This window comes from Haliotis rufescens, unplaced genomic scaffold (assembly GCF_023055435.1).
Source record: "Haliotis rufescens isolate VD_foot unplaced genomic scaffold, xgHalRufe1.0.p SCAF_32, whole genome shotgun sequence".
Lineage (NCBI taxonomy): Eukaryota > Metazoa > Mollusca > Gastropoda > Lepetellida > Haliotidae > Haliotis > Haliotis rufescens.
In genome coordinates, this window is record NW_025964024.1 from 2,879,940 (window position 1) to 3,151,194 (window position 271,255).

General features: G+C 41.1%; 9 protein-coding genes and 1 long non-coding RNA gene across 18 annotated transcripts; 7 read left to right on the forward strand and 3 right to left on the reverse strand.

The window, feature by feature from the left end:
* Positions 1 to 7,118: 7,118 nt before the first annotated feature.
* Positions 7,119 to 22,252, reverse strand: LOC124152092. The gene is made up of 4 exons (XM_046524844.2): positions 22,191 to 22,252; positions 17,172 to 20,523; positions 12,528 to 12,598; positions 7,119 to 10,593 (listed from the first exon to the last, which is right to left on the reverse strand). Exons 2-4 carry the CDS (start codon positions 20,519 to 20,521, stop codon positions 7,241 to 7,243), a joined length of 6,774 nt encoding a protein of 2,257 aa, XP_046380800.2. The 5' UTR covers positions 20,522 to 20,523; positions 22,191 to 22,252; the 3' UTR covers positions 7,119 to 7,240.
* Positions 22,253 to 38,324: 16,072 nt separating this feature from the next.
* Positions 38,325 to 75,375, forward strand: LOC124152091 (exportin-4-like). The gene is made up of 25 exons (XM_048380721.1): positions 38,325 to 38,393; positions 42,270 to 42,375; positions 44,705 to 44,846; positions 46,288 to 46,429; positions 47,552 to 47,668; positions 48,516 to 48,672; positions 49,744 to 49,856; positions 51,245 to 51,402; positions 51,906 to 52,080; positions 52,640 to 52,822; positions 53,430 to 53,566; positions 54,183 to 54,331; positions 55,016 to 55,196; positions 56,661 to 56,820; positions 59,119 to 59,288; positions 59,905 to 60,079; positions 60,820 to 61,018; positions 61,368 to 61,456; positions 62,083 to 62,149; positions 64,496 to 64,612; positions 64,939 to 65,039; positions 66,468 to 66,598; positions 66,875 to 66,992; positions 70,169 to 70,261; positions 71,378 to 75,375. The coding sequence occupies exons 1-25, from the start codon at positions 38,343 to 38,345 to the stop codon at positions 71,573 to 71,575; spliced, it is 3,429 nt and encodes a 1,142-aa protein (XP_048236678.1). The 5' UTR covers positions 38,325 to 38,342; the 3' UTR covers positions 71,576 to 75,375.
* Positions 75,376 to 80,495: 5,120 nt separating this feature from the next.
* On the forward strand, positions 80,496 to 84,332 carry LOC124152095. The gene is made up of 2 exons (XR_006863460.2): positions 80,496 to 82,529; positions 82,620 to 84,332. It is a non-coding gene; the product is annotated as an uncharacterized LOC124152095 (long non-coding RNA).
* Positions 84,333 to 87,339: 3,007 nt separating this feature from the next.
* LOC124152097 (probable G-protein coupled receptor 63) lies at positions 87,340 to 89,191 on the forward strand. Its single transcript, XM_046524849.2, has one exon. The coding sequence runs from the start codon at positions 88,061 to 88,063 to the stop codon at positions 89,174 to 89,176; it is 1,116 nt and encodes a 371-aa protein (XP_046380805.1). The 5' UTR covers positions 87,340 to 88,060; the 3' UTR covers positions 89,177 to 89,191.
* A 175-nt stretch (positions 89,192 to 89,366) lies between these two features.
* On the forward strand, positions 89,367 to 89,998 carry LOC125371946. The gene is made up of 2 exons (XM_048380646.1): positions 89,367 to 89,441; positions 89,531 to 89,998. Exons 1-2 carry the CDS (start codon positions 89,367 to 89,369, stop codon positions 89,996 to 89,998), a joined length of 543 nt encoding a protein of 180 aa, XP_048236603.1.
* LOC124152099 (glutamine-dependent NAD(+) synthetase-like) lies at positions 89,960 to 135,759 on the forward strand. 2 transcript variants are annotated; one of them, XM_048380679.1, is made up of 21 exons: positions 89,960 to 90,097; positions 92,877 to 93,061; positions 96,253 to 96,313; positions 111,127 to 111,243; positions 111,980 to 112,033; positions 113,446 to 113,587; positions 117,251 to 117,339; positions 117,450 to 117,567; positions 118,072 to 118,203; positions 118,668 to 118,742; positions 119,436 to 119,563; positions 121,098 to 121,249; positions 122,742 to 122,910; positions 123,480 to 123,615; positions 124,482 to 124,588; positions 124,754 to 124,885; positions 125,243 to 125,312; positions 127,263 to 127,391; positions 130,397 to 130,573; positions 132,435 to 132,914; positions 133,469 to 135,759. In XM_048380679.1, exons 2-21 carry the CDS (start codon positions 92,977 to 92,979, stop codon positions 133,688 to 133,690), a joined length of 2,775 nt encoding a protein of 924 aa, XP_048236636.1. In that variant the 5' UTR covers positions 89,960 to 90,097; positions 92,877 to 92,976; the 3' UTR covers positions 133,691 to 135,759. The 2 variants fall into 2 exon arrangements, with proteins under 2 accessions (XP_048236636.1, XP_046380807.2); XM_046524851.2 differs by lacking the exon at positions 89,960 to 90,097 and having other exon boundaries at positions 92,617 to 93,061.
* Positions 135,760 to 136,830: 1,071 nt separating this feature from the next.
* On the reverse strand, positions 136,831 to 150,151 carry LOC124152098 (ribosomal biogenesis protein LAS1L-like). Its single transcript, XM_046524850.2, has 15 exons — positions 150,093 to 150,151; positions 147,814 to 147,906; positions 145,995 to 146,135; positions 144,623 to 144,701; positions 144,111 to 144,221; positions 142,757 to 142,903; positions 141,661 to 141,756; positions 141,471 to 141,568; positions 140,282 to 140,367; positions 139,711 to 139,902; positions 138,437 to 138,551; positions 138,169 to 138,329; positions 137,892 to 137,969; positions 137,594 to 137,750; positions 136,831 to 136,988 (listed from the first exon to the last, which is right to left on the reverse strand). The coding sequence occupies exons 1-15, from the start codon at positions 150,134 to 150,136 to the stop codon at positions 136,844 to 136,846; spliced, it is 1,743 nt and encodes a 580-aa protein (XP_046380806.2). The 5' UTR covers positions 150,137 to 150,151; the 3' UTR covers positions 136,831 to 136,843.
* A 231-nt stretch (positions 150,152 to 150,382) lies between these two features.
* LOC124152100 (telomerase protein component 1-like) lies at positions 150,383 to 174,801 on the forward strand. Of its 4 annotated transcripts, none has more exons than XM_048380725.1 (19): positions 150,383 to 150,579; positions 152,238 to 152,397; positions 154,489 to 154,683; positions 156,458 to 156,642; positions 158,401 to 158,511; positions 159,571 to 159,688; positions 160,839 to 160,934; positions 162,280 to 162,397; positions 162,708 to 162,830; positions 163,763 to 163,783; positions 164,585 to 164,700; positions 165,028 to 165,130; positions 166,539 to 166,666; positions 167,775 to 167,978; positions 168,460 to 168,672; positions 170,046 to 170,240; positions 171,630 to 171,778; positions 172,745 to 172,817; positions 174,296 to 174,801. In XM_048380725.1, exons 2-19 carry the CDS (start codon positions 152,338 to 152,340, stop codon positions 174,632 to 174,634), a joined length of 2,547 nt encoding a protein of 848 aa, XP_048236682.1. In that variant the 5' UTR covers positions 150,383 to 150,579; positions 152,238 to 152,337; the 3' UTR covers positions 174,635 to 174,801. The 4 variants fall into 4 exon arrangements, with proteins under 4 accessions (XP_048236682.1, XP_046380808.2, XP_048236683.1 ...); XM_046524852.2 differs by having other exon boundaries at positions 150,383 to 150,552; XM_048380726.1 differs by having other exon boundaries at positions 150,383 to 150,548.
* A 9,935-nt stretch (positions 174,802 to 184,736) lies between these two features.
* LOC124152103 (flocculation protein FLO11-like) lies at positions 184,737 to 199,338 on the forward strand. Of its 2 annotated transcripts, none has more exons than XM_046524855.2 (4): positions 184,737 to 185,035; positions 191,815 to 192,006; positions 193,228 to 194,892; positions 195,712 to 199,338. In XM_046524855.2, exons 2-4 carry the CDS (start codon positions 191,817 to 191,819, stop codon positions 195,942 to 195,944), a joined length of 2,088 nt encoding a protein of 695 aa, XP_046380811.2. In that variant the 5' UTR covers positions 184,737 to 185,035; positions 191,815 to 191,816; the 3' UTR covers positions 195,945 to 199,338. The 2 variants fall into 2 exon arrangements, with proteins under 2 accessions (XP_046380811.2, XP_046380812.2); XM_046524856.2 differs by having other exon boundaries at positions 193,228 to 194,814.
* Positions 199,339 to 202,040: 2,702 nt separating this feature from the next.
* Positions 202,041 to 252,259, reverse strand: LOC124152105 (protocadherin Fat 4-like). 4 transcript variants are annotated; one of them, XM_046524868.2, is made up of 27 exons: positions 234,641 to 234,922; positions 234,260 to 234,306; positions 228,531 to 228,626; positions 226,801 to 226,857; positions 226,234 to 226,358; positions 225,301 to 225,360; positions 223,057 to 223,143; positions 222,082 to 222,183; positions 219,819 to 219,938; positions 219,600 to 219,698; positions 219,176 to 219,269; positions 216,370 to 216,479; positions 215,799 to 215,974; positions 214,310 to 214,442; positions 213,253 to 213,423; positions 212,505 to 212,674; positions 211,620 to 211,737; positions 211,415 to 211,479; positions 209,362 to 209,455; positions 208,163 to 208,288; positions 206,478 to 206,536; positions 206,198 to 206,333; positions 206,012 to 206,103; positions 205,506 to 205,580; positions 205,202 to 205,258; positions 203,918 to 204,091; positions 202,041 to 203,320 (listed from the first exon to the last, which is right to left on the reverse strand). In XM_046524868.2, the coding sequence occupies exons 3-27, from the start codon at positions 228,574 to 228,576 to the stop codon at positions 202,345 to 202,347; spliced, it is 3,522 nt and encodes a 1,173-aa protein (XP_046380824.2). In that variant the 5' UTR covers positions 228,577 to 228,626; positions 234,260 to 234,306; positions 234,641 to 234,922; the 3' UTR covers positions 202,041 to 202,344. The 4 variants fall into 4 exon arrangements, with proteins under 4 accessions (XP_046380824.2, XP_046380822.2, XP_046380825.2 ...); XM_046524866.2 differs by lacking the exons at positions 234,260 to 234,306; positions 234,641 to 234,922 and adding an exon at positions 251,802 to 252,259; XM_046524869.2 differs by lacking the exons at positions 234,260 to 234,306; positions 234,641 to 234,922 and adding an exon at positions 238,009 to 238,142.
* Between the last annotated feature and the right edge of the window lie 18,996 nt (positions 252,260 to 271,255).

A 271,255-nucleotide genomic window follows, 5' to 3' on the forward strand; every position in this document is an offset into this window, starting at 1 on the left:
CCGTCCTTATGCATAATAAGTGAGCGAGTGAGTATGGTTTTACGCCGCTTTTAGCAATATTCCAGCAATATCACGGCGGGGGACACCAGAAATGGGCTTCACACATTGTACCCATGTCGTGAATCGAACCCGGGTCTTCGGCGTGATCGAGCGAACGCTTTAACCACTAGGCTACCCGACCGCCCTTATGCATAATAAAAGTCGTATGGACGCATATGATTGGCTGATGCAATATATTATTATCATTGTAGTTTCTTAATCTCGAAGTCAACTGCACACAAACATACCAAACGTAATCTTGCTATCTCGGGTTATTTCCCTTTTGGTGCTTTGTCCTGAGTTAGGTCGACGTACCACGCACAGGAAATTGACATCGCTTTACCGCTACTGCCTTTGAAGTGATCGAGCCCGGATCAGACAAACCAGAGGTTGATAGTGCGAGCACCGTTACGCGCGACTAGGGGGCAATGACACATAGGTAGGTTATAATTGTTATGTTTTCAAATTACCACATCTGCCGCCGGTACGTCTGAGTTTGCTCAGGACTAACAGTGAGTACTGGAGACGTTTAGTTTCCACGACTCCCAAAGGGGTCACATAACATGATTAGCCGGGAGTTTCATAATGGGAACGTACGTAACAGAATACACGTGAAACATACAGCACAGCTAGTTAGCGTTTCAACTCACACATTCACACGAGGATCACTCGGCGCGACACCCTATGAATCGTCACCTGACCCTCAGTCTCCGTACGACCGGGAGACACGTGACAGTTCCATTGCCACTGTTCTGCAGGACAGAGAATGTAATGAAGAGCCTGACATTTACCATAGGGGGGAGGGGGTCACGTTCAGCCCTGAGCGTAAAACGGAGAAGACCCTTCTCAAAGGCTTCGTCCTTCCCTATTGGTTTATTTAAATTTGTTTAAAATATGTCTACAAAAGTAGACTGTAATGAAACTTTAACATGATCTTATTCTCAGGTGTACCCGTCTCTGTCCTTGATCATGATTAAACAATAGCTACCCTTCCGTAGCCAAAAGCATAGTGAGTGAGTGAGTTGGGTTTAATATATTACGCCGTGGCAGCTTGATGTGGGAGGAAAGCCCGAAGTGATTCATATACCACTTTGGTGAAACCGACGTACACAAATAATTGTGCTGAAAAACGTCGAACACGTTTATCGGGTCGAACCGGGAATCGAATCCATGACCATAGGTTTCTAGCGTGCCCAAGGGACGCTACTCTGCACAGCCAAATGCGGGCTCGGCCACCCGTGACGCCTCCCACATCCTAATGAGAATGAGGTAAGACCGTGGGCCTACCTACACAGTCATTTTAGAACGAAAATAATTGATGAAACGCTAAAGAATATATAGGTGAGGTGAAATGGGGTTTAACGTCGCGTCCAAGATTATTGCACTTATATAGCGACGTGAATGTACGTGTTTGTGTTTGTGTGGCTGCTTGTACTAGTCCGGACTGATGCCGATTTATAGTGCTAGCTCACTGAGATACCATGCCGCAGTTTAACATAAATACCTCACTCAGACACAGTATACTTACTCCGAGCAGACCAGTCCTTGTTTTACCCCCTTAATGCCGAGCGCCAGACAGGGTAACAACAAATACCATCTGTTAACGTCTTTTGGTATGACGCGGCCGGGGATCGAACCCCGGACCTTCCGCTCTCCGGGCGGACGCTCTACCACTAGACCACGGAGGCGGTCAAAAGAATATATAACTCCATATGGTACATGCATATAGGGCCAGACAAACTATATCGCAATTTGTTCTTCCAGACAGTAGACTTGTAACTAGACCTCACATTAGGCAATTAGCTGCCAATGTGTGGCCAATATGATCAGGTGTTGCTGATGCGAGCTGTTGGTAGTGATATGTCGTAACAGATAGCCTACAGACGGTTACGCTGTTCTGTCACCTCCCCATGGATCTGTCCAATCTGCTTCATGGTGTGAACGTCGCAACCGGAAGCAACGTCTCCCGCACGGGGTCTGTGTCCAGTTCATGTCTAGACTTTGTAATGAGAACCCACATTGATCTTGAGTTACCAGACTGCAATTAATTGTGTAACACGAGTATGTAGGCGATGAAAGTGTTTGAGTGTCAGCTGAAATCATCTTTAGGAAACTCCGTATGCTCTTGATACAGTCAGATATTAATTGATATTCCTTGAAACACTTGGATATTGGACACCTTCTACATATAGAGTACACATCAAATTCGCGATTTTTGTCATGTGTTAGCGTAAAATAGATTCCATCTTTCAGTTTTCATCTATTATTCTATATGTGTTGGTCTGACATTTAAAAGTAATTCTGATTTTAGCAATCGTGTCAGAATAAACAACGCCTTTGTAAGATACAAATTGCAACACCAGAGTCCACTTGCACAGAACAATCTTAGTTACGATTGATCTTAGGCGCCTGCCGTCAACTTTACGATCACCATACCATTGTCCTATTCCACTTGCACAAACCGATCTTAGCGCGATCGTAAGACGGCTTAGATTTAAGATCGTAATGTTAGTTAAGATTGGAATCTTCAACGGTGGAGGTACGAATATCTTAAACTCGACACCTATCTGCAAACGCGCATAGCTTGCTGCGCATACAATAAGTGGAACCGGTAACGACACACAACAGTACCTTCCTCCATTACACCTTGCATAGTTTTAAGGAAGGTCCCAATTAATATCACTTTGTGCAAGTGGATGGCGATTGTAGCCGATGCCTAAGATCGCGACCTTAAGATTTACAATAATTGTAGCTCTTAGAAGATTGTTCTGTGCGAGTAGATCCTGGCCTAGTGGAACAACAGTCTTTGCTTGAAGCGCTCTTCCTATCCTTCGACATCGTTAAACATAGGGCAAATTTTATTCGTACTTCCGTTTATTTAATTAATATGTTAATGCATCTTAGCGCTAAGACTGTCGTAAGTCTATGTTAAAGTATGGGAGTTACAATCATTTTAGGGGGCACGGGTGGCCCAGTCGTCTAAGGCGCCGCGATTTGCTGTGCAGAGTTGCGTCCCTTGGGTACGCCAGAAACCTATGATTGTGGGTTCGAATCCCGATTCGCCCCAATTATGTTTCTAAGTTTGTCAGCACCATACCCGTGCTCGTGGGTTTCACCGAAGTGGTAAACGTCTGAGACCTGCATCACTTCGTGCTTTCCTCCCACATTAAGCTGACACGCTGTGATATAACTGGAATAATGTTAAAAGCGGCGTTAAACCCAACTCACCCACCCTACAATCATCTTAGCGCTAAGATCGCTTTGTGCAAATGGGCCCTGGTATCGTTATGGTTATAATAATGATATTGTCATTGACAAAGCGTCACAACCAGATAACGTTGCTGTTTAATAATCCAACATTATCAGGCTGTACATAAGACCTTGCCGTGGGCTTGAATCCCAGATTTGCCCTGCTCATGTTCCTCGATTTGTCGGCCATATACTAGACTTGCACAAGTCTCTAAGGCAGTAATTATTAGTTTTAATCATAAGTTCCAAATTATGTAAATATTAAGAACAAGTTGTCCCTATAAGAGACTGTAGTCCTTACCACGTATCTAGACTTTCCATTAGGAGGATAGAATTACTACACATCCATGGATTATTTTTTCAGTGCAGCCTTGGAGCAAGGCTAGCCCTATACCAGTGCCCGTGGATTTAACCGAAGTGGCAAACGTCAAGCGCGAGCATCACTTCAAGCTTTCCTCCAACATTAAGCTGGCACATCATGATACAACTAAAATAGTCTTTGCGAACACCTGGAGCCATCACTGACCCTGGAATGAGAACCCACATTCATCTGGGGTTACCTGTGAAACTGCAATTAACTGTGTAACACGAGTAGGTAGACGATGAAAATGTCTGTGTCAGATGAAATCATTCTTAGGAAACTCGAGATGCTCTTTGATACATTCAGATATTAACTGATATTTCCTGAAACGCACTGATATTGGACACTTCAATTTGCGGAGTAATATTTCAAATTCGCGATTTTTGTCATAGGTCATCATATAGTGAGTAAAATTCAGCTCTTACGGCGCACGATGGCCTTGGGGCCAATTGGTGGAACTAAAATGTAATGTGCCGAAAGCTAGCCTTGATCTTTGTTCGAATCTCTGATTCGTATGGAAGTGTATTAGTGCCACAGACTTTAAAAATAAATATCATCTTCATCTACGTAGATGATATTTCATCTACGTAGATGATACTTATATTTACGTAGATGATACTTTAATCTACGAAGAGGATGCTGCTCACATCTACGTAGAAAATACTTTCGTCCAGGTAACAATATTTTCTCGAGTAATCGACACTAGTTCCGGGTCAGTTATATGTAACCACTGGCTTAATTAATAATGACCGATATGTTTGACTTTCTACCTTGACATGTCTTTACTGAGGTATTATCTAAACATTGCGTAAAGTAAATCTTCATTTCAGTGTGCCGAAGTTACTGGGGAAGGACACACGCCATACTCTCTTACAACCGCAATACAGAGAAGAGAGCACAAGGAGTTCTACAAACTACAAACAAATAAACAGCGATACGTCAATATTCAAAATTGTAGCGAAATTATATATCACCATAACTTGGTTAAAGCTCCTCGTGATTTCACCTATACGGAAATGAGGTTTAAGGTAAAACGTGAAAATGAAGGGGTGAGAATAAATCAAACTATAAACCTACTCGTCATCATCCTTGGAAGCACTGAAGGTACAATTCTGAAGTTTGTGTTTTTATTTTAGCCCTGAGAGTTTGACAAGTTGAAATGATCTCAGTATGTTGTTTAAATACAGAAAAGGCCAAATGAAAATATACGACCAACATGCTCCAAAACATCTAATTAAATTAATACTAAATAAGTAATCACCTTTACTAAAAATATAAATGTTTGTATTCAACTAGGGTCGCAACTGCACAAGACAATATCACTGTCTGGGTAGCGATACGTACGATAATAATATCACATACGTAGATGAAAGTATCTTCTGCGTAGATCAAAGTATCATCTACGTAGATATAAATATTATCTTACGCCCAACGGAATCAGTTTCGGCGGATAATCGAGACTGGTTATTCTCTGGCGTTGACGCTATTCAAAGCAACCGATGTAGGACTTTGAAACCACGGTCATAGGTTAAGAGATAGTTGCGGCGCCTTGGACGACGGGGCACCGATGATGTTTGTTTGTTTGTTTGTTTGTGTGTGTGTTTGTTATTTAACGCCGCACCTGGCAATATTCCATCTATATGACAAGGGTCTGTAAATAACTGAGTCTGGACCAGACAACCCAGTGATTGATATCATGAGCATCGATCTACGCAATTGGGATACAATGACATGCATTAACCAAGACAGCGAGCCTGACCACCCGGGCCCGTTAGTCGCCTCTTACGACAAACATAGTTGCCTTTTGCGACAAGCATGGGTTTTTGAAGACCTATTCCCTCCCCGGAATCATCACGGGATCCCGTGATGTAAAGAAGGAGTCTTTGAACATATCCTATCTATACATTCAAGGCGCAAACAACAGATGTGCTGAACAAAAAACCTTTGTGTTCTGAATCCTTTGTTAATCTTATTTTTTTCAAGTACATATAACCCATGTCAATAGAAAAAAAAGCCTTAACAATAGGAGTTGAAAATCGATTTGCGGATGACGCATGTTTGGTTCCACATACCCCACGAAGGGGTTTTATTGCGACTGGACACTAGAAAAAACAGAGATGTTTTTTAAGCTTATTCCTACACTCACGACACACAGAGAACCCTTGCTGTCCTTGGTGTGAGTGATGTATCAACAGTCTCAGCCTCGTCTTTCAGTTACTCTTTGAAGCTGCCCATAAGAGCAATTTTCCATTGTCTTACCTTGAAGAACTGTCAAAATTATTAGTGAAATGTGAGGGGCTGTTAAAAAAAAGCACAGAAAAATATCACACACTGTCTCTTTGAAGCTGCCCATAAGAGCAATTTTGCAATGTCTTACCTTGAAGAACTGTCAAAATTATTAGTGAAATGTGAGGGGCTGTTTAAAAAAAGCACAGAAAAATGTCACACACTGTCCCTGTTCACTGGTCGCAGTTGAACATAATTCAAGCCAGACTACGCCGGATGAAGATGTGTCGGGGGAGAAGGGGAGGGCAAAGGGTTCAGCAAGGAATTGTCTGGTGTTCTTAATGAGGTACTGTTGGGTCAGGTAGTGACAGGTGCTCTAGAAGATGAAGATAAGATATATTATACTGTACATATACACAAGAAGACAGTTTCAGACAACATAGTAATAACACCGAAATACCACCGTTGTGGAACCTCCACAGATAGGGCAGCTTGACTCACTTCAAATACATTAATTGATTGTATGTTGTTTAACGCCACACTTAGCAATATTCCACCCATATGACGGCGGTCTGTACATAATCGAGTCTGGACCAGACAATCCAGTGATTGGCATCATGAGCATCGATCTACGCATTTGGGATACGATGACATGCATCAACCAAGTCAGCGAGCCTGACCACCCGATCCCGTTAGTCGCCTCTTACGACAAGCAGTTGCCTTTTACGGCAAGCATGGGTTGCTGAAGAAATATTCTACCCCGGATCTTCATGGGTCAGTTACGTTACGTTCATGTCAACAAACATATTGTATATAAGTGTCCATATGTTTCAAACGAGTCGTACCACTAAGATCATTAGGCCATAGTGGTGGTCATTGAAACGTGAAAAGGTTGAATATTTAAATATATTTCTACTTCACATAGCAAACATCATGAACATGAAAATTGTTCAGTGTGAAATTTCAGTTAGATTAAACTACATCCATTTAGTTCACTGTTTTACGGCAAGCATTTCAAATACATGTATGCAGTGCATTAAACGACCTGTGGTCAACTAGTGACTGTCTGGTGTCGAAGACACAAGATCAGATATTCGCTGTCTCTAAAAGTTTGTGTCTGCAGTGTGTGATATCCCTACAAGACAGACACTCGACAACACATCAAGCAAAGAATCGTATCCCCCCAAAACCAGCTCAGTAGGTCGCAAAGATAACATTGTATCACAGTTTATCATACAAATTTATTCAAATGTACAAAATTTAATCAAATATTTATTATATATATAACATAAAACAATGAAAAAAAGCATTTAAAAAAATTGTGCTGAGCATCAATATCCAATCTTGTCATTCTTTTGTGTATTGCTATAAAACAGTACCATCGGGAAAATGAAAGTTTAGATTTACGTCACCATCTTCGGGTGCATCAGCTTCCTTGAATTGTCTCCCCTTGTTGCCTTTTTCCACCGGTACATCCGGCAGAGCGAAATACAGCTTTTCCCAAAACCAGGGGTCATTGAAACGCAAAAAGTTGCCAGCCTTTAAATGCACGCGTAAGTCTGGATCTAACTTACGGTCGTCAATGTCATGCAACAACACGATGATGAGCCGATGAGAGCGTTCCTTAAGCACATGGTGGTGTGCGGTCTGAAACTCATAGCGGCACCACTCACTTGCCAAGAAGTTGTCTGAGAGCAGCATGATAGTGCGTTTACTGGCCTCAATGCTTTCTATGATAGTGTCTGCAATACAATCTCCGACTGGAAAGTCCCGGTAATGAAGACACAGTCTATAAAGCCGTCCTCGTTCTTCTCCCTTCCCTTCCTCCAACATTGGAGCCAACTCCTTGACTACCAAACGCTCGTCATGGCTGCTGTAAGACACGAAGGCGTCGTACGTGCGTCCCGTTTCATCAAGGTCGGCGTTCTTTGACCGAAAGCGAACACCGAACTTGACGTAAAGCAACGCCTGCAACTCCTGACGTTTCCAGTAAGTCACGCAAGCAACCGCTACAACTATCATCAGTAGTACAAATAGAATTATTAAGGTGATAATATATCGGCCGTCCTCTTCAATTCGCTGTTTGTCGTACCGTGTTTCGTTAAAATGAGTCACAATCTCATAACACTTATCAATGTCAAAGTCCTTTATCAACACCATGGAATTGTCATGAGAATAATTCAGCGTTAATGTTGAATCAGAATTGACCAAGACACTGTGATCTGATCTGTTCTCATGGAAACACCACAGATCGTCCATTGTTGATGCACAGTAGCCATACAGCGCCAGAAAGGAGAGAGTTTGTTCTATATCAGAACAGGTACACGAGAGAGGATTGTGGGTAATTTTAATGGCGGTCAGGGTTGTGTGTGTCGGAAAGTAGTCAGTACTCAGACGAGTGAGGAAATTGTTACGGAGGTCAATGTACTCCAGGTGCGTGAGGTTACTGAACACGTGCAACCTTAAGGTGTGAAGGAGGTTATTCCGAAGGTATAGATGGGTGAGGTTCCCTAGCCCCGTCAGCATCTCAGCCGACAGACTCCGGAGCTGGTTGAACTGCAAGTGTAAATACGTAAGGTCACCAAGACCTAGGAAACAACCCGGCTTGAGAGTCGCAATGCTGTTGTTGTTCAAATATAGTTTCTTCAGTTGCATTAGATAGAAAAAGTCTTTTTTCTCCAGCACAATGATATTGTTGTTTTCAAGATGCAGATACGTGGTCACTGGAGGTATGTTGTGTGGGGCAATGGTGATCGAGGTGTTGTCACAGAAGACTTTGTATTCATACCAGCCCCAGGGGGACCCTCCCTCATAGCACTGGCAGCCGCTGGGACACACGTGAAGACACGGGCAACTCTTGCTTTCTTCTCCTAAGCAGCACGTGCAGTACCTCTCACAAACAATACCTCTACTCCAACACATAAACTCGTCCTCTGGGATGTCAATAAGATTCCTTACAGTCAAGTTCTTCTCGGTGATACATTTCACGTCTTCAAGATCCGCAAATACTGGATAATTCTTCGTAAAGGCAAGTCTGTTTCTGCCCTGATAGTACGTTTTCAGATAGGCCAGGTTACAGTCACACATGAACAGATTGCCCGATAGGTACAATTTGGGGCTGCTGTTGGGCACGACTTGTACTAGACGGAGAGGGAGAGAGGTGAGATGAGGGTAGTTAGATTGTAAGCTGATGGCTTTGAGGTTAGGTAAAGACATGAACAGGGTGTGTTCTATCAATTCAATCTTATTGAAACTGGCGCTGAACCATTCAATAGATGCTGGAAGATCCTTCTGTGACAAGCGGAGGCTGATGATCATATTGTTGTCGACAAAGAGAGATTTAAGGCCTGTGAACACCGACCCTAGTCCATGGATTTGTGACAATTTATTATGATCAAGGCGGAGAAATGCAACCTTGTTAAGCATCGAGAACGAACTCTCATTCCGTTCTTTGGAATCGAGGGCTGGGTTGTCGTTCAGACTGGTGATGTTATTGAAGGAAAAGTCGAGGATAGAGAGTCCTGGAGAGACACACAAATGACGGAATATCAGTGATTTGAGACTGTTATGTTTCATACCGATGCCTTCTAGCTTACTCAGTCCCTTAAAGGAGGTGCTATAGGTGCTAATTATCTGGTTATACCGGAAGTCTACCACTAGCAGTTCGTGACAGGAAGTGATGTCAGGAATCCTCCTTAGGTTGTTGTTACCTAGATACAGCTGCGCGAGACTTGTGAGACTGGCGAAGTGGCTGCGCAACAGGAAGGAGATTGAGTTGGCGGTTAGGTTTAGGACAGTCAGATGATGCAGGTTGCGGAACATGGAGGAAGGGATGTACTTGAGACGGTTGAAGGAGAGGTCCAGATTTGTCAGACTCCGCGTGTTCGCCAACAATCTAGAAGGGAGGCTGGATAGACGATTATGTGACAGGTTCAAATGCCTCATGATTACTTGCTCTGAGAACACATGAACCGGAAGTGACGTCAAATGGTTCCTCGAAAGATCAAGAATGGTCAAGTTTGATGTAGTATTAAATATGTCAGAAGGAAGGCTTGCTAGTTTGTTGAACTGTAAAAATAACACAGATACATTCGGCGACATGCCCACCATAAACGGAACATTTGTTAAATCATTATGTCTTAAATCGAGTATTTTTAAATGATTTATCGCTGTTGTAATTACACTGCAATTGGCGTCAGTTTTGTTGATATTATCGTTCAATAAACCAGGTAGTCGAGCTTCCAAAGGTAATGTACACTCATGTGATAAGATGGTGGGATCTGCGTGGGTCACGCGCAGGGTGTCGAGGTGGGGGCACCAAGTCACGAGGTCACTCAGTGTATTGTTCAACATCGTGACATTGTTTAAGTCCAGCTTGGTGAGCAGCGAGAGACCAATGTCCTCCACGAACGGCCCGGACGTCACACAATCCTGTATGCTCATCTCCTGCACGTACTTCAGGTCAATATTATGATTAAAAAATAGTTCCATGTCAACGCGCTCTCCGCCACACTGCAGTCGAACACTAGTGGTGGTGTTAGCCACGTGTGGGTAGCCGCTCAAGGTCCAGACTGTGCCTTCCTCGCACGTCAGTGTGTAAGTTGAGTCTGAGCGAGTTTTACATTCACATCCGGGGTACTGGCAGGCGCGTATGGTGTCTGATGACGCCATGGTAATTGAGGCACACACAAGAACGGCCAAACATTGGGTCAGCATTCCTGAAACAAAGCAATTGTTCGAACTTAGTACAAAGGATTCGCACGACACAATAATATACTACTCAAAAGAAGTTAAGGATCACCTGATTCTTCCATATTACAATAGTTAAGCTCTCATGCCATGACAGATTAACATTACCAATATGAAAGAATTGGGTGATCCTTAACTTCTTTTGAGTAGTATAGATTGACATTAAACCTTTTTCAAACTGGTACTTGTGACTTGATCGTGAGGGTTGTTCAACGCCAAACAACATTGTTCTAACTATATCACGGTGCCTGTAAGTAATTTTTTTTTTTTTTTAAATAATCATTTCAGTGTTAAGTAGAATATATTTGTATTTTCTTGCCCAATAACACTTTTATCTCATCGATTGACCGGACAAATTGATCAGCAACGAGTGGAAATGTCAACCTCTTACAGCCTTCGAGATGACATAAATCGGTTTTCGACGAGAATAGACAAATGTTCTATTTACTATATGTATTGTCTTTGAAAACCACAGCGCCACTGAGGCAGGCTGAAAGTAGTTATAAAATGTTATTTATATTCCAAAACTGACTCCCACACAACAGGAGATATCGAATGGGGTAGATCAAGCGAAATCTACCTTGTAGACATCGCTGCAATGAAATTGTATCACACTGCTTTGCAGACCACTGTGTCGCCATTGGTTACCATGACGTCACAATCAAATGACATCACCCCATGGCTCCTGCTGAGGCAGTACTTTTTACACTTAAGACACTGCTTATTCCTGTCTACAAACTGAAAACGTTGGAAGAATGATGTTGGGTGATAAATAAAATCTCACCCTCGTGTCTTTTGATGTCAAATATATATCAACACGAGTTGATAAATGTGGAAAAACTCTGATGAGGTTATTTTAAATTATTCTAAAACGTTATTTCACTTGATTTATAAGATGTCAATTCAATATTTTCAGATAAGTACAGTATTTGCTCACTGATTATTACATACTGATATATGTATACAAACATAAAAACAAAATGATTAAGCTGTTAAAAGTTGTCAAGTTGGATTTATTTTTTTCAAATACGGTACACCACTTGGCTCATAACTCAAAATTAATTATGTATAATAATTACAGACCTTGCTTCCCCTCAATACAAGTTTACGGTATTACACTTAATTACAATGACTCGGCCTTAACTGGAAAAAAACAACAACAGACAGTTGAACAGCGTCCCTTTCAGCACGCTAACGGAGGGTCCTGTACAATGTGCCACCTTTTCTTAAGCCGTTGCAGAATGATTGTTTGTTTGTTGTTTAACGCCGCACTCAGCAACATTCCGGCTATATGACGGCGGTCTGTAAATAATCGAGTCTAGACCAGACAATCCAGTGATTGATATCATGAGCATCGATCCACGCAATTGGGATATGATGACATGCATCAACCAAGTCAGCAAGCCTGACCACCCAATCCCGTTAGTCGCCTTTTACGACAAGCATAGTCGCCTTTTACGGCATGGGTTGCTGAAGATCTATTCTACCCCGGATCTTCACGGGTCAGTTTCAGAATGAATACATACACGTACAGTTCATCAACAGTTATTATTTAGTACATTAACAGTACTTACATCTTCACGTTACTTATCTTATTCATAAGTTATCAATGATAATAATCAAACTGCTGTCAACTTACCCACAGCTTAATACAGCACAGTGTTATGAACAGTTATCCACTTGAAGTTTCTCAGTTTGTTTATAGCGTGGGCCGTGCCCATTACGGATAGGGGGTAGGATACATATCGGTCACAAACAACGGACATAGGTCAATTGTGATGACTCACAAAAGAATCGTTCCTGAGCAAGTGATATTTACATACACCTCAAGCAGGTAAAGGATCTACTTAAACTCAGGAAATGTAATGAAAACGTTATGAGAACCGCTGTAATAACTCCTTACCTCCCTCTATTGTGACGTCACCAACTGCTCCACGAGCGAGGACGGCATCTGACCTCTTTGACCCAGCCTCGCTGTGGCATGTGATGACAACACGACCTCAATGGTATCAGTTTACATCCTACTCGCGCAATATATTCAAGGTGTTGTTGACGTCGATGTTCATGTAAACAGCATGATTACGTGCATTCGTTCATGAATTATTTTCCTGTAAATCAAATATTTGTTTCATAATAAATAATAAATATATATATACTCTGACGACTTCACATATTTCACCGGTACGCTACCGAACCTCGACATGCAATTTTTACGCATTTCACACGAGGCTACCCAATGTCTTTCCGATAATTTTAAAAAGTGGTTAATATTTTTATGGTTGTTGTAATATACGTAGTTATATTACGTAACTTTTGAATTGTTTATGGGCAGGAGATCTTGCTCTCGTATGGGTTCGAATCCCGGTTCGCCCCAATTATGTTTCTAGGTTTGTCAGCACCGTGCTCGTGGGTTTCACTTCGAGCTTTCCACCATACTAAATTGACACGCCGTGATAAAACTGGAATACTGTTCAAAGCGGCATCAAACCCAACTCACTCACTCTAATTCGTAGGATATCGGTTTTTCCGCCTAATTATGTTTTTACAATTCTCATGTATTCATGTTATGGGAATCTCTGCTCGACTTAATCACAATGCACGTTGTGATCGGTACTGCCTACTGTCCATTATGACGTAAAGCCTCTTGAGATGTCGGAAGCAATTAACTATTAACAAGTCATAAAGTAGACATCCTTTATCTCGCCACAAACCAATTTATGTGCGTAGATTTGGCGTGTTCCATACATGGAATATCTCCGACACTGTCCACGGGGTCTTGACCCTGAACCTTGACCTGTCCACAAGCTAATTGAGAAAACACTTGACCTGTAAAATCTCAGCATACAAACGAGTCATGTTAGAATTTATTTTTATTTGGTTGTTGTTTAACGCCACACTCCGCGGTATTCCAGCTATATGACGGCGGTCAGTAAATAATCGAGTCTGGACCAGACAATCCAGTGATTGACATCATAAGCATCGATCCACGCAATTGGGATACGATGACATGCATCAACCAAGTCACCGAGCCTGACCACCCGATCCCGTTAGTCGCCTCTTACGTCAAGCAAAGTCGCCTTTTGCGGCAAGCATGGGTTGCTGAAGACCTATTCTACCCCGGATCTTCACGGGATGAGTCCTGTATTATACATAACATTACATGTACATTCTTGCCGTACAAGGTATTACATGAGTATGTGTACTGAATTCAGTATGTTTCTATTTCTCGAACAATAGCGAGGACATTATATGAATTCTGAGAAGAGTGTCATAAACGTATTTAATTATGTGTGCCCGAGGCGTTAGTGTTTTTACTATACGAGTGTTATAACTGTTATATTTCCCCAGCGAGACAGAGGGAAATACATTAAAACTGACACGAGCTTCGTGACCCATACTTCAGGCGTATGGAAGCGTATTAGTGCCACAGTCTTTCAAAATATATATCATCTTCATCTACGTAGGTGATATTTCATCTACGTAGATGATACTTATATTTACGTAGATGATACTTTAATCTACGAAGAGGATGCTGCTCACATCTACGTAGAAAATACTTTCGTCCAGGTAACAATATTTTCTCGAGTAATCGACACTAGTTCCGGGTCAGTTATATATAACCACTGGCTTAATTGATAATGACCGCTTTGTTTGACTTTCTACCTTGACGTGTCTTTATTGAAGTATTATCTAAACATTGCGTAAAGTAAATCTTCATTTTGATTTGTCGAAGTTACTGGAGAATGACACACGCCGCACTCTCTTACAACCGTAATAAAGAGAGGAGAGCACAACGAGTTCTACAAACTACAAACTACAAACAAATAAACAGCGATAGGTCAATATTCAAAATTTTAGCGAAATTATATATCAACCATAACTTGGTTTAAGCCGGAAAAATATGCTGATCCTCGTGATTTCTCCTATACGGAAATGAGGTTTAAGGTAAAACGTAAATATGAAGGGGTGAGAATCATTCAAACTGTAAACCTATATCAAACCAATACTCGTCATCATCTTATAAAGCACTGAAGGTACAATTCTGAAGTTTGTGTTTTTTATTTTAGCCCTGAGAGTTTGAAATGATCTCAGTATGTTGTTTAAATACAGAAAAGGACAAATGAAAATATACAACTGACACGCTCCAAAACATCTAACTATAAATAAGTAATCACCTTTATTAAAAATATAAATGTTTGTATCCAACTAGGTTCGCAACTGCACAAGACAATATCACTGTCTGGGAAACGATACGTACGATAATAATATCACATACGTAGATGTAAGTATCTTCTGCGTAGATTAAAGTATCTTCTACGTAGACGTAAGTATTATCTTCGTAGATGTAAGAATTTTAGACTGTGGCACTAATACGATTCCATAGTTTCGCATCGATTTTAATTTTAGTTGTGTGTACACAGTGTACACGGTGACAGCGCCATATTGCCAAAGTATACGTAGGTTAGATTTTCACTGACCCTTTTGGGTTCACATAAATTTCACCGCTATTTTACATTTTACGCCCAATGGAATCAGTTTCGGCGGATAATCGAGACTGGTTAGTCTCTGGCATTGACGCTATTCAAAGCAACCGATGGAGGACTTTGAACCCACGGTCATAGGTTATAAGAGATAGTTGCGGCGCCTTGGACGACAGGGCACCAATGATGTTTGTTTGTTTGTGTGTTTGTTATTTAACGAGTCTGGATCAGACAATCCAGTGACTGATATCATGAGTAGCGATCCACGCAATTGGGATCGGTGGCATGCATCAACCAAGTCAGCGAGCCTGACCACCCGATCCCGTTAGTCGCCTTTTACGACAAGCATAGTCACCTTTTACGGCAAGCATGGGTTGCTGAAGATCTATTCTACCCCGGAATCATCACGGGATCCCGTTATGTAAAGAAGGAGTCTTTGAACATATCCTATCTATACATTCAAGGTGCAAAGAACAGATGTGCTGAACAAAAAACCTTTGTGTTCTGAATCCTTTGTTAATCTTATTTTTTTTAAAGTACATATAACCCATGTCAATAGAAAAAAAAGCCTTAACAATAGGAGTTGAAAATCGATTTGGGGATGGCGCGTGTTTGGTTCCATACACCCCACGAAGGGGTTTTATTGCGACTGGACACTAGAAAATACAGATGTTTTTTAAGCTTATTCCTACACTCACGACATACAGAGAACCCTTGCTGTCCTTGGTGTGAGTGATGTACCAACAGTCTCAGCCTCGTCTTTCAGTTACTCTTTGAAGCTGCCCATAAGAGCAATTTTGCATTGTCTTACCTTGAAGAACTGTCAAAATTATTAGTGAAATGTGAGGGGCTGTTAAAAAAAAGCACAGAAAAATGTCACACACTGTCCCTGTTCACTGGTCGCAGTTGAACATAATTCAAGCCAGACTACGCCGGATGAAGATGTGTCGGGGGAGAAGGGGAGGGCAAAGGGTTCAGCAAGGAATTGTCTGGTGTTCTTAATGAGGTACTGTTGGGTCAGGTAGTGACAGGTGCTCTAGAAGATGAAGATAAGATATATTATACTGTACATATACACCCACTAGGGGCTGGATACAGAAACAGATTAACACATCATACAAGACATACGGTAATGATAATAAGAAAACAGCTTCAGACAACACAGTAATAACACCGAAATACCACCGTTGTGGAACCTCCACAGAGAGGGCGGCTTGATTATTTTCAAATACATTGATTGATTGTATGTTGTTTAACGCCACACTTAGCAATATTCCACCCATATGACGGCGGTCTGTAAATAATCGAGTCTGGACCAGACAATCCAGTGATTGGCATCATGAGCATCGATCTACGCAATTGGGATACGATGACATGCATCAACCAAGTCAGCGAGCCTGACCACCCGATCCCGTTAGTCGCCTCTTACGACAAGCAGTTGCCTTTTACGGCAAGCATGGGTTGCTGAAGAAATATTCTACCCCGGATCTTCATGGGTCAGTTACGTTACGTTCATGTCAACAAACATATTGTATATAAGTGTCCATATGTTTCAAACGAGTCGTACCACTAAGATCATTAGGTCATAGTGGTGGTCATTGAAACGTGAGAAGGTTGAATATTTAAATATATTTCTACTTCACATAGCAAACATCATGAACATGAAAATTGTTCAGTGTGAAATTTCAGTTAGATTAAACTACATCCATTTAGTTCACTGTTTTACGGCAAGCATTTCAAATACATGTTAATACAAATTAAACGACCTGTGGTCGAAGACACAAGATCAGATATTCGCTGTCTCTAAACGTTTGTGTCTGCAGTGTGTGATATCCCTACAAGACAGACACTCGACAACACATCAAGCAAAGAATCGTATCCCCCAAGAACTAGCTCAGTAAGTCGCAAAGATAACATTGTATCACAGATTATCATAACAATTTATTCAAATGTACAAAATTTAATCAAATATTTATTATATATATAACATAAAACAATGAAAAAAAGCATTTAAAAAACTTGTGCTGAGCATCAATATCCAATCTTGTCATTCTTTTGTGTATTGCTATAAAACAGTACCATCGGGAAACTGAAAGTTTAGATTTACGTCACCATCTTCGGGTGCATCAACTTCCTTAAATTGTCTCCCTTTGTTGCCTTTTTCCACCGGTACATCCGGCAGAGCGAAATACAGCTTTTCCCAAAACCAGGGGTCATTGAAACGCAAAAAGTTGCCAGCCTTCAAATGCACGCGTAAGTCTGGATCTAACTTACGGTCGTCAATGTCATGCAACAACACGATGATGAGCCGATGAGAGCGTTCCTTAAGCACATGGTGGTGTGCGGTCTGAAACTCATAGCGGCACCACTCACTTGCCAAGAAGTTGTCTGAGAGCAGCATGATAGTGCGTTTACTGGCCTCAATGCTTTCTATGATAGTGTCTGCAATACAATCTCCGACTGGAAAGTCCCGGTAATGAAGACACAGTCTGTAAAGTCGTCCTCGTTCTTCTCCCTTCCCTTCCTCCAACATTGGAGCCAACTCCTTGACTACCAAACGCTCGTCATGGCTGCTGTAAGACACGAAGGCGTCGTACGTGCGTCCCGTTTCATCAAGGTCGGCGTTCTTTGACCGAAAGCGAACACCGAACTTGACGTAAAGCAACGCCTGCAACTCCTGACGTTTCCAGTAAGTCACGCAAGCAACCGCTACAACTATCATCAGTAGTACACATAGAATTATTAAGGTGATAATATATCGGCCGTCCTCTTCAATTCGCTGTTTGTCGTACCGTGTTTCGTTAAAATGAGTCACAATCTCATAACACTTATCAATGTCAAAGTCCTTTATCAACACCATGGAATTGTCATGAGAATAATTCAACGTTAATGTTGAATCAGAATTGACCAAGACACTGTGATCTGATCTGTTCTCATGGAAACACCACAGATCGTCCATTGTTGATGCACAGTAGCCATACAGCGCCAGAAAGGAGAGAGTTTGTTCTATATCAGAACAGGTACACGAGAGAGGATTGTGGTTAATTTTAATTGCGGTCAGGGTTGTTTGTGTCGGAAAGTAGTCAGTACTCAGACGAGTGAGGAAATTGTTACGGAGGTCAATGTACTCCAGGTGCGTGAGGTTACTGAACACGTGCAACCTTAAGGTGTGAAGGAGGTTATTCCGAAGGTAAAGATGGGTGAGGTTCCCTAGCCCCGTCAGCATCTCGGCCGACAGACTCCGAAGCTGGTTGAACTGCAAGTGTAAATACTTAAGGTCACCAAGACCGCGGAAACAACCCGGCCTAAGAGTCGCAATGCTGTTGTTGTTCAAATATAGTTTCTTCAGTTGCATTAGATAGAAAAAGTCTTTTTTCTCCAGCACAATGATATTGTTGTTTTCAAGATGCAGATACGTGGTCACTGGAGGTATGTTGTGTGGGGCAATGGTGATCGAGGCGTTGTCACAGAAGACTTTGTATTCATACCAGCCCCAGGGGGACCCGCCCTCATAGCACTGGCAGCCGCTGGGACACACGTGAAGACACGGGCAACTCTTGCTTTCTTCTCCTAAGCAGCACGTGCAGTACCTCTCACAAACAATACCTCTACTCCAACACATAAACTCGTCCTCTGGGATGTCAATAAGATTCCTTACAGTCAGGTTCTTCTCGGTGATACATTTCACGTCTTCAAGATCCGCAAATACTGGATAATTCTTCGTAAAGGCAAGTCTGTTTCTGCCCTCATAGTACGTTTTCAGATAGGCCATGTTACAGTCACACATGAAAAGATTGCCCGATAGGTACAATTTGGGGCTGCTGTTGGGCACGACTTGTACTAGACGGAGAGGGAGAGAGGTGAGATGAGGGTAGTTAGATTGTAAGCTGATGGCTTTGAGGTTAGGTAAAGACATGAACAGAGTGTGTTCTATCAATTCAATCTTATTGAAACTGGCGCTGAACCATTCAATAGATGCTGGAAGATCCTTCTGTGACAAGCGGAGGCTGATGATCATATTGTTGTCGACAAAGAGAAATTTAAGGCCTGTGAACACCGACCCTAGTCCATGGATGTGTGACAATTTATTATGATCAAGGCGGAGAAATGCAACCTTGCTAAGCATCGAGAACGAACTCTCATTCCGCTCTTTGGAATCGAGGGCTGGGTTGACGTTCAGACTGGTGATGCTATTGAAGGAAAAGTCGAGGATAGAGAGTCTTGGAGAGACACACAAATGACGGAATATCAGTGATTTGAGATTGTTATGTTTCATACCGATGCCTTCTAGCTTACTCAGTCCCTTAAAGGAGGTGCTATAGGTGCTGATTATCTGGTTATACCGGAAGTCTACCACCACCAGTTCGTGACAGGAAGTGATGTAAGGAATCCTCCTTAAGTTGTTGTTACCTAGATACAGCTGCGCGAGACTTGTGAGACTGGCGAAGTGGCTGCGCAACAGGAAGGAGATTGAGTTGGCGGTTAGGTTTAGGACTGTCAGATGATGCAGGTTGCGGAACATGGAGGAAGGGATGTACTTGAGACGGTTGAAGGAGAGGTCCAGATTTGTCAGACTCCGCGTGTTCGCCAACAATCTAGAAGGGAGGCTGGATAGACGATTATGTGACAGGTTCAAATGCCTCATGATTACTTGCTCTGAGAACACATGAACCGGAAGTGACGTCAAATGGTTCCTCGAAAGATCAAGAATGGTCAAGTTTGATGTAGTATTAAATATGTCAGAAGGAAGGCTTGCTAGTTTGTTGAACTGTAAAAATAACACAGATACATTCGGCGACATGCCCACCATAAACGGAACATTTGTTAAATCATTATGTCTTAAATCGAGTATTTTTAAATGATTTATCGCTGTTGTAATTACACTGCAATTGGCATCGGTTTTGTTGATATTATCGTTCAATAAACCAGGTAGTCGAGCTTCCAAAGGTAATGTACACTCATGTGATAAGATGGTGGGATCTGCGTGGGTCACGCGCAGGGTGTCGAGGTGGGGGCACCAAGTCACGAGGTCACTCAGTGTATTGTTCAACATCGTGACATTGTTTAAGTCCAGCTTGGTGAGCAGCGAGAGACCAATGTCCTCCACGAACAGCCCGGACGTCACACAATCCTGTATGCTCATCTCCTGCACGTACTTCAGGTCAATATTATGATTAAAAAATAGTTCCATGTCAACGCGCTCTCCGCCACACTGCAGTCGAACACTAGTGGTGGTGTTGGCCACGTGTGGGTAGCCGCTCAAGGTCCAGACTGTGCCTTCCTCGCACGTCAGTGTGTAAGTTGAGTCTGAGTGAGTTTTACATTCACATCCGGGGTACTGGCAGGCGCGTATGGTGCCTGATGACGCCATGGTAATTGAGGCACACACAAGAACGGCTAAAACTTTAGTCAGCATTCCTGAAACAAAGCAATTGTTTGAAGTTAGTACAAAGGATTCGCACGACACAATAATATACTACTCAAAAGAAGTTAAGGATCACCTGATTCTTCCATATTACAATAGTTAAGCTCTCATGCCATGACAGATTAACATTACCAATATGAAAGAATTGGGTGATCCTTAACTTCTTTTGAGTAGTATAGATTGACATTAAACTTTTTTCATACTGGTACTTGTGACTTGATCGTGAGAGTCGTTTAACGCCAAACAACATTGTTCTAACTATATCACGGTGCCTGTAAGTAATGTTGTTTTTTCAAAAAAAATCATTTCAGTGTTAAGTAGAGGATATTTGTATTTTCTTGCCCAATAACACTTTTATCTCATCGATTGACCGGACAAATTGATCAGCAACGAGTGAAAATGTCAACTTTCAGCAGCCTTTGAGATGAAATAAATAGGTTTTCGACGAGAAAAGACAAATGTTCTATTTACTATGTATTGTCTTTGAAAACTACAGCGTCACTGAGACCGACTGAAAGAAGTTCCGGCATAAAATGTTATTTATATTCCAAAACTGACTCCCACACAACAGGAGATATCGAATGGGGTAGATCAAGCGAAATCTACCTTGTAGATACCGCTGCAATGAATTGTATCACACTGCTTTGCAGACCATTGTGTCGCCATTGGTTACCATGACGTCACAATCAAATGACATCACCCCATGGCTCCTGCTGAGGCAGTACTTTTTACACTTAAGACACTGCTTATTCCTGTCTACAAACTGAAAATGTTGGAAGAATGATGTTGGGTGATAAATAAAATCTCACCCTCGTGTCTTTTGATGTCAAATATATATCAACACGAGTTGATAAATGTGGAAAAACTCTGATGAGGTTATTTTAAATTATTCTAAAACGTTATTTCACTTGATTTATAAGATGTAAATTCAATATTTTCAGATAAGTACAGTATTTGCTCACTGATTATTACATACTGATATATGTATACAAACATAAAAACAAAATGATTAAGCTGTTAAAAGTTTTCAAGTTGGATTTATTTTTGTCAAATACGGTACACCACTTGGCTCATAACTCAAAATTAATTATGTATAATAATTACAGACCTTGCTTACCCTAAATACATGTTTACGGTATTACACATAATAACAATGACTCGGCCTTAACTGAAAAAAACAACAACACTCAGTTAACGGAGGGGAAAAGGTATACATACATGGCATAAGCGAATGCCACCTTTCTTAAGCCGTTGCAGAATGATTGTTTGTTTGTTGTTTAACGCCGCACTCAGCAATATTCCGGCTATATGACGGCGGTCTGTAAATAATCGAGTCTGGACCGGACAATCCAGTGATTGATATCATGAGCATCGATCCACGCAATTGGGATATGATGACATGCATCAACCAAGTCAGCAAGCCTGACCACCCGATCCCGTTAGTCGCCTCTTACGACAAGCATAGTCGCCTTTTACGGCAAGCATGGGTTGCTGAAGATGTATTCTACCCCGGATCTTCACGGGTCCGTTTCAGAATGATTACATACACGTACAGTTCATCAACAGTTATTATTTCGTACATTAACAGTACTTACATCTTCACGTTACTTATCTTATTCATAAGTTATCAATGATAATAATCAAACTGCTGTCAACTTACCCACAGCTTAATGTTTACCTCTACATGCCACGGGAGTGTTCTGAACAGTTAACCACTTGAAGTTTCCCAGTTTGTTTATAGCGTGGGCCGTGCCCATTACGGATAGGGGGTAGGATACATATCGGTCACAAACAACGGACATAGGTCAATTGTGATGACTCACAACAGAATCGTTCCTGAGCAAGTGATATTTACATACAGCAGGTTAAGGATCTACTTAAACTCAGGAAATGTAATGAAAACGTTATGAGAACCGCTGTATTAACTCCTTACCTCCCTCTATTGTGACGTCACCAAATGCTCCACGAGCGAGGACGGCATCTGACCTCTTTGACCCAGCCTCGCTGTGGCATGTGATGACAACACGACCTCAATGGTATCAGTTTACATCCTATTCGCGCAATATATTCAAGGAGTTGTTGACGTCGATGTTCATGTAAACAGCATGATTACGTGCATTCGTTCATAAATTATTTTCGTGTAAATCAAATATTTGTTTCATAATAAATAATAAATATATATATATACTCTGACGACTTCACATATTTTACCGGTACGCTACCGAACCTCGACATGCAATTTTTAAGCATTTCACACGAGGCTACCCAATGTCTTTCCGTTAATTTTAAAAAGTGGTTAATATTTTGATGGTTGTTGTAATATACGTAGTTATATTATGTAACTTTTGAATTGTTTATGGGCAGGAGATCTTGCTCTCGTATGGGTTCGAATCCCGGTTCGCCCCAATTATGTTTCTAGGTTTGTCAGCACCGTGCTCGTGGGTTTCACTTCGAGCTTTCCACCATACTAAATTGACACGCCGTGATAAAACTGGAAGACTGTTCAAATCCAACTCACTCACTCTAATTTGTAGGATATCGGTTTTTCCGCCTAAATATGTTTTTACAATTCTCATGTATTCATGTTATGGGAATCTCTGCTCGACTTAATCACAGTGCACGTTGTGATCGGTACTGCCTACTGTCCATTATGACCTGAAGCCTCTTGAGATGTCGGAAGCAATTAACTATTAACAAGTCATAAAGTAGACACCCTTTATCTCGCCACAAACCAATTTATGTGCGTAGATTTGGCGTGTTCCATACATGGAATATCTCCGACACCGTCCACAGGGTCTTGACCCTGAACCTTGACCTGTCCACAAGCTAATTAAGAAAACACTTGACCTGTAAAATCTCAGCATACAAACGAGTCATGTTAGAATTTATTTTTATTTGTTTGTTGTTTAACGCCACACTCCGCGGTATTCCAGCTATATGACGGCGGTCAGTAAATAATCGAGTCTGGCCCAGACAATCCAGTGATTGACATCATAAGCATCGATCCACGCAATTGGGAAACGATGACATGCATCAACCAAGTCACCGAGCCTGACCACCCGATCCCGTTAGTCGCCTCTTACGTCAATCAAAGTCGCCCTTTGCGGCAAGCATGGGTTGCTGAAGACCTATTCTACCCCGGATCTTCACGGGATGAGTCCTGTATTATACATTATATTACATGTACATTCTTGCCGTACAAGGTATTACATGAGTATGTGTACTGAATCCAGTATGTTTCTATTTCTCGAACAATAGCGAGGACATTATATGAATTCTGGGAAGAGTGTCATAAACATATTTAATTATGTGAGCCCGAGGCGTTAGTGTTTTTACTATACGAGAGTTATAACTGTTATATTTCCCCAGCGAGACAGAGGGAAATACATTAAAACTGACACGAGCTTCGTGATATAAGAAATAAATATGATAAGAAAAATATTACGAATGTAATACTATCTCTATCAATAAAGGATTATCTGTTGTGAAGACATAAAGTAAACTACGGTTATAACGAACTCAAAGGGACTACTAATTTTAGTTCGTTATAACCGTAGTTTGTTATAAGTACATATACAGCATGACTACAGCAAGTAGTCAGGGCCAAATAGTAAGTTCGTTATATCAGTTCGTTATAAGCGTGTTCGTTATAACCGTAGTTTACTGTATTATAGTCAGATAGGAGATAAACCTACTGTGTTCTGAAATTTGAAGTAGTCCCACTGTAGAGTAGATACTTCTTATTCTAATTTGGAACCGAGCGCTTCAGCTACCTACTCCACAGTTGGATTACATCAAATTTCAAAACAGTAGGTTTATCTCCTTTCTACCATGACGGCAAAAGTGCTACTACCCAGGGTACAAAAGTCGCTATCTTAGAACATTCGGAAAAGGGATCAGAAGTAGAACACATTACTAAATTCAACATTATAATACCAATAGTCTTGACTAGTTCAGGGTTCAAAACACTACGTTTTTCAAAACAAATTAACAAATACCCCTCCAAACTGAGTACAAAGATATAGAGAATCTTCCCGAGTGTCTTTTGATATCAAATATATCAACACGAGTTGATAAAAGCGAAACAATGCCATGTGACGTCAGCCTAGCAACAAAGTTGCTGGGGTCATCGAATATGCATAAGCTCCTCTCAGTGATCTATCATCTCTACACGCGATGTCGCTGAATACGCCACGGGATGTTTAGAGCTTTCAATATGTGTTCGTGAAACTTGTTCCGAGAGTACATAAGCACGCTTTTCAATATTACACACTGTGTAATACAGCTGTATGTTTATTAAACGGGTGATCTATTCACGGGCAAGTAATAAATAGAGAATCTCCCCCGAGTTTCCTTTGATATCAAATATATCAACATGAGTTGATAAAAGTGGAAAAGACGAGGTGGTTTTAACTTTATTCAATGAGTGTTGATATATTTGATATCAAAAGACACTCGGGGATATTTTATTGATAATCCAACATCATTCTTCCAACTTTTTCAGTTTGTAGACAGTAATAAGCAGTGTCTTAAGTGTAAAAAGTACTGCTAACAGATTCAGTAGCAGAGCCATTAGTGATGTCATTTGATTGGGACGTCATGGTAACCAATGACGTCACAATGGTCTGCAAAGCATTGATGCAATTTCATTGTAGCGATATCTACAAGGTAGATATGTAGAGAATACTACACTCATTCTCGTTAGATACCATAGAAAGTTCACGAGTTCCGTAAAAATGGTATCTAGCGAGAATGAGTGGTATTTTATATATATATTTAAGTGTAAATACATAACAACTTGCGTTCGTTGACAGACCAAACTGAAACCAGTTGCAAAATCTGGTTTGGCATGAATATTGATATATGCCCAAATATGGACATTGTTGACATTTCTATGCATACGCATTAACAACTTGCGCCTGCAGTAATGTTGTGTTTGCAAACATAACAGCACCGAAGCTCAAGATGCTTTTGGAAGAATTTCTTCAACTTATGGTAATTCAAGCGCCATGTTGTTAGTACGCAGGACACCTATCAGACAATTTTAAAAGTCACATTAGTGTTCGCCAAAGACATTCATGTTTATTGTACCACCCTTTACCCAAGACGTGAAAATCAACACGCTAAGTCTACTTGCATTCAGTGAAAGCTTCGAACGAAGGGCAAGGTCACCACCGCAATAAGAAAAGACAACCATGATCTTCTCACAGCGTTTTACGCTAGAGATAGGGAATGTTATTGTTCACATTTGGGATATTTTGGGCCACATAATAAAAAATCAGCACACTTCTACGGAGTCATCGAATGATTTGTATCGGAAATGTTCACTTTGAGTGATCAGGTCGTGCAGTCTTGAACAAACAACTCCCGAAATAGTGCCACAAAATACGTTTGAAGGAGACACTGATGGCTCAACCGGATCATCCCAAGTAAGTCTAGATATCTGACCAGATAGTTTAAACTGACTTCATTTCACCACGCATATAATTTTACGTTATAACAAATTGAAAGGTACGAAAGTGGTCGGGTGCGTCACGCTCATGGGGACCCTCGATCTATTGATCGGTAGGTCTAGTCGTACATTGTAAATGGATACAGCTCGATTATATAATGTCTACAGAAGCTATGTGCATAACTTATATAGAATGCAAACCGAATTTGATGCGTGTGACTATCTCGTTTGGTTTAATTAAGTGTTTGTAAATATCTCTCGCTCTCGTGAGATTGCTTCAGTTCTGCCTTGTAATATTGCAAAATGAATGACGTCTCGCGATTTTTTATGAATGAAACACGTAGTTCCGTTTATTCAATCAAAACGAATAAAACAAGGTCAACCCTGTACGACACCCCGTGATGTACGGATTTAGTATCGTACCACCTGGATCTTCATCACGTGGGTAATAACGCTTGATCTCACCCAAGCGATATCTCCTGTGGGAGCCAGTTTTGGATGAAAAATATAGTCTTCAAAAACAGTAACGCAAAGCCAGAATTGTGTGAGGTCGATAATACATTTATACGAGGAACCGTACAAGGCATTGAGACAGAATGTTGTGGAGAGAACACTTGGCGATTGTAGTCATCTCAGTTATCGGTACATAGGAAAAGTCCAAGGTGAAGGTCAGTTACCATCAATAACGGGTATGTCTCCCGTTGGAATGGAGAGCGGCCTGACATCCCCTTCCCATGGAAGAGACGAGTATGCGAATCACATCCTAGGGAATTGTATCCCACTCGGCCTGCAACGCAAGAGCCAACTGCTACAACGTCTGGGGATGTGGTTGACCTTGCCGTCTATCCAATTCATCGGGTTCAAATCCGGGGATCTCGAGGGCCAGGGGAGAACATCAACGTTGTTGTTGTATAGACAGGCTCTTGTGATCCGTACTGTATGCGGTCGAACGTTGTCCTGTCGTTGGCTGCAATTGGGAGGACGTGTGGTAGGAGAATTTCGTTGATGCATCGCTGAGCCGTAAGACTGCCCTGGATATGGACCGAACATGTCCTGCAATGATGAGGGACAGCCGCCCACATCATAACGCAACCCCCACCAAACCTGTCCACTTCCTGTACGCAGTTTCCGGTGTAACGTTCTCCCCGACGACTGCAGACCCCATCGACGGAGAAGAACTCTTGATTCGTCGCTGAACCAGACATCTCGCCATCGCAGTTGAGGCCAAACCCTGTGTTGACGACACCAAAGCAGTCGTTGTTAACGATGCTGACGACTCATTATGAGGCGTCGAACAGGACGTCTTGCTCGTAGACCTGCTGCTCTTAAACGGTTTTGTACGGTCTGGTCGGATATTCTGCGCAGTCCAGGTATATAGGATGCAGTTGAGGTGGCTGTGGTCGTCCTTTCACGTTGGTGACGAAGTCGGATGTAGCGTTCTTGGGCGGAGTTGGTTACTCTTGGTCGTCCCGACCTTGTCCGATCACGTGTTGACCCATGCTGTTAAAACCGACCCCATAGCCTTGTTAATGTGCTGGGCGCTACATGGACTACAGCTGATCGGGATTTCCCTGCCTGCAAGCGGCCTATGACGTTGTTTCTTTGCACTTCTGTTGATCTTGGCATGTTGTTGAACTGTTACTGTTCGATTGACGCAGAAGCCAGGCAATCAAAAACCCTGCACTTTAATACCGTTGATAGTGCTTCTGGTCGTGCATCACGTGCAGCTCCATGGGCCTTTTGTTGATGTACTGGGTGCGTTTTTCCGAATCCCGACTAATGGTTTGCATGTCCTTGTTGTGATCATTGTGATCCGGGAAATTTCTCACTGACACTATAACACATTGAACCTCTTCATTTTGCACCTCTTGGTCCGCTAATTTTGCTTTTATGGCCAAAAATATCCGTATTGCTTTTCTTATTTTTTGAAGAGTATATGCTTCAATTTCATCTCAATCTGTTGTGCAGTGTTTGGACTCACAAAATGATTTCTTGAAAATCAGCTTGACAGGTCATTTCATGGAAATCAAATTCGCCATATCGCATTGTAGGGTTTACAGGTTGTAGAAATATTTTTTTTAAATGTTGAACGAATTTATTTCTCCAACAAACTTTAATTATTAACATGCTACAATTTATTTTAAATTTGTAAGTCTCAGTAGTTAGTTAGCGAATACCCCCAGTAAAAAATACAAATAATCAAATTAAATGCCTCTCCACCCGGAACTTGGTTGTGTCATGGTTACTCACAACTCTCGATGCCTCTAATGTTTTTGTTTACAGTATGCGGGCCTCTGACACGTTAAAGGAAGCAAGATGACAACTCCGATCTGACTCGTGAAGATCCGGGGTAGAATAGGTCTTCAGCAACCCATGCTTGCCATAAAACGCGACTATGCTTGTCGTAAGAAACTACTAACGGGATCGGGTGGTCAGGTTCGCTGATTTGTTTGATGTATGTCATCGTATCTCAATTGCGTGGATCGATGCTCATGATGTCAGTCACTTGATTGTCTGGTCCAGACTCGATTATTTTTAGACCTCTGTCATATAGCTGGAATATTGCCGAGTGCAGCGTTAAACAACAAACAAACAAACTGTTTAGCGTCATTGGATGATGTTGTAAAGATGTATTCCAAGAGTGGTACAGTACCACTCTTACATGCCCCACAAACGCCCTCTAGGTCTGCGTTATTTGGAAACATCTGTTCATTGAGACCGCCTCCGTGGCGTATAGGTAGAGCGTCCACCCAGAGAGCGGAAGGTCCGGGGTTCAATCCCCGGCCTCGTCATATCCAAAGACGTTTCAAGATGGTACTTGTTGTTACCCTGTCTGGTGCTCGGCATTTAGGGGCTAAAACAAGGACTGGCCGGCTCGGAGTCCGTATACTGTGTCTGAGTTGGGTATTCATGCTAAACTGTGGCATGGTATCTCAGTTGGCTAGCACTATAAATCGGCATCAGTCCAGACTAGTACAAGCAGCAACACACACACACGTGCATGCACATCGCACTAATCTTGGACGCGACATTAAACCCCATTTCACTTCACCTCTGTTTATTGATGACAAGGTCCGCCATGGCTCTTTAACTCGGTGAAATAGTCTTCAAATCCATACAGGATTTGTGATGCTGCAACCCAAAACACAGTTACAATCTCCATGAAACGGGGCATCACTTGGATACAAGGATTTATCTGGTACATATGTAGGCAGATAATATACTTGTTCAAATGTGAACAAGTAACGTCAGTAAAAAGTGCATCCTAACCGTTTTGGGGACCCGTGAAGATCCGGGGTAGAACAGGTCTTAAGGAACCCATGCTTGCCATAAAAGGCGACTAACGGGATCGGGTGGTCAGGATCACAGACTAGGTTGATGCATGTCATCGTATCCCAATTGCGTGGATCGATGCTCATAATGTCAATCACTGGATTGCCAATATTAATCTTGGCACCATATTTTTTTGTATCTACATTAATATGACTACATTAAATAATTACCGTTTTCAACTTGAAATGTCTTCGTCAAATGACGTTTTAAATCTTCACACACCTATATCTTAAAAGTTTGGGAAACATTACGCAGTTGGATAACGGCACACATTGTTTGCATAGCTGTATCATATAGTAAAAATCCAAATTTTAATCAAACTCCCAAACAATGCCTTGGTATATTAGTATTGGTTTCAAAAGGGTCACTCATCTGCGTTAATAAACAGTATGTTATGAAATTAACACATTGGTGATATAGTGAACTTTCATCTTCGAAGTCATAATTGGAGCGGTCGGGTAGCCTAGTGGTTAAAGCGTTCACTCGTCACGCCGAAAACCCGGGTTCGATTCCCGACATGGGTACAATGTGTGAAGCCCATTTCTGGTGTCCCCCGCCGTGATATTGCTGGAATACTGCTAAAAGCGGCGTAAAATCAAACTCACTCACTCGATGTCATATGTGTGTCTCTGAGGACGTTGCACTTCCAGTCGTTTAAAAATCAACGCGATGAAAAAAACCCTGGTAATATATAAAATTATTGGCTATTCTCATAAATAAATACGCGTTTATTCATCTTGGATACATTTGTATACGAAGGAAATCATTTTATCATATTTTAAAAAATGGGGTGGGGGTGTGGGCAATGCAACACTGTTTCAAAATGACAATGGAAGGGAGTTCTTAAGAACTGGTCCGGCTATCTGGTAAGCGCGATGCGGTGCTGTAGCCTAGTGGTTAAAGCGTTTGTTCGCCACGCCGTAGGCCCTGGTTCGATTCCCCATATTCTCCACACTGTGTGAGGCCTATTTCTGGTGTATATTGCTGAAATATTGCTAAAAGCGGCGTAAAACCATACTCATTCACTCACTCGCCCTGGAAGCTCTGTCGCTTGTAGACCATAAGAAGAAGCTTGAACGCGAAGCGCTGCCACCAGGGAGCCAGTGGAGACTCCTCAGATCTGGTGTAATAATAAACTCAGTATAATAAACAGTCATAGTATATGTGTTTACTTTGGAGTGTCATTCGCTGCTAACTGTCAGGTAATGATTTAGTATCAAGTGGACCCGTGAAGATCCGGGGTAGAATAGGTCTTCAGCAACCCATGCTTGCTGTAAAATGTGACTATGCTTGTCGTAAGAGGCGACTAACGTGTTTGGCTGGTCAGGCTCGCTGACTTGGTTGATGCATGTCATCGTATCTCAATTGCCTGGATCGATGCTCATGGTGTCAATCACTGGATTGTTTGATCCAGACTCGATTATTTTCAGACCGCCGTCATATAGCTGAAATATTGCTGAGTGCGGCGTCAAACAACAAACAAACAAACAGTATCAAGTGAGTGAATGTTGTTTGACAGCGCAGTCAGAAATACTCCAAGCTATATCACTGCCAACAGTGAATAATCGAACCCGGATCAGATAAACCGGGTCAGACAACATGCCGCGTGTCCTGTCAAGGCCGTAGTTAACTTCTTCTCTTTTTTTTCTTTTTTTTTTTGGGGGGGGGGGCAAATATTTGTACAAGTATCACTTGTCCCCAACTTGTATTTTCATGATTCAAACAAAACTGTTCCCTATAAAAAGTCCCCCCCCCCCCCCCCGCGCGCGGCTGGCTACGGCACTGCCTGTACTGTCTCTAAACATTCCTAGACATTAAAATTGGCAACGACGTCACTGGAGAAATCTTGATGCAAGCCGCTTTTGAAACCGTTTCATGATCCGCTCAGAACAACCCCAGACCTTTCACAGACAAATCTATGTACGTAATGTTAGATTTTCAAATACAGATTGTGATGTGGGATATCTGATTCCGTCAAAGTCTGGCATATTGATGTATACATTCTTTTAATCTCGTTTCAACTTTTACATAAATAATTGAATTAATTCTTACGGCAACTCGATATCATTTTCTATATATAGATATTTGCTTTTTAAGTCTCAGTCAAAGACATCAAAGAGGTTGTGCGTCTATCATTCCTAATGGCAAATGATTTGGCAGAGCTTGCAATAACATGTCCGTTTCCGATAACATTCACAGATGCGTAAAGCGGAAGAAGAGCAGAGGGTGTATTACCATCCTATAATTGATATTTACAAGGAACCAGATTGGTTATGAGTGTGAGCAGGAATATTTGCATGTGGCATTCGTCAAAACAGAGGACGGGGGGAACTGCTGATATTAGTTGCAGATAAAACGGAATAGAAATGTTCCCAAAAGGTTCCCAAAAAGTGTATAACTCAATGCCTTTCTTTGCAGATTAATGAGGACTGGCATGAATAGCTCATGATTAGATTATGTGATGTTGAATATTTTCGTTTTTCTCATCTCTATAACAGACGTCATATACGACCCAACATTAAAAAAAACGATTTTATTTTTTTCACTCCGCCACTCATATTCAAAATGGAAAGCAGTGTTAAATCGGTCTGTGCAGGACACGCATACACTTGGCCATATATTGGTTTCCGCTGTGTGTCAGTGTAAATGTTCCACCGTCTCTCTTTATATCTATTCATGTAAATACTGAATTCAAACATGAACACTGCCTATCGCATTTATTCATTTAGATACTTCAAACATGCGCTGTGGGGATTTTGGGTTAGTGAGAGAGTGAGTTAACGATTTGAAATGTTTTAGCGAACTGTCTTCACCTCGTTGTTACCTAACCACCTAAACAGGGATGCGGGTTGGGAGATATGGAACCCGTACTCGCGAAAATACTAGAAGCGACTGGGCAACATGAGGACATTTACGAATGCGATGTACACATCCTTCGCTGTAGTACCTAAATCCTTTGTCAAGGTTCTTTTCCCCTGAACTTCTTCAATTATCGTCCCACAAGACAAATGTAAGCTGTGGAACACATCGAAGATCGGTGGTTGTTTTTCCGAAGAGCGTGTCCATTCCGACTCAATCACTTCCGGTATATTTTTGCACAGCCCGCCTCGTTTTGAATCTCGTCATGAATATTCATGAGTAATATTAAGAGTATAAAGTAACTATTCCGGGTTATTGAAGGTCCTCAGAAACATAAGAGACCACAAAATGGATCGGGTGTTCAAGCAGGCTCGGTGACTTGGCTGATTGTGTATCACCGAATCCCTAGGGCGAAGGGCGTTGCAACCACTGGATTGTCTGGCCCTGGGCCCCGTTCCCCAAAGCGATCTTAGCACTAAGGTGATCGTAAGTCACCAACTCTAACATAGATTTACGATCATCGTAGCGCTAAGATCGCTTTGAGTAACGGGGCCCAGGGTCGACAGGCCGCCTTCATATAGCTATTCTATTGCTGAGTGCGGCGTCTTAATAAGCCCCCGTTACACTATCAAAAACTTAGTCAAAGTTCTTTTTGACCAAGTTTTTGATAGTGTAACGTCCTGTCAAAAACTTTGACAAAGTTTTTGACGGACTTTGATGGAATAGAAACCGATCCTATTTCTCGTCAAACTTTGATCAAAGTTTGAAGACGTTGATTTAATTTAGCCAATCAGAATGCAAGGAACATTTACCCCTTTTCAACCGGAAGTACATATAGTCAAGTCAAAATGATACAACTATTTTGGACCGACGAGATGTTTGAAACATTAATTGATTTGTTTCAACAACCAGTAGCCATTCCCGGGACCAAATATGGTTTTGCCTACCCCGACGCCGCCTTCTCAACATGGCAATACACAAAATATATATGACAACAGCAAACAATTTTTCGTCAGTAGCATCCACCTTGGCAAGATAATTCCCACCAAAACTTTGGCTTGGTCAAAGTTTTCTTAGACCAAGTTTTTTATGAAAGCTTTTAATAAAGTAACGGGGGCTTAAGAACAAAAAAAACATGTATATAGTCCATGTTTTAAAGTGTCAAACTGTTCGTGACATTAAACATTGACAGGATCCTGTTCATCTGACGCTAGTGTTTCATGTTAAGGTAAATTTAGTGTCGGTTTTGTGGCGGTAATTTAGGCCACTTGTACGACCTCGCAGACCAAGTTACCGTAAACACAGTTAATATTGTACAGACGCTTCTTTCAGTGTCAGATCACCCATCTCATGAAAATATAATTATAAAGATATTACCCTCGTGTGTTTCCGTGCCGTAGTAGATAGAATATATTAGCAATTTAGAATATGTATTATCCTCTCCTTGAGTATAATGCATATTTATACGGAAACACACAGGGGTAATCCTTTTTCATATAATCATTTTTAAAGTAATGGATGTTTAAAAGGTAATTCCACTTGACGAAGTAAGTGTAGAAACTGCGCATAACTGCAATAAAACGCAGCAATTGCGCCGACACATTGCAAAAACCCATCTTAGCATATTGGGATGTTAGTTAATCGTTTATTGCGTGAGTGAGTGAGTTAAAATTCAACGTCGCTTCGGCATTATTTCAGCCATATCGCGACGCGAACACTTTGATATAGCGAACAAACGGATACAACGAAATGTTAAAAAATCCCCGATTTATCTCCTATATAATATCATATAACATTTACGTATATAACGAACTCTCTACAGCGAACTAAGGGATACAGCGAACTGATATCTGATCACCGACAAGCCCATCTATCACTAATTAGTGACGTGTATAGCGAACTGAGAAATCTCACTCAGTGTCAAGTGTCACTGACAATTGGCTGTACGCAATCAGTGGCGAATCAATACAATCAGCGGTGACGGATCAACCTTGTTAAATTTGCATTGTGTTAATCTTACCTGTACATGTAATCTTGTCTGTAAAACAAACATTAATCATAAAAAAATTACGAGATTGTGTCCAAGTGTCAGATCACTTGCATATGCTATCATGGCGGGCAATAGTAAGAGGAAAGCTATCAGTTTAGACACGAAATTGAGAATTATTAATGCTGTTGATCCAAGATGGCGGACGTTTCCGAGTGAAAACGTGTATAACGAACAACGGATATAACGAACTGATTTCTCTGGTCCCTTGTAGTTCGTTATATCCGTGTTCTACTGTATTTACAATTGAGTCATGATTACAAAGTTATATTTAAAAACAAATTTAACAAACATTTTTTATCATAACAACATTATTTACAACTGTTTAATACAGCGACTATAAGCCACCATGCATCAATCTAAGCTAGGCCACCTCGCTAGGGATCATGGGAACTTACGGGGGCTCACCTTCCTGCGCGCAACCCCAGCAGGATTTACGTCATCACTTTATCTGCTGGTGGTCGGGCACAATACTAGCCAATATTAAAAATTGTTCAGCAATGAGTTGGCTTAACACACATGGATTGTGATAGGAATTACGTGTCACACAAGGGGACTATCATTTTACCGCACTTTAACCGCCTGGACAGAGCCTTCAATAATCTCTATTGAATGTTTAAAAAGGAATTAGTAAATTCACATACACATTTATAATTTATGATACAGGTCAATTTCTTTCAGGTAGCTTAGAATCAGATACTTGCTCACACGGAATAAGAGATCTGTCGGATTTACTGTTTGATCACGTGAAACCCTTGCAATTGGAAAATCCACACAGTCAAGCAAAATATGCTTGACGGTGAACCTTTCATCACAAGGAATACACTTAGTTCTCACAATCGCCTTTAGAAAAAGAGGGTATCGCATAGATGTATGTAGCGAGAGAGTAGTGCCAGCAAGGTGACCTCATTTGCATATTTATCGGATCATGACACCAAGTTTATCGGATTGGTCTCTCGCATCGATAACACAAGCCCAGTATATGATAAATCTGTTGTCCAACTATGTGGACCTATGTGTTTGGTCGCAACAATGGCCCTAAACGTGGATATTTCAATAGTGTTAGTCAAGTATTCGAGAGCGGGCGAGTAGGTGAATGTTGTTTTGCGCCGTAGTATAATATATTAACGCTATATCAATATCAGCAGCAACAATCAAAGGCACTAAAGTACAGGGTACTGCCTGGGCCATTCATCACCGGAATCACACCAGGCTGAAAGTGAGTTAGTGAGTGAGTATGGCTTTACGCCGATTTTAGCAATATTCCATCAACATCACGGCGGGGAAAACCAGAAATGGGCTTCATACATTGTGGCCATGTGGGGAATCGAACCCGGGTCTTCGGTGTGACGAGCGAACGCTTTAACCACTAGGCTACCCCACCGACCCACGAGGCTGAAAGGAAGCCACTCGCCCATTGATCTTGGATAATTGATTATGTATTGTAGTTTTCTTTCAATCAATTACAAAACACATGTGTGCTTGGTAAATTACTGAAGAGGGTGAGTGAGTGATCATGGTTTTTACGCCTCATATAACAACACTCCCGTCATGTCGCGATAGACACCAATAAGACCCGCGAAGAACCGGGGTAGAATAGGTCTTCAGCAACCATGTTTGCCATTATTGGTGACTATGCTTGTCGTAAGAGGCGACTAACGAAATCGCTTACTTGGTTGATGCATGTCATCGTATCCCAATTGCGTGGATCGATGCTCATGATGTCAATCACTGGATTGTCTGGTCCAGACAGGATCATTTACAGACCGCCCTCATATAGCTGGAATATTGCTGAGTGCGGCGTTAAACAACAAACAAACAAAACAAAACAAACAAAGACACCAATACGGGGCTTCACACACTGAACCCACTAAACCTAGTGATATGTTTGGCTGAGTGTGTGGCCACACTTAAGGGTGTAGTACATGCATTCTGTATTTTCTCATACAGGCCGTAAGTAAAACATTACACTGAAACCTGAGTGAGTGAGTGAGTGAGTTGGGTTTAACGCCGCTTTGAATGGTATTCCAGTTGTATCAGGGCGTGTCAGCGTGATGTGGGAGGAGAGCCCAATGTGATGCTGGTCCTGAACGCATCCCACTCTGGTGAAACCCACTGGCACGGGTTGGTTCTCAGGGCGAATCTGGGATTCGAACCCATCATCCACATATGGAGGAAACACATGAGATCAACATAAAGGATATAGCTTTAACAACTTTTGCCCTGGTTTCCAGTGAACCTAGTTTTCTTTCAGTTTTCATCTTAGGGGCGGAACTTAGATTTCTAGTGGGGGTAGTGGATTCATAAAAAAACCCAGCTCATAATTGTGTAAATAAAAAACTCAGCCTCCATCTGCTCGATAAACAGAACTCCGCCTCAATAAAAAGGCTCGACCGCAATATGGCCATCCTCATCAATACAGAGTATTTCGTGAGCAAAGCCTTGATCTTTGACAGAGAGACATCACCACGAAAGACAATATGTCCGTAACCCTTATTTATTAACAATCATTTCAAATCTTCCATGTCAAGAGGCCACATCATGCAAGTCACTGTGTTGTATCCCTGGACATTGTTATTTTCTCCACTTGTCCTTGTCCCACTGTGACATGATAGAAACAGTTGTTGACTGTGATGTGTATTGACCATTAAGCATGATTTACCCTTACTTGGAAAAAAACCCAATACAACATAAACATATATATAAATAAAAATAGTTTATTGCAATAACCTAAACTGACGAACAAAAGAAACGTTACCAACCAACATCGTTTGTTCCTAAAAACAGAACTGGACCAATGTCAAGGAAAATACTTATATTGTCAAAAGACATGAATTAAATACCATTACATGTTAACACACCCACACAAGTAACGTGTAACATAGTTAACTTCTACAATACACATACACATACATGTACATTGCATACAAACATATACTAATATACAGTAAACTACGGTTATAACGAACACGCTTATAACGAACTGACGGATATAACGAACTCACTTTTTTGGTCCCGACTATTTGCTGTAGTTATGCTGTATATATGGTTATAGCGAACTACGGTTATAACGAACTAAAATTAGTAGTCCCATTGAGTTGGTTATAACCGTACTTTACTGTACACACAAATATCGATAGACCCATACAAATGTTGCACATAGAGACCTCCACCCCCTTAAATCACATAAATTTAATTGAACATATCTATCTTTCTATCTATCTATCTATCTATCTATCTATCTATCTATCTGTCTGTCTGTCTGTCTGTCTGTCTGACACACACACGCGCTCGCACACCCACCCACAGACATACATGCATATGTTTTTTCGTTAATTACTTTCAAGTAATATCGGGGTTGGATGGGGGTAGGTTTGTGTTTAGGATCTAAACACATATTTTACAGTGTATTTTGATGGTAAATGCGACCACTGTAATATGCATGTCGTGTCTGCTTACTTTAAGTGTCCTTTCAAAAATCACGATTGTGTCATATAGATTCACAACATTGTCAGTGATTTGTTTTCATTTTAATATTATTGGTACCATACGTTTTACATGTCTATGGGTAAACTATGATATTATACATGAGCTATCAGGGTTAGGAAATTACATGAATGAGAACTTGTATATGATTTGTTGTCTATATCTTTAGGGTGTTAATAATACGAATAATTATGACAACAATTAAAATTTGTTTTCGTCCTTCTTTGTTACTTGTCTACATGCTCTCCGCTGTCCAAACATTGGAGTTTGTGCACGGAGTATTACACGACGATAACATGTGTCTAGACATTATGATCAGTAAACTGAAAAAAAAGAGAGACTTTGTATCATCATTTAACTACACTCATAACGGTGTGTGGTGGGTGTTATTTGTCTCAGATGGATGTTTTCATGAATGAATTATTTCTTCATATATAATTTCTGTGATGTTTGGGAATATATTTGTGTAGTAAAATAAAATGCAAACTATCTTTCACCTTTTAACAGAAACTCGGGATTTAGCAAAGAGCAAGCGCATCCATTTTTTTACCGTATTATTGATGCCAGCACGCTGTATGGAGTTCGGTTAATACCTCACACTTCCGGTTGAATGGCGGAGTAACGAAGAAACAGTGATGGCGGACCATGTGATGCATGAATTAGAACAGGCCTCACAAGTTGTGTTGGTGAGTCTGAGACTTCAGTTATAAGTCGAGAAAACTAAATACTCTCTGGTAATCATTATACTCTTGTAATATGTCTACGTTAAACAAGCACTCGGTCTATTTTCAAAGCAATCTTGTCTTGTGACAAACGTGTTTGGTCGCACCTGTTGTCATTGAAATCAGTTTACTGACACACACAGGTAAATGATTGCCTCAAGTGCACCCTTTTGTATGCTCGGTGCGTTTTAATTAAGTTAAATGTTTATTCCTTACATTTCATTTGTTTTCCACAATATATTTATACCCGACTGATTGACTACCATGCCCGTTTTCAACAACCTTTAAAAGTAAACAAAAGTTGATTTTTGGATTCAAGCTATGTTTTTTTCTGTGATTTTAATGTTTTCAGTGTAATGTGGGAAATATATAATTTCTTGAATCCAGCTGCAGTTGTACATTGTAACTAGAAGAGTGAGAGAGAACCATGCACTGTCATGAGTGTTGTGTCGTTGCTGAATCATAGCGGATAGTCATAGTAGTAACGACAGTTGATATCAATATCATGCTTACTGTAATACCCTTAGACAAAGCTGGATCCTTCGATCCATACTTGCTTTTCCAAATGGCTCGTAATAAGTATTAGGGTAATGTCTGCATCAACACACTAGCTCCATCAATCCTTTGATCATATTGATGGATTTTCTTCACATTCCTTTAGTCTGTATGTTATAATCTCACAATGATACTTCTTAGTAAACTATGAAGCTTAATAAGATCACCGATATTCGACAGGATCAAACTTTGCACTGCCCAATTATTATGCAAATTCATATTTTTTCCACTTGCCTGTATATGATGACAGTCAAGTTATGATTCAAATGATATGGAAATAGACTTTAAAATGCATTATCAAGTTCATGCATGTATTTGTACTTCAGTCACCTAATTATGTAAATTTACAAGTGTACTTTTATCTTTGGTGTGGGGAGCTTATATAAGCGGTGTCATATGATTATGATTGAGACATGAAATGCAGATTGTAAATCAGCACAATCATGTCCAAGGAAAGGTTTACTGTACTGAACATGTTGAAAAAGGAAATATTTTCACCAAAGATGAAAAACAATTTCATTTCATCACGGATGCAAAAAGGACAAGGCTCCTTTTTCATGCTGAGTATGTAAAACCAAAGCCACAATGTGTTACATGTGTCATATGCAAGAGTTGGCACAGTTGACTGTAAAAAAACAAAACAACAAAAAACATTCATTAGAGACACTGCTACAGGGATTCCTGAGCACAAAGTAATATTTACATGACCTATTGTCATCAGACATCCAAGTGCTTGGTAGATCATACATGTACTTGGAATCAAGGCACAACTTCTTTTCAAAGAATTTGTAGGTCGATATACAGTAAAGTACGGTTATAACGAACTCAAAGGGACTACTAATTTTAGTTCGTTATAACCGTAGTTCGTTATAAGCATATATACAGCATAACTACAGCAAACAGTCGGGACCAAAAAGTAAGTTCGTTATATCCGTCAGTTCGTTATAAGCGTGTTCGTTATAACCGTAGTTTACTGTATGTGACAATTAGAATTTTCTTTATGAATGTGAGTTTTGTTTGTTGATCGCTAATCTGTATTTCGAAATCATAGTTTGAAAAGTTAATAATATAAAAAACAACTTTGTGATGTGTGATGGTGATCATGGTGATGACCTCGCTGGGGTCATGTTATCTCATAAAACAATGTTAAACAAGTATGTGCATAAAAAACCACCAGAACTCAAATTCACCTTCCTTATGAGCATGCATTGTATTTAGAGGACATTAAAGTTTGTTTACAGCTATCCAGGTACATTTAAATTCAGTCAGGTGCGTCATGTACACAGTGTTGGTGGCCAATCTGGCTGTTTTTACACCAACTTCTTATGAGTCTGATTCATTGTAAACTAAGACACTAATTCATCCCTGAACTATCAAAACATTCAGTAAAACTGTTTGTTAAAAAAACAACACTGGTATTTACCCAATTGGAGGGTAGATTCACTCATCTGGAGAGACTAAGATCTTCAACATTAGTCGCAGTATGGCACGACCGTTTCGACGGTGTCACAACCCTTTATCCTGCTCCCTCTGCTTTGTGTATTTCATCTCTTGGGCATGATTGATAGCTTTGACAAAGCGTTAGAAGAGATGCCGAGCAGTTGTACTATATCATCCATGGGTCTTGTAGAGTCGATTGACTGGAGACCCTTCCAGGACTATTGAAAGTGACAGTCATTCATGTAACCATGGTAACAATTCATACGTGAAAACAGGTTCCGCATGATATACCGTATTCGACGTAATAAGCGCCCCGCTCTAATAAGCGCCCACGGCGACATTTGCTAAGATATTGGCTAGTGAACAATCCCAATTCGCACTACTTCCGATTGATCAATGTACACATTTATTCGCGTATAATACACACTCGTGTGTTATATGCACCCTTAATTATGGGCATTTAATTCTGGAAAAATATATCTGTCGTACAGAAACATTTCAGGCTGTCAGCATAAAACACAAAATTTATCTTTCAACTCTGTATTTTTCACCAAAGTAACATTCTAATAAGAGCCCCCTATTTCTAATTTTGAGAGCGCCCTGGGTGCTTATTACGTCTAATATGGTACCCGATTTCATGCTGTTGCGTCCAAATAATGTATTATGATCGTTTCACCAGCTTTGGTGTGTTTTCCTGCTCCCGAGTTATTGTCTTTAAGATGCTAGGCAGTGTTATAAATATTTGATTAAATTCACTGTTTAGCACCAGCTTCCTCGTGTACGTCTCATGGTTGTAGTCTATTACAGGCTAGGGTATCTGCACCCAACCATCCAACTGTAAATGCATAGTGTGAGAGAGGATAAGTTTAAAAATGTGGAAATTTTATTGCAAGTTGTATATTTATATACTTATCCTATCTCACACATTATATGCCCTCCCAACCATTTCCGCATCACAATAACTCCGCCCCGTTAGCTCTGACATAAGATGAATGATGTGGCAGGGTTAATCACCTGATTAGGTCATGTAGGTCGCTACACCAGTGTTCCCACTGGCTTTAGGAACTGCCAGTCTTAGTGGACTGGTAACTCTAAAAATTACCTGTCTGCCCCCCCCCTTACACACAAATTACACAAATTTTTGTCAGTACCAACTTTAAACATAAAAAAAACCGTATGAAAATTCCCTGTTTTTTATTCTTTCAACATCCCGTTCATTTCATCTCGGAACATGCTGAAGTGACTTAGTTAGATCTGCACATCATTCACTCAAAGTTCAGGCACAATAATCTCCTTTTATTTTAATATTTCAAGACGAAGTCACTACAAATATATTTTTAACCTCGAAGGAAAGCGAAATGTTATTTCCTTGTTCTAAAAATAGACAAGGGGAAACCCTGATGGTAACAGACAACCTGACTTCATTCGAAAAATATACTTATAGGAATATCACAGATTTATAAGGTACTCTATTTGCCAGTCACATGAATAATTTTATTGGTAAAAAACTGGTAATTACTGGTAAATGGGAACACTGTAGGCACGGTAGTACAGAGCGTGACATATTTGTTTTGGGTAGTGACCATGGTGATGCTTGGATGAGTTTGGGTGAATTGTTTTTTAGCAGCTGGAAACTCTGTTCAAGCACGTTTCCACATGGGACCAAAGAAGAAATCAGAGATGCATAGTTTGATATAGGATAAAGATATGAATATACAAAATACAATTTAAAATAAAATTTCCATTTTGTTTATGTCCTTTATTTTCACATATTACACCCATGTTCATAATTTGACACGTTTGAAAATGTCGGTGACTCCACTGTGTCTGTGTCTGTGTTCACAGGCTGCTCCTAACATCGTGACTCCAGACCAGAGACAAGCTGCTGAGAGAGTCATCTTGGATTTCCGCAAACGGAAACTACCGTACAGCATTTGTAGATACATTCTAGGTGAGCTGATAACCGACACTAGAATTTCATATGATCATGATAAATTGATAATCACAAGCAGTAATAATAAATTGGATGTTTAATATGAGATGTTTGTTTCAAAGGTTAAGCTGGATCGAGGATCAAAATCACATTACCGGCTTGAAGCTAAGCTAGGCGAAAGAGTTCATCTAATTAGCAGACACTTCAACACAGGAAAACTGGTGCTATCACAGATAATAATTGTTTGTTTGCCAAGTGATCAGCACCCGATTGTTTACCATTTCTCCGAAACTTGATACAAATTGTACAGATTTCCTCACTCACAGTGGATTAAGTCAATAAAAGTGATAGCTAACCCATACACTACCTGACAATTAACGCCAAGGATCGTAAAGGGGTGCCTATTCCAAAGGATCAGTAAGGGGTGTTTGATTGACAAGTGGTGCACATCCCTAAGGATCATGAAGGGGTGTTTGGTCTGAAAGGGGATACCGATAGAGTTGGGAGACATGCTGGATCTGACAGTAGAGCTGATGACACCTGACGGTAGAGCAGATGACAGCTGACAGTAGAGTTGCTGACAGTAGAGCTGATGACACCTGACAGTAGAGCTGATGACACCTGACAGTAGAGCAGATGACAGCTGACAGAAGAGTTGCTGACAGTAGAGCTGATGACACCTGACAGTAGAGCTGATTACAGCTGACAGTAGAGTTGCTGACAGTAGAGCTGATGACACCTGACAGTAGAGCAGATGACAGCTGACAGTAGAGTTGCTGACAGTAGAGCTGATGACAGTAGAGCTGATGACACCTGACTGTAGAGCAGATGACAGCTGACAGTAGAGCTGATGACACCTGACGGTAGAGCAGATGACAGCTGACAGTAGAGTTGCTGACAGTAGAGCTGATGACACCTGACAGTAGAGTAGATGACACCTGACAGTAGAGCTGCTGACAGTAGAGCTGATGACACCTGACAGTAGAGCTGATGACACCTGACGGTAGAGCAGATGACAGCTGACAGTAGAGTTGCTGACAGTAGAGCTGATCACACCTGACAGTAGAGCTGATGACACCTGACAGTAGAGCAGATGACAGCTGACAGAAGAGTTGCTGACAGTAGAGCTGATGACACCTGATAGTAGAGCTGATTACAGCTGACAGTAGAGTTGCTGACAGTAGAGCTGATGACACCTGACAGTAGAGCAGATGACAGCTGACAGTAGAGTTGCTGACAGTAGAGCTGATGACACCTGACAGTAGAGCAGATGACAGCTGACAGAAGAGTTGCTGACAGTAGAGCTGATGACACCTGACAGTAGAGAAGATGACAGCTGACAGAAGAGCAGATGACAGCTGACAGTAGAGTTGCTGACAGTAGAGCTGAAGACACCTGACAGTAGAGCAGATGACAGCTGACAGAAGAGTTGCTGACAGTAGAGCTGATGACACCTGACAGTAGAGCTGATTACAGCTGACAGTAGAGCAGATGACAGCTGACAGTAGAGTTGCTGACAGTAGAGCTGATGACACCTGACAGTAGAGCTGATGACACCTGACAGTGGGGTTGCTGACAGAAGAGCTGATGACAGCTGACAGTAGAGCTGATGACAGCTGACAGTAGAGCTTATGACACCTGACAGTAGAGCAGATGACAGCTGACAGAAGAGTTGCTGACAGTAGAGCTAATGACACCTGACAGTAGAGCTGATTACAGCTGACAGTAGAGCAGATGACAGCTGACAGTAGAGTTGCTGACAGTAGAGCTGATGACACCTGACAGTAGAGCTGATGACACCTGACAGTGGGGTTGCTGACAGAAGAGCTGATGACAGCTGACAGTAGAGCTGATGACACCTGACAGTAGAGCTGATGACACCTGTCAGTAGAGTTGCTGACAGTAGAGCTGATGACACCTGACAGTAGAGCTGATGACACCTGACAGTAGAGCTGATGACACCTGACAGTAGAGCTGATGACACCTGACAGTAGAGTTGCTGACAGTAGAGCTGATGACACCTGACAGTAGAGCTGATGACACCTGACAGTAGAGCTGCTGACAGTAGAGCTGCTGACACCTGACAGTAGAGCTGATGACACCTGACAGTAGAGCTGATGACACCTGACAGTAGAGCTGCTGACACCTGACAGTAGAGCTGCTGACAAGCTGATGACACCTGACAGTAGAGCTGATGACACCTGGCAGTAGAGCTGCTGACAGTAGAGCTGATGACGCACGCATACACTCACGTCACTATATAAGTGCAGTAATCTTGAGCACGATATGAAACCTCTCACATTACCACTTCCACTTCAATTCCAACCATGGGATGTTCTGCCTGCAGAGACCAGCAAGAGTGACTATGTGCTGTTCCAGTCGGCCACTACCATCAAGGAGGGGATTGTGAGAGAATGGACATTGTTGTCATCTGAGGATGTGGAATCACTCCGTTCTTTCCTGCTTGGATACATTACAAAGAATATCAGGTATATGGTTGGAGAGAAAGGAGGGAAGTGAACTCCTGTAAACTGTTTTCTATTTGCAATGTTTCTCAGAAAATATGTAACAGGTTTATTTCATTTATTTAGTAATCATGGTAATTATGAATTTTAAGTGATTCCATTGCATTTTTTTGCTACCCACATAATTATTTTTGCGTTTGTGTGCCCTTAAACCCCAAAACTGATTAGGTCATACTCAACAGCGTAATACTGTTTCTTGATTGGCTGAAAATATTGGCTGAGCTTGGGATGCATTTATGCGCTGAACCATGTCCCACTGATTTTGTATCATTGTCTACAGTTTTTTGTGTTAATAATATTGTGATAAAATATGCAGTCTATGAAGTTATTCGTGTTCTTTTGCATTTATCGAAGTATTTTGCCAAATTTTGCGTAGGGGGCACACAGGTTTTTTCATTTATACTTTCATAAATGCAGAAAAAAGTTGAATTCTGTTCTTAAATATTTAAAATGATAGGTATATTAACACCAAAACAAACTCAGGTGATAGACATATTTAAAAGTCAATTTTGACATAGGTCTATAGAGCTGTGTGATTGAATTTTGATAATGAATGGGCAAATAATCTGGTCTACAGTTTAGTCATCTTCCGGAAGCAAGAGCATCCACTAGCCTTTTGTTTTGCGTGCCATAGTCCAATTGTGTTTAGTACAGGAAAGTGGACTTGATGTGGCAAGGGTGGAAACAAGGCTTTGATAAAAGAAAGGCCAGTAGATGCTCTTGCCTCAGGACGATGCATCTTAGTAGACTGTATACAGGACAAAGGTTAGAAGATGATGTTGAACTGTGGAATGGTTTAGATTGTATCAGTAAATTAAGGGTTACTTTTCACTGTGAAAAATGACAAGTCATTCTTCACTTGTTATCCATTCGAGGCTACACAAGAATTTGTAATTAATTTAATGTGAAGTAGGAGATTGAGTGTTGTGGTATCTGTGTGTTATGTATTTTTTGTGTGATGGTATTTGTGTATTTGTGTGTTATGGTATTTGAGTGTTATGGTATTTGAATGTTATGGTATTTGTGTGTCATGGTATTTAAATGTTGTGGTATTTGTGTGTTAGGGTATTTGAGTGTCATGGTATTTGTGTGTTATGTTTTTTTGTGTGATGGTATTCGTGCGTTAGGGTATTTGAGTGTTAGGGTATTTCATTGTTAGGGTATTTGAGTGTTAGGGTATTTCATTGTTAGGGTATTTGAGTGTTAGGGTATTTGTGTGTCATGATATTTGAGTGTCATGGTATTTGAGTGTCATGGTATTTGAGTGTCATGATATTTGAATGTCATGATATTTGAATGTCATGATATTTGAATGTTACATTATTTGAGTGGTATTTGAGTGTTATAGTAATTGAATGTTGTGGTATTTGAGTGTAACTTATGGTATTTGAATGTTTTCTTTCAGCCTTCAGAGCTATGTGAGAGAGCAGATCCTTCAGACAGTCGCAGTCATCCTCAAACGTGGCACCCTCGACACCAAGGGCTCTGGCTGTGACAGCCTCTTTGCCGATGTTACCCAGCTTATAAGCAGTGGAAATGTTACCATGGTAACCATGTGATCCCAGACTTTCTTACATATGGCTGCATTTGTAATGATAACAGGACACAAGGGACTTCATATTTTATTTGGGTCATGCTCATTTCTGCATGTAGTAGACCATGCTTTTCTTATTTTTTGTTGACTTTAAAGCAACATTCACTGACAGTTTTAGTGTGGCATGAGATGTAACCCATAGCAACAGTCATGAAGACAAGAGAAATTTGAAATTGTTTGGTCGGATGACAATGTAGGCTAGTATGCTGGCCTGTGACTACTAACTTGTGTTGTGGACAAGTTAAAATCCACTGATGGTAATCTTCATTGCCTAGTAGCATTTGAGGGCTAGAATTCTGAACCAGTTCTCATTACTTAAATTTTGCTACAAATTTTAACTGAATAAAACTGACAGAAAATGTAAAACTGACAGAAAATAGTAAACTTTTTTGTCTCCTTCATGATGGACTGGCTACAAACTTTGACGTCTAGTGAAATAAGGTTATCTTGCCTAGTCTTTAAAACAAGAAATATTTGTGAGTGAGTTGGGTTTAACGCTGCTTTTGACATTATTCCATTTATATCATGGCGTGTCAGCTTAATGTGGGAGGAAATCCCGAAGTGATGCAGGTCTCAGACATTTACCTCCTCGTCGAAACACACTAGCATGGGTATAGTGCTGACAAACCTAGAAACATAATCGGGGCGAACCGGGATTCAAACCCACAATCATAGGTTTCTGGCGTGCCCAAGGGACGCAACTCTGCACAGCAAATCGCAAGGACCTTAGACAACTGGGCTACATTAGACTAACATCTAGTCTCTGAAATGAACATATCGTACATAAAAAAACAGTTGTTCAGTTATCCTAATAAAAAATATAATAAAAAGGAGCCCAGTGACTCTCTTCATTTTCCTGATACTGCAGTGATCTAGACTTGCCAAACATTATAGACTTGCATGGGCTGTATTTGATATATATTTGTATCAGGGTCTGTAAGACAGACTAGGGCTACATGTACCCCCAGAAATATTTATGGCTGCACATGTATACAGTATATATGTGCAGCCATGAATATTTCTTGTTTGTAGCAGCCAACATGGTAGATACACATGAATGTTTCCTGTCCCCCAGCAACTTGTGGCGTGCTCCATGCTCACAGCCCTCCTCAACGAATACTCCAGCTCAAGTAGGACCAGCAACGTCGGCTTCACATGGGAGTTCCACACGCGCTGTAAGAGAGCTTTTGAGGTACGTTGTCCGTATGCTTCAAACTTCGAGTACCACGTTATGATCAATTCTGATGTGACGTGAAAAACATTCCTTCGTGGAATCTGTTATCTCTCTTGATACAGTCTTTCACTGTGTCATGACCATAGGTCCATATACTGTCAATCTTGTCGTGGAGTCCCCGCCCACTACCTCCACCACCTTCACCACCACCTACTTCACCAACTACTTACTAGTCACCCCCCCACCACCACCCCCAACCAACCCCACATCCCATATCGAGCAACTGCCTCCACCATTGAGGCTTCCCACCATCCCATATCGAGCAACTACCTCCACCATTGAGGCTTCCCACCATCCCGTTTCGAGCCACCATCTCCATCAGTGAAGTTTCCACCATCCCGTAACGAGCCACCATCTCCATCAGTGAAGTTTCCACCATCCCATATCAAGCAACTACGTCCACCATTGAGGCTTCCCACCATCCTGTATCGAGCCACCACCTCCATCAGTGAAGTTTCCACCGTCCCATATCGAGCAACTACGTCCACCATTGAGGCTTCCCACCATCCCGTATCGAGCCACCATCTCCATCAGTGAAGTTTCCACCATCCCATATCAGGCAACTGCCTCCACCCATTGAGGCTTCCCACCATCCCGTTTCGAGCCACCACCCAAACCCATCACTTCACCTCCTCATCACCCAGCTTCTCCTCATCCCACTCTTCACCTCACCTCCCTGACACCCAACTCATCACCTCCCTGACACCCAACTCATCATTCCGGTCCTCAAGCAGCTCTTCATCGGACTCCACTCCTTTCCACTGTACATTGCATCCTTCACACCCATCTCTGCCTTCTATTGCAGGAGAAGGACCTGAAGAAGGTGTTTATGTTTTCCATGCAAGTGTTGAACGAGCTTAATGCACAGCCGACCCCCCTGACCCGCGAAGCCACTGCCGTCCTTAACCGTGTCCTCTCCATCACAGAGCAGGTCCTCAGCTGGGAATTCACACCTAAAACTCGTATCCTTCACAACACATGCTTGGCGATTGACTGGCAAAAAGTGCTGTCCATCAGCCTATTTCATCCTGTTTCTTAGCCTTACGTTACACCCAGTTTGACATATACCTTCTTAACACTTGTTTCAACTTTCACATGCATGTGACTCCTCAGGTCCAGCAGCTGCAAACGGTTCGACTGAATGTGATAAAATTTGGCAGTACAGTAAACAACAGTCATAACAAACTTAAAGGGACCACTAATTTTTGTTCGTTATAACCGTAGTTCATTATACTATATACAGCAAAGGGACGGGACCATAAAACAGTTCGTTATATCCGTCAGTTCATTATGAGCAAGTTCGTTATAAATGTAGTTTACTGTGCTTCCTTTGCCAGTCTGTTCTTGAGCTTTGTATTTCAACAAACTGACGAAAGTTCAGTAACAAACTAAATAACATATCATGCCAACACACCGATTTCCTCATGCTTGACCCTGCTAACTCTGTCATACGCTGACCATGTGGGAATTTGTCCAAATATCACCCTCTGGTTCTAGTCTGTCCCAGGAACCAGTGGTTGATATTATGAAGAACTCACATCAGTGGTTTCCTTTTTGAAACCGTAACCCCTTTTAAATTTTTAAGAATTTTCACACAAAAAATGTGCACATGAATGCAGCGATGGACTACATATCAATTCATAAAAAATAGCTGCCGATCGATCACCCATAGGAACTGTAAAACATATCAATATTTCCTCTATTACACGCTGGGTCTCTAGTAAAAGCTAGGTCTCTAATACACACCGGGTCAACGGCTATCACAATTAATAGACTGCCTAGCGTCTAATAGAGAAAATATGGTAGTATGTAGTATATATAGCATGTTTTTGGCGACGATATGAAGTTCTAGTCCATAACCCTGACAGCTTCGTTGGACTATAGCTGGAATATTGCTGACTGTGATGTAAAACAACTGACAAACATACATGTAGTATTTCACAAGCATTTACTAGTGTAGGCTGGTGGAAAGTGAGGCTGTCATGCTGTGGTTTTGTCAAACAATGGATGTTCAGTTCCTTCACCTTCGACAGTTATCAGAAAACATGTGGGGTGTTTTTCCATCAACCAGAACATCACCCTGAAGCCCAACGCATCATGGAGGGACACACTGCTGGACCCTACAGTACTGGGGCTGTTCTTCAAGGTAACAATGTCCCTCCCTATTGACCCTTCTACCCAAGGCTTTACCCCACAGTGCTGGGGCTGTTCTTCAAGGAAAGCAATGTCCCTCCCTATTGACCCTTCTACCCAAGGCTTTACTCCACAGTGCTGGGGCTGTTTTTCAAGGTAAGCAATGTCCCTCCCTGTTGACCCTTCTACCCAAGGCTTTACTCCACAGTGCTGGGGCTGTTCTTCAAGGTAAGCAATGTCCCTCCCTATTGACCCTTCTACCCAAGGCTTTACGCCACAGTGCTGGGGCTGTTCTTCAAGGTAAGCAATGTCCCTCCCTATTGACCCTTCTACCCAAGGCTTTACCCCACAGTGCTGGGGCTGTTCTTCAAGGTAAGCAATGTCCCTCCCTATTGACCCTTCTACCCAAGGCTTTACTCCACAGTACTGGGGCTGTTCTTCAAGGTAAGCAATGTCCCTCCCTATTGACCCTTCTACCCAAGGCTTTACCCCACAGTGCTGGGGCTGTTCTTCAAGGTAAGCAATGTCCCTCCCTATTGACCCTTCTACCCAAGGCTTTACCCCACAGTGCTGGGGCTGTTCTTCAAGGAAAGCAATGTCCCTCCCTATTGACCCTTCTACCCAAGGCTTTACTCCACAGTGCTGGGGCTGTTCTTCAAGGTAAGCAATGTCCCTCCCTATTGACCCTTCTACCCAAGGCTTTACTCCACAGTGCTGGGGCTGTTTTTCAAGGTAAGCAATGTCCCTCCCTATTGACCCTTCTACCCAAGGCTTTACCCCACAGTGCTGGGGCTGTTTTTTAAGGTAAGCAATGTCCCTCCCTATTGATCCTTCTACCCAAGGCGTTACCCCACAGTACTGGGGCTGTTCTTAAAGGTAAGCATTGTCCCTCCCTATTGACCCTTCTTCCCAAGGCTTTACTCCACAGTGCTGGGGCTGTTCTTCAAGGTAAGCAATGTCCCTCTGAAGCGAATTGGTTGATAGGGTGTCATTACACCCCAGCTGCATTGATTGTTGCTCACAATATCAATCATTGGATTGTCAAGACCAGTCTGCTGTCTTATAACTGGATTATTGCTGAGCGTGTGCCGTAAAAAAACAAAAAAATTGATACAACTGAAACTATGTTTTACTTACTTACTCATGCCATCACACACTCAAGACTTGGGAACACTTGTTGCCCAGTGGTCTAAGCCAGCACAATTTGCTGTGCGGAGTTGCATCCCCTTTGTGTGCCAGGCTCCAGTGACCATGGCTTCCTATCCCTGATTTATGCCCTCAATTTGTTCACATCTAATATCTGCATTGCTATTTTGCTTCCACATTTGGCTGACTCTTTATTTCATGTGTTAATTTTTTCTCCTTTTAAGAAACTTGACCCTTTCCTTGTTTATATTTCAGATCTATGACAAGGTTCGGCACAATTCTGAAATGGCCCATCATGCCTCACAGTGCCTCAGTCAGCTTGCATCGCTCAATGGCCAAATCTTCAGTGATGACAAGGCCAAGATCCAGTACCTCACCAGCTATATCGATGGCTTCCTACAGCTTCTCACAGGGTAGGGAAAAACTAGATGCACCGGGATCACCAAGTTGACAGAGAGTGAAATCATTGTTAACAGTCGGACCATGGGTCGCCTGTAGCCCGGAGAGATAGATTGACTTCTCCAGGGTTGGACACACCCGACTTGACCTTATTACTGTCTGTCCACACCATGGCAACAGAAAGCAAAGATACCACTTGCATGTTATGTACATAATGTGTATAATAAGAAGTATAAACAGAAGCATTTGTCATGAGACCGTTAAGCAACGGCAGTAGCATTCATGGGGTAAAGATATTGCAGTGATAATGGTGTCTCTAGTTATTTGTCACACAATTTCAGTTCAGGATTGGGTAAAGTTCCGATCAGTCACATTTGGCTTTTTGTACAGAGATTTAGATTACTCAGGCAGCTTCGTACAGATTGCACTGTACATCAATACATGCTGCCCAGATATAGATATTGGTGATAGTTCCAACAATGATGTTAATTCTATCGTTTATCGATTGTGTGTGCAGACTGGGTCTTCAAGATTTCGAGCACCTTGGTATTTCCAACTGCTTCAAGAACCTGGCTATGATGTTCCCGCTGGCATGCTTCATGGAACTGCCGATGCTGCACTTCCGGGCCTTCGTTGATCACATGACCAGACTGACATGCTCAATGGGGAAGGAGGCAGCCAAGGAAGAGGCGGTATGTCATGTGAAGTTTGTCTTTGATTCTTTAGTTTTTAAGTTGCCATTTGTTGGAACTAATGTTTAATATTCTGTGTTTTGTTTTGAAGTCTGGTTAAGAAAAAGTCCCCATGAATTTCATTTCCTCATGCTTGAGCCGATATATGTGCATCTCACCATTCACCTTCTTGTTCATTGGGACCGCCTCCGTGGTCTAATTGTAGAGCATCCGCCCGGAGAGCGGAAGGTCCGGGGTTCGATCCCCGGCTGCATCATACCAAAAGACATTTAAAGATGGTACTCTTAACCCTGTCTGGCGCTCGGCATTAAGGGGCTAAAACAAGGACTGGTCGGCTCAGAGTCGGTATACTGTGTATACTGAGTGGGATATTCATGTTAAACTGCGGCATGGTATCTCAGTGAGCTAGCACTATTAATCGGCATCAGTCCGGACTAGTACAAGCAGCCATACACACATGCACACGTACATGCACGTCGCTATATAAGTGCAATAATCTTGGACGTGACGTTAAACCCCATTTCACCTCACCTCACCTCTTGTTCATCGGCTGTTCTAGATGGATCGGGATGACACAATCCACATGGAGGCATACGAGAAGATGCTGGACACCTGGATGCAGTTTGCCACCAACGTCAAGTCCTTCCCAGAAGGTGCACTCAAGCCACACGCCACAGAAATCTTCAACTCCTATGTCCAGTGTCACATCAGTTCCCCCGAGGGGATCCGCACACAGCTGATGGTCAGTAATACACATGGGTGGTCAGTCCGACTACAGTATGTTTGTGGGGTATAACATTACACCGTACTTTGTTCGAAATAACCGTCTGCCAATAGACCTGTGGCTGGTAGATCTTGTGTTGGGCCCATAGTTTCAAATTTGTATGGGTCCTTATTGGCTGGGCCCGTGAAGATCTGGGGTAGAATAGGTCTTCAGCAACCCATGCTTGCCATAAAAGGCAACTATGCTTGTCGTAAAAGGCGACTAATAGGATCTGGTGGTCAGGCTTGCTGACTTGGTTGATGCATGTCATCGGTCCCAATTGCGTGGATCGATGCTCATGTTGTCAATCACTGGATTGTCTGGTCCAGACTCGATTATTTACAGGCCGCCGTCATATAGCTGGAATATTGCTGAGTGCGGCATTAAACAACAAACCAAACCAACCTAAACCTTATGGGCTGCATTGAATTTATGAATTGATTTATTTATCACTGTAAGCTTCATCTTTTTGTTAAATGATGTCCGGAAGTGTTTAATATAGGCCTGCAGCTTTTAAAGTCTCTGGGTCGTGATGGCAGCTTGGTAATTTATTCTATTTCAAACAGTGCTCGTTACAACATTTCAGAATGGAAGTGCTTCAGCTCATGATGAGGAGATTGATGAGACAGAGGAGGATGACCGGGACAAGTTTTCAGACCAACTCTGTTGTATCGGTGCCCTTGCCCGGATTGTACCTGAACACACCATCCCCCTCCTTGCAAAGTGAGTGTCATAGCCATGAGCAGGAATTAGCATTGTCAACATCCCAGCATACTTAGCGTAGTGTGTGATCTTGTTTTTACTACCGGGGGCACGGGTGGCCCAGTCGTCTAAGGGGCCACGATTCACTGTGCAGAGTTGGCCCCTTGGGCACGCCAGAAAACTATGATTGTTGGATCGAATCCGGTTTGCTCCAATTATGTTTCTAGGTTTGTCAGCACCATACCCGTGCTTGTGGGTTTCACCGAAGTGGTAAACGTCCGTGACCTGCATCACTTCGGGCTTTCCTCCCACATTAAGCTGACATGCCGCGATATAACTGGAATAATGTTAAAAGCGGCATTAAACTCACTCACACTATTTTCACTACCAAGTTGTTTAGTGGACCTGTGGAATTGAATTGTTTCCCATTAGCGTAAGATTTGTTGTAAGATTAACTAAACCAAAAATGTTTTGAGAGATATTTTTAGGAAATTGTGTGCCCAGTCTTCGCTACAAAAAAATGTTCCCCAAAATATTCATGATCTTTAATTATATTTTTAGCAGTATATATGATTTGATTATTTTTATGAATAAACAAAAAAATCAGTGAATTTAGTGAGTAATTGCTTTGTTACAGAGTTTTGGAGGACCGTATTGGTCGGTTACATGGCCAGTTACAGCGGTTACAGCAACAGAGGCTGAACTCTGGCAACCACAACGCATCCCTAGACATGTCTGTACTCAACTGTCTGCATGAAGATATTCATTGGCTCATCCTCATATCAGGTACTGCTCTATCAGAGTGTATATATATATATATATATATATATATATATATATATATATATATATATATATATATATATATATATAACCCAGTCTGGGCCAGACAAACAGGTGACTGAAAGCATGAGCATCATACGATGACAGACATCAGACAAGTAGCCGAGTCTGACTACCAATCCCCAGTTCAGTCTGCTGTATTGACATGCCTGTGATGCTATGGAATCTGCACAGGGTTCTCATGTTAACAAAAGGGATGGCAATGTGGTTAAAGCTGTGTCTAAAGAAGGGGAGATTAACTACTATTAAGTATTAATAAAGCAAAAAATCCACAGGGATTTATGAGGGGGCAGACAAATGAGAGGGGGGTCTAATCGTGATATTGTTCAAAATTTTATCTTTTTTACTATTACTATTGTAAATTCTGAGGAGTCCGGAAATATAAAATTCAAATTGGGAAAGTTCACTGTCATTTGCTACTGTCTCTGGGCCAAATGTCGGCCTCTGAGCAGGTCTAGAGAAACCCCCATGTACAGGATTGCAGGAGGAAAGCATTATATTACAGGGTAGTGGGTCGTGTGTCAACAGGAATTAACAGTTAGATTAGGAGCTGTTTTTTGTACAGTCAATCCTGTCATATACAAGTTTATTGGAAACTTTTGATGTGACCGTGCTCTCCCACTTCAGCACATGTCCTGACCGAAGAGTCTGAAGGCGAGACCCCCATGATTCCGTCCGATGTCATGAACTACTCCATCAGCCAGTCACAGAACGTCAACGTCCAGACCACGCTGCAGGTCCTGGCATCACCGGGGGAGACCCTCAACAGCATCCCAGGAAGTGACCAGAGCACAGACTGGGTGGTCAGGTAACCAAAGCTGCCTCATCCTCAGTGTCATCAAGTGCTACATTTTAAGTTCTGATGTTATTAAAAAATAATTAGGCATTCAACAACAGCCACTAGCCAATCCATGTTCATATATGCATAGCCTGGCCTTAAAGCTGCAATAAAATCGCCAGATCTGTATAGCTGAGCCAGCTCCAGTTCCGAGAACAGGAAGTGAAACACCAATCACAGTTCAGCACCAAATGTCACGAATTTGAAAATATTTTTGGACACATTCAGCGTTAAAAACAACAACCTAGGATTAGATAATGAAAAATAAGGACATGTTAGTTATTGGATGGATTTATATTTAAAAAACATATAAATCGTGCTCAATATCATCCAAAAACAGTTGCCAAGTTTCTCTCTGCACATTCTATCTTCTCCATGAAAGTGGCTGTCGGAACAACTGATTCTGATGTGGTAGGGTGGAACCTTTAGGGGCCACACTGCCAACAAGTAGATTCTTTGTGAATTAGGTTTTGAAAGATCATCATTAGCATGGGTGTAAGGAAATGAGGGCTTCACGTAAACAACAACGAAGGAAGACATCTCAATGGGTAGGATTTGTGGTATGTTGCTTCAGAAATTATGTCCCTTGATCTTAACGACCCAGGTCAATATTCTTCTCAAAAGAAATTAAAGAACAACCGATTTTTTCATATTACTATAGTTGATCAGTCAGTATTGTGATCCCTCACTACAACACTACCTATGGGGTAAAACAGATTGATTAGCGTTATAGACGATCAACCCGGGTAGAAGACCAACGCAACAGTACATGCTCAGTCCATCATGTGATCTACATCGCAATAGCCTCGCGCATTGCATATCAGAGTTTGATAAAATATTAGAATGTAGTTGTTGTTTATGATTCATAGTGTAAAAAAAGACATGTATATTTATGATAACCTGTCTCTTGGATTCAATGTGGATTTCTGTGATCATGAAATCGCTTCTGTACCTTTACAAATAGTCACATTGTATTAAAACAAGTATCTATGACTTCAGTACTGTAAATCTTGAAATGAATGCGTCTCCAAAATAATATGATTACCGACCCCTAGCCCCAAATGCGACTCAATATTAATGCGAATTCCCCCCCCCCCCCCCTCCCCAGTGGGATGACACATATCCTTACCTTAATCCAATGTTACCTTAATTCAATCAAACAGCAGATAGCACCGCTTATTAGTGCTGAGAAGAGCACTATCGTAAAAACAATAAACTGTGATGTGGAATATAGTTGTTTGTTTATATTCAAGTTGGTATTTCCGCTATCCAAAGTGTGCAGTAATTCCGTCTTATTGTTGATAGTCAAAGTGGAGACATAAACATGATAAATGTGTAGTTGAGTTAATGTGAGCAAGGACAACTTGCATTTTTTGCACTTTATTCACGCTCGCTTTAATTTCAAGATATACAGTATTTCCATTATGTGGTCAGGCTGATTGCTGGGATGTTTCGACTGTGTGAGGTGGAAACTCGAGCGACGGACGTCAAGTTGGGCGACTGCCTAAGCCCGGAGGTTGGTCGTTCGACCATGTGGTTCCTGCGGCGGTGGATCCACTCCTACCTCCTCCCCGACGAGAACTACTACTCCCAGGTGAGTCACACACTCAACCCTCACTGTACACAGGTAGGAACATCTAGACATTCTAAAACCTGACAATTAGTAGTCTGATGCCTTGATATGAAAATGTTCATCTGCCATGTTTCCACTTTCTGCGATCTTCAATCTGATTGGTCCTGCTGTTGCAGGTCTCCTCCCCTCAGTCCCCACCTCCCTCTCGCCCCGCCTGTGTGAGTACACCACACTGTTCTATTGTTGTACTAACCTTCAGATTACAACTTGGGTTCTCAGGCAGCCATTAGGAAGATTTCGTGTTGGCAAGGGGTGGTCCGTGTTTCATGGAGCACGCCACAGAGGGTATGAAGCAGAATGCCTGGGAACCAAGGCTGTTTATTTTGCTATCGTTGTTTTTGTATTGAAGGTGCAAGATCTAATCTGTAATTAGCACTCACACCTTTTTACTGTTATGGCAGGTAAAAAGTAAACAGGTCTGGTATTGGGGTCCAGATAAACAATGAACAATTTTTTTATTACCAGATATTATAATAATAGGATTAAATTGCATACTTCAGTTCGGATTTATTGACTGGTATTTCCGGTGTTACGTGATCGCGGTGATCAGCTGATAATGTTTTCTGAGATGGGGGAAAACATCGTGTCATTGGAAAACTTGAGTTTATTGAAAATGTTAGTAAATTTTGGGAGCCATGCTTTACCGCTCGCTATAACCGAGTTAGCGCTATATTGAAGCGTGCAATAACGAGGGAACACTGAACGCAACAACTTGTAATGTGTGTGAAAAGTCGTACTAAAATACGCTATTTGAAGGGGGCGTGGCCTAAATGCAAATGTCCAATGGGGATTTTAAATTTTCCGGATCCCTGTCTTGGACATGTACTTTTAATCGTGCTAATGGTGAAAAGGTATCGCATCTTTACAATGGGTGATGTGTTATAACGGATCTGTTGTTTCTGTTCTCTTAAATCTGTTTGAGCAAGTTATATCACCCGATACTGTTACACAAAGTACTGGGTAATATTTTCAATATTTGGTCTTTTTTCCCCCAATATATTATAAGAAAAGTATCACTTAGAAGTCGGATCTTGCACCTTTAAGGCAGTTTTCATTGTATTTGTTATTGTCAAACATAACTGAAAAAAGCATTTTTGTTACCTGTTGAAATGTTGCAGATAGGGCAGGCATAAAAATGTTTTGCTATGCCTTACCTCAACCGATACTGTTACTATGAAAGAACTACCAGAGTTTCTTGGACTTAAACGTTCATGTTTGAAAAAGATTTAGCTTCAGTGTGTCTTTGTGATACTAGTATGTGTAAAGAATGAGTAAATTCTGTATACCCGGAAACTGAACAAAGATCAACTCTTGAACGATGTTCCACAAATCGGTCGTGGTGCTAAGGCGATCTTAACGCCCAATAATTGGCTTACGACAGTTGTAGCATGAAGATCACTGTGTGGAGCGAGGCCCTGCTGTCAGTCCTTCATGCATGTATGTTTGTCCGTTTCTGTGACATATGTTTAACATTGGCAGGTAACGAGGGAACACTGTTTGTCAGACAACTAATTGTCAGTTGCACAATGGACGAGGCACTAATTTTAGGCTGTGTATATTGTTAGCAGTTCAGTGTTCACATTTACACAAGTTTAGAAGTTATTTGTTGGGCACCATTTATTCCCACAGTTTACTAACAATTTTAAAATCTCAGAATACCAAAACTAGCCGTAATTACCATATTAAAGTTCAGTGCATCTTGCATACAGTTGCTTGTTAGACATTCTCAGAGTAGCATTTTGAATCAGCGTCAATGACAAGAAAGGCACCATTCAAGTTTCGTTATGGTTGATTTAAACATAGGGTACATAAAGGGACAACCTCGGGTAAAATAGATCCGGGATAGAATAGGTCTTCAGCAACCCATGCTTGCTGTAAGAGGTGACTATGCTTGTTGTAAGAGGCGACTATGCTTGTTGTAAGACTTGCTGACTTGGTTGATGAATGTCATCGTATCCCAATTGCGTAGATCAATGCTCATGATGTCAATCACTAATTTTCTGGTCCAGACTTGATTATGTACAGGCCACCTTCATAGCTGGAATATTGCTGTGTGTGGTGTTAAACAACAAACAAACAAACAAAACAAGTCACATCAACTGACCTTCTCAGTTTTGTGTGTTAGGTGTGAATGTGAAAATGGGTAATTACCCCTCACCAATATCTATATGAAGATCTGTGATTCTGGTCACTTTAGGCACTGTAAGCCTGGTGTCAGATTCCACCAGCCTGTAGCATCAAGTGCTGTATGTGTTGTAGATGAGCATGGCGCTGTCAGCAGCCTTTGGCCGTGACACTGACGGAGCACAGTGGACTATTTCCTTCCTGCTGCAGAAGACCATCAACAACCTCAACATCTGGAGCAGTGAAGAGTCCCTGCTCAAGGATACGATGGAGATGTTCTCAGCGCTGGTGGAGACAAAGGCCAGGTACACTGATCATTATCGGCTTCATCTAATGCCTTTAACATTTTGATATTTTTTCACATTTTCTACTTATGATCCTTCAGACTTGCCGCCCACATCAAGCTGACATGCTGTGATATACTAGCAACTGAAACTGCTCTCACTCTCACTCACTCACTCACTCACGCATGCACGCATGCACGCACGCACGCACGCACGCACCCACGCACGCACCCACCCACGCATGCACGCACGCACGCACCCACCTACCCACGCATCCACGCATGCACCCACCCACGCACTCACCCATGCACGCATCCACGTATCCACGCACCCACTCATCCATGCACCCACGCGTGCACTCATTCACTCTACATATGATGTATTTAATCAATCATTACAAATCCTTACTGTAATTCTGCATGATCATGATGATGTTTATTATTCTTCTTTATATAGTTGGGCAAATAAAAATAAATTGAACTCCTTTTCTTTTCAATTCTTTTTCAAAATATAATGTGTCCTCTACATAATAATATTTGATGAAAACTATTCTAAGTAGGTAGGACCAGCAGTTGGTTTTCAATCATCACGGACATGTCAAGATTGTATCAGCAAATCCCGAAGTCTGTGTTTTCAGGGCGTCATACGTGATCAAGGTGGAGAACCTATGGCATCTGGCGCGGATGGAGGCCAACAATGATGCTGTTATCGATGGCCTGCCATCTTCTGTCCGCCGCCTCATGATGAAGGCTCTCGTACTGGCGGGAGTTGGATTCAGGGAGGACTCCAACAAGGAGGAGTATTGGAAACTGGTAGGGGTTGCACAAACCTGCTCTCTGAGTTGGAAATTAATAATTGCCAGAATCGTACAATAGACTTAACTTTTAGTAGAGATTTTATGATTATGGAATTGTTTTTGTTGCCTTTATTTACAACAGCTATATGCCTTCAAAGAAACTCCCGCCTTCATTGACTAGTGGTAGAGAGAGGAAGGTCCGGGGTTCGATCCCCGGCTGTGTCATACCAAAAGATGTTAAAAGATGGTACTTGTTGTTACCCTGCCTGGTGCTCAGCAGTTAGGGGCTAAAACAAGGACTGGTCTGTTCGGAGTCAGTATACTGTGTCTAAGTGGGGTATTCATGTTAAACTGCGGCATGGTATATCAGTGGGCTAGCACTATAAATCGGCATCAGTCCGGACTAGCACAAGCAGCAATACACACATGCATGCATACATGCTATATAAGTGCAATAATCTTGGATGCGACGTTAAACCCCATGTCACCTCACCGCACCCACTGCTAAACAGTTGAGGCTTGGTTTTATGACTGTTTGATGGTGATTCACAGGCACATGCTTGTGATTTTAGTCAGAATCGACTCTAGTTTTAGTTGAGATTTTCTTATAAATTATGGAAGTGTCTTTTGTTGCTTTCATTTGAAACAGATCTATTCTTTCAAAGACAACCACACTGTCTAACCAGGTGAGCTTCTGTACTGGTGATGCAGTTGGTATGAAGATAACAGATAATGATGAAACGTTGACTGTCCCAGGTGCTGCAGTCTGTCCACGACCGCTTCTATGCCCTGGTGTGTCAGGAGCACTTTGCAGACAAGAAGGTTACGTGTAAGAATGCTGTGATGGGCATCCTCGACGTGCTGCTGGGGATAGCCCAGGGTTCCAGACTCATCAACCTGGACCGCATCTTCCTCTTCCTCTCACCCCTCCTAGCGGAGAGTGTCAAGTTGCTGGGTGAGTCACAGAGTAGAAGGAAGTGTCCTTCTGCCTTCAGCTTGTGACGATGTTCATACAATGTTTGTCTCTAAGTCATAATAAATTAACATCAAGTACAAGAAATCAAAATGTCCGACACGACAAACGTGACGGGAGAGATTTCTGAAGTTTTCTGCGTTATACAAAAAACAAACTTAAACTTATGAACTTCAGTTTCGCAGTCATGTGACCGACCTTTCGCCCAATGAAAAAGCTGTGTATTGTGTAAGATTCACATTTAAAAATGATGTTTGTTTGTGTCCCCCAAGGACTTGCAATGTAGATTATTACAACCATTCTCAATGGCAGTTCTATCTCCCCCCTGTAGATCTGTACCACAGCTATGAGGAGGTGGTTCCAATGATCCTAGAGCTGTTCTCCGAGATCGTCAACAAGCAACTGTGCTACCTGAGTGAGGTCAGTCGCCTGTCATGGTTCAAGTTTGAATAACATACCGTATTCTACGTAATAAGACCCTAGGGTGCTCTCAAAATTAGAAATTGGCGGATCTCATTATAATAATATTTTGGGGGAAAAAAGAGTTGAAAGATCATAAATTTTGTGGTTTATGCTGACAGCCTGAAATGATACAAAAGAAAAGTCTGTACGTATTATACATGACGGATATGTTTTCCAGAATTTATTTGCCCATAATTAAGGGTGCATATAACACATGAGTGCGTATTATACACGAAAAAATACATTGATCGATTGGAAGGGGTGCTAGTTGTGATTGTTCACTAGCCAATATATTAGCAAATATCGCCGTGGGCGCTTATTAGAGCGGGGTGCTTATTACGTGCTATACGGTAGTTACTGCACACCCGTATCAACTGACTTTGGAAGTCTCATCACTAGAAACACAATGTCTATGTTGATACACATTGTTAAGTGCCAGTCCCCTGTTTCTGTAATCTACATGATTAAAATGCCCCTCCCACAACCCGGGGGAATTGTAGGATTGATTTTTGTGTCCCTTTGCTTGTCAATGTTTACTGTCATGGCATCTTGTGAACTGATGTTTATGCTGTTTTGTTTCCCAGATGAAGGCACGGAAGCTGTACGAGCTCAGTTTGTCGGCAATACAGACCTACTCTAAGCACAACACAGGTGAGTCCAGACCTTCATACCAAAAACATATAAATCTGCCATTGTTCCAGGAGCAGTGCTGTGTCATGGTAGACATAATATAGAAAAAGGTTCAGTCATGTTAATGAAGCCACATCATTTATATAATTTTATAGATACCCATGTTCTGTGTGTCAGGCAGGTGTCTCGGGGACGTGTATTCAGGTCATGTTGTGTGTCTGGTGGATGTGTATTCAGGTCGTGTTGTGTGTCTGGTGGACGTGTATTCAGGTCATGTTCTGTGTCTGGTGGATGTGTATTCAGGTCATGTTCTGTCTGGTGGATGTGTATTCAGGTCATGTTCTGTGTCTGGTGGATGTGTATTCAGGTCATGTGTGTCTGGTGGACGTGTATTCAGGTCATGTTCTGTGTCTGGTGGATGTGTATTCAGGTCATGTTGTGTGTCTCGGGGACGTGTATTCAGGTCATGTTGTGTGTCTGGTGGACGTGTATTCAGGTCATGTTGTGTGTCTGGTGGACGTGTATTCAGGTCATGTTCTGTGTCTGGTGGACGTGTATTCAGGTCATGTTCTGTGTCTGGTGGACGTGTATTCAGGTCATGTTGTGTGTCTGGTGGACGAGTATTCAGGTCACATTGTGTGTCTGGTGGACGTGTATTCAGGTCATGTTGTGTGTCTGGTGGACGTGTATTCAGGTCATGTTGTGTGTCTGGTGGATGTGTATTCAGGTCATGTTGTGTGTCTGGTGGATGTGTATTCAGGTCATGTTGTGTGTCTGGTGGACGTGTATTCAGGTCATGTTGTGTGTCTGGTGGATGTGTATTCAGGTCGTGTTGTGTGTCTGGTGGACGTGTATTCAGGTCATTTTCTGTGTCTGGTGGACGTGTATTCAGGTCATGTTGTGTGTCTGGTGGATGTGTATTCAGGTCATGTTGTGTGTCTGGTGGATGTGTATTCAGGTCATGTGTGTCTGGTGGACGTGTATTCAGGTCATGTTGTCTGTCTGGTGGATGTGTATTCAGGTCATGTTCTGTGTCTGGTGGATGTGTATTCAGGTCATGTTGTGTGTCTGCTGGACGTGTATTCAGGTCATGTTGTCTGTCTGGTGGACGTGTATTCAGGTCATGTTCTGTGTCTGATGGACGTGTATTCAGGTCACGTGTGTCTGATGGACGTGTATTCAGGTCACGTGTGTCTGATGGACGTGTATTCAGGTCATGTTCTGTGTCTGGTGGACGTGTATTCAGGTCATGTTCTGTGTCTGGTGGACGTGTATTCAGGTCATGTTGTGTGTCTCGGGGACGTGTATTCAGGTCATGTTGTGTGTCTGGTGGACGTGTATTCAGGTCATGTTGTGTGTCTGGTGGACGTGTATTCAGGTCATGTTCTGTGTCTGGTGGACGTGTATTCAGGTCATGTTCTGTGTCTGGTGGACGTGTATTCAGGTCATGTTGTGTGTCTGGTGGACGTGTATTCAGGTCATGTTCTGTGTCTGGTGGACGTGTATTCAGGTCATGTTCTGTGTCTGGTGGACGTGTATTCAGGTCATGTGTGTCTGATGGACGTGTATTCAGGTCACGTTGTGTGTCTGGTGGATGTGTATTCAGGTCATGTTGTGTGTCTCGGGGACGTGTATTCAGGTCATGTTGTGTGTCTCGGGGACGTGTATTCAGGTCATGTGTGTCTGGTGGACGTGTATTCAGGTCGTGTTCTGTGTCTGGTGGACGTGTATTCAGGTCATGTGTGTCTGGTGGACGTGTATTCAGGTCATGTTCTGTGTCTGGTGGATGTGTATTCAGGTCACGTTGTGTGTCTGGTGGATGTGTATTCAGGTCATGTTGTGTGTCTCGGGGACGTGTATTCAGGTCATGTTGTGTGTCTCGGGGACGTGTATTCAGGTCATGTGTGTCTGGTGGACGTGTATTCAGGTCGTGTTCTGTGTCTGGTGGACGTGTATTCAGGTCATGTGTGTCTGGTGGACGTGTATTCAGGTCATGTTCTGTGTCTGGTGGATGTGTATTCAGGTCACGTTGTGTGTCTGGTGGATGTGTATTCAGGTCATGTTGTGTGTCTGGTGGATGTGTATTCAGGTCATGTTGTGTGTCTGGTGGACGTGTATTCAGGTCATGTGTGTCTGGTGGACGTGTATTCAGGTCACGTTGTGTGTCTGGTGGATGTGTATTCAGGTCACGTTGTGTGTCTGGTGGATGTGTATTCAGGTCATGTTGTGTGTCTGGTGGATGTGTATTCAGGTCATGTTTTGTGTCTGGTGGATGTGTATTCAGGTCATGTTGTGCGTCTGGTGGACGTGTATTCAGGTCATGTTCTGTCTGGTGGACATGTATTCAGGTCATATTCTGTGTGTCAGGCAAGCGGCTGGTGGATGTGAGCGAGGAGGAGGAGAACAAATACCAAGACATCCTGCTGGTGATGGAGCTGCTCACCAACCTGCTGTCCAAAGACTTCATCGACTTTGGAGAGCCAGGTAAAGTAAACACACAGTACCCTCCAGGTGATTTCCTGTTATCTCTCACTGTCAGGTAGTACCCGTGAAGATCCAGGGTAGAATAGGTCTTCAGCAACCTAATGGGATCGGGTGGTGAGGCTCGCTAACTTGGTTGATGCATGTCATCACATCCCAATTGCTTAGATCGATGCTCATGGTATCAATCACTGGATTATCTGGTCCAGACTCGATTATTTACAGACCGCCATCATATAGCTGGAATATTGCAGAGTGTGGCGTAAAACAACAAACAAACAGACAAACAAAACTTTGTCCTCATATATCTACAATGCTGCATACTTCAGATGAAAACGAGCCCAGTGACGGTGTGAAGATGGAGGGCGCCGATGTCGTCATGTATGGCCTCAGCATCATCATACCCCTCATGAATGCTGAAATACTCAAGGTAATAATCACCTGTTTTGTTCTACTAACATGTAGGGGGCACGCTGAAGATCTGAGTTCAATTCCCGACAATGTGTGAAGCCCATTTCTGGTGTCCCGCACAGTGATATTGCTGGAATATTGCTAAAGCGGGGTAAAACCACAATCACTCACTATTAACTTGTGGGCGGTGTGGTGGCCCAGTGGTTAAAGCGTTTGCTCCTCACGCCGAAGGCCTGTCCGATTGCCCTCATGGGTACAATGTGTGAAGCCCATTTCTGGTGTCCCCCGCAGTGTTATTGCCGGAATATTGCTAAAAGCGTCGTTAAACTGTAAAACTTCAGAGTGCATCATAATGTGAACTGGTGACTTGTAAGCTAGCTTTAGGTATGGTGGCTATGACTTTGTAGGGCTTGATTTAGCTATATTTAACATGCACCAGTGCAACCTGTTTTTGAAAAGTGCACCCTAATATATATTCCTACATGCACAAAAGCTATATGTGTGTGTGACTCAGCCTTACTTTTCCACACAACAACGATCTTTGAACACAGTGAATACCTCAAAGCTTTATGTACAAAACTATATCATTAATTCCTGGGATAAATGTAATTTGTCATCCTTTCTTGGGCTGGATGTCATCAAACTGTGGGTACTTCAAGATAATGTGCACATCCTATTATGTTTTAGAGCAATGTTTATGTACAATCATGAAACAGTCATCATAAATCTGAGATATATTTATGCAGTTAAATGAAGTTCCGTAACTCGAGCCCTGCTTTGCCAAGACACTTCCTTACACTGCCTCCAGTGGTTGAGTGGATAGAGTGTATGCCCAAAGAGGGGACAGTTAGTGGTTCGATCCCCGGCCGCGTCATACCAAAAGACGTTAAAAGATGGTACTTGTTGTTACCCCATCTGACACTCAGCATTAAGGGACTGGTTGGCTCAGTCAGTATACTGTGTCTGAGTGGGGTGTCCATGTTATGTGTGCTACATCAGTGGGATACTATTATAAAAACAGCATTCCTCTGGAATAGTACAAGCAAGGATGTCACTATATCATTGCAATAATCTTTAACACTATGTTAAACCCCATTTCTCCCCGCCTCATCTCATTTCCTGAACCTGGAAAAGTTATTCTTGTTTCGACATGTATTTGTGAAAATATCTGCCTGTTAAAGGAGATTATTTTGCAATTGTCATTGATGAACGTGTTAAAACAACCATAACAAATGTTATATTTGGATAACAATTTCTTAGTAAAGTAGAAATTTAAGTTCTTACACCATTATTACACAATTGATGTTCTCTTGTTGTTAGAACCTAAACCAAAATGTCAGACCTAATTGAAAAGAAGTTGTTCATCCCTATATCTTATCCTAACTATGTACTCGAACTTCTAAATGCCTCTCAAAGAAGTTATTGTGACTGTTGTTCTTTTTTTCAGTTCCCAACGCTGTGCAGTCACTACTTCAAGTTGGTAGCCTTCCTCGGGGAGATCCACGCAGACAAGTTCCCCAAACTGCCGCCTGAACTCTTCAAGTCCCTCATGGCTTCCATCGAGCTCGGACTATCCGCGTATCCTTGTCATGCTAAGTGTCCAGGATTTAATAGTGACGTGTTTATTGTTATGGTCACTCACTCACTCACTCACTCAACCACTCAACCACTCAACCACTCACTCAACCACTCACTCAACCACTCACTCAACCACTCACTCAACCACTCACCCACCACCAATTTCTCCAGCCCATGTCAGAGTGATGACCTCTACACTGACACATTATGTACTGATTGTGCCTATCTGTATGCTGCTGTAATGTACAAGTATATTGACCTTGACCTTTGACCCAGCTTTTCCCCTGAAACCACAAGGCTATGTCTGGAGGTGATATCGGAACTGGCATCCCACGCCTTCCAAACCAGCCTGAACGTGCCCCACGTCCATGCAGCCCTGGCCCACTTCCTGGAGGTGAGTAGTCCAGTGTCAGGGTGGCTGCCTGCCAGGGAACGACAGTCTGGTAAAAACACAGTTCAACTTTCAAATTTACACTTCACAATGACCACACAAGGAATTGTCAACTTACAATCTACTCATAAGTGTGATTGTATTGTCAACATCAACACTCCTTTAATTGTTCTGTGCTCAGAGGGTGTAAAGTCGACCAAGAACTGCTGTTTCTGGATCTAAGGCTGAGAGATTCCACTGGTCCTAAATGTCAATGCTTGATCCCAAAATCTTGGATTAAAATGGTTCATCGTGCCGTGTGACGATCTTGTTCAATATCATGTACCTCTAATAGTGTTTATATTTTCATCTGCCGTAAAAGGTGACTATGCTTGTCGTAAAAGGCGCCTAACGGGATCGGGCGGTCAGACTCGCTGACTTGGTTGATGCACGTCATCTATCCCAATTGCGTGGATCAATGCTTATGATGTCAATCACTGGATTGTCTGGTCCAGACTCGATTATTTTACAGACCGCCGTCATATAGCTGGAATATTGCTGAGTGTGGCGTTAAACAACAAACAAACAAATCTTATATATAACAATAGAAGAATATCTTTAAACTTCCCTACTGATAACATGTGTAAGAAGATATATATTTGGCCTTGCTCATACCATGTTTTTAAAGTTGAGCAATACCTAACTTGCCTCATGAGCGAGAAAACTTCTCTGCGACGGTTTGATAATGAAACGAAGCTATGGTTGCAATTGGGTCCAGGGTATTCATCATAATAGAATGGCAATATAGTGTTACACTGGTATCGTGGATGTGCAGTGTTGGCTTCAGACATTTGCTGCAGGAGAGTGTCATGCTGGAAAGCTACTTGTTCATGTTTTCAATTGTGTATACCCTCCATGTTTGTCGTACGAGGAAAGACATGGATCTCCCGAAGTCATGCAAGGCATCGATAAAACTGGTGTTCGTGCTTCTTAAAGCGACACAACCTAGCGCTGAGGCAGAAAACCCACATTGCCCAGAAACTTCCTGCTGAAGTGGAAACTAAAGTGGTTTTTTTTCATCAATTTGTAATCCGTGAGCGTAAGAAGGTAGAATACGATTTAAGCCAGATCGGCAATATGGACGAAACTCCCCTGAACTTCGACATGCCAGAATCAAGGACCATGGACACCAAGGGGACTTCGACGGTGTCAGTTCGTACATGTGGGGCGGAAAAGCAACACTTCACCGTGGTGTTAACCTGCATGGCCGATGGTACCAAGCTGGACCCAATGCTTATTTTCAAGCGGAAGACCATGCCGAAAGTTCCCCAGTGGCGTGTACGTCACAGTACAGGATAAAGGCTGGATGGACGAGTCTCTTGTACTCAAGTGGCTAGAGAATGTGTGGATGAAGAGACCAGGTGCTGCCATTTGTGCGAAGCAGTGAAGAGGAAGTTGGTTGACACCAAAACACGTCAGGCCGTGATCCCCGGTGGATGCACCTCCCTGTTACAGCCACTTGATGTCTGCCTGAACAAACCCTTCAAGGCCAACGTAAGGAGTGCGTGGAATACGTGGATGGTGAATTGCGACCACACATACACAAAAACAAATAAACAAAGAAAGGCACCGCTACCAGTTGTCGCAGAATGGGTCAAGACCGCATGGATGGAAATACCAGCGGACATGGTGAAACGCAGTTTTCTAAAGTGTGGGATAGCCAATGCTATGGACGGATCGGAGGACGATTGTTTGTATGAGGATCTTGTCAATATTGAATCCGGGAGATCTGACACAGCAGAAACAGTTGCCGACATCCCTGATAATTTCGAGGATGAATTGAACGATTATTATGACGACAAAACGGATTTGATAGCATGGGACATTCTCTGTGCGGAAGAATCCGACTCGGAATTTGATGGGTTCACTGAGGCAGATCTGTGATTTTGTTCTGATGACAGCAAACTGTAAATAAGCCGGGAAAATAACTTTGTGATTTTATGTATGATTTTTTTAATGATGTATGTATTTATGTATGATTCTGAATGATGAATGGATCTATGTATGTAAACAAAGATGTGAATTAATTAAATTAAGAAAAATGGGCGTAATGGGCGTGCGTAAATAAATGGCTCGTTACTTGAAATATGTACTTATGTTATTACTTCATAAATGAATTTTATTTTACGGGCACCAATTTGGTGTCGCACCGTGTAAACACAAAATGGCGACATGTGCTGGAGTTACACACGCGACCAGTCATCGTAGAAAAAAACAACGCAAGATAAACATATTTTTATTGCATATATAAGGTTTGTGCGCTCACTTGTGATGTGTTTCATTCAAGGTCGCCTTATACACGGAGTATAGGATTTTGGGTTGATTTCGAAGGCGTGTACAGGGGGCTCGTCTTATACGTGGGGTATACGGTACATCTATAGCTAGATTTCCGACCCGTGAAGATTCCGGGTAGAATAGGTCTTCAGCAACCCAAACTTGCCGTAAAAGGCGACTAACGGGATCGGGTGGTCAGACTAGCTGACTTTGTTGATACATGTCATCGTATCCCGATTGCTCATGATGTCAACCACTTGATTGTCTGGTCCAGACTCAGTTATTTACAGACCGCCGTCATATAGCTGGAATATTGCTGAGTGCGGCGTAAAACAACAAATCAACCAACTATAGCTAGATTTCCAAAATGTATTCTGGTCAGATTGTCAGTGAGACGGTAGACATGATGTACTGGTATGGGATCTTCCCGAGTTGAATTAAAGGAAAGGGGATATGTAATTCCATTTTTTTAGGATTTTGTGTCAGAACACATCTGACCACAACTGACAAAACTCTGATATTATCCTGAGACTACAGTAGCTTCTACCAGCTGGACAGATTACATGGGAAGTGCTATCAACTACGTCTCATTCTGTGTGGTATTCATCACTGGTCTGTCTGCTCCAGGCCTGACACTACACACCTAGTGGGGATTCGGGATTAGAATAGATTAGAATAAATCCCCAGCAACCTATGCTGGTTGCAAAAGGTGACTGGGTGGTCAGGTTCGGTGAATTGGTTCATGGCATGTCTCCATTCCTTAATGGTGTGGATCTATTGTGATATCAATCACTGGATGGTCTGTGCGGTTAAGTGGCTGGAATATTGCCGAGTGTGACGTTAAGAATCTGGTGTGTGTGTTTCAGCTGGTGTTCCACATGCTGCTTCTGGAGAGTTTCGACATGGACCTGCTGGAGCCGGCCAGTACATCACTCTTCTGCCTCATCTGCTGCCATCAGGTAGGTCACGGCAACAGAAACACAAAACAAGAAAAAAATTTTTTGCTCCTGTTTGAAATAAAATATGGAAGTTAAAGTGTCCTTGTCAGAATACTGGTGTTATTATTACGGATTTAAGGTGACTTTGTGTTAATATGTACCACTCAAAAAAAGTAAAAGATTCACTGGAGTTAATATGTCATGCCATGATAGATGTGTAATATGACAGATTTGAGTGTTCTTCAACTTCTTCTGATTGATATATGTGTGTCATAATTTGGTATATTTTCATATACCTTATGTTTATGTTTTTAGTTTATTTAAAGTATTTATTGTGTTCTTATCATCACACCGTGCCAAACCATATCACCACAGCCCACGCCACACCAACACACACCCTGCCACGCCAAAACACCCCTCTGCTACATCATTCCACGCCACACTACACCATACACCACACCACAACACAACACACATTTAACACACAACACACATTACAACACGCACCACACCACACCACACCACACCACACCACACCACACCACACCACACACCTGTGAAGATCCAGGGTAGAATAGGTCTTCAGACATGCCTGCAAAAAAAGGCGACGATGTTGTCGTAAGAGGCAACTAACGTGATCGGCTGGTCAGGCTCGCTGACTTGGCTTATGCATGTCATCGTATCCCAATTGTGTAGATCGATGCTCATGATATCAAACACATACGGCTCCAACACCAACACCACGCACCGCACCGCACCGCACCGCACCGCACCGCACCGCACCAAATCCACACCACACCACACCACACCACACCACACCACACCACACCACACCACACCACACCACTGCACCGCACCACACCACACCACACCACACCACACCACACCACACCACACCTCACCGCACCAAATCCACACCACACCACACCACACCACACCACACCACACCACACCACACCACACCACACCACACCACACCACACCACACCACTGCACCGCACCACACCACACCACACCACACCACACCACACCACACCACACCACACCACACCACACCACACCACACCACACCACACCACACCACACCACACCACACCACACCCTGAATGTGGCTGTATGCCCCAGTCTGTGTTGCAGGAGCAGTACCGTGACCTGGTGAACCGTCTGCTGCAGAACCAGCAGGAGGAGGAGTACAAGCAGCGCCTCCTGGAGGCCTTCAACAACTTGACCCCGCCCTCCTTCAACATGACCATCTCCCGGCACACCAAGATAGCATTCATGCACAACTTTGACCAGTTCCTTACTAACGTCAGAGGATTCTTGTGTGTCAAGTGAAAGGGCACCTACACATTGGTTCCTTTATCAAAAGAATCGCTGGTCACAATGGGAGCTCTTCAGTCCAGTGTCGGCTTTGCGTTTACACGCACAATCCAATTCATGCTGTTCTATGCAAAGTTTGATGCACCAATACAAGACGTGCCTACAAGCACGAGAGACCGCACTTGCTGTGCCTGCAAGCTAGGTAGCTGTACAGAATGCACCATGTTCGTGTGAGGTAGGGACAGTATGCGTGTGTGCAGTGTGCGGCAAGAATGCACCGGGGCGGAATGTATCACTGTGTGTTTGTGTGGAACAATGCAACAAGAGTACGCCTCACGTACCCTTAGACTGCTTGTGTTTGCTCAATCAAATGGTTCTCGGTGCTGACACATGCAAGTTAAATGTGTTAAGAGTATTTTTCTAAAGTAACAGAAGAAGTATTTTAGTAGGAAACGACAATGCCTCGAACAACTGTGAAAACTGATGCTCTCTGAAAGTGCTTGTTTGTTGTGGTGACCGAGTACTGGACAAGTTTAGGGACCTTGAGGGAGTCGAGGGTTCAACTGACAATGCAAATAATATGTTGTGAAACAACCATTGTTGGAGGCCAACGGATTTGATGTCTAAGACTGGTAGAATCTGCTAGAAACAGACTTGGTCAAGTCCTCAATCTGTTCTTGGGAAGGATACATCTGACAGGGTAGAAGAACTGCTCTCAGACATGTGGAAGATCTGGCGTCTGCCCTCAGACAGATGGAAGATTAGATGTCTGCTCTCAGGCAGATGGAAGATGTGGTGTCTGCTCTCAGACTGATTGAAGATTTGGTGTCTGCTCTCAGACTGATTGAAGATTTGGCGTCTGCTCTCAGACAGGTACACGTCTGCTGGATTGAGTGAAGTGTTGGACTGCAAGGGAATGACCTGAGAAGCTGCTGTATGTCAGTCACGATGTTCTTTTCAACAACGATGCTAGGATTGATTCACTCTGATAAGATGGCTTATGACATAACAAGAAGGTTGCCCCAACTGTTGGTTGACTTAATGGTTGATTCCTCTGAGCCATGATGTGACTGAATCAATGATTCAGATTGCTGTTTCCGTGGTTACGAAGAGATAGTTCATTAAACGGTTACGAAGTGATGGTATTCCACTCGACCACTATGTTTTGCTTAATTAAATGGCTACTTTGTGAAGGCTGATTCCACGACTACAAAATTACAAGGTGATGGGTAATTCCACTTCTACAAGGTGATGGTTGATGACAACGTAAACGGTGATTCTACTATTCCAAAGTTATCTTTAAGTCCTCTGGATCTACACATCGACAGTGTGATTGACAGTTGCTCTCCCAGGCAATGGAATTCTTGATCCTTCAGTGGAAGAAGTGAAGAACAGTTAAAGCCAGTCAACCTTCTCCAGCACTGCCCCAACATGACGCCAACTGACGAGCGTTGGCCATGATGACTACTGTGTGTCTTTCAAGTGTGTCCGGTTTATGAGATTAAATGTGTTCCGAGCGTATGTCAACAGGGTAGACAGACCGAGTTGCACGAGTGTTTAACTCTAGCAGATGTTATATTACTTAATGCGGGATCTGCTCACAATGACACTCACTGTTGTGTAATGGAGGTATACAACTCAGAATTTGCTAAGGACCAAAATAGTCGTTTTTAGTCAGTCAAAGGTGTGATCCTTAGCAAGTGTTGAGCAGCATATGTTCAGAATAGCCTACAGCGTATTATCATTTTCACAAAGTACATGTATTTTCTTAATTTATGAAGGTCGAACAACTTATCACGTATAGTTTCTGTATGTTGTTAGACACTAGATTCATTCCTGTGAATGAGTGATTGAACCATCATGGGAGAATGATCCCTTGTGCCTTACGTTGAAGCCTGACAGCTCTCTACTCAGCAGAACATGTCCGTAGTGTGTGTATGGGTGTCAGCCATCGTTGTCCGTGTCCAAGTATTAGAGATCATGTATATAGGAGTCAATGTTTACTGTCAAATTTTCATAAAAACAAGGCTGATCATGCAAACAAATCAGGTTTTACAAAAATCAAAGAATTACATCTTCAATTATGAATCATGATGAGAATCAGAGCTACAGATAAGCAGTGTATTTGGGTAAAATCCCCCCCCAAAATATTCAAAACCCAATTACCTTCAACTAACTTGCGTACAGAAACGCATGCATTAAATGAAAAACTCAAATGTATAAAAACAGCTCGCCTCAATACCCAAGCTGAAAAAAGCATGCGTACAACGGAGCTAATTTCCGAAACACAATTACCCGCTAATTTACTTTCCGAGTCAAGCCTATATGTTTAGAAGAAACATGAACATCTAAAACATTAAATCTTAAGATGGTCACTAATTTTGGGAAAAAACCAATAGAGTGAGGAATAGTTGAGTGAAAAAATATTGGTTACCAAATGAAAAATGTAATAACCCAATCAAAATAGAAACCCTAGAGTAAAACCTTATTGCTCAAAAAGTTATCTGGAGCTCTGTATAATTGCCATTGTTTTTGTAACTTTGAGTTAGTGATAAGACTGGTCAAATGTATTTACTGTCTCCACCTTTTGGTTGTGCAATCCAATGGAATATGTAGATTATAGATTGATCATATATTATCCCATGTCTTTTTAGGGACCAACCATGTCATTTAATATTGGGAGGGGGAGGGGTCTGTCATGTTTGTTTGAGATAAAATATTAATTCAGTCAGTACTTGAAAACATACAGAGGATGGGGACAAAATATATTCTTTGGACTCATAATACATTATTTTTCAAACATTCAGAATATTCACCTGATGTCTAATGAACAATTATTTAGAGGGGTAAAACTTGAGGTCAGAATGTTTCAAAAGATTATTATTGTTTTGGACCCGAGCACCTCAGAGCCCCAGAATATGAAATGGTTGTCAGATTAACTGTTTAATGTGGACTCCTACTGAAGACAGAGGTGTGATGGTGTTGTTGGGGCTTTAAGGGTTAACTATGGGCCCTGACGCCAGTATTGTATCACAACAATTTTCATCGATACGAAAGCAATACATGTTGTATAGGTAACATCTGTCAGTTGCATGTGCGGAAACCAACCAAGGCTTGAGAACTTTGAATACCAACAGACATTGGCATTTTACAATTCATTATGCAGTATGAAAAACGAATGGCAAAATCTATACTACTCAAAAAAGGTTAAGCAACACAATTCTTTCATATTACTATAGTTAATCTGTCATGGCAGATTAATTATTGTAATATGAAAGAATTAGGTGTTTATTAACTAGTTTTGAGTAGAATATTTTCTGAAGGTATGACTCCTCAAGCCAAGTTCGTGGTATAAACAATTTTTGGCATGTTATCATAGCTATTATTACAAATTACCAAATGGGATTTTAGGTATATTTTAGTAATTTATTTATTTTGATGATGGAATATTGTTCCTCGGCCATGTGAGTATGACACGTGTTAAGTTTGTTAATCCTGTTACAACTTTACAATCTCGACATGTGAGAGAGTCTACCATTACAATGATCGCCATAGCAACTGTCAGAAGGCCACACTTCCAATCACAGCCATTTGTCTTGCAGATTGGGGATTTTTGACTATTTCCTATTACTTTCAGTCACATGATGAATTGTAACCATGGTTACAGCTGCAGTGTTTGCTGTGTAGCTGCTCTCACAATATGAAGTATTCTACTCTAAAGAAGTTAAGGAACACCAAATTCTTTCATATTACTATAGACCCGTGAAGATCCGGGGTAGAATAGGTCTTCAGCAACCCATGCTTGTCGTAAAAGGCGACTAACGGGATCGGGTGGTCAGGCCTGCTGATTTGGTTGATGCATGTCATCATATCCCAATTCGATGTTCATGATGTCAATCACTTGATTGTCTGGTCCAGACTCGATTATTTACAGATTGCCATCATACAGCTGAAATATTGCTGAGTGTGGCGTAAACAACAAACCAACCAACCAAATCATATTACTATAGTTAATGTCATTTCATGCTGTTCTTAACTTCTTTTGAGTAGTATATTTATTCAGTTCTACACTTTCTCCATATACTAGTATGTGTTTTGTTTTCTGATGCCAGTAATTTAAGAGCAGAGGATAGGCCACCGTAGCAGCCATTGTACAATGACGAACACCATGGAGTAGTCATGAAGTTTGTTGTTCCAACTCATCTGCTATTGAAGTGACAATCAAAATTAGACCTACAGGTATTTACCATCATGTCAGCCCATCTACACTTTTTCATGGATTTTGAATGAATTTTGAAAGAATTCATGTTTGCTTCATTGAAATACCAGAAGTATATTCACAAGTATTTCTGGTCAGTGTTTGCTTCACTGATTTGTCCAAAGTATATCAACAAGTATTTCTGTTCACTGATCTCCAGTCTGTCTCCTCCTACGTCATATAAGGCAGTCAGGTAGCCTAGTGGTTAAAGCGTTTGGTCATCATGCCGAAGACACGGGTTCGATTCCCGACATGGGAACAATGACTGGAGCCCATTTCTGGTGTCCCCCGCTGTGATATTGCTGGAATATTGCTAAAAGTGGTGTAAAACCATGCTCACTCATCCTACGTCCTATAAATTGTGTTGTTTTGTTCCTCATCCTCTTTCATCATCACAGCATCCATTGATTCATCCATGCCATCTTGCCCCCTGACCCCAGTAGATGTTTCCCAGGACATGTCGGCCTGGAATGCTCTGTCTTCACGTCCGAGACGCATCTTCTATACCAATGGCTACAGCGTTACTTAAAATAAATGTTAAGGATAGCTTGATTCTTTCATATAACTATAGTTAATCTGTCATTCCATATCAGAATAACTATGGTAATATGACACCCAACTAAATACACTTTACCAGGAAGTTCTGTGAGCAGTAAAGTACCACTGGGTTTATCCTCACAAGTATTGGCCGATTTGGCTTTACTCATGGGAATATACATGATATATATCTCATATCTACATGATATATACATGATATATATACATGCTATGTTCATGATATATACATGCTATGTACATGATATATACCTGCTGTGTACGATATATACATATGTACATGATATATGTTATATCTACACACGATATGTTATATCTACATACATGCACATGATATATACATGCTATGTACATGATATATAGATACATCAACATGATATATACATGCTATGTTCATGATATATGTTATATCTACATGATATAATGTTATATCTACATATATACACATGACATATACATGATGCTATATACATGATGCTATATACATGCTATATATATACATGCTATGTACATGCTATATACATGCTGTATACATGATATGTACATGCTATATACATGCTATGTACATGATATAGAGACACATATGTTACCTCACTCATCAATGTTGTATTTTCACTCATGACACTGTGTACTCTGTATTTGTACCGAGGAGATTTAACTTCAGACATGTGACAGACATTTTCGTCCAGCTCGTATTCCACGGCACAGATTTCAGCCTAGTGGTGGTTCATCTCATTCTGCAGGGTTTGATCTCTCGGTTGTCATGGGTTCGAATCCCAGATTCACACAGCTCATGGTCTTGATTCAAAGTACCATGCCTTTCTGGTAGGTTGGACCATAGTGGTATAAAGCTTTGACCTGAATCACTTTACTAAGCTACATAGTAATAGAACTCGATAACCATGCAAAGTTGCATTAAACCCAACTCACTCACTCACTCACTCACTCATATAATTCAGCTCAGATTATCATGTTGTTACAGAGCTGTCGGTCATTTGTGCACTGCACATTCTGTCGTTCTATAGAATCGTGTTGTTTAGATTGTATTTTCCTCTCAATTTTGGTGATGTCCATTTGGCTGTAACATACAACAGTTCCTTGTGCATGGTGAACACCTCATGAGGACATTGATGTACTGATAACTGCCGATTTCTGAATCCAGTGAATGTTTCTGTGTAATATCATCCTGTCTTGTGTGCAACCATAAGAGTTGTAAGTATTAATCTGTCCTTTTTAAGATAAGACATATCCGTGTTCCATAAATCTTCAAGTAAATATTTGGGATGGGATAGCCTGGTGGTTAAAGCATTGCTGCATTGTGACATGACCCGATTTTAGCAGAGTGTTGCTGGGATGTGATGCCGTGATCTGGCTGGGACGTGATGCCGTGATCTGGGATCTGGCTGGGACGTGATGCCGTGATCTGGCTGGGGCGTGATGCCGTGATCTGGGATCTGGCTGGGGCGTGATGCCGTGATCTGGGATCTGGCTGGGACGTGATGCCATGATCTGGCTGGGATGTGATGCTGTGATCTGGGATCTGGCTGGGACGTGATGCCGCGATCTGGCTGGGGCGTGATGCCGTGATCTGAGATCTGGCTGGGACGTGATGCCGTGATCTGGCTGGGATGTGATGCTGTGATCTGGCTGGGACGTAATGCCGTGATCTGGCTGGGACGTGATGCTGTGATCTGGCGGGGATTTGATGCCATGATCTGGCAGGGACGTGATGCCATGATCTGGCTGGGACATGACGCCGTGATCTGGTGGGGACGTGATGCCGTGATCTGGCTGGGACATAACGCCGTGATCTGGTGGGGACGTGATGCCGTGATCTGGCTGGGACGTGATGCCATGATCTGGCGGGGACGTGATGCCGTGATCTGGCTGGGACGTGATGCCGTGATCTGGCTGGGACATTATGCCGTGATCTGGTTGGGATATATATAAACTAAGAGGAAACCACCTCACATTTGGATAGAGGATTCATGGTATTCATTTACTTCCTCATCCTCATTCATCCTTGTTCTCAGCACTCATCAAAGGATACAACTATATGTCTTCACTTGTCCCCTGGTGCAATGGCGGCCGGCCCTGTGGCATTGACTTGGTGGAGTGACCTCTGGCATTCTGAATTGGATTAGAAAAAAGAATCCTTTGTAAGTAGGCTGTGATATTCATTGGGAGCGTCAAGGCTGAAATACTTTGTGGCATAGGTATTACATCAATAGACCAGGGCCCACTTGCACAAAACGATCTTAGCGCTAAGACTATTTTAAGCCTATGCTAAAGTATGGGAGTTACGATCATCTTAGCGCTAAGATCGCTTTGTGCAAGTGGGCCCAGGTCTGGACAAACAACATATATACAGTTATGATATACCAGGCTACATATATATTTTTTGTATCAGAATATCTGTTTTCTGACAAAATACACAGTAGTATCAAGCCATTTTTTGTTAAATACACATGTGGGAAGGGTCTCTAATTACTTCCCTTGATGGTATCAACCTCTGAAACATGGAAACTATTGAATTTCCAGTATCGTGTCTTGACTTTATTATCAAGATACATATCATATTGCAACAGTATGTATTGCAAGTGTTCGCCCTGATTATGTTTCTAGATTTGTCAGCACCATACCCGTGCTCGTGGGTTTCACCGAAGTGGTAAACGTCTGAGACCTTCATCACTTTTAGCTTTCCTCCACATTAAGCTGACACGCCGTGATAACACTGGAATACTGTTAAAAGTGGCGATAAACCCAACTCACTCACTCACTCACTGTATTGCCAGTATAGCTTCATTATTAGCCTTGCCACAAATAGCTGTAAGATTGCTGCTGCTGCGTTAAGCAATAATTACTGACTCACTCATCATTACCGGTAGCATGTTTGAACTTTTGTCAACCAATGCTTGCCGTAAAAGGCGACTAACGGGATCGGGTGGTCAGGCTTGCTGACTTGGTTGATGCATGTCATTGTATCTCAAATGCATGGTTCGATGCTCATGATGTCAATCACTGGATTGTCTGGTCTAGACTCGATTACATACAGACCGATGTCATATAGGTGGAATATTGCTAAGTGCAGCGTTAAACAACAAACAATCAAACAAATGTATGCGAGGGGGGAAGCAGTAGCTTCAGACTTACAAAGGACTCCATTTTTTCTTCCTTTCTTGAATGCCATTGGTTGTACTCATTTTAGCATAGATGCTCATATTGACCGACTAGTCTATTCTACTGTGATTGGCTGTCAGATCTCTTGTAGTGGTGGTTTTCCATTAGCTGTTTTTGAATGGTTGTTTATAATGTATTTTACCTCATAAACAACAATTTTTCTCCCGATAAATACATGCATGGTTGTCGGACGCTAAACATGCTAAAGAAATCCACCTCAAGATGATCAAAGTAATAAATATTGTGATGGAGTCTGGCATGTTCAATCGAAGGCCAGTAGAGAATTGTCATCCAACATTGCCATGCTCACATCAACTCACTTGGTTTCGTTATTTCAGATTCAGTTTAAAGTAAATGTGTGTCAAATTGATAAATTTGGATATTTTCATTCTTGGAAGGAAGTAAAAAAAAATTCGCACTTTTCAAAAAGTGAATTGTCATCTTATAATTACTTTTTACTGGCCTAAACCATTAACTGATAGTCCTTTTATGACTGTTTTGTAAAATTTATTACCGGTACTCACAAGAAATGTTTTTAATAGAAATCCTTTGTCATTGTGATAGTTCTCATCTTCCCGAGGCAAGAGCGTTAACCGACTTTGAAAGTCCAGTTTCCACCCTTGCCGAACTAGGCTGGAATTCCTGGCCTTGATCTTAGCGCCACCAGTGGCTATTACGAGTTATGTCCATTCTATGCCTCTCCTATTGACCAATCAGATTCAACCTCTCGTATCACTTGCATTTGCTTGATCTATATTGTGATAAAACTAGTCTTACGTCGCGAAGTGCATCAAATCACGTGAGAACCTTAATTAAAAGCAAGAAAAGATTTAGAAAATATCTGTTGACAACGAATTAGCGGTGCACATGCTTTGCAAATCCTGCAGTCGACCGAAATCTGCATGACATTTTACGAACCGGATTTCGATTTCAGTGTGCGATTTTGATTGGACTATGCATAGACTCGTTAGTCCAGCCAAAATGTAACTCCATAATACCAGCCTAGTTCGGCAAGGGTGGAAACTGGACTTGTATAGTCAGTTAACTAACTTGCCTCGGAAAGATGGATAGTTGTCTATGATAAAGTGGTTAATGGTATAGTTGTGTACTTCTCTTAGCATTGGTGTTAGTCAATGTTAGTTCTGTCAATGTCTGATTTATGATCCAAAAGATCTAATGCTTGCTTTCTAGTTTTGTTGTTCTCAAAGACTATTGTACCCTTCACTTTAACATAAAACTAAATGTTATTCATCTGTTTCATCATTGTTTAAACATGTAACCCACATCTGACCCCACGTGCACAAAGGGACTTCAGTGATTCAGCTGTCTCTTCTGAAAGACGGTGCAATGATCATTTTGAGCAGGTGATCCAGAGCCACAAAGTGATCTTAGTATTAAGATGATCAACTTCCTTACTTTAACATGGAGTAATGATACAGCTGAGATTGTTGTGTTGCCCTTGAAGATCCGGGGCCCCGTTCCTCAAAGCGATCTTAGCGCTACGATGATCGTAAGCCTGTGTTAAAGTATGGGACTTACGATCACCATAGCGCTAAGATCGCTTTGAGGAACAGGGCCCAGGACTTCAGCAGCCGATGCTTGTCGTAAGAAGCGACTAACGGCATCAGGTGGTCAGACTCACTGACTTCGTTCATGCATGTCATCATATCCAAATTGTGTAAATCGATGCTCATGATGTCAATCCCTGGGTTGAATGGTCTAGATTTGATTAATTACAGACTGCTGTCATACAGCTGGAATATTGCTGAGTGCGGCATTTAACAACAAATAATCAAACAGATTGTGTAGTAGAAAAGCAGCCAAGGCCAAGTTCCACTAAGCAATCTTGGCATTGTGACTCATTGGTCAATGTTAATATATGGGTTTTACAATTGTCTTAAGGCTATGATCACTTTGTATAACAGGACCATGTTGGACAGAGCCATCTCCATGATCCCTTCTAACTTGCATAAATTAACATTGACTTGCAACAGCCTTAGCAATAAGATGGCTTTGAACATTGATTAGGGACTGGTCATATACTATAGGGAGTAGGTGGGTCATGAAAAAATGCTACATGAAGGGGGAGGGGAAGGGGCAAAAAATGATCTGGTCCGTAGGCTAATTCCTTCCCTCCCCCTATAGTAAATTACCAGTCCCGGAGATGGCTTTGTGTAACAAGTCCCTGCTGCTGCATTGATCCTGAGTGGCCCAGTGACCAGCTCACACCTCTCCCCAACACTCATATGCATCTACTTACAACTTGACCTGTATATTGGATGGTTGTCTCATTATCCTTTGATAGACTCAATCCTCACATAAGGTGCTTACAATCTGCATTTTGTACTTTACATACAAGTATTTTCTATATGTTTTGTGAACCCTAAGATTTATCTAGATACATACTGATTCAGTGTCGCAATGTCACAGTATATATAGTTATGGATGTCACACACAACCCTTGGGTCTTCTCTCTGGAAGGCTGTAGATAGAATGTGCATGATCCTCTGCCAGCACTAGTCCCGGTAGATAGAGAAGAAACAGTCCTTGCAATGCAACAAGCACACTTAAAAGCAGTCACTGCACCGTTTGATTTATTTATTCCACCTCACCTACTTACAATGATGTCATGTATGCATGTTGCCAGATCTTACCTCAGTGTGATAAAGAACAAAACTAGGAACCTGGAAGTCCCACTCCGGAGTTGTTGGAATTATAGATCAGAATGGGTCCTCAAGACTCTCCTAACAGAACCTTTGTGGAGATTCCAGGTCAGAAAGGTCACAGACTCTCTCCATCAAGAATCTCTGTAGGGATTCCGGGTCACAAACACTCTCTAATAAGAAACTCTGTAGGGATTCTAGGTCAAAATAGGTCCGAAACGCTCCCTCCAAAGTACCTCCAACGGGATTCCAGGTCAATATTGGTCAGAAACACTCTCAACCAAGAACCTGTTGTATTTCCAGGTCAGAATAGGTCAGAAACACTCTCAACCAAGAACCTGTTGCGATTCCAGGTCAGAATAGGTCGGAAACACACTTTACCAAGAACCTGTTGCGATTCCAGGTCAGAAACACTCTCAACCAAGAACCTGTTGCGATTCCAGGTCAGAATAGGTCGGAAACACACTCTACCAAGAACCTGTTGCGAATCCAGGTCAGAAAAACTCTCTGCCAAGAACCTGTTGCGATTGCAGGTCAGAATAGGTCAGAAACGCTCTTTACCAAGAACCTGTTGCGATTCCAAACAAACAGGGTATTTATCTGAAGGTTGTATGTTTCACAACCTCTTACCTCAACTCTTGAGAGCATCCATCAACCCATTTTACCCTGCATGTAGATCCTGCTACAGGGTTCCCCATTTTGCATTCTCGATATAAACACAGGATGTATGAAAGGTTATGCTGGTAAAAATTAATTAATCTGTGAAAGACATATCATTTAATCTTTGAGGGTCTATAGGTAGCCTGGGTTGGATTCAATACACTGGAATATACTGTGAAGATTATTCTTGGTGTCTCTTGCTGTGATTTGGCTGGAATATTGCTGAAACGGAATGAAACCACTCCGCAACCCAGGGCCAGCCACTCCGCAACCCAGGGCCAGCCACTCCGCAACCCAGGGCCAACCACTCCGCAACCCAGGGCTAACCACTCCGCAACCCAGGGCTAACCACTTTGCAACCGAGGGCTAACCACTCCACAACCCAGCACCTGGTTGATGTTTTCTCACACCCTGTAGATGTTCCTCTTATCAGGCAAAGGTGTGGTCGGATAGCCTAGTGGTCAAAGCATTCGCTCGTCACACCGAAGATCCGGGTTCGACTCCCAACATGGGTACAATGTGTGAAGCCCATTTTTGGTGTCCCACGCCATGATATTGCTGAAATATTGCTAAAAGTGGCATAAAACCATACTCACTCACTCCTAACTCTTAACTCTTATCAGGCAAGAGTTTGTCTGTACCAGATCCAATAACACATCTCAGACCACAGGCAGTCTTGGTGTCAGGAACCCCCCTTTTGAAAACCTAATGTTGTAGGCAGTAACATTATCTGAGAGAGGATTTCGATATTTTGGACCCCCCCCCCCTTTAAAAATGCTGGATCCACCCTTGCAAACTGGTAGCTAACAATGGCATGAAACACCACTCACTCACTGTTGAAATCTGTTCAATGCACTTGATTTAAGCCAAATGTTTATTCACTCTCCGCACATGAAATAGTAAATGCCACCCATGTTTGGAAGGATACTTAAGTTTTGAACGTTTGCTGCACAACACTGAATGACAGTACACGGAAAGAAAGTTGCACCAGAATACTGGTGTCACACTCACAAATGCAAATTGCACCGAACTAGTTTTAACCGGACAACATGATGAACAGACAAGCAAACTCTGCATGGCATGACAGACGCGTGTCTGTAACTTCACTGCACTGCACCACAGACTCCACAGTGGAATACACCAGCCCATGAAACTTGCTGCTGGATTAACCTGGGATACCCTTTATTGTTACCATGGCAACTGTTCAAAGAACGGATGCAGGATGCACGACACCGTACCCCTTTCCCGACTCGCACCATGGTACGTACTTATCACTGCGCATGACAACACTGCACGGATACCACCGAACTATGCACCTTGCCATTTACATGCAGCCGCAGTTCCTTGCTTGATATGTGGAGTCATCGGAAACATTCTCGGAATGTGCCCGAGTACAGGGTATAACTGCATTGAGATGGCATGAACAACTGATGCAATAAACACATTACAACACTGACATGGTGTCCTCTCTCGTGTTTTGTCTTGTGGGAATTACATGAAAAATATACACATGGAACATTGGATGGTGCATCTTTGGTGGAATCACAATGATGCATCGGTGATGGAACTGCAGATGTTGGATGTGTGGTGGAACCACAAGGATGCATCCGTGATGGAAGCACAGATGGTAGAGCTGTGTTGGAAACCAGGATGATGCATACTTGATGGAAGCGCAGATGGCGGATCTGTGGTGGAACTACAATGATGCATCCCTAATGGAAGCATTGATGGTAGAGACAGAACCTGCAGCAATTGGGCTAAGCTTTCACGAGAATGTCATCCACAGACTTTTTGGGCAGGAGCTGTCGTGCAGTCATTCAGGCCAATTGGGGACACATACATTACTAGGCTTTACAACTCCTGTGATTGAGATAGTATGGGAACATGCAAATACTTCTCCCTCAAGGTTTTATGAACTGTTACACTTTGTAATCTTCCAAACACACAGCTTTTAAAGCCTTGTCGAAGTCACAGAATGAATCTCTTGAAAACTGCATATGCGTTTCTATTTTATGTGAGTATATTAGTGAGAAAGAACAGCTAAGAATGTAGAACGTTGTCATGATATATGCGTGAGCACGACCAACAGACACCGACCGAGTAACTCTCACCAGGGGGGCATGTAGACTTAAACCCCCTGGACTGTCTATAAACGTTTGGCTCCACCTATGGCCTGATAAACGCAAAGAATGTGTTGTGTGGCCTTTTGAATGAGGTGAGGTGAAATGAGACAACGTCGGGTTAATGACTGCTACACTTACATTGCGACGTACAAGCACGTGTGGTTTTTGTTTGTTTTTAACGATGCACTCCGATTCATGACGGCGGTCTGTCAATCATCAAACAATCCAGTTATCGGGGTAGAATAGGTCTTCAGCAACCCATGCTTGCCGTAAAAGGCGACTGTGCTTGTGTAATGCCTGAGTCACATATCCAAAGATGCAGGGAATGATTAGTTTACTATGCCCGAAATGGCTGAAATCGGCAAAATTGAGATACCCGACGGGGCACCGGACGATCATCTTTGAGCAGTGGCCATGTTTTTGACATCGGGAAGACCGCGATGGACACATCGCAAGAAAATAACTAATTGAGTTATTCTCTTGCGGCGACCGGTGGTCCACACCCCCATCGGTAATTGATCTGTGACACATCTTTCGGCAGCCCACCAGTGACCTTCCAGGCACCTGCCAGACCGCGAGGGAATCGGACAAATTTTGCAGTGCGCGAGTGTGGTATGGTCATCGGAGGATAGCCGATATGTCATCGGCCGGGAATCGGTCAATACTCGGAATGTTCCCCTCCGGTGACCGAACGATTAAGCCAAGTCGTAAAGTGACCAACCGGGGTCCGGTCAAGCCTCGAGCAGGCGCCGAGCGGGTATCATTCATCGGACACCGGAAATGTTGATGTGCCTGTTCCGGAGTGTATATAATGGGCTGAATGGGATGAGCAGCACAGAATGTCTTCAGGATGCCTGTCCATCCACACACACTGGCCTGGCTCCGTATGCTCTTCCACTCTTCCGAAGTTTCAGACTCCACAATTTTACAAAATCAACTGAAATGTGATACAGTTCTTGCAGCAATTTCGACGCCGAACACGAACTATGATCGGCCGGGCACTGAGCGGGCTCCTTTTATAGCGAGCAGGAAACGGGCGGTGTTCATCCGGGCATCGGCCGGTGCCCGGATGGGCAACGCACGATTTGGTTTACATCGGACGGGCAACGTCCGGGTATCGGGAGATTACCGGCCGATTACCGCCAGATGACCGGTCAGTCACTGGACAGTATAAGCCTACCATTCATTCCAAAATCCTTCGGACACCCTCCAGACACTGGCCGACTATATTTGGTTTCATGAATACTGCACCGATGTGTCACAGATTTCGTCACAACTTCCGGCGACCGTTGCATATGTGACTGAGGCATAAGAGGCGACTAATTGGGATCGGGTGGTCAGGCTTGCTGACTTGGTTGATGCATGTCATCGTATCCCAATTGCGTGGATCGATGCTCATGATGTCAAGCACTGGAATGTCTGGTCCAGACTCGATTATTTACAAACCATCGTCATATAGGTGGATTATTGCTGAGTGCGGCGTTAAACAACATATAAACAAACAAAGAAACAAGTAATCCACGCAATTGAGATGGATGACATGCAATCAAACAAGTCATCGGGCCTAATCACCTGTTCAATTTAGTCGCTCCTTACAAGCATAGGTTGCTGTGAAGCTATATTCTTACCCGGAAGCCTAACGTGCGTACGTGCGTTCTAGTCCGGACTAATGCCGGTTGTTTATGATGCTCGCCCACTGAGGTCGATATGTGCACATCCCCGTGAAGATCTGGGTTAGAATAGGTCTTCAGCAACCCACGCATACTGTAAAAGGCGACTATGTTTGTCGTGAGATGCGACTAACGGGGTCGGGGGGTGAGACTCTCTGACTTGGTTGATGCATGTCATCGTATCCCAATTGCTGGATTGAGGCTCATAATGTCAATCATTGGATTGTCTGGTCCAAACTATTATTTACAGACCACCGTCATATAACTGGAATATTGCTGAGTGCGGCGTTAAACAACAAACAAACGAAACAACATAATTAGAGGAGTCGTACTGTCTTCATTATTCAAACCTTATTGCTTCTCTAACGTATTAGATAACAGGCTCTATATAGACTGTGACTTCATTAATGGTAGTGACCTTGATCCCGATAAGCTCCAGGCTTAACGAGGACTTCTTGTTGATGAGAAATAACAGCAATAGACATAAATACCAGTTAAGTCTGCCAGTGGGGTCTCAATTAATCTTCACGTGAAACGTACATTTGTTATTTACAAGAACACGCTAACGACTATCACGGACTATTATCAGCTATATGTCAATGGACGTCAACCGGAAAGGGCGGCATTGTCTAATACAAAAGTCCTTATACATTTTCTATCGACAAGCTACAAGATTCAGTTTTTCTTCCTCAAGAACAATGTACACAGTTTGGCGTCCGTTTGAGATAAGACTCGGAACGACCATGTGGCGGCTCTCATGGTGACGGCCTCTCAAACTGGAACACTCTTATGGACACTAACTTGCGTAACGGAGTCCAGTCATTTTTGTTATACAGGTGGGTGATCACATGAACATATAGATGTATTTTGCATAACAAAACACAGGCTACAAAAGCGAACAGACGTCCCATATACTCTACGTCATCGTTGGATTAACTATGGGTGTTGGTGCCCTCGAGAAATACCGACAACGGACCATCACGTTCCAAGGGACGTAAGCAGTATGGAGTGTTCAAGAATGTGATGAAATGTTGATTTATGGTATCTGTAGACAATGAATATACAAGGATATACCCATCGGCACATGACACATTCATTATTGACGTACCAGGTGATATATCACTGATATACCGGTTCCTACAAGTGGTGATATATGATTGATAAACTCGATGATAAAAGTGTTGATGCATGCGGAGATACATTTAGAAGACATACGAGTGTTTACCAATGCACTTATACCGCCCAACGTAATGAGAGTTGCATACGCGACAAATGGAGAGGGCAGGCACACAAGGAGGTGACCAATTATTCGGCCCTCAACATGACTGTCATAACGCATATGATACATATATACCCGGTGATACATGTGGTGATACATTGAGCAGACGTTCATGGATGTGACGAATTTCACTCCGGTCATCAACGTGACTACCACCATCCCTGCACCGTCATCGCTGCCTTATCTTCATCTTTCATCTCTACCAGCTCCTGTCAGATTCGTGTTAGCTTCCCTGCTTTTGTTGACTATGACAATAGCTCTTGGCGGGAACTTTGTCGTCTGCTGGATTGTGTACCGGAAACCCGCCATGCGATCCGCCATCAATCTGCTTCTGGCCCATCTCGCCCTAACCGACATATGTCTAGCGTCCATCTCTATTCCAGTAGCAGTGACAAGTCTTCTGTCAGGGCGTTGGATACTGGGAGACACGGTATGTGTGATAACTGGCTTCCTGCACGGCCTTATATACACCGTCGGCATCTATACACTGCTAGCGATCAGTGTAGACAGGTATCTTATCATTGTCAGCAGGACCGCGATGCTGACGCTTAATCGGGCCAAGATCATCATCCTGCTATCTTGGGTTCTGGCGGGGACAGTGACCTTCCCCCCTGTTGTTGGATGGGGTGAGTACCGACCGGAAGTGCAGCTTTTGTGCAGCGTGGGACGGTCACGTGGTGCGGGTGACGCGGTGTATGTGATGCTGGCAACAGTCCTCGCAACATTCGTGCCACTTCTGCTCATGTTGCACTCCTTCGTCTGCATCATAGCTACCGTCAGGAAGAAATGTGTGCGCGTGCAGGATCAACCACGTGGTGTCTGTATATCCTACAACAGAAAGGTTGTCACCGCCACTCTCGGTGCCGTTCGAAGGTTGAAAATTGACGTTGGATTCAAGACCAGGTCTTTCACGACGATTCTGCTGCTGTTTGTGGTTTTAACAGTTTGCTGGGCTCCGTACAGCACGTGGATAATGCTGAACAGCGTGGTAAACGAACACCTGTCTGTTATTGTGTCTCTGCTTCCGTGTGTCTGTTACTTAAAGACTGCCATTAATCCTGTCATATACTATTCTCGGATCAAGAAATTCAGGGAAGCTTGCAAGGGATTTCTCCCCAGATTCTGTTGGCCAGTGTCATGTGTACCTGCCCCTCTCAGGCGAAGGGTCAACCCAAGCGCTGTGTATGAAGTCAGGGAGAGTTCATCGAGTCAGTGTACACGGAGCTGAGAACATAGTGCTTAATCACGGAGATACTTGGCGCAGGAGACTTGACCGAACTATTACGTAATATTATGCTTATCCTATACAATCAATGTACGAGTAGGAATAGTCAGTGCTGTAAACTTGATAAACAGATTTGGAAGGGTGAATTGGAACGTAAGACAAAGCCCTGCGTGTGGATTTATGTGGACAAGCTATGAAGGCTCCTACAAGGAAAGACATGGGTCTACAGAGTGTGACAAAGGCTTACAGAGTGATGAATGTGCCAAGGGTCTGTGGAGTGATGGATGTGCCAAGGCTCTGTAGAGTGATGAATGTACTAAGGCTCGATAGCGTGATGAATGTGCCAAGGATCTACAGAGAGAGGAATGTGCCAAGGGTCTTTGGAGTGATGAATGTGCCAAGGGTCTGTGGAGTGATGAATGTGCCAAGGATCTGTGGAGTGATGAATGTGCCAAGGGTCTGTGGAGTGATGAATGTGCCAAGGATCTGTGGAGTGATGAATGTGCCAAGGGTCTGTGGAGTGATGAATGTGCCAAGGATCTACAGAGTGATGAATGTGCCAAAGATCTACAGAGTGATGAATGTGCCAATGGTCTGTGGAGTGGTGAATGTGCCAAGGGTCTGTGGCGTGATGGATGTGCCAAGGGTCTGTGGAGTGGTGAATGTGCCAAGGGTCTGTGGCGTGATGGATGTGCCAAGGGTCTGTGGAGTGATGGATGTGCCAAGGGTCTGTGGAGTGGTGAATGTGCCAAGGGTCTGTGGAGTGATGGATGTGCCAAGGGTCTGTGGAGTGATGGATGTGCCAAGGGTCTGTGGAGTGATTAATGTGCCAAGGATCTACAGAGAGAGGAATGTGCCAAGGATCTACAGAGAGGAATGTGCCAAGGATCTACAGAGAGGAATGTGCCAATGATCTGTGGAGTGGTAAATATGAAAGGGTTTGCAGTCAAAAGAAATAATGTGACGCCGGTTTCTGTCATTCACGTAGTTATTGTACGAGATAAGGCCTTGGTTAAGAACACTATACTACTGGCAAAGCCAGGATAAGTTTAGTTGTGACCTGACAATTAACTCCGTATGACACCATGTATAAGGTCCGCCATCTGGAGCTTACCATTGTGAAGAAAGGGGTAGCGGGTGGTCCGCGACAAGTAGTACGATGGATATGTGCGTTTCCTGTCTCGGCTAACGAGTTCTAGTGGCAAGTTCAATAGCACACAATAGAACGTGCTGATGTGAGGTACCCGACGACTGTGAAAAAGGTGACAGCAAATTTGCAAAGATAACAACAATAGAGAAATATCGTGACAATGAAGGGGATACATTTGCTGTAAAAATGGGATACTTTTCATTTCCCAGAGAGCAATAGCAAATATTTTCATGTCATGTCATGTTGAAACCTTAACGTAGCGATAGTTGAAACAATGACATATATTGTCTTCCTTAAATAATTCCATATATGATTGTTTATGTATGATTTGGCCATGCTTACCTAGCATTGACATGTTTATTTGTCTGTAATTAACTTATATCGTATTCTAACGACGTATGGAACATTCTGGTATCTACTTGTCACACCGACCTCTTAATAGACCTCTTAATTAGCAACACGTGTGTCCACGGGAGCGTAGACCTGCACATGCACAACATGCCTAACCCTCTCTACCTGTAACAAACCAAATATGTTTACCCAAATTATGTACAGCGCCAACTTGTCTCAAACGCGTTTGGGAGTTGGTTCAACTTATCCAGCTTACCAGTAGTGATCTACTTATGAATTTAGAGATATTCTTATATTAATACTGTGAGGGAAAACGGCCTGTCGTATAACTTGGGCGGTTGTGAGAGAGTAACACGACGACAGACTAAAACAGCATCAAATATGTTTATTATTTACTTCCGGATTCCGTTCAACTTTATTTTGTTGATTTGAATACAAATAAACGTTGCCTCCCAACCCCATAGATGTGTGTGATATATATGGTGTTTTAAACCCATCCGGATTCGAAACAGTTTGTGCGTAGTTTGTGAAGCTTATCATTGGTGGCCCTTGCCTCACGTTGTTTTGTGTAAGTATTGACTCTTCTTACTCAAAAAGCGAGATATTAGTATTTTGGAGCATTTTCCATTGACTAATCTGTAAACACATTATGCATGAAACGTACACTGGTGATGCGTGCTTACGTCTGGGTTATTTTTTCAGTTTACGGACGAAAGTCACAAAAAGGAACTGTGATAAAAATAAGTCTTTGAATGGCATTTAGAAGTGATACACATACGGAAGAGGGTTTATAGGTATCACCTTCTTTGTTTTAAGGAATACAGCGTTTCGGAGTAAATGCATGAATGGATGCTATGACGCAGAGAGCATATATATGTTCATGTAAGAACAGCAAAACTAATAAGATAGCAAAGGTGGAAACTTAACAAGGGAATCCAACCATTAATTATCGCTGATTGGTGATTAGCAATGGACAAATGGAAGCAAGGAGTTAAATTATCACTGTATGGTTATAGCAATAGACAATAACAACAACAATGTGTTACTTATCCAGTCGGCTTCCTTTTGTCTATTGCTAATCACCTATCATCGCTAATAAACTCTTGGCTTCCATTTGTCCATTGCTATTATCCGTTGCTGTGTCTCCTCATTTCGCAGGCGCCCCAGTTTGCAGTCAGCTCAAACAACCAAAAGACATTTCTTTAATGCACTGCAATGTACTACCTTCCTACCTCTTCAGGGGCGGTCGTGTAGCCTAGTGGTTAAAGCGTTCGCTCGTCACGCCGAAGACCCGGGTTCGAATCCCGACATGGGTACAATGTGTGAAGCCCATTTCTGGTGTCCCCCGCCGTGATATTGCTGGAATATTGCTAAAAGCGGCGTAAAACTATACTCAGTCAGTCAGTCAGACCAAACATTCATTCACCTGATGAAGGAGTAACATTTACTCCGAAACGTGGTTTTTCTCATAATAGAGAAGCTGACACCTCTTCCTAAAATTGAAAATAGTTCAAAATTGATATTGACTTTCCCTGAGCGCTTAAAAATAAAGATGTAACTGTTAATATTTTTAGCAATATCATCATCCTATGCATGTAATACATTGTTGCAAATACTTAACAAATCGAAGAGTGAGTGAGTACGGTTTTATGCTACTTTTAGCAATATTCCTGTAATATCACGGCGGGGGACACCAGAAATGGGCTTCACACATTGTACCACAGGAACTCGTTATTGGTCAGTAAAAAAATATATACCCCCTATATGTAAGTAGAGAACTTACATATAGGGGGTATACATTTTTATTTACTGACCAATAACGAGTTCCTGTGCATTGTACCCATGTCGGGAATCGTACCCGGGTCTTCGGCGTGACGAGCGAACGCTTTAACCACTAGGCTACTCGGCCGCCCCAACAAATCGAAGAACGCCTTTTCCAACGAAAGTAAATCTAAGTACATATAACTGTAAACATATTTAACACCCCGCTGGCCAGATTAGCTTGAAAACAAAACCCGACCCAACCAACTTTAATAATAAAATAACAAATATAATACGATAAATTGAGCAACACACGTTTATTCTTATTTCTATTTCAACCCAAACAATTCGTAAAAATAGTAAACCACGAAACGGAAAAAGAATTGTGTCCCAACATTCCTTTGGTTATCAGGAACAGGTTCCTTGAAAGCTTTTTTTTAGCGACAGTCGAACTACGAAGGGGATGGAAGTGGCCTCCCTTAGATGAGTCCACACTCCATCAAATCGTGTACTGGGGGAGACAGGTTACCAGCGATTAAAGATGGGGCGAACTGTGACAGTTGCCGTCTGCACGCTCAACCAGTGGGCCATGGACTTTCAGGGGAATTTCCAAAGAATTCTCAGCAGTGAGTATCTAATTTTGCCAGCTTGCCATGGTAACAGTCCAACAATTAACACACGCCTAAATCGATAGTAGGTAAGTCAGCTCACTGCTATCTATAATTCTACCGTCCCTAGATTGAATGTTTCATATTGACAAATCGCCTAATTAGATTCGCAGGGACTTATTTTCGGAAGGACTATTCATACCACATGCACACATTCTGCTTGATAAAGTTTGCAGTGTAACAAGCAACTACCCACTTCCTGTGCCAACATTCGCCATTCCACACGAATGGCACACACGGATTGTTTGCCGTGCTGATGCATGCTGGTTCAAGGGTCGTGTCGCTCTCCTGTTTGGGGGATGCTCTCCTAGCTGAACATGTGATGTCATGAGAAGATCAGAAGCATGCATGAATTATAGAATGAGTGTTATAAAGTTATTCCCTCACCCACAGGCCCCTGTGGCAAATCAATAATGTATATTTATATATATATATAAACTCCTGTGGCACTGGATTGCCATCGCAATGTGTGTTTTCTAGGTTATATCTAAGACGTTGCAAAGTGAAACTGTCCTCATGGTGTTGCGAAAAAAGCCCCCAAAAACTTGGCAAAAACATATCCAGTTAAGGCATTCGATGGGGAGTAGGTGTTAATCTGATATGTTCAGATTATAGGTGTTAGTCCCATACACTTTGCTTAAGCCTTAACCCGATTATGGGTAATTAATCTGTTAACTCAAACAGTAATCTGTGTCACACTGACATGTCAGTGATGCGTACAAGATGAACAGGAGGATTCATCATGATTCATATTATTGCTTTTAAATGATGTATTTAAGACCTATGTTGGACTTCTAATAAATAAGCAATGTACAAATGTATGTAATGTATATTTTGTAAATATATCTGTGATTTACTATGTTTATCTTTACATTAATCTAAAATCATTTCTCTGAATAACAACAGAACTCAGTAATTTAATATAACTGCAGTTCTTATGATGTACCGTATTTTCTTGAGTATAGTGCGCACTTTTTTTCCAAAAATAATGGAATATATTATTCCTGATAAAAAAAATAGTTTCAGATATAACTTTATAGGATTTTTAATGCAAGGATCGGCAAAAATTGTATCATTGGGTGTGTCTTGACTGAATCACCGGTCGATTCCAAGAAAACGTGTGTACAGCTGATTGCTGTTTCCGGCTTAGTTTACGAGAAAATACACAAGGTAATCTTAATCCCTGGATATATAACAATGCCTAGCAGAACAATAAATACTATTTAAACGGTAAATAAACATGTCTGGTGATTTTATATCTCAAATTTCGAATTTGTACTGACGAAGTTTCTTATCACCCGTTCGTTTGCCGGACTTCGCTGAAAGGGTACGGTGTAATTTTTTTCTGCGCATAATATTCAAATTTCTTTTTTTCCAAAATATTGAACCCGCTAGAGGGGGGTGCGCATTATACATGGGTGCGCACTATACTCAAGAAAATACGGTACAACCTTGTGAATGCTTCATGATGTTTTTTAAGAATTGACTTTTACTTTGTGTGAGTTCATTGGAGTATGTCACACAAAGTGAGTTCATTGGAGTATGAACCTTCATAAAGTGAGGGCCAAACTGTACGAACGTCAGAGCTTGTGAAGGACGTGGACCTTGATCTATACACAATTTTATTTAGTATGTGTGACTTCATGTTTACACTGACAGCAATACAACAACCAGCTGTATCGTGGAATAAAATAGTTCCTCAAAACGAGAGGTGACATGAGCGTATGTATGCTCAACATGCTCAACAGGGACAACTTTTGTAGTTTCTTTAGATCAAAAGGACTCAAATAATATCCTCATTAGATGAAAAAGGTCTGTTAAGAACTACCTCGGTAAGTCAGTCACAATGACAGCGCGTTGTAATACATTTACATCAAGTACAAGAAATCAAAATACATGACACGAGAAACGTGATGAGAGATTTCCAAAGTTGTTAATGAACCTGTAGCGGTTACATGTGATAGTCATCATTGATCAACTGGCCGATCATTGAAAGGTGATTAAAGATGTGTCAAACACGGATCGAGTCGATACTACGATAGTTTTCTGATCATTTAGGACCTTTAATCTTGAACTCAGCATGTCGGTATACATTGAGAAACGTCAGAGTTTGCTGCTTCTGTATGTTTTCGTGCTAATTTAAGGAATTCCCAGGGGTGGAAGAAGTCCGTTAATGTTTACGTCATTTCAAGAACACAGTCTTGTGATAAACGTATGAACGTCAAATTGTGTCGTTCATACACTTATGAACGTCAATTTCGCGGTCATGTGACAGACCTCTCGTCCAATGGAAAAGCTGCATATCGTGTAAACGTCAAATTAAAAAATTATATGACTGTGAACCATAACCCTTAATAATAAATAATATAACCAAATAAGCAGGACAGATCTACACTTTCTTTTAACAGGAGTTGCCCCTGACTGTGCGACAACAAGTTCAAATTTAGCTCCCTTTAACAAATGACCAACATTACATGCCAGTTAGCTGTAACAGGGTCTGGTAGATTTATTCCATTTATGCAAATTAGTTAACGCACATAGACACTGAAGCACTGTTGCATACTTCATTCTTGTGACATCAACCATATACTCATGCTGAGGAAAATGTTCAATGAGGCTTTGAGCCACCATAAATATCCCAGAATTAGGTCACTGTGAACTACTTTCAATGAGTTGTATGTGCAATTTCGTTTTGAAACCCTGTGGTCCAAGGGTATCTCAGGGGTATTATATCATCATGGCCATGTATACATATCTCCTTTATCATGTTTATATATGTTATAACCCACGTAGATCATTTTTGCCCCATTTATATGAACAAAACGTTGTATAACACATAACACGAAGGAGTGACTGTAGGTCAATGAAACTTGGGGCATGTCATCCTTAGGGTGGGTCCAGATTAGCAAAGGTCATGAGTGACCCATGTTTAAGGTCAAGGTCACGTTGAAAGTCATTCATAAAGTATGTGTACCATTTTCACTGAAATGCCTTTTTCTGCAGATGTTTTTGAAGTTTTATACAGTAGTTATTATGGAATGGTTATAATGGTTTATACATTATACTTGTCCTGGTTTTTTAGGCATTACAGTATTGCTACTGATCGGAGTGATGAATTATAAATGATAGGCATATGTGTTATGATGCAGGCATCCAAGAGGCCAAGAATCGGGGGGCTCGATACAGGCTGGGCCCGGAGCTAGAGATCCCGTGAGTATGCCCAACACACATGCCTATCTGTGGTACTGTCACCACACACCATGCACAAGTGCCTATCTGTGGTACTGTCACCACACACCATGCACACATGCCTATCTGTGGTACTGTCACCACACACCATGCACAAGTGCCTATCTGTGGTACTGTCACCACACGCCATGCACAAGTGCCTATCTGTGGTACTGTCACCACACACCATGCACAAGTGCCTATCTGCGGTACTGTCACCACACACCATGCACAAGTGCCTATCTGTGGTACTCTCAACGCACAACATGAACATGTGCCTTTCTATGGTACTGTCAACATACAAAATGCACAAGTGCCTATCTATGGTACTGTCAACACACAAAATGCACATGTGCCTATCTATGGTAGTTAACAAGCACAAGTGCCTATCTATGGTACTGTTAACATGTACAAGTGCCTATCTATGGTACTGCTAACATGCACAAGTGCCTTTCTATGGTACTGTCAACACACAAAATGCACATGTGCCTATCTATGGTAGTTAACAAGCACCAGTGCCTATCTATGGTACTGTTAACATGTACAAGAGTAGTATAGGTAATAGGGGTTCTGGCTCACTTCCACTGGAGCTGGATTTATATACCTATACTGCTACTACAGATGGAATTTTTTATGCCAAAATGATTATGCGATTCAACGATAGTCATGAGATTCAGCTAAATTGACTCCAGCTCACCAATACCTGGGACCAATCATTGCTTTAGATGAGTCTAAATGGTAATAAAAATATTCTTTATTATTTTTATCGATAAAGCGATATTCAACATTTTTATTAAGTTCTTCGTTCATTTTACTAGGAGACCAGACTATATAACTACACTCTTTTTGTAAATTGATAAGAAACAATTGATAACCGTATTTGGTTGGTTTGACATCACTGATATAATAAAAACCTTGTGGTAATTCTTTCCATTGAATAGCTTTCTCCATTATTATATATTTATGTTAGCATTTGTCTAAATGTAATCACACGATAGTAAACAATCTATTTTTAATCTCCAACCAGTTCTTTGGTTTTGGCACGAAATAATTGACGTGCTTGTTGCCTCCCCTGTTCTATGAACTTTTTTTTCTCGTCTTCGCTAATACCACTGATCTTACGAGATTTTGATCGAATCTCCTGCTTCATTTCATTGTATTTGGTGAGCTCCGACAGCACTAAACGAAACTCATCCTCGGATATCTTACAATCGGCCATTGCTGTCGAAATATGATCCTCAATGCTGTTCAACTTTGCTTCGGCGAGTATCCGAATACTATCGTGTTTTAATGCTTTCTTTTGTAACCTACGAGAAATGAATTTTATCGCTATTCCTGCCAGTCCCGAGACTCCAGCGGTTATTTCCATGCCGAGCACGATAGGCGCGGCGATTATAGTTGATAGTAAACCGATACCCACTACACCGAGTCCCATGCCAGATACTAAAAGCACGGTGTCAACTCCGTCCAGAGCATTCACGGCTCTGCGATACTTTTTATACAATCCAAGTCTCAACTCCCTATCCTTCCCTATTCGATGTTTTATGTCGCTTATTTGATGTAATCGAAATCCATCAACAGTTTCCATCTTTTCAAATGCTTCACCGAGCGTCGGATATAAACTCATAGTGTATATTACGATCATATAATAGTCTTTAATTGGTCTTGCTTAAATGTTTTGAGACTATACATCAATCTTATCAAATGTATATTATACGGCAAGAATATCTTAGAAAGAGAAATACTGTCACTTTTAATAATTTGGACCCCCTCGAGGGTTGCAACGGGCGATGCTCCGATATGAATAATACTGCAACGTTGACGCTCGTGTTTCTTGAGCCATTTAATCGATAGACCTGGTAATATATCGAAGGCATCTTCCGGTGCATCTCCGAACAAGACTTCAATAATAAGCGTAGAAAGATTAGGTATTGCACTCAGGTTAACTTTAATATCTTCGAATTCAGTAACCAAATTTAAAGTAACATTTTTTAAGACCGGACGACTATATAACATATGACCTGGGTTTTCTGGCAGGGGAGTGACCAACACACTTTTTCGTTTTGACGGGATATAAGCCGCGAGTACGATGCCACTATTTATTATCTTAGTTAAATTATGTCCCTTACCCATCATCACATAAGGTGGGGTAATGACGATATTCAGTAGCCACTCGATGTTTGCTTCGATCATAGTCCATTTATTATCGTCGTTGCGAGTAATATTGCACGAAGTGTTTTTAAGGAGTCTACTAACATCAACATCGCTTAAATCTCCTAGATTACCCGTGAATGTGACTTCTTTCCGATTGTATACATTATCGTGTAAGTGTAAAGCGTATAACTTACCATCGGTGCCGGGTTTACCGAATCCTTCCGTGTCTCCGAGATCGGAAAGCGCAATTGTATTACATTGTCTTACTGTTCCAGGGCCTGATGCATCAACCATTATTTTTAATATGGAGTGTTACACTTAAGTATCCTATATGTACTGGTTGGTGTTTTACATCTAATACAGAAATTTTGAGGTCTGAAATAATACCACGCTTCAATTTTTTATATTGTAATGTCGAGAATGATTCCGTTCTACCGCTATTGTATTTTTCATTTTTCACTGGAACACTTCTGAGCAGAGTTGAAGGACTTTCTAGTTGAATATTATCCTTCGTGCTTATTTGATCAAGATGGATGAACAACTCTTTATAGGGAACTAAATCGGGTAATTTAATTCCCTGTCGTGGTTTGTTAGAATTTATAATTCCTATTCTATGATGAAATCCAAGTGTAACTTCTAAGTATGGGATAAGAATTACAGTGTTTTCTCCAGAGTCGATTTTCACTGTCCCATTCGACTCATTTTGTGTGAGACTCATTCCATTAGGCTTAAAAATTTCATCATTGAGTGAGCATACGCTGTAATACCCATCAGGTATAGTAGTAATGGCTCTGTCAATACCATTGTTTTCACCTATTATATGTATCTTATTATTATCTTTCGCAGCACTTATATTGGTCCACAGTGGGTAATACGTTACGTCGCATAGAGCTACTTCGAGTTGTCCATCCGAGTTATCGATAGTATGAAGCAGTTCAATAGACTGACCATTTGTTATTCCAGGTAGTGTAACATACATATTAAATATACAATGATACTATATCATAACTTAAATATGAAATCGAGATACATTACTAATCAATCGATTATAGTAACTGCCTCTGGTGCTGAATTTTTCGTTAAATTCCCAGATATCTTTGAAAATTACAGGGTCACGGCAACTAGCGATAAAATGGTGCACGATTGGTTTCACAATCCGATGCAATTTTGGCAGAATCAGTTAAACTTTGCCGTATGGTGTGCCACAACGGGATGTGGCGTATCTGTTAATGCCCCAGGATTTATGCTAAATAAGTCTGTTTTATTATTTCACATGTATTATCAGATTAGACGTATACTTAAAGAAATTAGTGCTCCTTTACCGCAGGATCGAGCGTGGAATTCCACAAATAATAATTATGATAGGTCCGCGTATGAGCGTATTTGTAATGAATTTAATGTTTCTACGAGTAAAGATTGGCGCATTAAAGGAGCAAACCATGGTCTAGGTGTTCCGTACAGCGGACAAAGAACTGTTAAAGAAGTCAGCGATGATTTAGTTAAAAAAACTCATCAACCATTCGATCCATTTAAATTCTTACAGATAGACAATCTTTTTGTAAGATTGCATAATCTTAATCATGGCTGGGAACTTTCGAGTAACGATTGGAGAGGTTCTCTTATGAGTTTTAAGGGTGGTTTGGCTTATATTGTTACAAAATTTATACAAATGAACGATACTGCAAACGCTTGGAATGAATTTCTTAATGATAAAACGGAAAATAATTTTACTAACCCAGGATTTGTAAGATTTAATGAATCGATAAGAACTTATGTATGGGCAATTCTCGGAGCACAATCGCAAACACGAACATCCATTATCGGTTCTGGGACGGCGCTCGATGCACAAAAACAGTTTGTTGCAAACGTGGAGGACGCCATTAATTCACCAGTTGACATACCATCGTCTATAAAGCGTTTTCAAGATGCATAACAGTACGCTCAATCCAAAGTGGACTTCGTTTATGCGCCGGGACTATACATGTCTCCGAGTAATATGGAACTTAAGATCGGTCAAGTGATAGGCTATAATAATAAAATTGTTATCGCTACCGATCAACAAAAACCAGGTATAAATTCAGATATTAACGTTGAATTAATAACGCAAACGATCACGGGCGAAAAGGGAATAGTCAAGCCGCAAACACCAACTATCGCTAAAACTTCTACTAATGCACAACCATCTACAAACGCACACGCACAAGTACCACCGCATATTGAGGCTAAAAATCAACAACATATCGATGAAAAAACAGCGCTTGTAGTGGGTGGAGTCTCGGTTGGTTTACTCATGATTTGGTGGTTAAATAGTTCTTAGCGAATACGTACAACAGCCCTGCAATTGCTACGATCAACCCCCACAAGTTTTGACTAAGCCAAGTGGTGGTCTTAGCTAATAAATTCAATAGCCAGGAAACAACACTCCCTTCTATACCGGGAAGTGCGGCCGCGGCTTTCTCAGCGAGCTTTCCCAGTGCTGAACCTAATGCTTTTAAATGCTTTTTTATCCACTCTTTTATACCATTTTTATCGTTAGGAGGTGATCCGCCTCCACCTGTACTACCACCTGTTAACGAGAGAGTCAAAGTCGATATAATAAATCCCAACGCGGTTAAAATACTGGCAATTGTTATTCCCTGTTCTCTGAACAATGTTTTAATTTTATCGGCCAGTGTAGTGTCATCGTTGAGGACTTGATCGATAGTTTCTCGAATACGACTGATTTGAGAACGAAGTGCCTTTCTATTACTGGAAGCAGCTTCGAGGCGGGCCGATCTTTCGTCTTCTAAGTTACGCAATCTTTCAGCAACGCGGCGTCTACTGAACTCATCGCCCGCCTGTTCGAGTTTTGTTTTCTCTTTAGCTATATGCTTGTCGATTTCGGATATCTTGGCTATATTATTGATGAGTTCTCCCCGCATTGTTCGCATTGCCTTGTCAAGACCTCGTAATTCCCTAATACTAAACTCCGATACCTGTAACGTGGAATTATCGTAATAGGTATCTAAGATTTCTCCGAGTCCGTCCGAGGCCACCATCGAGGCTGCTTCCAAATCATCTGTATTAACGAGTTCATCACGCACGGTTCGAAGAACCTTAGTAGTCTTCGCGGAAAGTCGTCGGTAGTCCACAAAACCTAATTTATCACGAACAGTGCCGATGCCGTGTTTAGCAGCTATCGTAGACAAGGCTAGGGGCTTACGAGTACGAGAATGCATAAGATCAATATCCGGAGAGTCACGCAGTCGCAATATTCCTTTACTATCTATCGTAAACTTTGAATAGACACGGCCTATTGGGGTATCTTCTTTTAAGGCATCGTAATAATCATTGACGGACGATTGTAAAAGTTCATCGTTAAGACTACTAAACCTGGTTTCATCAGTACCCTCTTCAGTTCGATTCGGATCATCAAAGGTACTTAGATCAAAGTCATTAATATCAAAATCAGTCATTTTTATATTAAACATAGGGTACATAATTTCAATATAAACAATGTCTTCACAATACGGACGCAAGTTAAACCCACAACGTAGACTTCGAGATCCATTAGGGGTCAAGGCAATTCGTCAGTCTGTAACTATAACTAATAACCCTAGTACCATAGATCAGAATCAAACGCTTCTGGTTCGCTTTCCTAATCTCGGCGCACACGATATGTTAGTTCCGGAAACTGTCTGACTAGCATTTACGATTAGTTTGACTTCTACAGACGTTAACAGAGAGCCCGTTCAGAACATAGGTCGTGCTATCGTCAAGAAAATCGCCATTAAAATGAGCGGTAATGAGGTTTTGAGTATCGACGATAGCGATGTATACTATTGCTACATGGATCTCTGGAGAACGGATAAAGAGCGGGAAAACTTACAGTACCAAGGAATTTGTAATAAGAACACATTGAGACTGCGCGTGGGTGCTGAAAATGGTGTTGATACCAACGAAAAAGATAAGGCCGTTGCCGACGCATTAGGTAACAGATTCTATGTTCCCTTAGACTTTGAATTACTAGATTCCCACATGCCCTTTTATCAAGCATCCCTAGGTGATAGGTTAGAATACGAACTCACTTTTAATGACTACGGTAGAGTAATCAGATCTGCTAATGAAGATGCTAGCTATTCCATTGACAATATATCGCTGGAGTACGATATGATAACGGATCCCGAATTAGCCAGACAAATTCGTAACCAGTATACGGGAAGTTTAGCCATTTTGTACGATCGGGTGCTGCGACACCGAAAGATCACAAGGGAAAAAAAAAGATACGATGTGGAATATCAATCTAAACGTTCCCACGAGGTCGTTGAAGGGTATTTTAATGTTGTTCGAGGACCCCTCCGATGCGTTTAAAAGAAATACCGAGAAGTTCTACAATCCCAAGATTACAAAAGTAGAATTGACTATCGAGGGCGTTCCTAATCAACTATATAGCCAAGGAATGCTAGCGTATCACCAGTGGGATGAGATTAAAAAACTTCCTTCTATAAAACGTTCTCCGGAACGTGAAAGATTTGTCTCTCGGGAGTGTATCGATGGGTGAATACCTCACCACGAAGTACGCGCTATGGCTCGACATGCGAACAACGGACGATGACCAATTACACGGCAGTGGGAGGAGAATAGAAAATGCTAGCGAGGGTGCCACCATACAGATAACGAAGCTCCAGGAAGCGGCTGGTAAATTAAACATATATTTGTACGTGATTATGGATGCGCAACTTAATATACAGAATGGGAGATTCGTGCAAGCAATCTATTGATAATCTTTTACCTAAAGATCCGCACTGCGCTATCATATGCGGGCAAACGGGCTGCGGAAAAACAGCTTTTATTCTAGATATTTTAGAAAGTCATTATCGGGACGTTTTCGATCATATCATTATTCTGTGCCCGACTATAAGCGTTAATAAAACCTACTTATCGAGAGATTGGGTAATGAATGACGACGGGGTACACAGAGTCGATCCGGGCGATCGTTTACAAGACTGCCTCCGAGTATGTCACGAAAGATACAAAGGACAATCGACCCTTTTCGTAATAGACGACTGCAGCGCGAGTAAAGAACTCACAAAAAAGAAAGATATGCTTTCGTATTTAGCATTCTCCGGTCGGCATACTCAACATAGCGTTTGGGTACTTACTCAAAAATACAACTCTGTCCTGAAAGATCTCAGAGAGCAGACCAAATGGGTAGCACTTTTTCATTGCAAAGATCGAGATTCATTCGAGGAATGTTTACGCGAAAATGATGTCATTTATACCAAGGGCGAATGAGACAAAGTCAGAAAAGTGTTAGCGGCAACGAAGCACTGTAAACTCGTATTAAAAACCGATCAACCAGCTGCTTATGCAATTGCTTAGCAAATTATAGCAAATTGTAGCAACTGCTTAGCAAAATTAAAGCAAATTGTAGCAAAATTATAGCAAAATGTAGCAAAATGTAGCAAATTGAACATTAGCGGTTAATATTACATAAAATGTGGTTCGAAATCCTCATTCTTTCGCAACAGTTCATTATTACGGGATGTATTGGATATGTCATATTATATTATGTTAGACTTAAATATCTCTTTAGGTATTACATTATGGAATGCGACGAACTCATCGAACAAATGCTCAAAGAATCTGATGCAGATCAAAAAACACAACAACATGCTGATAAATCTTTAGATAAACATAGAGAAAGACTCGCCGCTTTGGTAGCCGGTGGAAAATGTTCCCAATTTTTGGGAGAAAATTATACCATTGAAAAAATTGATAACATGACCGACGAAGAGATTAAAAAACTGTACGCGCGTTACGAGTCTAGACTGGGAGCTACCATGACTAAAACGATAGGGTCTTCTATATTACAACTATACACAGCCGTAGCTAGTACGTTTCTCCCCATCCCGGCAGAACATCGCCTGTATTTATGCGAATCTCTCGAGAAAGACCCATTCATCGAACATGCTATAAGCGCAGTGAGCTGTGAGTTTTATCATAGATACGGAATGTTTTTAGCTCCGTTCACCACAGCTTTAATAACGGCTAGGTATTGTCAATTTAAACATACGTGCCCACTTAATAATATAAATGGAGACACAATCACAACAGATGACACCACAGATTGTGAACGAGGAACCACAGATTGTGGCAACGCAACAAGAAGTGAACACACAACAAGTGAATGAGGAACCACCACCAGTGAATGTGAATGCACCACATGTGAATGAGAAAACAAAAAAACAACCCAGAGTTACTAAGAATCCTTTGAAAATAGCTGCAGGAAGAAAGGGAGGGCTGGCGCGAAAAGCGAAATTAATAAATAATTCAAATATTAATCCGATTAAAACATGGGCACTAGTAGGAGTTGCTGGTATAGCGGCTGTATGGTTCTTTTATAAGTCCGGAGAAGAGAAAACGTCACCCCCGCCGCAACAACAAGTTCAATTAGAGGTTAGTCCTCATATAATGCTATAAGAAGCATGACTACTCCAGCTACAGACGGTAAAATGTTGGTAAACGCGACGTATCATTCAGCGGTGGTCACCGGCTTGGCCATTGGCTATGCCCGTATGCCTAAAAGGATTACTAAAGCCACACCTCCCAAGCTAGATTTTAATGGATATGACATACCAATGATGGTTCTGGATATTGGATTAGCTATGGCAACGAAGGATATGCTCATCAAACAAGGACTTATCCCGGAAGACATAATGAAGTAATTAAACATTTGAATATTTTATATTATTATACATATGGCATCAATTGCGATGATGGTCGGTGGAGCTATTGTTAATGCTCTAGCTTTTTCGGGGAGTAATTTTTTATTTTCTAGTATGAGAGGTTCGGAGCAGAAAAGACATAATAAAGCTTTAGAACAACTCCAAGCAGCCCAGTCACAATGGGTCAGAAATAGGACATTAAGATTAGACTTTATTCATGAAAAACTGCTTAAGGAAGGACATTCAATTCAAACGTTTAAGGATGTTGAATCTGCCATGCACGAATACTTCCTCGTTTATGGGAAAAAACTAGACCCAATACCAAGACCAACAATGAGTCAGTTTTATACACCGTCAGAGGAACAAAAGAACCGAGAGGTCGCATTTATTATTATTGGATTGACTTCTCTATTGATTTTCAGCTATACCATGCATAAGTCAGAGTGACAGCTGTGGCTATGCATAATCAATATCTCACAGTGTAGCTGTGATTTGCATTTAGACAAATGATATGATAGATGTATACCATGAATAACTGCAAGTTTACACTCATGGGAAAGACTACCCTTTGTAACCGACGCTGTGTTGATTTTTTTTACTGCGGCATACACAATTATTACATCAGGCGCGGAAACATTAACTATACGTGTTCTGTATGCGGGATAGGGGTCAAAGGTCGTTATTGTTTATGCAAGGAACACGGTGCTGATAGGGTCAGGAACCAGATTATTTATGCTAGGAAGAGAGATTACATCAATGAGAGGAATAGGTTGGGGAGAATATGTATTTAGATATATGAAAACAACCAATTAGACATTTGTCTCATTTTGCATATACCATTCAACCACAATGGTTTTTGTCAGAGAATTAAAAGCTATGGCAAAGCAAAGTGGACTGCGTGGATATTCTCGTATGAGAAAAGCTGAATTGATGGATTTACTCGGTTTGGAATACAACAGACCCCAGACTGTTAGAGAACTCAAAGTTCGAGCGAGAAACAGTGGGCTGAGAGGTTATTCTCGAATGAGAAGAGCTGAATTGATCGCTTTACTAGATAATAATCAACCTATTGATAATGATGATATTCAACCTAATAATGTTGATAATCGACATAATAATGATAATGATAATCAACATCAAGAATTAATATTTGTACCCACATCCGCCGGCGTTGGTAAATATCTAAGAGGTTGGAAGATGGATATTAATTCCAACATGGATGTTAACGATATTAAGCCCATCATATCGAGTAAAATTAACGAGGAATTAGATGATTTACATAGTATAAAATACCAGCTGACGATTAAAATGACATTGAGTAAAAGTAACACAGACGATAGCGACGAATATACCGAACCATATTTCCGTAGCAATCAAGAAGTTATAACCGAATCCGATACTATAAACTCATCATTAGATACATCAATTCAGAGAATACAGGAAACTTTAGAACGCTGGACTAATAGAGGTTCGGGTTGGGGTGTTGATAAAATCGATAGTTTATATTTAGATATAGCAAATTATATGCCTTTCAAAGGTGGATCTTATATAGATTTACCTCCGTATTATAAGAAGAAAAAAGCCATAATTAACGTAAAAAATAAATCCGATGACTGTTTAAGAATGATGATAAGATCTGCATTGTTCCCCGTAGACATAAATCCGGATAGACCTTCTAGCTATCCCCAAAACGATGGACTCAACTTCGATGGTATAGACGAACCTACACCAATATCACAAATTGATAAGGTGGAAAAGCAAAATAATTTAGCTATAAATGTTTTCGGACATTCTAAAGGAATTGTTGTACACAGGATAAGCTCCGCTCCGGAAAATATCCCCAGAATCAATTCATTTCTGATCGAAAAAGATGGTAAATATCATTATACGTGGATAAAGAGTTTAAACAAGCTATTATACGATCAAACTAAATATAAGGGAAAGAAATATTTCTGTGAAAGATGCCTACATGGGTACAGCAGACAAGATCTATTAGAAGCGCATAAAGAAGACTGTAGAGGTGTTGGACAGAATGCTATCAGGATCGATATGCCTAAAGAGGGAAAAAATATATTAAAATTTGAACATTATTGTAATCAAATGCCAGTACCGTACATAATTTACGCCGACTTCGAAGCGCTTATCAAACCCATAGAAAATACCAACCATAGCAATACTGATAATAGTTTTACGTACAAAACTCAAGAACATATTCCTTGTGGGTTTGGATATATAGTTGTAAGGTATGATGGGAAAACAAACCCGCCCGTGATTTACAGAGGTCCCGATGCAGCGGGAAAGTTCCTAGAATATCTACAAAATGAAGAGAGAATAATCAGGGAAAAATTATTGTGTAAGATACCCATGCGTATGACGAGGGATGATTGGAGTGCCCATAAGAAGTCAATGAGTTGTCACGTTTGTAATAAACCCCTGGATGGGGATTCCGTAAGAGATCATTGTCACGTCACGGGTAATTATCGGGGAGCAGCTCATAACGAGTGTAACTTGAAACTAAAAATGAACTCTCAAACAATACCCATCCCCGTTGTGTTTCATAACCTTAGGGGATACGATTCACATCTCATTATGCAAGCTATCTCGAAGACCGACGGTGGTTTAACGTGCATTCCTAACAATATGGAAAAATACATATCGTTCTCGTTGACTAAACCTATACATTATAGGGACAAGGATGGGAAATCTAGAACAAAGCAAAGTAATGGGCTTAGATTCATAGACTCCGTACAGTTTCTGTTATCTTCCCTGGACAATTTAGCTAATGCGAACAATCCCGATGACTTCGCGATAACAAATAAATATACCGATAAGATAACACGTCATTTGTTGCTGAGAAAAGGTGTATATCCTTATGAATATATGCATGATTGGTCTAGATTCGAAGAAACTGAATTACCACCCCTCGAATCATTCTATAGTAACTTAACAGAATCTAGAATAACAGATGCCGATTATGAACACGCTCTGACGGTCTGGGATAAATTAGGTTGTAAGAATTTAGGCGATTATCACGATCTGTACTTAAAAACCGATGTACTGTTACTCGCCGATATATTCGAGATATTTAGAAAGACATGTTTAAAACAATACGGCTTGGACCCGGCATGGTACTATTCAAGTCCCGGACTATCGTGGGATGCATTGTTGAAGAAGACCGGCGTAGAACTAAAATTACTCACAGATTACGATATGCACTTGTTTATTGAGAAAGGATTAAGAGGTGGTATATCGATGGCAGCTAAAAGGTATTCTAAGGCTAATAATAAATTAGTGGAAGGATACGATCCCAGTAAACCCGACACCCACATATTATATCTCGACGCTAACAATTTGTACGGATGGGCTATGAGTCAACCTTTACCCACGGGTGGTTTTGAATGGGTCGATGATATCGAAGTGAATGATATCCATAATATCGAAGTGAATAAAGGGTACATACTAGAAGTTGACTTGGAATATCCAAGTTCGTTACATAAAGATCATAACAGTTATCCCCTCGCTCCCGAAAGATTAATGGTTAATAAAGATTGGATGTCGGAATATCAACACTCCTTGATGGGTAATAGTAGGTTAGCTAACGTAGAAAAACTCGTACCAAATTTGATGGATAAGACAAAATATATAGTTCACTACAGAAATCTCCAGTTGTATCTATCGTTAGGTATGAAACTTAAGAAAATACATAGAGTTCTAAAGTTCGATCAAAGCCCTTGGATGGAGCCCTATATAAGGTTGAACACAGATTTAAGAAAGATAGCTACCAGCGATTTTTCGAAAAGAATCTGTATAAGCTCATGAATAACTCAGTATTTGGTAAAACTATGGAGAATCTAAGGAAGCGTGTTGATGTTAAATTAGTCAGATCTAATGAGGAAGAAAGACTTAGGAAACTTATAGCCAGTCCGGCTTTTAACAGAAGCAAGATATTCGATAACGACTTAGCCGCGTTGCATATGCAGAAGAGTAATATAAAATTCAACAGACCGGTGTACGTCGGTATGAGTATTCTCGACTTGTCAAAACACTTAATGTATGACTTTTATTACAACGAACTTAAGAAGCAATACGGCGATAGATGCGAGGTGTTATATACCGACACAGATTCTTTGTTGATGGAAATACAAACCGAGGATGTGTATAAAGATATGGCAGAAAAAATAGATATGTACGACACGAGCGATTATCCTAAAGATAATCCACTGCACAGCGTTGTAAATAAAAAGGTGTTAGGTAAGATGAAGGATGAATGTGCTGGGACCCCTATAGCGGAGTATGTCGGATTAAGACCTAAGATGTATTCTATAAAAAAAGTCCGATAATGGAGAGATAAGAAAAGCCAAGGGTGTTAAGAAGTATGTTGTTAAAAAGCATATCAAACACGAACAGTATAAAGAATCATTATTCAACGGTAGAACGTTCAAACACGAGATGAACTCTTTAAGAAGTTACAATCATAGGATATATGGATTAAGAATGAACAAGACATCATTATCCCCCTTAGATACAAAGAGATGGATTGATAATGATGGTGTAAATACCTATGCTTATGGTTATGGTGGTAATACCGTACCGTCGGGAACTATGAACAACTCTTCTCGTACAAATGCCCTACCCGGTCCATCTTGAAGATAATAAAGAATAGGCTCTCCTTCTTTCGTAACCAATCGACTAATGTTATACGTCTTAAGGGACCATATGGGATCGGTTGCGCGACGTAGGCCTCCTTCGAGTTCACCTGCCTGGTATAAATATCTTACCCTTACTCTATCCGGAAGTTTTCGTTCTTTGCCTCTCCTCGGTGCTGAAGATTCGGAAGTCACGGATATCATTTTAATAGCATCGGATGGTTTCTTCCCTATTAATCTCGTTACTTCATTATTCAGCGCTGATACAACGGCTGATAATCGTGTCACCCATTCGGTTGATCTCAATCGCTCGGATTTCATTTTGATCCCATACTGATAGCCAAACAAACGTTCCGCTAATGTCCTGTTAAATCTTTCGACGATAGCTTGACTGCGGTGGGCCTCTCTTTCACCACGGACGATTTTGACATCGTTCTTTGTTAACAGTTTAGTTACCGATCCCATAAACTTGCGACCGGGATCTACTTGAAATAGCTTAGGCCATTTTAGCAGTCCGCGTTTATATATGCGACTCAGTGCATTAGCTACCTCTGTTGATTCTTTTGAGGTTAATGGCTCAGCCTCTTTGTATCGACTAGCCACATCCACTACTGTTAAAGCGTATTTATACGTTTTGCGTTTTACCTTATCGTGGGGAAGAAACAAGAGGTCAGCCTGATGAACTTCATTCGTTGTAAAAATATCAAACTTCTTCCTCGGTATATAACGCGGTGCCGGTAAGTATATCTGCCACATCGCTTGTTTCTTCAACCAATCCTTGGCCACATCTTTAGATACCTTAGCCGCGGTGGCTAATTTTTTTATTGCTCCTATACCTTTCCAATATCCTCGTGGGCTATAGTAAATTTTATTCATTATTAATTAATATTGATATTTCGTTTAATACAAATCTGGCTCCAGTGGAAGTGAGCCAGAACCATCATTACCTATAAAAATTTATATCATAGACTCCAGGTGGTGGTGAGCTGGAGTCAATTTAGCTGAATCTCATGACTATCGTTGAATCGCATAATCATTTTGGCATAAAAAATTCCATCTGTAGTAGCAGTATAGGTATATAAATCCAGCTCCAGTGGAAGTGAGCCAGAACCCCTATTACCTATACTACTACAAGTGCCTATCTATGGTACTGTCAACACACAAAACACACAAGTGCCTATCTTGCCTTAGATCCGTAACCTACATTACATTTAGAGCCAAATAGCCATTCAGTACACATGTAAGATATAACTCCTGAATCGCTAGCTATGTACTTCTGTGCTTGCAGTGGGTACGCGTGTGGTGATCACTTCCACGAGAGTGACACGTTCCTGCACTCGTGGGAGATCCTGGCAGAGCTGCTGCAGTCACCCATCACTCAAGACATCATCTGTGACATCGGCATGTGCGTAACACTGTCAGAACAAGGCCATCAGTATCCCACAACGTGGATCAACATTGTATACCCTATTTCCTCTAATAAGCACCACGCCTTTAATAGGCAATGGCCTCCAATAAATGCTGTGTATGAAGCACCATACAACATAAAAAGCACCAGGTCTCTAATAAGCACTGGATATGTTAACAGTTGGATTTGAAATACTTTACTTTTAATTACTACTTTAAGAACATACAGCTCTTTTCTATGTCAATATATTAGTGACTGTAGTTATTGCAATTAGTTGAAATATTAAGTGTCATGTCTCTGGCCTCCATTACACGCCAGGCTTGGAAGCTTGTTCAAAGACTAAGTGCCAGGGTGCTTATTAGAGGAAATACGGTATTTGGTTCTGTGGCTTCTTGCTGATGTCAAGCAATACATACCCATATTGCATATTGAGTGTTCGTAATGAAAGATCGAAGTCAAAGACTCCTTGTCGTAACCCTAGTGTTCAAACAACGATTTAGAGGGGTTCCTAGATTCAAATAGTATTGCAGCAAACCACTTGGACCCTTGTCTACGTTCGCTGAGAACATTTTTGTTGATTTCTAGGAAATGAATATTATGTGTTAAGTTTGTTATCACGGTATGGCCTGTTTGTTCTCAAGATGAAGCTAGGAAAAAGGCAGTAAGGTTTTTTACGAAATTCAAAAATGTTTGCTGAGATGTGATAGTGAGACCTTTTCATCATGTTTTACAGGCCAGTGATGCACAAGAATGTGTCGTACAACTGTCGAGTTATTTTCTGTAACAAGTAAGTATATATATGCTCATCCTGCTCATCAGAATCCCAACTGATTTATTATTTCAAGATTGGTTCCTAAAGTTTGTTTGTTTTGTTTGTTTGTTGTTTAACGCTCCACTCAGCAATATTCCAGCTATATGACGGCGGTCTGTAAATAATCGAGTCTGGACCAGACAGCGCGTGATTGACATCATGAGCATCTTTCCACGCAATTGGGATACGATGACATGCATCAACCAAGTCAGCGAGCCTGACCACCCGATCCCATTAGTGGCCTCTTACGACAAGCATAGTTGCCTTTTGCGGAAAGCATGGGTTACTGAAGACCTATTCTTCCCCTGGATCTTCACGGGTCTGTTACTGAAGTAGTCACGTCATCATGTTCATATGGACTGACAATAGATCACCAGCTTATTGCAAGTACCGACCCCATCTGTCCTAAAGTTAATTTCATTCTTACATTATATTCACACCTTCCAGTTCTGGTTGTCAGTTAATTGCAGTCTCCCCTAGCTTGTTGCTATGACTACAAGCATGACAAGAGCAGTATGGTGTCATCTTCCCGAAGGAAAGGGAGGTAACTGACTATAAAAGTCCAGTTTCCACCCTTGCCGAACTAGGCTGGATTATGGAGTTATATTTTGGCTGGACTAATAAGTGTATGCATATAACCAATCAAAATCACATAACGAAATTGACATCCGGATCGTAAACTGCCGTGTAGATTTTGGCTGATTGCAGGATTTGCAAAGCATCTGTACCGCCAACTTGGCGTCAACATATATTTACCAAATCACGTGAGTTGATGCACTTCACGACGTAAGACCCCTTTCTTCACATTATAGATTTTAATTATCGATGAGATCATCTTGACTGGGCGGCGTGGGAATTGGGGGGAGGGGGAGAGGATGTGGGTAACCTAGCCATCTGCGGCTCCAGAATTCACCATGTAGAAATGCCAGAATCCTATGGTCATGGGTTCGAATCCCAGATATGGTGGGAACATGATTCTAGGTTTGTCAGCACCATACCCATGATTGTGGATTTTATCATTGTCAAAGATCTGTGTGACTCAAGGCTTTCATCCAACTTAAAGATAAAATACTGTAAATCAGGCATCAAACATAACTCACTCAAGCCTTAGAAATTTGTCTTTTTTTTTACTTGTGTAAACCTTATTACACCAGAGTTTGTACCTGGTCCTGCTTGTGACAAAAATGTTCACATTTTCTGTCAGTTTATTCGGTTCCATTTTGTAGCAAAATTGAAGCGTTGTGACCCGGCAAAGACCATAGCCCTCAAATGCATCTAGTCAGCGAGGACTACCATTACTGGATTTTTACTTGTCCTCAACACATTTAGTAGTCTTGTGATAGTGGACAAGTGTCTCTCACTGACTTCCATTGTTTGTCTGTGTGTAGGAAAGTGCTGCTGATTCGCCCCAAGAAGCACCTGTGTAATGATGGCAACTATCGTGAGACCCGGTGGTTTACTGCGTGGCGGAAACAGCGAGTTGTGGAGGACCACTTCCTGCCCCGCCTCATCCAGGACATCACAGGCCAGGTGAGGCACGCAGCAGATGCTGATGTCCTAACAACTTTCATTGACATCAATCATTGGAATGTTGTCATTGTAATTAAGTAAAGGACACAGCAGGAATATATCGAGTGCCCTTGGCAAGCAAATTGGGACAAAATTGTGATATTTCCAAATTTAATTATTTTAATGTTCTTATTTTCATAAATCCTGAAGATTTGCAAATTTTTTAATCTAAATTCATAATTTTTACTATCATTTGCTACAGACTTGTCGGCCTCTGTGAAGGTCTAGATAAATCCCTGCATGGTCCAAGTTATTTCTATCATAGATGCAGTGTGTTTGAAGAATTCTTTCTACTGGGTTGACATCATATATTCTGCACATTTCACAGTGGAAATGTTATGACATGTGTCACAGAAGAAATTTTTTTAAACTTATCCTATCTCACACTATGCATTTCGTTCTACTTCTTTAGATCCTTTGTGGAAACATGATTGAAACAAATCACCCAAACACATCCCAGCATCACCATGGCCACAACCAAGCAAATGGTTCACACACTGTAATCCCGTGCACAGCGACCTTCATGACCTGATCTTGTGAATACCCCTCCGGAAGTCACCTTGCTTGCTCTATCTGTGGCTGATGATGGCATTTCTGATAGTTTTCTTGCAAGCCATGTCCCTACTGTGCTGGTTAAACAGTCCACTCTTGATGCGTCATAGTCCCCATCTATGTCCATTTATCTAGCTACATTGAACATTCACAAGGCTCTCTTCTGTTGATTCGTCCAAGCCTGCTTCAACTTTGCCCCAGGTTGACCCTCTCAGCGCTCTTCGTTCGTTTTTTTCTCCCACTTCTTCGCGTGATGCGCCTGTTTGTGATGATCGCTCCTCTTCATCCAAAGATGCTGGCGCTGGAAAATCAGACTTCGACGGAGCAAGGATTGATCTCGCACTTCTACCGAAGGTCACTGTTCCAAGAATAGTCGTTCAAGGACTGCTCACCTTAGGATCGCTCACGCAATGATTGACAGTCGTGGGATCATCATTCAAGATTACTGGGTTGCACTCAGGATCAAATATCTCGTGATCGATGGTTGGAGGATCGACACTCTCAGGATCGATGATTGGAGGGTTGACCCTTTCAGGATCAATGATTGGAGGATTGACCCTCTCAGGATCGATGATTGGAGGATTGACCCTTTCAGGACTGGGGAGTGGGAAATCGAGTTCTTTTCTTGGCTGAGGACAAGGCCATCAAGGAGAGCGAGGATCCAAGTTTTCCTCCGGGTGCACCATGTCGCTCTCCGCCTCCAAGGATGTTGGCGAGTCTGCCAAGGCAGGCGACACGGCCTCCGAGTGACTTGCATCAGTTCGGGGCAACTGGGAACTTCCGCCTCCACTTGTTCCCATCGTAGGTGTAAGTCTGGGTTTCATTGCAGTGAAATGCATCCTGGGCAGTCCTTACGTTACCCTCCTCCTGCAGAACAGTTCAGGTTGACCCAGATTGGAACTCAACCAATGACGTCCATGCCACTTCAACGCATGTATCAGGCCAGCCAGCTCAGGTGCTCGAGGAAACCATAGATATGTTGTTTGCAAATCACACTATAGAGTGTCTAGGCCGTGACCCCGGGACTCTGCATGTACCCGTCCATCGGGAGCACCGACTTTTCCTTTGGTTCATTTCGGCTCTTTATGCGTATTACCAATCCCATCACGAAGTTCCTGCATGTTCGAGGGATCGTGTTCGAGTCTTTGTCTTCAGGCCACGCAGATCCAGATGTCCTTGTGCACCATCTCAAGTTTATGCAACGGTTTCTCCACCAGCTAGGGTTGTTCATCAACGTAGCCAAGTCCGAGACGACTTCCACTCAGTGGCTCCAGTTTATCGTGGCTCTCTTCAACACCCAACTGGGCAGAATGTAGGTCCCTCTGGACTGGTGGTTGAAGATATAGCATATCATGCCGTTGGTACTCCTTCTTTTCCAATGGCAACAGCTACACAGTATTCTGACTTCAGTGTGAGCCATTACTCAGAGGGTCAAATCAAGGACGATCCAGTGCTTCCTACAGCCTGACGATTGCCAGGTCCCGATCTCCCTGCTGATATCACTACAGTCTGAAGAGAAGCAACCTCATATCAACAATCTCAAGTTCAAGGCAGTCATCCTGCCTCACCGTGCATCACACTCATAATCCAGTAACAATTTATTGGTCATTTGGTACATAAACAAGGTGGGCTCCACCAAGTCCTGTCGCTGTCGATCGACTTCTTCCGACTGATCGACACCCTGAACATTACTTTTGGTACATCTATAGAGGTCCCTTGTCTCCAAAGGGTATTCAAGGAGGGTAGCCAGAGATATCACAGAGACTCACTGTTCTTCTACCAAGACCCTCTACAACCACACATTGAAAGCGTTTGACTCCTGCTGCTGACCTCGTAACATCACCAAGCCCACCACTGCCTCTCTGCAGCAGATCGCCGACTACCTCCATCATTCACAATCTACAGGGAAGTTAAAGAGTCCACTTTGGCTACCAATCCTGCGCTGTCATTGCTGCAACCGGATCAAAGATATCTACAGAAGGTCCATAGTTAGGATCACAACACAGGACTCTGACATTTTATGGCAGCTAGACATGTTATACCAGCTCTTACATCCGACTATTGTATTAGGAGGGCGGTCGGGTAGCCTAGTGGTTAAAGCGTTCGCTCATCACGCCAAAGACCCAGGTTTGATTGCCGACATGGGTACAGTGTGTGAAGCCCATTTCTGGTGTCCCCCGCCTTGATATTGCTGGAATATTGCTAAAAGTGGCGTAAACCCACACTCACTCACTATTGTATTAGGATCATGTCACCTGTTATGGTGTGTTTTCCCGCTCATGAGTTATTCTCTTCATGACACTAGGCATTTTGATAGATTCTTTATTTATGACACTGTTTAGCACCAGATTCCTTGTGTATTCAGGCTATTGTATCTGCGCCCCACCAGCCAACCGTGGGATAAATGCATAGTGTGAAGGATATTTTTAAAAATTTGTACATTTTACATTAAATTGTATATTTATATACTTATCCTGTGTCACACGCTATATGCCAACCCCGCATCACAGCTCCTCTAGCCTGTCAGCTCTAAGAGAAAATGATGTGGCAGGGGTATTCACGTGATCAGGTCATGCAGGTCGCTGTGCATGGGATGCACAGATAAACAGCGTGACCCATTTGTTTGGGTGGTGACCATGTGGTGCTGGGATGTGTTCAGGTGGTTTGTTTTTAGAAGCTTGGAAACTTTGTTCAAGCGAGTTTCCACATAGGATTGAAAGATTTGTTTGTTTGTTATTTAACACCGCACTCAGCAATATTCCAGCTATATGACGGCAGTCTGTAAATAATCAGTCTGGACCAGACAATCCAGTGATTGATGTCATGAGCATCGATCCATGCAATACTATACGATGTATCAACCAAGTCAGCGAGCCTGACCAACCCAATCCTGTTAATCGCCTCTTACGACAAACATAGTCGCCTTTTACGACAAGCATGGGTTGCTGAAGACCTATTCTTCCCTGGAACTTCACGGATTGAAAGAAGAAGGAAGAAATACTTAATGTGAGATAGGAAAAGTATATAAATATACAATTTGATGTAAAATTTATGAATTTTTGTTTTCATTAGAGCACAGTCTCCTTTGGTGATGCTGTTTTGTCAACTCTGGACACCTGTGTTGGTAGCGAGATTTGTGAAGAACTGTGGACCCCAGCCAGGTGAGACAGTAAACAGCTCTGGAAGGGAGGTGAATGTACTTTGTATGGATTCAGAGATAGTGAGGTCACATCCTGGCGTCTTGTGTCATGTACCACATGGTGTGTTTCAGTTCACATATTGACATGTCGCTCGATGGTGTCGAGATAATCTGCAACGGCAGTGGCAGCCATCATGAACTAAGGAAAGGACACACACGATATGATCTAGTCAGACAGGCCACGGCCAAGGTAGGAGACTAGAGTTCAAGATCACACACAATATCATCTAGTCAGACAAGCCACACATAATATCATCTAGTCAGACAGGCCACACACAATATCATCTAGTCAGACAACTTGAGACAAGCCACACACAATATCATCTAGTCAGACAAGCCACACACAATATCATATTATAATATGATCTGGTCAGTCAAGTCACACACAGTATGATTTTATTGGCTAAGTCATTTTTCAGTTTTGCAGTTTTCAATATGTGCAAATATAGGTTTGTGTAGTGATAGAGAAAAACACATTTGTGTTCATGGATCTATGCTTCTTACTTTCATTGTAACAAATGTTATATTTGGGATAAGACTTTCTAAGTAAAGTACAGATTCTCATACTTTTTTGGGTTGAGTCCCATCCGGGATTCGAACCCACACTTACTTTCATTGTTTACTTTTTGATTTCATGATTGAACCTCATAGCTACCGTGATGTCCTCCAATCACAGCTCTCGTATGTTTTACAGTGTGGTGGAGCCTATCTGTTCTGTAATATGATTGGCTGTGACGGGGAGAGAGTGTACTACGACGGTGGATCGATGATCTCAGTCAACGGGGAGTTGGTGGCACAGGGGCCACAGTTCTCGCTGCAGGAAGTGGTGAGTGTGTGCTCGTGTTGGACTGTGGTCCTAAGGAGGAAACATGCTAGGTACTGAATTTGAGACTAGGGCGCAGCATTTGAGATTAAATGACATCCTTATTGACTGACTGAGTGAGTTGGGTTAACGGCCTTTAAACAGTATTCCAGCTATATCACAGCACGTCAGCTTGATGTGGGAGGAAAGACAAAGTGATGCAGATCTAAGACGTTTACCACTTTGGTGAAACACACGAGCCCTGGTATGGTTTTGACAAACTTCGTAACATAATTGGAGCAAACCGAGATTTAAACCCACGATCATAGGTTTCTGTCATGTTCAAGGGATGCAACTCTGCACAGCTTATTGGGGCACCAGTGACTCCCAAAACATTATTATAGTGAATCTTGAGTGTAATTTTATCTATATGTGTCAAAGTAAAATGTATAAAAACTATCTACTCAAGTCACTCTGATATTTTACAGATCGTTACCACAGCAACCATTGACCTTGAGGATATTCGAATGTTCAAAAACTCAGTTCGCAGTCGATCAGAGTCGGTAAGTCCATCTAGATACTCTCACCTGGCATTGTGAACTATATTCCTGCTTCTTGTTAATGATGTTTGGACAGTTCATACAAAGTCTAGCTAATACATTGATTATTGCTAAACATATTTCAAAGATATTAATTGCTTCAAAACAAAGTCCCACAAGAGGTACTGGGATCAATTTAGGATTCCAAACTGAGTGCCCTTGTTGGGCAAATTGGGAAAAATCATTATATTCATACTATGTTCCTATCTTCTTAAATACAGATGTATTTAATGATGTTTAACATATTGTAACACCCATTCTTGCCTAAAGGCGAATATGCTTGTCATAACAGGCAACTAATTGGATCGAGTGGTCAGACTCACTGACTTGGCTGATGCATGTCATCTTTTGTTTGTTTCTTTGTTGTTAAACGCCACACTCAGCAATATTCAAGCTATATGACGGCGGTCTGAAAATAATCAAGTCTGGACCAGACAATCCATTGACTGACATCATAAGCTTCAATCCACGCAATTTTCTTTTTTGTCCTGTTATCAGTGAAATACATGTGATATGTACAAGGCCATAACATTTAATGATAACATGAATTGGGAAAAATTTACTGATATTTGCTGCGGACTTTGTGTTGAATATCGGCCTCTGAGTGTGTCTTGCTAAGATCCTGAGGTATAACCCACTGTGTACTTGTACCCCCAGGCCAGTCAGTCACCCATCTACACCAGGGTCACTGTGGACTTCTCGCTGTCGGAGGGGGAGGAATACAACCTGAAACCTGTCTCGGACCCCGTGGAACCCCTTCGCCACACCCCAGAGGAGGAGATCAGGTAACTGAGGGCAACTATGAATGACTTGGGGTATAAATGGCCCAATGGGGCTAATTGAATCAAGGACATTATCACACGTTTGTTTGTTTTTTTGTTTGTTTAAACACCGCACTCAGCAATATTTCAGCTATGTGACTGTGGTCTGTAAATAATGAAGTCTGGACTTAGAAACCTATGACTGACATCATAAGCATCGACATGCATCAACCATGTCAGCACGCCTGACACCCAATCCCATTAGTCACCTCTTATGACAAGCATAGTCGCCTGTAATGGCAAGAATGGCTTGCTGAAGACCTATTCTACTTCACGGGTCCATTATCACATGTATTTGGTTCCAGCAATATTAAATAGACTGCATAGTTTGTACAAGTGTGGGGAAATGAACCAAGCGTCTACACTGTCTCACAGCCCCGGGTTATTATCCCCCGCCGCGCGAAAGCGCGAAGCGGGGGATATAGTATTCACGACCGTCCGTACGTACGTCCGTACGTCCCACCTGTTTGTTGCCGCGATATCTCAAGAACTAAACACTGGATTGTCTTCATATTTGGAACTATGGTGTATATACAGACTCCGCAGACACCAGTCGGTTTTGGTGACCTTGATCCCATTTTCCAGGTCACAGCAGACAAATCTGCTTTTAGAGTTGGAAAACGGTGTTGCCGCGATATCTCAAGAACTAAACACTGGATTGTCTTCATATTTGGAACTATGGTGTATATACAGACTCCGCAGACACCAGTCGGTTTTGGTGACCTTGATCCCATTTTCAAGGTCACAGCAGACAAATCTGCTTTTGGAGTTGGAAAACGGTGTTGCCGCGATATCTCAAGAACTAAACACTGGATTGTCTTCATATTTGGAACTATGGTGTATATACAGACACCGCAGACACCAGTCGGTTTTGGTGACCTTGACCCCATTGTCAAGGTCACAGCAGGCAAATCTGCTTTTGGAGTTAGAAAACGGTGTTGCCGCGATATCTCAAGAACTAATCGCTGGATTGTCTTCATATTTGGAACTATAGTGTATATACAGACACCGCATACACCTGTCAGATTTGGTGACCTTGACCCCATTTTCAAAGTCACAGCAGGCAAATCTGTTTTTGGAGTTGGAAAACGGTGTTGCCACAATATCTCAAGAACTAATCGCTGGATTGTCTTCATATTTGGTACTATGGTGTACAGGCGGGGGATATTTCGTCACTCTGTGACAAATACTTGTTTTGTATGTTATCTGCCTGACAAGATGACATTAGCAATGTTCAAGCAGCATATAGTGAGAAACGCCAGAAGTAGGTGTAACAATTTGTGCAGTTGTGGGGAATTGAAATTAAGTCTCGATGTGACAAGAGAATGGTTTTACCACTGGGCTACTCTGACGTCCTCTTCAGTGGTAACATGTAATGTGGCATGTAGTGTGCTGTCTGATACAGACGCTGCCTGAGACCCATGCAAGAATATTTTCTAGGGATAAACAAGACATATTGTTGATGTTGCTGCTGTAACCGATGCAACTCTGCCTCCAGCCTCGGTCCAGCGTGTTGGTTGTGGGACTACCTACGTCGCAGTCGGCAGGGGGGCTTCTTCCTGCCGCTCAGTGGGGGCGTCGACAGTTCCAGCACAGCCTGCATCGTCAGCTCCATGTGTCATCTAGTGTGTCGGGCTGTCCAGGCAGGAGGTATGTAGGGTCCAGCAAGTAGACTTTCAGAAAAGGACGTTTGGAAACATGTGGCCTTTTTACCTCACCTGGACTGCTAGAATTAGCACACAACACACATGTCCTTTTTTTCCGCAATATTTTCTATTTTGACCTTGTTTTGACCATGCTCTTAAATTCTCTCAATATGCACTTTTTGCTCTGTAAACATGATCTTGAATTCTTTCAAAATTCATTTTTTGCTCTGTAAACATGATCTTAAATTCTCTCAAAATGCACATTTTGCTCGATAAACATGCTCTCTGATTGGCAGACGGAGGAAACTGGACTTTGTCATGTATGCTTCACCTTATGATGACATCATATTTTGTTCCAATCATAATAATCAATATTATCCCATAGGGTTAGAAATAACCAACTTCACACAAAATCTAATTGCGCTGGTGCAGATGTCACTTCACGCACAGCGGTTTAGTGTTTCCGTCATCCCGACAGCATTGTTGACCTCATTCTAATCCTATTGTGACGTAAGGTTGGAATGACGTCACACTAGAGACAACGTTGTAGCTGAAGATTATTGACATCCTTCAACAACTGTGGTTTTCTAAGACGGCAGTCATGAGCAGTGCATTTTTCTGGAGGGGAGCTAAAAAAAATTAGGAAATAATGGATAATAAAGAAATTATTATACAAACATATGTGTTACACTGATCAGATGAAATTGTCGCTCTCAGTCGGGGATTTCAAAACTTCTGACACTCGTTTCGTAAAATCAGTATGACACACATGCTCGTTGAATGATATCTATGTATGTTGTGTTTTCAGCACTTACGTGACAATGGATCATGGATCAATGGTACCTCCTGTTATCTGCTTTAGGTCCCGAGTTTGGTAAACAATGTCCGATTGAGGATTGTTTTATCAGAGCCCTGGCAAAAACTATTCAGATACACGTATTAAACATTCTGATCTTGGTTACACTGAAGTTGACTGAAACTTTCTTTACTTAAACATATATGCATGCATAGCCAAACATATATGCAAACATTAGCAACTTGTTGTGCAACCATGCAGTTATATTGTTATTGTCATTAAACAATATATCATGTGACTAGCCATGGGTCAGAGTACTCCCGTGGGTACCCAGGTCCTACTCAGTACCCACCTGACCCGAGTTACCCGTCCCAGCCCTAATCTGTATTATGCTACGTGTCATTGGTCAGAGTACTCCTGTGGGTACCTGGGTCCTACTCAGTACCCACCCGACCCGAGTTACCCGTCCCAGCCCTAATCTGTATTATGCTACGTGTCATTGGTCAGAGTACTCCCGTGGGTACCCAGGTCCTACTCAGTACCCAACCGACCCGAGTTACCCGTCCCAGCCCTAATCTGTATTATGCTACGTGTCATTGGTCAGAGTACTCCCGTGGGTACCCAGGTCCTACTCAGTACCCACCTGACCCGAGTTACCCGTCCCAGCCCTAATCTGTATTATGCTACATGTCATTGCCAGACAAAACAGTCCTGGAAGATGCTCAGCGGTTGGTTGGGGAGGAAAACTATGTCCCCAGTGACCCCCGGGATTTTGCCAGTCGGATTTTCACCACCTGCTACATGGCCTCGGAGAACAGCTCGGAGGAGACGCGCACCAGGGCCGTGGGTCTGGCCCAGCAGATTGGCAGGTGAGTCAGACCTTGGGTGTGTCGGTCAGTGAATGAATGTGATGCTTACCATCGCTCCCTGTCTCAGCAACATCCCGGCAGGCCGGTAACAGGACCTGGTGCAAGCAAACCCATGGGAGATAGCGTGAGCATCGACCCATGGTTGTTGGGTCCAGTGACACTGGATCAGTCAGCTGAGACATGGTATTATGACCTGGAGCTAACAAACTCATGAACAATAGTGAGAGCATTGACCCATGGTTGTTGTGTCAAGTGACACACTATTTCAGATCATTCACCATTAGAATACTATGCACAGTCAGGAGCCATGATCACCACCAAACTCCCATTAAGTTTCCTTTTACAAACTTTTATGGCAAAACCATGTAATTTGGTAAATTAGGAGTAAAGATTTGATTGTATCTTGCCAACGTTATCCATCTAATGAATTATTTAGTGTCAACTATGTTTCTTCTTCAAACATCAACTCCTTGTACACCAAGCCAGCGGTGTGCCCATGTTAGCCCCTGTAGCATGTAGGACGTTCACAGGAAGTCTTCATGACAATACACAGCATCTGTTACTTTCAGCTACCACCTCAACATCAACATCGACGTCGCAGTGAAAGCCATCCTCGCCATCTTCACCACTGCTTGTATGGTTGTTCCAAAGTTTAAAGTTCACGGGGGTGGTCTGAGAGAAAACCTAGCTCTACAGAATGTTCAGGTATGCATCTCATCACCTACAGAATGTTCAAGCATCAAGGACGCACCCTGGAATTTCAAAGGAAATTCTCTGAACATTCAGTGCAATACTTGTATGGGGGCATGGGTGGCCCAGTCGTTTAAAGAGCCGCAATTTGCTGCGCTCAGTTGTGTCCTTTGGGCACACCTGAAATGTATGATTGTGGGTTTGAATCGCGGTTCGCCCCGTTTATGTTTCTAGGTTTGTCAGCACCATACCTTGCTCGTGGGTTTCACTGAAGTGTTTAACGTCTGTGACTTGCATCACTTCGGGCTTTCCTCCCACATTATGCTGACACACCGTGATATAACTGGAATACTGTTAAAAGTGGCGTCACTCACTCACTCCGTTAACGTTAACTATCCTTGGGGCATCAAACAATGGGGATTCAAACAGTTGGTGCCTCGCAACCTATGCTGATTTTAGGAGATGACTAAATGAATCGGGTGGTCAGGCTCTATGACTTTGTTGATGGCATGTCAACGTACCCTGACAGCATGTATTTTTGCTCATAATATCAGTTGCTGAATTGTCTGGTCCTGACTTGATTATGTAGAGGCTGGCGTTATATAGCTGGAATGTTGTTCAGTGCGGCATTAAATAATACAATAAACTACGGTTATAACGAACTTAAAGGGACTGCTAATTTTAGTTCATATAACCGTAGTTCGTTATAAGCATATATACAGCATAACTACAGCAAATAGTCAGGACCAAAAAAGTAAGTTCGTTATATCCGTCAGTTCGTTATAAGCGTGTTCGTTATAACCGTAGTTTACTGTATACACACACAATCCTATAGGCATCAATGTCACTCTCAAACTGAATCTTTTTCCTCGTCACTTCAGGCCCGTGTGAGGATGGTCCTTGCCTACCTGTTTGCTCAGCTGTGTCTTTGGGCCAGGGGGCGGTCAGGCGGACTGCTCGTCCTGGGCTCGGCCAACGTGGATGAGAGGTGAGACTCAAGTTTATAATTAGAAATAACAAAAGTTGCGATTTTGCGTCTTAAAATAAAGCAGCATTTCTGGTTGTAACTGAAATACTGTCTACTGGCGGCGTTAAGCCCAACTCCCTCACTGTTGATGAGAGATGCCCCTGACACTGTCCATGTACTCCCCAGTCTCCGTGGCTACATGACGAAGTACGACTGCTCCAGTGCAGACATCAACCCCATCGGGGGCATCAGTAAAACAGACCTTCGTCGCTTCATCCAGTATAGCATCAATAGGTACAAGCTGACTGCACTTGCCAGGTAACTCGTCTATGTCTCCTTCAACTGACTTATGGCTACATCTGATTTATAAAACAGACTGCAAAAGGGGTCATTTGTTCAATACTTGCATTGTTCGATCTGTCAGAAGAGAGAAAGAATTCATTTAAAATTTAAATGACAAATTTTATCAGTGACATTATATCTTTCTTCTGAAAAATCACTAGCTCCCTGATGGTCACACCACAGCATTCAGGTTGAAAATACCATCTTCCCCAACTGTCAGCTTGTGTGTCTGGATCAGATGCTGCTGTAGTAGGGCTGCTGACAATGCTTAGACCCTACTTAAAGGTTCAAGTAGTGCATGGTGTTCTCTCATGCAGTGTCTGTCTGTTGCAGCATCTTGAACGCCCCACCCACTGCAGAGCTGGAGCCCCTCACTAATGGCCAGATTGCACAGACAGATGAGGTGAGGCAGCTAGTTGCGTAATGATTCCCATTCCCTGCTGATGATGGATGGATGGATGGATGGATGGATGGAAAAGGGTTGATGGATGGATGAGTTGATGGATGGAATGAGTTGATGGATGGAAAGGGTTGATGGACGGATGGGTTGATGGATGGAAAGGGTTGATGGATGGATGGGTTGATGGATGGAAAGGGTTGATGGATGGAAAGGGTTGATGGATGGATGAGTTGATGGATAAAAAGGGTTGATGGATGGAAAGGGTTGATGGATGGATGAGTTGATTGATGGATGGGTTGAATATGGATGGGCTGATTGATGGATGAGTTGATGGATGGATGGGTTGATGGATGGATGGGTTGATGGATAGGTGATGGATGGATTGGTTGATGGATGGATGAGTTGATGGGATGGATGGGTTGATGGATAGGTGATGGATGGATGGGTTGATGGATGGATGAGTTGATGGATTGATGGGCTGATGGATGGATGGGATGATGGATGGATGGGTTGAATATGGATGGGCTGATTGATGGATGAGTTGATGGATGGATGGGTTGATGGATAGGTGATGGATGGATGGGTTGATGGATGGATGAGTTGATGGGATGGATGAGTTGATGGATTGATGGGCTGATGGATGGATGGGATGATGGATGGATGGGTTGAATATGGATGGGCTGATTGATGGATGAGTTGATGGATGGATGGGTTGATGGATGGGTTGATGGATAGGTGATGGATGGATGGGTTGATGGATGGATGAGTTGATTGATGGATGGGTTGATGGATAGGTGATGGATGGATTGATCAGTTGATGGATGGATGAGTTGATGGATGGATGGGTTGATGGATGGATGGGTTGATTGATGGATGGGTTGATGGATGGATGAGTTGATGGATGGATGGATGGGTTGATGGATTGATCGGTTGATGGATGGATTGGTTGATGGATGGAAAGGGTTGATGGATGGATGGGTTGATGGATGGATGAGTTGATGGGATGGATGGGTTGATGGATAGGTGATGGATGGATTGATCGGTTGATGGATGGATGAGTTGATGGATGGATGGGTTGATGGATTGATCGGTTGATGGATGGATGAGTTGATGGATGGATGAGTTGATGGATGGATGAGTTGATGGATGGATGGCTTGATGGATGAATGGGTTGATTGATGGATGGTTGGGTTGATGGATTGTGATAGATGAATGGGTTGATTGATGGATGGGTTGATGGATGAATGGGTTGATTGATGGATGGCTTGATTGCTTGATGGAGGATTGGGTAGATGGATGTGTTGATGAATAAAAGGATGGATGATGGGTTGATGGTTGGATGTGTTGATGGGTTCATTGATGGATATATTCATGGATGGATGTGTTAGTGTGTTATGATTTGACAAAATATAGATTGGTTGAATGGGTTGATGGATGGGTTGATGGATGGAAAGGGTTGATGGATGGATGGGTTGATGGATGGATGAGTTGATGGGATGGATAGGTGATGGATGGATTGATCGGTTGATGGATGGATGAGTTGATGGATGGATGGGTTGATGGATGGATGGGTTGATGGATTGATCGGTTGATGGATGGATGAGTTGATGGATGGAAAGGGTTGATGGATGGATGACTTGATGGATGAATGGGTTGATTGATGGATGGTTGGGTTGATGGATTGGTGATAGATGAATGGGTTGATTGATGGATGGCTTGATTGCTTGATGGAGGATTGGGTAGATGGATGTGTTGATGAATAAAAGGATGGATAATGGGTTGATGGTTGGATGTGTTGATGGGTTCATTGATGGATATATTCATGGATGGATGTGTTAGTGTGTTATGATTTGACAAAATATAGATTGGTTGAATTGGTTGATGGATGGGTTGATGGGTTATTGGATGAATTGCTTCCTGTTGTTTCACAAGCTGTGTGTGGTGTCCCTGCAGGAGGACATGGGCATGTCGTATGATGAATTGTCCGTGTACGGGAAGCTGAGGAAACAGAAGTATTGTGGGCCATACAGCATGTTCTGTAAGCTGATTCACCTCTGGCGCGACAAGCACACCCCCATCCAGGTGAGTGTCACTTTGTATGCAGTGCTGCTAGATTAGTCACCAAGGTCTAGTACAGGAGTAGCACAGACCTGTGGTTTTGTCTCTCTCGTATTGGTCATGGTTGTAGGGACAGTATTGAGTCACTAGTTGAGTGAGGACTTATCGGCTCACATGCCAAATATGATTTGGTCAGTACTTGATATCACTGCAAATAGCTTGGACTCACAACAATTTGAATCAAATTGTCCAATCAATTGTTGTGCATGATGTATTGTGAAGTATACACGTTTATGTATGGGACATGATTAATATTTTCTTATCTTGACACAACATATTGCTTTCTTCTTCACATCAAACATATAACATAGAGGGCATGTCTCCTCTACATCCAGGGCGCTCGTTGCCCTTGGTTACCAATCAGAGTTATCTGTCCTTGATCCCTCATTTTCCTTCTTGTTGCACAAGAGGATACATCAGAGCTTGCTTTTGGGTAATCATACACTTAAACATTCTTTTTACAAGTTCTTGATGAACGGAACTTCATAGTAACCTTCCTAGGTGGTTGCTACATTATACTGTTAGGCGAAAGTTATATTCGCACTGCAAATTTTGTACTTTTTTTCAGTATGTTGTCGATAGAAAATATTTCCTGCCAAATCAGGACGTGTTGTTCTGTCTATGCCATAGTCTGTCTTACAGACCCTGATACAAATATATATCAAATACAGCCCATGCAAGTCTATAATGTTTGGCAAGTCTAGATTACTGCAGTATCAGGAAATCTGAAAATGAAGAGAGTCACTGGGCTCCCATTTATTATATTTTTATTAAGATAACTGAACAACTGTTTTTATCTGTACGATATGTTCATTTCAGAGACTAGATGTTAGTCTTTCTATGCCAGTCAGGTCAAGAAGTGATCCCAACATCGACTGTCGTGGTTACAGGAAATCATGGTTGCTGTTTGGATTCATGATGTGTGGAGTGTCATATATTTTATCATCAGAGCAGGTTGTGGCCTGTCTATAGCACATCAAGAAGTGGAGGACTCACAGTCACAAAGGGAGAGTTCGATCCATGAGAGAGGCGGCAGCTTTGATTACGATCACCATGGTCTTCACATCTTCTACCCTGACTGCTTCAGCTAGGGGAGTGGCTGCCATGGCGACAACAACGTTGCTGACTGGCAATGTCCCGTCCTGTACAGACATCTTTCTGTACTCTGGATGTTCTCAAGACTCTTACAGGGCGGTCGGGTAGCCTAGTGGTTAAAGCGTTCGCTCGTCACGCCGAAGACACGGGTTCGATTCCCGACTTGGGTACAATGTGTGAAGCCCATTTCTGGTGTCCCCCGCCGTGATATTGCTGGAATATTGCTAAAAGCGGCGTAAAACCAAAATCACTCACTCACTCAAGACTCTTACACCAGCATCTGTCCCTGTCATGCATCGTCTTCCATCGGATCCCCCCTTTTCAAAACCAAATTATCTGAGAGAGAATTTTAGTATTTTTGACCCAACTAAGGCTGGGACGGGTAACTCGGGTACAGAGGTTGGAAGGGTCCTGAGTAGGACCTGGGTACCCACAGGACTACCCGGACCCGTGGTTAGTCACGTGATATGTTGTTTTATGACAAAAATTATCTAAAACTCTATGGTTACACTATAAGTCACTAATGTTCCCATTTCTTTCTGACTATGCAACCATTCCTTCTGACTTTTAGATGTTTGAATAAAGATAAAACTTCATGCAGTAAACATGACCAGATCGTTTTACACATGTATCTAAATACATTTTGCCACGGCTATGGTCATACTTTTCCAAATCGGACAGTTTGTACCTATCTCTAAATATCTACAGCGGGTACCCGGGTAGGGTCAGGTAATAGGGTGGTGGGTACCCGGGTAGTAAATTTGGACTCGTCCCGGCCCTAGACCCCACCCTTATAAACAAATGCTGTATCCTCCCTTGTGATGACCTCCATGGTCACAATGTCTTTTCCCCTGACCATGCTGGCCATGGGGACATCCACGACAACGACATTGTTGACCGTTGTTGTTTCCTGCCTGGACTGGCGCCTTCACCCTCCATCGCTACAATGAGCGTTTTGGCATCCTGGATGTCATGGTCACCAGGGCTGTCTGTCCTCCACCTGCCCATCTCTCTGTCCTGGTTGTCATGGTCACCAGGACTGTCCTCCACCTGCCCATCTCTCTATCCTGGATGTCATGGTCACCAGGACTGTCCTCCACCTGCCCATCTCTCTGTCCTGGATGTCATGGTCACCAGGACTGTCCTCCACCTGCCCATCTCTCTGTCCTGGTTGTCATGGTCACCAGGGCTGTCCTCCACCTGCCCATCTCTCTGTCCTGGTTGTCATGGTCACCAGGGCTGTCCTCCACCTGCCCATCTCTCTGTCCTGGTTGTCATGGTCACCAGGACTGTCCTCCACCTGCCCATCTCTCTGTCCTGGTTGTCATGGTCACCAGGACTGTCCTCCACCTGCCCATCTCTCTGTCCTGGTTGTCATGGTCACCAGGGCTGTCCTCCACCTGCCCATCTCTCTGTCCTGGTTGTCATGGTCACCAGGGCTGTCCTCCACCTGCCCATCTCTCTGTCCTGGTTGTCATGGTCACCAGGACTGTCCTCCACCTGCCAATCTCTCTGTCCTGGTTGCCCTTCATGGCTTGTCCACTCGGCACAGGCGTCTCCTCCACTCCACCTAGGACCTAAGTGTTCACAGGGTATCGGAATAAAGAGATTTTGAGGGATGGACAGCACCTTTGCTAACTACTGTCCAAGGGACAACTTTGGGAAGGATGTTTGGGTGTGTAAGGATGTCACAACATTTTCTGTCAAATTGTCAAGCTCTTGCTGATATACAATACAACTTGAGGCTCCGTCCACAACACTGGGATTTCAGATCGCCATAACAAGCTGCCGATGAGAGTTTGTCAAATATTATTTTTCCTATTATTCTCACCGTCAGTGTCCAGACTATTTACACACCACATTTCTGCCCCCAGATTGCAGACAAAGTCAAGTTTTTCTTCCGGTCCTACTCCATCAACCGCCACAAAATGACAGTGTTGACCCCGTCGTATCACGCAGAGGGCTACAGCCCAGATGACAACCGCTTCGATCACCGCCAGTTTCTGTACAACGCTCAGTGGCCGTGGCAGTTTGCAGCCATCGACAGAGAGGTAGAACAGTCTCCCATGAGTTATTGTTGAGTTCAGACCATCACTTGTGAGTAGTTGTTGGGTGAGGGGGGGGCAGTGGATGAATGACCAGTGACTGTCCAGCAGTGCTAATCTGCAGCATAGATCACTGTGTTGCCAATGCCAGGACGGTCAACACTATGATGAAATGTGTTTAAGTGCACAATTTAGAATTCTAAATTTTAATATTCTGCTGCTCTGTTTGTATAGTTGTTGTTTAACGCCACACTCAGCAATATTCCAGCTGTATGACGGCGGTCTGTAAATAATCGAGTCTGGACCAGACGATCCAGTGACTGACATCACGAGCATCGATCCACGCAATTGGGATATGATGACATGCATCTACCAAGTCAGCAAGCCTTATCACCCGATCCCGTTGTTCGCCTTTTACGGCAAGCATGGGTTGCTGAAGACCTATTCTAACCCGGATCTTCACGGGTCATGAGTATTCTCATGTTGATTTCACTAAAGTGCAAAATAACCTATATTAACCCGACTTGCTGCACTGTAAGAGATGATACACAAGATAATTCATACAGAGGCTATTGTATCCTCTCCTATATTTACTGTGTTAGTCTTGCCGTTGTTACCATTTTGTTATGATATGTTTAGGTTTTGGTCGTTGTAACAATCTCATTAAAATTAGATCTTAGTTCTCGCTACCGCTTAACAAAAATCTCTACCGCTAAGCAAAGATCTGAGGACATCCCATTACGGGTCACGTCAGACCGACCTTGTGCGAACTTTGACTGACCAATGGAATGACCAGTCAGAAGGCAGCCTTCTTGTGCTTTCCGGCACTAATTTCGAATTGGTGACTATGTTTTGAAACATATTTTGACAAATTCTCGATTATACAAATTTGAAACCTGAACAAAAGAACATTCTGTTTAATACTGACTTATAATGGCTAATAGATGGTCTAGATTGTATGGATTCAGTCGTTAAACACGTAACTATCGTTCAGAAATCACATTCCGACTGTCGCTTTCCTAATCTGGTAAGCGTTGTTCTGATTGGTCGGATGAAAGGTCGTTCTGACGTGACCCCTAATGGGATGTCCTCAGATCTTTGTTAAGCGGTAGCGAGAACTGAGGTCTGATTTTATTGAGATGTAGATCGTTGTAACTGGAGGCCAAGGACTACGTTGTACTGCATTAGGCCATGTAGACAGCATTAGGGATTATAGATGGCTATAATATACTGAACACAAACATTTAGTGATCATGAATATTTTGGGGATATTTGTGAAGACTGAGAACACAATTTATCATCCAAAACTGGCTCCCACAGGAGATATTGCTTGGGTGAGATCAAGTGATATCTACATTGTAGATATCGCTGCAATGAAATTGCATCGCAATGCTTTGCAGACCATTATGACGTTACAATCAACTGACATCACTAATGGCTCTGCTACTGAAGCTGTCAGCAGTACTTTTTACTCTTAGACACTGCTTATTACTGTCTTCAAAATGAAAAAGTTGGAAGAATGATGATGGATGATAAATAAAATCTCAGCCGAGTGTCTTTTGATATAAAATGTATCAACACTCGTTGAAAAAAGTGGAGTTTTACCACTTTTATCAACTCGTGTTGATATATTTGATATCAAAAGACACTCGGGTAAAATTCTCTATTTCATAAAAATATTTCCCCAAATAGTCATGATCTCCATTTTTTGTTCGGTATAGATTGATGTTCCCGGGTTTGAAATGAAATTGGTTCATGACACGTTTCTGGTTGAAAAGTTTTAGGAATCAGAAAAAGGTGGAGATGGGCTGCTTCTGTTTTGCATGTCATACAAACTCCTTCCTAGTGTGTTATTTGTTTCCAAAAGGCAAAACGGATCTCTGACTGTTGGAAGAGGAACCCTGGACTGATCCAAGCACGGAACTCTGGAAAAAGTGATGGCAGTTCCCGATCCCCTGTCAGCTCTACCCGTGGAGGAACCAAGGACTCAAACAGCACGACCAGGACAGGACAAGCCGGCAGTTCCATCATGGGAGTCACTGTGTCCACAGATGCTCCTGCTGTCCCGGTCCAACCCGAGAACACAATCACCGCCCTTCCGGATCCAGCCGTGTCCACAGATGCTCCTGCTATCCCGGTCCATCCCCAGAACACAACCACCGCCCTTCCGGAGCCTGCAGTGTCCACAGATGCTCCTGCTGTCCCAGTCCAACCCGAGAACACAGCCACCGCCCTCCCGGAGCCACTCATCAGTGTCCGGGTCTCGGCCCTCAACACAACACAGGGTGATGGGTTTACCCATGATCCACTCAGTCTTCCGGGCAGCAGGAAGAGATGTGGTCTCCAGGTGGGTGTTGCGGAAATATTTGGTTGGGGAAGTTTTAAAGTGGTAAGTCACTCCTGGAATTAATTTTGTTTGTTGTTTAATACATTACTCAGCAGTAGTCCAACTATATGAGGGGTGGTCGGGTAGCTCAGCGGTTAAAGCATTCACTCGTCACGCCGAAGACCGGGTTCGATTCCCAACATGGGTACAATGTGTGAAGCCCATTTCTGGTGTCCCCCGCCGTGATATTGCTGGAATATTGCTAAAAGCGGCGTAAAACCATACTCACTCACTCCAACTATATGAAACAGTTTGTAATAATCAAGTCTGGACCAGGCAGACAAGTGATTGATATCATAAACAACATCCCATGCCGTTGAGGTATGACCCCACACAATCAACCCAGTTATCGAGTGTGACCACTCAATCCATAGGGCCACCTTTCGCAATAAGCATAGGTTGCTGGGAACCAACTCTAACCTGGAACTAACAGACAATACGATCAAACAATCAAACATATGCAAGAATAATGCAAGTGAGTACTGTTTTTAACATACCAGTATTTATTTTGTTAGTCGATGATGTTTGCTGACACAGCCAGTGTGAAGAAAGGCAGGTGTAATCACCGTCAGGAGTCGGATCCTTCCATCCCCGGCAACCATGGACTGGTCTCGGACAAGTGGCGATGGCAGACTGATGATGGAAGAGCTAAACAGGATGTGGATAGAGTCACACTGCATTGTGGGAGGGAGATGCACTTTGACACAGTTAAGCTCCACACAGTGTTGTGTTCCTGATCAAGAGGGGTCACATAACTTGTGGCCTCGTGAGGAGCTGAATCAGAGCATATGGGTTTGTGTGTGTGTGCAGGATATATATACAGAGGTTTTCTACTTTCCCAAACAGGGTCCAACTGTCCGGCCTAGTCATCCAACTTGAGGGTACACGGGTAGCCCAGTTCTCTGTGCCGCAATTCGCTGTGCAGAGTTGTGTCCTTTGGGCACATCAGACACCTATGATTGTGGGTTTGAATCCCAGTCACCTCGATTATGTTTCAAGGTTTGTCAGCATTATACCCATGCTCATGGGTTTCACCAAAGTGGCAAATGTCTGAGACATGCATCACTTCGGTCTTTCTTCCCACATCAAGCTGACACGCTGTGATATAACTGGAATTCTGGTCAAATCTTCTTTGAACCCCCTCACCAACTCACTCACTCTCATCGCACTTAATTTGTTGTAAAACTGCACACATACCAACCAATATCTGACTTTTGCCAAGAACTCTCCGAATCTTTATGTTAAATTATTTCTATAGAAACAAGATGAAATAACGTGAACATGATTCTCTATCAGCCATGGCTAAAGTGAAGCAGTTTGCTCTTTTGAATTTTTTGTAGATGCTTAATTAATGGTTAATCTTCACACGTGCAAACATATTACCTCGGTACAAACTATCAAGAAACATGAATAATTGCTATGACGATATTGATGATTTAGTCTTCATGTTTAAAGCAGTCTTAGTCATGACTACCCACAGAGGCCCAGGCTGGGATGTGGTGCTATCAGTGGGGAATAAGAGAGAATAACAGGCTAGGAATATTACAGATTCAGGTCTCGAGAGAATTACTTTCTGGAGAATACCCGCAAATGAAGTATTTACATAGAATGATACTAAGTCTCGTTTGTTGTTTAACGCCGCACTCAGCAGTCTTCCAGCTGTTTGACGGCGGTCTGTATAAATAATCGCCTCTTACGGCAAGCACAGTCACCTTATGTATTTATCATGAATATCACAGACTGTCTTTAAGGACATACAAAATTATTGATGGTTGCTTCAACATGGTCAAGTGCAGATTATAGTCAGGAAATTTGAGTGAGAGAGTATGGTTTTACGCATCTTGTAGCAATATTCCAGCAATATCATGGCAGGGGACACCAGAAATGGGCTTCACACATTGTACCCATGTCGGGATTCAAACCCAGGCCTTCAGTGTGACAAGTGAACGCTTTAGTCACAAGGCTACCCCACCGCCCTCAGGGAGTTGGACAAAGATGCAAGATCTCATAGGAATATGTACTCAGTGTGATGTATATAGCCAGTTTCAGCAGCTAGTCCGATAACTGATTCTTTCATCTGGACCGTGTGAAATGAGAACTAAAATGCAAATATTCATAAATGACAGTAGCGGGTAACCTCGCCTAGGTGAACACTACCCAGCTGACTGTCGTTTTACATCATGACTTTTTTGTATTATCTATTATCTATCATAAACAAAATGTTTTTATGAAAAGATGTTTCATGTTTTGTCTGAAAAAAATAATTATATACTACTCAAAAATAGTTAAGGACCACTCAATTCTTTCATATTACTATAGTTAATCTGTCATATCATGACAGATTAACTACAATTTTGTTTATTTGTTGTTAAAGGCCACACTCAGCAATATTCCAGCTATATGATGGTAGTCTATAAATAATCGAGTCTGGACCAGACAATTGATAATCATAGCAATATGAAAGAATCAAGTGGTCCTCAACTTTTTATGTTGGTTTATCGGTGTCTGTTTATGCATGGTGATTTGCGGATGTGCCTGAGAATATTTTGTTATGCCTACTTGTTTGTTTTGTCTGCAAACTGTGCAGATATTCCAATACACAGACACCTTGTTAACTGGAAACTTTGTTAACGGACAGTCACCGGGACCATGTAAAACATGTTGATTTCTCCGTTGTTCTGTGTTCGACCATAGGACCATATAGTCACACGCTCTAGAATAATATATTGAGATGAAGGAATCGGAGTAAACAAGATCGTGATGAATGTATACATCTGTGCCAATAAAAGTGTGATTTCAGTTAAAACCTATGTTCTTTGTATATAGCATTAAATCTACTCATATTGACAGGACCAGTTTGTCTTGTGTAACTAAAGAGAATACTTCAAATGTTGAAGTGAATTATAGTCTGTGTGTGTGCGAGTGAGTGTGTGTGTGAGAATCGGCACTATTCAAGCTGTATCACAGTGGACTGTAAGGGACCGGTCATTTATTACACAGTGGAGGGTGTTTGCACTAATGAACTGAAAATAATTACCCTTCCCTTATACTTGTCATATTTTGGGATGACCCTCCCCATGTCGTTGTACATGTTTTTCATGACCCTTCCTGATAAGACAAAATGCAAAAAGCACTTTATTTTTTATTATTAAATGTCCATTTGTTTCATGACCCTCCCCAAATATATGTAATATTTTGTATAACCCGCCCCTCCCCCAATTCTCTCTGACTCATCCATTCCTATAATAAATGACTGGTCCCTATATTAACCAGTGGTTGATATTATGAGCAGTGGGCCAGCTCCAAGCTGAGGTCGTTGTTTGACACGCCATAGGTCAAGCCATTTTGCATGGAGGCAGTTGAACACAAAGGATTGTGATGTCTGAGGTGAGGTGAGGTGAGGTGAGGTGAGGTGAGGTGAAATGGGGTTTAACGTCGCGTCCAAGATTATTGCACTTATATAGCGACGTGCATGCACGTGTGTGTTTGTGTGGCTGTTTGTACTAGTCCGGACTGATGCCGACTTATAGTGCTAGCACACTGAGATACCATGCTGCAGTTTAACATGAATACCACACTCAGACACAGAATACTGACTCCGAGCCGACCAGTCTCTGTTTTAGCCCCTTAATTCCGAGAGCCAGGCAGGTTAACCTACCATCTTTTAACGTCTTTTTAAAATAGTTTGAGTGGGTGGCGGCCATGTCCCTATTCATCTATGAATTCAGAAAATACTCTATCCAAATCACAATAATCACCTATTGAAACTGAGGATTTGACGTCACCTACACAGAAGCTAGTATGTATAGGAAGGTATGCTATCTCCTGATGTAGACTTTATACTAATATATATTTATCTGCAAAGGATGAGGCCAAACACGACAACACAGCTACAGAACAGTCAGTTTATTTCTGATCAACTCCAGCTGACTGCGGGACCAGGAGAAGGGCATGGGGATGTTGTCCTCGGCAGTGTCCATGGAGATGTTGCGGTCAACAGCAGTGTCCATGGTGTCTATCTGTCCAGTCACATCACTGTAACATATATCAGTAGAGAGTCATGAGTGATTATTTATTTACGCCACATTTAGCAACATTCCAGCAATATCACAGCAGGGGACACCAGAAATGGACTTCCCACATTGTACCAAAATGGGGAATCGAACTCGGTTCTTCAGCATGACGAATTGTTGAGTTGTGATTTACACCACATTAAGCAATATTCCAGCAATATTCCAGCAATATCACAGCAGGGATCACCAGAAATGGGCTTCACACATTGTACTCACGTGGGGACACATATTGCACCCATGTGAGGAATTGAACCCTGGCCTTAGGGATGACGAGAGAACACTTGACCCACTAGGCTACCCCACAGTCCCAAACTGTCCTGTGTTATGTTCTGTCGAGACGAACCAACAATAGGTAATTAATGCAAAATTATAGAAAAAAATTATATCCACCATTAAATGGTTAAAGCCGGAGAAATCACTCGAAAAAGTTGATTTCAGAAGCAGAATCAACAGATTCTCATGATTTCTCCATTAAAGACCGAAAGTGGCTGTACAGGCAGGCAAATCCTTAAGGTGTGACATGGCCAAGCCTGCCATGTTTGTGAAATGTTCCAATTCCCAACTTACTCCGCATCTCCTTGATCTGCTGAAGCACTCTGCTCTACATCCTCAGCTCCACTGTTCCTTGCATCAAGGTCAAGGTCAAGGTCAAGGTCCAGATATAATGTGTTTACGTCCTGACATGGAAGAATCCCCACAGGAATGTGTTGCCAAGCAACAGAGGCTGAAACCATCAATGGGACAATGGTTTAGAAAATTAATAGCATACTAGACTTTTCATGCCACTACTTCTTGTTATCGGACATAATTAACCGTAATTTGCATTTGGAGAAATGAGAAAATGTCCAACATGAATGTTTCTTACCGGAACATTTTTTCCACTGGGACTTGGGGGACCTTTTGCACACAATCTGGTGTGTAGCTGGACTATCCTGCAGTAAGTCTGAAAGTATCATACAAAATTACCAGCAAGCATCCAAAGTGACAGAGTTCTACACAGAGCTAATAATCCCATAATAACTTGCAGCTCAGCTATATGATCAATCGCTCCCCACGACAAGAAACAACCCCCCTACCCCTCCACGCCCACGCCCACGCCCACGCCCACGCCCACAACCACATCCACCAACTCAGACACTCACCTGCCACAGAGAACAACTGTACTTGAGGCCTGGCTTCCATTGACCTTGACCTTTTGTTTCCCCGGCTTGCCGACTTCCTGTTTCGGAGAAGTATCTGGACCAGTTCGTTCAGCCTCTCTGCCGCCTCCACTGTCAACAGTGAGTTCTCACGACTTGCAAACCTGCGGAATAATAGCACCTATACTATACTCCACCCATTTGACAATGCACAATCAGCATGATGTGTTTACAGCCATGTTTACATGTGTTATAAGTGTGACCTACTTACGCTGTCAGCAGGTCATGTGTGTAGATGTTCGGATGCTTGAGACACTTCTGTAGTAGCGGGAGCTCACACAGCGCCACCTGGTGGCTGAACAGTGACTCTGACCTGCCCGATGGGACTGAAGAAAATGTCAACATATGATTCATGTCAGTCATACACACAAGTGTGTGAAATAATTTATCAACAGTACGAGCCAGTCATGCTGGATAGAAAATATTTACCTAACCAACTGTAGATCTAAGTAGCCAGTTCTTTCACGACCAAATACAAAGAGAAATCTGTTAGCAGAGACAGTGTTGTTTCAAGTTTCAACAATTTCTTAGTTAATATCAAACAGGTTTCTGTCACCTGTGACTAGACAAGGGACCATCACAAGCATGACTAATCAATCAATCGAGTTTATTTCGTAATTCAGGCCACAAGGCCCATAGAACAGTTGTAAGATAAATAACATTTTAGGTCACATGTCCATAGTATCACATCTCTGTTGATCTCACTTGAAATAATTTACATAATTATAAAGCTATCAAGCGTAGTACATTAATATCACACGACTTAAACAATGATACAGTACATCCTCAATCTCATTAAAATCAGATCTTAGTTCTCGCTACCGCTAAACTTTGATCTGATTTTAATTGAGATTGGTACATCCTTGAAATATGAGGAGGTGAAATGGGGTTCAACGTCGCGTCCAAGATTATATATTACACTTATATAGCGACGTACATACACGTGTGTGGCTGCTTGTACTAGTCGGGACTGATGCCGATTTATAGTGCTAGCTCACTGAGATACTATGTCTCAGTTTAACATGAATACCCCACTCAGACTTCCGAGTCGACCAGTCCTTGTTTTAGCCCATTAAAGCCAAGCACCAGACAGGGTAACAACAAGTACCATATCTTAACACTATGACGCGGCCAGGGATCAAACCGTGGACTTTCCTCTCTCCGGTCCTATACCACTAGACCACAGATGCGGTCCTTGAAATCAGAAATCAGCCCTTTAAAATCCTGTTACGAACACTTTTTGCAGGAATTTTGAATAAACATATTATAGTTCAACTGGATAGAAAATTAAATACCGGTAAGCTACTCTAGCTATCTTGATTAAAGAAAATAAAGAAGTTGTGGGCTACTGGGCAGGCGCTTATTCTGCATGCTGCATAAAGACATAACAGACATTGTGAACAAACAATCACTGTTTTCTTTCAGGACCACCAAGGACTGAAGGACCACAGTCGTTTAGAACAAAACTAAGACTGTGAGACTTACATGATATAGTATAGGGACAGACTAGGGTCTGCAGCCATACATGCACCAGTCTGTTCCAATGAGATGCCTCACTTGAGACGGCAGATGCGAGATGTTCAATTAAACATGGTGTGAGGCGGAGATTGTTGACTTCCTGCAGGAGAGGTCGCCAGAACACTGCCAGAACCCATGCTAGTTTATTACTGGTGGGGCCTGAAGAGAAGGGAGATACTATGTCAGTCGAGTGGGGTGGCACGTAGTCCTGTGTACTGTGCACAGGTCACAAACCAAGTGAAGTTAAACAACATCGGTCATGGAGAATAGTTGGATAGGTGTTCGGCAGCTTGACTCCTTAGAGTTTTTAGGGCTTCTGATCTGCCTACACTGAAGCACATGTAACATAAATATTTGCCTCTGTTGGCCCAGCCGTAAATGGGTACCCGGTAGGGTTAGATGGTAATGTAACAGTAAACCTTGTAGTGCCTCACAAACAGGTATGGTGTATGATAATTGTTTTGACTGTGACAGACAAAAGAATAGATTTTCTTATTTCTTATATATGTGAGATAGTGTTTCCCCAGGGACAACCTACAGTCTGCAGTGATGCCCATGTGAGCAAGTTGTTCCTCCGTGGGCAGCAGACATCCAGGTTCCAGCAGCAGGACCAGAGTACTCTCCCTTGGAGGACGAAGCACAGCATCACAAGAAATGCACAAACACATAACATACTCGATTAACTATAATGGTCAGCAATAAGATCACCCTTCTAAAAACATCCCAATCGCCTCCCTTTTAAATCACCCGACTCTCCTTTTTAGATTTCGTTTTGAGGAAATGTGTCTCAAAATGACTAATATTGTTGTGTACTTTCTTTGATATCTACAAAATGCCTCCCTCCTCACTTTGAGGAAACATGATGCTCCCTGAATACTGCTGAATAACTCAAACTGGTCTAAACAAGTAACTAGCAATACAACATTTCATCATGTTGAATTTAGAACAGTTTTAAATAGACTTTGAAAGGCATTTGGAAGTGATACACATGAGGAAGAGAATTAATAGATGTCAACGTCTTTATTATGAAGAATGTTTCGGAGAATATACGTACTCCTTCATCAGGTGAATAAAAAGCATTGCAAACAATGTGTTAACTACATCTAGCACATAAGTCATTGTACCATTGCATCAATGTTATCAACACAACACAATTAAAACCAAGAACAGTTTTGGAACATGGCTACTGAAAAGACTACTTACATGCAACTTATAATACTACTTGCACATCCACTGATAATACTACTTGCATAGATACTGATAATACTACTTGCACGCCTACAGAGAATTCTACTTGCACGCCTACAGAGAATTCTACTTATATGGCTACTGATATACTACTTACATAGCTACCGGCAATACTACCTACACTGCTACTTATAATATTACTTGCACATCCACTGATAATACTACTTATCTAGCTACTGATAATACTACTTACATGGCTACTGATACTACTACATGCAGGGCTACTGATAATACTAATTACAGGCCTACTGAAGAGACTACTTACACACCTACTTATAATACTACTTGCATGGCTACTGATAATACTACTTGCATGGCTACTGATAATACTACTTACATGCAACTTATAATACTACTTGCATGGCTACTGATAATACTACTTACATGCAACTTATAATACTTCTTGCATGGCTACTGATAATACTACTTGCACTTGTACTTATAATTCTACCTGCATGTCTACAGAAAATTCTACTTACACAGCTACTGATAATACTTTCTTCATCTCTTGCAACACCTTCTGACCTTCTTCACCTGTCTGAATGTCGCTCACATCAAATGTCTTCCCAGCTAGCTCCTGAAGATATAGTTCATATGGTAGCAGGTTACAGTACGATCATGATGACAAGAAATGATAGGACTCCAATAAGACACAGGCAGCTATCTCACCTGGAAGCGTATCTGTTGATACGCAATGATGAGCCGGGCAGCCTGTTCCTCACAGCCTTTCTCTCTCATCACATCCGCCATTACTGGGTACTCCAACTAGAAAAAGACAATGTGCAAATAACTCACAATGTGAACACATATGGAACTATCACTCTTTGAAAACAATCACTGAAAATAGAGACATATTATGCATTTTTTTATGTCATATCAGGCAAAATTTTAATTTTTAATATTTAATATTTTTTAATTTATTTTATTTTTTAAAGTATTATGGTTATTTATTCTACCCCCATTGTGGGATCATTAGTGTAAATATTACCTATGAAGGTAGAAGAATGAATGTAAGGACATTTCCATATGACATCACATTACTCTGTTGTGGAGAACAATATCATGTGATGTCATCAACTGTTCATGACATCACAAAGTGATAACATTATGTCATCTGAACTCTAGACTTTGGTCGTCTAAGGACCAGTGATTCGCTGTGCAGAGTTGCGTCCCTTGGGCACGCCAGAAACCTATGATTGTGGGTCAATCTCATTAAAATCAGATCTCAGTTCTCACTACCGCTAAACAAAGATCTGAAGACATCCCATTAGGGGTCACGTCAGAATGACCTTTCATCCGACCAATCAGTGCGTCGCTTACTAGATTATGAAAGTGACAGTTGGAATGTGATTTCTAATCATGCAATCTCAAAAACTTTAACATGTATTCTGAACGATAGTTACGTGTTTAACGGCTGAATCCTTACAATCTAGGCCATCTATCAGCCATTCCAGAATGTTTTTTTGTTCAGGTTTCAAATTTGTAATCGAGAATTTGTCAAAATATGTTTCGAAGCGTAGTCGCCAATTTGAAATTTGTGCTGTAAAGCACGAGAAAGCTGCCTTCTGATTGGTCATTTTTTCAATTCAAGAAGGCCTCTATTTTCACTGGTTAGTTATCCTCTTTTACACTCTTGCCATTTGGCTTGTGCAACATTGTTAAAATAAACATCTATGTATAGATGCCTTAGTTAAAAGAAAGGCATGCAACAATTTTTTTAAGTGCATAATTTATCCATCATCAAACCTTCTGAATGTTCACTTACCATCTCTTTAGCCTGGAAGCGAATCTTCCTGTACGACTTCATCCTCTTTGACATAGATTTTACAGATGCTTTTGTCAGTTTACTTTTGGTATCCTGGATTCTGCTTGACGTGTTCCTGGGAACAAGTTGTCGCTCCCAGAAATTGTGCTGAAATCAATCATTACCATATTGGTACAGGATAGATCACTGGCGCTGGAAAGAGGGAATCGATGTTCTATCCTCAGGTGATGGGTTTCAGGACACTTAAGAAACATTCGTAGTTTTCTCGTTAATCACAAGAACAACCGTAAAACATCTCACTCACTCATAAAAGATAACTTTATCTTAAAAACAAGCCATAATCTGATTATTTACAATGTCTGTGTGATGCCACACCCCTCGAGTAATCGCGATAAACATGGCCGTGCAAAACTGTATGATAATTGAAAACACATAATCCAACAATATTACTAGGGGTAGAATGTATTTTGATAGATGTTAATAAATACAGGTTAACAAAATTTTCAAAAGCAACTGGGGTTTAGACCAACTGGATCTACCACAGGAACTACAAATGTTGAAGGAGCCAACGCTTTAACCTCTCAGGTACCTCACCACCCCTGTGAACATCTGAGGATATCTTAGTAAAAGAAAACTGCTGCAAAACACTCATACTATACCCGCCATCTGTTTTGATGCAGATACTGTGGTGCTCAGAAACAACAGCATGTATAAAATATCCACAAGAACATAATAGTGTTGCTTTATCTTTTTGCATTTGGAACTCCCTGTTGATATTCCTTTTCGACATCCAGAAATCAGATATGCTTATCTGAATGCTTTGCTCACTCATATCAAGAATTTAGAAATTAGAAGTCTCGGTGGTGAATGCCACAACATGCAGACATATCGTATCGGAGCAAACAATCTGATTTTAATGAGATAGTGTGTGGAGGTGTATTGTGGTTGAAGGTGTGATTTGTCACATCGTTACAACATACGGCTGGATTACTGCTTAAAGAAGAGAATAACCGCCCTGGGTGGGGTAGGAAACTGACAAGGGAAGGGTGCTATAAAAAACATACACAAGTTAAATTTGATTTCAAGGATCGTGCGGTAGTGAACGGACATTTCAATAAAAGTTTTCAATAAAGTTACAATGCACTTGTAAATTCCTTCTATGCTACTGGTTTCTGTAATATACATAAGAAAATTTGGAATGTCATACATTTCAGCCTTAGAAGGGGGCGCTTATAACAATTACTTAAAGATTGGTCAAGAATTTGGTCGTTCCGCTAACTGGAGCAGGGCACTTAATAGGCAAATACAGTAACCTACTCACTCACTGTCAAAGAGAATCAGTGTAGCTACTAACCTTGAGCCATTCAACAGCCCACTGCGTTCCCCGGGCCAGGACGTCGAGGGAGGGCATCGCACGGTGAGTTCCTTCATGACGCAGGGACACTATCCACTCCGGGATGCCGATCTATCAACACACAAAACACACTTTGAACCTCAGTAGTGGCATCTTTAAAATGGGAGCAATACTGGATTTTCTGCTCCAATCAGTTATCACATGACAAATGTGTCTGAGCTCCAGGTCTTTTAGGTAATGGAAGCAAAGTCAACTGTAGAACTAAATAATAACATGTTGTTTTGTTGTTTGCTCGTTGTTAAACGCCACACTCAGCAATATTCCAGCTACATGATGGCAGTCTGTAAATAATCGAGTATGGACCAGACAATCCAGTGATTGACATTATTAGCATCAATCTACTCCATCGGGATACGACGACATGCATCAACCAGGTCAGCGAGGCTAACCACCCGATCCCGTTAGTCGCCTCTTACAACAAGCATGGGTGAACTGATAACAACAAGACTGACCTCTTCCCCGATGCGATGGATGGGGAGAGCCACATTGTTCTTGTCCTGCTGGTAGCGGTCAGTGATGAAGTTCACACATCTGCAAATGAAGGGACGTATTCATACAATCCTCTTGAGTGAGTGATAACTGATTAATGTAACATCAATTACTGACAAATGTCATATCAATTACTGACAAATGTCATATCAGTTACTGACAAATGTCATATCAATTACCGCTTAATGTCACATCAATTACTGATAAATGTCATATCTATTATTGCTTAGTGTCGCACCCGTTATTAATGGCAACCATCTTCTTGAAAATATTTCTGTAAATCTTCTATATAGGAGGGGGGAATGTTTTTTCATGCTGCAGTCAACCCTATCACAAAATCAAATCGGCCTCTTAATATCATACAAGTCTGGGCCAGACAAAATGGTGGTTGGTAGTCTGAGCAACAATCCACTCTTCTCGGGTATGGCAACACAATGAATCGATATTGACACATACTATATACAGCAACATTTTAGTCAAGTATGACAAGCATGGGGCACTGAGGGCTTAGTCTTCCATAGAAGTCCCGTTGGGGAGCTGAACACATGAAATAGTTTCTGCTCTGTGGACTAACAGTGTTAGGCAAAAGACCTGGATCGCAGATATGGCAGTTAATTTGCAATATTCCTCTAGTGACCTTTTGCAATACTCCTCCTAGCAGTGACCTATTGTAATATTCCTCCAGTGACCTTTTGCAATACTCCTCCTAGGAGTGGCCTATTGTAATATTCTTCCAGTGACCTTTTGCAATACTCCTCCTAGCAGTGGGCTATTGTAATATTCCTCCAGTGACCTTTTGCAATACTCCTCCTAGCAGTGACCTGTTGTAATGTTTTTTAATGTTGATTGGAATGTGTGGAGTAATCCTGTTTGTATCAGACCACTATTTCAGTCATGATAGGGGGTGCTTGTAAACATTACTTACGGACTGGTCTAGAAGTTGGTCAGTGGGTGTTAATGAAGCAGGGCACTTAATACAGTGAATACGGTATATGTATTTACTTGTGAGATGGCTTTGTTCTCTCTTTGTTTGCAGTTGATAGAGACTGCATACAATGGATTTGATCAATTAGTAACCAAATCGTTAACACAGTAGTTACTTCATTTTTTTATAATATTCCCTTTTTTCTAATCCACAAAACACTGCAAAGTGTTTTGGCATATATACAAAATAAATTTAAACTATTTTTATATTTTTTCTGATTTCGATATTTAGCTCCTGTCTGTCAAATCCATAAACTACTAAAGAAATTTAGTGTTGCCCGACCTTCCCAACTTTATATAGGCCAAACTGGGTTGCCTAGTCTTAATGACAGACTTGCTGTTGTTACACACCTGATGAGTGCGAGGGCATATCCCTGGCGGACCTTGTACTCGGAGAGGTGTTCCGACTCCCCCTGGTGGAGACGATGGTCGATCTGTGCCGTGATCAGATCAGCTGTGCAGTTGACAGACACGGGCAGATGCGAGTCACACCTGTAAAAGTATTTTTTGGTTTTTGCTGATTGTTGTTTAATGCCACACTCAGCAATATTCCAGCAATATGATGGTGTTCTGTAAATAATCAAGTCTGGACCAGACAATCCAGTGATTGACATTATGCGCATCGATCCACACAATTGGGATACAATGACATGCATCAACCAAGTCAGCAAGTCTGACTACCTAATCCCGTTAGTCGCCTCTTACGACAAGCATAGTCACCTTTTACAGCAAGCATGGGTTGCTGAAGACCTATTAAAGGTACCGTCGGAAACTGGTTCAGTATATCACCTAACTGACATACCACTTTCCTGACACTGACTGGGTATGGACATGATGGAGAATTCTAGTTTTTTATGTTATCTCCTCAGTGGGTTACAAATCTGTAAAAGTCAACTTCATATTAATGTACCATGTGACACCTTTTGGCCACACCTGCTGTTGCTTGAGATGCACATAGTCAGAAACTTGATGTACAATTGTATTTCTATTCTATGAAGAAATATGGCATCACAGTGGGTCATCACAGAAAGAAGGTCCAGATGGGTTTTACAGACTTGGATAAAATGACCAAAAAACAACATCAAAAGATCAATCTAAAATGTTAACAGAAAACAACAATATAATACTGCTTAGCTTAAAATAAAAAAATGAATTAAATAAAAATAATATCACGACCCTCTGGGTTTTACTGCCTACTGACTAAAGGCCCTAACGTTACTTCCTATTGACCACCGAGAAGATCAGGGTTAGAATTGACCTTCAGCAACCAATGCTTATTGTAAGACGTGACAAACAGGATTGGGTGGTTGATGCATGTCATCGTATCACAACTGTGTAGATCGATGCTCATGATGTCAATCACTGGATTGCCTGGTCTTGACTTGAATAGTACCAGACTGCCATCATACAGCTGAAATATTGCTGAGTGCCGCATTAAACAACAAACAGACACACTGACAAATGACCATCACGAAAGCTCAAAGTGACATTTACCATAGTGGTTGGTTGGTTGGTTTGTTGTTTAACGCTGCACTCAGCAATATTCCAGCTATATGACGGCGGTCTGTAAATAATCAAGTCTGGACAAGACAATCCAGTGATTGATATCATGAGCATCGATCCATGCAATTGAGATCGATGACATGTATCAACCAAGTCAGCGAGCCTGACCACCCGATCCTGTTAGTCACCTCTTACGACAAGCATAGTCGCCTTTTACGGCAAGCATGGGTTGCTGAAGACCTATTCTACCCTGGAATCTTCACGGGTCATTTACCATAGTGATGAGTACTGGTTGGGTGCCGACCGACCAAGGATCAAGGTGTAAGTAGATATGTGAAGTTAGTGTTGGTTCAAACATAAGAGTGAAACTCACACAAAGTTATCTTCAATTTTTAGTCAGGGTTACTGAGGGCATCTGGTATGTTTCGTTTAAATTTCTTGTTCAGGCTATAAACATGATAAATATAAACAGACTAAATGTACAGTAATTGATATTTGATATACAAAATTGAATAAGTCATTGCTTGAGAGTGTCACTAACTGGCCCACAATAATATAAATAATGTCTCTTTGTACCATATTGCATGATGTATCCTTCCTTAAATATATGCAATCACCCATTGACATACATAAATACTGCACATAACATGCAGAAGTAAACAGTCACCTTGTTTTCCACACAGTGATCTGGTCGAGGGCTTGCTGCTGTGTGTCCGTTCTCTCACTGTAAAGTTTCTTGTAGACATCCACAAATTCATCTCTGCAAAGAAGATAATGTATTTTTTCACATGACACTAATTGTCTTATCATAGCACATGTCATGCATACACAATTCCCTCCCGATACTGTGGGTGCCAACCCTCTTGTCGTATGCCAGATGCTGTGTCGTATTCTGGATGCAACAGTGCAGTGCGCTGGGTGCCATGAAATGTTTATCTGGTCCACAGATGCCAATATTTCAAAAGTTGAAATATATTTTACATTCTGTTTGCTTGCATGAAAAGCAATCAAATATTTAGCCCTCAGCTTATGAGCATGCATTCTATGTGAAATTCCTTGTCTAATTTACTTGTACTAGCTGTGTACACTGAGTTCTTTAACTGGATGCCATGACGAATTAAGTGACATGCTAGATGTATAGAGAGGAGGGTTGGCCTCCTCTATACCATGTATACTAAGTACGAAGCACATTAAGACTTTACTAACAAATACAACGATTACAATCATCCATATGATAAAGCCTGTCTGGCCATATCAAATATAGAGGCTAGATTCCACATGCATGAGTATGCTGCTGACACATTTTCAAATCTTCATACCAATCTCTTCCATAATCACTATCTCCAAATGAGAACATTTTATTTCAACGAAAAAGAATAGTGAACGAGGATTCCAGGATTAATGAATGGTGGTGTTTTTGTGGGCTGTCATCTGGTTTTCCAAAACATGTGACAACATTTTGTATTCAATCACCGAGTCCGACCACCGGTATTCTCGGTATAAATAAGTTAGGTATTCAAACAACCATATCCAATTTCTGTTTCTCAAAAGTGAGATATTGTTCTCAGTCAAATTTTGCTTATGGCTCGCCTGTGGAGGTGTGGTCTAGGGGTGCAACGAATACACTATGAGCCGAATACGACTAGTATCATGAATATAGGGTAACGAATATGAATATTTATTCATGATTACAATAAAAAGTCAGCAGTTGGTGTATTATTTTTTATATTAGGTGAACGAATAACAACATAAATTATTTGACATAGTTTGTTTATTATTTATTCATTATACATTTATATACTGCACTTATCCAGGTACTAGTATCTGCTCAAATGTGACAATGACCGGTGACCACAATACTGTCAAATTAAATATATAAGAGTGTTGTCTATGAAGAAATCTATGCATGTAATATATTTTGAGGGATATTGTAAGGGACAAGGTATGTAAATGCTCATGGCTGCATATTCAAACATATTTGATTCTAGTCATCACGAATAATGAATTCAATTCATGAATGGATAAGGTTCGATTCACTAAATACGCGAGTCAATCATAACAGCCCTAGTGTGGTCAGATCTCCAGGCAGAGAGGTATCATATTGGAGCAAAAGAACTGGGCCGTTACACAAAGCTATCTCAGCACTAAGATGAACATAACTCCCATAGTTACATAACATATGATAGTCGTAGCGCTAAGATCGCTTTGTCGAACCACGGACCGGTTATACAATTAAGTCTGTGGTGGAACAGGGCCCTGGTTTAACGTTTAATTGTTTAACGCCACACTCAGCAATATCTCAGCTGTATGATGGCAGTCTGTAAATAATCATGTCTAGGCCATGCAATCCAGAAATTCAAATCATGAGCATCGTTCTACGCAATTGGTATACAATCAACCTGGATGCCGTTGTACAAAGGGATCTTAGCGCTAAGGTGAGCGTAACTCCCATACCTTAACATAGACTTACGACTGTCGTAGTGCTAAGGTTGTTTTGTACAACGACACCCTTGTCAGCAAGCCTGACCACCCAATTAAATCCAGTTAGTTGCCCCTTATGACAGGCATGGGTTGCTGAATACCAATTTTAACCCTCATCTTCACAGTTGTTCACAGTTGTGGTGTTTATACAGTTGCTCGTTAATGAAAACTAAAATTCAAACTGCCCGACATTAATGTGAATTTGTGAACGAGTCATCAAATTTTGCTGTGAAGGGGTCTGTCCAAATAAAGTTTGAACGATTTGACCAAATCACGTCTTTAGCGCTAAGGGAAGCAACTCTGGACAGAGCGATGTGCCGAAGAGGACTGGGAACATCACTTCAACTTGACCTATCTACATACGTTCACTCTGCAGAGTCATGAACAATTGTGTACGACCTAGCTCACATAAATTAGACCACAAGCGGTAAAATAGCCACATTTTCAAAGAGCTGTTGTATTTACCGGCAAATCCACGGAACAACGTGTTTATTCATGGAAGCTGACATGATGGATCTCGCAACTTCTCGAAATGTACAAAAAGATGAAGTTACCCAAACGGTTTTAGAGTTATGCTGGAAATGTTGTGTAGATCATTCTCACTAGGTTAAAGGTACTTATGCAACAACATAGATTACGCACATCTTTCTAATTTGTGACATATTTGTGTATTGATGACACGTGGATCTTAATAAAGGAATCATATTTCGTATAAATGTTCACAATAAGATTTTACTGTGACCCGTTACCAAAACAAATGAAATCAGGAAGTAAGCTGTCTGCTAGGAAAATAGAAATTGGGGACACTCTGTTGCAGACCTGTAACAAACCGGCAAGGCGGTCTCCTCATTGCCAAAAGCGTGCACAGTTGGGTTTGCTAGATGACAGTAGATGCTGATTCTGACACAGATCGAGAACTGTGTTAGTGTGTACATAGGTTCACTTGATTGTGGTATGAGGAAAATCAAAATGATTTTTTTTAATGGGGAAGTAGATTTTTTAAATTGCTAGTAAAGGGATGATACAATGTTGTTTTTGAATTGACAGAATGTGGTGTTTGGTGTGAAATATGTTTGTACATTTGTCACATGAGAGCTTACATTCTTTCACAGAGAAATATTCAAAGTAGGTGATCTAGCTCTCACTCACTCAATCACTTCATTTTTCTAATATAATATCAGTCGAGCAGTTGATTAATTTCGCAGAGAAAATGCCTCATTTTCACACATGGCACTTATTACAACATCCAGATCTAGACAGGAAATAAGATCCAAGCCATGAAGCTGTGATCTCCTTTAACGTGTTTAATGTCTCCCCTCTCTTCCAAGTGCAAACTAAAGTCTTCAGTTACACCAGTTAAAGTTAGCCCTGAATTCCTTTTTATATATTCAAGGCTAGCTTTAACTAATGCAACCTAAGACTTTAACTTGGCACTTGACTGAAATGCTTTCCAAAAGTATGTTAAACAAGTTTATTAGATCAGACAGCACCTTTTTCCTGTAAGGTTTGAGGATTATAACAAACATAGCTAGGCAGCATTGAATAAGAAAAATGATTAACATATTACATCCTGCACTTCAAACAAAATTAGAATTTAATTTTACCCACTAAACGGAACCAAGCCACTTTTTGCTGAAGAAAAAGAAATTAGAGCTGTAAATAATGTATTTTTAATTTAAGCTAATGATGCTAATTAGTTAAGTGAAAATCAGTAAACCATACTCACTCAATTCTTAATTCAGTGTACACATACATATATACAATTTGCCTATTGAAAATTTGGTTGTGCCCAGATTTTCCTCCAACTATCATGTTCTGACTAGAGGGGGTGACTGGCTTAGCCAGGTAGAACAAGAGATGACGAGTACAATATAAACACAGGTTTATGTACATGAACATCATATATATATATATAGCCACCAAATTAAAAACAAGCAATGTGCTTGCTTTTAATCTCCCCACAAAACCTATCAATCCAAACTCATTTATGCTGAATAAAATATAAATGTATTGAGCTACACAATTTCAGTTCTATTTCTATTTTGACTGACCTAAGCTAATCATGACTGAATATGAAACATCTGTAACCACTACTGGAAACAAAGGAGTCATGGAGTACCTTTGATCAAGATAAGTAACTAAGCTTCAAACTTTCTCACACCGCCTCGGTGGTCTAGTGGATATAGTGTCTTGTCTGTTCAACGTTGGTTGTTTGATCCCTGACAGTGTCATGCAAAAGACGTTAAAATAAGATACTTGTTGTTACCCTGCCTGGTGCTAAGCATTAATGAGATAGAGCAAGGGTTGGTCGGTTCGGGGCCAGTGTACTGACTGTCGTATCCATGGTTAACTGCGGCTTGGTATCTCAGTCGGCTATCACTACAAAACTGGCTTAGGTTTAGACTAGTACAAGCAGCCACACACACAAGCATGTGTGTGTGTGTGTGTGTGTGTGTGTGTGTGTGTGTGTGTGTGTGTCTATCTATATATATATATATATATATATATATATATATATATATATATATATATATATGTGTGTGTGTGTGTGTGTGCAATAATCTTTAACCAATCGATAAACCCCCAAACTTTCTTTGGTTTGTTGAACAGTTGATGTCTGCAGTGGATACAACCAGAGAGCGAGGCCAGTTGTCTGATGAGTAGGTTCTAAGATTGCGTTGGTGACTGTGGAGGTACTACTATCCTGACAATGTATCAGAAGTACAAGCATCAGATGGACTCACAGGAAAAAAGGTCACATGACCAGATGGTAATGATCCTCGATTATCCATCCTATCATATCTCCATTCAGTTACAATATATACTTTGGACACATTCACAACCATAGCTTCACTTCGGAAGCAGCATTCCAATGTCTCCTGTCACTAACCTGGCACAGGGTTACGCTCATCCATGTTCTGGAAACCAGAAAAATGTCTTTTCAAGGTTCACTTAGATCTACATTCAAAATCACTACTGAGACAGTATATTTACCTGAATCAGTAGACTGTTTAATACTGAAATGTTAGCTGAAAAAGATGTTATCCAGAGTATTATGAATTTCTTATGCCACAAGACATTCCAAGCTGTCTTTGAGACGACACAAAACATGACAAATCAAGTACTGCATATATGCCTTGCTTGTTTCAACCATGAAAGTGTAAGTGATTGGACATCTTCCCGAGGCAAGGACGTTAACTGACTATAAAAGTCCAGTTTTCACCCTTGCTGAACTAGGCTGGAACTTCCAGTCTCGATTGTAGCGCCACCAGGGGCTATTACAAGTTGTGTCCCTCTATGTCCCTCCTATTGACCAATCTGATTCCAGCTCTTGTGTCACTTGCATTTGCTTCAGACAAAATTGTGGCGCCCAGTCAAGACGATCTGTTCGCTAATTAAGATTTATATTGTAACCAAACAGGTCTTACCTCATCAAATGTCATCAAATCACTTGAGCACCTTGATTAAAAACATGAAGGCTCGCTAAATACAACGTTTATTCCTAATGCAGGATATTTACCATCCCCAAACACACTCGCGTCATAAACTCTATTGACATTCACAGTTGTCGGCGGCTGTTTTTAGCATTGTGTCATTCAAATTAGACTTAAAGCAAAGATATCTGTTGGCAAAATGGACCAGGGTATTTCATACTAGAATGGAAGTAAGATACACTGGATAATTAGGATTAATTTACTCAGCAATACTCTAAATGTATGATGGCGACCTGTATATTATCAAGTCTGGACCAGACAATCCAGTGATTGATATTGTGAGTTATGATCCATGCCATCAGAGTAAGATGACACAATCAACCAGGTCAACTAGTCTGACCACCCGATCCATTTAGTCACCCCTTACGACCAGCGTAGTTTTTCTGGGGACCTATTCTAACCCTGAACCCACACTGGGTGTTAGTGGATGTGATTCACAAGAAGCATGAATGTGTGGTAGGACTACATGTATGGTGTCCTTCAACAAGTAACGAAAGAACACACAAAAAATAGCATCTACAGGTCATTAAAATTATAATTATGAGAGTGTTTTGTAGTGAGACAGATGGCAATAGAAAATTCATTTATTCTGGCTTATGATGGAAGTTTTTGCCTCAATCTCATTAAATTCAGTTTAATTAGTTCTCGCTATCGCTAACAAAGATCTGAGGACATCCCATTACGGGTCACGTCAGAACGACCTTTCATCCGACCAATCAAAGCGTCGCTTACCAGATCAGGAAAGTGACAGTCGGAATGTGTTTTCTAATCATGTAACCTCGAAAACGTTAACACGGTGTATTCCGAACGACAGTTACTGCCCGTATTGTCTATCTCTCGCTTCCGTGGGATAAACATTTGAACGGAGGAGGCGTTGCACTGTACGTGGGATGCCCTGGCATACAATCTCAACCATATATTAGACATTCAGGAATGTTCGTTTGTTCAGTTTTCAAAATTTTAATCGAGAACTGTGTCAACATATTTTTCAAGTGTAGTCTGAAATGGAAGTCGCCATGTTGAAACGAGTGACGCAAAGCTCGAGAAAGCTGCTTTCTAATTGGCTGATGTCGACTTCTTGTTAGTCATTTCAGTGGTCGGTCAAAATTGGCGAAAGGTCGTTCTGACGTGACCCATAATGGGATGTCCTCAGATCTTTGTTTAGTGGCAGCGAGAACTTAGATCTGATTTTAATGACATTGTTTTTGTCTTTTCAAGAAGTCAGGTGGTTGTTATGTGCAAGTTAATTTACAGCTAATTTGTTCAACAAGCACTTCCCAACTGGCACTCCTAATAAGGATAGATACACATCTCTAGGCATTGCTCTGATTGCTTCCTTTTACTTTTCTCTGTCCTGTGGTGTCCAGGCACCCGAGATGTCTGACGCCGCGAGGAGAGTAGAGAGTTGCTGGGAGCAGATCGACACCGAGGACAAGAAGTACCAGGACTGGAAGCCACCTCCTCCTGATCTTCCTGGTTTTATGGGATGGAGGACTGTTCGCATATTTGTCTCCTCAACATTCACTGATTTTTTCAATGAAAGAGAGATCCTTGTCAAGAAGGTAAGTGAAGGGTCCAGTGACTATGACAAATTTAATTCAACCACTCTGCCATACTGACTAACCCAAGGTGTGACAGCTGAATAGCGCAACTAATACTGCCTGGCTAAGTCGACATAGCGTAGACATCTTATGGCATGCTACAAATCAGTTGACCAACACAAACTCGAGCATCACCTAGTTACTACAGGTGTATGGTTCAAGGGGTAGCCAAAGATAGCATGCTATTATTCCATGACTCAAGACTATATCATGTTATTATTCCATGACTCAAGACTATATCGTGTCATTATTCCATGACTCAAGACTATATCATGTTATTATTCCATGACTCAAGACTATATCATGTTATTATTCCATGACTCAAGACTATATCGTGTTATTATTCCATGACTCAAGACTACATCATGTTATTATTCCATGACTCAAGACTATATCGTGTTATTATTCCATGACTCAAGACTATATCGTGTTATTATTCCATGACTCAAGACTATATCATGTTATTATTCCATGACTCAAGGCTATATCATGTTATTATTCCATGACTCAAGACTATATCGTGTCATTATTCCATGACTCAAGACTATATCATGTTTATTATTCCATGCATCATGGTTATATAATGTTATTATTCCATGCATTATGGTTATATAATGTTATTATTCCATACATTGTGGTTAAATAATGTTCATATACAATGCATCATGGTTATTATAAGTTGTAGCAATATCATGAGGAGTATTAGGGACACATCAAACATGTACTCCTTGTGAAACAGCTGTTCAGTTGAGCTGAGGTTAATTTGTGCTATGTCATTTGACTTATATTGACTCAGAAAAAGCGTTCAGCTTATTACTTCAAAGCAGGGTGTAAGGGATTTATTCTCCTGTTCAGGAATCCACATGCAGCCTGTTTCCTTCGTTGAGGGATATAAGGGATTTAATTTATTTTATGGCTCAGAAATAATTCCCCCCCTGGCGGGATACATAATATTTTATCAAGGTCATGTGAACCAATCAGATCTCATCATTCTGACGTGGAGGCATGATAAATACTGTTATTATTCCATGCATCATGGTTGTATAATGTTATTATTCCATGCATCATGGTTGTATAATGTTATTATTCCAGGCATCATGGTTGTATAATGTTATTATTCCATGCATCATGGTTATATAATGTTATTATTACATGCATCATGGTTGTATAATGTTATTATTCCAGGCATCATGGTTGTATAATGTTATTATTCCATGCATCATGGTTGTATAATGTTATTATTCCATGCATCATGGTTATATAATGTTATTATTCCATGCATCATGGTTGTATAATGTTATTATTCCATGCATCATGGTTGTATAATGTTATTATTCCATGCATCATGGTTATATAATGTTATTATTCCATGCATCATGGTTATATAATGTTATTATTCCATGCATCATGGTTATATAATGTTATTATTCCATGCATCATGGTTATATAATGTTATTATTCCATGCATCATGGTTGTATAATGTTATTATTCCATGCATCATGGTTGTATAATGTTATTATTCCATGCATCATGGTTGTATAATGTTATTATTCCATGCATCATGGTTGTATAATGTTATTATTCCAGGCATCATGGTTGTATAATGTTATTATTCCAGGCATCATGGTTGTATAATGTTATTATTCCAGGCATCATGGCTGTATAATGTTATTATATGTTATTGTTCCATACATTATGGTTACAGCATGGTATTGTTTGATGCATGTCCTGCAGGTGTTCCCTGAGTTACGGGAATGGGGCAGTGAGAGGAAGATTCGCATCATTGACTGTGACCTGCGTTGGGGTGTGCCCCAGGATTCCACGACAGCGGAGACAATCGCTATCTGCATGGAAGAGCTGGACACCTGTCACCAAGTCAATGAAGGAGAACCGTTCTTTCTGAATCTGGTGGGAGAAAGGTGAAATGCATGTTATAGGTTTTTGATTAGTTTGAAAGTTAAGTTAGATTATCAAGAGGCATGTTGCGCCTGGTGCGTTTTTGATCAGAATCTTTCGAACCCCAAAGACCTTTATTGCCAAAGTTTCTGTGATAATGGATTCTAGGGCTGGTATGAAAGCAAATTTACTACCTGGGTACCCGACCCCCTATTACCCGACCCTACCCGGATACCCGCTGTAGGTCTCAAGAGTTGGGTACAAAATACCCGCTTGAAAATTGTTTTACCAGCGCCCTGGCAAAAAAATATGTAGGTACACATATAAAACGATTTGGTCATGTAAACACTGAAGCTGACTGAAGCTTTATCTTTATTCAAACATATAAGTGTCAGAAGGAATGGGTGCATAGTCAGAAATAAAGTAAACCTTAGTGACTTGTAGTGTTACCATGGAGTTATAGTGAATTTTTCTCATTAAACAATATATAGCTTAAAAAAATAAAAGAAATGGTTCTCAGGCAATGGCTTTTGTAAATATAGTGCGGGCGGGCAGCCTGTTCAAACTGGTATGTAACCAAATAAACAGTTGTGTACAGTCAACCTGGAACAGGCTTCCCTCCATAAATATATTCCTTGATGAGTAAAATTCTCGAATACAGTATTTGACTAACGGTGGACTACCAGTGTGTGCATAATACACCCATACAATGAGCTTCGATTTGTTTTAACTGCACATGGGTGGAAGCAGTGACATAGATAACAAAGAATGTGGTCAGTTCTCACAGGTTGATCAATTTTCACATTTTCTGTCGGTAGATTGAAAATGATTTATTAAGATCCTCAACATTTGTTTTGCCACATACCGTTTGTAGTACAGTCTGTTTATGTTGCGTGTCCATGTGAGGCTTTCTTGTTTTTGTACAGGCCTTCGTAGTTATCATTTGTTTATAAAGTTTACGGTCTGCTAGGCCTTTTCCAGGTCATGTTTCTACCCATAATGCCTGTTTCTATGTTCTTGTCTCGGGCTGACGAGACCTAATATTCTCTTCCCGTCATCCCTAGCGGCATGGTTTAAATTCCCACCTTTCAGTGTCATTGGCTAGCTAAACGCTACCCGAACACGTTTGTTTTTGTTCCCCGGCCACCCACCGCCTTTCCTGTTCAGTATATTCTAGTTGTCTGCCCCAGTGGGTTGTAGGCTAGGTACAAGTTACACTCTACTAGCAACTTAATATTTTCTCTTTAAGTCTAAATTTTATAACTGAGCTCATTTGTATTTAAGTCGTTCAATTATACACTTTCTTGTTGTGTTACTTTTGTGCTGTACATTGTACCTGGTCTGCATCTTTTACCTACTTCAACTCAAATATACACTGAGACATTATAAAGTACATGCAGCTTTCATAAAAAAAATTCAGGTGTGAAAAACCTGTCATGGCCTTCTTGTCTGTTATTACCAATTGTCAGGATAAATCCTCACAGACAGGGATGGCTATGGCTATCAATTAATGGCTGTCAAGACGTAATTTCAGATTTGCTTGATGGATTTGAATACAAAGTATAGATGATACTGGTTATGATGGGTATAAGCTTATAGGCTTCAGCATTCAAATTTCATATGAGCTGGCCAAATTGAATTCTCTCTGTTTCCTAATTTTTCAATGAAAAGGCCTTTGGTCACCATTATCACATGGCATTCTGAGTGAAGATATTCAGCCACCCACCCTTCACTTGGTAACTGAGTGCTTGCTGAGATTAACTCACACCCTGCCGTTTCAGGTATGGGTGGATCCCCGGGGGTGGCGACATCACCGAGGAGGTGATGCAGAAATATGACTGGGTGGAAGGAACCTCCATCACTTTTATGGAGGTCCTGCATGGAGCATACAGGTGGGTTAATTACCTTCATGGAACATACAGGTGGGTTAATTACCTTCATGGAACATACAGGTGGGTTAATTACCTTCATAGAACATACAGGTGTGTTAATTACCTTCATGGAACATACAGGTGGGTTAATTACCTTCATGGAACATACAGGTGTGTTAATTATCTTCATGGAACATACAGGTGGGTTAATTACCTTCATGGAACATACAGGTGTGTTAATTACCTTCATGGAACATACAGGTGGGTTAATTATCTTCATGGAACATACAGGTGGGTTAATTACCTTCATGGAACATACAGGTGTGTTAATTACCTTCATAGAACATACAGGTGTGTTAATTATCTTCATGGAACATACAGGTGGGTTAATTACCTTCATGGAACATACAGGTGGGTTAATTACCTTCATGGAACATACAGGTGTGTTAATTATCTTCATGGAACATACAGGTGGGTTAATTACCTTTTTGGACCATACGGGTGGGTTATTTACCTTCATGCAACATACAGGTGTGTTGATTACCTTCATGGAACAAACAGGTGTGTTAATTATCTTCATGGAACATACAGGTGGGTTAATAACATTTATGGAACATACAGGTGGGTTAATTATATTTATGAAACATACAGGTGTGTTAATTACCTTTATGGAACATACATGTGTGTTAATTACCTTTATGGAACATACAGGTGTGTTAATTACCTTTATGGAACATACAGGTGTGTTAATTACCTTTATGGAACATACAGGTATGTTAATTACCTTTATGGAACATACAGGTATGTTAATTACCTTTATGGAACATACAGGTGTGTTAATAACCTTCATGTGACTGATAAGTTGACTATGTATGTAGTGGGATTGACCTGGCTATGCCATGTACAGCATCATTATTTGTTTGATGGTTTGATGTCAGAGTAAGAAGTCCTCAATATGCAGAGTAAATGCTTTCATGTTTATGTTTAGTGTGTTTCCATTAAATATTTTGTGAAAAAAAAATGTTGTAAATTCTTTCTATGACTCTTTTTACATGATGGTTGATATTCCTTTTCTTGTAGAAAAAAGAACCCGAATGCAGCTTTCTTCCTCCGTGACCCAGCGTTTCTGTCTGAAGTGTCTGAGACTCATGTCAGTAGGTTCATAGAAGCAGTGGACTTGGGTAGAGAGCATCTCAAGGTCAGTTGATTGGGGACTCCTGCTTCATATTGCAGACACAACCTGACACACTGACTCAACCTGACACATTGACTCAACCTGACACACCGACTCAACCTGACACACCGACTCAACCTGACGCACCGACTCAACCTGACGCACCGACTCAACCTGACGCACCGACTCAACCTGACGCACCGACTCAACCTGACACACTGACTCAACCTGACACACCGACTCAACCTGACACACCGACTCAACCTGACACACCGACTCAACCTGACACACTGACTCAACCTGACACACCGACTCAACCTGACACACCAACTCAACCTGACACACTGACTCAACCTGACAACCTGACACACCAACTCAACCTGACACACTGACTCAACCTGACACACCGACTCAACCTGACACACCGACTCAACCTGACACACTGACTCAACCTGACACACCGACTCAACCTGACACACCAACTCAACCTGACACACTGACTCAACCTGACACACCGACTCAACCTGACACACCATCTCAACCTGACACACCAACTCTACAAACACACTCTAGAGAAAGTGTCACCAGACATAACACCAGCACATATTCTAAATCAGAAGAAATGCTAAGATGTCAGTGTAGTTGAACCATGGGTAGAACAGTTTACACTAATAATTTGGTGCTGCCCACAGTATTTGTTTCTTAGAACCAGGGAACGTCTGTGGGCATCCTGGAAAATGGGGAATATTGTGGAATTGAGTACATTATATTTTGCTTTTGTGGAGATTCAAATGTCAAACCGAACGTTGTGCCCACTGTACAAATCTACACAAAGTGTAACACTCCGGTTTCTACATTTATACTTCCATAAACGCAAAAATATATTGAAGGTCCATTCTTACAAATAAGTCAACAATAATAACTTATTTAATCATTAACACAAGAAAAAACAACTGTGGCAAATGATCCAAAATCAGTAAGATAGTTCAGGGCAGTTGAATTACACAGTGACAGTTTCACACAGAGACACATAATACAACATCTAGACCTACACTTGGTGTGGCCATAAATCACACTTTGAAAGCCCAATACCAAAAACACACATCTCAAAAGCCAATAATGCATATTCATACACTAAATGTTTGCTTGTAAGATGAACGTTATTGATCAACAGATGTTCAAGACACGGTTAAAGCAACAATTCCCGGATCAGATATTCAACTACAGTGTTCAGGCAGCTGGCATGTCTTCATCCACAGGACGAGAGAAGGTAAGACGATTGCATATTTCAACAGAATATACATGACTCTTCTCCATGTAGCAATCTTTTTACATCATCTTGCCACGCACCATGTATATGTCTTAAGTAGTATTCAGGAATACCATATGCAGCTCAGTACCTGAAGTAATCAGGTCCTCCACTAGATACTGACCTCTTGCTGGTGTCTGCTGCCTTCCTCCTAGATACTGACCTCTTGCTGGTGTCTGCTGCCTTCCTCCTAGATACTGACCTCTTGCTGGTGTCTGCTGCCTTCCTCCTAGATACTGACATCTTGCTTGTGTCTGCTGCCTTCCTCCTAGACACTGACATCTTGCTGGTGTCTGCTGCCTTCCTCCTAGATACTGACATCTTGCTGGTGTCTGCTGCCTTCCTCCCAGATACTGACATCTTGCTGGTGTCTGCTGCCTTCCTCCTAGATACTGACCTCTTGCTGGTGTCTGCTGCCTTGTTCCACTAGATACTGACATCTTGCTGGTGTCTGCTGCCTTCCTCCTAGATACTGACATCTTGCTGGTGTCTGCTGCCTTCCTCCTAGATACTGACATCTTGCTGGTGTCTGCTGCCTTCCTCCCAGATACTGACATCTTGCTGGTGTCTGCTGCCTTCCTCCTAGATACTGACCTCTTGCTGGTGTCTGCTGCCTTGTTCCACTAGATACTGACATCTTGCTGGTGTCTGCTGCCTTCCTCCTAGATACTGACATCTTGCTGGTGTCTGCTGCCTTCCTCCTAGACACTGACATCTTGCTGGTGTCTGCTGCCTTCCTCCTAGATACTGACATCTTGCTGGTGTCTGCTGCCTTCCTCCTAGATACTGACATTTTGCTGGTGTCTGCTGCCTTCCTACTAGATACTGACATCTTGCTGGTGTCTGCTGCCTTCCTCCTAGATACTGACCTCTTGCTGGTGTCTGCTGCCTTCCTCCTAGATACTGACATCTTGCTGGTGTCTGCTGCCTTCCTCCTAGACACTGACATCTTGCTGGTGTCTGCTGCCTTCCTCCTAGATACTGACATCTTGCTGGTGTCTGCTGCCTTCCTCCTAGATACTGACCTCTTGCTGGTGTCTGCTGCCTTCCTCCTAGATACTGACATCTTGCTGGTGTCTGCTGCCTTCCTCCTAGATACTGACCTCTTGCTGGTGTCTGCTGCCTTCCTCCTAGATACTGACCTCTTGCTGGTGTCTGCTGCCTTCCTACTAGATACTGACATCTTGCTGGTGTCTGCTGCCTTCCTCCTAGATACTGACATCTTGCTGGTGTCTGATCCCTTTTTACTGTATGTAGTGATGTCCAACCATGGGTATGTTTCACATCTCTAGATATACCAATGTAGGTGCAGTTGACTGGCCTGGATGACTTTGCTGACCAATGTCTTGAGTTTTTCAAGTCGGCCATCACTAGGAAATATCCGGAGCAGCTGACACTAGCAACACTTTCCTTAGAGGAGCAAGGTCAGACAACTCAAGTTTAGCCTTAAAGCTCTTATATCAATTATGCATAGGAAAATCATCGCACAAACTGTTTCTGCCAAAATGGAACTACTAATTTATCTTTGGTACTTTTGGTCAGTCTGATACCTCAATGAGCCAATTTCAATCTGGGAATGTCTGGATACCAAGATGGATACTCGGTTACCTTATTGTACAAGGGTACCAATTTAACATTCTAGACAGATGTGACAATGGCACTCAACAATTGAGAACAATTTGAGTTGAATGGTATAGGCCCTGTTGACTATCACCAGCTGGATTTTTCCTGCAGAAAAAGAACTTCAACGTATCTTCATCATTGAGAAGGCAGAGCTTGTGATTGGACGTGAACAGGAAGTGCAGACACTGATGGGATACATGACTGATCCAGGGTCATGTGACCTGAGCAAAATCGGTATGTTTGGATATTTTTGTATTGATCAGAAATTCCTTATCTTGACAGAAGGTTAAAATAAGATAAAACTTCATTATCCCAAGGGAAGTTAATATTGTACAGTTGATTGGCACTAAAATATGAAAAAAAGAAAATATATGATATTAAAAAATTTAAAACAGAAAATATAGATATTAAAAAATGAAAAAAAGAAAATATATGATATTAAAATGTGTACTTAAGAAAATAAGACACTGATACAACCACAGGTAAAACATGTAGAAAATTGAATATCATCACAGTGATGACAAGAAATAGTATTTAAAAGTATAGATGACTGCAATAAACTTGAATAAAAGGGAAATCACTACATATTCATTGCCTTCAACCACCTCAATCCATTTGAGGGGCGGTCGGGTAGCCTAGTGGTTAAAGCGTTCGCTCGTCATGCCGAAGACCCGGGTTCGATTCCTGACATGGGTACAATGTGTAAAGCCCATTTCTGGTGTCCCCCGCCGTGATATTGCTGGAATATTGCTAAAAGTGGCGTAAAACCATACTCACTCACTCACTCACTCAATCCATTTGATGATTTAGGGTTCCCAATTAGTCTGGAAATACTCAGGTGTCTTCTTGGAATACCAACACTGTACAGATTCACCGGCATGGTGTTGTAGAGTCTTCATGTCACATCTATGCACAAGCAATGTCTGTGGGGTGATCAGCAGGTGTGCTCAACACATAGCGGGATAAGTTAGTGGTTGTAGCTCAGGGGCAGTATTCATAAACATTCTTGAGACCTCTGTAGCACTCTAAGAATGTTTATGAATACCGCCCCAGTACTGGAATATGTGATGAGGTAGAGGAATTTTACATCAGAATATTAAACATAGAGTTTCCTTTATGTGGCATTTTAGTATAGACTTTAACGTTTAAGTTTTTCTACATTTCAGATGGCGGGGAGGCAGGAATAAGTAAGTTCTTTCATTTATTTCAGTGTTGTTCATTCCTATCCAATAAGAACTTGAAGGTTCTGGTTCAGGGGAACCAGGCTCAGTAAAATAGAAGTCATTTAAATCTAATTATCATATCATGTCAGAATGATGAGATCTGATTGGTCCATGTGATCTTGATAAAATACTATGTATCCCATCTTGGAGGGAAATAAATTCTCAGCAGGAGAATAAATCTCTTATACCCTGCCACAAGCAAGACAGGCTGCACATGCATTTCTGAGAGGGAAAATAGATCTCTTATACCCCGCCACAAACAAAACAGGCTGCACATGGATTTCTGAGAGGGAGAATAAATCCCTTATACTCTACCACAAACAAGACAGGCTGCACATGGATTTCTGAGAGAAAGAATACATCCTCTACACCACGCTTCAAAGCGAAAAGCTGCACGCTTTTTCCGAGTCAATGAAAGTCACTCGAACAGCTGCCTTCTATCAATTTTGAATTTGTTTTAATTCTTTTACAATGGCAGATTAAGACATGTCTGTAAGATAAATTTGTTGTAGCAGGATCACGAGGGGTACATGGAGTTTATGAGTACCTCGTTAGGTTTTATAACGCTCACCTCTGGGAACCAAAGCATAGATTGATGCTCATATTACCAAATCATGGCCTTGATGACTTTAAGATCACAGATAAAACTCTTGTTCAATGAAATAAGAATGGGTACTACTCTTTGAATACTGTTTAAAGCTGCGTAAAGCCCAACTCACTCACTCACTCTTGTTCGATATGTTCAGTGTTGTGTCTGTTGTGCAGGGAAGCCGGACTTATGGACGCTGACCCCCGAGGACAACCTGCTGTGTGTGGTGCAGGCCAAGAGTGGGTGGGGGAAGACCTCGTTGTTAGCTCACCTGGTCCTCACAGCAATAGAGGTCAGATTTACAATGAAAGCTATGTTTTTTAAAACCTTCCCTCTTCTGGGTGCCGGATTCCTCATTATCCCTTATGAATTTTAAAAACTTTATTTCTTGTTATTAAATTCATTCCTTGTAATATAGACACCATTATGAATCATTGTTTCTTGGGGAAACTCTCAAGAATTCTCTGGCGAAAATGCATATTATTATAATTATACTAGCGGTGATCCCAATGCAACATATTCTAATACAAGGGAGAAACCGATGGACTTCCAACTGAGGAAAGGGGATTCTTGAAATTTCATGAGACAATTGATGAGAAGATCGTTGATTTGTTTTCAGAAAGGTCACAAGATATTCTATCACTTCAGCGGCAGCACTAGTCGTAGCCGGGACACCTCAGACATGTTGTTCCGACTGATGGAGGCACTGACAGAAAAGGAGGGTGGGTACAGGAATCCTGGGTTCCACCATGCAATCTTGGCGCTAAAATTGATGAAGTATATGCTAAAGTGCAGCACATTATAATAGCGCCACATTCATTGTAAGTATATATATATATATATATAGTACAGCACATCCACATCTTAGCACTACGATCGCCATAAGTACATCACTTTATCATCTTAGCACTAAAGTCATCATAAGTATATATCAAACTTTAGCATTTTATAATCTTAGTGCTTAATTAAACATAAGTATATACCAAACTATAGCACTTTATCATCTTAGTGCTTTATTCGTTGTAAGTACATACCAAAGTATATTACTTTTCATCTTAGCACTAAATTTGTTGTAAGTATAAACTAAAGTATAGCGTATCACCATCTTAGTGCAAAGGTCGCATTGTGGAATGGACCATGGTACTGAAATCTGGTGTAACTGAGTTTTATTAGCCTAGCAGAATTACAGAATTATTATTATTTCTGTTTAATAACTTGGCAGTGTCAACTTAATGTAGATGGGATTGTTTACAGCATACACAGTTATTGATGTTACAGACACCATTGTTGACGCAACACAGACAATGTTGATGATGTGATGCTGTGAAAAAGCTACGACTATCACACACCTCCAACACACGTGCACACACACACACACACACACACACACACACACACACACACACACCTCCAACACACGTGCACACACACACACACACACACACACACACACACACACACACACACCTCCAACACACGTGCACACACACACACCTCCAACACACGTGCACACACACACACACACACATACACACACACACACACACACACCTCCAACACACGTGCGCACACACACACACACACACACCTCCAACACACACACACACACCTCCAACACACACACACACACACACACACACACACACACACCTCCAACACACGTGCACGCACGCACACACACACACACACACACACACACACACACACACACACCTCCAACACACGTGCGCACACACACACACACACACCTCCAACACACACACACACACCTCCAACACACACACACACACACACACACACCTCCAACACACGTGCACGCACGCACACATACACACACACACACACACACACACACACACACACACACACACACACACACACACACACACACACCTCCAACACACGTGCACACACACACACACACACACACACACACACACACACACACACACACACACACACACATATACGCACATACAATAAAACAACCCAACCCGAACAGCTCCACCCATCTCTCCCCCATCAAATATTATATGGACAGTCCCTTATGATATAGTGCTTGGACGTAAACAGTATATTAGCATGAGTTGCCCAGTTGTCCTTCCTTCAGAGCAGTAAATATCATTTCAGTGTTGCAAGAAGAAAGGGAGAACTTTTCTACTTCAGTGAGCAAACAGCAGGAGCTCCTCAACAAAGCCCTTGTGAAGTTCCAGGAGACTGGGAGGAAACTCACCATCGTCATTGATGCAGTGAATGAGGTAAACGTGGGAAGAAGGACTCTTAGCTCAATGCATGGTGTGTTCACTCATCAAACACTAGGTCCTGGTTTGATTCTCTGTCCGATATGTGAATCCATACTTGGATACTCCTGCTGAAATAAATTACTTACTTGTTTAATGACCAGTGGCATTTTTGACAGTCAGATGTAGCAAAATGTGTTGTAATTACCGTTTCAACTTCACCGCTAAAAATAGCCCTTACGAACATGTGTCTGCAGCTAACTTTTCCTTTTGAACCTGCTCTGAAATATTAATTGTCATGAAGTTTTCATTCGATTTGATGTAAATATTTGTATCAAGATACATATCATATCGTGACCTATGTATCATGATACTTATCATTTAAAAAAATACGCTATTACTGTATGAAAATTGACAAATTGACAGGATGTACCATTCCTTTTGGATGAGGCTGTATCTGTGCTTGGATCCAATTATTGATACATCCTGCCTTGTGAAGCCATCCAAATTTATCTGAATGTAGTGTCAGGGGGAGGTAACTTGTGTTACCATATATGTATGGGCAGTGTAAGGGGGATAACTCTAAAAGGATGTAGAACTAATATTGCAGACGAAGGGGATACGTTGCTAGGGAAGCGGGTGGACGGTAAGAACAGAAGGGAGGAGAGGGCAGTTAGACAGTTGGATTTGTACAGTAATGGAATAAAGACGTGTGTTGATTGCAGCAGGGACCTGCGTGTGTCTGAGAGCGTTTGATGATTACAATACTATACTTCCTCACTAGCAACTTGAACTTTTCAGCCATTAATTTCAGATAGAAGTTGTGAAACTGGTTGAACAGTAAACTGTGAACCTGGGGAAGATATGCCTGTGTGGGTCCTAACAATGACTTAGAGATGTTGTGAAAGGTGACCATGGTCATGATATATTATATTTTTATGTATACCCACTCACTCACTCACTCACTCACTCACTCACTCACTCACTCACTCACTCACTCACTCACTCACTCACTCACTCACTCACTCACTCACTCACTCACTCACTCAATCACTCACCCACGCACCCACCCACCCACCCACCCACTCACTCACTCACTCACTCTCACACATGTTTTCCTTGCCAGCTGAATCAGAGCAACCTGGTCGACCATTTGAGCTGGTTACCGCCATCTGTGCCATCCAACATTGCCCTGATCGTGAGCTGTAACGAACACCCACCGACACTGGCGAGACTGAAGGAACATCCCTGCTACTGGATGACAGTGGGAGAACTGGGGGAGAGCCACATGCGTAGTATCGCTGTATCCTACTTGGGGCGATACAACAAGGTACAGTACTAGTGGCAGTATCGCTGTCTACAACACCATACTAATTCTTCGCTTTTATCACCCAGCATATAATGCAGGGGGGATATAGTCATCGCCTCGTCTGTCCGTCCGTCCATCCGTCAATTTTTCAATTTTGATTTCCGGTCCAGAACTATTCAACATTTTTCATCCAATCTTTGTACATGTATTAATCAGGGATTGAAGTGGTGCCTTTTGCTATTTAAGAAGTTTTAAAAGAATATGCTTCCATGACAACAAGTTTGACTTTGACTCTGTTCATAGAGGTGTGTTTGTTACACACACACACACACACACACACACACACACACACACACACACACACACACACACACATACGTCACTATATAAGTGCAATATTCTTGAATGCAACGTCAAACCCCATTTTAGCTCACCTGACCAATCTCCCCCCAATCCCACCCCTTCCCATCTGGTGATATTATCCTGTCCTTCCTGCTTGCAGCACCTGCACAAGGACCAACTGACCGCACTGACACAGGACACTAAGGTGGACAGCCCCCTGTGGATGACCCTCGTCTGTGAGGAGCTGCGTGTGTTCGGGGACTTCCAGATGGTCACGCAGAAGATCCACAGTTTGCCCGACACGCTCGACGGACTGTTCGGTGTCATCTTCAACCGACTACTGGCGGAGGACGACACCGGCTGCATTAAGAAGGTAGCTGACGTCATGTATAAAGGATGAAACAGGCATAGGCGCCTGACCTTTAACCTTTATACACACAAACTGTAGTCACTAGGCCAGTACTTTCTTATTTAGTATTTTTAAGATTTTTAATATATCGGGAATAGGGGAAGAAAAGATTATTTGTTTGTTGTTCAAACAAACAAAAACATATTGATAAATGTTTAAAACAAAAGTATTTAGGCTGAAAAAACTTTAAAGACTATAACTGGACAAGTATTTTAACAAATAATAGGATCACAGAACATTTGGTTATTACCTGTGTAAGTTGCCAGGTGCGCAACATTAATTCAGCTATTTTGTCCTCTTTAATTAGTGTCAGTACTGTAATGTAACTTAAATGTCTTGCAGTTTTACGTAATGTTTGCAAACATTTTTTTGTACTCACAGGGGAATAAGACAGTACAGCTTGTCAGATTAATTCTTTGTTTGCTTGTGTAGGGTTTGCACAATTCATAAACCTATAAAAAGAGGTCTTGCCCTATGATAAGTCAAGAATACCGGTTATATATTTTAAATTTCGACTCTTATTATGCCTGTGATAAAATCATTTTCTGGTTGGTGTTAAACGTAAAATTAAGTTAATAATCCTTAACAACGTATGAAGAGTGGGTCGTATATGAGGCTTTTGTCCTACTTGTAATTTAGAACCTGTGAGGTGGGGTGAGGTGAGGTGAGGTGAGGTGAGGTGAAATGGGGTTTAACGTCGTGTCCAAGATTATTGCGCATGCGACATGTATGTGTTTGTGTGGCTGCTTGTACTAGTCCGGACTGATGCCGATTAATAGTGCTAGTTCACTGAGATACCATGCCGCAGTTTAACATGAATACCCCACTCATACACAGTATACTGACTCCGAGCCGACCAGTCCTTGTTTTAGCCCCTTAATGCCGAGCGCCAGACAGGGTAACAACAAGTACCATCTTTTAACGTCTTTTGGTATGACGCGGTCAGGGATCGAACCCCGGACCTTCCACTCTCCGGGCGGACGCTCTACCACTAGACCACGGAGGCGGTCTGAACCTGTGAAGATCCAGGGTAGAATAGGTCTTCAGCAACCCATGTTTGCCGTGAAAGGTGACTTTGCTTCTCGTAAAAGGCGACTGAAGGGATTGGGTGGTCAGGCTGTGTGACTTGGTTGATGCATGTCATCATATTCCAGTTGCATAGACCATGATGTCAATCACTGGATTGTCTGGTCCAGACTCAATGATTAACAGACCGCCATCATATAGCTGGAATATTGCTGAGTGCAGCTTCAAACAACAAACAAACAAACAAACAAACTTGAAATTTGTTTGATTTCTTTGTGGATTCAACCTAAGTGTTTTTGTCCCTGGACCAGGCTGTGTGTCTGATTGCCACCTCTCCATCTGGGATGGCGACTGAGGACGTCCTCAAGCTGCTGGGGGACGTGGGGACACGGGAGGAGGCGCCGCCCTTACATTGGGCGCTGGCCCGGAGACACCTCAAACCCTACCTGCGCGTGGCCGGATTCCCCGCGGAGTTTGTCACATTCTCCCACGAGAAAATATTTAAGGTATACGTTTTTTTCAGTATAGCTACACAAAGACAAGTTAACTGTAATCACAACTTTTTTCCTTATCATAAAAAATCCTTGCAAACTACTCAAAAGAAGTTAAAGAACACTCTTTCATATAACTGTAGGTCATGCATGCCATGAATTAAGCATGTGATATATGACAGATTAACTATAGTAATATAAAACAGTCGGGTGTTCCTTAACTTATTTTGAGTTGTATAGATGCTGAAATGATCATGAATGTACCTGTTTCAAAGGCAAATCTTTTTTCAATCGATTTACAGATTTTATCAGTGCTAAAAACTGAAAAATGATAGAACAAAATCAGATTACAGTAAACTATGTTTATACCGAACACATTTATAGTGAAGTGATGGATATAACAAACTGTTTTTTTGTCCCGGCCATTTGCTGTGTATATGCTGTATATATGCTTATAACGAACCATGGTTATAACGAACTATAATTAGTGGTCCCTTTAAGTTTGTTATACCATAGTTTACTGTATTTAAGATCCACCGAATACAAACGTATGTGTTCGCCACAAACAGTAGTTCACTCCACAGGACTGATGAGACAAGCCTAACTTGCACACACTGCATACACTGCATACACTGCACACACTGCATACACTGCACACACTGCACACACTGCACACACTGTACACACTGTACACACCACACACACTGTACACACTGCATACACTGTACACACTGTACATACCGCACACACTGTACACACTGCATACACTGCACACAGCAACTCATTCATGTAATCTTTTGGACAATTAAATTCGGACAAGTGGGGAGCAGGCCTTTGTTCAAGGTTTTGCATTGTCGTGTAACGTGTAAACACATCGTTTTTATTACCTAGTTGGTGTAAGGTTGCTTAGCGCTGATTTTACAGGTGTCAATGTATGATATTATTCTGATGTTACAGGGTGTCAAAGTATGACAGTATTGTGATGTTACAGGGTGTCAAAAAAAAATGACAGTATTGTCCCTTTAAGTTTGTTATACCATAGTTTACTGTATTTAAGATCCACCGAATACAAACGTATGTGTTCGCCACAAACAGTAGTTCACTCCACAGGACTGATGAGACAAGCCTAACTTGCACACACTGCACACACTGCACTCACTGCATACACTGCATACACTGCATACACTGCATACACTGCACACACTGCATACACTGCATACACTGCACACACTGCACACACTGTACACACTGCACACACTGCATACACTGTACACACTGCACACACTCATTCATGTAATCTTTTGAAGAAAGAAATGTCTACTGAGCAGGATATTTCACAAAAGGAAGCAAAAAACTTCTTGTTTAATTTCAGTTTAGGAGGCAGTTGTGTTTTTTGTTTTGAAGGCAGTTGAAGGTCATGTGATCACATCCCGCGATGAGCGGAACAAGTGGCAGCTACACCTGGCTGACTTCTACCAGTACTGGAGTGACAACTCCCGACTGAGGACCCTCCTGCTGCCGGACCTACTCAGGAACGTCGGCCTGAAGGACAGGTAGGCATCGAGGGCAGACCAAACCCCACCATCTTCCCGCTGTTCTAATACACTTGTGTCCATGCCCATGTCCATGTCTTGTGTCCAAATTACTGTGTTCCTTGCAGAGTGGGACCTTAGCACTAATGCTTGTCATAAGAGCCGACCAAAATGAGGATCAGGGCCCACTTGCACAAAGCCATCTTAGCATTACCAGAGCTACAGATAAGCTGCGTATTTGCGTAAAATACCCCCCAAAATATTCAAAACTCAATTACTTTCAATCAAGTTGCGTACAGAAACGGATGCGTACGAAGGAGCTAATTTCCAAAACACAATTACGAGCTAATTTACTTTCCAAGTCAAGCTTATATATTAAGACTCGTATATACATCTAAAACATTATTTCATTTTTTCAAAATCTTAAAATGTTCTCTAATTTTGGGAAAAATCCAATATAGTGATGAATAGGTCAGTGAGATAATATTGGTTACCCAATGAAAAATGTAATAACCCAATTAAGATAGAAACCCCTAGAGAAAAAATCAATTGTTCAAAAAGTTATCTGGAGCTCTGCACTACAATGATTGTAACTCCCACTCTTTAACATAGACTTAAGATAATCATAGTGCTAAGATGGCTTCATGCACATGGGCCTAGGTCCCTGTTCAACAAGATGATCTTAGTGCTACGACTGTCATACATCAGTATTGAAGTATGGGAGTTACGATCACTTTAATACTAAGATCATTTTGTGGAATGACGTCCAGATGGAATGATGGGACAGATCTATAAATCGGTGCTATTTGCTGTTTGATTGGATTAAGGTAATATGTATCATTCCACTGGGGATTGTTTGGGGAGAGTCAGATTGATTTTGAGTTGCATTTTTGGCTAGGGGTCAGTAGTTGAATTAATTTGGAGACGCATTAATTTCAAGATATACAGTACACCATGAACAACCCTTAGAACTGCCTGTTGTTTCAGGATGGTCAAGTTTATGACAACCGACAAAGACTCTTGGGCTGTGAGCCCCTACCAGAGGAGCAGCTATCTCCGCGTACGTTTCCTTCTTATACCACTAGGGAGGGAGTCAGGTAGCCTAGTGGTTAAAGCGTTTGCTCGTCACGCCCAAGACCCGGGTTTGATTCCCGACATGTGTACAATGCGTGAAGCCCATTTCTGGTGTCCCCCGCCGTGATATTGCTGGAATATTGCTAAAAGCGGCGTAAAACTAAACTCACTTACTCACTCACTCAGTCACTATATGAATAGGGTGCAGTATGAAAGTTGTTTCAGTTGGTATTAACTCTTCGTAACAACCTCACATGTGCAACGTGCCAAGGTTGGACGATTAAATTCGGACTAGTGGGGAGCAGGCCTTTGTTCAAGGTTTGGTCGTGTAACGTGTAAACACATCGTTTTTATTACCTTGTTGGTGTAAGGTTGCTTAGCGCTGATTTTACAGGTGTCAATGTATGATATTATTCTGATTTTACAGGGTGTCAGTGTATGATATTATTCTGATGTTACAGGGTGTCAAAGTATGACAGTATTGTGATGTTACAGGGTGTCAAAGTATGTCAGTATTGTGATGTTACGGGGTGTCAAAGTATGGCAGTATTGTGATGTTACATGGTGTCAAAGTATGACAGTATTGTGATGTTACAGGGTGTCAAAAAATGACAGTATAGTGAAGTTACAGGGTAACAAAGTATGGCAGTATTGTGATGTTACGGGGTGTCAAAGTATGACAGTATTGTGATGTTACAGGGTGTCAAAGTATGACAGTATTGTGATGTTACGGGGTGTCAAAGTATGGCAGTATTGTGATGTTACATGGTGTCAAAGTATGACAGTATTGTGATGTTACATGGTGTCAAAGTATGACAGTATTGTGATGTTACGGGGTGTCAAAGTATGATATTGTTCTGATTTTACAGGCTGTCAATGTACATTATTCTGATGTTACACGGTGTCGATGTATGATATTATTCTGCTGTTACGGGGTGTCAATGTATGATATTGTTCTGATTTTACAGTGTATGAACATATGATATTATTCTGATGTTACAGTGGTGTCGATGTATATTATGCTGATGTTACAGGGTGTAAAAGTATGACAGTATTGTGATGTTACAGGGTGTCAATGTATGATATTATTCTGATGTTACAGGTGTCAATGTGTGATATCATTCTGATGTTACAGGTGTCAATGTGTGATATCATTCTGATGTTACACGGTGTCAATGTATATTATTTTGCTAGTACAGGGTGTCAAAGTATATTATTCTGATGTTACTGGGTGTCAATGTATAGTATTCTGCTGTTACATGGTGTCAAAGTATGATATTATTCTGATGTTACAGGTGACAATGTAAGATATTATTCTGCTGTTACAGGGTGTCGATGTATGATATTCTTCCAATGTTACAGGGTTTCGATACATGATATTATTCTGCTGTTACAGGGTGTCAATATATGATATTATTCCAGTGTTACAGGGTGTCGATGTATGATATTATTCCAATGTTACAGTGGTGTCGGTGCACACGTCCAACGGGTGGATCCTGGTCCAGCAAGCCGGTCATGATCTGCACGTTCTGCAGACACAAACAACAGTGCTTCAACCCCGCCAACAGGTGGCAGGCTCATGTCTCCTGCGTCATCTGTGGCGCCAATTGCTTCAGCCACATGACGGCGACCGCTAGTCTGTGCACATTCCATGGTGTTGGTACCCCAACCAGTGCTAAGTGTGTCATCTGTAACAGACACATGAGTCTCCAAGTTAAAATGTCCGGGGATATCCAAGGACGTCTGTGTGGTCAGTGTGGATTTGGCAACTATGGGAAGATGTGTTCCTATGTCGGTCAGTAGGGAACAACAGCTGGAACACTACTGGCATTTGGCAGGGTATGATACTCCCAAAATTTTCAGCCAGACCACAGGACTGGCTAGCTGAAATACTTGCCAGCCCTGACCAAAACCTGCCTGCCCACTATAATCATATGTTTCTCCGGATAATTTAATTAAAACTTTAAATCGAATTCATTGAACATGAAGTAATGCAAGAAAAGAAATAGCAAACACTTTTTAGGTCAGATTTGTATTTAATATCCTAGAATACATCATGTAAATAATGCTTATCATCGGAAAACATTTAAAAAAAATTTACATATGAATTATAACCCGACCGTCGGGCAAGGGGGATTTGAAAATCTGGCAGCCCGAGTTGACGGTCGGGCAGGCAGGTATTTCGAACACTGCTTTTGGAGGGTGACCTTGTTCTTGGAGGAAACCTGCTGATGTTAACTTGTCATTCCTTTTTTATTTTTTATTCAACAGTTTCAATGACTTGCAATGTGGTCCATGTATAATTTTGAGATAAACGTGCTAGAACTGGTGTCCCTGCATTCTTCACGACGCTAAGGCTTTAAAAAATAACAGAATTGGTTCTCAGGCAATGGTTTTTGAAAATATAGTGCGGGCGCTGTCCTCTTTTTCAGTTGTTCAAACTAGTATGTAACCAAATAAACAATCAACCTGGGAAAGGGCCTCCCTACATAAATGTTTTCCATGATGAGTAAAATGCTGGATTACAGTATTTGACTACCTTTGGACTTGAAATATTTGAGGTAAGTTTTTCTTTTTGTAAAATGGAAATAAAAAGGAAATGTGTGGCGAATGATGATGCAGGCGGTGCCTGAGAACTAAGCCTATGTTTTTTTTAGCCTAAATTGAATGTGGAACAATAAGCTGACATAAAGTGGGCACCCCTAAAGTGAGTGAGTGAGTTGGGTTTAGCGCCGCTTTTAACAGTATTCCAGTTATATCGCGGCGTGTCAGCTTAATGTGGGAGGAAAGCCCGACGTGATGCAGGTCTCAGACGTTTACCACTTCGGTAAAACCCACGAGCACGGGTATGGTGCTGACAAACCTAGAAACATAATCGGGGCGAACCGGGATTCGAACCCACAATCATAGGTTTCTGGCGTGCCCAAGGGACGCAACTCTGCACAGCGAATCGCGGCGCCTTAGACGACTGGGCCACCCGTGCCCCCCACCCCTAAAGATGTGTCAGCAAACCTTGTAGATGTAGCTCTCCACCCCACTCCACTATTAAGACATCCCCTGCTCATTGTGAGTCAGAAGATATGACATCACATTCAGCTACTGAAAAGTGCCAAATTTAAGCTCCCTGATGTCCCCCAAACATGAAATACACTCTCCTAGTCAGTTTCTGTCTTGTTTTCTACACAATATCTTTTACCACACACACTGCTTAATCTGCAGTTTATAACTTATAATTGCACATAGAAGTATTTTAAATTGCTTACTGACAATAACTGAGACAGAAGTACTAATCTATTAATATTATTTTCCTTGGTGATGCGGTCGCCATAATGGGTTTTCAATCAGAGGTGGTTATTGTGGTTTGATAGGTCAGATTGTCAAATCATAATCCATGATTTTGCAAATTTATTCACATTCCCAATTCATAGAATTTGTATTATATTGGGAGTCAAGTCCTTAACATCCATGGATAGTTAAAAAAACGTATTGCAAAGTGCTTGTATTTCAAGAAAAGGGCACATCGATTTGTATTTAAGTCGTTAGTGTCACAGAAACGATGTCTACAGTTTAGAGATGTCGTTCTAGACTTCTGTAGGATTTGTTAGTAGGTAATCAGTAAGTATTGCAGTCACTGAATCTGAAATGTTGTTTCTGTCAGACACTTCAACATCTGTCTCAGACTTACATTCAGCTGGAAGGAAGGAGATGTTGCCATGGTAACCATCTGCAGATGTTCTAATCATTTCTGTTGGAGACTTCCATTGATTAAACAAACTCATATCAATTGTTGATTACATTTCTGAATGGAGAAGGAAGGACCCAAATGATATTTTTATACCGAATGTGACTACTGTGATATTTATTGTTATACAGTCTTCATTTTTACCTCAGGTGAGTGAAAGTCAAGAGATCTTACTTTGTGGTGCTTTGTCCATCTTTTGGGTTATCCATCTGACGTTAACTTTTGATTCAACAAGGCCTATTGTGTTAAAATTTTGTATGAATTATCCCATCTATGGGGTCTCTAACACTGCAACCAGTGCAATTTCCTGCAATTCTGATTCAACTTCTGATCCAACTTCAAAATGGCTGCCACAGTGGCCATATTGAAATGACCATTTTAGGTCACAGAACTGAAATTTAAGTGAGATTATGTATCATATGCTGTTGTCCTGTTGTCAGTCCGTCATTGACTTTTACATTTACGACAGATCCTCTGAAAATAAAAGGCCTGAGGAGCTGAAAATTTATATGGATCTATGGTGTCTCTAAATTTGCTCACAGAATTCTGGCCTGACTTTTAACATGTCTGATAATATTTCAATATGACTGATATGATGAAAGATGTTTCTGGGTGAACAAATATGGATTTCCATTGGATAGATCACTGTAGTTGAGTGGGAATATATATTCTGTAAAACTGCCTTTTTTTCAGATGCTTGTTCACAAAAAGTCTCATTGTTATGTACAAAGACATTTTGTTTATTTTTAGGTAAATATATATTTTAATATCTTCATACCTTAAAATTATTCATATTTACACATTACATTTCTGTATTCATATTGCCTTGGTTGTCTTTTTGTTGTTTACTCTTACATGTACAACATTTACCATGTAGAGATTGAGCCTTAAAATTATGGTGCATAAAATCTTGCTGACAAACGTGAAGTCTAGCTAAGTCTGTAACTGTTGAGTTAAAGTTAAGTTGTCATCTAGACGGTAATGATCAGTATTTGAGTAAAAACTACAGAGCCAGGATCATGTTTCAGCTATAAATAACAGTTCTTCAAACAGGTAACAAGTTAGTATTGATAATCAGCCTCTTTTATCACAGTTGTAGCAACGGGTCTATGTAGATTCTAACACAGTTATCAAGCACACCATGGCTTGAAATTGGTTTTAGACTCTTCATCCAAATATTTAACATCACTTGCTTGATATTAGTGTCAGACTCCACATTGAAGCAGACCTGTGAAGATCCAGGGTAGAACAGGTCTTCAGCAACCCATGCTTGCCGTAAAAGGCGACTATGCTTGTCGTAAGAGACGACTAACGGGATCGGGTGGTCAGACTCGCTGACTTGTTTGATGCATGTCATCGTGTCCGAATTGCGTGGCCCGTGCTCATGATGTCATTCACTGGATTGTCTGGTCCAGACTCAATTATTTACAGACCGCCGTCATATACATGTAGCTGGAATATTGCTGAGTGCGGCGTTGGACAACAAACAATCAAAACACTGAAGCAAAGAAGTTGATCCTCCACATTATCTTCTTATGAGTTACATATCCATCTTCTAGATGTTACTCAAACATCCCACCTCCTGATCTAATTATGTTTTTATGTCAAGGAAATTTCAACCTGGTTGAATTGGCGTTTTGAGTTTGACCTTACACTCGGAAGATATTTTTTCCTTTTTTTGCTCAGTGTGCATTTTTCACTTCTCTTGTTTTAAACTTTATTCTAGTCTTTGTTATTTACACTGAATGTGCTCGACTCTATGTAGTCATATCATATGTTTAGTCATTGATGTATTTAGATTTTTTTGTTATATTTTCTATTTTGTCACATTTGATTCCCCACATGGGTAAAATGTGTGGCTCATTTCTGGTGTCCCCTACCATGATATTGTTTGAATATTGCTGAAAGAGGCGTAAAACCATACCCTTCTATATAATGCAGTCTAGCAATGACCACAGAAATTCTTGTCTCATCCAAAGACATGGTCACATCTAATAGCTACAGGACATGAAGCTATTCTTAATAAATAAAACATCCACCTATTTAAAAGTCACTAATTTGAAATAATTGAACATTTTCCAATTGAAAGTTTGGATTTATCCTGAATATTCAGTTCATGGAAATGACATCTAATGTGAAAATGTAACATGAATGTATAAGATATGATTACTGAACATTTCAGAAATAATGTATTTCAAAGTGTCAAAGTCAGGAAATAATCAGCCTTGATTACCTGCTAAAACAGATTCCATTGGCAAAATAGTGAAGGAAATCGTATGAATTTATCATTGAAAATCAGTGATGACGCCAGGTGTTCGCTAATAGGGTAAGCCTGTCCCACTCTACTGGCAGAACCCGCCACTCACAATTTTCATTAAGAACTGTTTGTTTGTTGCTTAACACTGCACTCAGCAATGCTCCTGCCATATGACGACAGTCTGTAAACAATCAAGTCTGTTAAAAAAAAAAAAAATTGTTGACATAATTATTGATATTTTGTGTCCCCTTATTATCATGGTGATTATTTTCTGTATGAAATCATTTTTGTTAATATTGACTGAATATCCACAGACCTTTTCAACTGCCAAAGATTGAAGCGCCTATCCTTTATTGGGCCAGAAAAATCATATTTGTTTTGTAGACTTTCCAGGAAATATAATCCAAGATGAAGAATTAAACCTTCAAAACCTCATTACCATTGTCTAAAGGCTATAGAAACAGACCTGTAAACTTGCTATTGATTACCAAATATTTGTTGATATCATTTTAGTAAGATTTCGAAATGCTTGTTGTTAGGATACCTGTTCCATTGTCTGAAAGAAAGTTTTTGAATATTCGTTAGACATTGGCAATATTCCTATTGGCCTTGCAAATAGTTAAGGTATCACAAGGACTAATAGAAATTTGTGATTTTTAAGGGTTTTGCTATAAGGACTAGTGGACTAAAACATTTAGTTTCTTCCACTGTTGAATTAAGGTTAGAACAAGACTAACATGTACAGAATAGCATATTTATAACTGAGGATAATTATATTGTCCATTTTGTTAAACTATTGATATCATTGTGGGCAAGTAACCATGGTAACAGTCACAATAAACATCATATGTTACCGCTAAGCCTCTACTCAACCCAACTTCAGGGACCAGTTTATTTGTACACAATGATATTGTATTTTTTAGTAAACATATTGTTATGACAAACACTTTTTATGGAAGTCAATAAATGTTTATACAAATTGTTTAGTGATTGTGTTGTTATTGTGAAACAGTCCTGTTGAAGGAGGAGTCGGTGGGCTCTGGGCGGTGAGCAATCACTACCAATGTATTATACATCCATATATGGAAATAATATATCTTGCACGATTGAATGTGAAATGCCATTTATTACATTTGAACAGGACATGAAAGTGCAATATACATTTTTGTTTATTTGTTTTTTAACTTTTGAAGAGCCCTTTGGAACAGGATTTTATGGAGGTAAATAATGTGACGTGTCATTCAAAGTTAGGCAACACATTTTTTATTTTTTGTTTCATGGGCCGCCCCTACTGAAAAGAAGTTGGAAAAGAAAGAAATTAATATAGACCCTCTTATACAATATAAAATGTTATTTATATAAATTCCATTTCTACATCACTATCGGTACCAGTGATTCAAGGAGCCAGCTGCAGTTTTGATTCCATGGCAGAATGACTTTCATATAAATAAATAAATGAATAATTGAATGATAATGAATGAATTTATTAAATAGATAAATAAATAAATAAATAAATAAATAAATAAATAAATAAATAATGACAACCATTTATTTTTATTTTTATCTCAACCGACCTTGTGTGGAAAAACAGGAATAAGTCTGTGAAACAAAATTAAGAAAGTGTAGCCTTGGGCATGGCAGTACAAATCCCTGACTTTAACACGCATGTATACACAAATCAGTTATTGAAGCAGACTGATATGAGGAAAAGGAGTGCTTGTAGCATGAAACATTGGGCATGTTGGTGTGAAACAAGTGCTCGTCACAGGCTGTAATAATGTCTGGGAGGGATACTAAAACAGCATAATGATTCCATAAATAATCTGAAGTTAATAGTTCACCTATACAAGACCGATACAAGACCATTCCATTATAGAGCAGGCTCTTTGATAGTAGAAGACATCCATTAGTATAATCACAGCTTGGGATCCCTGTGGGCATTTAGTAATACAGTCTAATCTTTAAAGGGACTTAAGACTCTGTTCATTATGTCAGAATCCATCACACCGTCAGGAGTCCACCTACAGGTATGGCTTGAAGATGGAGAATATGTGGTTCCCGTTCCACAAAGCAACCTTAGCGCTACGACCGTAAGTCAATGTTAAAGTATGGGAGTTACGATCACCTTAGCGCTAACATCGCTTTGTGGAACGGGGCCTATGATCGATGTTGCGTTTCCTTCTATCCCCGGAACGCTTCCATGGTCTTGAGGATAGACCGTCTGCCCCGAGAGAGGAAGATCGGTGGTTCTATCCCTGGCCGCGTCATACCAAAAGACGTTTAAAGATGCTACTTGTTGTTACCCTGTCTGGCGCTGTACTGACTGTTCTGTAAAGTTACTTACACTTTGTGTTCTGCCAACTCTGTGGTCTAATGGTAGACCGTTTGTCCCGAGAGAGGAAGGTCGGAGTTCTGTCCCCGTCGGCGTCATACCAAAACGTTGAAAGCTGACATTTGTTGATACCCTGCTTGGCGCTCGGCATTATGGGGCTAAAACAAGGGCTGGTCGGCTCGGAGTCAGTATACTGTGTCTGAGTGGGGTATTTATATTAAACTGCGGTATGGTATCTCAGTGGGCTAGCACTTTCAATCGCACGCACACACACACACACTCACCTCACCTCACCTCACCTCACCTCACCTCACCTCACCTCACCTCACCTCACCTCACCTCACCTCACCTCACCTCACCTCACCTCACCTCACCTCACCTCACCTCACCTCACCTCACCTCACCTCACCTCACCTCACCTCACCTCACCTCACCTCACCTCACCTCACCTCACCTCACCTCACCTCACCTCACCTCACCTCACCTCACCTCACCTCACCTCACCTCACCTCACCTCACCTCACCTCACCTCACCTCACCTCACCTCACCTCACCTCACCTCACCTCACCTCACCTCACCTCACCTCACCTCACCTCACCTCACCTCACCTCACCTCACCTCACCTCACCTCACCTCACCTCACCTCACCTCACCTCACCTCACCTCACCTCACCTCACCTCACCTCACCTCTGCCTACTTCGACCCCTGTGTGTGACTATGCTCTTTCTGGTGTTTCATAGAAACAGGAAGTTTGGGAAGTTTAATGTCACAACGGAAATGCATCATCCCACAGGGCTTAGAAACCGCAGTAACAGGGAGCAATCACATTAGGCAGACTGCAAACAATCTCCTGGCATTCGATGGGTGGTTAACGGACATTCTACCAGGAAGTTGAAACTTACTCGATTCTGATTGGTCAATCAGCGGTATCAAATCACTATAACCACTGCGCGTTCGATACAAAATTCACTTGAGCGCGGTTAAGGCATTATATAGGTAACCCAGTTCTACATTGAACACACAATGTGTTTATTCCCTGATTCAGTATCAACTCTTTTGAGCAGTATATGCGCATGACAGATTAACTATAGTATTGTTATAGTGCGCCGTTTGTTGTAGTGTTACTTAAAAGATATTTTGATATTTGATAAAATATCATATGTAAATATGCTTAACATATTTGCACTATTTTCTCTGTTCTTTTAATCAAAATGTTACACAGCTTTGCCAAGGTTATTTTATCAAATATCAAACTTTCTATTAAGAAATACTAGAGCAAATGGCGCACTATAACAGTAAAATGAAAGAATTATATGTCCTTGCGCAAGACAGATTTACTATAGTAATATGAAAAAAAAATTGGGTGTTCTTTAACGTCTTTTGAGGAGTATATACGCATGATAGATTAACTATAGTAATATGAAAAAATCTGGTGCTCCTTAACTTCTTTTGAGTAGAATATGCGCATGACGGATTAACTATAGTAATATGAACGAATCGGGTGTTCTTTAACTTCTTTTGAGGAAAATATGCGCATGATAGATTAACTATAGTAATATGAAATAATCAGGTGCTCTTTAACTTCTTTGGAGTAGAATATGCGCATGACGGATTAACTATAGTAATATGACAAAGGTCGGGTGTTCTTTAACGTCTTTTGAGTAGTATATGCGCATGACGGATTAACTATAGTAATATGATCGAATCGGGTGTTCTTTAACGTCTTTTGAGTAGTATATGCGCATGACGGATTAACTATAGTAATATGAACGAATCGGGAGTTCTTTAACTTCTTTTGAGTAGTATATCTATCTGTACAGGTACGTGTAAAGGAGATCAGTTCCACTAAGAATTTAATCCGGGAGGGAATAAATCAAACTTGTAAATGAGTTCCCTGGCAAAATTGGTTCTTGCGGCACAGTTATTAGGGAACCAATTTTCAGGAGGTATGCACAGCTGATGCCACCCTTATGTATGGCATATATATGACCGATCTGCGTCTCCCCACTTGCAATATATCACTTATCTGGTGAGTTCGCCAGTATCTTGCCGCACGAGTCACGATGTTAATTCTTTTTCAAACGTTCTATTTCAGAAACGTACATTCGGCCAAACGTAAGCCAGTATGAGCAAACACCGAACTGGTCCAGGTCTAAACTCTTTACCTTATGGCCACTGCGGACATCGCAAAGATGATATATGTCAATAAAAGGGCTGTATTTGTTTATTTGAATTGTGGGGTCGCTGAATCTATTTTGTGGGATGAATGCCAATAGTCTCATCAACTGTTTCTGGAAAAAATATGTCATGATGCATTCCCTGCATGTGGAGTGATTGAGTATGGTTTTACGCCGCTTTTAGCAATATGCCAACAATATCAAGACTGGGGGCACTAGAAATAGGCTTCACACATTATACCCATGTCGAGAATCGAACCCGGGTCTTCGGCGTGTCGAGCGAACGCTTTAACCACCAGGCTACCCGCCCGACCGCTCTTCAAGTTGACTTCATCGAGGCATAAGTGCTTCTTTTTCAATAGTTTAAGTGTGGGTTTGATGACGCACACGTTTGATAGCGACAGTGCTCGCTGTGTCGCACTTTTGTGTTTGTGTTGATGAATGTATATCAGTTATCTGCACGAAAAGGGTAGAACTGACTTAACCTTTATTCGAAACATCACGTCTCTCTTGCCTTGTCTCTTGTCGAATAAAAAGGGATATTTTCAATTTTTATACACATTTGGCGAATCAACCCCGACGTCTGCGTAAATAACTAACCTACATGTTTGTTTGTTTGTTGTTTAACGCCGCACTCAGCATTATCCCAGTGATATGACGGCGGTCTGTAAATATTCGTATCTGGACAGCACAATACAGTGATCGACATCGGGAGCATCGATCTACCAAATTGGATACGATAACATGCATAAACCAAGTCAGCGAGACTGACTACCCGATCTCTTCAGTCGCCTCTTATGACGTTGCTAAAAATCAACTTTAACCCGGATCTTCACAATATGTACATTTGACTACTATTGAATATGCATTTATGCAAGCCGATTTTGAGGTATATTTGCTTAAGAAAGAAGCTGAATGTAATGCTTCCCTGCTGATTTAGATAAAACCCTCATCTCAATCGTAATTTTAGATTACATTCAGTATTAGATTCCCCACATGGGAACAATGTGTGAAGCCCATTTTCTGGTGTGCATCGCCGTGATATTGCTGGAATATTGCTAAAAGCGGCGTAAAACTATACCCATTCACTCACTTAATATGAATATCGTGTATAAAGTAGACCAGTTGTGACCATGGTGATGGCCGTAATAAGTGTCGATACGTGTCTTGATATTGTTGGTAATATCATCCTATCTGTGTGAATTATTACCCCGTGTGAAGGTATTTCTTGTTGTTCAGTACAGTTTGACGTTCCCCTATCGAGCTGTTGATGTAGATTCTTGTTACCGGGCGGGTTGTCGCAACGCCGTTCCTTTCACTCCGATAAGTCGTCTTGACTTCTGACCCCCAGATAGCAGACGACAGGTACGAGTGACTCAGGTGTAGGGGGCGCCACGTCACGAGCAGACGACAAATCGATCGCTTCCCATCAGTCATAGCGGGGAAGTTGGTGACAGATGGGAAAAGTTCGATCAAAACTTTTCAGTAGTTTCACGTCATGAGTATGTTTTCGACGATCGTCACCATCCCGTGGATAGTAACCGCCATTTTCACACCGACTGAGAAAGGGAAGGAGTGAACCAAACTGAACAAATACTATATCTGGAGTGTACACAGGAAGGCCATCACCTATCGGTTCTACAGCCGCACTTGGGGCTATTCTCCATCGCTCGGGGATCTGTAAACACATTCAGGTAACCACATGAACGCGTGTCACATGTTTATATTATAAATCTATATACTGACAAGTCGAATATACACCGTGTTTCAACTTAAATTAATTCAGACTGATGTATGTAATAGACAGTTCGTTTTGAACTGTTAATAAACATAACATATTCAGTAAACATGTCATTTTTAAATGACTGAATAAGTTAAGCGACAAAATGTTATGAGAATATAGACTTAATACCTCTTAAAATCAATGGCATACGTGTGTGAAACGTCTTTTCATGTCTAGATTGACGTTAATCATGTACATGTACAGTATAGAGCAAAATATTAATAATTATGTTTTATCGTAAAAGTCAAACCAATCGGTCGTCACTGGATAACAGGACACAAAAATACATATTCAGATATTATGTATGAATAATGTTCGCAATAATCCTAACATAACAGAGAGTACAGTTTTTGTAAAACTAGGCAAACATAACATATACGGCGAAACAATTGGCTAAATATAGTTAGCTCCCACGGTGCATTCTTACCAATGTTCATATAAGTATATCTCGTCAAAATGGTAACATTTGTCAGGGGTATCATATTTCAAACATATTAATAAATTGTGAATATGTAAGACTAGGAAGTTATAATATTTGCAAACCTATATTTCCTAATATCCAATATGAGACCTTTACTTTAAATTCAATATGATTGCTTCATGAACAAAATCTAGTGTGTCATTAAATTGCCAAACAGTGTGTGATCTCTTTAAGGCAAATGTGTTTATGTCAAACAAATGCCTCACTCTATGTCAGTTCTTTCCTTCAAAGTGTTTCGTTTAATTTTATCATCTAACTATATATTCCCGGTTGATGCGAACAACTATTCAAAATTCATGAGGGTGTTAAGTAATAATCTGTGCAATTTCTAAGTGTTATTTAATTTTCCTCCGTGTCAAACGATATGCTGCATTGATGTACAAACATGACAACTTTGATAGATTGGATTCTTCCCCTAATAACCATGTAATATTACATCATAGCTCATCCCCTACCTGTAGGTCACATGACCGTCTGTGCTGTAACGATCTGTAACACATTGGGATACACGACATGTCGCCGACATTAACATGTCCTGTCGCATTAATATATGCCCCTTATAAGTATTAAGATGTATATAGACTCCCTGGTATAATCAATAGAATTGTGTAGATGGTAAAATTATTTCCATTTAATATATTCCGTATGTGTAGATTTGATATAATTATTGATTAAAATGAAATAAAGATATATGTCAAAGGACGAGGCATGATAAGGGGGCAAATGACAATGTCAAATTAAAGTTGCGAGACACCATTGCGATATTGGAATGAAAGTGATAAGACACGTTCAAGTGTCTGATAACTTCCCCTTATTCTACACTTACAAGTATTGAACTGATATGACAATATATGTATGGCGGAATGAGTGAAAAGTTACGATTTGTAAAACAGAAATCTAAATTTCATCAGGTCGTCTCTGACCCGTGACAGTTTTTATCCAGACTAAAAAGCCTTAATTTCCCGAAGAAGCAGTTTGGGTCAAAGACTTGCTAATGTTCAAGTATTAAAGGTGCGGTGAGATTGCTTAGACGTTAAAGCGTTGTCTCGTCAAGCTGAAGGCTCGGGGTCGATTCCCCACGTGGGTACAAATTCAAAGGGGCAAATTCTAGTGTTTCCCCAGCGTAATATTGCTAAAAGCGGCGTAAAAAACATACTTAATCACTCACTCATGTATTAGGAAACGCTTCCGGTTCCCCGTATATCAGCCTGTCGGCCATAGTTTATCCTTGCCTGTTCATTAAGTGGTGGTATCAGTCCAACGCAGACAGTCTAATTCTGGTTTATACCTACACATCGGATACCTTTCACACTGATTTGTAACGGGTTTCCCCTTTTGTTAAATTATGCATATGCCTTGTGACGAATAGGTCCGTTATCATTTCTCCGCTCTTATTTATTTATTAGATTTTGGAACACTACCTGAAGGTTTATTTTGTATGTTGTGTTGTGTACATGCTTGTATTCTTTTGAGGAATATGTCAGTCGTTGATTGAATGTGTCTTACATCATTTAGTGATAACGTAACAGATACATCCGAACCTTCTGTCTGTCATAGCTTGCCCGGATATCATTCAAACGGCATTGCTTCTCATAAACGATTTGGCCGTTTTAAGTACTTAAACCGTTCTTCATAACTGATATTAGGATATGCTCTTCTCTGGGCCTGGAGATAACGAAACCTCAAACGTACAGATTTTATGATGTTCGGGTTTTATAATGTCGAAGCTTCTATTGTGGGATAAGAATGTAACGAAATAAACTGCCTGGCAAAAGAAAATATGCACCCATGTTTAAAGGAGGCTTAAAATGAAACAAGCAAGAAATTGCTATTCGATGGTGATGAATATGATACGGATATCATAGTTGTGTTTTGGACCTTAAGTATGCAGTGTTTCGGCGACGTTTTGATATCCAATTTTCAAGTGCATGCTTTCAACTGCCCGTCAGATTGTCTTCTGGTAAGTAAACCATGTACAATAACTTGTTATTGAAACCTCAGATACGGCATATACCTGCTAAGTTCTGATTTAGTAATACACCATACCACGTAAACCAAACCAAGACTTACCACCCAAACACAACACGCAGAACATCTCCTCCCTCTGAGAAAATATGAGAGATTACGCCTTGTCGCAATGGTAATGATATGTGAACGAAACGGCATTGTATGGGGCAGTATATCTGTGTAATTGAGCATATGCATTTTACATACATACGGCTATTTGAGCACTTCTGTGTGTTATGTGCTGTAGACATACTGATATACTGTCCTGGGACATTGGATACACACACATGATTTGACACCGCTGTTGTGAAGTTACACCAATAGGACAACTGTAAGATGTAATATGTGTGATAAAGGATATAATTATTGTTCTATGTGATAAAGTATATGCTTTGTGTAACTGCGCGATAAAGCATATACTTAGTAACTGTGGTATAAGGCATACAGTTAGTAACTGTGGTATACGGTATATACATAGTGTAACTGTGTCATTAGGCACACAAATAGATTGCAAGCGATTCCTTGGCATTTGATTGGCTAACCAATTGATGTTTCCATAAATTGAAAAAAATAGGCCGCACCCACTTACAAACTACTGTTTCTGATTGCCTGATAATGGAATGGGCGGGGCTTATTGTGCTGAACGATGTCCCTGATTTCTTACTGTTGTCCACAGTTTTATGTGTTACTCATTAAATAAGCAGTCTGTGATTTTATCATATCAGTTTATAGTTTACGATTATACGCAAAAAATACGGATACTTTCAACTGCCCGTCAGATTGTCTTCTGGTAAGTAAACCATGTACAATAACTTGTTATTGAAACCTCAGATAGGGCATATACCTGCTAAGTTCTGATTTAGTGATACACCATACCATGTAAACCAAACCAAGACTTTTTAACGGTTTTCTTTACGATTATACGCCAAAAATATTGAAGTCAATTCTTTAATACTTAGTGTAACTGTGGTGTAAGGCATAAACTTAGTGTAACTGTGGTGTAAGGCATATACTAAGTGTAACTGTGGTATAATGCATATACTTAGTGTAACTGTGTCATTAAGTATATACTTTGTGTACCTGTGTCATTAAGCATAAACTTTGTGTACCGGTGTCATTAAGTATATACTTAGTGTAACTGTGGTATAAGGCATGTACTTAGTGTAACTGTGTCATTAAGCATATACTTTGTGTACCTGTGTCATTAAGCATATACTTTGTGTACCTGTGTCATTAAGTATTTACTTAATGTAACTTTGATATAAGGCATACGTTTAGTGTAACTGTGTCATTAAGCATATACTTTGTGTACCTGTGTCATTAAGTATTTACTTAATGTAACTTTGATATAAGGCATATGTTTAGTGTAACTGTGTCATTAAGTATATACTTAGTGTAACTGTGTCATTAAATATATACTTAGTGTAACTGTGTCATTAAGTATATACTTAGTGTAACTGTGTCATTAAGTATATACTCAGTGTAACTGTTGTATAAGGCATATACTTAGTGTAACTGTGTAAATATGTGATATGGCATTGAACAGCATTCAACTTGTTCAAACTGTTGCTGCATGATAACATGAGTGTGTGTGTGTGTGTGCGTGCGTGCGTGCGTGCGCGCGTGCGTGCGTGTACACATCCTTCGGTGGTTTCCATCTTCCTGTTGATTGTGAAGTGTCGATTTATCGTATGACTTCTTTGACACTGCGCCAGAACATGTAGTTTTGGTTTATAGATCGAAAGATGAAAAAGGTTTGGGGAAACCATACATTTCATAAATGTAAACATGACTCTGGGGGAGGGATATCGGCGTGGAGACGTTATTCCATGCAGGTTAGTGATTTCCGATGTACGTTTGTGTGTCCTGGTAGAAAGAAATCATTAAGCCAGGCGCCATCTGGCGGTAACACATGCTTCCGGTATACCACTAGTGACGGCAACACACGAGCTAGATGGATCAATGAGTCGTGTGACTTGTCAGCGCGAGCAGTGAACTAAACACACTGTCAGCTGGGCACATTTGTCCATGTTAAACATGCATAGATAATGCAGACTAAACACAGGACTGAAGTCTTGTTCGACCCAATCCCAACAAATGGAGCCACTTTTTATGGATAACAACTTCTATATTCTTTGTAACGACGTTTCAGGGCTACTTCTTGCCCATTCATCTGATTTAGAGTAAGCGTATTGAGTTGACATACACAATGTATATACCAGCTCATATGTGTACAAATGGAATTGTTATTCGGGGGGCGTGATATTGCTGGAATATTGCTAAAAGCGGCGTAAAACCATACTCACTCACTGTTATTCTGTGACAATATGTCATCGACCCCTCTAATGTCACATGCAGATATGTATTGACATTATTTGTAGTTATTATACACCAAGGATTTAAGTGAATGAGTATGGATTTACGCCACTTTTAGCAATACTCCAGCAATATCATGGCGGGTGACACCAGAAATGGGCTTAACACATTGTACCCATGTCGGGAATCGAACCCGGGTCTTCGGCGTGACGAGCGAACGTTTTAACCACTAGGCTCTTCGACCGCCCCTCAACAAGGATTTAATTATAAAGTGATATATATTTATTATACTACTCAAAGGTTGCTAAAGATAAAAAAAATCATGTATCTCGGTACACAATGATTGGGAAACCCCTGTAGGGCCTCAGTTTCGTGATGAGGGGACAGAATCATGCAGTCATCATCATGAACACGAGGAGCTTGTGTTTGGATATATCGTGACAGAATCGTTGCACATCATTATCATTATTGTCCGCATGGAGTGTCCAGCCCGGCCACCAGAGCTGTCACCGGTCACTCAACACTATCGAATACACGTGGAACGTACTATAAATAATCGAATCTGGACCAGTCAATCCAGTGATTTACATCATAGCATCGATCTACGCATTTGGGATACGACGACATGCATCAACCAAGTCAGCGAGCCGGGGGACACGTCTAAGGCGCCGCAATTCGCTGTGCAGAGTTGCGTCCCTTGGGCACGTCAGAAACCTATGATTGTGGGTTCGAATTCCGGTTCGCCCCGATTATGTTTCTAGGTTTGGCAGCACCATACCCGTGTTCGTGGGTTTCACCGAAGTGGTAAACGTCTAAGACCTGCATCACTTCGGGCTTTCCTCCCACATTAAGCTGACACGCCGTGATATAACTGGAATAATGTTAAAAGCGGCGTTAAGTACAACTGAGTCTCTCTTACGACAAGCATCGGTTGTTTGGGACCAATTCGTACTGGAATCAATCCATACAGGAACCAGGAAGTGCTTCTACCCTAGGCTGGCGTATGGCTGTGGCTGTAGTGTAAGCATTGGTTATATACGTGACAGAAGCAGCTGACACAGTGGTATAAGATGCTGCTAGTTGCTCCCAGAGTAGATACTTACATAGATATGGTGTAACCTCGAAGTTCGAGAACCATCAACTTCGACTTATCCTGGGATAGCCCTGGTGTCAAAGGCGCCGCAATTCGCCTTGAAAGTCATCTCGAGTTTTTCGTCTACATTATGTTGACACACCGTGATATAACTGATACATTGACGTGTCCAGCGCGGCGTAAACGCTAATCACTCAACCAGAAAGAGTATTGCCCTAACTTCGAATTAGATGCCCACTTCGACGAATAATACAGACATATAAAGATACGTATATAAGTATACACCCGTAAGTTAAGTTGATATAAAACGTCAATGCCAGAGAATAACCAGTCTCGATTATCTGCGAAACAGATTCCATTGTGAGTAAACGGCAAAAGAGCGGTGAAAATTATATGAATGGATCACTATATATTTCCTTATAAAATATCGATTTGTTTCACTTGATATCGTCCGACGAAGTTAATTCGTTTGGAAGCGTGACACATATTAAAATACAGAAATCGAAATCGATTATCTAATGATAACAAAGGCAAAGTATTTCACTACCCTTTATATTGTTTTTCCTCTGCTTCTTTGCAGCCTCTGAATTTGACACTGTACTCATCTATAGCTGGATAACCATACTGTATTAATGCATCAAAATGAGGTAGTGTCCAATGTAGATATTTCTAAAAGATACATTGAAGTTCACGATATATGAAAGTGAACAAGGGTCGGTGCTTAAACTTTCTTCCAGGTGTATATATAACAATAACCATGCATCCATGCCATGTACGTGCTTGATGGTTTCAGCAATGCCAAGACTCGCTGTCCTGTGCCTGGTGTGTATACTTGGCGCAAGGGCGTCCGATGATTCAGAAGAATGTATAGGGATACTTGTAACAGGACTCAGTGCTCGGCAAGTCGGCGAAGGTATCCGCACACAGCTGAATAGTGTGCGAGCGGACTGTGTAATTACATGCGGTTCTTCGTGCTGTGAAACAGGTACACACACCTGCCCATTACAACCCACTAACTTTGAATATCACATGATCCTCCTTACATCCTTTAATGCCGATGCGAACATGCTTGCCGTAAAAGGCGACTATGCTTGTCGTAAGAGGCGACTTACGGGATCGGGTGGTCAGGCTCGCTGACTTGGTTGATGCATATCATCGTATCCCGATTGCGTGGATCAATGCTCATGTCAATCACTGGATTGTCTGGTCCAGACTCTATTATTTACAGACCGCCGTCATATAGCTGGAATATTGCTGAGTGCGGCGTTAACCAGTACACAAACAAACAAATAAGGCCGATGCGACGTTATATTTTAAACCCCTCTCACCATTAAATTTTTAAGCCATTTCAATAAGACCAAACCCTCCAATCAGTTGGCAAAAGTGGGCTTGTTCTTGAGTAATGGTATTTACTGCCTGGCCTTACATAGGCTGATCCCCGTAGGGATGCCAGGTTAGAACTGATCCCCAGCAAGCTATGCTGGTCTTAAAGAGGCGACCAAATAGATCGGGTGGTCAAGCTCGGTGATTTGGTTGATTACGAGTCATCGTACCCGACGTGCACAATACTAATCACTGGAGTGTTTAGTTCAGACTCGATTATAAGCAGCCACCATCACATAGCTGGAATATCGCTGAATGCGGCGTTAAACAACAAACAAACAAACATTTGTTGAAAACTCCGTAACACTCAGTCAGGCGATTTACTAATGCAGCTGTGGGGATACGGGCTGGGATATCGATGCTTGGTGCATGAGTCGTCTTAAGTGGATCGGGTGGTCAGGCTGCGTGTGTTTGGCTAATTTTGCTTGTCATTCTAGCCAGAGGGCGTCGCTCGTTGATTATGTTTTCAATCACTTGTTTGCATGGTCCAGACTGAATTATTTGCAGACAGGCGTCATATACAGTAAAGTACATTTATAACGAACACGCTTATTACGAACTGATGGATATAACGAACTGGTTTTTTTGTCCCGACTATTTGCTATAGTTATGCTGTATATATGCTTATAACGAACTACGGTTATAACAAAGTAAAGTTAATGGTCCCTTTGAGTTCGTTATAACCGTAGTTTGCTGTAGCTTGAATCTTGTTGACTGGCGCTATACAACATTCACATGATTTACTTTACAGTTATGTCAGAGAAGTATTTATTGTCCAAATATGTCGTCTATGCAGATCTCATTGCATTCCTTCTCCTTCCAGAGGGCTGTAACGTCGCAGTGTACGACAACGCTACCACAGAAGGAGTTCCAAACTGTCGTCTGCTCACCTGCAACCCCTTGGAAGCCTGCGTTGGTTTCATTGAAGAGGCAGATGCTACTTCTGTGCTTCAGTTACAGCGAGTCACAGAAGAACTTGTTCGAAAAAAAAGAGCAGCCCCTGATGCAGGAAATCCTCAAGGATTCCCACAACTTAGTGGACAGGATCCTAACGCAATTACACCTAACTTATCCACATCTGGACCAACGAGCTCACCGACCGGAAGTAACACAACCCTAACAACAACACAAGGAAATAACGGTTCCAATGTTCCTGTGTCGAACAATAACACCGCCACCACGCCAGCGGGTGGTAAGACTATTGGTGCAACATCTAGTGCTCCTTCCCAGGCAGCCACAAACCTGGAGCAGTCGGTTGATCAACAAATTAAAAAACTTGCAGATAAAGACACACCGGAAGGAAGTGTTTCTACATCCACAACGTCACCTTCTCAAGGTGAAGGTCAGGGAGTTTTGTTAGGTGGTGACGGCACAATTAATCAGTCAAATCCCGTACCACAAGGCAACATCACGCAGAATGTAAGTAGTGACTCAACATTGAATACATTACAGGACAAGTCCAAAGGAGTTCAGATTGGTGATGCCGGTGTGATCGGTAACAGCGTTCCCTCTCCTTCGTCCCCTGGCGGCGAAAACGCCACGACTTTAAACACTACTTTATCTCCTTCGCTGTCAGGAATACATGACCTGGCGAGTGGTGTAGGAGTTTCTTCTTCTCCCCCGCCCCCTGGTGGCCAAATAGGAGGTGTCCCTGGTGACAATGTCACAGATAACTCTACTTTAACCCCTGCGCTTTCTGCATTACAGGATAAGGACAAAGGAGTGCCGATTGCGGACGATGCAAACCTTTCTGGTGAATCCTTCCCCACCCCTCCCCCGCTGGGTCAGTCGGGTAGCACTAGTCAGACTACCATCAAGACGCCACCACCCCCATCCCCAGCCTCCCCTCCTTTCCCCACTTCTCCCGAGACGCCCGCTGCCACATCGACTACCAGCAGCAACACACCCGTTAGTGGAACTACTTCCTACCCAACACCTCCACCCCTTGTAAACAATAACACGTTTCCATCTCCCCCACCACCTTCAACGACGACGACAACAACGACGTTATCTACAACAACTAGTAGTCCTACTACACCACCTCAGACGCAGTCTTCGACAACCCAGGGTACTACTACACCCGTTGCAGCAACGTCACAATCTACGTCATCTACAGCCCCAACACAATCTACAGTAACGCCAACAAAGCTTTTGACAACCGTGTCCACAACACAATATCCGTCATCGGAGACAACGTTGTCAACAGCAGCAACCACTGCTGCCACGCCAACGGCTACAACACAAGCAACAACACAAGCAACAACACTAGCAACGGAGAAGACAACAATACAATCCACAACACCAGCACTTGCATCGTCCTCTACAACGACACAAACTACGCCAGACAACAAAAGCACAACTACATTGTCCTCGACAACGACATCATCGACTACGGCCCCGAACCCTCAAGGTAATGGTAGTGATGCCGCAGTTGTAGAGGCGGAAGAGATGCTTGCGGGCGCAATACTAGAACAAGAAACTAATATCTGTAAGTTATAGAACAATTCGAAAGAGTTACAGAACATAGATACATATCTGATTTCATAGTTTAAGACAATGATTCTGAGTACATTCTGCATGGGGATTCCGGATAATAATAGGTCCTCAATATCTCATAACTGCCGTGAAAACAAAGGGGATCAGACTCAATTATCGACACAAGGCAACCTTTATAATGTTTTTATTGTGAGGAATGAGACGTAAAAGAACTCATTTATTTGAGCATATGTTCATACGATACGGAATGCCTATTGATAATATTCGTCAGTTCCTGTTCCTGTAAAAGGAGTAATATTAATAACACGATCTTAGACACGAATTAAACACTGTGTGTGATGTACGTTGCTACCTTTCTTTCCAACTATTAAAACAATGCCACATGAAAATGTTATCAAATCTTAAATGAAAACAAGGCATCTTGTGATAATATTCAGACAATATAGAGCTGATTATTTGTTTAAGGGGCGTCAAAGATGGTCTCTGTGGACGTTAAGTCTAAAAGATCAGACTACCCACTCCAGACAATAGCCTGTATCAAAGTATTGTCTTTGTATGTTTACCTTGTTATAATGTATTTTGCATTTGTAAGTGTTATACGTATGATTTAACCAAAATGGCGTCCTTTGAACTATCAGAAATCAAGACATAACTGTGGATATCGGAATATTCCGACCTGCTTACGGAGACAAAACGTCAGAAAATGTTCTCCAGGTTAAATTAATCCATGTCCATGTACCTTATCATCATTATAAGACTTACGATGTACTGGGATCGCAAAATAATCAGCGTTGCCATGTTACTCTTTCAGTATCGAAACCATCTCCTGACTCCAATAGCGGGAACGGAACATTAAGCCAATCAGCGTCGACCTCTCCAGCAGGCTCGGGTCACTTGATGGTGGTTGTTCTTGCATCGGCGTTGTCCATTGGTCTGTTCATCTTCCTCGTGGTCGTCATTATGGTTGGAAAACGTGTGTTCGAGAGCTGGCAGCGACGCCATTACTCCCGTGTGGACTACTTAGTAAACGGCATGTACAACTGACAGTGTTAAATATCACCACTAGAACTTGTGACACCAAAATTCATTCCATATTATGCAATCACTTCGTCTTTTCACGATACGTGTCAAAATTTAGCGTTTCCATGAACACTGGAATGTATTCAAATGATGTAATCTATGCGTACAAAAATCACCTTTCCATGGCGACTGATAGGAGTCGACGCGTGACGTCCCCATGTATAAGTTTGAATGATGGTATCTGGTGGTTATAGATGAACAGTTACAGGCTAGAGAGCTGTTGCTGTTACTGATGTTGCTGTATAATGTGCACGAACAACACGTGTCCTAGCAACACGTGTTCTCGCTTGACTGACCGCAGTCAACCGGCTTGTACTTAAAAGTTATCCGACACACTCCGTCCTCTCGACACAACACACAACAAATCCTGCATTTAGGACCACAGCAACGTCAATCAGTGCATGCCTGCACTCCTTTCGTATTGTCTTTGTTATATGTATATTCATTCTTGAATTCCAAACTTTATCTCAGCAACCAACACGAATCTCATAGACATTAACATTGCCTTCCAAGGGTTACGGCGCTTGCGATATAGAGTCGTATCTTCTTATAGGTTCAGTCCCATTAACTAAATTTGGTATAGAAATCAGTAAGTAATATTTAACATAACCTGTACATCATATGTGGATATATTGGTATTCACGACTACACAGAGCTACAAATCACCTAGACTACGATGACGTTTATTGTATGCATGAATAATCCATATTGGGATAACTTATCATTGCCATATGTGACACATGTGAGGGTTGGCCAATAGAAGACATCTGTGCGAGGTACTTGGACCACTGACGTGTGATATATCATTTAGATCCAGACACGTGACGTCTTAACACATAGCGTTTGTGTATTCGTGTGATAGCGAAGTTGCATGCATTGCTTCGGGTAACTTTAAAATGGTGCGACGTAAAACAATATTTACTCACTCACTGTTCAAATCGACATTGATTGAACATTCATCCCCCAGATTGTTGAAAATATGAACAGTGTAACATGCCTATTTGTCGAGAGTAGGGAAAAGCGTAAACGAGGTTGTAACAATGTCGTCAGTCTGGACAATTACCGGGTACTGTAATAAAAGTCTTGCAGAAACCGAATTCACAGATATTAGTTGTTATTGGTTTTCGTAATCTGTACTTGTCGTCATTAGATAAGCAAAATGTTATGTGTATTTGAAACTGAAGGTGTTGTAAAAGGCTTTCATGAACATACGTGTATCGGACTTGGCGTAAGGGTGATTGGTACGTTCTGAGCCTACACAGAAAGACTTAACCTAAATTAACATTCAAATTATTTAATTTTTAATACAATCTCCCTCCATGTGGATACACTTTTCCCATCGATGATGGATGAATTTTATCCAAGTTTCGTACAAGTCCTTCTCTTGGCTGTGCGAAACGTTCTCCACAGTTGCTATGACGTCATCGTTCGAGCCTGATCAGGAGAATAAGGTGGGTGCTAAAGGTCCATTTCCATAATCATAAGAAATCTTTACTAAAAGCGACTGCACGATTCCGACTATATCATAAGCAAGTGTTTGTGAATCCCTATTTAAAAGTGATGATTCTAGGTATTCTTTAAAAGGTGAGCGTATCCTGCCCCACTGGTGGCACCTGTCACACAAAAAAACGTATGCAAGGGCAAGTCAATTGTTCACCTAAAACAAGGAACGGGACGAGGGATTCCTCGGCATCCCGCAACACGGAGACCATTGCCTTTCAAGGTGATGGGACTGTATTTGCCGTCTTTGGTGGTGGTGATGTCAAACACTTCCACTGTTTTGATTGTTTGGAAGTGGTGAACCCAGGTTTCATCCATAGTCACAAATCGTTGCAATAATCTTTATGTTTCAGCTTCAAACAGAGCGGAGAATCACGAAACATGGTTTGCCTGGTGCATTTTTATCAGTTGTCAGAACTGATACTTTCTCCAATATATGACACTTTTTATAGATAGCAACTTTTTCATTCCTTGTCACGGCATTTCAGAGCTAATTGATCCTTGCTCCTTCATTAGGTGAATGACTTTGTTAGGAGCAAGAAATAGCTCTGAAACGTCGTGACAAAGAATAAAAGAAGTTGCTGTCCATAGAAAAGTTTCATGTATTCATATTCTCCCAACTTCTTCAAAGACTTGATACTTTCTGTTGTACGGTTACTGAGATAATGGAATGTACCCTCCCATGGGGAATGTCAACTTGACGCAATATGACGCTCAGACACTTGCCGGTTGACTTTCACCACATCGGGGATACACTTGATCATTTCTGGTGTTGCTGATGTGACCGTCCTTCCAGGATGGGGTATGTATCCCTGCCATGCTTAAACTCTGCTGTCCTCCACTTTACCATGTCGTAGGAAGGTGCACCACTCCCTAGTGTTGTACTCGTATCTTCAATGACTTTTTGTTATTATGACCTTTTCTGCAAGTACTTGATCACTGCACGTGCCTCAAATAAGCCCACTGTCCAAAGGCCACAGACCCCTGTCTATTTCACTGTCAAAGCGAAACAATTTGCTCAATTGACGCAAGTGTTTGTGGATATACTTCCGTGACATTATTTAATGACCACAACTAAAGATTACACTATTACACAATTCTATCTATGTGAGATTCAGAACTTATCAATAAACCCTCGCATATCATGTATGCTTTAGAGTATATTAGAAACAGGATTATCAATTAGGGTTTGGGGAAACATTTAACATTTGACATAACACCATTGTATTTCTATATAACTTTATTTAACAAGAATGTATGTAAAAATCAAATGATATATTATCTGAATATATAATGCATATATACATATCACATCAACGATATAGATATACTGTATAGATAATACCAAGGAGAAATAAAATATGATCGTCCAATATCTTCCTCCTACATTGCGATGCGTTCATCAAAAAGAGGTGTAGCTCACTGCCATACACTGTCTGTGTGGACAAATACTGTCACAAAGTATCTGCAACGTATGAAGATCGAGTGACGTGTTTGTTAGACTTACGACACAACAATACGCCAATGGCCGATTTCCACTTTATGTACTTAACAAGATGACTAAGAGAAGAACTGCATGTATTGCGATAACTGCATAGATAGTATAGTTCTGTGGACTCCGCTCAAAGAGGCTTTTCGGGTGATGATAAACTTCCAATGTTCTACTAGTATCTCAGTTATTCGTTGTGGGCGTTGTACTGGGTCTAATAAACAGATAGTTATTAAACAAGACATCTAGGGAATAAAACACGTTCACAAGCTTCTGCGTATATAGTTACTTGAACTCGATTATTTACAGGCCGCCGTCATATAGCTGGAATATTGCTGAGTGCAGCGTTAAACAACAAACAAACAAAAGTTACCGGAAGAGCAGCACAATAAACATCAAACTCACCAAGAGAGGTGTTCTACCTCACACATGGCGTTGTGATAGGGTGTGTAATGTAATGATGGAAGTGAAAGTAAGGATGGAATGACATATTACATTGGATACTGGCATATTTCGCGTCAAGTACGTACATTATCACCCGCTGTAACTCCCCAGGAGAGAGGGGATGGTTTAGAACGGCGATGCGGGTCTTGATTGTCTCGTTATCCTTCATTGGCAGATTGACACATTAGCAGATATACGACGCACACGCAAGTCAATGTTCTGGTACACAAGCGGATCAACCCAATTGGACATCAACGGTATGTTTTTGACATAATGCAGGAATTAAATTATCTAGCCCATGTCAGCATGCACACGCCCTTGCAGAGACATTTGAAAAAACACCGGTGCCTGAGAACCAATTCCACTGATTACAAAATACACATTGTGAATAAGCATCTATGGACAACAATGAAGCGTGGGGGACCATACAACTGTTATTGCTGTGATATCATGTAGATACAGGTTGTATAATGAATGTCTACTTTAACTCAACCTCACCTTGATGAAACCAGCGCCCCACAAATGTTTATAAGCAAAATGGTCTTTCTATACTGCTCAAAAGAAAGTAAAGAACATATGTCTACCGTTAATCTGGCCATAGTATGCAAAATGACAGATTTACTATAGTCATATGAAAAATCAGATGTTCTGAAATTCTGTTGAGTGATATTCATAATTTAAGAAAAGATCGGTCATACACAACCTTGATACCGAATGGCAGATGACAATTATGTCATGTATAGAAAATCTTTACCACATTTGTTGAGGCTAGTGTGCATTAGGAAGTGAGGTGAAATGGGGTGTAACGTCGCGGCCAAGATTATTGCACTCACATAGCGACGTGCATGCCTGTGTGTGTGGCTGCTTGTACTAGTCCGGACTAATGCTAGCCCACTGAGATTCCATGCTGCAGTTTTAACATGAATACCCCACTCAGACACAGTATACTGACTCCGAGCCAACCAGTCCTTGTTTGAGCCCCTTAATGTCGAGCGCCAGAGAGGGTAAGAAGTACCATCTTTTAATTTCTTTTGGTGTGACGCCGACGGGGATAGAACCCCGACCTTCCTCTCTCGGGGCAGACGGTCTACCACTAGACCACAGAGGCGGTCTGAAGTGGGCAGAACACAAAGTGTAAGTAACTTACTTTACAGTACAGTCGTACATACAGTCAACTCGGGATATGAGGCTAGGAAGACAGGATAAAAAAGTACCATCTTTTAACGCCTTTTGGTATGACGCTGCCGGAGATCGAGCCCCGGACCTTCCGCTCTCCGTGCAGAATCTCTGCCACGAGACAACGGAGGCATTGTATGCATTATGAAAACCCCTGGTATATTGCATATGGATTCAGTTATCTACAGGTGATCTCTGCTTGGAGTTCTTCCCATCGATTTAACTGCTTTGTCAACACCAGGAGATCACGTGATTCACAGTTTGCATCCGCGCAGCTGCATTAGAATAATCATGTCCTCAATGATTAGAAAACTAAATTTAAAATTCTGAACAATATTAAGTTTTCACATATAAACCATATTGTATCATCTAAAACGGTTTTTGAAAGAATTGGAAGACGGAAAATATGAGAATCTCGTTTTTGCCGTGAGGGTAATTGTAATATGCATTGTATAGCCAGTCATCAGACTTAATCATGATGGTAATGACCCACCAGTGTTTGGTCGACACCAAAGATCCGGGATAGAATAGGTCTTCAGCAACCCATGCTTGCCGTCAAAGGCGACTATGCTTGCCGTCAAAGGCGACTATGCTTCTCGTAAGTGGCGACTTACGGGATCGGGTGGACAGACTCGCTGACTTGGTTGATGCATGTCATCGTATCCCAATTGCGTGGATCGATGCTCATGATATCAATCACTGGATTGTCTGGTCCAAACTGGATTATTACAGACTGCCGTCATATAGCTGGAATATTGCTGAGTGCGGCGTTAAACAAACAAACAAACCAAGACACCACATGTATACAGGTACACTGGTAATGTTGACATTGTAGATAGAATTAGCCACGTGATCTTCCATCCCATATCAATATGTACTGGAGAATTAAATGTAAAACTGTCGAAACGTACACTTCTATCTGGTCGAAATGAATGGTCAGTGTAGACTCCAGTTCATCTTATCTACCATATGTAGCCAGTGAAGCTATATTAATTCAGCTGTCAAAATGCGGTTTTCTTGTGTACCCGGTTTTCGTGTGTATACATGCATGTAACTATATTATCCTCGACTATAAATGTAATGACTTAGAATGGCGAGCGGAATTTGACCCGTAACTCTTTAGGACAGTTGATATGCCTAGACAGATATAGTCATTAAATTGAAATCGCAATGGCGACATTAAAAAAGCTAAAAGCATAGAGTACAGTGCTATTATCTGGTTTGGCCACCAACGATAAGTGATGAGGTTTGCATGCACTGGTATGAGGATGAGGTGACGTAGCCATAGAAGAATGGCTTTCTGAACGATCTTACTGATTGTGTAGGTATCTCAGGTAGACGTATCAGACACGATACACATCAGTATAAGGAGGTGAGTCGCAACGGGTTATGTATGCTGCAGCGATGAAGAGTAGACTGTTATGCGGACTTGTATACTCAGAACTATCGTATAGTTGTAAACTCACGTGTATCGACTTTGGTATGTGAATGGCTATAGTTAATGACATACTTCTTCGGTAAACATGTTGTCAAATGTACAAGGTAGCTTAGTTTAAATCCTGGGCGTGTATAGGCTATAGACACAAAATACTGTCATAGTTATTTGATACAAAATATTGTAGTCTTCACCGCAGAAAAGTCAACCTTCTGCTGGTACTCAATTCGTTCCTGTTAGCGTCTCTATGGAAACCACAACCACTGTATCAGGTGACAAACGGCATCAGGTTTTTACACTTCCGACACCCACCGTTGTCTTCACAACGCAGTCATGATGAATGTGCCATCACCTTCATCAATGTCTTCCGCTGGGTTTTGGATTTCCTCAAATGGTCGGTCACTCTTTGTTGTATTGTCTTCTTCGTCTGTCTCCGCCCCCTCAGTCCCTTCCCCACCTACACCTGATTCCACCGCATCCTCCTCCTTAGGGTCGGGGATGACCTGAACACGGACTTCGCTGAATCTCACCTTCTTGGCGTAGTCTGGCTCGGGTTCATCTTGTGCCTCGTACGGTTCTTCATCTTCAGGATCCGATTTCCTAACCCGAGGTGGGGTCGGTGGAGGAGGGGGAAATCCGTCACCGCTATCCTCATCCTCATCCTCTATGGACTCATTGACATTCAGGTCAGGAGGATCTTCATCCTCTTTGACCGGCGGCAGTGGAGTTTCATCTTCCTGCGGTGGTTCAAGAATCTGATCCCCCTCACGAGATGGTACCTCCTCGTCCTTCTCACCATCCACGAGTTCGTGAACATCTTCATCGAGATCTTCATCTTCAAATACCAGCACTGCAGTTTTAGTTTCTGGCGCTTCCTTCTTAACAACTACTGCATAGTCAGGGTTGGATATCACCTCCTCACCATCCCCATAGTCGGGGTTAGGAAGGCCCTGAGTTTCCACATGTTCCTGTTCTGGGGTATCCTCTGAACCGAAGTCAACTATCACACCCTCCGTCATCCCGCCCTCCTCTGCTTCCTCCTCGACATGAGTGTACTGGGTCAGCGTATCCTGATTCTCGTCTCCAGCCTTGGTGTTGTTGTTATCATCGTCTTCAAAGCCTTCGTTAAGGACTGCGATAGCGTCGCCGTTGGCATGTGGCCCCTCCTCCAGCAGCTCCTGGGTGGACCCGGTCTGACTGTGGACAGATTGCCCATCGCCGATGGTTTCTTCCACTGCCTGAGCTTCGTAGATGGTATCATGTTTGGAAAGGTTTCTCATCAGACGCTTGTGGTGTCTGGAACAAACATGTCGGTAATCAAAGACATGGATACTGCCTCAACTCAAAGTCATTCCACTGAAACGCGGCTTTTAAGGGTATTTCAGCTATATCAACTTAGTTCTCGTTTTCGACGTTCGACATTTTTATAACCTACGAGCACTGGAATGCTGACACACCAAGAATCATACTGAGGGCGAATCTTGATTTCAAAACCACGATCATTGGATTCTGCACTAAGGGACACAACTCTTCACAACGAACGAATGCAATAAGCTCTTGGTTTTCCAATCCCAGCAATGACTGTTGATAGGCCAGTTCGTGTTATGCTTTATCCGATTAGACATTTGAAATAGTGGAAGTAGATGATAAGATCACATACAATGATGACATCCTATCGGCTCCATAATACGCATTACCCTCATCTCATTCTTAAAGCCATTGTTTGATCCAACTGGAACTACTTTTATGAGATCACTTGAAAAAATGCCTGTGGAATATATTTATATTTACGTAAAACATAAATTACTGCAAACGTCTTTGCTGGTCCATAAATTATCTCCTTTCAGTAGCCTTCCTGTCGCAATTGTTCGTACAAAACAAGCGCATACTCACCGATTACGTTTCCGATTTATATAAACGATAGCGATGATGGCGATGACGGAGACGACGGCAACGGCAATACCGACGGCGAGGAGGGCGATGAAGGGTGTCGTGAACACCTCTTCAGAATTGTTCTGATAGGGGGAGAACAACGCCAGAAGCTTTTCGTAGTTGCTGTTCACTTTCCTGGACAAAGAAGGACACGGTTCAAATGACACATCCTACATTCCGGAAACACATCTTATTTACATATCCAGTACAGAGTATATATAGTACAGAGAAACCTCTTTAGCTGGATCACCTTCACCACGATGTATTGTTTAAGGCTATATAAATAAATGGCAAGTGATTCCGTGGTAATTTGTTTAAATTTGCTTTTATGTCAACTAACGGACTATACCATGTCAACAAACGCACTACTGTTACCTGACTGGCTGATAACTGAATGGGCGGGGCTTGTGTTATGTAACGATATCACTCCTTGTTGACAGTTTTGTGTGTTAATGATTGTATAAACAGCCTGTGAAATTATTATTGTTGACGTGTGTAATTGTAAGACTTGCGTTCAATTTATGGAGGTATACATGTAAAAACAGGTGTGCATACTGTGTAAATCCGCTTTATTTAAATGCGCTTTACACTTTCATAGCTCCATAAACACAAAACAAATATTGAAGTCAATTCTTAGTATATCCATGATCCCGTCAGACTGTTTATCGCCACCATGATCTAATATCGACACTTCGCTTGTCTCGAACTTCGAGTTAACGAGGCTTCAATCAGGTCAGTGATGCCATAAATTCGATGGTACATATTCAGAAAATAAAATTATGAACGTACCTTCTCACAAACAGGGGAAATTATTTAAAAGGAACTAGACATTTCAACTGGAAATGGCAGCTCAAGCAAATTGAGACTTAATAATTAAAAACACTTTTATTTCATTGACGATTATAATAATTACACAGACACCATGTCTACTGGCACAATTACAATGTCTTTATTTGTATTTGAAATTGGCACAGATGGCAGAGCGTACCTCTTTAAGGGTATAGGTAGCCGTTAAGGATGCTGCTGTAGAGATGTACTTATTTAAAGCATTTGACAGATTGTTTACAGAAGAAGTTGTATAACTAGAATTTCTATTTCGGTGAACTAGGTTTGAACTTCTGTGCTCCCGCTTTCCACATAGGTGTATGGCAAGGTTCAGGTAACCATTTGTGTAAACCTGACATGAAGATTTAATCGTGTTTATCTGGCCCAGATATAATGTGTCTGTATGACAAATATACTCACGCTCTGAGGTCATCTCTATGAACTGTTGACTCTCTTGCACTCAGTCGGAAATACGAGCTGCAAAGACACATGGTGAGTGAGGGAGTGCAGGGTGTGGCCACAGTCAGCATTTACAGCATACCAACTGATAATGATACTGTTAGCGGGTAGCTATGGTAACGTATATCCAATCAGCACTACAATGATTGAGGACGGATGTTGTTTAACGCCGCAGCTAGTAAGAGTCCAGTTACATAATGGAAGACTGTAAATGATCAAGCAGTGGTTGATAACATGAGCAACAATTAGAGAATAGCAGACTCACCTTGCACCGTTGTCCACGTCCACGGCTTGGATATTACCAATGTCGACACTGATGTTCAGAATTGCAGACATCTCCCTTGAAAAGAAATAACACGTTTGCCATTATGTAAATTTATCTGAAATTATTAAAAATACCTGCTCTACCCTACTAACACACCTTAGTATTGCCAGTGGGTTTAGATTCATTTTCTTTCAAATGCTTGTATCCATATTTAATATTAGAGGGTCTTCAGGTGACATTCCCCATATATTTCTATTATTACAGCAAAATACTGAATACTGTAACGCCCAGTAACATATCTCTCACCTCTTTCTGGGATTGCTCGGAAATAATTAAGGCTCTGGGGATCTTTAGGTGTCTATGAAATTACATCAATATAATCTACCATCAGTACCTGACCAAGGTATCAAGATACTCCCAGCCTTATGTTGTCCTCATCCCTCCATTCATCCATCTTTCCGATCTGACTATCATTTGTTTCCCATGGTCCCACCCTGCAAACTCACCCCACAAGGCGGTCTTTATCTTTCTCCACTTCATCCTTCTCTGCAGGTGCGTGGAACAAGGTGTATGCATTCTGTGCCCCAGCAACAACAACCTGCAACACAAATAGTGATACCTGCAGAATTGTCCCTCAAGTTGAAAACATCATCTCCGTGTCACAGATTAATTTTGTTAGACTGTCTAATCACCTTGACAACTGTTGTCGTCTTCAGGGGGATCACTCCACCGTCCGTGGCGACAATCAACAACTCATCTGGCGATTCTGGAACTATTTTTAATGTTATCTTGCCTGTGTTCCCGTCGATAGCAAACCGCCTGGATGATCTGCCAATCAAAGAGAACTTACATTACATCCCAAGAAGCTGTCTATGTCTAAATACGAGCTATTAAAACTGCTAAAAGCAAATATATGTATTCGAGTATATGTTATGACAATGCATGTGGTCAGTTATGCTTAATGGTACGTACTCTGTGCCCTGTATGCTGTAGGTTATGTCTCCGTTGGTGCCATCATCTAGGTCATACGCCTGGAAGACAGGGGAGATAATCACATGCAGTTATATATATATATATACTTATCGTCGTTCTCACTTTTGTTTGATATTCAAGTATAGTTTTTTGTCCTACGTTTTTTTTTAAAAAGCCTATTTTTAGGTCAAGTAGTTTTTCTGAATATTCTTTGGTTTAGTTATGTAATTTTGTTGTTATTTTTTTCTGTTTCTGTATAAATCTGGTTAGCAGGTTCAGACGTGGTTTTCAATTACTTCTTCTACAGCTGATGAGGCTCCTACTCCTATTAGTAAAGAGGGTTTGGGTGATCCTGGCAGTCAGGCTCATCATCAGCTCAGGGCCCTTGCTCCATCTACACGCAGCCCAAACAGCGAATGGGACTTCTCCCAGGAAGCGCTGCCTAGTCAAACCCACCCAGAACCTTTCGGAGAATGTGAAGACTCCCCAACACTGCAGCCTTCTGCATTTCCCAGATGGTCAGAAGGGCTGTATTCCTGGTAAAAAAAACCTGGGTACTCTCCCAATGTAAGTCAACAGGAGGTACCAAATCTAAGGCACCGAGGACAATGTTGAGGAGGACAACTTGGTACTTGGGTTGCATGCGTGACATTTCGAAAGCGAGGTCTGCATATTTGCCATGTTTTTCCTGAATCTTGTCAATTACTGTCAAAAGGGATAGAAAACTCAATGATCTTGAGTCTTATCAAAAAGGACACGATCACGTCTGAGGTTGTAAACGGACCTACTCCAAAGAATTTTGTATTTATCATTTTCCATGACGCCCTCTACATGTTCTGAGTCGTACCATGGATGGACCTCTGTGTCAAAACCACAAGCATGGCGACAGGGGTAGTTATAATAAAAGGATCGAGCCACTCCATCATGTCGCTTAAGATACTGTGTTTGTGCCAAAGCTTGACAATGTGTTGGACAGTCTCATTAAATTCATTACATAATCTAAATTTCATATTTACATTTTGATGCAAAATCACACATTGACGGTTTCGACTGGGAATTGACTGGTCCTGAGCAGCAAACAGAAAGCCCTCTGTTTCCCTTTCAGGGCAGCCGAGTTCATCCAAGCAAATTACTCTGCAGGGTTGCTTATCTTCTCAACACACAGCATATCAACTCGATGCAGTGGGCGTTTAGATAGCCTCTCCTTGAAAACCTGAGTCTGGGCCGATTTGATATGGCACTTCAGCTTAGTTGACACTAATTTCTGTATCGTCCAGCAGTACAGAACCATCAACATTGACATCAACATAGAATTGGTCTCCAGCAACCCATGATAGCCGTAAAAGGTGACTTTGCTTTACGTAAGAGGCGACTAACGGGATCAGGTGATCAGGCTCGCTGACTTGGTTGATGCATGCCATCGTATCCCAATTACGTGGATGGATGCTCATGATGTCAATCACTGGCTCTTACGACAAGCATGGGTTACTGAAGACCAATTCTAACATAGATCTTCACGGGTATTAAGTAAGAGAAACTAAAGTTTACTGAGCAGATCAGTATCTTTGAATAAAAGATGCAACATATAATTTTAGGCAGGCAGACACAACAATCTTCAAAGGAACTTGATTGGAAAGTTGGTCAGCTATGGTTCTCTTGCCTCTTGCCCACCTCAGTTCACTCACCTCAACGACGCCCAAAACGTCCCCATCGTTAACGGGGACGCTGAAACTGTAGTCTGACATGTTAAATATTGGGGCGTTGTCGTTGACATCAAGAACAACGACGTCGAGGGTGATGTTGGCTTCAGTCTGAAAGAAGAGGACTCTAATATTAGCTATGGCCGAGGAATATTTATTGTCAGCTGGCGTGTTCAGGGAAGGATATCTCAAACATGTAGGAATCATGTTATGAAATATTCAATAATTATGAATTAACAAATAATATTTTTTTCATAAAACAACTACATCAGGGGCGTCACTGGCATTATTTTAACTGCCTTTGATGTGAAGTCAGAGAACATCGAGCAATAGTCCTGCAGCTCCAGCCTCTTCGTGTCTACATTTGACAGGGGGCACGGGTGGCCCAGTCGTCCAAGGCGCCGCGATTCGCTGTGCAGAGTTGCGTCCCTTGGGCACGCCAGAAACCTATGATTGTGGGTTCGAATCCCGGTTCGCCCAGATTATGTTTCTAGGTTTGTCAGCACCATACCCATGCTCGTGGGTTTCACCGAAGTGGTAAACGTCTGAGACCTGCATCACTTCGGGCTTTCCTCCCACATTAAGCTGACACGCCGCGATATAACTGGAATATTGTTAAAAGCGGCGTTAAACCCAACTCACTCACTCACTCACTACATTTGACAACTTTTGAGGTACAATCCAACATGCTCTCTCTGCCACGATTTCAAAGCGTGTCATTCAACTCTTGCTTAGAAGTTGTAACAACATCCAAAGCCTCAGTAAAGCTTTCAAAACGAATTTTGGTAGACATGTGAAGGACATTTCTAAATTTGACGCATCAGTGACAAAAATTATGAATGACGCATTTCCCTATTTTGTCTTGTATCATATGTTCCCGGTTTTTTTTTCAGGTGAACAATTGTTTTTGCACTTGCTTTTTCCACGGGTGCTACCGGTGGGGCAGGATACGCTCACCTGTTCGCTAACACCTGGTATCATCACTATTTGATTGTGATTCATAAACACATGTTCGTGAAAGTAGGAATCGTATAATGTACTCTGCCTTCAGCAAAGATTTCTTGTGGCTGTGGAAACGATTTTGTCACTTTTATTATTATGTTCTGCAAAGATGCACTTCATTCGAGCCTCAAGCAGACCCACCCGCATAAACCATACCTGTGCCCCTCCCCTGAAGTGCCTACCTTAATTCCATTCTTGACGTCGATGACGAGCGTGTAGCTGCTGGTGTTCTCGCGGTCGATGTCGGCGGCGGTCACTACTTGATGGACTGTGTCTCTGAGGGTGGCAACCATACAATGTATTACAGTATTCACTATGTCGCTTGAAACGGAATGTAATAATTTTGTCAATTCGTCAATCAAGCTTTGCATCAGACATCTTTTTCTAAGTGTATGCGTATGAGGAATAATTATTTCAAGTGTTCTGTTAATAGTTCCTGCGTGAATTTCCATTGTCATCTACTGTTTAATTTCCATCTTCCCGAGGCAAGGGAGTTCACTGACTATAAATGTCCAGTTTCCACCCTTGCCGAACTAGTCTGGAATTTCGTAAATCGGCGTCAACAGAACTTTAAAAAAAATAATAATAATAATTAAGGTGCGTAAGTGATTTCATGCACTTCGCGTGGTAAGATCCGCTTCTTACAATATAGTTCTTGATCTTCGATCTGATCATCTTGACTGGACTATGTGATAAGTTTGGAATCCGATTGGTCAAAAGGAGGGACTTAGAAGGGACATAACTCGCAACAGCCACTGGTGGCGCTACCATCTAGCCTCGAAATTCCAGTCTAGTTCGTCGAGGGTGGAAACTGTACTTTTGTCAGTTAAATCCCTTTCCTTGGGGAGATGACAGTTTCGGATATAACCAGAAATCTGTTTCAGCCCAGATAGGTGCACGGGTAAACTTCTGGATGCTGTTCGAGCTCGTTGCACCAATACAGCGACACTAATTTACCTGAGTGAGTGAGTATGATTTTTCGACGCTTTTAGCAATATTCCAGCAATATCACGGCGGGCGACACCAGAAATGGGCTTCACACATTGTACCCTTGTCGGGAATCGAACCCGGGTCTTCGGCGTGACGAGCGAACGCTTTAACCATTAGGCTACCCGACCGCCCCTTCTGACCTGATACTGTTTGTGGCCTGTAGGTTATAAGCTATCGATTTAAAATGTATTTTCGTAGTACAGTTCCAAAAAAGAGTTCCACGATTAACTAAGGATCCATCTCCAAGGTTCTATGGCTCCATGGCTCCAGTGCTCGCGTTTCGATAACCCTACACTAACCGTGGATCCATTCCCATGGTTCTCGCGATCTTAAATTACGCGCCCTTGATTACCCAGTTTGATTTGCTATGCTACTCAGGCTAACCCTGGTATGAGGTTTTACTTTTTGCTAGTAAGACCTGCTTTGAGTAGCAGATGGAATTTGGACAAGATATGAAATGACGGGAATCTAACCTGCAACCTCAGATGTTAAGTTTTGTAAATCACTGTTTACTCACTGAGGCACCGGATAAGGTGATGAGAAAAAATCAGTTTTAAATGTCATGACTTAGTTTTGTCTTGGCTGCACGTGTTTCTTTCTCTCGCATGCTTTGATCGCATTCCTTTATACCGCGACACACTGTATTGTTTAACTATAAGATATCTCGATGTTTACTTATTTCTTCTGTTATTTCTTGCATTTAGACGGTTAATAAGTGAGATGAAGCACTCCTTCTCGGTTACGGTCAAGGAAATAAGACCTTGGCAATCGGGTATCGGCTTCGCACCTCGGTCTTACATTGTCGATATCCGATTGCTGAGGTCTTGCTGCCTCGACCCTACCCCCAGAGTCGTACTTTATCTTTCACAAAGAGGATGCTGAGAATCATCGTAATGACGCCATTAATGTTTATTATCAACGAGGTTCGTCTGTAAATCAAGAAATGTCTGGTTTATGATCGAAATACATCTGTATAAATCATTTCAAACGAAGGCTTTGGATGAAAGATTAGTTTTAATAACAACAAGAGAAGAGGTATGTTAAAAAGAACCGTATTTATCTATTGAAATCTTGATTGGCTATTGATACCAGGTTGAATCTCTCAGAAGTCCTCCACGAAAGATTTCAACGTGGTGTATTAACCCGGGTTAGAAAGCTGGAACAATGTCAGCAGATTGCTGCGGTAATACCTACTATAATATACCAGCAATACTGCCGGCAAAGATGGGAATGCACTTCACTTACTGTTCGACGATCTTGAAGGTGTCTGTGTAAGTGCTAAGAAGTAGACTATATCCACTATACGCTGTCTGCAATGAGAAGAGAGCTTGGTACAACAACCAGCTTTAAATCATGGTCTCATTCCTTTTAGGGTATAAGTATAAATCGGCTACGATTTTAGTATTTTAAATTTAAAACAACCCAGCGCCATTCCCGTTGGCTGACCTACCGGTATGGCGTAGACTATAGTACCGAAGGCGACGTTTTCTGTAACGTTGACACTCTTTTTGGTGGACGTGACGTTTTGCTCGGGGAACGTCACTGTTACAAGCTCCTGGCTACAGCGTCTTGGATAGAAAGGCAATAATTTGAAGTTTAAATTAGTGTTACTCATACAAAATCAACAACACTCTTTTATGAGTGTGAGTGAGTGAGTTGGGTTTAACGCCACTTTTAACAGTATTCCAGTTATATCACGGCGTGTCAGCTTAATGTGGGAGGAAAGCCCGAAGTGATGCAGGTCTCAGGCGTTTACCACTTCGGTGAAACCCACGAGCACGGGTATGGTGCTGACAAACCTAGAAACATAATCTGGGCGAACCGGGATTCGAACCCACAATCATAGGTTTCTGGCGTGCCCAAGGGACGCAACTCTGCACAGCGAATCGCGGCGCATTAGACGACTGGGCCACCCGTGCCCCCCACTCTTTTATGAAAGACACACGCAAGATCTTCACAATTTAGATCATTTCACTAATATCACAAGGCGAAACGATAAAGGTTTTTTTATGTAAGCGTGTAAGAGAAAAAGTCAATATCAGAAACAATAAATATCAATTGTTCAAGAACGGTCCACAAAAATGTTAGCTCGTCAATGATGACTAATTTCTACGGGATAATTGAGACTGGTTATTCTCTGTCGTTGACGTTTAATATTTACCTAATGATAGGATATAAATTTAAAAAAACGTCAACACCAGAAAATGATATGTCTTGGTTATCTTCTTTAACAGATGCAATTGGGCGTAAGAGGCAAAAACAGTGATGAGTGTTATTGTTATACGAATGGATCACTGACTATCAGTGACGACACCAGGTGTTCGCGAAAAGTTACCTGGATTCTCCATTATCACATGCTTCTATCAGGAACACCGTCTGTCGCAGGTTGGCCACTGGCCTGTCTTGAGTGATATTGCCTTCTTCATTTACGGAGAAGTCGCTAGCCTGTGCGATGGAGTACGAGACACGGCCGTTCTCATCGAAATCTTCGTCCGAAGCGTTAACCTTGAGGGCAAAAAGTCACATACATTACTTCAAAGTGTTTTTTGTCGTTTAGTAAAACGGATCCAGTGTACACGCAGTTCATAATTTTCCTTTTCGTCAAAATAGATGCGTTTTTGAGTTTGGTGAGCTCAGGTATGTTAACATCACTGACAGAAGTTAAGATTATATAAATAAATGAAGACTCGTTTATTTCGGAAATTAAGTATTTATTACAACTTACTGTGACACATTTACATAATTGTTTATAGATATCAGATGAAAGTGGGGGCACGGGTGGCCCAGTCGTCCAAGGCGCCGCGATTCGCTGTGCAGAGTTGGGCACGCCAGCAAACCTATGATTGTGGGTTCGAATCCCGGTTCGCCCCGATTATGTTTCTAGGTTTGTCAGCACCATACCCGTGCTCGTGGGTTTCACCAAAGTGGTAAACGTCTGAGACCTGCATCACTTCGGGCTTTCCTCCCACATTAAGCTGACTCGCCGTGATATAACTGGAATACTGTTAAAAGTGGCGTTAAACCCAACTCACTCACTCACTCACTCACTCAGATGAAAGTTACTTCAACCATGCATATCTTACAGTTCCAACGTGGTCACCGGCCTGGTTGCTCGACGAGAAACTGTAGGTTGTCTCGCTGAACACCGGACTGTGGTCATTGGCGTCCAGCAGAGTGATGCTGACGGTAGCTGTGCAATTCACCTGACAAGGTGTTAACCAAGGTGCTGAAATATTCTGCTCATGGGCGGTTACCTGTCGTATGCACACAATTGAAATTACTTTCCTACAAATAGTTTTTTGACTCATTTTGATGTAATGTTCTTCAGTAAGCACGTCAAGTTGTACCACTGAGATAATCTATGAAAAATGAAACAGCCGGAAACTGTACAATCATAAACACATCATTTGTTCAATTGGATCGTGGTCGTAGTTCTAACAGCACATTATTGAAAAGTGAACATTTCACTGAGGATATTTTCATTGCTGATGCAGCGATCGAAAGTATGGATCAACCAGGAAAATAACAGGTTATAACTCATGTTGAATTGAATTGAACTGAAGATTTTATAACAAAATCGTATTACATATCACTTTATCATCCAAAACTGGCTCCCACAGGGGATATCGCTTGGGTGAGATCAAGCGATATCTACACTGTAGATATTGCATCACAAATCTTTGCAGACCTTTGTGACGTCATTGCTACATGACGTCCCAATCAAATGACATCACTGATGGCTCTGCTACTGAAGCTTTTTTTTTTAATTTTAAAAAGTACTTTTTACACTTAGCACACTGCTTATTAATGTCTACAAGCTGAAAAAGTTGGAAGAATGATGTTGAATGATAAATAAAATCTAATAAATCTAAAATATCAAATATATAAACTCTCGGAGACTCGGAGTTTTCCATTGTTATCTCCATGCATCCGAGGATTGTAGAAAGACTAAGGTTTAAAGATGCCGGGTTTGTCTTTTCAGACGGAAGCACAACATACTAAAAGTTGTCTTAGTAAATTCTGTCATCTTCTTCTGTATGTTCTGTGTGTTACAGATGTCACGAAATGTATTAACACACGAGAGAAATCCTTCTGATGCAACAGATAAGTATTGACAATCTAGAATGAAAGTATACTGACGTTGACGGTGAAGGTGTCCTGGGTCTCCCTGTCTAGGGCGGTGGAGTTCAGGACCTGTATATAGCCGGTCTGGGGGTCAATCTTGAATATATGGCTCTCAGGTTCCAGTGTGTAGTTGAACAAGTTATATGGATGCTAAAAGGGAAGGCAAAGCAAGCGTAAATGAAACTGACCACTGTCCACACTGTCTTATTACTAAGGACATCAAGACTACAACATCACTGTCCACCTACCATTACCAAATCTCAAACCATGCGTACATTACAGCCCACAGTTCCCTTATTGCCCCTCGAACCACGCCTTCGTCACTACCCTACACCCTCCTAAACCACGCCTACACTGTCAACAGCTTTCTAACCGCCCCTCAAACAACGCCTTCATCACTGTCCATGACTCCCTAACCGCCCCTGAAACCACGCCTACATCACTGTCCCTGACTTCTTACCGCCCTCAAACCACGCCTACATCACAGTAAATAGCTCCTGAACCGCCCCTCAAACCACGACTACATGACCGTCAATCACCCCCGAACCGCCCCTTAAACCACGCCCACATCACTGTCCATGACTCCCTTACCACCCCTCAAAACACGCCTACATCACTGTCAATAACTCCCGAATCGCCCCTGAAACCACGGCTACATGACTGTCAATAACTTCCAGAATGAACCTCACTTCACGCCTACATTACTTTCCACTCATCTATAATTGGCCCTCAACACCTACACCAATGTCCATAACTCCCAAACTAGCCGACCATTAAACCACGCCTATATCACTATCAATAACTCCCTAACAGCCACTCAAAACACGTCTTCTTCAATGTCTATAAGTCCCAAACCATCCACCAAACAACGCCTACATCACTGTCAATTACTCACAAACCGTCCCTCAAACCACGCCTACTTCACTGTCTATAAGCCCCGAACCGCCCCCAACAACACGCCTACATCACTGTCCACAACTCTCTAATTGCCCCTAAAACCACGCCTACATCTCTGTCCACAACTCCCTAATAGGACCTCAAAGCACGCATATATCACTGTCCACAACTCCCTAATTACCCTCACAGCACGCCTATATCACTGTCCACAACTCCCTAATAGGACCACAAACCACGCCTATATCACTGTCCACAACTCTCTAATTGCCCCTCAAAGCACGCCTATATTACTGTCCACAACTCCCTAATAGGACCTCAAACCACGCCTATATCACTGTCCACAACTCCCTAATTGGACCTCAAACCACGCCTATATCACTGTCCACAACTCTCCAATTCCCCTCAAACAACGCCATTATCACTCTCCACAACTCCCTAACTGGCCCTCAAACCACGTCTATATCATTGTCCACAACTCCCTAATTGCCCCTCAAACCACGTCTATATCATTGTCCACAACTCCCTAATTGCCCCTCAAACCACGTCTATATAATTGTCCACAACTCTCTAATTGCCCCTCAAACAGCAAACACAGCTCCTTGGGCCTACCTCATCAATGTCCACGGCAGTGACGCTGATGATGTTGCTACCTTCAACTGAATGTTCCAGGATAGATGCTGTGTAGGTTGTCGGGTTAAATGAAGGGCGATTGTCATTAACATCTTTAACCTCAATCGTCAGGGTTGATGTTGCAGAACGTCGAGGATTGTCAAGTTGGTATGTCTGAAACATAGCAAATACATTCACCAACTGATTTCGCTGCATAGTCCAAAACATTCACATTTCGAATGAGCGAATGGAGTTGCACGCTGAAAGTATTGTTCAAGTCATAAAACTGAGTAACGTGTTCATTGGTGAACTCATGTATTTTGATCAAATTAAATTTTAACAAAATGTCACTTTAGCCACCAATAGTGAAGAAATGTCCAGATCCAGAGATATGCATTCCGTCCACACGACGGTAAAAACATGACCATCACGTTACAAAACTTACTAAAATACATGACAAAGTATAATATTATATTGTAGTTATATTGCTATAAAAGCTGATAACAACTATTTTCTTCAACATGGCAATATCTGACAGTGTTATTTCCAATTGTTGTTTATTTACTTACCTCCAGTATGACTGTGTATATTGGATTGTCTTCTCTGTCCAGCGTTTGGTTCAGCCACAGTTGTCCTGTGTTATTATTGATGGTCAGAGCATCCAAGGGAGGAACAGAACCTACAACATACAGAGATAGTACAGAGAAAACATTTCCCTTTTGTTTCGGTTGAAGCCATGGTAGATCGAATTTTGGCAGTGTAAGTAGTGTACGTTAAAACGTATTGAAAAATCAGTCTGAAGAAACTGAACAAACCAGTATTTCACTGACTACATGTTTAGTATGTTCCGAATTGTTAAACTGACCTGGGGTTATGTGAAATTCACGATATCACTTCCTATATTAAATGTCGTGAGCTTGTCGCTCCAACACGCCTAGCAATAAGTTCAGATATCAACATGTACAGTAAACTACGTTTATAACGAACACGCTTATAAGGAACTGACCGATATAACGAACTTATTTTTTAGTCCCGGCCATTTGTTGTATATATGCTTATAACGAACTATGGTTATTACCAACTAAAATTAGTGGTCCCTATGAGTTGACTGGACATCAAAACCGAGTGATGAAATAATGATAAAAAGAAGTAAATATCTAGATTTGAATTATTTTTCTCACTGAGAACTTCGATGGCTTACCTATGTTTTAAACATGCCTTCGCGACTCAACAAGAATACTAATAAAACATAATCCTCTGTAACAGTGTGTCAGTATACACTTCAAAATTAGAGCTGGCCAAAACATTACAAAGGTTATCAAAACCTTACTGGGCCGAAACACTGGACACTTAAAGTCCAAAACACAACTATGATACCCGTATAACATCATCTAACAAACATTTCGTGTTTGCGTCATATTTAGCCATCTTCAAAACATGGGGGTGTATTTTCTTTATCCCTAGAAATGGTACTGACAGCTTTGTCTACGGGTCGGCAATGGATACGCTTGATTGGCCACACGCTGTCTATCGTTCTACACTAGCTAAAGATTAAAACAACAGCTGCGAAATACATGTATCACTTTACGATAGGCGTCATTGCATAATATGTAACTTGAACGGCCTATGAAGAGTTTTTATGAACAGAAATCACGACCTTTGAAAAAATACAACAAGGATAAGTTCAGTGTATACCTGCTCCATCTTCATATTTCTTATATATAATTAGCAAAAACCGAAGGGGATATTTTGTTTTGAGGTGAAAATACACCAAAGTCTGGCATTGAAAGGAAATGACTTATGTGAAAAAACATTTCCGAAGAAATCAAGCTCCTAAACATAACATTGTGACAATCATGAAGCACGTGACTTTGGGCAGCACGTGCAAGGGGTGGTATGCCAGATTTACTATTGTCACTCAGACTCGGTTGTGAGCATACGCATATTGTTTTCTTTGAACCGAACGCTCAAACACAAGTTATCAAACACATTGAATCACGAAGGAAGCCACAGCATTGTTCAGGCTACATTTGCAAAGGGCTGAACGTTTACGTGTCATATGCATGCTGCATGTGGGCACACGTAAGAATATTGTTGCCCAAACTCTGCATTAACTCAATCTGTCATCGGCCCAAAGGCAACCACTCCAGCCCGGGACACGTGTTATCCCACAACTTACTGCACGTCATTTGAATCAGAGGCTTCAGTTGTATAGGGAACGTCAGCACTGGGATAATCGACGTACGGCTATTGTCATGTTGCCTGACGAATCGACGTTTACTCTCGACTTTCATGACCGTAGGAATCGAGTTTGGAGACGTCCTAATCAGCGTATTATGAATGTCAACGTCGCACAGTGTGATCATGTTGGGGGCGGGTCCACATGGGGTGGTATCACAATGACTGATCGAGCTGCGCTCCATATTGACCATCGCAAATTCACAGGTCAGTACTATCGGGACAACATCACCGCACCACTCGTGTTGCCATTTGTACAACGTGTTTGGCATCTTTCAAACTGATAATGCACATGCTCATCGTGCCAGTATTGTGACCCAATTCCTCCAACAGCAAAACATCCATGTCCTGCCACGGCCAGCACTCAGTCCTGACCTTTTCCCCCAATCTGGCACGTCCATGGCAGACGTGTACATCAACGTAAAAACAACACACCACTCTCAATGAACTAATTGCTGCTCTCACAGATGAGTAGAACAACATGAGTCAAGTTGACATTGGTCGACTCATCAGAAGCATGCCTTGAAGAATTCGTGCATGTCTAGCCAACAGAGGTGGTTTTATCCAATATTAGTAACGTCGTCCGCAAAATGAAAATTTCGAATTCGACCCCCGACCTCTTTAACGACCTAGTGCGACACCATCTCACAACACCAACCATAAGATCCCATTAGATCTGATCGCCTTCTCCAAAGCAGATATGATAAATTCATTTCCATTTTCCGATACCATATAGATCAGAAGATATGTCTTGATTATTCCCACTATCCCCTACTTTTTTGCATAGTATTTCCAACATGTGTCATCCACTGTGTATGGACAGGATGGGGTAAGGGAAGGGCCCTCAATGGTCCATTAAGACTGCATGATTTAAGGATGAGCAATACTTTTCTAAATTATTTTTACCAGAGCTTTTCAGGAAGTATTTTCTTATCTTTAAAGATAGATATAGCTTTGACCTGCTTAGAAGATGCAGATAAACGCCAAACAACACGTCATTAATTTTCCATATTGTGCTATAAGCGTGCTCGAAGTTTGATGTTCTCTGGACGCTTGAAAAATCGACATTTTCGTAATTTCAGTGGTAAAGACAAGGAAGGGTCTAATCATACCTCGTCCTATGCTTGGTTTACTTACTTGTGATATTATATGCAAGAGGTGTGTTGACACCAAGGTCCTGGTCAAACGCTCTGATAGCTGGCGAGGCATCCATCCATTGATTATGGGTTTTCTGTCATAAGGAAAATATATAAACGTATATAAAGTTGTAAATATTGTTCTTATCGGGATGGTAAATCCAAATAATACATTGTCAGGGGTCAAGGTCCGATTAGCGTAACATGTCACCTTGGTGTATTGCTTGTATAGTTATAGACCTCAAAACGACCATTCTCTGAGGAGTTGTTTCAATGTTTAATCTGACGCACTATAAAATGTTGTTTTTATTTACTGGTTGGCTTCAAGGCAGAACCTTTTGTTTTATATGATTATATTTTTAGGAAAGGAAATACACATGAGTTGACAAAGTTTTAGATTTGATAGAGATATGTAAATAACCTGCCTCTTCCTCTACTTCGAGGGTGTACGCGTTGAATGTGAAGACTGGATCCTCGTCGTCGACATCGCTGATATTGAGCGTGAATCTTGCAATTCCGATTTTCTGAGAACATAAAACGTATGTTGTTTTTCAACAAATGACAATTAATTCATTTATATGTCGAGGTTTATTTTATTTTATATGAAAAAATTTAAAATAATATTTTAAAATAATTTTACTTACCCCGTCTGAAGTGACACTTATATTCACTGTATGGCTGTTTATTCCGCTTTCATAATCAAAAGTAGTGATTGTAAACATTGTTCCTTTTTGCCCGTTTACAAAACGCACATACGGGTTTGACTGGAAGAAAAATAATGAAAACATACCTTTTACCAGATGATACATCGAACACAATCATGTTAAATATTATAATACATATCGGGAAAACAAGTTTCCAATCGTCGTGAATGACGTCACAAAAAAGCGTGCGGAATGCTCCTTAATGTAATATAGATGGTGAGTGAGTGAGTGTGTTTTTACGCCACTTTGAGCAATGTTCCCGTCCTATCACGGCGGGCAGATGGTCAAAGGTACTACTTGTGCATGCTTTACGAACTAGAAAACCGGCCGCAGAGACAGAAAGTTTAACTTTATTTCAGCAAAGACACTGATTGATGGAGTAAGAGCTGCATGTGTTAAAAAGACAGAGTAGACACAATTTATGGACAGTAAATTCCTTAATGTTCTATTATCGCGACGTTTCGGTATAGATCGGTACATCGTTGTCAAGCAAGCCCGAATGACAACGGTACACGGATTTATACTGAAACGTCTCTATAATAAGACATTAAAGAAGTTGTTATTCATAAATTATGTCTTCTGTGTCATCCTCCAATTCCTGAGAAATGCCTATCAAACAATTCGTTTTTAAAAGACCACAAGATATGACAGAACTTATTATTTGACACACACACTACCTTCATTGATGTTTATATGCTTTATTATCGGAACACGTTGACATGATCAGCGAGCCTGACCACCCGATCCATAGTATCCATAGTGCCTCTTACGACAAGCGACCCGTGAAGAACCGGGCAACCCATGCTTGCCGTAAAAAGCGACTATGTTTGTAAGAGGCGACTAACGGGATCGGGTGGTCGGACTCGCTGACTTGGTTCATGCATGTCATCGTATCCAAAGTGTGTAGATTGATGCTCATGAGATCAATCACTTGATTGCCTTGTGTCCAGACTCGATTATTTACAGACCGCCGTTATATAGCTGGAATATTGCTGAGTGCAAACAAACAAACAAACAAAAATGATGCAGGTAGCATAGTTTCCCATAGCACCGAGTAGCTTTCGTGTGTGTTAAATTATATGTGAATTCATTTTAGGATTGACTGTGTATTTTTTTCGGTTCATTGAGGTATGAATCGAAAAACCGATGCGCAAACTGTATTCCTACAAAAGTTTGCACATCGGTTTTTCGATTCATACCTCAATGAACCGAAACAAATATACAGTCAATGCTTATAATTAAATTCGACAACGTAAAACATGTTTTATCTACATAGTTTAACCCAAAACAGTTGCATATATCAAAACAGACAAAAATGACGACATTGATAAACATTCCAGGTGTAGGAATACATACAGTGGCGTGACATGAATCAGGTGATCGTTTAATTTATGCACATAATTTGACACACTTACACAGTCAGTAGCCAATCAACGGAGAGTGGGATTAAAACAATGTTCATTGGACCTGTCAATTAAGGCAAGATGCGAAAAGAACTGCAGCAGTCAGACTGTAACGAACCCGAAGAATAATGTCCGAGAGAAGGCGGCTGTTTCAAATAACATGGTCATTCACTGCGTGATTCAAACATTACTTCCCTGATTACGGTAAAACACAGTTGGAGAAATTGAACCGAAGCGAGCGGGAAAAAAACAGGCGATCGAGCCTGCACGTTTGCTGTTTCATTCATTCTCGGCCTTCGGTTTCAAAGGGTAGTTTCGCTTAATGTCCTGTGCATGACGATACACGTGAGCAGAAGGGAATTCCCTCGACTGTAATATTGGGATTCCGGGCCCCGACATTCCGCAGTAATAAAAGTAGTGCGCCGCGGCGGGCGTGGCTTAATTTTTTACATTCTTTGGGAAATGAATGCAATAACACGTGACCAATTCAGCTAATCAGAATGCAGGAATTTCCATGAAGACAACGAAAATTTAATTATTAAGATATGAAAGTTATAAAATAAAGTTATAAAGGAAAGTGCTAAATTGTAAGTTAAGTACAAGAAAGTTTTGAAGCGAGTGATTATTGTTTAACGCCGCATCAGCAATCGAGAAGCTATGCACGACGATGAAAATATTGAAACGGACATAACACAATACTTTTTTGCAAAGAACAGGTACGATTTCTAACCAATAGGATAGTATAGACATGGAACACATAACGAAAAAGAAAGAAATATCGATCAATATTATCTACTTACAGCCATTGAATAGAACAGACTATTCGCCCCACAGTCTTTGTCTATTGCACTGGTTTCGTTGCTGCTACTGAAATCAATAACTGCGGTCCCATTGGTAGCCGACTGTTAAAAAATAACGTAGTAAGAAAAAATATCATTTCCCTGATGTAAGTAACCAAAAGCTCAGTTAAGCATATAATCATAAAATAACTACAAAATGTAATTTTGAAAATGGTATGTATGTATTATTTAATTAATACATGTTCCGCATGATAAATGATGGTATCTTAGATACGACTTTTAAATATCTGCATTCATTTCTAGTCAATTAACGTGAAATGTATTATTCAATATAAACTGAGGGGCAAAAGAAAGTATACCGAGTTTCTTGTTTATGTTATTGAAAATTGAAAGAACTGTTGTTAAATTTGATTATGTCTATTTTAACATCACTCATTCCTGCAACAGTTTGTAAAAGTAATCTGTGGCTGTGTAATTTTGTGTAAATATTAATTGGTTCAGTGACGACTGGGTAAGAAATGAACTCCTACCATGTTTGAAATGTTTAAAATATACTTGTGCCGAAAAAGGCAAATTTATTGATTTTTTCGTGATAAGATGTCTAAGACAGACATTCTTAGTTGTGTATTATACAAATTCTTTTTAAAAAATTTAAAATCAAATCAAATCATATTTTAAAAATATAACCATTTTGTTTGTTTTCTTTGAGTGCTTTGAGTTCACTGTTTGATATAATATCGCTTACCAAAGATATTTTCAACTCACTCACTCACTCACTCAACTGAAAATCAAACATACGATAAAATCAACCGAGAGGTATAATTTGTTTTGCTCCTCAGTTTATAATATGTATTATGGACAACAAAACATTACAGATAAACCATTATCAATTAATAAATCGAATATGTAACACATTCCCGCTTGTATCAAAATAAGAGTTTAAAAGCACAAGGTTGTGGTGTAGGCTGGGCTTACCTCAGGTATGGTTCGACTAAATTCTGGGTATGGGAATTTTGGATCATGACTGTCAATTGGCTTCAACACAAAGGTGTAAATGTCGGACTGAAATAGTCAAAATACCAAACATATTATGTACGTCATTTCCAAAACTCATGGCCGACATCGGTACATGTAACATCAATTTCTCGATCAATGTATAAGTCGGTAACGATATCTACGATTTAAACGTCAATATTTCATGCACAATTATTAAATAGGTCAAGGGTTGGAATGAATGAATGAATGAATGCTGTAAATCTCGCACCAAAGGCTCGGGGTTAACGCCATTTATTCTCACGCGACAGATAAATCGTAGTTCTATGTGGGAGTTTATGTACGGGGTTTTATAATCATTGTCACCGATTAATCCTCTTGGTAGACCAAACTTGTTTCGTACCGAGCACTTAACAAATTTGTTAGGAATGTCCAGAAAGGAACCTAAAGTAATTTTGGTATGTGGACCTGTAACCACTTGTTTTGACGAGTAGGCCCAGACCAAAACATGCCCAGCCCATAATGTGACTAGAAGAAACTGTTCCTGGTCTGAAACCAGGGTTTCAATTGAAATATACTCAACAACAAAAGTTCCTGTGACACCAATATTTTAGTGTATTTTTCAAACAAGTAAAGTTTGGTTTTCAATATTGTAGTACATGTATGGAATCAGGTCACATTAACGCAACTGCTACAGAAAAGCATGCATTTCATGCAAAAGTTGACTTTTATGCAAGCCCCATGCATTTCACTACCTAAGAATGGGTATAAAAACATGTGCGTTAACGGGATTCCATATGCATTGTTTACCATGGTACTGACAACAACCACTCAGAAAAACAACAAAATTACGCAATTATTCAACATTACGAAATGCCACGCCAGTCCGAAAATGAGCGTCTGCGAGCCATTGGTATGCTTGAAGCAGGATCGAGTCAACGTTATGTTGCAAGACAATTTAACGTCCACAGAAACACCATTTGGTGTTTATGGCAACGTTGGCAACAGACGAATGCAGTCAGAGACCATCCTCGGAGTGGCAGGCCACGCGTAGCCAATAATCGACAAGACAACTGGATTCGAACAACACACCTACGAAATCGATTTCAGCCAGCAACAGTGACTGCAAGAAGCATCCCTGGCCTTCGACGAATATCTAAACGAACCGTACGTCGCCGCCTCAGATGTGCAGGGATTGTCGCCAGACGACCCGCCAGACGTCCCATTTTGACAGGAAACCACCGTCAAGCACGGTGCAGACAGCGTCTACGCTGGACGGCCATGCAGTGGGGATAAGTTCTATTCACTGACGAGTCTTGTTTTCACATCAGCCACAGCGATGGACGGATTCGAGTGTTCCGACGTCGAGGTGAACGTTACGTCAGTCACTGTGTCATGGAAGAAGATCGGTTCGGGGTCGGCAGCGTTATGGTATGGGGTGGGATTACAGCAAGACAGAGTACCCGTTTGATAGTGGTAGAGGGAAATCTCAATGGACAGCGCTACCGCGACGAGATCATCAGCCCTGTTGTTCTACCGTTTTTGCGTCGTCATGGCCCAGGCATTACCTTTCAACATGACAACGCCCGGCCTCATATTGCTCGACTTGTTCGGGATTCTCTTCAACAAAACAACGTTAGTGTCATCCCCTGGTCGGCTCGCTCCCGTGATCTCTTACCAATCAACCACATGTGGGATGAGATGGATCGGCGCCTTCGACGTCAACCACGTGTTCCACAGACACTCCAGGAACTTCGAAACATATATGTGCTCCGGCAGATATGGACAGATATGGACAGGACTTTGGACGACGCCAGGTCCATTCAATGAGACGAAGATGTGTTGCTTGCATCGCATCCAGAGGTGGACACACACGCTATTGGTTTGTAAATTGACATTTTGGCATGTTCATGTTTGTTTTTTTAGATCACGCATTTTCTGAAGTCAGTTGGCAAATTTAACCATATGAACACTTACAGGAGTCTTTTATGTGTTGCAAACCGAAATTGTTTCAGATTTGGTAAAAAACATCAGTTTGCTTTAAATCTTATTCAATGTCAAAGGAACTTTTGTTGTTCATTATATATGATATAAACCCATTTCGCATCGTATGTGTCAGAATTTCCCACCATTTGATCAGATGATAAATATCAATGTCTGGCCAGGGAGACTTGGCGCCACTACAGCTATATGATGCGTCATTTTCATGACATCGTTAATATTTACCGCAGGTTCGATGCCTTGGCATGTTATCCCCAAATCGAACTGTTGGTTAACGCAGAGATCCTGAAAGATATGATACGTATATAGAGTTGTATACCTACAGATTGTATATGAAAAGCACATCACCACAACCCATGCTTGCCATAAAAAGCGACTTTGCTTGTCGTAAGAGGCGACTAACGGGATCGGGTGGTCAGGCTCGCTGACTTGGTTGATGCATGTCATCGTATCCCAATTGCGTGGATCTATACTCATGCTGTCAATCATTGGCTTGTCTGGTCCAGACTCGATTTTTTACAGACCGCCGCCATATAGCTGGAATGTTGCTGAGTGCGGCGTTAAACAACAAACAAACCGACAAAGATATAGAATGCGACCGGTACATTTCACCGAATATTTCATTCATGTCTATATTTCCATCCATGGTGGTACAAAAATGTGGATAGCAGATGTGCTGTAAATTATAAAAATGATCAATGCGAGCATGAAAAGAAAGCTTTTTACAGATTTTGAGGTACAATCGAATATGCTCTTTCTACGAACATTCGATCGAGAGAGCGTCATACGACTCTTGCTCAGAAGTTGTTTCATCAAGATTACAATATTCAAGGACTCAGCAAATCATTCAAAACGTTTTATGGCACACTTGTGGATGTCATTTTCAAATTTGAGGCATCAGTGACAACATTGGTGTCCGATACAATTCTCTATTTTGGCCATATGTTCCCGTGTTATTGTTCTTGTCAGGTGAACAATTGATTTGCCTTTGCACGTGTTTCTGACATATGCTTTGGTGGTTCAAGATACGCTCACCTTTTCTCGAACACCTGGTATCATCACTATTTGATAGTGATGCTTATATCGACATGCTCATGAAATAGTTGGAATCGGACAATGGACTCTGCTTTTGGCATGATTATGGAAATGTCTTTTTACCTGATCTTCGCTCATGTCTAACTCCTTCTCGGCATAAAGTGTGTAATCCGAAATGTTGAAGTACCCCCTGCCTCCCGACACCAGCCAGATAGGTTCAGTGGCAGTGAAGTTAAACACAGTATCACCTGTAGCAGACAATTACCACCCTGTAATATCTCTTTCACATAACTAGGACTAATATAAGAAGACAATGTACTGGGAAACCTTTGTCAGTCGATATCGTTTGATACGATGTATTTTGTGTTCCTGTCAAAATCCTTATCCTTGTCTTACATCCACACTCGGCTGGCCTCGAACAACGGAGAACTCATCCTTCTACAAATGTATGGGCCAGTACATTCACTGTAAAAGACAAACCTTTCCAACCACATGATTCTTAGCTGGTTATATATGCAATTCCATTGCGGCTTCTATAATGCGTTATTCTTTCAGAAAAGCAAAATCATTATATAATTTAGGAAGTTGTATGTGTTACAGAGTGAGCAATATGCAACATAATTATATGGTCACCACACACTGGCACACACCTTTATTTGCGAGTACATCCTGACGCCTGAAAATGCTCACCTGCATGCGCTCCTTCCTGATGTTCGGAGGGCAAATTATCTAAACCACAGGAAGCAGCTGCGTGAGGAAAAAATGAAAAGTGTGCATTAATATATTAATAAACTGACACATAAAGCATTGTTTGATATATTTGACTCTTGACAGCGTGAATTGCAAATTTGCAGATTTTAAGACTGGTACATGATTTCAGTTTGCTCTGGATTGTTTAATACATTACACTTGAGACTTTTATACATTCGTTTGCCCCCTTTTGCGCTGAGTCGGGAGGTATTTCAGTTACTTAAACTTCCTGACCACCCAATACGGTGTCCCTCGTAGTAGGCTTAGTGAGGAGAAAACATATTGGGATTTCAAAGAGATCTATGATGTAGGTTTGAGGGCGATAATTGTTAATTTTAAACCGAACCCGTAGTCTGTCTGACACTACGAGAACGCTATGGTGTTAGCTAGGACAATGAGTGAAGGAGTGAGAGTCCAAAAGGTATTTTGAGTAGGTTCATTGCCATCAAGGAAAATCGCCTTTTAACTTTCGCTGTATGTGCGTAATATTGGTTTTTACATCACTATATTTTATTCACATTTAAAACGGGCATTGGAAGTTTGTGTGAATGTACACCCATCAACTAACTGAATCGTAACGCCACACCATACGTAATGGCATCACGGCATCCATTGTGGAGCAGTGGATGTGAAACGTCGAATTTCAACCTCAGTGTTGTCAAGTAATTTGACATGTACCTAAATAATTGAAACATATGCAACCAAAATAGCAGTGGGATATATAGCGAGGTCAACTGGGATATATAGCGAGGTCAACTGGGATATATAGCGAGGGCAACTGGGATATATAGCAGGGTCAATTGAGATACATAGCAGGGTCAACTGGGTTATAAAGCAGGGTCAACTGTGATATATAGTCAGGCAAACTGTGATGTATAGCAATCCAACTGGGATATACAGCAGGGTCAACTGGGATATACAGGAGGGCCAACTGTGATATATAGCAGGGTCAACTGGGATATATAGCAGGGTCAACAGGGATATATCGCAGGGTCAACTGGGATACATAGCAGGGTCAACTAGGATACATAGCAGGGTCAACTAGGATACAAAGCAGGGTCAACTAGGATACAAAGCAGGGTCAACTGGGATACATAGCAGGGTCAACTGGGATACATAGCAGGGTCAACTAGGATACATAGCAGGGTCAACTAGGATACATAGCAGGGTCAACTAGGATATATAGCAGGGTCAACTAGGATACATAGCAGGGTCAACTAGGATACATAGCAGGGTCAACTAGGATACATAGCAGGGTCAACTAGGATACATAGCAGGGTCAACTGGGATATATAGCAGGATCAACTGGGATATATAGCAGGGTCAACTGGGATATATAGCAGGATCAACTGGGATATATAGCAGGATCAACTGGGATATGTAGCAGGGTCAACTGGGATATATAGCAGTGTCAACAGGGATATATAGCAGGGTCAACTGGGATATATAGCAGGGTCAACAGGGATATATTGCAGGGTCAACTGGGATATATAGCAGGGTCAACTTGGATATATAGCAGGGTCAACTAGGATACATAGCAGGGTCAACTTGGATATATAGCAGGATCAACTGGGATATATGGCAAGGTCAACTGGGATATATAGCTGGGTCATCTGGGACATATAGCTGGGCCACCAGGGATATATAGCAGGGTCAACAGAGATTCTTACCTGTCAGGGACAAGCGCATGAAGAGGAGGAACCATGGTAACTCCATCTCAGAATGTACCTTTACTCGCTTCCGTGGGTGGTGCTCATTTCAGTTAACTGCAACCAGAATATTGTCAGTAACATTGCAGATATTCATGTGTTGTCACGATCAACATAATAGCATGATACAAATTGATAAAGGAGCAGTGTCTATGCACCAAAATATAAACACAAAAGATGCACCGCATGAGGAGTTTTGTTAAATTCTAGCTTTTTTAATCATTCTTTTTTATTACCAGTGTTACCGAATTAGAGATAAACCTGATAGCCACACAACAGCCAGCTGTATCGCGGAATTAAGTAGTTCCTCAAAACAAGAAGTGATATGAGCGTATGTATGTTCACAGTGTTCTACAGTGATATCTTTCTAGTTAATAAAATATATTCAAATAATACCATCGTTAGTAGAGAAAGGTCTGTTATGTTCTACCTAAGAAAGTCAGTCACAATGACATCACGTCGTCATAGATTTACATCAGATACAAGACGTCAAAATGGAAGACACGATAAACGTAACGGGACAGATTTTCGAAGTTTTATATGAATCTGTGGCGATTACAACTGTAAGTCATAATTGTTCGTTAAAAGGTGATTGTAAAGATGTGTCAAATTGTGATAAAGTAAATTCGTAGATTGCTGTAGACTGGCACTGTCAGTTTAGACACGGATCGAGTCGTCAATACTACAGTTTAGATCTGCATTATCGTTTTGATAATTGGGATGGATCGTAGCGAGGATAGTCGTGAACGATCATGAAGTCAAACGCTCCTACTTTTTTCAATGTATGTTAAAACTCTGTGTTCAAGATTAAATGGGAAATGATGAGAAACAACGAGTCTGTATGTATCCGTGCTTGGGAATTACCAGGGATTTGGTAAACTTCTTCCACTCACTGGACTATACGTAGTATACATGTGCTATTTTACCAGTTCAGTAAGTAGAAGGTTTCCAATTCACAGACTAGATTGAACACTTTAACCATAATGCAGAGAGTCTGAAAATGTACTCAACTTTGTGTACACAGTAGCATGTATAAATCCCGTGTAGGGCTCCGAACTAAATGATTCCCATACGAAGATACTTCTCTATTTACACTTGTTCTTTATTCTTTATGGTATCAGAAATACCGACTTCGTGAAAGACGAGAGGCGTGTGTGTGCGTCAATGTACTTAGTCATACATGCATATTACAAAGGACTGTGGTCGCTTAAGTGAAAAGAAATGATACCATGTGTTCGCGAAAAGGTGAGCACATCCTGCCCAACCGGTGCCACCCATCACAAACACATGCAAAGCCAAGTCAATTGTTCACCCGGAAAAAGATGGGAACATATGGTACAAGTCAAAATAGGGAGTTGGATCGGACATAATTCTTGTCACCGATGCGTCACATTTGGAAAAAACATCCACATGTCTACCATAAAATAGGTCTTGAATATTGTTACCTTGATCAAACAACTTCTGAGCAAGAGTCGTATGACGCTCTTTGTAATCTTGGTAGAAAGAGCATGCTCGATTGCATCTCAAAAGTTGTGAAATGTAAACACCAAAGACCGCTGGAATATTCCTCGACATGAAGGGAAAGTTGACCATTGGAAAGTTGAAGTCATCCCTTCATAGAGTCTTGCGGAGAGTGTTTTGTCATGAAGGGAAAGTTGACCATTGGAAAGTTGAAGTCATCCCTTCATAGAGTCTTGCGGAGAGTGTTTTGTCACTCTGAATCTTTATGCAAAGATCTAAAAATGAAACATGAGGTTGTCTCACTGGCCTCCTGTATTTCTAGTTCAGGTGGGTAAATCAGTAGAGGGCATTGGCTAAACACAACGACAATATGATAGCTGCGTAACCAATTACTGCTAGTTTTGGTTTGATGTGTGGGAAAGGAAGTGTATACGCCGTGTCTTTGTTTATGAACTGACTTACCCACCTGAACTGAAAATAAAAGTGCCCAGTGAAACCGCTTCATCTGTTTCATATTTATATCTGTGCATGAAGATTCAGAGTGACAAAACACAAAAATAGAGGGATGACTTCAACTTTACAATAGGCAACTGTTGGATTGGCATTTAATTCTAGAAGTTGGCTAGCAATAAACCAGAAGTTGTTATCGCTAACGTTGTACGTTTTCTTACTTTCCAAAAGTCCAATCTCTCTTTATGTCGACCAATAGTATTCCAGCAGCTCCAGCCTTTGGTGTCTACATTTCACTACCTTTGAGGGACGATCGAGCATGCTCTTTCTACGAAGACTTAAAGGACTGTCATACGATTCTTGCTCAAAAGTGGTTTGATCAGGGTTACACTATTCAAAGCCTCAGTAAAGCTTTCAAAACGTTTCATGGTAGACATTGGGAGAACCTTACCGGGTTTGACGCATCAGTGACCAAAATGATGTCCAACACATTCCTTATTTTGACTTGTACCATGTGTTCATGTGTTGTTCAAGTGAATAATTGACTTGCTTTTGCATGTGTTTGTCATGGAGCTACCGACGATGCAGGATACGCCCACCTTTTCGCGAACACCTGGTAAATCACTATTTTTATTGAGATTCATAAAGACATGCTGATGATATAGTCATTGTACAATAGACTCTGCTTTTAGCAGAGATTTCTTATGATTGTGGAAATGGTTTTAACGAAAGGGAAACATTAATAAATAAGCGTCGCTCTTTCTATTACATGCTTATCATTTCATTCTTTATCTGTTTACTTTTATTGTGTTGTTGATGCATGCGTGCATCAACCAACAGGATGTTGTATGTCGAACTGAAAACGTGACGCTGTGACTATACAAGGGAGTATTGAATAACGCTGCTTCGAACAATATTTCATTCATGTCCCTGTGTCTCAGCTTAATGAGGGACGTCGTGGACGTTCCCAACTTTGGTGAAACCCACGAGCACGGGATTGGTGCTGACAAACCAAAGATCATACAAAGGCCAAACAAGGGATTCCAACCGAAGACCAGGGGTCCCTTGCAGGCCCACTGGGTGCATCGCGTGGCACCCTAGTCACCTGGGCAACATGATATGTGCCCCAGAAAATAATATAAATATTCCATTCATTATGTTTACCGATTACATGAATATGGTTATTGGGTAAATGCATAAGATTTAAGTCTATATACTTACTACGATTTAAAATAATATGGTGTCTTATAATCGCCATCTATATTCGTTGTCTACATTTCCCGATAGTCATCATCTTAATGCTGTATTGTATGCAAAGTTATAGCCTTATTTGAACTTCGTTTCTTTACATTTTCTAGTGTATGTCCTTCAGATTCAACACAGCACCCACAGTGATAACGTGGAAGTATGGCAAGCCGTTTTCCCATTTATTACGGATTTACAGATATATTCAATTGTTTTAAAACTATTTTGAATTGAATTGAAGATATCTTGAATTGAATTGAAGATATCTTGAATGGAATTGAAGATATCTTAAATGCAGATAATTGTAGAAATCTGCAATAAAGTTTAAGATATCACGAAATGAATTAAGGATATGGTGAAGCGTATTACTGATATCTTGAAAAGAATTGCTGATATCTTAATTCGATTATTGATATCAAAATATGATTTAAAGATATCAAAATGTCATGTTTTGTGATGATGTCAATAATTCAATTCCTGATATCTTGAAACTAAATACAGATATCAATAATTAATTATTGATATCTTCAATTGTTGCCATTATTAAAGATGTTACATTAATAATGTTACTTAAATTAGATAACTGATATCAATAATTGATATAAAGATATCATCAAAATTATTAATGATATCTTTAATTGGATTTTTGATATCAGTAACGGTCAGAATTAATGATACCTTGAATTGAATTAAAGATATCTCTTATTGAATTAAAGATATCTGTAATGCATTTGTGGATATGTATAAATAATTTCCAGATGTCTTGAACTGAATTTAAGATATCTTGAATATATTTCTAATATATTTATGTATTGTAGGATGGTAATTGTTTGATGATATCTTAACTACATTTAGAGATATCACAAACAAATTTGTTGATACCCTCACCGTAACATTTTAAGGTATCAGTAATTGTATTATGGATATCAGAAATGAATTTAAGATATCTTCAATTATTTTTTGACATCTTACAAACATTATTGATATCTTTAAATAAAATACTGATATCTCTAAAACAATTGAAGATATCTGTAATTCCGTAATAAATGTGAAAACGGCTTGCCATATGGAAGCACGTTACTGAGGATCATCTTAAGGCAAACAACAAAGACAATATGTAACGTCAGGGTCAGAAAATAAATCCCGATTATCCGCCGATTCAACTGGACGTAAAATGAAAAATGCGATAAAAATTACATGAATGAATTAACTGAAATCACGATCATTTACAGTTACTTCGCTTTCAAGCAAAGCTATACAATTTTGATTTCTTTTTGATGTTAAATATATAGCAAGCTTAGAACTACTATTTGACACAATAGATAACACTTTGCTTAAGCCACTTAACCTTGTTTCCTAATTTGATCAGGAGACAAGGCAAGAAATTACCTCGTTTTGACTTTGCCAATCCGAACTGAAATTTCGATTCATGTGCATTGAGAAACATTTCAGCAAGAAGAGGGCCACATTTTGTTCCCATTCGGATGCCTTCTTCTTGCCTAAATGTCATCCCAAATTTTACGTATATGTTATCAATGAGGAAGTCCAGCATTTCACATATTGTTTTCTCATTAAAACTTTTGGATAAATTGTCCTGAACCTCTGAATATAGATATGTAAGGGATAAAGGAATGAATTTCCCCCTGTGGTTTGTCATGTGGGATAGCGGTGTACAAAGATGAAAATTCAAATATTGTGACAGAATTCCTTCCTTTACGGTATTGAGGATTGTTGTAAATCTTTGAGACGGGGACATGGTGGTACATTTGCTGAACCTAGCAATATATCAATAAATGTTGTTTTGTACGGAGTTTTATGGAGCTTTGGAATCTAGTACAACGGAGGAATGAACATGGTTTTAAAGTCAAGTCTGAAGTTGAGAATACTGATGCATGGTCTTGGCAGTTTTCTTCCTCAGCTAACATACTGGCATCATATGATGTATCACTTATACCAAGTTCTTTGATCAAAATATTATTAATGTAGTTAGTCTTTCTTATAATGGTTTTGTTATTTGAAGCCTGTGTGTATTAAGGGCAGCCATACTTTGGATAAAATCTGGCTGGGATAGAATGGGTTTATTGTAATTCTGTTTCCTCTTTTCAGTTTGAGCATTCTACCAATGACAACATTACACACAGACTTAACCAACTCTGAAAGACATTCAACGGGTTCATATTCTCTGTTAGGCCATTTTTGGCATCGACAGCATCCATACTGATCTTAAAGTTGTGATTGTGAGTGAGTGAGTATGGTTTTACGTCGCTTTAAGCAATATTCCAGCTATATCAAGGCGGGAGACACAAGAAATTGTACCCATGGGAATAGAGCCAGGGTTTTCAGCGTGACAAGCGAACGCTTTAACCACTAGGCTACCCGACCGCCCCCAGTTGTGATTGTACCAATTTGGAGCGATATCTGAATAACTGGCAAAGGTTGCTATTGTCAACGAAAGAGGGGTCACCTGTACTCCAACTTCATGTAGAAAATACAGCACGACGAGAACCACTATTTAACACAAGAGATAACACTACCTTGCTTGAGCCACTTAACCTCGTTTCCTACCTGCTCAGACTTTGATCTGGACAAAGCAGGAAAAAGAATGCACAGTTCTGAGTCATACCCGTGTACAACATATGCTTCAACTTGAAATACAAAACTGATACAATAAACCCCTATCAGACACTCTCACAATCAGTGACATGAACATGCTTCTACCGTGCCATACATGTATAACATATTATCGCTACTGCCTCTGATAAGCCCTGCCAAGAATTTGAATGTGTGTCAACGAGAAATGTACAACCAGTTGTTTAAGGCACAAACTATTATTATACATTGTTTATAGTGTACATACATCTTACAATGCTAACGTGTATTTCACTTTGAGAAATGTTGAATCCGTGTTGACTTACCGTTGAGAAGTATTCAATCATTCACAAGTACTCCACATTGACAAGTCTCGGTCATGTAATAATTTTACTCCAAATAAAATAAATATTCCGTCATGTACTCCAATGACACCAGTGAATATGGCTACACCTCACGTATATTCCAGCCAGTAGATATGTGTTCATGTCATCTAGTTAAACCCGGATCTTGGCAACAGGCGAATATGGTGGCCTGTACGGCAGAGTTACAGCTGCCTACAGGTGTGCGATCACGCCCGGCCTCGCCAGGTCACAGTGATATGCTAATGAAATTGTAAGACACTGGCGGTCGATATCGACACACCTGCCTGACATTCCCCCATAATCTGCATATCTACTGCATGACCCCTACCTCGGATTCAGGAAGTAACCTGTCACCCTGCCATAAACTCAATGTTGTGCTGCTAATTCCGTACTTGTATAAGTTGCTACATGCTAAATGTATGTTTTAATATGTAAACTGTCTGCCTTGAGACGCTTGTAATGTGTGTCAGAAATATACTTTATATTTCGTACAGCCGTATTGTGTTTCTTCTACCCTTAACCTGTGTTTGAAACAATCACACTGTGTACATTCATATACCCGTACTGTGAGTATAATACAGCCATATTTTGTAGAATTCATATACCCGTAATATGAGTATAATACAGCCATAGTGTGAACTTTCATATTTCCGTAATGTGTGTCCAATACAGCCATATTTCGTACAATTCATATACCCATAATATGAGTATAATACAGCCATATTTTGTACAATTCATACACCCGTAATGTGAGTATAATACAGCCATATTTTGTACAATTCATATACCCCTAATTTGAGTATAATACAGCTATATTTTTTACATTCATATACCCGTAATATGAGTATAATACAGCCATAGTGTGTACATTCATATACCCGTATTGTGAGTATAGTACAGCCATATTTTGTACATTCATATACCCGTAATATGAGTATAATACAGCCATACTATGAATTTTCTTTTTTCCTCCATTGACACGAAGAGCAATAAACACGATGAATAACATGACATACAAAAAGTCAAGTAGTCATAAATCTTGGAAAAAACAAAAGTATTACATATATATACATTTCTATATGTCCTTCAATCCGATTGGATGCATGGCTAGACGAGGTCTGGACATATATTATATATACACTACATTTGTGTACGAATTCAGATCCAAACCTGATGTCAAAGTGATTGAGTTCATTATGTTCCCCACTTGTCCTAAACGTCTTGACCTTCCCATCACTCTAGTCACAGAATGTAACAGAGTCTTGAGGTGATTGGATTGACGCAAGTGCCTCAAAGACACAATTCCTGTCTTGATTGAGTGTTGCACAGTTTAGTTGTATGTGTGTTGCCCAATTTTGTACATATTTGTCACAATGCCTGTCAAAGATTTTCATGCTAGCTACTTTAACAACAGATGTTAGTTTTACTCGGAATTGGGGTTGAACATAGGCTATTTTCCATAATATATGAGTAGTTAATTCTGGATGGATAGGAGTGCAGTACAGCAGTTCAGGTATTGTAGTCAGAGCAGATCGATACACATGGTTTTCGTCAGATGACAACGTCTGTGGTACTGTCTTACTCCAGCTGCATTTGTCAGTAAAGTCTTACTGACTTACTGTACTTACGAATAATGTCAAACAGTTCTGAGACAAAGTCGTTTTAAGAGCTTCTTAATCCTGCAAAATAATTACCAAGTTTCTAAAGGAATATTTTCTTTGGTATGAATTTTGTTTCCTGTCTACATAGACGTCCGACCAACCCACAGTTTACATTTACACCTCCATGTAAGAATGATGAGATCTGATTGGTTCACGCGATCTTGATAAAATAATACATGTATGTATCCACCTTGAGGGGAAATATACTTCTCAGTGGAAAAATAAATCTCTTATACCCCGCCACGAAAAAGACACGGACATGTGGATTTCTGAGAGTAAGAATAAACCCCTCATACATTAATCCCTCAACGCCTATATGTGTGTCGTATACAGCCATATTCTGTACCTTCATATACCCTATATGTGTGTCGTATACAGCCATATTCTGTACCTTCATATACCCTATATGCGTGTCGGATACAGCCATATTCTGTAACTTCATATACCCTATATGTGTGTCGGATACAGCCATATTCTTTACCTTCATATACCCCATATGTGTGTCTATTACAGCGTTGCCATATTCTGTACCTGTATATTCCCTATATGTGTGTCGGATACAGCCATATTCTGTACCTTCATATACCCTATATGTGTGTCGTATACAGCCATATTCTGTACCTTCATATCCCCTATATGTGTGTCGGATACAGCCATATTGTGTGCCTTCGTATACCCTATATGTGTGTGTAATACAGCCATATTGTGTACATTCATATACCTTTAATGTTAGTCTGAAGCAACAACATGTGTGTACAGCGATATGTCATGTTGCTGTGCTATAATCCCCTGTGACACACAACAGACCACAGAAAGGATATGCTACGAAGTACACTACAGAGTAAATCTGTCCTTTAATATGCTTTTACTGTTTTGAATAATTGCAACACCAGTGCAGTATGGTATCTTGAATTAGATTTCCCACGTAAGGGCGATAAGATAGCCTGGAGTACAAGACGAGTTAGAGTGTTACAGTCAAGTGTGGTGTGTGACGTTCTTGTGAAGTCAAAAGTTGTATCCGAGAATATGTCGACCAAAATATTAAATACTTTCAGCTCTAGTGATTGATTTGCTGTAGAAAGTGGAGTTTATCTCTATTAGAAGTTACCATGACGCAATGTGAAATATTCTTCACTCTTATCACAGGCGTCTGTGTCGGGGAGATTTAGGGAGGATACTGATTCAGTTAGGGGGTGTGGGGTTTAACGCTGTTATGAGCATTACTATTTACCATAACAACAATAGAACAACGCCTCTCATAATGACACGTAGTAAAACACATCAGAGAAACCAATACCTCCGTTTGGACTCATTGCGGAGATCATTGTTCCATGATTTCCTAGGAAATGAAATTCACTTTCTATTATCTTATTTTCAAATTAACACCTGCCTGTAAAATACCTAACCAAAAATCATGATCACAGGTAATGAGTTAGTAAAACAATCAATAACATTCCCTACATATTATGTTATAAACTTGCTTTTGCAAATAAACATTGCTACGAAAGTGCATATCAACTGGATAACATGCAGAAACCTTTAAAATTAAACATTCAACATATGGAGTGATATCTAATCACCGCTAGGAAGAACATCAAGTGCACTTATTTGTAATCTAAGAACCAGATATAGCTATAATTTACAAGATAACAATGAAAAAAGCGTCACCATTGAGGAAGGTCAGGTACAATGTCCTCGGTAAATCATGTTGTTGTGTTCAATGTGCACATCTCAGGTGGACAGAGGGAGATAACATTGCCGGTCTGGTGGGAAGAAACTGCAGTGGCGGTGGCAAACAGATCGTGGTGCAATCAGATAGCTGACGCAGCCGTTGTATGTATTCCTGGTCACACACCGGCTTGGGTGTAACCATTTAGCACAGGGCTACACACCGTCACCCAAGCCCTAAACTAGACCTCCACATATTCTCCTACATAAACTAGACCACCACATCTACTCCTTTATAAATTAGACCAACACATTTATGCCAACATAAACTAGACATCAACATATTCTCCTACATAAACTAGACCACCACATCTACCCTTATATAAGTTAGATCACATCTACTCCTTTATAAATTAGACCAACACATCCACGCCTACATAAACTAGACCTCCAGATATTCTCCTACATAAACTAGACCACCACATCTACTCTTATAAAGGTTAGACCACATCTACTCCTTTATACATCAGGCCAACACATCTACGCCTACATAAACTAGACCTCCACATATTCTCCTACGTAAACTAGACCACCACATCTACCCTTATATAAGTTAGACCACATCTACTCCTTTATAAATTAGACCACCACATCTACGCCTACATAAACGAGACCTCATCATATTCTCCTACGTAAACTAGACCACCACATCTACCCTTATATAAGTTAGACCACATCTACTCCTTTATAAATTAGACCACCACATCTACGCCTACATAAACTAGACCACCACATCTATTCTTATTTTAACTGCTGTATAAACTGCACTTCGTGAGTCGTTTGGGTTCGTGGATAAGTCAATGGAAAATGCATCAATTATCATTTGATTTAAAGTATGTTTTCATCTTATGGAGTAATGAGACGTGTTGAAGTTCTGGGTTTATTTCGCTAAGATAACGAGAGGGACACTTTTCATACGTCAAGGTCGGCGTTCGCTGCAGGACCCAGCGATACAACGCATTACCTGGCGTTGTCACGTGACGCAACATATGGGTGCATCTGATTGCAACACGTTGTTTTTTCTCGCTCGGCGTTTTAAAACAGGGATACTACATTCTTTTATATCAGCGCAATGTTGATGTTTTTCATGAAGGTTTTCTTGTACACGTAATGGAGCAACCCTTCTACTATTATATAATACAAATTACATAAACACATCGACTATTATATAACACAAGCCCGTGAAGATCCGGGGTAGAACAGGTCTTCAGCAACCCATGCTTGCCGTAAAAACGGACTATACTTGTTGTAATAGGCGACTAACGGGATCGGGTGGTCAGGCTCGCTGACTTGGTTGATGCATGTCATCGTATCCTAATTTCATGGATCGATGCTCATGATGTCAATCACTGGATTGTCTGGTCCAGACTCGATTATTGACAGACCGACGTCGTATAGCTGGAATATTGCTGAGTGCGACGTTCAACAACTAACAAACAAACAAAATATAACACAAATGATATCAACACATCTTCTAGTATATGTAATACAATCAATATCAACACTACTACCACTGTGTAATACAATTTATATCAACACATCTACTACTATGTAATACAATTTATATTAACACATCTGCTACTATGTAATACAATTTATATTAACACATCTGCTACTATGTAATATAATTTATATCAACACATCTACTACTATGTAATACAATTTATATTAACACATCTGCTACTATGTAATACAATTTATATCAACACATCTACTACTATGTAATACAATTTATATTAACACATCTGCTACTATGTAATACAATTTATATCAACACATCTACTACTATGTAATACAATTTATATTAACACATCTGCTACTATGTAATACAATTTATATCAACACATCTACTTCTATGTAATACAATTTATATTAACACTTCTGCCATTTTGAAATACAAATGATATCAACACATCTACGTTACATATGAGATCAACTCCATCTACGCAACTCCATACCCTACACATATGACATAAACTCCCTTCAGAACATATCACTGTGTGTAACACATGCCCCTGTCCTTGGTGCAAGGTGCAAATAGGTCTTCAGCAACCCATGCTTGCCGTAAAAGGCGACTAAAGGGATCGGGTGGTCAGGCTCGCTGACTTGGTTGTCATCGATCCCAATTGAGTGGATCGATGCTCATGATATTGATCACTGGATTGTCTGGTCCAGACTCGATTATTTACAGACCGCTGTCATATAAATGTAATATTGCTGAGTGCGGCGTTAAACAACAAACCAACCAACCAACCAACCAACCAACCAACCAAGCAAATTAATTTACGAATTGAACAAAACAAAAAATGGGATATTTATATAATGTAATATATTACCAGAAGGCGATGACTACCACACCTCGATATCAATCTGCTATCTGTCCCCACCCAGACAACCCCATTATTGAACAACGCAGCGACAGAAGAATGCAATCAATACAAGCAGCAGGCAAGAGATTAACAGCCCCCCTTGCTGGTTGATAAACCGTGTGTCAATGCCAACTGCATTGGTGTACTTACAACGGGCACACGCAGTACGTCCATCTCTCACTAATCACTCTCTTGCCTTGCCTACCTATTCTAACCGTAAACACTGTAATATATAGCAATGCATATTGACTGCAGGTAGGATTCATAATGTGGACATTATAGGGTGTCGTCGATAGCCACCTTCAAGAACGAGTTCGATTCTACAGATTCCACATACAATACGTATAAGCGACAAAACCCATTCCATATTCATATGGAGAGTCGATTGTACACCGGTGGCACCCGTCACAAACACATGCAAAGGCAAGTCAATTGTTCACCTGAAAAAAACACGTGAACGTATGGTATAAGTCAAAATAGGGAATTGATCGGACGTCATTTTTGTCACTGATGCGTCAAATTTGGAAATGTCCTCCACAAGTCTACCATAAAACCTTTTGAAAGCTTGAAAGGAAAGGAAATTTAGTGTCCACATGATATTCTGCACTCTAAAATGACCATATTCATGTACACACACCACCCATTACCTCACTCACTCACTATTACCTATTGTTAACTGAAGTTACATTGCAGTCGTGGGAACACATGTTAATGAGGTTCGTGGGCCCATTTATATTCCGTGTTGAATGACGTTGCCCCGCTATCCTACATTAGACGGTGATTAATACATTCAGTGTACGCCGACGCTGATAGCACAATGGGGCATTAGCTGGGGTGCAGGGGAGCAGGGATAGGGTGTGCAGCCTGACATCGGTAACAGTGCAGGTATAGAACTGCATCTTGGGGCATTAGCTGGGATGCAGGGGAGCAGGGATAGGGTGTGCAGCCTGACATCGGTAACAGTGCAGGTATAGAACTGCATCTTGGGGCATTAGCTGGGTTGCAGGGGAGCAGGGATAGGGTGTGCAGCCTGACATCGATAACAGTGCAGGTATAGAACTTTATCATATAATGGGTAGGTTTCTCGGCAGGATAAAGCCAACGGATAAAAACGATATCCGTTGGGGTCATATGCGGATAGAGATGCAAATATCACAGGTCAAGTAGGGACTACTTTCACTGTTTATAAACAAACATGGCGTCGCACTCGTCATTCGGCGATCGAGTCAGAATTAACCATCGGGAATCTGGATTAAACTACAGGGATAATTGCTATCATTATCAAAAGAACAGTCTAATATACTGAAAATCTGTGTCTAACTGTGACGCAGCTAAGGCATTTTATAAGTTTTGGCAACTTTGGAGATATAAATTTCGAAACAATTTGGCGAGGGCACGAGGCCTAGCCAAGCGGGATCAGTAGCCATATCTGTGCTTGTAGACCTCTGCGGCTTGAAACCATCTCAACAAATTAAAATAGTTGGATTTGACGGAAATATGTTTGAATTGTTACCTTGTTTCGTTTTGTCGCTATGTGAACATCTGAGTACATTTCTTATCGTTATGACATGACAGACCGACTGTCAACAACGTTTGACCGTGGCCGTGACATCTCATAGACTAGGGTTAGAGTAGCTTCCCTTTGACAAAGGGCAGTTACTCTAGCGGAGAGACCGATGGATTGCTGCGAAAGGCAATTAAAAACAATTGTTGTTTTGCATATATGTTGCATCGCCACTGTATAAGAAACAGATTTCAGTTGGAACTATATTGGCTACTGTCACTGTCTGACTGACACATCACTTACCCTGTGACGTAATAAATATTAATGCGCGCATTGCAAGAAAACTCACAATGTTTCGGTAATGTTTGTGAGAGAGGGAAAGCGATTTTGAAGCACAGAATTAAAGAATGACATTATATGATAAAGAGGTTATCACGCTTGTGTGTTTGGGGATGGTAAATATCCTGTATTAGGAATAAACACTATGTATTTAGCTCGCCAAGGCTCGCTAAATACAATGTTTATTCCTAATGCAGGATATGTACCATCCCCAAACACACTCGCGTGATAACCTCTATGCATCTTGGGGTATTAGCTGGGTTGCAGGGCAGCAGGGATAGGGTGTGCAGCCTGACATCGATAACAGTGCCGGTATAGAACTGCATCTTGGGGCATTAGCTGGGTTGCAGGGCAGCAGGGATAGGGTGTGCAGCCTGACATCGATAACAGTGCTGGAGAAACAGATTCCATCGTGCTTAAGAGGCAAGATAGCAGTGAAAGGTATATGAAAGGCTTCAATGGTGCATCCAGGTACTCGCGAGAATAGTTTTGATAAGTGCAATGTTGTCAGTAACTGAAAAACCTGACGGTAACTGTTCGCATTTCTCTTGGCGCATTCCTTTGCCTTTGCATGTGTTTGCCACGGGTGCCAACGGTGGGGCAGGATACGCTAACCTGTTCGCGAACACCTGGTTTCATTACTATTTGGTAGTGATTCATAAACACATGCTCATGATATAGTTAGTCGGAATCGTAGCATTGACAATGACTCTGCTTTATGCAGAGATTTCTATTGGATATGGAAAGGGTTTTGTCGCTTTATTTCCATGTTTTCTTGAAAATATAAAATGTCAAAGCAAGAGTATAACCAGTCTAGACTATCTTGCGAAACAGAATCTATGAAGATAAGCAGTGATGGAAATCATATGAATTGATCAATAAACAATGACACCAGGGGTTCGCAAAAACCATATCCATAACTTTATCAATAAGTGAACACTTAAACGTTTTAAAAATACAGTAAACTACGGTTATAACGAACTCAAAGGGACTACTATTTTTAGTTCGTTATAACCGTAGTTCGTTATAAGCATATATACAGCATAACTACAGCAAATAGTCGGGACTAAAAAGTTAGTTCGTTATATCCGTCAGTTCGTTATAAGCGTGTTCGTTATAACCGTAGTTTACTGTACACCACTTCAAAATTTGTTATTATCATTCAAGCATGTTGTAGAAATTTGTGAACCGACGAAAACATGCTGTAACGCAATGATTGATGCAGTGCTTTTAGCAATATCCCACGCGCTAACCCTGAGACAACAGAAACAGGCTTCAAATATTGCACCCATTTCGCGAATCAAACCCTGGTATTCGACGTGACGAGCAACGCTTTCACCAGAGGCTATCCCACCGCCCCAACATTGTTTTGATCTGAAGAGTGTAGATCTAGACATAAATAAAGTGGGTTAACGTTCCCCTGTCAACAAAACGATTTACATGCATTTAGATATTGTCGAGAGGTTGCTCTGTCATGAAATAGGCAAAAAACTCACCCTTGATAATGTTTTTAAAAGATAAGAAATGGATCCCGAGCGAGGGCGTTGTCGAGCAAAGTGACAGTTAGAAATGAAATGGTCATACTTAAGAGAGGGGAGTCATGCATTGACACTGTTGCCTTAACATATCCTCGCGGAAATAAGTAAATGAGCTTATCTATGCATAACTGAAATCTAACAGAATGATTGATGGAGGGAGTGCTTGAGTTTGGTGCAACGCCTTTTTGAACAGCTCTCCATTTATATCAAAGTGTGTAGCTCAGTGAGATCTGTTCGAAAATCGGGTAAGGTGTTGACAAACCCAGAATGATAATCAGGGAGAATCTGGGATTTAAGCAATGACGGTAGTATCCTGGCACTACCAAGGGACGCAACTCTGCACAACTAATTAGACGCCTGAGCCAACGGTGCCTCATAAACCTTGGTGTGTGTGTGTGTGTGTGTGTGTGTGTGTGTGTGTGTGTGTGTGTGTGTGTGTGTGTGTGTGTGTGTGTGTGTGTGTGTGTGTGTGTGTGTGTGTGTGTGTGTGTGTGTGCACAGTATCCAAATTCTAGTTGGGGACATGGGGACATAGGTGGCTCAGACATCTACGGCGTGCAGAGTTGCTTGCTCTAGGCAGACAGTAACCTATGATTGTGGGTTCGAATACTAGATTCACCGTGATGTTTCTAGGTTTGTAAGCACCTTACCCATTCAAGGTGGGATTCACGAAACTGGTAAACATCTGAGACCTGTACTACTACGGACGTTCCTCCCACATCAAGTTGACAGGTCGTGATATAACTAGAAATACTTTTCAAAGCGGCGTTAATCCAAACTAAAAAATGCAGTCAGTAATATCACATTACTACTATATGCAATGCTACAACCAATAAGGACATGGTCACACATACCATATCACATATGCATATTCATCAACATCTTGAAGAAGTACCACCATGTACAATACCCAATACCTAATCTGTACAATACCAAGCCGCCCTGTTCAACATTATACGGCATACCATAATACCAACGCGCCCTATGCATGATAAATCTGTACTGTCAACTTCCTGCTAGTTATATCTCTCACGACACGGTGCATTATAGCTTTGTATCTGGTATCTCCTCCACCTCGTCGCTCTACCCAACACTGTCCTTGCACGAACAAAGGCGATTAGAACGTTTAACAGAAAACGTAAACATTATAATCTTTCCGTGAAACACACACTCGACACGTGACAACGCATGTGTCAATATATGGCCTCTCCCATGAAGTGAAGCATAAATATCACGACATGAATTCTGACGGTGAGGTAGTTACGTATTTGGGGTAATGGGACTCGATCTTTCAGTGGCATGAAATATAACCGCCGGAATTGTAGAAATTGTTGTTAATGACAAGGCAATAAAGATCTAGTTTCCTGTCAGTACGAGGGGTAACTAATGACCCGATAGCCTCGGTTTCGCTGTACGAAAAATGATAGGTTATCTCCCTTGACATAAGTAATGTGATATGTACGGTCTACGCATGCAATTATTATATATATATATCTGTCATGTGTCAAGGTGGAAACAATATATACTATTTTTTAACTGATTGAAATACTGTTTACATACGGTCTGCGGGGAAGGCACATGTGGTTACATCTAGATGATGTTTATGTCAGATTTGCTTGTTTCGTGTGTCATGCTTCCAAGTCACACGGGACACTGTGATGGCATCTAAAATGTTCATTTATATGATTTACTGTAAAATGTGGTTGAAACGTGGTATGTGTTGTGAATGCAGTGATCGAATAATTTATTGATGCATTGATCGATGTATTGATTGATTATTGATGTATTGATGGACCTGATTGACCTATCGTAATTGTGAAGCACCATAAGTAAGGGTGCTTACTTCACCTTGTTAGCATGCTTAACTGTTGATGTTGTTGTTATTCTTTTGTTTGTTGAAGTGTTTTTTTAGATGTTATTATAAATAGTAGCGCATATGTCATTTTATAATGAACTGCGGGGGAAAATAGATAGACTCTTGAAAATTGGGTTGACCAAAAAATTACGAACGTCATCAAAACGTTACTAGGCTGGCTGAAAACAGTCGCCGAAACACTGCAAACATAAGTGAGTGAGTGAGTTGGGTTTAACGCCGCTTTCAACAGTATTCCAGCTATATCGCGGCGTGTCAGCTTAATGTGGGAGGAAAGCCCGAAGTGATGCAGGTCTCAGACGTTTACCACTTTGGTGAAACCCACGAGCACGGGTATGGTGCTGACAAACCTAGAAGCATAATTGGGGCGAACCGGGATTCGAACCCATAGTCATAGGTTTCTGGCGTGCCCAAGGGACGCAACTCTGCACAGCGAATCGCGGCGCCTTAGACGACTGGGCAACCCGTGCCCCCTGCAAACATAAGGTCCAAAGCACAACTAGACCCGTATCAAATACATCGTCATCGAAGAACGATTTCCTGTTTGTTATATTTTTAGCCAGCATCAAACATTGGTGTACACTTTTTTAGAAGATAGTTTATTTTGTGTGTGTGTTTATTATGTGTGGTTATTATAGTTTTCTAGGTATTATCAATTTAATGTATTTTCATGTATGGTTATTGTACCAAGCGCCTCGACATTGGAGTTTCCAGTACAATATTAGTTGTTTATAGCCCGTATCGTGTTCGTTTTGATAATCTGTAAATGTTTGTTCCTTCTCTCGATTGGAACTCATCAAAGAGAAAAGACGAATACATTCCTTGTGTTCTTAATTCTGTTTCCTTGTAAAGTTTGGGGGCATAAATCAAAGAGATAAAGAACCTTTGGGTCTAGCGTATAAGTAAACATATATCGCATTAAAAAATAAATCGATATGTATTTCAATCCGTGGGCCAGGAAAAAAGTCAGAGAGTCCGTCCACGCCTTGAGCGGTATCTCACAATGAGACTATGGATTAGACCAAAAAAATAATCCAAGGGGTTGGTGTAGCTTGAGTCAGTTTCCGTAATTAGCTGGAGGTCTTGGAAATTTTATATTTAAACATATCTTTCAGAACCATATGACCAATCACAGTCTGAATGTATATTCGTATACGTATCAGTCACAAGTGAAGGTTAAACAATATGGCCTTATGGTCAGACACAGTATATTGACTCAGAGCCGACCAGTCCTTGTTTTAGCCCCTTAATGCAGAGGGCCAGGCAGAATATCCACAAGTACCATATTTTAATGCGGCCGGGAATCGAACCCACAACCTTCCGCTCTCCGGGCAGATATCAGTGACAGGAACACCCGTGACAGGATCACCCACTGCTGGAACACCGGTGACAGGAACATCCCTGACAGGAACACCCGTGACAGGAACGCACGTGACAGGAACATCCCTGACAGGAACACCCGTGACAGGAACATTCCTGACAGGAACACCCATTGCTGGAACATCGATCGCTGATTCATGAGAACACCCGTTACAGGAACATCCCTGACAGGAACACCCATTGCTGGAACATCGATCGCTGATTCATGAGAAGAACACCCGTTACAGGAACATCCCTGACATTACTCACCAGAACCCCAGGAATCCCCGTGATTGGAACATCTGTTACAGAAACATCCCATCCGGACCAACGTAGTTCCAGACAGGCCGAGTGCCAATATACAGTGCAACTGAGGATTATCACTGAATAACTTCGTGATGAATGGACACCAGCTTCATGAACAGCATATAATAGAAGTTAAGATGCACATGTCTTACAAACAGTGCATACTATTTATATAATGCTATACTCAGTACCATTTGTCCTTAATGATGACATGAACATATGAAATGTGTGTCTTGTTGGTTATACATTACATCGAACGTGTGTGGGATATATATTTCTTGTAGGGTTTGGTAAAACTTCAAAATAAAAATTATAAATAATATCCTCCAACAATACTAAACAGCACCTACCATCCCCGTTCAAGTGTGATGTTGCTGTAAGCTTATAGACTATCGCAGGTATAGTGTGATGTTGCTGTAAGCTTATAGACTATCGCAGGTATAGTGTGATGTTGCTGTAAGCTTATAGAATATCGCAGGTATAGTGTGATGTTGCTGTAAGCTTATAGAATATCGCAGGTATAGTGTGATGTTGCTGTAAGCTTATAGAATATCGCAGGTATAGTGTGATGTTGCTGTAAGCTTATAGAATATCGCAGGTATAGTGTGATGTTGCTGTAAGCTTATAGAATATCGCAGGTATAGTGTGATGTTGCTGTAAGCTTATAGACTATCGCAGGTATAGTGTGATGTTGCTGTAAGCTTATAGAATATCGCAGGTATAGTGTGATGTTGCTGTAAGCTTATAGAATATCGCAGGTATAGTGTGATGTTGCTGTAAGCTTATAGAATATCGCAGGTATAGTGTGATGTTGCTGTAAGCTTATAGACTATCGCAGGTATAGTGTGATGTTGCTGTAAGCTTATAGAATATCGCAGGTATAGTGTGATGTTGCTGTAAGCTTATAGAATATCGCAGGTATAGTGTGATGTTGCTGTAAGCTTATAGAATATCGGAGGTATAGTGTGATGTTGCTGTAAGCTTATAGGATATCGGAGGTATAGTGTGATGTTGCTGTAAGCTTATAGACTATCGCAGGTATAGTGTGATGTTGCTAAATGCTGATAGTGAGTGAGTACGGTTTTTACGCCGCTTTTAGCAATATTCCAGCAGTATAATGGCGGGGGACACCAGAAACGCATTGTACCCGTGTCGGAAATCGAACCCGGGTTTTCGGCGTGACGAGCGAACGCTTTAACCTTTAGGCTACCCCACCACCCGCTAAATGCTTATAGAATATCATAAATAATGTCACAGACGGTCAGAAGAAGACGTATCGCCCTGAACACGTGATCTGTAAATTTGATACTCAACCACACACTCTCGGTATCTTATACTCAACCACAAACTCTCGTATCTCACTGTTAGCCACAGACTCTTGTATCTCATACTCAACCACACACTCTCGTATCTCACTGTTAACCACACACTCTCGTATCTCACTGTTAGCCACAAACTCTTGTATCTCATACTCAACCACAAACTCTCGTATCTCACTGTTAGCCACAAACTCTTGTATCTCATACTCAACCACAAACTCTCGTATCTCACTGTTAGCCACAAACTCTTGTATCTCATACTCAACCACACACTCTCGTATCTCACTGTTAGCCACAAACTCTTGTATCTCATACGCGACCACAAACTCTCGTATCTCACTGTTAGCCACAAACTCTTGTATCTCATACTCAACCACAAACTTTCGTATCTCACTGTTAGCCACAAACTCTTGTATCTCATACTCAACCACACACTCTCGTATCTCACTGTTAACCACACACTCTCGTATCTCACTGTTAGCCACAAACTCTTGTATCTCATACTCAACCACAAACTCTCGTATCTCACTGTTAGCCACAAACTCTTGTATCTCATACTCAACCAAAAACTCTCGTATCTCACTGTTAGCCACAAACTCTTGTATCTCATACTCAACCACACACTCTCGTATCTCACTGTTAACCACACACTCTCGTATCTCACTGTTAGCCACAAACTCTCGTATCTCACACTTAGTTACCTCATTCTTTATATCTCCAACTCGGCATCTCACTCTAGCTATCACACATCCTGGTGTCTCATAACACAGCCAATGTCTCACGACCCTAACTACACCTTTCACATCAGTTCTCTTCGCTGATACCTTGCACTCCACGCTGTCATCTGACACAGGTCATTTCAAGATTCAGTTGGTTGTCCTTGATACGTAGCTTCAATGTAAAAGCGTGCAACTGAAGGAGTGAGTGAGTGAGTTGTGTTTAACGCCGCTTTTAACAGTATTCCATTCATATCACGGCGTGTCAGCTTAATGTGAAAGGAAAGCCCCAAGAGATGTAGGTCTTGGACGTTTACCACTTCGACGAAACACACAAGCACGGGTATGGGTCTCACAAACCTAGAAACATAATCGGGGCGAACCGGGATTCGAACCCACAATCATAGGATTCGGGTGTGCCCAAGGGAGGCCACCCGTGTCCCCGCAACTGAAGGACCATGTTCTGGTATAAGCACAATGCATGTGAACCAACCTCTTCTCAAATACTAATTAATACTAGTGAGTGAGTATGGTTTTACGCCGCTTTTAGCAATGTTCCAGCAATATCACGGCGGGGACACCAGAAACGCATTGTACCCATGTCGGAAATCGAACCCGGGTCTTCGGCGTAACGAGCAAACGCTTTAACCACTAGGCTACCCGACCGCCCCACTAATTAATACTAAATGAATACTAATTAACATTAATCTGGCTTCTAAACAAACAGTTAACAAATCAATTGTTCTATGGATATCCCAATGGTGTTTACTGGAACAGAAACAATGTAAACAAACACAACGTTCCATCAAAAACAGCTACTCTTATCCAGTTGTTTCTGTTCAACTTTAACACTGTTTACAAAGTCAAGCAATGAACCTCACAACACAAGACTAGCAGCCCTGTATTTACATAGGAACTGTTGACAAACAAACTTAAGAAAAACCTGCATTCCTTGATAAATGGGGCTTTTGTGACAAAACGTGGTGAACACAGATACAGTTACGTATCTATATTCAGAGGCTCAGGACAATTTGTAAAAAATGAAAGCAAATGCCATTTGAAGTTTACTGAGAATATAATCTGTGCAAAGCGTGACTTCCTCATTGATAACATCTATGTAAAACATAGGGGTAAGACATTTAGGCAAGAAGTAGGCATCCATATGGGCACCAATATATGATCTGTTTCTTTATGTATATGAATCAAAATGGCTGCTCGGATTGGCACAGTCATGACAAGGTAATTTGGCCAAGACGTTTAACTTAAACTTCAGTTATATCGATCATCTGATATAGTTCAATAACAATCAAATAGCCAATTCCCTTCCACTGATTTAACAACAACTAGAATTAAAGGAGACCAGTGAGACCCCCTCATCTGTTTCATATTTCTGTTGCCTAAAGATTCAGAGTGGCAACACACTCTCCACAAGGCTGTATGACAAGGAGGCGGTCGGGTAGCCTAGTGGTTAAAGCGTTCGCTCGTCACGCCGAAGACCCGGGTTTGATTCCCGACATGCTTACAATGTGTGAAGCCCATTTCTGGTGTCCCCCGCCGTGACATTGCTGGAATATTGCTAAAAGTGGAGAAAACCATACTCGCTCACTCACTCACTCACTGTATGACAAGAATGATGACTACAGCCTTCCAATAGTCCCCTTTCCCTTCCAGTCCAGCAGTGTTCCAGCAGCTCTTGTGTCTACATTTCACAGTTTTTGAGGTACCTCGAAAATGCTCTTTCTACCAAGATTTCAGAGAGCGTCATGCAACTCTTGCCCGGAAGTTGTTCGATCAGGGTTACTGCATTCAAGGCCTCAGTGGGGCTTTCAAAAGGTTTCATGGTACACACGTGGAGGACATTTTCAGATCCGTATAAACTCCAGATCAGTGGCAAAAATGCAATTCCCTATTTTGGCTTGTGCCGAATGTTCCCGTGTTTTTTGTCCGGCTGAACAACTGACTTGCATTTGCGTGTGTTTGTGACGGGTGCCACCGGTGGGGCAGGATACGCTCACCTTTTCGATACACCTGGTATCATTACTATTCCATAGTGATTCATAAACACATGCTTATGACATAGTCGGAATCGTACAAAGAACTCTGCTTTTGGCAGAGATTTCTATTGGATATGGAATGGATTCTGTCGCTTTTATTTACATAAGAACTGTTTACTAAGTCAGAAGTAAAACAAAATGAACTCAGTTTTTCAGCCGCTTGTTAGCTCACCTGACTGAAATGTCTTTGTTGACATTATGCTGATATTATGAACAGTTGACTACATATCCAGGTGAGCTACAGTGCTTGGCTTTATTTTTTTTAAAGTTTTGAACATACGGTTCTGTGATCATACGGATCAAGTGACAAAACAGAGTTGACAAAAAATTCCACATCCATTGTCGTATAAACTCACCTGAAGGTTTAGAACGGATGAGAGGCAGCAACAGCAGCAGCAGCAGTACCCGACACAATTCTCTTCTCAAGGCACAGTGACAACTACTCTTCTATATGACACACCTCCAGTCGATGGGTATTCAACCTTGATATCCCAGAATTTGTATGAATGTGAAGGTGAACAGAACAGGTGTCTTTCGGTATTCAGACAGGCCGGGGTTCAAATCCTGTTCTACCACCTCACGCAGAACATAAGAATCGTTAAGGTTTTGAGAAGAACAATTGTATCACTCCTTGAATTTGTACAATTCTTCACCAGCAGCGGAATCAAAATACGATAGACAATTTTTCCCGAATTCAAATCCAGCGTTTCTGAGCAAACGTCAAAGAGTAAGACGAGACCCCGACTCCTACTCAGCGCGAGACAAGGTTTGCTGCGGACCTAATCTCCTTAGCCCCCGCCCTATATTGATAGTCAGTCAATGTTTGTTGTGTATCCCCGATAACACCCCTCCCCTACTTCTCCCCCACTCTCAAGCTGTCATCGTGTTTTATTTTAATCTTGTGGCACACTGTTCAGTCATGATAATCCAGAAAACAATCGTTAGTCACACCGCGCGAAGGTTAAATCAACGCAATGGTTGTATCAGAATACATCTATAAAAATGGCGTGTAGCGTGTTGAAACTAGTCATGGGTTAGACAGAGGGGAGTTAGTAATGTGTAGACAGAGAGGAAAGTAGACAGACAAACCGATATATCGATATGTATCAGAACAAAACTGTAGACAAATAATAGGATACATTAGGACACGGATATAACGAACAGGGGGTCGGAGAAATCAGTTCGTTATATACGTTGTTCGTTATATACATTTTTGCTCGGAAACGTCGCCATCTTGGATAAAACAAAACACACAACTGCAGCAGTGATCACTTCATCTCATTCAATACACAACATTAAATTCATAACATTTTTAAAATAGTGTTTATCAAATATGTATTTAAAATTTCACGATTTACATACGGGGAGATGATTTCTTATGTAAGTGAGTAAGTGAGAAGAGATTGAGGGCGCCTCTTGCGACATTTCAATAATATCTCGACAGGGGACACCAAGAACTGTCTTCACACATTGTATCCATGTCAGGAATCGAACCCGGTCCTAGGCGTGACGAGTTACTGCCGAAGCCACTAGGCTCCCACAACCTTGTTTGAATATGCTGGTGAACTGATATATGCATAAATTACTTTCTTAATATATGATAGATATTTTGATGACACAGTTGAAATTTAATATAAATACGACCAATTCACAAAGTACTGTTAACGCTAGTAAGCACACTCAAGGCACAGCATGCCGCACGCCATGTTCGGTGCAGGCTCTCTGGTTGAGTATGTTGTTAGCAATTCTCTCGTAAATATATTGACACCAATTCAGCGTTATTGCCTCTGAGATTTACCCTCGGTAGGTGAGCGAGTGATTTATGCTGGTATTTAAGGTACGTAAATTTCTCCTATCAGTTGGCACTGTGTCAAGATTATGTGCCACTTAGCCATCCGGGTACTTAAGTCTTGCCGTCACGTGACATACCAGCTAAGCCCGATCATTAAGGGCCACTAACTGAGTTGCATTTGTTCCTTTATATATTTTATCTGGAGACGAAATGTCGAAACACTATCTTCATCACCTAGTTCTGTGACCCAGATGTATTTTACAAACGATTACCCTCCTAGAACCACCATTCACATTATTCTAATAATAGATCTCTGAAGAAAGTCACCCGTGAAGAACAGGTCTTCATCAACCCATGCTTGTCGTAAGAGACGACTAACGGGATCGGGTGGTCAGGTTCGCTGACTTTGTTGATGTATGTCATCGCATCTTAATTGCGTTAATCGATGCTCATGATATTAATCACTGGCTTGTCTGGTCCAGACTTGATTATTTACAGACCATCATTGCAGGAATATTGCTGAGTGAGGCGTTAAACAACAGACAACAACATCAACAACTCAAGAAAGTACAGTAAATGTCAAAATATATGTGCAAGACGTGGTCTCTTTGCGTAAGTAGCAAGTTCTAATTAAACGCATGACACTATGAGTCAAATGCGGTTTAAGGTATGCAGAAAACGACACGTCACTATAGGGAGCGTGCCGAAGATCGTGTACACAACACAGTGATGGTGTTTAAAGGTTGTGTATTGCCTTATTTTACTGTATAAATATCAACGATTGTTTCTTTATCAACATATGTAACCTTTCCCAATTATATTCTGGTCTTGCACCTTTAAGGTGGGCAGACCCAGCAAGCTGGCGTGTCTGCACTGGGCAGCTGGTGCAAGATTTAGGACATACCTGAATCGACACATATGTCATTACATGTAGCTGTAATATATACTTATAGATAAGGGGTTTTTTCCCGCCGCGTCATACTAAAAAGACGTTAAAAGATGGTACTTGTTGTTATCCTGCCTGGTTCTCGGCATTAAGGGGCTAAAACAAGGACTGGTCGGCTCGGAGTCAGTATACTGTGTCAAACCGGCATGAGTTCGATAAAGTACAAGCAACCACTCACACATACGTGCATGGGCGTCGCCATGTGTGTGAATTAATCTTAAACGCGATTTGAACACCTCCCCCGGACACACACACACACACACACACACACACACACACACACACACACACACACACACGCACGCACGCACGCACGCACGCACGCACGCACACACACACACACACACACACACACTAACGCATGCACGCACGCACGCACGCACACACACACACACGCATGCACGCACGCACGCGCACGCACACATACATACACACACACACACAACCTCCCCCAACCCTACCCATCCCCTCCCCATTGTCACCTCACCTCACGTATAGACATGGTTAATCGATAAGATCTATATTATAGATATGCATCTATCTATACAACAATAATGGTGGACGTGAATATTGAAGAGATGGCGAAAGAGAATGACACATGTTCCATAGTGTATGCTCAACCACCTAAGTGGAAGGGTACACACGACTGAAGATTTTTAAAAAAAGCGACACCGGAGATAAACATGTGCCTGGGTGTCGTGTTTCCACCATGCGTGATGCGTGGGGGGGGGGGGGGGGGGGGGGGGGGGTTGCCGCAATCATTATGCTACTAGGCAACATCACTCCAGGGCATCCACACGTCCCATCAGTGGGGCATCTACCGACATCGATCTGAATGCTGAACCTTGGTCACTAGCGGCACTATTGTCTGCGATTTGTTCAATCGACTTAACACTGATATACTCAACTGCCTTGATCGCTAGTGCCACCCTTTACACTGATATACTCAACTGCCTTGATCGCTAGTGCCACCCTTTACACTGATATACTCAACTGCCTTGATCGCTAGTGCCAACCTTCACACTGATATACTCAACTGCCTTGATCGCCAGTGCCACCCTTAACTGCTGCGGGATGCTCAAGCCCTTTGTATTCAGCGTGTTTAGCTGGCCTGGTAACCATATCAATCGCTAACAATTGTATGCTCAAATTCCTTCGGCACCGGCGCTTCCGCTATCTGCTCCAGGCTTAACCGCCTTAGTATGCCAAACCATGTTAGGCAATAGTCACAACACTGTATGCAGTACGTTAAACCACGTGACGCACTAATCAAATCGCTATATGCAGTACGCTAAAAAGCATGTGAGGCAATACACCCATTGCTATTTGCAGTATACTAAATCAACTGAGGCACTAATCCTATAGCTATATAACGTATGGTAACCCATCTGAGGCACTGATCCCATCGCTATACGTATAGTACGCTTAACCATGTTAGACAATAATCACATCACTATGTGCAGTATGTTAAACCGTATATGACACTTATCACAACGCTATATGTAGCATAATAAACCATGTTAGGCACAAATCAAATCGCTACATGCAGTATGCTAAACCATCTACTGCACTGATCCCATCGCTATATGGACTATACTAAACCATGTAAATATAGCGACAAAACCCTTTCCATATCCAATAGAAATCTCTGCATAAAGCAGAGTCGGTTTTACGATTCCGGCTATATCATGTGCATGTGTTTATGAATCACTTTCAAATAATCATGATACCAGGTGTTCGCGAAAAAGTGAGCGTATCCCAAACACATGCAAAGGCAAGTCAACTGTTCACCTGAAAAAACACGGGAACATAAGGTACGAGTCAAAAAAGGGAATTGCATCGGACATCATTTTTGTCACTGATGCGTCAAATTTGGAAATGTCCTCCACATGTCTACCATAACCCTTTTGAAAGCTTTACTGAGGCCTTGAATGTTGTAACCTTGATCAAACATCTTCAGAGCAAGAGTCGTATGACACTCTTTGACATCATGGTAGCAAGAACATGCTCGATTATATCCCAAAAGTTGTGAAATGTAAACACCAAAGGCTGGAGCTGCCAGAATAGAGCTCGACATGAAGGGAAAGTTGAAGTCATCCCTCATGTCATAGGGTCTTGTGGAGTGTGTCTTGAATGCAGTATGCAAAACCGTTTATGGCAATAATTGCAACGCACTAAGCAGCTGAACTCTATATGTAGTATGCTAAATCATCGAAGGCACTTATTACATCACTCTATATGCAGTATGCTAAATCATCGAAGGCACTTATTACATCGCTCTATATGCAGTATGCTAAATCATCGAAGACACATATTACATCACTCTATATGCAGTATGCTAAATCATCGAAGGCACATATTACATCACTCTATATGCAGTATGCTAAATCATCAAAGGCACTTATTACACCGCTCTATATGCAGTATGCTAAATCATCAAAGGCACTTATTACATCACTCTATATGCAGTATGCTAAATCATCGAAGGCACTTATTACATCACTCTATATGCAGTATGCTAAATCATCGAAGGCACTTATTACATCGCTCTATATGCAGTATGCTAAATCATCGAAGACACATATTACATCACTCTATATGCAGTATGCTAAATCATCGAAGGCACATATTACATCACTCTATATGCAGTATGCTAAATCATCAAAGGCACTTATTACACCGCTCTATATGCAGTATGCTAAATCATCAAAGGCACTTATTACATCACTCTATATGCAGTATGCTAAATCATCGAAGGCACTTATTATATCACTCTATATGCAGTAAGCTAAATCATCGAAGGCATTTATTACATCACTCTATATGCAGTATGCTAAATCATCGAAGGCACTTATTACATCACTCTATATGCAGTATGCTAAATCATCGAAGGCATTTATTACATCGCTCTATATGCAGTATGCTAAATCATCGAAGGCACTTTTAACATCACACTATATGCAGTATGCTAAATCATCGAAGGCACTTATTACATCACTCTATATGCAGTATGCTAAATCATCGAAGGCACTTATTACATCACTCTATATGCAGTATGCTAAATCATCGAAGGCACTTTTAACATCACACTATATGCAGTAAGCTAAATCATCGAAGGCACATATTACATCGCTCTATATGCAGTAAGCTAAATCATCGAAGGCACTTATTACATCGCTCTATATGCAGTATGCTAAATCATCGAAGGCACTTTTAACATCACTCTATATGCAGTAAGCTAAATCATCGAAGGCACTTATTACATCACTCTATATGCAGTATGCTAAATCATCGAAGGCACTTATTACATCACTCTATATGCAGTATGCTAAATCATCGAAGGCACATATTACATCGCTCTATATGCAGTATGCTAAATCATCGAAGGCACTTATTACATCACACTATATGCAGTAAGCTAAATCATTGAAGGCACATATTACTTCACTCTATTTGCAGTATGCTAAATCATCGAAGGCACTTATTACATCACTCTATATGCAGTATGCTAAATCATCGAAGGCACATATTACATCGCTCTATATGCAGTATGCTAAATCATCGAAGGCACTTATTACATCACACTATATGCAGTAAGCTAAATCATTGAAGGCACATATTACTTCGCTCTATATGCAGTATGCTAAATCATCGAAGGCACTTATTACATCACACTATATGCAGTAAGCTAAATCATCGAAGGCACATATTACTTCGCTCTATTTGCAGTATACTAAATCATCGAAGGCACATATTACATCACACTATATGCAGTAAGCTAAATCATCGAAGGCACATATTACATCGCTCTATATGCAGTAAGCTAAATCATCGAAGGCACTTATTACATCACTCTATATGCAGTAAGCTAAATCATCGAAGGCACTTATTACATCGCTCTATATGCAGTATGCTAAATCATCGAAGGCACTTATTACATCGCTCTATATGCAGTAAGCTAAATCATCGAAGGCACATATTACATCGCTCTATATGCAGTAAGCTAAATCATCGAAGGCACTTATTACATCACTCTATATGCAGTAAGCTAAATCATCGAAGGCACTTATTACATCACTCTATATGCAGTATGCTAAATCATCGAAGGCACTTTTAACATCACACTATATGCAGTAAGCTAAATCATCGAAGGCACATATTACATCGCTCTATATGCAGTAAGCTAAATCATCGAAGGCACTTTTAACATCACACTATATGCAGTATGCTAAATCATCGAAGGCACATATTACATCACTCTATATGCAGTAAGCTAAATCATCGAAGGCACTTTTAACATCACACTATATGCAGTATGCTAAATCATCGAAGGCACTTATTACATCACTCTATATGCAGTAAGCTAAATCATCGAAGGCACTTTTAACATCACACTATATGCAGTAAGCTAAATCATCGAAGACACTTATTACATCGCTCTATATGCAGTAAGCTAAATCATCGAAGGCACTTTTAACATCACACTATATGCAGTAAGCTAAATCATCGAAGGCACATATTACATCACTCTATATGCAGTATGCTAAATCATCGAAGACACTTATTACATCACTCTATATGTAGTATGCTAAATCATCGAAGGCACTTATTACATCGCTCTATATGCAGTAAGCTAAATCATCGAAGGCACATATTACACCGCTCTATATGCAGTAAGCTAAATCATCGAAGGCACTTTTAACATCACACTATATGCAGTAAGCTAAATCATCGAAGGCACTTATTACATCACTCTATATGCAGTATGCTAAATCATCGAAGGCACTTTTAACATCACACTATATGCAGTAAGCTAAATCATCGAAGGCACTTATTACATCGCTCTATATGCAGTAAGCTAAATCATCGAAGGCACATATTACATCGCTCTATATGCAGTAAGCTAAATCATCGAAGGCACTTTTAACATCACACTATATGCAGTATGCTAAATCATCGAAGGCACATATTACATCACTCTATATGCAGTAAGCTAAATCATCGAAGGCACTTTTAACATCACACTATATGCAGTATGCTAAATCATCGAAGGCACTTATTACATCACTCTATATGCAGTAAGCTAAATCATCGAAGGCACTTTTAACATCACACTATATGCAGTATGCTAAATCATCGAAGGCACTTTTAACATCACTCTATATGCAGTATACTAAATCATCGAAGGCACTTTTAACATCACACTATATGCAGTATGCTAAATCATCGAAGGCACTTATTACATCGCTCTATATGCAGTAAGCTAAATCATCGAAGGCACATATTACATCGCTCTATATGCAGTAAGCTAAATCATCGAAGGCACTTTTAACATCACACTATATGCAGTATGCTAAATCATCGAAGGCACTTATTACATCACTCTATATGCAGTAAGCTAAATCATTGAAGGCACTTATTACATCACTCTATATGCAGTATGCTAAATCATCGAAGGCACTTTTAACATCACACTATATGCAGTAAGCTAAATCATCGAAGGCACATATTACATCGCTCTATATGCAGTAAGCTAAATCATCGAAGGCACTTTTAACATCACACTATATGCAGTATGCTAAATCATCGAAGGCACTTTTAACATCACACTATATGCAGTAAGCTAAATCATCGAAGGCACTTATTACATCACTCTATATGCAGTAAGCTAAATCATCGAAGGCACTTATTACATCACTCTATATGCAGTATGCTAAATCATTGAAGGCACTTATTACATCACTCTATATGCAGTATGCTAAATCATCGAAGACACTTATTACATCACTCTATATGCAGTAAGCTAAATCATTGAAGGCACTTATTACATCACTCTATATGCAGTATGCTAAATCATCGAAGGCACTTATTACATCACTCTATATGCAGTAAGCTAAATCATCGAAGGCACATATTACATCACTCTATATGCAGTAAGCTAAATCATCGAAGGCACATATTACATCACTCTATATGCAGTATGCTAAATCATCGAAGGCACATATTACATCACTCTATATGCAGTAAGCTAAATCATCGAAGGCACATATTACATCACTCTATATGCAGTAAGCTAAATCATCGAAGGCACATATTACATCACTCTATATGCAGTATGCTAAATCATCGAAGGCACTTATTACATCACTCTATTTGCAGTATGCTAAATCATCGAAGGCACATATTACATCACTCTATATGCAGTAAGCTAAATCATCGAAGGCACTTATTACATCACTCTATATGCAGTAAGCTAAATCATTGAAGGCACTTATTACATCACTCTATATGCAGTATGCTAAATAATCGAAGGCACTTATTACATCACTCTATATGCAGTATGCTAAATCATCGAAGACACTTATTACATCGCTCTATATGCAGTAAGCTAAATCATCGAAGGCACTTTTTACATCACACTATATGCAGTATGCTAAATCATCGAAGGCACATATTACATCACTCTATATGCAGTAAGCTAAATCATCGAAGGCACTTTTAACATCACACTATATGCAGTAAGCTAAATCATCGAAGGCACTTATTACATCACTCTATATGCAGTATGCTAAATCATCGAAGGCACTTTTAACATCACACTATATGCAGTAAGCTAAATCATCGAAGGCACTTATTACATCGCTCTATATGCAGTAAGCTAAATCATCGAAGGCACATATTACATCGCTCTATATGCAGTAAGCTAAATCATCGAAGGCACTTTTAACATCACACTATATGCAGTATGCTAAATCATCGAAGGCACATATTACATCACTCTATATGCAGTAAGCTAAATCATCGAAGGCACTTTTAACATCACACTATATGCAGTATGCTAAATCATCGAAGGCACTTATTACATCACTCTATATGCAGTAAGCTAAATCATCGAAGGCACTTTTAACATCACACTATATGCAGTATGCTAAATCATCGAAGGCACTTTTAACATCACTCTATATGCAGTATGCTAAATCATCGAAGGCACTTTTAACATCACACTATATGCAGTATGCTAAATCATCGAAGGCACTTATTACATCGCTCTATATGCAGTAAGCTAAATCATCGAAGGCACATATTACATCGCTCTATATGCAGTAAGCTAAATCATCGAAGGCACTTTTAACATCACACTATATGCAGTATGCTAAATCATCGAAGGCACTTATTACATCACTCTATATGCAGTAAGCTAAATCATTGAAGGCACTTATTACATCACTCTATATGCAGTATGCTAAATCATCGAAGGCACTTTTAACATCACACTATATGCAGTAAGCTAAATCATCGAAGGCACATATTACATCGCTCTATATGCAGTAAGCTAAATCATCGAAGGCACTTTTAACATCACACTATATGCAGTATGCTAAATCATCGAAGGCACTTTTAACATCACACTATATGCAGTAAGCTAAATCATCGAAGGCACTTATTACATCACTCTATATGCAGTAAGCTAAATCATCGAAGGCACTTATTACATCACTCTATATGCAGTATGCTAAATCATTGAAGGCACTTATTACATCACTCTATATGCAGTATGCTAAATCATCGAAGACACTTATTACATCACTCTATATGCAGTAAGCTAAATCATTGAAGGCACTTATTACATCACTCTATATGCAGTATGCTAAATCATCGAAGGCACTTTTAACATCACACTATATGCAGTAAGCTAAATCATCGAAGGCACTTTTAACATCACACTATATGCAGTAAGCTAAATCATCGAAGGCACATATTACATCACACTATATGCAGTAAGCTAAATCATCGAAGGCACATATTACATCACTCTATATGCAGTATGCTAAATCATCGAAGGCACTTATTACATCGCTCTATATGCAGTAAGCTAAATCATCGAAGACACTTATTACATCGCTCTATATGCAGTATGCTAAATCATCGAAGACACTTATTACATCACTCTATATGCAGTATGCTAAATCATCGAAGGCACTTATTACATCACTCTATATGCAGTAAGCTAAATCATCGAAGGCACATATTACATCACTCTATATGCAGTAAGCTAAATCATCGAAGGCACATATTACATCACTCTATATGCAGTATGCTAAATCATCGAAGGCACATATTACATCACTCTATATGCAGTAAGCTAAATCATCGAAGGCACATATTACATCACTCTATATGCAGTAAGCTAAATCATCGAAGGCACATATTACATCACTCTATATGCAGTATGCTAAATCATCGAAGGCACTTATTACATCACTCTATTTGCAGTATGCTAAATCATCGAAGGCACATATTACATCACTCTATATGCAGTAAGCTAAATCATCGAAGGCACTTATTACATCACTCTATATGCAGTAAGCTAAATCATTGAAGGCACTTATTACATCACTCTATATGCAGTAAGCTAAATCATCGAAGGCACTTATTACATCACTCTATATGCAGTATGCTAAATCATCGAAGACACTTATTACATCGCTCTATATGCAGTAAGCTAAATCATCGAAGGCACTTTTTACATCACACTATATGCAGTATGCTAAATCATCGAAGGCACATATTACATCACTCTATATGCAGTAAGCTAAATCATCGAAGGCACTTTTAACATCACACTATATGCAGTATGCTAAATCATCGAAGGCACATATTACATCACTCTATATGCAGTAAGCTAAATCATCGAAGGCACTTTTAACATCACACTATATGCAGTAAGCTAAATCATCGAAGACACTTATTACATCGCTCTATATGCAGTAAGCTAAATCATCGAAGGCACTTTTAACATCACACTATATGCAGTATGCTAAATCATCGAAGGCACATATTACATCACTCTATATGCAGTAAGCTAAATCATCGAAGGCACTTTTAACATCACACTATATGCAGTATGCTAAATCATCGAAGGCACTTATTACATCACTCTATATGCAGTAAGCTAAATCATCGAAGGCACTTTTAACATCACACTATATGCAGTAAGCTAAATCATCGAAGACACTTATTACATCGCTCTATATGCAGTAAGCTAAATCATCGAAGGCACTTTTAACATCACACTATATGCAGTAAGCTAAATCATCGAAGGCACATATTACATCACTCTATATGCAGTATGCTAAATCATCGAAGGCACATATTACATCACTCTATATGCAGTATGCTAAATCATCGAAGACACTTATTACATCACTCTATATGCAGTATGCTAAATCATCGAAGGCACTTATTACATCACTCTATATGCAGTAAGCTAAATCATCGAAGGCACTTATTACATCACTCTATATGCAGTATGCTAAATCATCGAAGGCACTTTTAACATCACACTATATGCAGTAAGCTAAATCATCGAAGGCACATATTACATCGCTCTATATGCAGTAAGCTAAATCATCGAAGGCACTTTTAACATCACACTATATGCAGTATGCTAAATCATCGAAGGCACATATTACATCACTCTATATGCAGTAAGCTAAATCATCGAAGGCACTTTTAACATCACACTATATGCAGTATGCTAAATCATCGAAGGCACTTATTACATCACTCTATATGCAGTAAGCTAAATCATCGAAGGCACTTTTAACATCACACTATATGCAGTAAGCTAAATCATCGAAGACACTTATTACATCGCTCTATATGCAGTAAGCTAAATCATCGAAGGCACTTTTAACATCACACTATATGCAGTAAGCTAAATCATCGAAGGCACATATTACATCACTCTATATGCAGTATGCTAAATCATCGAAGGCACATATTACATCACTCTATATGCAGTATGCTAAATCATCGAAGACACTTATTACATCACTCTATATGCAGTATGCTAAATCATCGAAGGCACTTATTACATCACTCTATATGCAGTAAGCTAAATCATCGAAGGCACTTATTACATCACTCTATATGCAGTAAGCTAAATCATCGAAGGCACATATTACATCGCTCTATATGCAGTAAGCTAAATCATCGAAGGCACTTTTAACATCACACTATATGCAGTATGCTAAATCATCGAAGGCACTTTTAACATCACACTATATGCAGTAAGCTAAATCATCGAAGGCACTTATTACATCACTCTATATGCAGTAAGCTAAATCATCGAAGGCACTTATTACATCACTCTATATGCAGTATGCTAAATCATTGAAGGCACTTATTACATCACTCTATATGCAGTATGCTAAATCATCGAAGACACTTATTACATCACTCTATATGCAGTAAGCTAAATCATTGAAGGCACTTATTACATCACTCTATATGCAGTATGCTAAATCATCGAAGGCACTTTTAACATCACACTATATGCAGTAAGCTAAATCATCGAAGGCACTTTTAACATCACACTATATGCAGTAAGCTAAATCATCGAAGGCACATATTACATCACACTATATGCAGTAAGCTAAATCATCGAAGGCATTTATTACATCACTCTATATGCAGTATGCTAAATCATCGAAGGCACTTATTACATCCCTCTATATGCAGTAAGCTAAATCATCGAAGACACTTATTACATCGCTCTATATGCAGTATGCTAAATCATCGAAGACACTTATTACATCACTCTATATGCAGTAAGCTAAATCATTGAAGGCACTTATTACATCACTCTATATGCAGTATGCTAAATCATCGAAGGCACATATTACATCACTCTATATGCAGTAAGCTAAATCATCGAAGGCACTTTTAACATCACACTATATGCAGTATGCTAAATCATCGAAGGCACTTATTACATCACTCTATATGCAGTAAGCTAAATCATCGAAGGCACTTTTAACATCACACTATATGCAGTAAGCTAAATCATCGAAGACACTTATTACATCGCTCTATATGCAGTAAGCTAAATCATCGAAGGCACTTTTAACATCACACTATATGCAGTAAGCTAAATCATCGAAGGCACATATTACATCACTCTATATGCAGTATGCTAAATCATCGAAGGCACATATTACATCACTCTATATGCAGTATGCTAAATCATCGAAGACACTTATTACATCACTCTATATGCAGTATGCTAAATCATCGAAGGCACTTATTACATCACACTATATGCAGTAAGCTAAATCATCGAAGGCACTTATTACATCACTCTATATGCAGTATGCTAAATCATCGAAGGCACTTTTAACATCACACTATATGCAGTAAGCTAAATCATCGAAGGCACATATTACATCGCTCTATATGCAGTAAGCTAAATCATCGAAGGCACTTTTAACATCACACTATATGCAGTATGCTAAATCATCGAAGGCACATATTACATCACTCTATATGCAGTAAGCTAAATCATCGAAGGCACTTTTAACATCACACTATATGCAGTATGCTAAATCATCGAAGGCACTTATTACATCACTCTATATGCAGTAAGCTAAATCATCGAAGGCACTTTTAACATCACACTATATGCAGTAAGCTAAATCATCGAAGACACTTATTACATCGCTCTATATGCAGTAAGCTAAATCATCGAAGGCACTTTTAACATCACACTATATGCAGTAAGCTAAATCATCGAAGGCACATATTACATCACTCTATATGCAGTATGCTAAATCATCGAAGGCACATATTACATCACTCTATATGCAGTATGCTAAATCATCGAAGACACTTATTACATCACTCTATATGCAGTATGCTAAATCATCGAAGGCACTTATTACATCACTCTATATGCAGTAAGCTAAATCATCGAAGGCACTTATTACATCACTCTATATGCAGTAAGCTAAATCATCGAAGGCACATATTACATCGCTCTATATGCAGTAAGCTAAATCATCGAAGGCACTTTTAACATCACACTATATGCAGTATGCTAAATCATCGAAGGCACTTTTAACATCACACTATATGCAGTAAGCTAAATCATCGAAGGCACTTTTAACATCACACTATATGCAGTAAGCTAAATCATCGAAGGCACATATTACATCACACTATATGCAGTAAGCTAAATCATCGAAGGCACATATTACATCACTCTATATGCAGTATGCTAAATCATCGAAGGCACTTATTACATCCCTCTATATGCAGTAAGCTAAATCATCGAAGACACTTATTACATCGCTCTATATGCAGTATGCTAAATCATCGAAGACACTTATTACATCACTCTATATGCAGTATGCTAAATCATCGAAGGCACTTATTACATCACTCTATATGCAGTAAGCTAAATCATCGAAGGCACATATTACATCACTCTATATGCAGTAAGCTAAATCATCGAAGGCACATATTACATCACTCTATATGCAGTATGCTAAATCATCGAAGGCACATATTACATCACTCTATATGCAGTAAGCTAAATCATCGAAGGCACATATTACATCACTCTATATGCAGTAAGCTAAATCATCGAAGGCACATATTACATCACTCTATATGCAGTATGCTAAATCATCGAAGGCACATATTACATCACTCTATATGCAGTATGCTAAATCATCGAAGGCACATATTACATCACTCTATATGTAGTATGCTAAATCATCGAAGGCACTTATTACATCACTCTATATGCAGTATGCTAAATCATCGAAGGCACTTATTACATCACTCTATATGCAGTATGCTAAATCATCGAAGGCACATATTACATCACTCTATATGCAGTATGCTAAATCATCGAAGGCACTTATTACATCACTCTATTTGCAGTATGCTAAATCATCGAAGGCACATATTACATCACTCTATATGCAGTAAGCTAAATCATCGAAGGCACTTATTACATCACTCTATATGCAGTAAGCTAAATCATTGAAGGCACTTATTACATCACTCTATATGCAGTATGCTAAATAATCGAAGGCACTTATTACATCACTCTATATGCAGTATGCTAAATCATCGAAGACACTTATTACATCGCTCTATATGCAGTAAGCTAAATCATCGAAGGCACTTTTAACATCACACTATATGCAGTATGCTAAATCATCGAAGGCACATATTACATCACTCTATATGCAGTAAGCTAAATCATCGAAGGCACTTTTAACATCACACTATATGCAGTATGCTAAATCATCGAAGGCACATATTACATCACTCTATATGCAGTAAGCTAAATCATCGAAGGCACTTTTAACATCACACTATATGCAGTAAGCTAAATCATCGAAGACACTTATTACATCGCTCTATATGCAGTAAGCTAAATCATCGAAGGCACTTTTAACATCACACTATATGCAGTATGCTAAATCATCGAAGGCACATATTACATCACTCTATATGCAGTAAGCTAAATCATCGAAGGCACTTTTAACATCACACTATATGCAGTATGCTAAATCATCGAAGGCACTTATTACATCACTCTATATGCAGTAAGCTAAATCATCGAAGGCACTTTTAACATCACACTATATGCAGTAAGCTAAATCATCGAAGACACTTATTACATCGCTCTATATGCAGTAAGCTAAATCATCGAAGGCACTTTTAACATCACACTATATGCAGTAAGCTAAATCATCGAAGGCACATATTACATCACTCTATATGCAGTATGCTAAATCATCGAAGGCACATATTACATCACTCTATATGCAGTATGCTAAATCATCGAAGACACTTATTACATCACTCTATATGCAGTATGCTAAATCATCGAAGGCACTTATCACATCACTCTATATGCAGTAAGCTAAATCATCGAAGGCACTTATTACATCACTCTATATGCAGTATGCTAAATCATCGAAGGCACTTTTAACATCACACTATATGCAGTAAGCTAAATCATCGAAGGCACATATTACATCGCTCTATATGCAGTAAGCTAAATCATCGAAGGCACTTTTAACATCACACTATATGCAGTATGCTAAATCATCGAAGGCACATATTACATCACTCTATATGCAGTAAGCTAAATCATCGAAGGCACTTTTAACATCACACTATATGCAGTATGCTCAATCATCGAAGGCACTTATTACATCACTCTATATGCAGTAAGCTAAATCATCGAAGGCACTTTTAACATCACACTATATGCAGTAAGCTAAATCATCGAAGACACTTATTACATCGCTCTATATGCAGTAAGCTAAATCATCGAAGGCACTTTTAACATCACACTATATGCAGTAAGCTAAATCATCGAAGGCACATATTACATCACTCTATATGCAGTATGCTAAATCATCGAAGGCACATATTACATCACTCTATATGCAGTATGCTAAATCATCGAAGACACTTATTACATCACTCTATATGCAGTATGCTAAATCATCGAAGGCACTTATTACATCACTCTATATGCAGTAAGCTAAATCATCGAAGGCACTTATTACATCACTCTATATGCAGTAAGCTAAATCATCGAAGACACTTATTACATCGCTCTATATGCAGTATGCTAAATCATTGAAGGCACATATTACATCACTCTATATGCAGTATGCTAAATCATCGAAGACACATATTACATCACTCTTTATGCAGTATGCTAAATCATTGAAGGCATTTATTACATCACTCTATATGCAGTATGTTAAATCATCGAAGGCACTTATTACATCACTCTATATGCAGTATGCTAAATCATCGAAGGCACATATTACATCACTCTATATGCAGTATGCTAAATCATCGAAGACACTTATTACATCACTCTATATGCAGTATGCTAAATCATCGAAGACACTTATTACATCACTCTATATGCAGTAAGCTAAATCATCGAAGGCACTTATTACATCGCTCTATATGCAGTAAGCTAAATCATTGAAGGCACTTTTAACATCACACTATATGCAGTATGCTAAATCATCGAAGACACTTATTACATCACTCTATATGCAGTAAGCTAAATCATCGAAGGCACATATTACATCGCTCTAGAAATGAAGCGTCCATAAAATATCCTCTCTGTCGCTAATCAAGACGCGACACCCGAACAGGTCATCTTGCACTGGAAGGAACACCAGCATAACAACCTTCCGCCCACCCTCAGTTGTATTGATGTGCAAGAAACATATACCCAACTTAAAGTTATGTCTTTTAACCTATTACTGATCACGTAAGGTGTAAATGCTTTACCGTGTGGCGTACGAAACGCCTAAAGGAGGGGTCGTTTTCTAAAATCACCAGCGGTTATCAAGGGAATAAAGTACTCCATTCTGAGGCAAATGGTGAGGTAGAGAGACCTACGTAACTATCTGCAGTTTATAATAATGGAGCCTGGATCAGACAATCCAGTGATTGATATGACAGCAACGATCAACGCCGGGGTACGATGACACCCTATCAACCAGGTCATCGAATTCGACCATCCGATCAATTAGGACGCCGCATACGACCAGTATAGGTTGCTGGGGACCAATTCTACCCCGGAATCCCCACACGGTAGCATATGTAGACAGTATGTAGGTACTTGTGATGTGCGGTACATTGTAGCATGTGCTGATGGGGTGAGTGAGTGAGTGAGTTGGGTTTTTGGCTTTTAGCAATATTCCTGCAATATCACGGCGGGGGACACCATAAATGGGCTTCACACATTGTACCCATGTCGGGAATCGAACCCGGGTCTTCGGCGTGACGAGCGAACGCTTTAACCACTAGGCTACCCGATCGCGACCGCCTCGTTGTGCGCAGCGCCTGTATGAACAGATTGTACTCCGCGCAGCGAGTGTATGAGCAGATTCTACTCAGCACAGCGCCTGTATGAACTGATTGTACTCCGCACAGGGCCAGTATGAGCAGATTGTACCCCGCACAGTATGAGCAGATTGTACTCCGCTCAGGGCCGGTATGAGCAGATTGTACTCCGCACAGGGCCTGTATGAACTGATTGTACTCCGCACAGGGCCTGTATGAACTGATTGTACTCCGCGCAGTGAGTGTATGAGCAGATTCTACTACACGCAGCGCCTGTATGAACAGATTGTACTCCGCGCAGAGAGTGTATGAGCAGATTCTACTCCGCACAGGGCCTGTATGAACTGATTGTACTCCGCGCAGCGAGTGTATGGACAGATTCTACTCTGCGCAGCGCCTGTATGAACAGATTGTACTCCGCGCAGAGAGTGTATGAGCAGATTGTACTCCTCACAGGACCTGTATGAACTGATTCTACTCCGCGCAGCGAGAGTATGAGCAGACTCTACTACGCGCAGCGCCTGTATGAACTGATTGTACTCTGCGCAGCGCCTGTATGAACAGATTGTACTCCGCGCAGAGAGTGTATGAGCAGATTCTACTCCGCACAAGAGCTCTATGAGCAGATTCTACTCCGCGCAGCACCTGTTTGAACAGATTGTACTCCGCGCAGAGAGTGTATGAGCAGATTCTACTCCGCGCAGCGCCTGTATGAACAGATTCTACTCCGCGCAGCGCCTGCATGAACTGATTGTACTCCGCGCAGCGAGTGTATGAGCAGATTGTACTCCGCACATTGCCTTTATGAGCAGATTGTACCCCGAACATCGCCGGCTAAAATGTAGGGCTTGCCACACCGGAAGCAGGAAGTGCTATGTCACAGAACGAGAGCAGTTCCAATAAGGAGAGAGTATTGTTACATTGCAGCTTGTTGAAGTTAAACAATTACGTGTACTAAATAAATTGTTTCAACAGGATCCGTAGTCATTATAAGGGGCTTTGATCAGGGGTTACGGTATGTAAGCTACACGTGAAAGAGGATGTTTACAGCCAATGTTGATGAGGCATTGTCACAATGAGTAAGTGAGCGGAGTCCAATGACATTATCGGCGACATTACAACTTGACTGGGCTCTTGTCTACATTCGAGTATACTGAGGATGTTCGATGTCACGAAGGCTGTGATTGGACAACACTAAACACAGCACCCATTGGTCCTCGATATGAGATATAACAAATATCACACTTCCTGATTTTGGGGGGATTTTTTTTTTTGTAAAGTAAAAGTTGTATAATCATAAATAATCACGATCAGCGCGGTTTGTTATTACTATTTATGAAAAACAAATTCGTGGAGTGGACAAGTTTTTAATTATACTCGTTATGAAG

What these genes read in the sequence shown, in the direction of transcription:
- LOC124152099 (XM_048380679.1), top strand. Translation starts at nt 92,977, where the DNA reads ATGGGGCGAACTGTGACAGTTGCCGTCTGCACGCTCAACCAGTGGGCC. An exon ending in ATCATCTGTGACATCGGCAT is followed by an intron (nt 111,244 to 111,979) that starts GTGCGTAACACT and finishes CATGTTTTACAG; the next exon opens with GCCAGTGATGCACAAGAATG. An exon ending in TCAGACAGGCCACGGCCAAG is followed by an intron (nt 117,568 to 118,071) that starts GTAGGAGACTAG and finishes TATGTTTTACAG; the next exon opens with TGTGGTGGAGCCTATCTGTT.
- LOC124152097 (XM_046524849.2), top strand. Translation starts at nt 88,061, where the DNA reads ATGGATGTGACGAATTTCACTCCGGTCATCAACGTGACTACCACCATC.
- LOC124152100 (XM_048380725.1), top strand. Translation starts at nt 152,338, where the DNA reads ATGTATCAGAAGTACAAGCATCAGATGGACTCACAGGAAAAAAGGTCA. An exon ending in CATCCACAGGACGAGAGAAG is followed by an intron (nt 160,935 to 162,279) that starts GTAAGACGATTG and finishes ATACCAATGTAG; the next exon opens with GTGCAGTTGACTGGCCTGGA. An exon ending in AACGTCGGCCTGAAGGACAG is followed by an intron (nt 171,779 to 172,744) that starts GTAGGCATCGAG and finishes CTGTTGTTTCAG; the next exon opens with GATGGTCAAGTTTATGACAA.
- LOC124152098 (XM_046524850.2), bottom strand. Translation starts at nt 150,136, where the DNA reads ATGTCAGCTTCCATGAATAAACACGTTGTTCCGTGGATTTGCCG. An exon ending in GCTTCCAGGCTAAAGAGATG is followed by an intron (nt 141,757 to 142,756) that starts GTAAGTGAACAT and finishes GTCTTTTTCTAG; the next exon opens with TTGGAGTACCCAGTAATGGC. An exon ending in CATGGGCATCACTGCAGACT is followed by an intron (nt 139,903 to 140,281) that starts GTAGGTTGTCCC and finishes CCTTCTCTTCAG; the next exon opens with GCCCCACCAGTAATAAACTA.
- LOC125371946 (XM_048380646.1), top strand. Translation starts at nt 89,367, where the DNA reads ATGAAGGCTCCTACAAGGAAAGACATGGGTCTACAGAGTGTGACAAAG. An exon ending in GAGTGATGAATGTGCCAAGG is followed by an intron (nt 89,442 to 89,530) that starts GTCTGTGGAGTG and finishes AAGGATCTACAG; the next exon opens with AGAGAGGAATGTGCCAAGGG.
- LOC124152092 (XM_046524844.2), bottom strand. Translation starts at nt 20,521, where the DNA reads ATGCTGACTAAAGTTTTAGCCGTTCTTGTGTGTGCCTCAATTACCATG. An exon ending in CCCGATGGTACTGTTTTATA is followed by an intron (nt 12,599 to 17,171) that starts GCAATACACAAA and finishes CACATGCCACAG; the next exon opens with CGAGGCTGGGTCAAAGAGGT. An exon ending in TGACGTCACAATAGAGGGAG is followed by an intron (nt 10,594 to 12,527) that starts GTAAGGAGTTAT and finishes GCTTTGTTTCAG; the next exon opens with GAATGCTGACCCAATGTTTG.
- LOC124152105 (XM_046524866.2), bottom strand. Translation starts at nt 228,576, where the DNA reads ATGGAGTTACCATGGTTCCTCCTCTTCATGCGCTTGTCCCTGACAG. An exon ending in TTAGTCGAACCATACCTGAG is followed by an intron (nt 222,184 to 223,056) that starts GTAAGCCCAGCC and finishes ATTTTTTAACAG; the next exon opens with TCGGCTACCAATGGGACCGC. An exon ending in AGGACACCTTCACCGTCAAC is followed by an intron (nt 213,424 to 214,309) that starts GTCAGTATACTT and finishes TGCATACGACAG; the next exon opens with GTAACCGCCCATGAGCAGAA.
- LOC124152091 (XM_048380721.1), top strand. Translation starts at nt 38,343, where the DNA reads ATGGCGGACCATGTGATGCATGAATTAGAACAGGCCTCACAAGTTGTG. An exon ending in TTGGCTCATCCTCATATCAG is followed by an intron (nt 54,332 to 55,015) that starts GTACTGCTCTAT and finishes CTCCCACTTCAG; the next exon opens with CACATGTCCTGACCGAAGAG. An exon ending in GCCTCATCTGCTGCCATCAG is followed by an intron (nt 70,262 to 71,377) that starts GTAGGTCACGGC and finishes TCTGTGTTGCAG; the next exon opens with GAGCAGTACCGTGACCTGGT.
- LOC124152103 (XM_046524855.2), top strand. Translation starts at nt 191,817, where the DNA reads ATGCCAAGACTCGCTGTCCTGTGCCTGGTGTGTATACTTGGCGCAAGG. An exon ending in TTCTTCGTGCTGTGAAACAG is followed by an intron (nt 192,007 to 193,227) that starts GTACACACACCT and finishes TTCTCCTTCCAG; the next exon opens with AGGGCTGTAACGTCGCAGTG. An exon ending in AGAACAAGAAACTAATATCT is followed by an intron (nt 194,893 to 195,711) that starts GTAAGTTATAGA and finishes TTACTCTTTCAG; the next exon opens with TATCGAAACCATCTCCTGAC.